Source organism: Wyeomyia smithii, chromosome 2 (assembly GCF_029784165.1).
Source record: "Wyeomyia smithii strain HCP4-BCI-WySm-NY-G18 chromosome 2, ASM2978416v1, whole genome shotgun sequence".
Taxonomy (NCBI): domain Eukaryota; kingdom Metazoa; phylum Arthropoda; class Insecta; order Diptera; family Culicidae; genus Wyeomyia; species Wyeomyia smithii.
In genome coordinates this window covers 262694201-262963626 of record NC_073695.1, presented here as the reverse complement: position 1 = coordinate 262963626, position 269426 = coordinate 262694201, and the positions used below count along the sequence as shown (strand labels likewise).

The 269426-nt window shown below is 38.4% G+C and overlaps 3 protein-coding genes across 5 annotated transcripts; 1 reads left to right on the top strand and 2 right to left on the bottom strand.

The window, feature by feature from the left end:
* Nucleotides 1-44469: 44469 nt before the first annotated feature.
* Nucleotides 44470-233944, bottom strand: LOC129723352 (SOX domain-containing protein dichaete). 3 transcript variants are annotated; one of them, XM_055677530.1, is made up of 6 exons: nucleotides 233088-233944; nucleotides 170852-171208; nucleotides 151588-151736; nucleotides 107417-107611; nucleotides 107209-107312; nucleotides 44470-45939 (listed from the first exon to the last, which is right to left on the bottom strand). In XM_055677530.1, the coding sequence occupies exons 2-6, from the start codon at nucleotides 171121-171123 to the stop codon at nucleotides 45325-45327; spliced, it is 1335 nt and encodes a 444-aa protein (XP_055533505.1). In that variant the 5' UTR covers nucleotides 171124-171208; nucleotides 233088-233944; the 3' UTR covers nucleotides 44470-45324. The 3 variants fall into 3 exon arrangements, with proteins under 3 accessions (XP_055533505.1, XP_055533504.1, XP_055533506.1); XM_055677529.1 differs by having other exon boundaries at nucleotides 151588-151754; nucleotides 233088-233943; XM_055677531.1 differs by having other exon boundaries at nucleotides 107209-107291; nucleotides 151588-151754; nucleotides 233088-233940.
* LOC129720576 (uncharacterized) lies at nucleotides 193648-194562 on the top strand. The gene has a single exon (XM_055672064.1). The coding sequence runs from the start codon at nucleotides 193648-193650 to the stop codon at nucleotides 194560-194562; it is 915 nt and encodes a 304-aa protein (XP_055528039.1).
* LOC129723354 (uncharacterized) lies at nucleotides 205383-206046 on the bottom strand. Its single transcript, XM_055677532.1, has 2 exons — nucleotides 205658-206046; nucleotides 205383-205565 (listed from the first exon to the last, which is right to left on the bottom strand). Exons 1-2 carry the CDS (start codon nucleotides 206033-206035, stop codon nucleotides 205410-205412), a joined length of 534 nt encoding a protein of 177 aa, XP_055533507.1. The 5' UTR covers nucleotides 206036-206046; the 3' UTR covers nucleotides 205383-205409.
* Nucleotides 233945-269426: the final 35482 nt, after the last annotated feature.

The following is a 269426-nucleotide window of genomic DNA, read 5'->3' as shown; positions in this document are numbered from 1 at the left end:
ATGTCGCATCCGCGATAACAACGGACGACGGATGGGATGAACAGCGGAACGGGCTGACGGTAGGTGAAGACAAGGAAATGCACGCTTTTCTTTTCCATTTATTATGCCAACCGAGCCCACGGCTCTCGCTGATCGCGTTTTCGCTCATTTTTGGTTCGGAGCAAACCGTGTTCTAAATGGAGCGAAAGATTGTGATGAGAGAGGGCGAACAGAGAGTGAGCACGCACATGTGCAACCCCGCTGAAGCTCTGATAGTGAAACCGGTGATGTTTATATGAACAAATTTTTGTCGGGTATTCTTCTCACACAAGCGATGCGCTGTTGAAAACCTGTAACCTATAGCATGGGTTGAGGTACCTACTTCTGTTTTCCCTTACGCACGAGATGTATTTTCCAACTGCGATTAGTTTGTTTTGGCATTTATACGAGGGAAGAGAAACATGAAAAGTAAAGGTTTGGATTTGAAGAAATCTCAGCTTATTGTTTTATCATCAATCGGTCTCGATCGTTTGTAATTTTATTTGCAAAATATGAGCCTGTGCTGCTTGTATTTGAAAGTTTTTATTAATTTGCTATTTGCCAATAAATTATTAGGGCATACAATAATTTTTCACCGTAAGAATCTCTTTTTCTTAAATATGTCTAAACAAACTTGGACACAAAATTTCCTGAAATGATGAATTCATTTGAATGGTCATCTAATACTGATATCAGATCATTTTTACATTCTACATTTTGATACATGCAAAAGATTTTAGAGAGAAAAAGTTATCGATATTTATTGGATACCTACCAATAATTACACAGTGCAACAAAAATTGACTTTTTTCTGCCTTGGCTTCTATAGAAATTTTTTTGTGTATTTTTATGCAAAACTAAATTTCCCCGAGTTTGAACATATTTCAACTTAAGGAGCAACAATGGCGCCATTTTCAATTTTTGAGAAACCGGTAATTTTTGATGTTTTTTCGACGCCATTTTATTTTAAGACCAAATATCAAAATTCTAAGAGTTTGTTCACATATTAACATCTTTCTACCCATCTTTTGAAAAAAAAAAACAGATCTTAAATCGGACAAAAACTGAGCTCAAAACGGTGATTCAAAGAGGTTTTGGCATAGTTTTAGTGTATTTCACAAAGCAAAATAATATCGATTATTTCTGAGCATTAGTGGTAATTTTCTAATATCTTAAAGTGGTAGTCAAATTATATCTTATTTTGAGTAAAAAAGTCTCAGAAAACGAATGGTAGGTGTCTGATCTACGTAAAATGTCAGCAGATAAACCTATTTTTGTATTGTAGGGGAATTGGGGCAAAATCGATATTTTGCTGACATTTTACGTAGATCAGACACCTACCATTGGATTTTTGAGACTTTTTTACTCAAGATAAGATATTATTTGAGTACCACTTTAAGATATTAACGAATTACCATTAATGTTCAGAAATAATCGATATTATTTTGCTTTGTGAAATACACTAAAACTATGCCAAAACCGGTAATGATTCTGCCAAACATTTTACAAAATGTTGTTCAGTTACCTGTGAAAAATAACAAACAAAATAAACTGATTAATTGGAATAAAATTGCTGTTCAATCTGCTTTCAGTACAAAATACTGACCCGTTTCGTAGAATCACCGTTGTGAGCTCAGTTTTTGTCCGATTTAAGATCTGTTTTTTTTTTTCAAAAGATGGGTAAATAGATGCTAATATGTGGACAAACTCTTAGAATTTTGATATTTTGTCTTAAAACAAAATGGCATCGAAAAAACATCAAAAATTTCCAGTTTCTCGAAAATTTAAAATGGCGCCATTGGTGCCCCTTAAGTTGGAATATGTCCAAACTCCGGGAAGTTTATTTTCGCATCAAACTTCATCAAAAAATCATACATAGAAGCCAAGGCAAAAAAATTGTTGCACTGTGTAATTAACTTATCGAATTCATTGTTTCGGATTGCGAAGTGAGGATTGTCAAGAATGGCTATTGAAGAATTTGGTTATTTAGATGTAGACACCGTGCAGACGGGTGATTGGAAAGAAACTCTACCGGGAACTTCGAGCAAATATGAACCGCGTGAAAGTATTACCGATGATGTAACAAGTATGCAGTAGCGTTGAATTCAAACCCTTCTGGTTGTTGAAATCAAATTTCGTTTTAGAAATGTTTACCTCCTGTTAGAGAGCTGCCAAAAGAACGATTGTCCATCACATGCGCTGCAAACATGGATAGTAATGAGAAGTATCCACTGCTGGCTATACGAAAGCGCAGGAAATCTCGGTGTTTCAAGAATGTGAAGCTACTCCCTGTTACTTCTGGAGTAAACTAGAAAGCGTGGATGACGTCCGTTATTTTTGAGAAGTGGATTTTAGACTTGGACAATCGCGTAAAATTTTATGATTTTAAATCGTTCTTCGACCTCCTTTCATAAATGAGCAATTATGAAACGGGAATCCACTAATATTACAGACGATTTATGTTTTAAGTGCAAAAAACCTGGTCATTACGCGGCAAATTGTAGAGCGAAGAAAGCCGAGCCGTCCTCGAAGGTGACGTTTTCTTGGAAAATACACTGGAAGGCCTGAACTTGGCTGCCAATCTGATATACGTGAGCAAGATTTGCACCAAGGGGTTCAATGTGCTGTTCACGAAGGACGGATGCTCATTTCTGGCGCAGGATGTAGGGATTTTCGTATCAAAATTTGTAGGGAAGAAAAATATACTGAAACTGAGTCAACTGATGAGAATAATACAAAGAAAACAATCCGTATAGTCAACGGTGAGTCGTGCGAGTCAACATTACTGCGAAACTCTGAGCATCGAATCAGGATTACAAGCGTATTGTGAAAGTGTTTACGCGGAATCCCATCGCTTCGGTCAGAGAATCCGTCTAAGTCTGTCGTTCAGATAGCTGAAAACCGGGAGTGCTGCATACTGGGCTGTCCCAAAAAAATCGATGTTGAAAAAGTCAAGGTGCTCAACCCTAAATTGTAAGATAATGTAATTTATAGCATTTTTGTAGAACATTTTGACTTTCTAAAAATAAGGTATGTTCGGAGAAGTTTCAGGACATTCAAAAATGCATCTTTGAATGTAGAAAGTTGGGTTATCAATCCACCAATGAGTGAGAGAAAAATTTTACTTTTGAATCAGAATAAGATAGACGCAAGGTGTCTTCGACAAAGTTTTAGGTTATCTTAAAACAAGAAACTTTACCGAAGATGTTATGTTTCTATCTCTTACATATTACGTGCAACATTGAGTTTTCTATTAGAAGGCACTAAAAATCACAATCTTCGTTCTAACTTTTTTCGTAAATTTTTCCGAATTATCAAACCTTTTAGTAAGTTATCAGTCATCCAAAAACGCATTTGTTTTCTGAACATTGTTATTTTTTTATGTCCCAAAATAAAACAGTTATTAAACATTTAACAAGTATGGGTCATTCCATACGAAGTGACCACGAAAAAGCACAAACTTGGACACGATCATCACAGATTTTGCTCAAAGTTGGAGGAATTATTCATCTATTGTCTCTTTGGAAAAATCCCAATTTTGGTGTCGATTGGAATGCCCCCCGCTCTGTAGGACCCCCCTCTTTATTGCAAAGTCACGCAATTTTTGTCAAAAATCTCTTTTTTCTTTTTCTTACAGTTCATAGATGTATAATACTGATAGATGATTTTTGAAGAAAATAAACCAAGGAATCCAGAAAAAATATAACTTTTGACCAGAAGTGCTCATATTACCACGAGATGATAAGTGTTTCTTACGTAAAATTTTCCAAGAAATCCGATGAAACCATCAAATTTAAAATAAAATTAGCTGCATTTGGTGAAAAATGCAAATTTAGTTTTTAAATACAAAAATAATCTATCTGGCAACAGTTCCGTCCAAAAATAATTATTTTTCTAGATTCCTCGGTTTATTTTCTTCAAAATTCACCTATCACTATTTTTCGAGTGTCTTACGTCTATAAATTGTGAAAAAAAATTAAGAAGTTTACAACTTTTTTCGTAAAAATGTTATATCTCGAGATTGGCTCATATTACCTTGGGATGATAGTTGTTTCTTTTGTGAAATTTTCCAAGGAACACGATGAAATTATCAAATTTAGATTGAAAATGGCTGCATTTGCCGAAAAATGTAAATTTAGTTTTTAAATACAAAAATAATTTATCTGGCAACACTTTCGGTCAAAACTTATATTTTTTCCGGATTCCTTGGTTTATTTTTTTCAGAAATCATCTATCAGTATTTTCTTGGACATCTTACGTCTATGAATTGTAAGAAAAAGAATAAAGAGATTTTTGACAAAATTTGCGTGACTTTGCAATAAAGAGAAAGGTCCTACAGAGCGGGGGGTATTCCAATCGACACCAAAACTGGGATTTCTCCAAAGAGACAGTAGATGAATAATTCCCCCAACTTTGAGCAAAATCTGTGATGTTCGTGTCCAAGTGGCATGTACACTTCCTATGGAATGACCCATATGTATAGCTTTCCATCATATATAAAAATGCCAATAACTCAGCTCCCCGATAAGACATCAAGTATCTTTTTTTCATGTAAATTTTCATTGTAAGTCTCGCTTTGCAATGAAAATTTCAGTTCTTGATCAAAAAAAATTTTTATTTGTGTTTTGAAGGGTTTTATCTAAAAATTAATAGAAAAAATAATTTTTCTGTGATGTTCAATGGGCTCTGGGAGTAAAAAAACTAAATGCAATGCTGAACTGAACCATGCATAATATTCAAAAACAATACCATAAAAATAAAAAAATATATGGAAAAATGTAGGAATCAAACAGAATTGAAAAAAGTGCAAAAGAGTGGGTTTGTGGCTTAAAAAAGTCATTTTTGGGCAACCTAAAAACTATTTTTTAGAAAGTCGAAATGTTTTACGAAAATGCTATAAATAATATTATCTTTCAATTTAGAGCTGAGCACCTTGACTTTTTGAACATCGTTTTTTTTTTGGAACACCCTACTGCATACGTACAAAGTGCAGAAGGCTCCAAATCGTGACGAACGGCAAAATACGATGAGAAAGTTACGGGCCCGAAAACTGTACATCCTAATTTTTTTACTCTAGCTTATTTTCCGTCGGTCTAGTTCCGCCACTGTTGTTGTGGCAATCACCGACGCCCGGGGAGGCGACACCACCCAGGGCCCGTTATGATCTGTTGAATAACGGACCGGCGCCAACGACTTTACTTCCTCATACGATGGAAGGCATGATCCCAGAGATTTTTCGCCTCAGAAAATCTCCCGATGTTGGCTAGGATTGAATCTAGAGTGGATTAAATTACGTCCTGGAGTGGTACGTTCCCAACGCACTGTGAGGCAGAACCCAGAAAAGTCACGACAAAACTCAAAAAAACAAAATTCAGTTTTCATGCCTAATTTTATTTTTTACTTGCAGTAGACATGTTGCCGACTGGAAATCATGATAATTTACTTTGAAAAATAATTTAGAAAATGTTCTATAATATTGTGAAAGTTAGGCTTTACAAGGCTTGTAGAATGGAAGAAAAAAAATTCACAGATATTTTCCTGTAGGGCATGCAAATACTTAGGAATTAATTAGCTAGCTCATATGATCCTCATAAAATAAAGTATTAACTTGTTGAAAATAGGTTCGTAGGAGGCATAGTATGTAAAACAAGCTTTTCTGTATTTTTTCCACATTTTCGGCAATATAAAAAACAAAAAGTTCTACATTGTTCTGCTATGCCACTATTATTGAACTAAAATACAAGGTATTGACTAGTACTAAACCAAAAATCAGCTGCTACTAGTTGCGACTTACCGAGTAATTCGAGTTTTTGCAACGACTGTTTTCATGTCACTTCATGTTAAAAATCGTTAATCAGCAGTGTCCGTATCAAGGTTTTCCTCTAGGCTTTGCTGAATGCCGATGTATGCAGCACGACCATAATTATGTTCGGGGGTCTTTCAAAACTGACGTCCAGTAGTATGAAGACCCCTCGGAAATAATTATTAGTACTAGGAAACAGTTTGTTATTGGGTAAACAGTGTTTTAACCAAAAGTAAGCGTTTAGTATCCATGCTAAATGGAATAAAATTAAACAAGAGAAGCTCTCAGATAGGAAACATGACCAACTAATCTTCAATTGTATTCCTATTTGAAATATTTTGTCACAAACAAAAACATTGAAATTATATTTTATATTCTTTTCAAAAATGATGACACATCATAGGTTGACAAAAAGTATACAAAGTCAACTACAAACTGTTAATAATTCATTTCATGATGACTCGAAAGTATGTACTTATGTCCCAGTTTTAATTATTTACTGAAATTTTGAATTTTGAACAATGAAAAGAATTTTATCTCGTTAACGGACAGTCATACAGTTGTGATATGTTCGACAACTTTATGTCAATTGATGATATCAACAACTTTTCCGAAGAAACAAAATGGCTAGCACCATTTATTCAGGAGATAGATGTCAGCGCCATCTGTAGGGAAAAATTAAAACTGCCTGAAAACATTTTTCAAAAAGATGTTTTTATGGTGAACAATATTGCCGAAGACATTAACACTATGGAAGCAACTGTTAAGGAGTTATGAGGTTTCGTCGCACCAACGGACCAATTTGCCCCACTGTGCAACGGGATCACTTTCGTATCGAAGGACATGAATCTTCCAACGCACCGAAACTAAGGCCTATCGAAAAATACTGGGCTATTATGAAGCAGGCACCACAAAAGCATCCCAAGGAGGTAAAATCTGAGAGGTACACGCAGAAAAAGTGGGTACAGAAAAAGCTGCAGCCAGATGTTGTACAAAACTTTATGAGTGGAATTAAGCGTAAGGTGTGAGTGTAGGGTTATGCCATTGAAACTGAATAAAACGAGTACGCCAAAAGCTTACTAATGGGTTATATTTCATTGTCCGAAAGATCGTTTAACTAGCCGATTTCCTGTAGCGTTTTTTTCCGTGATGCAATTTAATGTGAGACAACCTTTAAATAATTTTATATGGAAAGTTCACTCAAATCATAAATACAGTCAGGTTTTTTTACGCTTACCTCGTAAAAAAAACCGCGCTAATTCAAGATTCCGCGTAAAAAACCGCGTTAATTCAAAAATCCGCGTAAAAAAGAACGTTTTTTTTAAAATCCGCGTAAAGTAGTCCAGCAATAAGGGCTTCAGAAAAAAAACCCTAGGCGCTCTAGAACCAGTATTCAAAATAGTTTTCTTTCACGGTCATTTCGGATCTTTCGGTGGGCGGAAGCTATTTTTTGGACTGAGTCTTTTACTAGATAAACACTCAAACGTTTCTGGTTCCAAACCCACAATAATTCAGAAATTCGCGAAATTTTTTTTGAATTAGCGCGGTATCGCGTAAAAAAACCGCGTTAATTCAAAAATCCGTATAAAAACCTCGTAAAAAAATCCGCGTATACAAAAACCGCGTAAAAAAATCTGACTGTATCAATATAACTCTTTTTCAAGATTTTCTATATGTTTATACACTCTACAAAGTTATTGGCCATACAGAAATAGATATTTTTGCTGAGCATTTTAATTCGCTGTAGAGCACAATAAAAAAAATTCTACCATTATCAATTCTTCAGAAATAATAATTTGAACTTTAAATTACTCATTGCTTTGCAAAAATATACAGAAAACAATAGGATATTCGGAAAGCATTTCCATATCATTTGTCTACTACAGTTTTTACGATTGCTTTGATGAAGAAATTCTTTTGCTTAAAAACTCGTACATTTTTGAATAACTTTGTTATATCTGAAAATAGTGTTTTACGGTCTTCTGCGTAAATATTGGCCTATAGAAACCGTAGAGGAATAGAAAAACGTAAAAAACGTAAACGGGAAAAAGTTATTGCGGAAAATGTGAATTTTCCATCGGCATCGGCCGTGCGCTTAATAAACCGCTTGATTTTGTCTTAGCGCTTTTTGCTTATGGAGCATTCATACAGCTCATAGCTAAGGCACGTTCCAGCGCCTTTATCACAGGAATCTTCCGAGTTACTTTATTGGCGTATTGGGTGACCGTATATCCCAACTGCTTGCTTTTGATGCAATTTATCAATCGCGGCACAAACAAGCGTGCGAGTAGATCCACCTTGTTCACGAGACAATTTTGGTCACGGCTGAAAATCATTTAACCAGAGTCGAAAGAACACAACCTACGGTCCAGTCGATCCTACCAGGTACAGCTTCACACGATGGATCAGTTCTTGATGCGCTTCTTTAGTGACTCTACATTCATGTTGGCCGGAGCGACCAACCGCGTATGGATGTTTTAATTGCTGTGTCAGTAGACTTTAACTGAGTGCTTATCGACACCATTCAGTTTAAAGAGTTCGAACATGTTTGTGCGAAAGCAGAACTAGTAGGAGAGACACTCGTATTTGTCTCTGTCTATTTCCCTCCAAATAACGCGCTTGAAGAAAGTTTTTCCATGCTGTTCAAAATATTACATCTAAGCTGTTACCTGGAGTAAAACTCCACATATACGGCGATTTCAATCAACGCAACATCGATTTTATTCCGGATATTGATAACCATAGTATTTTACTTCCAATTATTGGCGAAAATGAAACGCTGCAACTTCTTTTTGATAAAACCTCTAGTCTTGGCCTTAATCAAATAAACCATGTGAAAAATGAACAAAATTGTTATCTAAATCTATTGATGTCCAACATTAGTGAAGACTTTTGTGTGACGAGTCCACTACAACCACTATGAAAAAACGAAGTTTATCCTACAGCAATAGAGTTTCTTTATTTGTGCATGTGAATAAAAGACCTCTTGAATATGAATTTGAAGATGGTCAGCAAATTATGATGAATTAAAACATAAACTAAATAGTATCAACCGGTAAGATGTATTGTGTGAAGATGGAAACGTCGATTTGGCTATAGAAAAATTTTTACAAGATATTATCTGATTTATTTATTAGCAAAATACCTTTGAAAAGAAGAAAACGTTATGGCAATTCCAAATACCCAGTCTGTTACAATAGACAAATTAAAAGCTTGAAAAATCACAAACAAAAAGCACATACAAAATACTTAACTCATATAAATCATGATACTTTAACAACTTATCTCAACATCTGTGGCGATTTTAACCATGCCGTAAGTAACGCGGTGGAAGAGTTCACACTAAAAACTGAGCTTGAAATCAAAACTTGCCCAAAAAATTTTTTCAAATATGTTAAATCAAAGTTAAAATCTGAAAATTTTCCTTCAAAAATGTTAGTTGCTTGTTGAAAAAGTTGCTGATTTTTTTCAACAAGTTATACAACCTTCTCAGAATCAGATCGTAACTATACATTCTTCACCAACTTTCCTGAGTTTCCCAACATTTTCAATATTGAACATGTCAGCACACGCGAAATTGAAGGTACTCTAAAAGCTTTGGATGCGTCTAAAGGTTCGAGACCAGACGGAATTCCGCCAGCATTTATGAAACATTGAGCTAAAGAGCTAACTTCCCCACTGTTCAAATCTAGTAAAAAATCCGACATTAGCAGCTATCGAGGCATAGCCATTCTTTCTTGTATACCTAAGCCTTTTTAAGCAACAATCGACAAAAATGTCGAAGGAATTGCTCCAACGCAACACGTTTTTTTTAAAGGGCGCTCAACACCAACTAACTTACTCGAGTTTATTAACTTCTCTTTGAACGCAATAGATATAGGAAATTATGTTGAAACCCCATATACTGACTTCAGGTAAGCTTTCGACCGCCTGCTTGCCTTCAAGTTACGAAAAATTGGAATTCATCCACCATTATTTGAATGGATTGAATCGTATTTGACAGATCGTCAAGCATCAGTCAAATTCAAAGATTGACTTTCAAAACCTATTCAGGCTCTCACTTGGCCGCTCTACTATTTATATTATTTGTAAACGACATTCCCTTTATTCTAAAACATGTAAAAACTCTTATTTATGCAGACGACATAAAACTTTTCATTAAAATCAAAAACGAAGATGATGTTAACATTTTTCGTAACGAGATAAAATATTTTTATATTTGGTGTGAAAAAACCTTCTTCAGCTAAACGTACGTAATGTGAACGACTTAGGGGCTTACACAAAATTTTACATGCACGAAAACGATTTGTAAGAAAAAGTATTCAATAATTAATCAATATGGACAAAATTATGTTTCTACGACACTGTCGAAAAAAAGAATATTGTCATTGAGAAAAGAAACTAAGATTAAATCTAACGCATCACACGTAATTTGGAGAGTATATCTCAGGGAAAATTCCAAAACCATTCTATGGCAAGCAAACAACGTTGTTGAAAAACTCAGGTTTGCTGATGAAGTGCGTATGAAGTTTTAATGACTGCAGTAAAGCTTGACCTACCTAGCCATGACACATGTTAATAGCTGTTGTTAGTAGGTTATTATAATCGCGTGGTCGGCATTGAAGGTTTTATGCTTTGGTTGTATCCAGCACTAAAAAACTTTCATATAACTAATTGTGTTACTTGGGATGCTTACACCAGTAAATCGGGTATAAGGATCACTCCGCTCAACTCAATTACTCTTGAGTCTGAAAATGGAAAATGGTCAATATTCGAGGATAGGTTGGCATGGTTTTCCTCAAAACAGAAAAAATATCGGATGGAGGTAAATTTTTCATTTTGTCTATTTAGCATTGCATTGATGGTTGAAATCCACTTACAAGAATATGAAAGTTTTTATTTGAAAATTCAATATTCTTCATCTTCGCCAGAAAAAATCATTGCCATTGCTAAAAATTGTCTTCAACACTGCCATCGGCGATTAGAAATCAAAAACAAGTATTTTACTTTTCTAGTTCACTTATATGAATCTCATATTAATCCTCTGTACTTTCAAACAAGACTGCTCAGTTCAACTAATATCTTGATTCGATTCTTGTTAGGGAAAATGTATACTCATGTATATCACGATATACCTGATGCTACCGGAAGTCAAAGTCATCCTCAGTGGTAGAAATACGTTCAAAGGCAAACCTAAATAATTGTCTCCCTACGTACGCGTTGATTTTTCCTGAAAAGCAGAAAGTTCCTTGAGCTGCGAAACGATAGTAAACAGAGAACCGATCAAAATTGGAGAGAGTTTCTTTGATAGCTTTTTTTCTTCTACTTTTCCCAACCGACTTGTTGACGTTTATTTGTGTTTCGATAAAACTGTGTTTTTCTGTTGTATTGCGATAGCACCAGTGTGCAGTACAAGTGTGGTAGTGGTGGTAGTTTTTGTGCGTCTGCGCACCAAAACACGTGGATGTTCGGGAATCTGAGAAACTCGGAAAAATGGGTTGGATAACAAAAGGCACGTTTGTGCTGGATAGTGAGTTAATATTTTCACTAAACTAAGGGCGAAATTCTGTTTTTTCTATCTGAACCTGTACACTGCACTGTTATCAAACCTTTTACATTTAATGCAATGCAGAACGTAGATTATTGGAAGCAGCTACGGACTTTTTTCCCACTGTGCACAGTAACTGCGCCTTTGCGAACAACATAAAAAGACATAATTAGTAAACTGCCTCAACAGCAGCTTTCTGTCACAGCATTTTGTTAGCATCATTTGCTTAGGAAATGTTTATCAGTTTTTTATTCTATCCAGAACTCCCATCCATTCCCAGCTTTATTCTGGCCCTTGTTCGCGCGCAACATTAGTCTGTCATTTATCAGAAAGTAAATCAGACGACTTCGTCGATCGTCTTTCAACCTTTTTCTTCACCAAACAAGCGCACCTATTTTCGGTGCAGTTGTTTATTGTGTTGAGTAAACAATCGATAACCGAGAACGCTTTTGCTTCGAGTGAGAATTGACAAAAACCTTATCACCGATTTGGATGCGGATTTGATAGGTGAAGCACACACAAAACGTGGTTCTGCTGCTTTAGGAAATCGAAAACAATAGCGCACTTTTGTTCCACCAGCAGCAGTGCAAAGAGCAGGAACAGAAAAGAAAGTGATAAAATAGCCCCAGCCAATAAGAAAATTAGCGGGTGTGGTTTTTCCGCTATTAATCTATCTCCCCCGCTTTTGTTGCCCACTGCACAATGGAGAATAGAACCGATTTTAGTCGGCGCGTAAGTGAGAGAAAGTGAGAGCGAGAAAGGTGCCCCCCTGGTCGTATTTCTACCCCGAACTCGAACTCGAATCAAACAAAAGCGGGAGCGCACAAACTGGGGGTGTGAAGTTGGTCCTGTGCGCTGGTCGATCTACTCGTCAACAACAATGGCGGCGCTTTATTTTCGCATTTTTTTCATGTTGGTGGGGTGTTATGGGATCCAAGCAGAGATGAGCAGAAGAGGGTGATTTCTGGGTGAATTTGTACGAGTGACAATACATTTACATGGCGCTGGGTTTGCTTCGGTGTGTTTGGGAGAGTGTAAATACTGAAGCAGTGCGCGAATGCAACACGTGGTTTTAGCAAGCTAGGACATATCTGTATTTTGTTTTCTTTTTATTACAATGAGTTGTAGTTGAAGTTAATAAAGTTTTATGGAGAGGCTTTCATTCACCGAACACGAAAGTGATGGCCAAAATCAGCTATGGTATGTGTTATCAATGGCTGTTATGATAATAAAAATGATCGATTTATAGTGTTATTTAAATCCAAGACAATAATTTAATTATTAAAATGAAGCGTGCAAATTTTTACGATTATCGGTTCAGTGTGAGTAAGTTTACAGGAATCATACAGATAAATATTTACCCTTATATACATTGACTAGCTTATACCCGGTTCGTGTCGCTACGCCACCAAGATTATGGTGACTACCTATCTTGAAAATGTATCTTAACTTTGAGTAATATGTTAGTATTTCAATGTTATGTCTTTAGAATTGTATGTTTTTTCTCCAGAATCGGTTTTCTGGAATTGGGTAAGTTTAGGTTGCCTGAGATTGGTTTGGCATTATATTAATCTTTGTTGAGAAGCGTGGATGAGTGTTGTCTATAAATTTCTAAACTTTCAACTACGTCTAATTTCCATAAATTATTAACGGGACGGAGCAGGTGAATGTTATCCGAAGTTAGTGGATGTTCCTCGTTAAAAATATGTTCAGCCACTTTTGATTTGAAAAGGTGTGGTGCACTCAAAATATTTTCCACGTGATTGTTACGTGAAATTTCCTGTACTCATTCATTTTCTGTCATTTTGCATGATTTATGTGACAAACGTAACATCTACGTGAAAATCATATGCATACTATGTTTTGTTACGTAGCATCTACGTCAACTTGGCAACGTCAAACAGAATGAAATATCGTGTGAACGCTCTGTGCGAAAATACACAAAAATCAGAATGGCGAAGCTGTTGTCTGATTCAGTCTTTAAACATGAAAGGAATTCCTCGATGACTTCCCAATATGTGAGCTTTAGAAAAACGATAAGAGTTCGGCATCGAGATTTCACACAGATTCAATTCAAATTGCGAGGAATTTCCTGAACATAAACAGTAGCAGCTAACAGAGATTATTGCCAGCGAATGTCGCAATATCATTTTGCCGACATATACAATCGTTTAATTCATTTACGAATCGGCGATTTTGCATGCCCGTGTGACTTATCAAGCAACATATGTGGATAATTTCTGAAAACTATTCCTAGTCTCTCAAGAATTTGGGAAACCACAATCGAGACCACAATTGAAAATTATTCGTTGTATAAATCGTAGAACCTATCAGACAATCAAATCCTTTTCACTTTACCGGTAGTTAAATTCTACATGAAACTCACATGAAATGCATATGTCTACTGAATAAGATTCACAGGCTAAATCATCTTACCAGTTCATGATGAACTCAAATGACAATCACGTAAAGTCTGCATGAAAATGACAGTGGAAAATATTCACATAACCATTCCGGTGATTGTAACGTGAAAAATATTTTGAGTGTGGAGCATTTTTTGAAACTTTACTTGCTTTAGTGACTTCTGCGAAATGTTCTTTGAAACGAATCCATAGATTACGTTTAGTTTGTCCATTGTAAACCATATCACAGTGACTGCATGCAATTTTATGAATTCCAGCTTTGTTCAGGGTATCAATAGCGTCTTTGGTAAATCCTAATTTGTTTTGAGCTGGGTATTTCTACTAGTGTAGACAATATCCATCCCAAATTTTCCAAATTTTGAACGAAGTAGGCGTGTCAAGTTAACGTCATATTCAACGGTTACCCTTTTCAGATTTTCTGTTATTGGGGTAAGTGTTGTAAAAAATTTCCAAAATTGCGCACGCTGCTTTTTATCGAAAATGGCTTGAATGATACTTTCATTAAAGCCATTAAGTTTGGCAATTTCGAAAATATATTTCAGTTTTTTTTTTGTTTGGCCACTTTACTTAGAGGTAAAGTTTCCATACGGTGGTTCATATGATGAAACCACGAATATGGCTACTTGGGATTAGTTTGCCATCTTCAGTGTGCAACAATTGAGTAGCTATCACTTTGTATGGATCGATAACGGCGCCGGCCACGTCCTTATGATCGTTAGGGTAAGGAAGGATGTGGTAAGGAAGGAGGTGTAACAGTCGTTGTTGTCGTAGACCGAGTTTACCTCTCCGTCTCCACGATTGCGACGGTAATAAAGGGTTATTGTTGTAAATTTGTTCGCTCTGGTCGACACAGATACGCCTACCGGAAGTTCAACTCTCAGTAGTCACGCATAAAAGCTAGCATGCAGTAATTTAATCTTCATTGTATAGCCGATTACTGCAGCAAGACGACGGTTGACTTTTATGAGTAGCCGACTCTTCGATCGCAGCCTTCCACAGTAGATGGACCAACCGACAGACCGCAGCACTGCACAGCATTGCTGAACATGTTCAGACATGTCAGTACCGCTAATAACTGTCAGCGTGTCTGTAGCGTGTGTGTCTGATCGCTGTGTCTTTTTTGTACCCTGGCAATCCAAATTCAATCTCTTCAAGGTTACCAATCATTTATTTGAAAAAGAAAACTGAAAGTGAATAACCGCGGAAATTTACCGCTTCACACCTTTAAAGTGATTAACCCCAATCAAGTGTATTCTTAAACCTATTGCAAAAATTACATTGACATAAGACATACTGTTATACTTCTACGTTAACCTTGCCGTGTTAACCTTGGTCGTGTCTTATAAAACACCTCTCCACTATTTCAAGGTCGTGTGCAGATTTTTATTGATTCGCAGGTATTTGCTGTTTTTCCAAAGTTTTTGCCGATTTTTGTCAGAGTCTTCTTTTATTTTCGTAGACTTTCTCAAAATTTATTTGTTTTTAGATTTTAAACAGGTTCTTCTTAGACATCTCTCATCTTTGATCGTCACAAACACCGATGTCCCCCTAAATTTGATTCAGTCCCACTGTGCGCTTGCCACGTCTATGCAATCAAGTGATAAGAGGGAAGGAATATTAGTGTGACCTTTGCTGTTTGGAGACCGTGTTAACCTCTGTAACCCCGCAAAGGTCACAAGTAAAAGATTTTTAACAGTAGGGAATGTTGGATTAGGATTCTCTTTGATGAGTGATACGATCATATACATGATGCCTACCCGTCTGTATAAAGCTATTTTAAATATGTCTGGTTTATTATCTGTTTGTCCGGCTGATTAGAGCTGCCCGAATAGCTTATTTATATTTGGTACCGGTTTGGATCAACAGACAGGAAGAAAGCTGTAGGGGCCACGCACAGGTATGCGCGGTTTATTTCAATAGACCACAAAATGTTATTTATTTGAGATCGATTCAAACAAACAAACGGCCCGTAAGGATATGTACCAGCTCTAATCATCCCAAGCAGAGCAAACTCCTTTTTTCATACGGACCAATAGAAACGCAAAAAGATAGATTTTTCCATACAAATTTTCATACAAAGCTCACAAATACAAAATACAAAATACAAAATACAAAATACAAAATACAAAATACAAAATACAAAATACAAAATACAAAATACAAAATACAAAATACAAAATACAAAATACAAAATACAAAATACAAAATACAAAATACAAAATACAAAATACAAAATACAAAATACAAAATACAAAATACAAATACAAAATACAAAATACAAAATACAAAATACAAAATACAAAATACAAAATACAAAATACAAAATACAAAATACAAAATACAAAATACAAAATACAAAATACAAAATACAAAATACAAAATACAAAATATACAAAATACAAAATACAAAATACAAAATACAAAATACAAAATACAAAATACAAAATACAAAATACAAAATACAAAATACAAAATACAAAATACAAAATACAAAATACAAAATACAAAATACAAAATACAAAATACAAAATACAAAATACAAAATACAAAATACAAAATACAAAATACAAAATACAAAATACAAAATACAAAATACAAAATACAAAATACAAAATACAAAATACAAAATACAAAATACAAAATACAAAATACAAAATACAAAATACAAAATACAAAATACAAAATACAAAATACAAAATACAAAATACAAAATACAAAATACAAAATACAAAATACAAAATACAAAATACAAAATACAAAAAACAAAAAACAAAAAACAAAAAACAAAAAACAAAATACAAAATACAAAATACAAAATACAAAATACAAAATACAAAATACAAAATACAAAATACAAAATACAAAATACAAAATACAAAATACAAAATACAAAATACAAAATACAAAATACAAAATACAAAATACAAAATACAAAATACAAAATACAAAATACAAAATACAAAATACAAAATACAAAATACAAAATACAAAATACAAAATACAAAATACAAAATACAAAATACAAAATACAAAATACAAAATACAAAATACAAAATACAAAATACAAAATACAAAATACAAAATACAAAATACAAAATACAAAATACAAAATACAAAATACAAAATACAAAATACAAAATACAAAATACAAAATACAAAATACAAAATACAAAATACAAAATACAAAATACAAAATACAAAATACAAAATACAAAATACAAAATACAAAATACAAAATACAAAATACAAAATACAAAATACAAAATACAAATACAAAATACAAAATACAAAATACAAATGCAATGCGCCAAGCGGATACAAAACTAATCGACTTCGAATAAATTTTGGATTGTTTGGGGCTCTAAATTGATTAAAAAAAACTTGGTTCTGGGTTGGTGCTAACAAGTTTCATTTTTTCCATGTAACGACGCCCCACTCTAGTATATACATACTTGTGAACAAAAATATGCCAATCAACATTACTTTCCATTTTATAAAACATTTGAATAATAAGTAAAAAGAGTTATGTAAAAAACATTTTTAGGACGTTCTTTCTTATAATATTCGCCAGATTAAAAAAAATGTTGGTCTTCTACAAACTAGTTTGAAAGCCGGTCTGTTAATAAACGGGTCGTAAGTTAGGGTCCCGGGTGGAGTCGCCTCCCTGGGCGTCGGTGATTGGCACAACAACAGTGACGGAACTAGACCGACGGTAAATAAGCGAGAATAAAAAAAAAATATATCCAATGAAAGATATCAACGTTATCAAAAAATAAAAGAGCTTAAAATTTCATTTCAGTGTAAATCTCCTTTCTACCATCTAATTGAAGTTACAAAATTAAGTCTAGAGAACAACGAAATGCCTGAATCATACGTATCGTCACAAACACCACTGTTTCTGATTACGTCCCACTGTGTGGCGCTGTTATCAACCTTCAAAAATTAAGTCACTCAAACTTGTACAAAGAGAATTCTTGGTCATTCCCAGCCTCATCCATTTGATTAATTGTGCAACTTTACTGATTCTGATTAATCACGGAGCAGCAAGCTAAACGTAACCTTGAAAGCTCAATCATATCCGATCTTTTGTTTCAAGGGATTATAAACAGATATTTTTTTGGAAAAAAACCCGCGTAACTTCTGCAATCCGAGTGAAGAGAAACCGAAATCCGCACAAAAAAAAAATACCGAGTAAATTGCGGAATCCGCGTAAAAAACCACGTAAAAAAACCCGCGTAAAAAACCCGCGTAAAAAACCCGCGACCTTAGTGTATCTTAAATATTTTAAAAACATACTGCGTACAAAATTGTTTGATATTTTAAAAAAGGCATGCATTGAGCAAGATTCAGTCACTACTTCTAAAGTTTGGCATCAATTTTACTGTATATTTAATATATTCAATACTCTAAAATTTTTACATGAATCATCATTCCGGGGTGACTTTGATCACTCATTGTTTTGATGAATTTGGAGTGAAACTTTGCTACTTTAACAAATTTGAACAGACTAAAACGACTCAAATGAGTTTATAAATAAGAGAAGCATATTGGGGGTCAATCACATTCCACTAAACAGTTTTTGTTGGCGAGTGTTCAAGATTTATACGAAATTTTCAAATTATATATGAGCGATTGTTCACCGAAAGGAAAGTAGGAGTAGTACACGCGGAGTGGGGCGTATACAATAGTCCAAAGTTGCATGTTACGTGACACCTTGAATTGTCATTAAGAAGAAAACATGTAATACGCTGTTGAGATTATTGGGACTTAGCATTGCCTTTGAGAAAAAATTGCAAAAATAATAATGAAAATCGTTTTGGTGATATTTTTTTTATCTTAAAAACTAATCTAGGAACAAAATTAAAAAACTTTATGTGCCGCAGCTTGTTGTTTTTTGTCTGCTTGAACCGATTGTTTGTATGCAATAAAAATCGTGCAAAATCCAGTTATGTCAATTCATATTTTCTCGTGGAAAACACTCTTTCAATAGCAGGAAATGGATAAATAGTAGCAATGTATGCATGTCTAAACACAATCAGTGAAGATTACGACAACTCCCAAGTACAACCTCTTTTCTTATCACAAACACAAAAAAGTGGTAGAATGATCCAAGTTAGCTCGCTGATCGATTTCACTCCAGTTTAGGTACCTTGGAACTATGATCACAAGCTCGAAAAATACGGAATGGAAACAAAATTTTTGGAATGGCTGCAGTCATACTTAACAAAACAAACACGAACAGTCCGCTTTCAAAATTCCCTTTTAAACCCAATAGAAGTAACTTCCGAGGTTCCTCAAGGTTCTCACCTGGGCCATCTTCTTTTTATATTATACGTGAATGACATTTCCTTTCTTCTTAAATCAATACATGTGCTTGTATATGCTGACGACATGAAGCTCTTTATAGAAATAATCAATGCAGAAGACTTCGAAATATTCCAGAATGAAATTATTGGTTTCTACACTTGGTGCAACAAAAGTCTATTACAACTCAACATTAAAATATGTAATTCAATAGCCTTTAGCAGAAAAACAGTAACACCACCAACAAACATATTCTTAGGAAACCAACCAGTAGAAAAATGCAAAATCGTAAGGGACCTAGGCGTAGTCTTAGACTCTAAACTTGCATTCATAGAACATTATAACACAATAATCAACAAAGCAAATAGTATGCTGGGCTTTATAATACACTTCGACCATAATTTCCAAGACCTGTACACAATCAAACCATTATATATTATTGTAACACATGAACATGAACATGAACGCATTGAATCTGTCCAAAAACAATATCTTCTGTACGCGCTTCGTAAGCAAAATTGGACAGCATTTCCCTTACCATCATATGAAGCACGCTGCATGCTTATAGACATACAAGCACTTAAAAAACGCCGCGAACTTTCAATGCAATTTTCATGCACTCAGTCGTCAATTAAGAAATCGTAAAATATTATCGGAAGCTCTCACAGAACTAACTACTCAAAAAATGGCCCAATAAATCGCATGATGCGTCACTATAATCAGCACTGCGAAGATATCTGACCACTGTGTGGCTCATTTTGTCGAGTTTTGTTTGAATTTAAGTAGATTTTTCTTACTATTTAAAACAAATTTGTTGACGTTTCGGTCTACTTGTTCTTCGTTTCGACTATCTCCAGAAAACAAATTTTCTATTGTGATCCCTTCGGTGGAAATTCAATTGAAACTCGACAGAATCGATTCAATACTAAAATCTGAATTACGAATTGGGCTCTGCATTGAACTCTGGATAGATCTTCGAGCTGAAATCCGAACTGCAGTGCTAGCTGGAAAGATGTTGTCTGGACTCTACACTAGATTCTGAACTCGACTTTGGAGTCATGATTTTGAATGTTGATTATTTAACTTAATGCTAGATAACGGATTCTAAATTAAAATGTGAATACTAGACTGAATTACTGGATTTAAATTTGGATTGTATTTTAAGTTAAAACTCCTAGCAGGGGTCAGAACTAAACTCTGAACAATACTTAACACTGATTGAAACATGATGTTACCTCGAACGAAAAGAGCGAAAGAACTGATTCACTGATCTTCTGAATCTATCTAGATGCAGGCAATACGCTCGCGAGCTGTTCAGAAGAGCTAGTTCTTTGAAAGCACGAAATCTTTTGATTTCGAGCGAATTGCCTGCGAGCTGATAAAAAAGCCAGTTCATCGGAAGGTCCAGTTCTGAGAGCGAATTGGAGCCAGGACAGAATTTTGAATTGAACACTGGACTGGACTTTGGATAGCACTTGGAATTGAATATTTTTTTTTTGTATGCCTGAAGGGCATTGGGTAGAAAGCGCCACTGCGACAGGAATGTTTGTCTTTTGTGGCTGGTCCCGATTGCTTTACACAGATTACAAGATGCTCGAACTCATTGATGGAGTTGAGCTAGTTGGTTGTAAGCCTGTGCCCCAATCCGGAACTACATGGTTGATGAAACCTGTGACCGTTTTGGGATTGGTGCTCCATACCTGGTATGGAGTTGAGAGGTAACTTCCAAAGAAGTTAAACCTCGATGAAGCAAGAGCCCCGCAAAAGCAAAGCAAATGCGCTGAGCTCTCAGGTTCAGCGTTGCAAAAGCGACAATAGTCGGTTAGGACTTTGCCGATTTTCTTTAAATGATAAAGAGCAGGACAGTGTCCAGTGAGAAGTCCCGTGATGATGCGTAGTTCACTACGAGTTAAACTAAGTAGCCGTTTGGTAACCGTAGGGTTAGGGTAGATAAACTGTTTAGCTTGCCTGCAACCCTGCGCATGTTGCCATTGAGATGCTATCTTTAGCTTTTCCCATGTACTTAGTTCGCCTTTAATGGCGGATGTGGAAGTACCCAAAAACGGTTCCGGTCCAATGAATTGCTGAGCAGATCCTTGTCTTGCGAGGCTGTCGGCATGTTCATTTCCCTCGATTCCGCAGTGACCGGGTACCCAAAGTAGCATAACTTTGTTGAGGCGGGAGAGTTCCCTGAGTGTTGCGATGCACTCCCAGACTAGTCTGGAGACACATGTAGCAGACTTTAATGCCTTCAGTGCCGCCTGACTGTCCGAAAAGATTCCGATTTTCGCATGTCTATATTTGCGATGTAGACATGTTATAGCACAGATATATATTGCGTATACCTCCGCCTGAAAGACGGTTGGCCACTTACCCATTGAGATAGTGGCCTTTATACCTGGTCCGTAGATCCCTGAACCAGTCTGGGGTCCGATTTTTGAGCCATCCGTGTAGAAGCGGATTGTGCCCGATGGAAGACTCGGCCCTCCATTGTTCCTCATGGAGCGATCTGTGTCGTTCACTATATATGGAACGTCCATGTTTGGCTTCGCTTCCATCCAGTCCGAGACTGTTGTTACTAAAGGTGTCAGCTTAAACTCCTTTAGGATGCTTAGGTGACCCGTTAGGTCACCTTCGAGCATCGTTGTATTTCTTTGCAGCCTTAGTGCGCCAAGCTCTGCTTCCTTCTTCACATGGAGATGTAGAGGAAGTAGGCAAAGCAAGGCCTCCAAGGCTGCTGTCGGTGTTGTGCGCAGGGCACTGGTAACTGAGAGACAGGCCAATCGTTGGACTTTGGTAAGTTTCGCCTGAGCTGTCTTTTCATTTACTTTAGGCCACCATGCGAGGGCTGCGTAGGTTATACGTGGCCGAGCAATGGTGATGTAAGACCAGAGCGCTAATTGTGGTTTTAGCCCCCAGGTCTTGCCAAACAGTGTACTGCAAGCCCAGATAGCTGAAGTTGCCTTCTTGATAGCGTAGTCTAGGTGAGCAGTCCAGTTCAGCTACTTATCCAGAATGATTCCAAGATATTTGGTCTCATTGCTGAAACATAGTCTTACCCCATTCAGTAGCGGAGGAATGATTGTGTGCATTCTTCGCTTGGTAAATGGTATAATGACCGTTTTAGTGGGGTTAATGTTCAGCCCTTCTTCTGAGCACCACTGAGAGGTGGTGTTAAGTGCCGTTTGCATACGACTAGATAGAGTTGCATCACATTTTCCCCGAACAATAAGGACTATATCATCAGCATATCCAATGACTTCGAAGCCCAGCTGTGATAGCTTGGTTAGGAGAACGTCTACCACCAGTGACCATAGCAGTGGAGAGAGAACTCCTCCTTGAGGACACCCTTTCACTGCCCCTACTGTGACAGACGTATCCCCCAATGCAGCTGTGATCTTCCTGCTCGAAAGCTTTGCTTGGATCCAGCTCATTGTAGTATCGTCGACTCTTTTATTTTGTAGAGCCGTGTAAATTGATGCAAAGGACGTGTTATCGAAAGCTCCCTCAATATCAAGAAAAGCGCAGACCGCTGTCTCTTTATATTTCAAGGACTTCTCGATCTTCGTCACTAGGCAATGCAAAGCGGTTTCAGTAGATTTACCCTGTTGATAAGCATATTGATGCTTGTGTAAGGGTAACTTCTTCAGAAACTCACTGTGGATGTAGTTGTCCGTAATTTTCTCCATCAACTTGAGAAGAGTTGACGTCAGACTTATAGGTCTGAAAGCTTTGGGCAATGTTTTGTCTTTTTTGCCCGGCTTTGGTATAAACACCACCTTAACGTTCCGCCAGTTGACCGGGATATGTCCCATAGTAAAGCTGGCTCGAAAGAGGCTGATGAGTTCGGACATAACGACTCCGTCCGATTTTTGTAGAAAGATTGGTAGAATGCCATCCGGTCCTGGTGACTTCATAGGCTCAAAAGAGCTTAGTGCCCAGTTGATAGAAGTCTCCGTGAAAATTCTACGAGCGAGCGCTGCGGAGTCACGTGACGTTATGCGTCTGGATTCGAGGCTCTGTAACTCTTCGACGTTCAAACCGGAGATTGCTGTCGATCCAGGAAAGTGAATGTTCATAAGAACATCCAGCGTTTCCTTGGTGGTGACAGTCAGACTACCATCTTCCATTTTCAACTGCCCAAGACCATTCGTGTGATCTTTGGACATCGCTTTTTGCAGTCGCGTTGCCTCAGGTAGAGTCTGAATGTCTTCACAGAATCGAATTCTAGACCTCCTTTTGGCTTTGCGTAGCTCAGCGTTGTATTTTGTAAGGGATGCTCTATAGGCTTCCCAGTTGGACGTGATTTTAGCCCTGTTGAACAAGCGTCTAGCTTCCCGACGAAGGTTGCTGAGAGTTTCATTCCACCAGGGCACATCACGGCAGACTGTTCGATTTGTTAACGGACAGTTTGACATAAAAGCTTCCGTGATCCTGTGCTGTAGGTCACTTGCTGCGATGTCCAGTTCACCTGGAGTTCGAATATTTTGGTGGCAGGATGTTCTCGAATTGACCAAATGTTCCTTAAAAGAGTTCCAGTTGGTTTTCTTAGGATTCCTGAAATGTTCTCTTCTCAGAGGAGTAGCCTCGACGTCAAATCTGATGTGTCTATGGTCTGATAAACTGGGTTCATCAGAGACATGCCAGTTCTTGACTTTCTCCGTTATCGAGGCGCTACATAGAGTGAGATCTAGGACCTCTTGTCTAATAGCATTACTGAAAGTTGGCTCGTTTCCCAAATTGCATACATTAACATTGTTAGAAGTAAGGTATTCAAGTAGGTACTCACCTCGAGTGTTGACATCCGAGCTGCCCCAGACTGTGTGATGCGCGTTGGCATCGCAGCCGACGATGAGTGGCTTGTTGATGTTTCGGCAGTATCGCACAAGTGCTGCGACTTCGGATGGCGGTATATCGTCCTCGTCCCCCGGGAAGTAAGCGGAGGCAACAACCACTTCTTGAGTGCCGTTGGTTGTCGGGACTTCCACCGCAATGGCAACCAAATCCCGTTGGATGAACTCTGTAATGGGAACAAATTTAATGTTTCTGTTCAGCAGAATTGCAGTCCTGGGATTTGACTGTTGATTACAATAGACCAACTTACTGTTTGTGTTGGCTAAGCCAAGGATCCTGGTGTCGTGGACCCATGGTTCCTGGATCAGCGCCACGGATAGCTGATCCTTGGTGAACCTCCGGCAAAGAACACCAGAGGCGCCCTTTGCGTGATGGAGGTTCACCTGAACGCAGCGTATGCTGCTCATTTTGTTGGCAACGCGTCCTTCGTCGGATCTGGTTGAGATCCGATTGGCGGACGGTTGCCATCAGCGGTGACGCTGGGATTGAATATTGAAATAGAATGTGAACTGGCTTATTGTTCTGTACTAAGCTATGCCCTGTGCTCTGATCTACATCCCGAACTAGACTCTGGACTCATGATTCTGAGTGTTATTGAGCTTCAGACTCGATCATGGATAGGGGACTAGAATTTAAACTGATTTCAATTTTAGTACTAGACATTGGAGCTTGGAGTATAATTTTAGACAAAACTCTGGATTTGGATTCTGTACACTGGATCCTTGGTATGTGCTTTTGAACGTTGAATTTCGAACCATTAACTCTAGACTTGATTCCGAACTTAACTCTGGATTGGATTATCAACTAGATTTCAAATTGGATTTGCAACTAGTATTTTTAGACTGAATTTTAAATTGAACTATAAACTATAGTCAATAATTACTTTGGACTGCCCTAGATTTAAATATAACTGTATTTTGTACTGAAGGGAGACCGGGTTAAATTCCGCACACACTCAAATTGTTCTAACTTTTGATTGGTTGGATGAAATTAATTGAAATTTTGAGTGGGGATAGCGCCATAGTTAGTAAAGTGTTGTCGAAACAACAGCGCGTTCACGAAAAAGTTCTACATGAGCACATATAGAATAAGAACCGGAAAATCAAGTTGAGAATCGCGAATTCCACGATATCTGGTATTATAAAACGGTTTGAAAAACGTCGACTGATCGGAAGCCAGAATCCGGAGAAAAATCGTCCGTATAGTAACAAGAAACATAAGCGCGTAGTTGAGATCGGAACCAAAAGCAGAATACGGTCGCAGGAAGCCGTGCCTGGAAGTTATACGACTAAAAGCTGACGAAACCACACTGATGCGTAATAGACGATAAGACTTATCTGTTGCTGGACCTTGAAGAGATTCAGCAAACCTATATTTTGTTGCCAAGTTGGTGTTTCAGGGAGCTTGTATGAATAAGTGTATTTGGAAGAGTGTTTCCAAAAGCGGTTTCTCCCTCTTCAAACAATCCAGAGCAGCGCCCAATCGAGAGATACTGGGCTATTCTGAAGTATCTTCTGAATCATCTCAAAGTAGTTCAGACAGTTGAAGAAATGAAGAAATCATGGGTTAATATGTAGCAAGTGGTCGATTCCCAGGTCATGCAAAACCTTATGGCTAGGGTTAAAAGAAACTCAATGGTTGCAAAGTTAACTCTTATTCTTATTTTTTTTTTGACTTCAAAATTGGATATCAATCGGATAAAAACCCGAATTTTCACCATTTAGTTTCTGGGCTAGGATTCAAATCCAAACTGGGATTTTCACTGAAGTTTTGACAGAACGGTGAACTGAATCCGAACTGAATTTTGAAAATGTTTCGGGCGAGACTCTGAAATAAACTCAGTTTTGGACTATATATTGGATTGGACTCTGAACACTGAACTCTAAAATGGAAACTGGAACGACCAGTAGTCTAAATTAAGGTAGTATAACGTATGCTTCGACTAGACTAAGGATTCTAGTTTACCCTAGATATCAAACTGTGACCTGAATTGAAATCCATACTGTATTATGAAAAAGACTTTGGTCTAAACTGGGCTCCTGGGTGTATCATATACTGCTCTAGACTGAGCGAGATCAAACGCCTGAACAGTGCTTTCCTCTACCGCAAACTATGTTTGAGCTCTGAAATTGATCACTTTATTCATTTGATTCATATATGGACTTCTTTCGAAATGCAACAAAAAAAATTATTTGTTATAGACTGAATCAATTTATTTACTTAAATAAAATAAAATAAGTCTTCAGTAGGATACCTTTTGTTAGGTCAACATTTAATTTCCTCTTCCCGCGAACTAAAATTTTAGATGTAAGCGTTCTAGCAATATTTTCTATTGTCAGGGATGCAACGACTAACAAAAAGCAAATTCTTTTCAACCATCGACTTATGTGAGCTGTCACAGTGCGACAGTACACCCACCGTTTCCTCCCAAGCCCATCAGAACGGGAACCAGTGCAGAATAGATAAAATCTAATATAGTTGTTACCCGGGGCGGCAAATAAAAGATTATTTCGAAAATATTGATGTTTTTCTTACAAGGGCTATTGACTCGCTCAATGGAGCTGATCGGTGTGGCTCTTCTAGCCGTGTTTGTGTACCAGTGAATAGCAACGTTGATTGCCATTGTTGTTGCGAGCGTTGCGAGCGAGTGTCGATTCTTCTCCGAACGATAGGTCGAAAGAAGGGATGAGTAGAGCGGTGATTGTTTCTCCCAACGCGGACAATTGCTTGCCTCGGGGCAAGAGCCAAGCTGAAAAAGAAAACGTATTGGATCACTCCTTTGAATCTACCGCAATCAAAGGACCAAATGTAATTAAAAAGAAACAAAACATTGTTTCATTTTTGTTTGATTGAGCGCGAAAAAATGGACGAACTTTGATTCAAGGTTGTCATCCGTCAGCAGTTGTGAGGAGACGGAATATAATCCTCACCTAGACGTTAATTCTTGCCACACTTTCCCAATTGACTGCCACCCGTCGCTAATTCTAGCTATTCTTTCTCTATAAATCCCCTTCCAACAGAAACGCCCCAGATAAAGACGCCCTCATCATCGGTCCTCATATGAATATTAATAAGCATAGCGGAGTAAACAATAAACATAAACGCCTGCTCGCTAATAATAACAACAATCGTTCCCGCTCCCTACTGGGATGGGATAGGTTGCCACTTGTAGGGGAACAACTCACACTTCCGCGGTACATGATATAAAAAAATTTATTAGGGTGGTGCAGCTCGAAAACGATATTTTTTTTGGAATAGAATAGATACGCAATTCCAAGCAAAATGTGACAATTTTATTACATTTTTAATACTTTTTCCGTGGTTCCCTATGCAAATTCTCTAGCTCAGATACATCATGGAGGAGCAACTACGAAATGTGCGGTCGTCAAGCTCAAGCTCAAGCTCAAGCTAAAACGTGCCATAAAAATTGTTTCTGGAAACTGGAAATTGCAACATGAAAATTGATGCACCTTGAAAACAGTCCAAACTTGTCCATTTACGATACATCACCCTACAGTATCAAAAATGAGAGGATAAACATTTGATTCCTCATTTGTTGTAATTTGACAGAGCTTGTCCAGTGGGAGCGGAAATTACTAAGAATGAGAGTTTTTGAATGACCCGCTTTCCAACACGAATTCTCGAATCTCGGAAGAGGTGTTCATTTTTTTGTCAAACGATTTTTTTTTAAAGAATAGTTCACCGGCGTTCGAATAAACAAACGAAAAATAATAAAGGAACTGTTTCGTCTGAGAGCTTAGAAGATAATTTACCCCTGAGTCACCTCTTCTTCGGTGGCAAAACGCGCCCATCCTCCAATCCGCTTGCCGTGCGTGCGTGCGATTCGGATAGATAAAGACCTGTGTAATAAAATACGATAATCCTGACTGAAGGACGGATTAAAATTGCCAATAACAATAAGTTGCGTGCTTAGAGAGACAGTCCGGCGGACACAATTGCAGTTGCCGTTCCCTGCCCATGCACTGCAATTTGGCTTGAATTGATTTTATTGTTCGGGAAGCCGATCCGGTCGTCATTCTCTGCTCCGTACGGACCGGCAGCAAAGAAAAACTGGTCACGTGGAAAGTTAGGTTTGCGTCATAATTCGTAAAGGACCAGAAAAGGATTGTCAATTTTCGAAATGGAAAACTAAAAAAAAGCAACAGAAATCTAAATCTCGGGAGAGTTCGGTCACGTATGGCCGGTGCCGCACAATGCGCACAGCCTTCTCTACCTTCTACCCGGGGTTTGGGTCCGAGGGAGCAATAAATGTGCCTTACTAACGGTGCTCTCGCATGTGGATGAGGCACCGTTAACTTGTCCGTGTCCGTGCCGTCAAACAACCTGTGGGGGAGAGGAGTGGGAGGATGCACAAAAACAGACTACACACTTTAAATGTTGTGAAGCGGACCCGGGTTAAAATAAACCGATTTGTATACCGGCCAGGACATTCATGACTTGGTTCGAGTTTTTTTCTCCTTTAGAGCTCTATTCAACTAAGCTGGGGTGGTGGGTAGGGAAAAAATTGTATCGATGAAATTTATTGCGGTTTATTCGCGCTGGCTGTTGGTCGACCTTTTATGTGCTAAACACGTGCAAATGAGCCTAGTGATGGAGGGCCTTTTCCCTATACATTTTTTTTCCCTGTTCCTAGTTGGGTTTCGGGTTTCTCGCCATTGATAGGAAGATAAATGGAGAACAAATAAACCCCGATTTGATACTGATGGTTATTATAAAGTACAATGTTAAAGGGACGCTCGGCAATTGGATTGACTCGCAATGGGAGCAACTTTCAGCCCGGTATCGGCACTCGCAAGGTGTTCACCAGGGGGGATTGAATAGAATCGAGAATGCCTAAGTCGAATTTTGGAGCAACCCACCATCGGAGCAAATACCAGCCGAACAATGTTTTTGTTATCAGAATAACACAGTGAAGCCATTTGTTTCCGAATAATGGACATTATTCCTCTATTATGCTTTTTTATGGCACCCGGTACGTACTACACTCACATCCCGGTGGTGTCGGGGCCTATCTTGCCGAAGGGTGCACGCTCCTTGTTCGAAGCCAACCAAGCCGGCGAAGTTTACTCCATGATCGTATTATAGAGCGGAGGAAAATTGTTCGGCATTCAACAAACTGCCTGCCGGTGCTGGTGCCGGTGCGAATGCGATCCGACAAATCTTCTTTATGTCTAAAAGTTGCTCTATTCGGGGTTCGGGGAAATTTGACTGGGAGAGAAGGCGACTTGTTTGCCTGGTGTTTGATTTTCTTTTATGCAACACCTAGGCCTGATGTCCACAGGTTCCTGATAGAGTCTCTGGGCCTTAGGAAGAATGCTCGGTTCATGGCTTTATGATTGTGGTTTTGTGTGGGGAATGTGAGTGTGGAACCGTTCTGACACCAAACGAGAACAGCTTAGTAGGAAGTTATAATTGTTCTATGATTGCGGGCAGTTTTATACATCTTTTTCCGGTTGGATGCGAGATAATTTGCATGAATCGAAATTATTATTAGAACAACTTAATGGACTTTGGGATTCACGTGTTCTTTCATTTATGAAACATTATAAATTTTCCATTATAATTCGAGCCACCAGCCGGTTTGTAAGGGTTATATACCTGATTTCCTAAAAAATTTACTTCGTCTTAATTGCTCAGTTTCAAAGTGAAGCTCCCTTAGAACATTTTTCCAGTTTGTCATTAGAATTTGAACAATTGAAAGTAAGTTACAGAGTTTGGAGCGTACGAAATGCAATTTAAACACAAATAATAATAATAATAATAATAATAATAATAATAATAATAATAATAATAATAATAATAATAATAATAATAATAATAATAATAATAATAATAATAATAATAATAAAAATAATAATAATAATAATAATAATAATAATAATAATAATAATAATAATAATCATAATAATAATAATAATAATAATAATAATAATAATAATAATAATAATAATAATAATAATAATAATAATTATAATAATAATAATAATAATAATAATAATAATAATAATAATAATAATAATAATAACAATATATTGAAAGATAAAGCCCGAAATACACCCCGTAATAACCGAAAAAAAAAATTAACAGACTTCAAAAACGCTTCTGAAGTTCGGAAAATAAGTGCAAAAAAACCAAAACGCTACTCAAAACCAGGAAGGGTCAAAAAGGATGCCAGAACAATCTTAGAGTAGCGGAACTACGTTTCTAAACTCCACAAAAAAACGGAATTTGAATTGATCCAAATTTGAGCTCAGATAACCGAGAAAAATTAATCCGAGATTAAAACAGTGAAAAACATTCAACGAAAAAAAAGATCACAATCGTGAAGCTTCTGAAGATTTTTTTAACTAAAATGTCATAAACCCTATGAAAAAGTTGAAAATTTGCCTAAGATATGTTCGGCAGAATGAAGTGTTTTTAGATATGAAAAAATGTCTGGAATATAGTAGGCCTCTAAAATCATATCAGAAAAAGTTATTAGACATTTTTCGGTTTTAGGAACTTTAAGAATGACTGTTTATAAAACTACCTGTATCTGGTCGATTTTTAAGAGATAGAACAAAAGTGTCTACAGCAAAGTTTTTCTTCATAAGATTGTCTATAATTTTGCTGAAGACTTCGTCTTGATTTGATAAGTAAATAAAAGAATAAAATTTTTATCTCAGTTTTAAATGAATTAATCAAAAATTTATTTTCATCAAAATATGCGCCTTAAGATCAACAAAAACTTTGTCGAATACACTCTAGCATTTAAATGGCTTTATACTCAAAAGGCTGACGATCACGTTTTTCGCGTTTTAAACCACTGTGCAGAGTGGTGAAAAAAATTTATCCTAGTTTTTCCCAGTTTGATTGCTTATTGAGCTCAAAATAACAGTAAACGTTTCTTAGAACCTGTGAAGTCAAAAAGATCATCTTAAATTAAGTCAGAGTTGCGAGGAACATGCCTGTATGTCGACGGTGCTTCCCACATAGAAGGAAGGGCCAAAATCTAGCGCTGTAAAAGTTGATGTTTACTCTATTGGTTCGTCCGCTATGGAAAGCAGCGAGATATTTGAAAGCCTGCTGCTACTTGCTGCTCATCGATGCAGCTGCTACCCACTGTCGCTTCTGCAGCTGCCCGCTGCTACTTAGTTAGGACCGTCCTAGAGGTCATCACCTAGTGAACTGATTGGTTTGGGCAGAAGCAAGTTTTTATATAGTCCAAATGTGCATTCTCGGTTATCTAGGTATAATATAGCTTAGGTAGACTACCCGCAGTTGAAACCAGAAAATGTCAAAGGGGCCATCCACATACCACGTGGACAGATTTTAAACGATTTTGAACCCGATTTTGTACACTTACTTACTTGCATGGCAACAGTCCTCCTAGCGGTCTAATGTTGAACGAATTGTGGATTCCCAGGTTTGTCACTTTTGGGTAGCCGCTCTCCAGTTTCCTCGGAAGCCAGCAGCTCATGCGTCTTCCTCCATAGCGCACAACCACCGGATGCGGGCACTTCCCCGCAGTCTACGGTCTCTTCCTGGTTCTCTGCTGAGAATAGTTTTGAGGGCTGTTACGACTGGCATTCTGGCTATATACCCAGACCACTGCTACCTACCGCGTTCAATCACCTTAATCATGTTGACGTATTTATATACCTAATGCAACTCGTAGTTCATGCGTCAGCGTCCATTTTCACTCCATTTTCTAAACTTGCCGCCAAGTATTAAACATCAAATACGCTACTCTTACACTCATCGAGCGTCCATGATTCATGGCCGTAAAGGACCACCTGGAGTATCAGTGTTTTATACAGCTCCAGTTTTGTGCGAGTCCAAAAACTACGGGACTTTAGCTGGTTGTGTAATCCATAGAAAATCCTATTTGCAACTGCAACTCGTCGTGTGGTTGAGCGATTCACATAGGTGTCGAGGGTACCAAGGTATGTGAGCTCCTCAAACACATCAAAACTTTCCCCATGCAGCTCCGTTTCTGCACCAACACGTTCTTCGCCAGCTACCAAGTACTTTATTTCAGCTGAGTAGGTGACGAGTCCTAACCTCACCGCTTCTCTCCTAAAGATCCTGAAGGCCTCTTTCACAACTCTGGGGTTTATCCGGAATCCGCGTAAAAAAACCGCATAAAACGCGACCTTAGTGTATATCGATGTCATCCGCAAACACAAGGAGCTTGTGAGATTTTCCGTTTCTTTCCACGTTTGCTCTTCGTACTGCAACTTCCAAGACAATGTTGAGTTATATTTTCTATGTTTTGTGCAACGTAAGAGCCGACGATCACATTACCTACTCACCGCGAGACAAGACAAACAACACTTATTGTTCTTACAACATAAAAAGTTCATTAGTAGGACATCCAACGTCACGGAAGCGACAGCTGTCCCACCCGCTATTCGTAGGTATGGTGTTGATTCCTCCAGTGTCATTCTAGTCAGTTTCATCGAAAAATTATTTTCCAGCATTAAATTGCTCATTAAGCTGTCCCAAAAAAAATCTATGTTGAAAAAGTCAAGGTTCTCAGCCCTAAATTGAAAGATAATGTTATTTATAGCATTTTTGTAGAACATTTCGACTTTCTGAAAAATTGTTTTCAAGGTTGCCCAAACGTGATTTATGAAAAAATGACTTTTTCAAGCTATCAAACCACTTCTCTGCACTTTTCTCAAATATGTTCGATTCCTAAATTTTCCATATATTTTTTTATTTTTGTGGGGTTATTTTTGATAAAAAAAATTTTTGATCAGAAAATGAAATTATTTCTGCAAAGCGGAATTCAAGACGAAAATTTACATGAAAAAAGATCCTTGATATCTTATCGGGGGGCTGAGATATTCGCGTATTAATATGTGATGAAAACTATGAATTTTGTCAAAAACGCCACTAAAGCTCAATATCTCCATTGCACAGTATTTTATTTTGCCGTTTGTGCATATAAGTTTCTAAATAGTGAATCAAATGTTGATTATAACCATAAAGTATGTTCGTAGAAGTTTCAAGATATTCAAAAATGCATCCTTCAATGTAGAAAGATGGATGATCAATCCACCAAAGAGTGAGATAAAAAATTATTTTTTCAATCAGAATGAGATAGACGCAAGGTGTCTTCGACAAAGTCTTAGGTTATTTTAAAATGAGAAACTTTACCGAAGACATAATGTTTCTATCTCGTACATATTACGAGCAACATTGAGTTTTCTATTAGAAGGCACTAAAAATCACAATTTTCGTTGTAACTTTTTTCGCAGATTTTTTCGAATTTTTAAACCTTCTACTAAGTTATCAGCAATCCAAAAATGCATTCGTTTTCTGAACATTGTTATTTTTTATCTCCCAAAATAAAACAGTTATTTAACATATTTGTCAAAATGTATAGTTTTCCATCACATAGAAAAATGCCAATATTTCAGCTTTCCGATAAGATATCATGTATCTTTTTTCATGTAAATTTTTGTCGTAAATCCCGCTTTGTAATTAAAATTTCAGTTCTTGATTAAAAGTTTTTTTATTTGTGTTTTGAAGGGTTTTATCTGAAAATTATTAGAACAAATTGTTTTTTTGTGATGTTAAATGGGCTCTGGGAGTCAAAAAACAGAATGCAATTCTGAACCAAACCATGCAAAATATTCAAAAATAACCCCACAAAAATAGAAAAAAATATGTGGAAAAATTTAGAATTGAAAAAAGTGCAAAAGAATGGGTTTGTAGCTTGAAAAGGTCATTTTTTCATATATCACGTTTGGGCAACCTGAAAACGATTTTTTAGAAAGTCGAAATGTTCTACAAAAATGCTATAAATAACATTATCTTTCAATTTAGGGCTGAGCACCTTGACTTTTTTAACATCGATTTTTTTGGGACACCCTCTTGCTCATTTTACTTGACTGAATCGTGCACCGCCTTAAAATTCACAAACAGATGATGAGCCTGCAGGTTGTATTTCCGAAATTTATTTGGGATCTGTGGTAGGGTAAAATTTGATTCATTGTGGATGGTCCCTCTCGGAAACCAACCTGGTATTCACCGATAAAAGGCTCCGCGACCATACTGTGGTTCCCCCATAGGTCATAATGCCAACAACCAAAATTGATTATTTTGGTATTTCGTTGGGGTTCGTTTATTTCGTATGTTCGTTAGGGTTCGTTTATTTGTCCAAAACACAGTTTGACTGCCGAGACCTGCCGACTGGTTTATGAGAAGTGATTACAATTTGGTAATTTTCGGGACGTCTTCTTCGTTTTTGTTTTGTTTTTGAGTGTTTTCTTATGCTGTAATATTTTGCAACCCCTTTTCGACGAATACCATTTGACGTCAACATATTTCTAGGTTCATTACTTAGATGTACATTTTCAAAAATGCATATCTTCGAAATTTGAGCTGGAAAAACTGGTAGGTTTCATGAGAAGATGCAAAATATTTTAAAATCTAGAAACTCATCACTATGGAATTATTATAACCTGAAGCTAGATGATTAGTAAGTTATCAGTCTAAATACATTCTTGAACAAACATGTCAAACGAGTAAGTACTCGCCACCACGAAGTTTTTTTCCTCAAACGTATTTTGATATTTTTTCTAGAAAAGAGAATTACGCACGTTGTGTGCGAAGATTTTGGAAATTTCTCCTATCATTGATCTTGTAGTAATATTTCTCAAAATAAATAGAACGAATTAGACAGAAAGAGGCCAAAATAACATCACCGAACGAATACAGTGTGCATTTCTTCGATGCGCGAGTGTCAATTGACCGTCAGTTCTTTGTGCACAAAGGGTTGTTCTAAATTTAGGAGCAAAAGTCTGCTGCGATTCACACTAAGGAAGCGAAATCAAATGCAAGCATCGACTGTGCTGGGAAAGAAGGTTTTGTTTAAGCTTTGATTAGTCGAAACCTGCGTTCAACAAGGCTCTTCATTTTTTAATAGTACAAAATTATAATGTTCCGCATTTTGGTGGTGGTTGCTGTATGACGTAATTCTACGCCAAATGCTACTCAAAGTGAGAAGAAGCGAATAACGTGACCCCAAATCAAACTCAAAATAGCATACATACGATTATAGGTACCAAAAAAAACAGCAAAAATAGTACCAATTTGAAAACCAGAAAAATGAAATAACCTCAAAATGAAAGAACCGGGAAATCATTGTCCCCAATTGAGCAAAGAACAACAAATATATTCTTCTCACAACCGAAAAAAATAACGTTTTGAAATAACAAAAACTCATCGCAAATTGAGTTTACGATTGCGAAGAAATGCCTAAAAGGATTGATGGAAAAAGTTATTAATTTCAAATCGAGCTCAGATCGATGAAAAGAAAAACAAGTATAAGAATAATACTGAATTCTGCAAAGTATATCAGAAAAACGATTCAAAAGCCCAGAAGAGACTAAAAACCTCACAACTAATAAACCTTGATCGCAAAATAACCATAGAATTTGTTTCTCTAGGGACTCGTGGGGTGAATTCACACGACCTTTTTTGCGAACGCTAGCTCTATCTTGAAGAAAAAACTCTCCTTCTCGAGGGCGGCTTTCTGACTCCGATCAAAGTTGCAGGCGGCTATACTCAAAACTCACTGTTTTATTTAGTTAACCTAATTTTTTTTCACTGACTTACAATTTGGGAATGGTGTGTGTGCAGGTGGCCGGTCGGCTGCTGAATCTGCCATGGAGGACGACTCGTGGTGATACTTCTGTCGGAACTCGGCTTCAGGTGACTCGTAGTGCTGGTTCTGCTGGCGACCGGTAGGTGGAATTCATTGCTACACTACTTGGTGGCACTCACGGGGGAGTGGTACTGCTTTCTGAGAGGTTACGGTGACTGCTGCTTCCAACCGTGCACTACCATGTGGGTGGTGTTTCCTTCCCGAAAAATGTCTGGGTAATTGTCCAATACAGGGTAAGACTACCGTTTTTTTCTGGCATCGCGTGGTATCCGCGGCATTTTGTTGAGCCAATACCGAATGGGTCTACGCGAGAGGAAGGGAAATAGCTGGGCTCAAAATACTTTCGCTAGGCTCGATCGTGTGATTTTTCCGATGGAAAGCAAGACTCACCTAATTGCCTTATTCTTTTATATTACTTACATCAAAGGTTTTACGTGAATATTATCACAGGTTTGCTAAGTTTAAAATATACTTGCACTTGTTCGTTTGCTTTGTGGTAATGAAATGGTCGAGCCTTTGATCTTTTCTCTATTATCAGCCCTCATCTGAAGCCAACTTCTCTTTTTCCTCTTTTGATTTTTAATACTCCTCATTTCTAAATCCCTCTTTTCCGGCAAATCCAGTCTAGTGTTTGTGTTTTGTGTGAACCCTGAACCTCAGCGTTATGTTGGTACAATTTTGAATTTGACTTTCAGCCACAGATCTGATTCATTCTATTTTAATCTGCTCTCCTAAATCTTTCTATTTATAAATCTCTATCCTATAATCTAGACGTTTACTTTCATATTTATCGCAGTGAATCGTTTACTCCAGGAGACTATGCTAATAATTCAACTTCTCTTGATCGATGGTAAGGATCTCACGATGTTTCATCACGATCTCTGCTACGTTTCTAAAGTTTCAAAAAAAAAATGAAGGTGACGAAGAAGCGTTTGTTAAAGTCAGAAAAACTAATACCAAAATAAATCTAAAATGCGAGCAGAGCAACTGAAAAACTGCAAAAAAAAAACCAATAAGATGCAATTTAAGTTCAGAAAAGCAAGGAAACGCTTTTCGAAGTCGGAAAAGACCAAAATGAAGCTATAATTGAAAATAAAATAATCTTAGTTTGTGCGTGATAAACAAAATGAATCAAAAGTAGGCTTATACTAGACGTCAGAGAAGGTGAAAAATATATCAAATTGAGCTCGAGATAGAGATGGAAAGCTTCGTAAGATCAGAGAAAGGACAAAAAATTATCCCAAATTGCGCTCAGATAAGCGGAAAATCTGAAGTAGTTGATGTATTTGAAGCAGCATATGGTGTCTCTGGAATCATTAAAATTTACATCCGTCATGCATGAAAAACATCTAGGGTAGTTTGGGGTAATTTGGACCCCCTGAGGAAAATTCCTGTTATTTCGTAGCCTGTTTCTTTCTATCGCATAAACGTAACGTATTAAAGTAATTTTTATAAATTACTTATTATATTGAAATTACTTATTATATGAAAATTATTATATTGAGGTCAAAAGAACAAGGAAATAACGAAACTAAAAATAATGATTTTGAGGACAAAAAAAAATCGTTTGGGGTGAAAAGCTATTAGAGTAATATGGACAGTACTTGGGGTGATGTGGACAAGCATAGCATAGCATAGCATAAACAGCTGCACAACTTCGTAGTTGGTGCTTGCAACAATACTATGTTGACGAGAACAAATTATCTTCGTTCCTAAGCAGTAACATGAAATTTGTGATCTAATTAAAAGTTACTAAACAAAGGACAGATGTCTCCAGGGAACTGTTACCGCCCTGGCCACGTCCTTGCAACTGTTGGGGAACGGAAAAGGAATGTTAGTCCAACATTTACTTAAGAGAACCGCAGAGAACTCTACGTGCTCTCAGAAATGGTACATGAGATGGGAAATTTTAGTAGGAAAGGAAGACCCTGGGATACATCTGTTAGATGTTGCGGGTCGATAATTGATTATGTTATAGGTATGAATTTTTGGAGCTAATAAGAGCTGAGGCTGTTTTGAGTTACTGACTTTTTAGTTTAAATTATATTTTATCAGTTGAATTTTTAGATTATTTATATAGCAATTTTACTATTTTATGTTTTAAGGTGGGGGGGGGGGAGGCGGAGAATGTATACATAGATAGTTTAGTTATACGCTTATTATTATCCACCGATTTGACATAATTGTTATTAGTAGCAAATTAATCTTCAGTCAGCCAAGGGTTTTACCATATCATATATTTCCATTACATCTAAACTTATAGTCGAATAATGTCAAATAAGATCCACGCGAACAAAGTACAATGTTATTCCCTTTGGATGGTTAATCTTCTTCGGTGAAATATACACACTATGTTCTCCGAAACATTAACCCGAGCCTCTCGAAAAATTGTTGAGTAACACATTCGTATGAACAAGAAATACTCTGTATGTTTACAAACATTCTAGCAAAAAAAATAGTTTATTTTTCCTCTACTCTCAACCGAAAATACATACAAAACAGATCTGTTTGAATCTACCTCTACACGTCAATGATCAAAGCAAAAAAAAAAAGCAGCGCCGCCTACATGTCAAAAAAAACAATTTATTGAGTATATAGTATATCAACACAAACAACTCAAACAGAAAAAGAATCTAAAAAAATAATATCACTTATCTCGCACAAAATCCTCCAAAGACTGCATATTCCGATAGTTCTGTTGTTTGGAACACCAACACTAGTAATTTTAGTAGATTTCACTATTTATTTTCTCGCTAAACACACTTTAAAAGAATAAATTACGTGGAAATAAAAACGCGCACGAGCAATCGACCTTGTTGCCAGTTACTCTCCTCAGTACTTGGGGTGATGTGGACAAGGTCAAAAATGTGAGTTTTACAGTATCAATGGTTGCTTAATTCCCATTAGAAGATGGTATTGGGCATACGGAATAATAATTGCAATTCTTAGGCATTGCACAGTGATTCCACCATAGGCCAAAAAATTACCCGTTTCCAATTATTCAAGAAACTGAGTGTGCGTTCGTGTGTGTCGCATGCGTGTTTATGTATGTATGTATGTATGTGTGTGTGTGTGTGTGTGTGTGTGTGTGTGTGTCTGTGAGAGAGAGAGAGTGCGCGCGCAAATGGTTCAAAAGTTACAATTTTTTAAAAAATTATTGCCGATTTTTGGCAACCCTACTTCTAAAAGGATCCCCTAAGGACTACAAAAAAAATACGAGTTTAGAGGATTTCGATAAAGAACAAGTATACCAATGTTGAGCATGATCTGAACAAAAAATAAATCTGATAATAAAAAAGGTTTAACGGCATTTTAGGTGAATGACATTTTCTGGCATTAGAACCCCGAAATTGGCATTATATAATTCATCCCGGGTTGCCTGCAATACTTTTTACAGTTCATTCTTTGTACACCGCACCTGTCCGTCCGTTTTTGTATGCTGCGCCATCAGTCCGACAAAAAAAATTACTAAAAAACTCACCTGACCATATCACCCAAAAAAAAAAAAAAATGTCCATTTTACCCTAAACAGGACGTCTAAAGAAAAAGCAATTTCTACCACTATTTTTTTCCCTATGTTCTCGTAACTTTTTATCAAAATTTCGCCTTTTACTAAACAAACACGGCTGCAAAGCTAATTATCCGGAGAACATTCAAGAAGTTCTCAAAAAACCTTAAATACATGAGCGTAAAATTTACAGCAACATCAACTTTTGATGTTTCCCTTGTTTACATTGGCACTGCGTTGCACCTATCACAGCAAACGATGAAATTTTTATGTTCAGTAGGGTTTAGTATTGCAACGAAAGAATGAAGTAGTACATGGAACCCAAAAAAGTAATACTATTCATATAAGGCACCTGTCCATTTTACCACAGAGGTCCAAATTACCCCAAACTACCCTACCTGGCAGCTCTAGTCAGATTTTGCTCTACTCCTTATGCGTGCGGTTAGCAAGTACCCGTACATCGGATTAATTGCAGATGGAAGAAACTAGTAACATTTGCAAAATATACGAAAGTATGGGTTGTGAAACTTGAGTGGAGATGAATCTTTAGGTAACAAATTTGTTACAAAAGGGAGAATTTTTGGTTATTGCTTTTAAAGTTATAAGCGAAAATTGGGCGTGTAAAAACAAAAAAAAAAGAAGAAAAAGATTCCAAGATAAGCTACAAACAGTTTTCTCAACGTGAGTTTAGAAAATACCAAATTTGATTACTGTTTGCATATAATGTATGTACCGACTTGTGTTTTATTATAATGTAGTAACTGTTCAATTCGAATATACATGGTGTTAGGGAGGTCACTTTAAATTCTTTACGGGGTGATAGAGGACCCTATTTGATGAAAAACATCCTTCTACGCATATGGCCAAAATTTAACTACTGCAAAGTTATTCGCTTTTCTCAGTATTCGGTTGTGTTTGCATTTAACCAGGTCTAGCATAACAAGTATGATAGCGAGCTCAATTCTGTTGATATCCTTGGGAAGTCGAATAAAACTTCGTACTCAATAGTATCTTAAAAACGTCGAATTAGAGAGAATAAGAAGCACTTAGAAAGGAACAAATGTGAAATCAAATGTTTTTTGAGAACTAAACTGCAATTTGTCTCTGATAAACATGGGTTTTGTTGTTACCCAAACTAAACATTTAAGTCTACTTTACAAGTTGTTCTTTGACTCCAAGCATCTATCTTTTTTTAGTTTAGCTGCTATTTCACTTAAAAAACAACAGGCTGCGCTTCCATTTAGTGTCGCAAGATTCACAGTTTTCTTGAAGTATTTTAAGTGAGCTCCGTTACATCCTGTATATATGAGTGCTGAGAATTTTTTTGCTTGAAATTGTGAAAGTGTGAAGTGAACAAAATCCTATTACGGGACTCACGTAAGTGAGAAAAACGTCGCGAAGTGACATCTGCCGTGGAATCTGGGTTATTATGAGTGTCATATCAGTGAAGTGAGAACGGAAAAAGCGACGTTTCGCGTGGAATTATTTCACGACCATTTTGAACGGTGAAATGATTCCACGAAGATGCCATAAGTCTTAAAGTTGATTGATTTGTGATCTAATGGTAAATATCGGATTTATTCTTCAGTAACGAAACGAATCCGAATTTGATCCGTGCCTTAAAGCGGTAAAATTTTAATTTTTTTGCCCGATGAAAAAATGCAAACTAGTTCAGGAAATTTTCGATACCGAAAAAACAATTTTTTTTTATGCCGAATGTCTTAGAAATGCAGATCACATCAAGATCTGGTGTTATCTAAAAAAACGACTTTCTGGGACTTAGAGTTTTTGAGCTGGGAAACAATCTCATTTCACTTGTCCTATTCTCAATTTCACTTCACTGTCAATCTCACCCCACGGAGTTGATTTTTGTCACCTCACTTGAGGTGGAATCGGGGATAGGTCTAAAAAAGTGAAGTGAGCGTGAGAGTGAAATATATTTCACCGTGAAGTGACTCCCGTAATAAGCACCATTGTCTTAGACAGTGCTTCGATTTTTGGCCCTGAAACGGTTCTGTTGAAATTACCATTACAATTTCAAAGCGAACTACTTTGCAAAGTGCAAATTTAAAAAAAAAGATCTGTTTTGTAAAAATATAAATTTTTGTTACCTGGGTAACTTACCTTCAGAAATCTTGTTTTAGTTGTTTTATACAAACTCAGTCAGTCATAACTAAACATTGAAATGAAACTGCTATACTAAAACGAAATCTTCAACAGATTCAGTTAGAACAGCTTTGCCGGTTCCATATTTTTTTCCATTTTCCTATCTCTCGTCTTTCAGTTCTCCGGGCGTATTTTCCAGCATTTATTTTCATATTTATTTATAATACAACATACTCAGCAACGTATTTTGACTTCCGGTGCATTGACACGGGCAAATAAACGATTGAAAAACAACCCTCTTTTTGCCAATCAAGACAACCGCCAGCGCAAATCCGTGAACAAGTCTGCGAATTTGTGCAGCGACAATTTTCTACTTATTCCGATACCAACAGGGAAACGCAAAGCTCCGTCATCGTCGTCGACCGAGATCTAACCCCGTCAGTGTGATAATTCTGCACCATCAAATCTCTTCTGTTTACCATACTGCCCATAATTCAAAAATTGGCCAATATGCCATTTTTACCAAAATCGAGAAAACAGTTTCTCGTGATGGTACACGCCCTAAACAAGGTCCCTACGGAAGCCGATTGTCAAAAAATTCATTTGGGAAGGCAGCAAACGTGAAACAATTTTGGCTAATATCCAAAATAATTGAGAATTTGGCTAATATCCAGTATCCAATATGAACCTGTGGCATGTTCACGAACCAGTGTATTATTACTGAACTGTGTTTCTTCTAACTTTCGAGAGTGTGTTGTAGCTTGGTGGTAACTGGCGACAGATGAGCGATCGTAAGGCCCTTGCATAAAATATGGATTTTTCAAGAAGAATATTTGATGCTACAAGAATTTATTTGTTGTACTGCGAAACCCAATGATCAAAACGTGTGACTGTTTCCTTCTGTCATAAATCTTTCCATTTAAAAAAATGATATTTAGCTCTTTGATTGGGAGTAATATTAATAAAGAGGAGATTCAGATTTCATTTCGATTTGATGAAAAAAAATAGGAAAGTGGATTGTGAGATTACCATGAATAACGATATTTTCGTTATATTATCATATTGCTGCACGTAACAATTGTCTCGCCGTCCTTTTCATCCTCACTTGTGCTTTCGTGTTGTTTTAATAAGTTTAAAACCATTTTCATCACCAACGAGTACGATATAATTCACATCGTATGGATATTAGCCAAATTGCACACCGTTTTGTCAACTGACCTTTCGTTTATGATTGAAAAAACGGCTACTGTGTTAAAAATACGTGGCGGATGGAATTTTCTACAGTTTTTTCTGTTTCAACTCAACGGCAAGGGTACAGCATATATGAAGGGTGATATACTCAATAAAAAAGTTGTCATGAACAGTCAAAATATGTTGTACCGACAAAAAACTTTCAACTGCGTTTTTCTCGATTTGATGCCTATGGCATATTAGCCAATTTTTGAATTATGGGCAGCACAGCTTTCAAATGTTTTTCTGTAATTTTTTTCTATTTCATTTTCACCGTGATACAATTTCCAACTAAAATGTTTTCAATAGAATCGTCTTCTGTGCATCGTACGGCCGATGTGATTTGATCTGTCATTTGGCATAATAAAGCCTTTACCCGTGACATAACAATTTCCACACACACACGGCTGCTGCTGGTGGTGCGTTATCGAAATTGGGCTCGAACAAACCGCGAACAGCTTCACCACAGACACGGCGGGGGCCTTCACTTATTCTTAACGCGGGCTTTCTGGCCCTCCCACGGAAGCGCGCTGATGGTGGGAAATTTTGATTGAACCAAACGCAAATAGCGCGATACGCTTCACGGCCAATAATGTTCCGAAGCATGCTCTGCCAGCACCTAGATATCCTCTATAGGATATCGTCGTGTCATTTGCGGTGAAAGTCACATACGCCGATAAAAGGTTCGTGTGTAGGAGGAAATCCTTTCGCACTCTCCTGCTTTCGTCGTGAGGTTCGGTATAAGAAGAGTAGGTACGCGTATGTGCGGATATTATTATTATTTCAGCCGCATGACGAAATTCCTTGTCAATTGATACAAATTGAAGGTTTCAGCTATTCCAGCAATGATGCGCACAATTCACGAATGGTTGGGCATATTCTTTTCTTTTTCATGCTACCATGCGTACTCTTCTTTTTAAATCGATCATTAACGTTTCAAAAGTGCCGAAAGATTTATTATTATTGTGTAAAGATCTATTTCATTTGAATGGATGTTGATAAATAATTAAAAATAATCTTAAATTGTACCTTTCAAAACGGATTTTCAAAACAACCAGTAGTTTTTTTTATGATAGAGATAAACAGGGGCTTAACAAAATATGGTTTTTCAGACTTTATAGGAAATAGTGAAACATTAAAAGAAACAAATGAACAATGCGATGGAAAGAATTATATATCGTATTTTGGGTTCAGTTTGAAATCTTTTCTAGTACCTATAGAGTACTGCTCTGAGCTTGAAATCTTTATAATCAGGCTCATTCTACGCATTGCATTTTGTCGTTTTCACTTATATAGTTACTTGTTTTATACTTTTCTCAAGGTTATGGCTTTTTAAGAATTTACTCATTGCAAAAAGGTCGTCTGGAATGACCAAACGAAACACATTAAACAGTTCATATGACAAAAAAGAAATCAATATTGATCGTATTTCTGTGAAAAAAGGGGGATAATTATAAAATGAATGTTATTTTTAATTGGTTGTTTTCAAGTTTAACTAGTAAATAAAAATGATTGGTTTGGGACTTCTTATAACAGTCCCTATATTTACAGTCTGACAGAGTGGATTCGGGAACCAATTTAAACTGTTATAACGCGTACCAGTTGTATAGAATCTCCATTGACTGGTTCTCGTTATAACAGTTTAAATTGGTTCCCGAATCCACTCCGCCAGACTAGTAAAATATACAGTGACTATACTTCTCATGATGTTTACTTTTATACGCTCGACACTGTACTATAATCGATTATGTTGCCATGCAGCATGACTTGTACGCAAGAAAATTTTGTTCCGAGCGCATGAGTAAATTTTGCTATCGCCCACCAGGTGTCGATGAATTTATATTTTATGTTGGTATGTTTATGCTATCTTACACGAAAACTAAATATACATAAATTCACCCTTCGCAGCATATGCCAAGCACTTGCTTCCGATGCTCGCCGATAGGCTTTAGAAGTAGGGAGTTTCGAATTTGAATGCAAGTTCAATCAGTATCATTCGGTGATTAAGACTATATTTTTATTCTGTTCAATCATGATTTCTTCTACTTCGTTTTCGCACAGTATACTGATATAGTAGTACATTTTTTTTCGTCTCTGTCCGTCCACAGAAGCACACACACTAATCGCCTAATTTACCGCACCAGGTGGAGAAATAATTTAACAGCTTTATTTATACAATCTCGCGTCATTCGGTATGTTTTTTTTTAGAGAGTTAAATACTGTCGAAAGAATCCACTTCTGAATTCACATGGATTTCGTTAAAACATTTGAAAATGTTAGTAAATGCTCACTTAATTGCTATAATTTTTACTAGAGTTTTTTTTTCTTCTGTTGTCTCAAAGAGGTGTATTTTCTTACCTAAAATGTGAGTAGTTAATGGTTTATTTGATGAACTATTTTACAATATTTTTGCTTATGTTTTCTTAGCGTAAATCACGTGCTTTTTTCATCAATAATTTTATGAAAAATTCGTTCCTTGCATACTACAACCCTAACTGTTCTAAAACATATGCTACAAACTGGTATAATTTAAAATGTTCGTGTCTTCGCTTACGTTCTGGTTGAAGGACAAGGTTAAAACCTGTTGAAGAGAGGACTTTGTTTTCGATTTGAAACTAACTCTGCATGGGGGCTCGTTTCCAATGTAGTACGGATGGTTGGCGTCCTAACTCAACATTTCATCAGATCAGAAAGCGGTTGGCTAAAAATGATAACACCTTATACTCGTAATAATAATAATATTATCATTAATAATATAAACAGCAATTTGTGATCGTTGATCCATTGTTTGTGGTGCTTAAGTTCTACCAATATTTAATAATCTCTGTCGTCCATCACTTCCGAGTTTGGTCAAAATATAACCGTCAGCGGGCGGCGGTAATCGCCAGCACTTCCTCCGCCTCCGGCTCCAGAGCCTCCAACTGCTCCGGCGCTGGTCTGATTTGCCCCAGCATACTGGTAAAGTCCGGCAGCACCACCCCCGAGAAGGTTAGCACTGTTGAGCCCGTAACTGTTACTGTGCAGCGGAGAACTGTCCACCTGTTCACCCAGCTGTGGTTTTATGTCGACGTTTACATCGCTTAACTGCGGTGTTGGTTCACGGTCATCACCGTTTAGCTGGTGCTGATGGTGCAGTTGGTGCTGCTGCTGTTGATGCGCCAGCTGCTGGGCTTGAGATTGCGCCTGCTGCTGTTGTTGTTGCTGCTGCTGCTGTTGTTGCTGTTGTTGTGAGCCATAGATCTTGGAGATGTCGAACGCATAGTTGGCGGCTGCCGTTGCTCTATCCTGGTACATCTTGGAATCGAAGTATGCCTTAGTCAGGACCGTTGTCGGATCGAGGTAGGCGCTGTAGGGATTGGTTTGCGATTTGGTAGTGTCGTACAACGCACCGGCGGCCGCCGAATTCAAGTAGGCGCTCCGGTCCAGGGCGAATTTCGAAACGTCCATCTGGGAGGAAATCGACGACTGGAAATAAACGAAATAAAAATTGTTGCGTGAAAATGATATTCTTGCCATAAGAGATCGCTATCAGTAAAAACTGAAACCGTTTTGCTACTGAATCTAGTAGCTGGCAAACCGGTAGCCAGCTTCACACCGTTGCTGAAGCACATTTAAGAAGCGTTGCTATCAGTCGGGTCCTTACTGGACAGCTCGAGCTCATAACTAACCCGGGCGCGGGGAGAGCTTTTATGGTGCAATTTTATTGATATTCACAATCAGCATGACCGTCGTCAAAAATTTACACCCAGCCGCGACCGCTCGGCTGACGACGGCGCAGCAAGAAGCAACGCTCCGCGGAAGCACAGAAACTCATTTAAATTTTAAAACGCTGCCACCAGATCCCGGCGCGACTGTAAAGACTGTGTTCCTTGCCTGTGTGTGTGCGGTGAGGTACGAGCGACACCACCTCACTGAGTCTTCACGCGCACGGGTTCCGACAGTTGGACAGGCCAAATGACAGCCTGCAAGCCAGCCAGCCAACCAGAGGACACCGGTGGGTGAAGGCTCGATCCAAGAACACCAGAAGGGTATCATATTTTAGCTTCTTGTTTTCGAGGATTAACGAAATTTTTATTCCTGGTTCGTTGGTTGTGCGAATCGAGCTGTGCATGTAGATTATTCTTTTTTCTTTGAATAGGAAAAGTTGCAAAATTTGAGAGGAATATTTCCTCAAAGTATCAAGTCCAATTTTATGAGGGATAGCATTTAACTGCTCATACTAACTTCTGACATGATTTTTTTTACAAGATTTATTTAACAAAAAGATCATAAAAGATCAATTAACATTACCGAACATTGCCAGCTCAAACCAGAAATTATTGGCACACTGGAAAAACGCTGCTAATGAATCGTGAATCATTCTCTGTGCGTCGGAATGGCTGCATTTGTTTGTTTACATTCGTTTTGACATTTTTATGCAAGTGCAGTGTCTTTTCATCGTTTATTTTCAAAATGCGAGGATTTTCACCGGAACGCCGAAAACCTGTTGTACTCAAACGGGGTACTGTAAGAGATCGCTAAAAAAATGATGAAAGACGAAAAAGTAAGCAATCACTAACACTGCCGGTACCCGGATAACTGTCCCATAATGAAAAACATGTTGAGAAAACGACGACTTAATATTATCCGTGAATTTTCGGATTTCCAGCAATTACATCCAGAACCAATGAACATAATAGTTTCATAGCACCACTTGTTTATCGTTGAGAACAAAAAACCATGGATGAAATTGGTTTTACGTTATATAACTTGAAAACAAGACAAAATGGGACAAAACATGCGGGTACATTTCAAAAGTACTCGCATATTTTGTCCCATCACATATAAATTCAACCAGCAACCGGCAGTATCATTGGCAACGTAGATTGTACTACAGAAAAACAACAATACTTCTATATGCCTAAAATAATCCGATATACACTAATCTGGAGCAAAATTATATGTTTGCAGTTTGTACCACTATGCAGTGGGACTGTAGTGCGGGTACTTTCAAAATGGGACAAAAACAACTTGGTATTTTTTCCATGTTATTCCATACAAAAGTATCAATTATAATTTTCCTACAGAAAATATGATAACAGTTAAGTCGATTCCCGATGATAACTCAAAAGTGACCAAAATCAGTATGGGACAGTTATGCGGGTACCGGCAGAACAGCTCGATCCGCATGTTTGGGAAGGAGAATTCTTTTCCGATTTTTTGGAACAAAAATGATTCACAGAAGCTAAAAATCGGTCAAAGACACCATTTTGAATTCAAAGGTGGCGACTTCCAGTGTCTGGGAAACAGCCGAAAATGACCAAGATATGAGTGAGGAAAAATATCAAAGAGAGAGAATGATAGAAAACAATGTGTTTGGCTTACCGCGCAACCGTCAATTCGAGAACAACAGTGGAATTGTTGTTTATCTCACGATATAAATGACATAGTAGGCATGCTTGTCATTCTCCTCAGTATGTGGAAAGAGCGGAGAAAAAATTCACCGCGCACTTCCCTTTTCTGTATGTGCCTGTGTGTAGCAAATGCGTTCATCACACTGCTCCTTTCTCCACTCCATAGTGTCTTAAGCAACTTACAGAGAGACAAACACAATTCCAGCTCATCCCACATCTGATAGAAACAAGAGGGGTGAATAACTCTACAGAGAAAACGCAGAAGTACACCGCAGAGCCCACTGGCGAGTAGTCTGGAAAGTGAAAAAAAAAAACCTACCGGGCGAAGTGTAGCCCTCGTGTAGCTACACCGCGAAAACAAATTCGACCAGAGTAAACTCAACCGGCACGAGCAACGCAGTCTATTTTTTTTCTCCCAAGCTCTGCTTCTCTTCTGCCACGCTCAATAAACAAACTGTGAAACGCACCGCACATTGCTATGCTGTGTAATTATGGTGCATGATGTCCATTCGTGTGAAAAAGTACACCAAAGTTCATTGTCTCGCAAGAGAAAGATTTCAGATTTCTTCGCGGTGCTTTCAGGAAGCTCACCAGATAAAAATCGTCTGTCGTTCTCTTCTAGCATGTGCGTTGATTTGCTCTTTAGTGTGAGATCAGTTGTTTCCGCAGTGCAAGATGTTCTGCTGATGAGAAAAGACAAGCATGATAGTAGGGTGTCAATGGAGAACGACTTTTCGAAGCGGTAGCTCTTAAAAGTTTCATCTTCTGAAAAAAAGCCTCCATGAAAAATTACAGATCAATCGTGTAGCAATCTCTTTCCAGAAGCAGGTGTAGTTGTAAAATTCCATTCCCACTGACAGGAAGAATAGTATATTGTCCCGACATTCCAAAGCCGAAATAAAGTGCTGATACAATTTATTCATTAATTCCTTCAGGTAGTGGTGTTGCCTACTTTATGAATTAATGTACGTAGTCTTATGTCAACCACGCGGACGTGTCTTTGATACGACCATCTTATATCTAATCTTGTTTATCTTGATGATGAAGATTCCACGCAAGTCAAACAAGTTTTTTAGATAGTCGTGTGAACCATTAAGCTTTTTTTCTGTTTTCCAGAGATTATCAGCAAGCTAAAGGCCGAGAATCACTGATTTGTTTCAGGAATTTCTCTCGATTACTTTTGAAGGTATTTTTCATATAAAATTTTTTAAAGAAGAGAACAGATGCTAGTTATACTTCCCACGGTGTATAATTTTTATAGTCTAATTTTGAAACAATGGGTCAAAAATATTTCCTGTATGGACTACTCACTGCGACCAGAAACATAACTCAACTGATATCGCCCCGTTGTTTGCTGTATTCCGTACCTCTATTATAAGCAATACTAAGAGTAAGAGTCAAATTTCATAAACCGACCATCCGAAGAGTGGATTACATAAAAATAGAAAAATCGAAGATTACACAGTGCAACAAAAATTGACTTTTTTTCTGGCTTGGCTTCTATATATAATTTTTTTTGTATATTTTTATGCAAAGCTAAATTTCCCCGATTTTGAACATATTTCAACTTAAGGAGCAACAATGGCGCCATTTTGAATTTTTGAGAAACCGGTAATTTTTGATGTTTTTCGACGCCATTTTGTTTTGAGGCCTAATATCAAAATTTTAAGAGTTTGTCCACATACTAGCATCTTCTTACCCATCTTTTGAAAAAAAAAAAAAACAGATCTTAAATCGGACAAAAACTGAGCTCAAAACGGCGATTCTACGGAACCAGTTTTGGCATGGTTTTAGTATATTTCACAAAGCAAAATAATATCGATTATTTCTGAGCATTAATGGTAATTAAAGTGGTAGTCAAATTATTTCTTATTTTGAGTAAAAAAGTCTCAGAAATCGAATAGTAGGTGTCTGATCTACGTAAAATGTCAGCAGAAAAACCTATTTTTGTATTGTAGGAGAATTTGGGCAAAATCGACATTTTTTGTCGATTTGTACGTAGGGGTTTTTAGGGCCAAGAATGGTTATTATGCTGGTTTGAGACCCATTCCCTTTCTTAAAGAGAGGAATCTCATATAAATGAAACACAAATTTCTGCTTGACTCGAGAACTAATCAAGCAAACAAAACAAAATTTTATATGAGGAGGTTTCAGGGCGCAAGACATGTTTTATAGTGGTTTGATAGCTCTTCCTCCTTTGAAAAGAGGGCTTCCGTATAAGAGAAACACAAATTTCTGCATAACTCTAGAACTAATCGAGCAAACAGAATCAAATTTGGAATGTGACGATTCTAGAGTACAAGAAATGTTTCTATGATAAGTTCACGCCCTTTCGTACTCTTGAAGTGAGGAGGGGGGTCCAGCAAAAATGAAATACATGTTTCATACAATTTTTCCAGAAAACAGCTCAAAATGTTTGTGATGGTGCACAGAAATCAGAAATCGGCGCCATATACCATTTTCCGATTTTTCCTATTTCTGGAAAACATCCCTCCTTTCTCTGGAAGGTGGGAGGGGGGCTCTGGTTATACCACACAAATGAAACACATATTTTAACCAATTTTTCCGGAAAACAGCTTAAATGATCGAGATGATACCCAGAGTCCAGAAATTACTTCCACATGCCATTTTGAAATCCAAGTTGGCAACCTACTGCAACAATTTTGTCGAAACAATTACTAGCGATTGACTATGAAGAAGTAAGGTAATCGCTCCATTATTCATCTCAACATTTTGGTGCACCTATACTCATCTTATTTCTCTCATTTGTCCAATTTTCCGTCAAATTTCTACAAATTTTTTAAAGTAAATCTATTTGCTTCTCGATTTTCTCAAGTGGCTGAAAGTTTTACGTTGAAAATATGGTAAAACTTGACGATAATTGATCAAAAAGGCGTGATGAGATGAATATAGGAGCGGTTACCCTACCAGTTCAAATCAGTCGTTTGAATGATTTCATTCCCGTGATATTTTTGCCGTTTAATCGCCGAAAGAGAAATTCATTACGAATGTGTTCCTGAATATGTTTCAGAACTATGTGAACCAAGATAGAGTGCACTTGCAATCTTCGTGGCGGAAAACAAGATTTGACGTAAAGCATCTAAAGACCAACGATCCAATATCTGATCGTCATGTATTTGCAGACTATAAACAAATACCAAGGATAATATTTTGGAGTCTGTGGGATTAATTGCGAATTCTCATGCCTTTAATGTTTAAAATTAATTTAATAAACAAAAAAAAAATGAGCGGAGATTTCATCTGAGGCAAAACAATGTTAGTTACTTTATAAATTTGAACCAATTCTAGAGTTTCTGAGGTTTTTGTTTTTTTTTTCTGTTCGCTGGATTCCAGGAGCGTTCTTAAGCATTTTTAATTAATCAGTTCGCTTTATCCGTTTTTTGAGTTTTTCAAAATATTTTTTTTTAATGAATTTATATTTTCTTTTGTTAAGAAACTCTTGTCAACCCTTTTTAACTAAATTACGATTATGGATTACTTGGACCTTTCCTGTGTAATTAATTGCTTTCCAACTATTTTGAACTGAATTCGAACTTCGTTCTTTGCTATTCAAGCCATTTGAAGTATTCTCAGATGTTCCAAGCTACATTTACGAGAGTTCTAAGGTTTGATGTAAATTTTTTTAAGGTTGAACCTCATTGAATCCAAAAATGGCCGACTTCGAGTAACCACTTCGAATTTTCGAGAGCTCAAGACTCGGAAATAGTTAATGCGTTTCCTGTGAAAATTCTATTTTATGTTTGCTGTGGTGAAGCAAACATAAAATAGAATTTTCATAGGGAACGCAATAGGTATTTCCGAGTCTTGTGCTTTTGAAAGTTCGAAGTGGTGACTCGAAGTCGGCCATTTTTGGACTCAATGAGGTTTCACCTTAAGTTCGGTATCTTTTCTGTTTTTAGTTGCTTTTCCTTTGTAGCATTATTAGTTTTATCAAAGTTTTATAGTTGCAGCCAAAACCGCGCTATTAAACTTTTATAAACCAGTTTTGGGACCTGGGATTAGGTACTAATTTGCGATCAATCTTTTCGCTGTTTTTTGGTTTCAAGAGCGTTTTTCTGCCTCTTCGGATGGTTCTCTATTCGATTCGGAACCAATTTCTGGAGTGGCATTTTCGTCAGTTTTAGGATTTTCAGTCGTTTTGGCTAAACATTGATGTTGTAACTTTCTGGTCGTTCTGCCTTCTATAAGTTGGAGATGAGTTTAAGATAATTTTTTTTTTGTTTTTCTAACCTTCTAAAGTTTGCATTTGCTGCATTTTCGATTTTTTTGCTTTTCGGTTTCCTGGCCTTTGAGAGCGCTTTAGTTAAATTTAGTAAATTTTTATATCTTTTCTGGTTTATATAGGTATTATGGAATTATTTGAGACTTATTGAAAATCAATTTTTGGCTTACTCTTGTCCACCTTTGAACAGTTGCTACCACTTTTTTGGTCACTTTTGTTTTATCTTTCATCTTTCGTTTAAATTTAAGACTTTCTGCTTTGGTCAATTCATCCTAAAGTAATAATCTTCAAGTATTATAGACTGAATTGTGATCGTTTTGTTTATTCTGTTTTTTTTGAACGCTTTTGGTCATTTTCAGTTAAATTTGAAATCATGGCTTTTGAACCTGGAGTGGCCTTTGGTTATGATTTTCGACTAATTAAAGCTAGACTCAGAGGACTTTTAGCTATACCCACTTAATTTTTTTGTATTTTTTCCATGCGTTCAATATGAGTTATTAATGCCAAATTTGAGTCCTTTTTGTATTATTTTTTGGACATTTCGTGAATTTGGAATTTATCTTTTAATTTACTGCTCAACTTTGGATTTTTATGAAAGTTATGGAACATTTCAGACATTCGATTTTGATTCGTAAATTTATTTATTTTCTATTGTTGTTATAGATTTTGGTTATTTTGAGGTAAATTTTCGGTTTCCGATATTTCTATATTCTAGAAGCATTTTTCAGGTATTTTGCGCTAAGTCAGTTGTGTTTTTTTTGGTCCTGTCATTCCTCTAGAAGCGTCACTATCCTCAATTTAATTTGGGACTAACTTTTCGTGTGCCTGTCTGGTTTTTGGAAGCCATTTTATCTGAAATTATTTCTGATGTTTGTTGAATTTTTCGTTGCTTTTCGACACACTCGAAGCATAATTTGGATTATTTTCCTTTCGATTTATTCTGGCAATTTGGAGCACTTTAGGCATTTTTCTGAAATGATGATTTTACTCTCCACGTGGAATGTGGGCGGCCCTCAAAGTGTTATAAAAATTGAAAATTCGCAGCGCTGTTTGGAACTATTCATGGGTTAAAAATAGAATTTCTGCTAGGCCGAAGTCTGCCAGCTCGTCCGAAGGAACAACAGATAAAGCCATGGCCTCTGTATTTCAGGATAGGAACGTAATTTTCTCTCTCGACATTTTGCCTGAAGAGCAAATGATCAACAACGATGAATAATGCTGCAATGAATTACAAAAACACACTAACGCACCCATTCAAATATGTGTATCGACTCTAAATTTTCCATATTGTAGGATAAGTACAAAAATATATTCAAAATTAGGCTTTGAAGCTAATCTGCTATAAAACTAGAATAGATATAAAAAACTCAAGAGCTATTCACACCATATCTTTATGTTTTATTTGAGTAAGCTAAAATATCACGCAGATTTTGAATATTTTACTCACTTACTGTATTCCAATATGGCAATATTGGACAGTTATCAAAACTTCGGCCCCACGCTTTGTAAAGAGAAACTAACTCCCAACTAAGAGCACATCAGTCTGCCAGAAATTGCTTTATCAGTGCACCGTTTGATTCGTTTGGTTCCCCACAAACCCGCCTGCTAGTGGGATTCGAAAGGCAGGGCTGCCTTCGTCATTCTGTGTGCCGTTCAATTCGGCCGGGCTGCCGGGTGTCGTTAGGAAGTCTCTCACAAACCCGGACCCCCGTCGCGTGCGCTTCACACTTGCGAGTCAGCAGAAGAAATGCGCGCTAATCATAAAGTTATTCACCGCGCGGCCTTTACTTCTTTGGCTCTTTCCTCTGTTTATTGTTGTTGTCGTTATCCAGCGATTCTTTCCTGCGTTTATTTTTTTTTTTATATATACCTACATGTGTATATATTTCACTTTTTTTTTCGTTTTCGCGTCCAATATATCGAAACGAGTTGGCGTATTCAGAAAACAGCTTCTAGATTCTGGAAACGGCTGCCGTTGCGGTGCTGTGTTGTGTTTTGTGTTGCCCCTTTTCTGCCCCGTTATAGCGGGGAATAAATATTTTATTCATTTATACTTTTATTGATTAACAATAATAATGTGGCCTCTGCGCAGTCCGAACTGGCTGGATCGGCAAGCGGAATCTCCCCCGCCCGTGCGGGTGTAGAAGAACCAGCGGTGGCAGCGACTGCGCGTCCTTTGTCTTTGAGACACCTTTCGATTCGAGACTTCGCGCGCGCTCTCTCTCTCTATGCGACCGCCTGCCTTCCTCCATTACACGCGATTGGATCATTTTCGATACTGCTGTTAGGAAGCCTAGCCGCTCCCCCATACAAGCAGCAGTGGTAGAGCAGCCGCCGGTTGGTTGGTGCTTCATTTTCTACCGTCTCGCGTCGCTATATCTCTTTGATGGCTCTAATCGATTCTTCGTGATCGTAACAAATGATTTGTGGCGGATTAAGGAGCCCCTCGTTTTTTTTTATTATGCCAAAACTATTCACCATTCGACTAAATTAGTTTTTCTCTACTATTCCGTTGTGTTGTTATGCGTAGCTTAGCCTTTCTTTCTCCGTTGCGTTGGATTCATTCTGTTCATTCCGTTTGACAATGGAACATTTGTCCTTGTGTTTTCTTTCTTTCTCTTCTAGTATTTTGGTATACCTTGGCTGTTGGAATTACAAACCGGAAATGATTACGAACGCTTTTTATGGGCTAGAACGAATTTTTTTTTCTTGACTGGTGCATTGTTCACTGCGTATAGTTTGGAGCACTAGAACTAGGCTGATCTATCATTATTGAGCTTCGTAAGGGTGTCATCCATCAGTCGGGTGATTTGATTTTAATAGTGATATTACTTAATAAGAACCAATTTCGATAACTCAACGAACCCACCTGTCGCAATCGGACTGCAACCCAAAATTCCCACCAACCGCTTTCCCTAACGCAGGATGATTTTCCGAAGTGCGAAAGCAAACAAACCCCGTTCGAGAGTGACACTTCTTTGTCACAGTTTTGTACTCGAAAAATACATAAAAAAAAACTAAGCCTAGAGAAAACGTTTCAATCATCAACGCAAATAAGCACCGCTTTGCCCCGGGGTGATGGATGATTTGTTTGTTTTGAGGGTTCCGTTTTGTGTCCGCGCCCCCGTCCGAAAATTAAAATTACCGCGTGCTGTAATTATGCTTAAAAAGTTTCTTTTTTCTATTTGACACACCCTTCCTCCGCGCGCGGGTTGGAGATGCCGAACGAGGTCGCTTTTCTTTCGCGGTGAAAAATAAACGCAAGCTCTAGAGTGATTTCCAAACACAACGAATATCGCTTTCAGTTTGTTGTGGGCAAGTGGGTGCTGCTGTTTGTGTTATTCCAATCGAGTAGGAAAAAGTGTGAAAATAAAGTGGAATGGTGTAATTTAAAGTTTGAATTGTTATTTTTTAGCCTTCGCCAATGATAAACAGAGAGGGGGAAAATCGATCTTCAATTACCGCCGCGAGATAACCGAACGGAACAAAAATGTTCATTCCGTGGGAAATCGAGAGCCCCGGGAAATTGGTTCGCACCGGCTAATGAAAGCTTCCCGGAATTCGGAATCCATCCATCCTCCAGGGCACTGACAGGCCGCATCGGATGGGTTAAATCGATTCACTCGCCTCCATTACCAACCGAACGCTGAGTTGATTAAGACATAGAGCAATCCCGCGGTAACGTGCCGTGAAAATCGATCCCGATCCCGCGAAGAGCCGGTACGATTCGGGCGTGCAATTAAATGATGTTTCAATTTTATACCGATTTTCGAACCGAACCGAGCCGGGATGCTCGAACTCGAACGTAGGTACGTGCAGGGACTCGGAAATCATTGCGTTTAAGTGGATTTAAACGCAGTTTAACACTTTTACCTAGGCCGCAGCTTTCGCTGGAGCACCGTGAGTCAGGAGAATCCGGTGCCTAAACGGATAATCGGTCCCGGAGCGGGTTACCAGCCGTAATTTGGGCTAGTTAATTGTGGAAATCGGTAGCTGGTAAATTGATTCTCGTTAACTCCATACCAATCATCGCGTTGCCACTCGGAATTGTGTCTCCGGTGCGTTTACGAGTTGGATGTGACCCAGGTACTTTTTCCTTCGTGTGTTTTAGTCTTGGCGATGTAAATTACGATGCGTGTCCGTAATTAAAATACAGTTTGGAAAATTTACTTTTCCAACCACGAATTAGGCCGTTACAAATTTTATTTTCATTTTATGTCACCCCCCCCCCCCCCTTCAAAAATCTTGAATATTGGAAGGGGAAGAAAAAAAAAGCTCAAACCGTTTTGTTCATTTTATTGGTTTTCCGACAGCATAAATGTTTTATTTAGCAACAAACAAGTCCAGTGACAGCGAGAGTGTCGTCAAAAGGCAAGCGAAATAAATAATAATAATAATAAAGTGCTATTTTTCAACATTTATTCGAGTGCAAGTTACAAACGTCATAACTTGCACACAAACTTTGATCAAAGATATTTCTTTTTTTTTTCGTCTCGGTGTTATTTATTTTTTGGCACCCGCTTTGCTAACTTTGATAACCTTAAACATAAAAAGAATTCGAAATTTGTATCAGCCTTATGCAATCATTTCGGAAGGTACTGCAAACTCAGAGTATGTTCTAAAGTAGCATGAACAATTAGTGTAATTTCGAATTCCAATTAAATTTCTTAGTACAAATTTTACCCTTCATGTGAAAGATATATTGCGAATTATTCAAATGTCTTATTGTTTCCTTTCAACACTTTGATGTTGATGATTGAAAAATTTTTCCAATTGTGAACTAGTGAAAAGTTTAAATGCAACGAGTCCGACAACATTAATATGAGGGTTATTTCAGTATAGAATAAGTTTGTGTTTTTCAAGAAGAGTATGAACGTTTGATTGTTATAGAATTCTATTTGGTTACCACATGATCACGAAAAGCTTTTACGAACTTCTAGAAACCAATACCAAAAAGAAAATAACTAAAACAATTTTCAAAATCGACTAGCTCCGAATCTCCAAAATATTGTACCCTAAAAATATCATTAAAATGATTTCATTTCAAAATAAATGAAAAATTCAAGAAAATCCATAAATAGTTTATTATGAATTTGGGTAGTAAAATTACACCATCTTAATTCCGCTTAACATTTTCAGTTGATTTCGTAAGCTAACCATTTTCAAGTTATTCATCTCTGATTTTTTTAATTTGACTAACTTGACGTAGAAAAATAACCATTTTTACAATTTTACATAATGTATAACTCCTAGTTTCCTTATTTGCAAAAAAATAAGAACAAATGCATTGAGGAAACAAGGTCATAGGAAATCTTTCGTTGAGTAAATTTGATAAAAAAACACAAAATATACAATTATAACTCTCACTGAAAGTTTTGATAAAATTGCGAAAACCGCGTAAAACTGCAGAAACTGCATAAATTTCCAAATTTGTGTATAAAAAATCCTGAAATTTGCGCAAATTTTTCAGTCAGTACAAAAAAATTACTTGTAACAAGCAAAATACCAAAAAGGAACAATTAAGTCTATGAACATTCTTGATTTCAAATTTTGTAAATCCAACCGACGCTCTAAATGACTAACTAAATATGTAACGTACACAAATTTTCTACTAAACACGCGTAAAAAAGCACTGCGTACACTTTGAAATTCTCGTGAAATTTTAATTGTAAGGTAATATATCATGATCGGACAAATTTGGGCAATTTAGAAGGCTTTTAATGTCACATTTTCACCTTTAATATTATATGTAATCATAATTACATTTATCGGAAAAGCCTATCTGTCTAGTTTACATAAAGAATAATTTATAGCAAAACCGACGTAAATTCATTTAAACATAGAGTAGAACAATCAGTGGACCACCTTGACGCAAAACTGTTTATTCTCCTGATATAAATTGGAATTTTCAAATGTTTCTCGTGATTCTGATGCAGATTAGCTGTATTATAGTTTTCAGGATATTCCTCGAGTTTTCGCATAAATTGAAGTAATTTGACCGGTGCGCAGTAGTCCAATAAGGCAAAAAATGGAACTTAATTCTATAGCGCCTTTCAGCTTCATCCTAGCCTAATAAAATCCTCGTAACAATTGTTTGTATGAATGACCCGCATAATCGCAAAAAGTATGAAAAGTATACTATACTAAAAATAACAAAATATAGCTCTTTTGCATTAGGAGACAGAAGAATAGTTTATTCAGCAAAGTTGTAGAAGATTAAAAAATATGAAACTTTGTTGAACAAATGCAAACCCTACCTTTTTTTTGTTAGTTGCATTTTACACGGAAGTATTGTTCAGAGGAATTGTAAGGGCACACAAAACACACATTTTTGCCAAAGGCCATATATCTCCAGGACTTTTCCTTACAAAGTTATATCATATTTTAGCTTATTTTTTCGATACTTTCAAAAACGTATAGGTCAAAAAGAGGCAAATGGAATCATGATGTCAATACTTTTTCTTGAAGTTGAGTTGAAGTACTATAAACTCCTTAATGTTCCATTTGTCCCAATCCACGCATATTAGAGTACGGCAAGCATATGTTACAGTAAGTTTTCATATATCCAAAACACTAACTTTTTTGTGTTAAGAGATAGAGGAATGGTTAATTCGGCAAAGTTTTAGAACGTGCAGAAATATGAATCTTTGCTGAACAATCAAAATTCCTATCTTCATTGGGTACAGAGTTACAGAGTATTTTCTGTAAAAGTTACTTAATAGTTAATGTTTTGCACTCAACTGTTGCTAGCTACATTTAACAAGAAAACGTTGCTTTAAAGAAGCATTTGGGCAAACAAAACACAAATTTTTGTTGAAGGTCACACATCTCCAGGACTTTTCCTTACAAAGTTATAGCATATTTTAGCTTATTTTTTCGATAAGTTTTAGAACGTATATAGTAAAAAGGGGCAAGTAGAATCATGATGTTAATACTTATTTCCTCGAAGTTTTGCTCGAGTGCTCTGAACTGTTATAAGTTCCATTTATCCCAATCCACCCAATCTTTATTCTATACGTTGTTAAAGTTATCGAAAAAAAATTGCTGAAATGTGCTATAATTTTGTAACAAAAAGTCCTGGAGATATGAGGTCTTCAATGAAAACGTGTGTTTTGTATGCCCAAATGCTTCTTTAGAACCACGTTTTCTTGTAAAATGTAACTAATAAAAGTAAAGTACAAAAAACTAACTTTTAGGTAACTTTCATAGAATATACTCTGCAACTCTGTATTCAATGAAGATAGGAATTTTATTTGTTCAGCAAAGTTTCATATTTTTGCACGGTCTAAAACTTTGCCAAACAAACCATTCCCATTTCTCTAAACAGAAAAAAGTTAGTATATTCGATATATGAAAACCTATTATATCATATGCTCGCCGTACTCTTATATGGTTGAATTGGGACAAATGGAACCTAATAGAGTTTATAGTACTTCAGCTTAACTTCAAGGAAAAGTATTGACATCATGATTCCATTTGCCCCTTTTTGACCTATACGTTCTTGAAGTTATCGAAAAAATAAACTAAAATATGACATAACTTTGTAAGGAAAATTTCTGGAGAAATATGGTCTTTGGCAAAAATGTGTGTTTTGTGTGCCCCAACAATTCTTCCGTACAATACTTTCGTGTAAAACTAACAAAAGTTAAGTACAAAAACTAACTTTTAGGTTAGTCTCATGTAATATACTTTATAACTTTGTGCCGAAAAAAGATAGGATTTTCATTTGTTCAACAGAGTTTTAAATTTTTGAATTTTCTACATTTGAATCTTCTTGCTGAATAAACTATTCTTCTATCTCTTAACACTAAAAAGTTATTTTTTTTTTAATTTTTAGTATAGTATACTTTTCATATTGTTTGACAATTTGCGATTATGCGGGTCATTCATGCAAACAATTGTTCCTAAGACACTTTTAAGCTAGGAAGAAGGTGAAAGGCGCTATAGAATTACTTTTTGCCTTATTGGACTGTGCACCGGTCAGATTACTTTAATTTATGCGGAAACTCGAGGAATTTCCTGAAAAACATAACGGTTTCTAGCACATAAGTGAAAAACATATGCAATTTCACACCGTTAATAGTGCACAATACAGAACCGTTTTAAACCATTTAAATTTGTACGTTAAGTGATATAAACTTAAAGCTTCAATGTCAAATATGCATGCAAATTAACAATATATTGAATTACATTGTATGTGGATATAATGCCACACGGAACATGGTTCCCAATGCTCCATTTATGTGCATTTGAACAAATATAATTTGTTTTACTGTGTAGCTTCGACGGAACACTTCCATCAGTGGACCATCTTGACGTTTGCGTTTATTCTCTGTGTATTCTCTTGATATAAATTGGAATTTACAAATGTTTCTCGTGATTTTGATGCAGATTAGCTGGATAAAATATTTTAGTTTTCTGGAAATTCCTCGAGATTTTGCATAAATTGAGGTAATCTGACCGGCGGTCTACTAAAGGACGTGGTTCATCCAAAGTAGTTTTACCCTATCGGTATTTCTGATCATAAAATGAAGGTCGAAGCAAGCCATGACCGAAATCGGACGCAAAAATTTTTCGCTCGCATGTTATATCGGAAGAAAAATTGTTTAATTTAGTTGTGCATGTTCGTTATAGATGTTATCGCGGAGTGAGTTTATTTTCTAAATTTAAAATTGTTTTTTCTTGGAAAAGTTCGCGGATGGTTGTGCGAAGCCGTGATCAAGATTGGCCAGCTGGTTCCTGCTTTGAAATCATTACATTGTTTGGTGATTTTCGGTTATTTTACACCTAAAGAATTGTTAAACATATATACAGGTGTTCTATTGAAATGTGCTGAGTGCGAAAAGTGTGAAGTTCCACAGAAAAAAGTGAATTTAATTGTGAAAATTGAATATTATTGCGTTGCTTTTTAGATTCACCAAAGTGTTTATTTTTTATTGTTTTTTTTTCTATCGCTGTCTTGGCGACGGTTTGAAGGTGTGGAGTGTGTGGTGTTATTACATACAATAAGGAGAGTGTTTTTCGAGCAGCTGCTCCACATAGTTTTATAGTGATTGAATGCTCATTAGGGATTTATTCATTGGCATAGTGCAAATTATATTTGGCTTGTATCTAATTAAACTTGAAGTGAAAATTTGCCAATAAGATCAAAACCATGCATCGCCCCGTTTACAGTGTTTATGTGCTATCTCTTTTCAACGAATGAAATAATGTATGGATTGAACGAGTGTGTTAAGGCATACATGCATGTTGCCACTGTACTTCCATTTAAAGAAAAGTCCAAAAACGATGAAAACAACTGGAAAATGAAGAGATGAAAGCTAAGTATACGTTTTGTCTTGTCTGTATTGTAAAGTGATATTTTGATGCTTGTTTCTAGTTTTACTTTATGTGAGAAAACAGATACAGAGAGATTTTGATTTCATCGTTGAAATTGTGTGCGCGGTATTTTTTTCCGCATGGTTTCAGTAACAAGTTTTATTTTTGTCCACAAAGTGTTAGTGTGGTTTGTGGAGTTTGGAGTATGTGTTTCTCAGGAATCATATGCTTTGATTTTTTGATTGTTCTAGCTTTTGACCAGTTGTTTTACATAATTTGTTATATTTATGACTAGTTCGGCACTTTGTCAATAAATTTAAAAATATATCCAGGCTTATATGTATATTTGCTTTTATTAAATTGTTGAGGCTTTGGATGCATGGAACATTGCCAATTTTCATATTTATTAGGCCTATTAGGCGTACATTGTTAAGAGATAATCGACGTAAACGCCGAGTTCCTGCGCGTATGTGTCGGCCGGGGGGATTAAAGCGGTTGTTCGTAACGCTTCGGTGTAAACGCGTATTCAGCCCGGGCGAGTTTTTCTGATATATGGACTTCCGGCGTGTGGTGATTTCGCGAAGTGAACCCAGATATTTCATCATACCTTTCTTATCTTCATCAACGTTAAGTCGGAGACTGCTCGCGCGTTGCATCTAAATTATTACATCGGAAATCGAAGTAGATTTCGTTGAGTCGATAAATATCATTTCAACCCCCGCGTCGGTACCTTCCATGAGGTCGTATTATCTTCAGATGGATCAACAACGCGCAATAGTTTTAGGTATAAAGAGCATCACCTTACGAGGAGATATACGGTAATTTTAAGTTGTCTCGGTTTAGTCAAAAATCCTGTATCCTCGCGTACGTTTTATTGTTGCGGTGTTACATTGTCAAACTAAATAAGTTCGAATCACATTATGAATATCGTGGCGGATGTAATAAACTTGTAGACGCGGCACTTGTTCTGAAGAACCCGACATTAGCGCATCATTTACCAAAACGAACCCTGCTGTATACCTTCCCCTTTATCCAACATCCCAGTGATTTCTCGTGGAAGTGCAGAGGTGTTCTCGGCTTCCAATAAAGCGAGTATCACGTCAACATATTCCTATACAAACTCCTTCTTTGACCTGCATTCGGATGCGGCCGGCGCTGGTATTGCCTAATATAAAGATTTAGGTCACCTGTTTTTACACATTGAGGATGCATGTTGGTCTCAAACATCATCTGTTGGTTCTTTGTGTAATTACAGCTGATCTGGCAATAACGGAGTAGCAACCGCGGGCGGTCAATCGTGCTCGTGCTCGTGCTCGTGCTCATCGGTATTTCTGATCATAAAATTTGTATCATAATCGGACCTGTGTACTTCTGAGACTTCAAGCGATTTTTTGCTTCGTACTGAATTTTACTTAGGTTTTTGATTTGGGTTTGAAAAATTAGATATTTCTGAATATTCTTTCGTAAATCAAAAAATATTTTCGAACGTTTTTCATATTATTTCGAAAACGTTTTGACTTATATTTGAGTTTCAAATACGGTAAGTACAGTTGAATCGCTTAATAGCGACATCGTAAGGGACCGTCGTTATAGAGAAATGTCACAATAAAACGAATATTTTTTATTAATATAGAGCAGAAGGGATCATTGAGAATGTCGCAATAGAGAGATTTGTCGCTATATAAATTGTCGTAATAGAGGGATTCGACTGTATGCTTATTCAATCTCAAGGTGTTTTTTCGGTTGCCGTTTCGTTTTGCCGATAGCTCACTCCACTAGTACAATTTTGAGAAACGAAGTATAAGAAATTTGTAGTAGTCCCTAAGTAGTACTACAAGTTTGTCGAATAGTGCAATGTTCTAACCAGGGCTGATAAAAATTATTTCCGGAATTCCGGAATTCTGTTAAAATTACAGCCAATCTTTTTCAATTTTAAATCCCAATTCGCGTTGACGGCTTTAAAAGAGATTTTGAAGGCTGCTCGCACTTATACGAACTCTCATATGAAATTGTCAAAATGTGCGTAATGACAAAAGCAAAAATATTGCCTTCCTTCTTTTTCGCATGCAAAAACCAAACAATTATCACAAAACTTCAACGCGGATGAACGCAGCGCCTTTTCAAACATACGAGAATTTCATCCTTGAAACGAGCTGTCACACTCCGATGAAATTTGTCAGGCACGTCGTTCTCGCCACGAAATAAAATCTTCTGAAAACTCAAACAAATGATATTCACCGTTGTTCAGGTAAAACGAAAATGACGTTATCAACGTGGCGCTTGCTATCATTATCATAATAAAAGGCTAAAATTTCTTTCATGGCAGCAATTTTCTTATCCATCACTAGTCTTACAGTATTATAGTTCACATAATGAAGATTACAATAAGAAATTTTCAGAACATTTTAAACAGTGAATATCAAGCGAACTCGCTAAGAGTGCGCCTGACGGATGACTTGGTTTTTTCATTTTTTCACTAATACTGGAAAAACGGAGGAAAAGAGAGAGCGAAATATTTCCTTGTGATGGTAGAAAAAAGCAATTACGTTGATGGTGGCTATTTTTCACTTTCACTTTTATATTGGCAGTAAGAACCAGCACTGAAATTTTTCAGCGCTGGTTCTTACTGCCAATATAAAATGCGATATTCGACTACATTCGCGGTGAATAGTATAAAATGATTTGTTAGTCGTTATCGCATCTATTTGATAAAGTTGTTCAAAAGAATAAAAGCTATTATTTCATACTTCTCAAAACTTTAACCAAAGCATAAGGTACATTAATGAAAGTTATCGGTTCTATGTCATAAATCTTTTCGTAGAAATCTTAGTGGACGAAAATACGCGGGAAAAAGTGTTTTAAACAGGGATGACACTGAGTTATAATTTTCTGATTTGAAGCATATTGGGCTGTTTGGAGTTCAATTTTAAATGATTTTGTTTTAATTTGGGAATCTAACCTCGTTTTTGAGAGGTTTCATACTATAGAAAATAAGCGTCATCATTCATATTCTATTCCAATGAAATAAACGTGAAATCCTTCATTGGGTATATCAAGCATGAGCAAAGTGAAGCGATAATGTCTTAGAAGATAGCTGGTCCGTTCATGATACAAAACAGCCCTTCGTGTTTCACTAATAGTTTCAACTTTAAAGAGAAAATTTCGTTTAAAAAGCGATCCTACATTGAATTTAAATGTTGCAGAAACATATTACTGGAAAATTTACTGCAATCTTTGAATATTTGATTCTTAAATAGCTGCTTGAAGACATGACTTGATAACAATTGTGAGGGAAAATTGTGTTAGAAAATAGCTCATTTTTAGAAACTGTTTTAATAACAGCTAAGCAACCTGAATGAAACCTTCTGAACATCATCAAAAGAAGTTGTTCGGTGATAATGCTGCATATTTGATGCAATTTTATACTATATTATTGTGTATATATTATTGCTTCCTGGAATCCTTCCTGAAAAAAGAATCTTCAGGAATGCCCTGTATATGGATGTAGGATTCTTGAATAAGAATCGTGAGTGGGAATCCTCCGGATAGTGTTTGCGATTCCTTTCACGATTCCGTCACCGAGTTAAAGGTATCCTGGGGATTCTTACTCAGGATTCTCTGCGTGTTAGTAAGAGATGTGTACTGAGAAAAAGCCAGACAAATGATTGTTGTATGAGACTTCGACTGTTGGGAATTTTACGATAGTTGGTTGTAATTTCTATTGACCAGTCTTGAATTAGTAGAACGATCTGGTTTTCAATGTCCGCATGACGAAACGTCGGACAGCAAAAAACAAGATTGTTCTACTTATTCAAGACTGCTCAATCGAAATTACAAGCCAGACAAATATTGCTGAGAACACTTTTCACTTTTTATTCACTTTCACTATTTAATTCTATCACTTTTCACTAGCAAATACGTATTCCGGCACTGACATAGTGCCTTCGTCAGTGCTTATTTGGACTGTGGAGAAAATACCGAAACCCCAAGAATTTTATACCTAATTAGGTAAACGACTGGGGCAAATTTTAACTCAGAAAACGTAAACAACTTGAGTTAGGTAGAGAAATGTGCGGCCTGGTGATCCATGCCTTGTCGGGGAGTTTTCGGTAGAAATTTAAAAAGCCAAGAGAAATGATTACCCTGATCTCTGTTAAGGAGGGTAGCTGGGTTTTGTTTGAAAATTTCTAAACCTTCTGCGACATCTAATTTCCAAGGGGATGTTACTGATCGAACTAGACTAATGTTGTCGGTAGTCATAGCGTGAGCTTCATGAAATATATGTTCGGCTATTTTGGATCTGAAATGGTGAGTTATTCCTTTTTCTGAGTCTCTCTTAGCCTTTACAAGTTCTGTAGTATGTTCCTTAAACCGGATGTCTAAATTTCTTTTTGTTTAGTCAATGTAAACTTTATCACAATGTGGACATGCAACTTTATAAACACCCGCCCTATGTAATTTGTCAATAGTGTCTTTAGTAGACCCCAACTTTGTTTTCATTTGATTATTTCTACTACTGTAGATAATATCGATACCAAATTTTCTAAATTTTTTTTTACGAAGTTGACGAGTGAAACTGACGTCATATTCAACCACTTCCGATCTTCTGTTAGCGGAGTGAGTGTTGTGTGAGATTTCCTATGTTGGATTCGTTTCTTTTTGTCATAAATGGCTTGTATGGTTCTTCTGTTATATCCATTCTGCTCACCAATATCAAAAATATATTCCATTTCTGTTGTATGAGAGTTCGACTGTTGGGAATTGTACGATGTTTGGTTATAATTTCGGCTGAGCAGTCTTGAATAAGTAGAACGATCTGGTTTTTTACTGTCCGACGTTTCGTCACTGATCAGTGACGAAACGTCGGACAGTAAAAAACCAGATCGTTCTACTTATTCAAGACTGCTCAGCCGAAATTATAACCAAACATCGTATATTCCATTTCGTTTTTCTTACCTTCATTACTGAGAGGCAACGATTCCATACGGTGGATCATATGGTGGAAAGAAGCCATTTTATGCTGGGAGGAGTGGTTAGAAGTGTTAGGTATTACCCGCTTAGTATGTGTGGGTTTCCTAAAGATTTCGAATTCAAAGTGGTTGGAGTTTTTAACAACGACTACATCTAAAAATGGAAGCCTGTTGTTTTGTTCAATTTCCAAAGTGAACTGGATATTTTTATGAAGACCATTCAAAATTCCCAAAAAACTTTCCAAGTCCCCCTGTTGTAAAATACAAAAAATATCATCAACATACCTCCACCAACGATCTGGTAAGCAGTCTTTTTCATTTAGTTTATTTTCCAAATGTGCTATAAAAAGCTCACATAAGAAAGGTGAAAGAGGATTCCCCATCGGTGCTCCTTTTGTTTGTTTGTAAAATTTCCCACGAAATGAAAAATAATTGTCTTCCATGCAAAGTCGGGTTAACTTCAAGTAACTGCGTACTTTAGTTTTCCAAGGGTTGTCACATTGTTGGGAAAGAAGCCAATCTTCCAAAAGATTTATAGCTTCTTTCACTGGAACACTCGGAAAAAGTGCTGTGACATCAAAAGAAACCATTATCTCGCCAGTGTTGATGCCCCCCGATGATTTTAAATTTTCAACAAAAACTCCTGTGCTCTTAACAGATCGACTAGGAAATTTTTTCGGCATTGATTGAAATTCCTTGACTAACCATTTTGCCAATTTTTCTGTTGGTGCCCCCACCGCAGAAACGATTTCTCTCATTTCATTACCAGGTTTATGTACTTTAGGGAGATCCTTTATTCTAGGAAGAGAAGGGTTCGAAACACGAAGATTTTTCAAAGCGTCACCAAAAATAGGTTGGGATTCTTTGATAGTTTTTTCAAAGTTTTTCACCATACGGGTTTGTCGACTTTGCATGGAAGACAATTATTTTTCATTTCGTGGGAAATTTTACAAACAAACAAAAGGAGCACCGATGGGGAATCCTCTTTCACCTTTCTTATGTGAGCTTTTTATGGCACATTTGGAAAATAAACTAAATGAAAAAGACTGCTTACCAGATCGTTGGTGGAGGTATGTTGATGATATTTTTTGTATTTTACAACAGGGGGACTTGGAAAGTTTTTTGGGAATTTTGAATGGTCTTCATAAAAATATCCAGTTCACTTTGGAAATTGAACAAAACAACAGGCTTCCATTTTTAGATGTAGTCGTTGTTAAAAACTCCAACCACTTTGAATTCGAAATCTTTAGGAAACCCACACATACTAAGCGGGTAATACCTAACACTTCTAACCACTCCTCCCAGCATAAAACGGCTTCTTTCCACCATATAATCCACCGTATGGAATCTTTGCCTCTCAGTAATGAAGGTAAGAAAAACGAAATGGAATATATTTTTGATATTGGTGAGCAGAATGGATATAACAGAAGAACCATACAAGCCATTTATGACAAAAAGAAACGAATCCAACATAGGAAATCTCACACAACACTCACTCCGCTAACAGAAGATCGGAAAAGAGTAGTGGTTGAATATGACGTCAGTTTCACTCGTCAACTTCGTAAAAAAAAAATTAGAAAATTTGGTATTGATATTATCTACAGTAGTAGAAATAATCAAATGAAAACAAAGTTGGGGTCTACTAAAGACACTATTGACAAATTACATAGGCCGGGTGTTTATAAAGTTGCATGTCCACATTGTGATAAAGTTTACATTGACTAAACAAAAAGAAATTTAGACATCCGGTTTAAGGAACATACTACAGAACTTGTAAAGGCTAAGAGAGACTCAGAAAAAGGAATAACTCACCATTTCAGATCCAAAACAGCCGAACATATATTTCATGAAGTTCACGCTATGACTACCGACAACATTAGTCTAGTTCGATCAGTAACATCCCCTTGGAAATTAGATGTCGCAGAAGGTTTAGAAATTTTCAAACAAAACCCAGCTACCCTCCTTAACAGAGATCAGGGTAATCATTTCTCTTGGCTTTTTAAATTTCTACCGAAAACTCCCCGACAAGGCATGGATCACCAGGCCGCACATTTCTCTACCTAACTCAAGTTGTTTACGTTTTCTGAGTTAAAATTTGCCCCAGTCGTTTACCTAATTAGGTATAAAATTCTTGGGGTTTCGGTATTTTCTCCACAGTCCAAATAAGCACTGACGAAGGCACTATGTCAGTGCCGAAATACGTATTTGCAAGTGAAAAGTGAAAAGTGATAGAATCAAATAGTGAAAGTGAATAAAAAGTGAAAAGTGTAGTGAAAATTTTCTATCAAGACGCTCGAATATAATTGAAAGACGCTCGAACATAAGTAAAATTGCTGAGAAATTTGTTAAAGCGAAACTTTAATTTGACCTAGAAAAAGTTTCAAGATAGGCACCAAGTAACATGCAACAAGTTCTTTATCTGTTTCACTGCGACTGATATGTTACAAATCATGTTACTTAATTGTTAAACAAAAACATCAACTGGATAGTTGCATACATATGCAAAGTTGCGCTTTTCTGGTTACGTAGTAGTAATGGCTGCTTTCGACCGTATTAATCACCGAATACTGATGGGCAAGATCTAGCGAATGTGTGCTATGGTCATTAGACTGAGACACGGTTATATGGAAAAAAGCGATGGTGTTATTTTTTCGCTCCCATGCAGCAACAGCAGCATGCTGCAGCAGTATTGCTATCAGAATTCAATACTGAGCCGTTCGTCAGACATTCAATCAGTTTGGGGTGAACAACTTTTTCTACAAGCATTGCAGTGCCTTACGGTCTTCAAAAGAGTTTTTCCCGGAAAAATTACCTACAAATATCATGCATCGATATATTTTTAGGAGCCAACTGGACATCTCTAAAGAATAAGTTCTGAAAAAGGGGATTTTCCCATATAAAATCGTATGGAAACTTGAAAAATCGGGCGCAAAAATATAGTTACATCGATCGATCGGAAAAGTTACACGGTTGTTATAGGACCCATAAGAAACACGAGCTGCATGAGAGCTAGAATTTATTTTTTGTCCCACCCTGATGCTCATCTTTGTGCGATAAAGTTATGCGAGTAAAACTGGAATAATAATCGTCGCCTCCTGTCATCAATAATTCGGGTTGTACCTCAAAGCAGCAATTTGAGACCACTGTTGCTTGTTTTATTTTTCAATGACGCTGTTGCTGCACTTAGAGTTGCCTGTAGGCTGTTTTATGCTGACGATCTCAGAATACTTTTGATGATTCGTTGCATGTAGGTTGGTCGACGTCTACAGGATATATTAAATTCGTTCGTGTATTGGTGTAAATTGAATTGTTTGACAATCAGCATTGCAGAATGCGACGTAGTGACTTTTTATCGCATAAAACCTCCTTCAACATTCATCTACCAAATAGATTAATAGAGTTGAAAACATGAAGAATCTTGACGTGACTCTCGATCCCAAACTGTCGTTTGATCGTCACCGCGCGATAGCTATTTCGAAATCCACCCGACAGCTAGAAGTCATATCGAAAATTGGACGAGACTTTCAAGACCCGTATCACTTTTGTATTGTGCTCATGTCCGCCCTATCATCGAAAACGCAAATCTTGTTTGGATGTAATTTTATACACAAATAAACAAATTAACAACGACTAACTTGCTATGCTACACTACCGTACTGTTTCGTAAAATGGAATGTCGTAATCAAGGAGTGGACTCAGTATACATCGACTTCTTAGAAGCATTTGATGGCGTTCCGTACACCTTCGCAATTGAAAAGCTGATGCTTATGGGCTTCCCCGATTGGATATTCGATTGGTTAATGTCGTACTTGCCCGGTTAAAACGCATCCGTCCAGGTGAACTCTGTAGAAAATTCGACATTCCGTCTATAGTTCCACAGGGAAGCGTATCGGGACCACTGATTTTAATCCTTTTCATTAACAACTTGTGCCAACGAATTTCTTCTGGCAAGCTGCTTTTCGCCGAAGACCCCAAAATTTTCCGGGTAATTAAGTCCATGTTGGATTGCATTTGTTTTTTTTTAAGGGGGGGGTTTGTTAGTAGCTTGAGTATTTATGATAAATATTAGTAAATAATGAGTATGTGTGTCCAATCACAAATGGTGACTTCTCAACACTGTTAGAAATTTGTAATTTTAATTGTTAGGATTTGTTTGCTTTCGCAATTAGGACTTATCATTCGTAGGGATTTAAACCTTCTTGTGAGAAAAGGGGAAGTAAACTTACAACTAACTTGATTGCTATCTTATTGGCTATAAAGAGAGAGCTTATCGTAGCAATTGAGGATTGCAACGATTTTTGTCGAAAATTGTTAATAATTTTATTTTACATAGCTTCTAATGGTTCAACACCAATGAGTCTATGTAATTCGAGTGCACCAAACCAAGGAGGACGCTTCAAAATCATTTTCAGAATTTTATTCTGAATCCTTTGGAGCGTTTTCTTCCTTGTTGAACAGCAACTTGACCAGATCGGTACAGCATAAAGCATTGCTGGTCTAAAAATTTGTTTGTAAATCAAAAGTTTGTTCTTTAAACAAAGTTTAGAATTCCTGTTAATGAGAGGATATAAACATCTCTCGATAGATTGTAGTAGCTTTATATAGCCCTGCTTAATTGATTTACCGATTCCTTCTCCGAATTGTGGCAGATTACACTCTTTGTTTCGTTCGCTTAAAGAGTAAGAAAGTTCCAATAATTAGTACATAGTGCCTGACCTCGTAGTCCATCTTATACTTGTATGGGTGTTTCAATGTACTTTTTTGACTCCATTATTTTTAGATTTTTTTTTTTTGAAATAAACTCTATAGATTGTGGTTATAAAAAATACAAAATCTTCGAACAATTGGTGTACCCATTCGGCGAATGCGAATAATCAAAATGGCTGTCGCGATAGTGTAAGCGGTGTGCTAAAGTAATATTCAATACCATTTTTCTGTATTCAAAAGTATAAAGATGCAAAATTTTTCCTCACTACTTTAGAAGCAATAGCGCGAAATTTCCTTTTAGGTATTTAGCACGTGTTACGGGAGTACGACTATCTTATAATGGTTGTTTCAACCACATGCAATTTTTTTTCTGTTGAAAAATGCTCCATTTACGTCTCAAGTCGAAAAAAAATCACATAAAGTCGCATATGTTGCACATGTTAGGCTTCTGTTAGGCTGAATGCCAACGCGAGCGATCGGGCGAAATTCTTGCCGTAGGTAAATAAACAGCCGTAAGTAGAGCTGTTCATTAACCTTCAGCCTGGTAGAGGCCTTACAAGTTTCTTCAATCTCCAATTCATCCGGTGTGCGTGTATTAGTTCGCTCGTTGTATGCATACCGAGTAGCGAAAAAATATGACAAGAGGGCAGCTCTTTCCCCGTCATAGTGTATGCAAACGTTGATGATTTCAAAGACTTGAAATGCGCCTTAAAATGACATCACGATCTGTAAACTGCGTTAGAGAAAAATAAAAACATTCGCTTTCTTGCAAGCTATCTACAGCACATAATAATTGATTCATGGAAACTCCTTTGGACCTGTTTGAAATTCAAAACTTGTGCCAATCTAGAACAATATTCGCAACTTCGGCAATTCTGGTCAGGCAGTATTACGTATTTCCATTTCAAGTAAACACTGTGGGACGAAACGAATGTGTTTCTAATTAGACATTTGAGGTTGACGGTTGAGATTCTGATTATGTGTGGATGAAGGGGAAAAAAATTAACCAGATCGTTGCATCAATACAAATGCAGCGAGTGAAGTCTTGCTAACCCATGCATTGCGGTGCTTGGCTGTATGTTCTCTTGCAGAAATACATAGAAGCGTGTTGCCGTCATAATTTTTATTACTTTTTGTTCTTTACTTTTTGTGTATAATGCGCAGTCATAAGACACAAAAAGTAGTAAAAAATTGCCCTAAAGTAATAAAATGTTCCCCGTTTGCGTTGGGTCTACCTAAGACTCATTCCTTTAGAGTTCGTCTGTTACTTTTTCATTTATTTCGAAATTTCTTAAACAATATGATTTGGATTACAATCATATAAGGCAATCCACGAGACAGTTGCGATCAGCTGATTGCAGTCTGTTTTCAACTTATGACAGCTTTATGTATGTTCGATCCGTTCGATCGGTCTCAACTTGGATGCAATCCGGATCCAGAAGCGTGAAAAACAAATGTTATCCGATCGGTAGCTCTAGTATCGCGAGTGCCAATCCTTAATACAACAATATAAAATCACTTTTGATATTATTGCTGACATTAAAAGATTTCGGTTTTGGTCGTGTTTTGATTTTCCAGCTTGAAAAACAGCAACAATAACAAACGTACAAGCAAAAAAACGTCACCCGTGGATTGCCTTATTGTGATATTTGCGAAGCGCGTATATTTTAACGAAGTATAAGGCAAATATTGTCCTGTTGTAATATTGTCCTTTCCAGCTGGTCTCGAGGTACGATGCTGGCCTAACAAGCCAGTCATCGTAGGTTCGAGTCTCGGCTCGGGAGAGATTGTAAGTGCCAGCAGGATCGTAGTGCTAGCCCCGCAATTGTCATGTACACTTAACAGTTGGCTGCGAAATCTGTGTATAATAAACAGAAGGTCGAGTTCCGAATTGGAATGTAGCACCAAGGCTTTGCTTTTTATAAGGCAAATATTCACGACAAATCTTAAATCACACGTAGATTCATTGTATTTAAGCACTATACCAACACCTTATTCTATCAATAAATTGTCATGATAGTTTTCTAAAATGAAGAGCCATGATTATACTCGTGGGTGATGTTTTGTGTGCATTAGAAACAATCATCAGCGACCTACTTATAACAAGCCACAATTTGTTGGCACTGGAAATGTAATAGTGGTGGTTATGGTCGTTATAAAGTTGTTTTTTATACGTCGTGTGAACAACTCATTTAAAGTCCACCCCTTGCGCTTTTTAAGTTGTTAACAAGTTGTATATAAGTTTACACGTTATTGCACTAGTGACGAGATTTGTCATATATCAATTACCTGAACTTAATAATGACTAACCGTGTTATTCGGGTCACTTCTTCGGAAGGGACGGCTTCCATACAAATAAGAAAGGCGGTCCCACATAAATGAAACACATATTAAAAAAAAATCCGGAAAACATCCTAAAACGGTCAAATACCAACCAATATTGATATTTCCGGAATCAGAATGATAACCAGAAGTCAAGAACTGTTACCAAATGCCAGTTGAAATCCAGGATGTCGACTTCCGGTTGCTGGAAATCAGTCTCAAATGACCGAACCCAGTATTTGTATTTTTGGTACCATAATGATGCCTAGAGGCCAGGCATTGACTTCACATTTCAATTTGAATTCAAAGATGGCGATTTACGATTTCTGGAAAACAGCCCGAAATGGGTGAACACCACCCAATATTGATACTTCAGTAATCAGAATGATACTCAAAGGTTATGAATGGACCCCACATGTCATATTTAAATTGTTTTAGCGACGCTGTTCAGCGACGCTAACAAAATAATCGTTATTTTTCTTGGCGAAGAAATCTTCTGTTTGTCTGTGGTTGAAGGGTTAAGTTCAAGTACAATACGTGCAGTGGTTCCATAACATATTATTTTTGTCTTATGAAAAGATGACGATTTTCCATGGGCCTGGTCATATACCATTACTTGCAGTTTAGCCTACTTTATATACTTTGCAATAGTGGCCAATTAATTGAACACATGACCTAGTAGAATAATACATATAATATTAGGAACGAGAAATAATTTGAAAAAGCAGTAAAGATTGTACGCGAAAAAAATGAAAAACTTTCCTTCTTGTATAACTTTTATTGTATGGGTAATCATTGTTGAAATTTTGAGTAAAAGTATTTTAAAGTGTAATATTTACATGTGCATTCCCGATCAGAAAGAAAAAACAAAAATGTAACAGAGGCTGTTAGTTTGTTACGGGAAAAACCTTACAGGCTTTGTTTTTAATTTGATCCCGTTAGGTGTTAAAATAACAGAAATTATAACAGATATGATTCTACTAGTATCAAACACATATCAAAATTTGTTACTAATGTATCAGCTTTCTAACAAAATAAGATAGTATATAGAACAATATAATAACAAACATTGTTAGAAACAACAGGTTTTGATAAAAACGAAAAATTAGTTAGACTTGTTTCAGAACTACTCCATTTTAGGTTCTGTTATTATAACTCATTCAGATTCAATTTTGTTATCAAAATTATATGGAAAAATACAATATGTATCAAAATATGTTATTCGTATCTCTCGTTGATAGAATTTTGTAATTTTTTAGTTTTGCTCTTCTGATCGGGTTCTGTCGTCACAATCTGTCAAATGGTTATCGAGATTCAGATGTAAAAAATCCAAGCCCTGTGGAACTTCTGCTCACGAAAAAGCTGAGAATCAAACATTACACCGTGTTCGGTGTGGTCAAATCGCTCAAGGAGACTTAGAGGACCCAGTGGCGAGCTGGCAGCTTAAGAAAAGCGAAGGCGAACGACTCCGTGGAGCCAAAGAAAGTGAGAGATCACTTCTAGCGCAATCCAAAGCTATCGATTCATGACGTGACTTAGAAAGACAATTCTTCCTTCCGTGAAGAAAAATGTGCCTGTTGCCCTACTTTTTGTCCCACGAAGGTGACGCTCTGTTTTGGTCGGACCTGTCGCTAGAACTTCGCCCAATAGAAAAATTCTGAACGTTTATGAAAGGTAAGCTCCGAAAAATAAGGAAGGTGTTCAAACAAGTCCAGGATTTGAAAAGTAGTGGATGAAAGAATTTTGATGGGTAACGTTAAGTTCAAAGTGCGAGCATTTAGTCTAAGAGGGAATGTTAAATGAACCAACTTTGCAAAAACGTAGCTAATATGTGTTTATTTATTTCTTGGGAGTTTCAAAAATATCCGACTTCAAATAAATTTTTGGTAATCATTTTTGTCCGTTGCTTTTTGTACGGTCAGTCAAATCAAATTTGAAATAACATTTTCCAAATTTTTGTATCATCAGCTGCATGAACTTCTTTCAATGTAACAAAAAAAAAACTTTTCGAAGTTTCTTGAAAATAATAAAAATAATTTGATTTCGAGCATGCGTATTTTCTGTATTTAACTAGGTAATACTGCCCGATTGTATTTATATTAGAGTAAATTGCATTTGCCAGTAAGCAGCTGGAAAATTTGATAATTTATGATTATACGCTTGACAAATGTTACGTCATAGTTAAGACATAATCGTTCTAGAGTTTCAAACCACATAAAAAATTGGCCTAATTTCTTGCAATGTTGATATGGTTTGCACCATTCAATCTTTGTGTGTACATGGATTATTTGATTTATCAAACTGGAAAATTATGGTTCAAGATTCGAATTTGAAGAAGCCTCGACCGAGTTAATAGTCAAATGTACCTACTATAGTTACATAAAAATACAGTGTTGCGGCCTCACACTATCCTAATTAGAAAAAAACGGTCAACTTTGAAACATTTTTTTTTAAACAAAGGTGTGATAGAGAAATGTAGAATACTCCGAATAACAGTACATCGCAATTTATGCTATCGACTGAGGGATTATATTAGGGGTCAGGAATCTGCATGACTGCGAAGCCGAAAACTAATCCCTGTAACAGTACATCGTACAGCAAGTTTATTAGCAGTAGTTTTTTATGTTAACATGGTATGTAAATAGTTTCCACCAAAAAGTTAAATTAATGTAAACCGCAAACACATCAATATCTTGTTAGCAGTGTAACATTTGGTTAAATGCTTCAAAATTTTTACCTATTCGATTAGAAAACGATATTAGTTTACTTTTCCCACGCCTGGTTGCTGAGATGTTGTGGGATAAAAGTTTATTTTGCAAACAAGTGAAAATTGAGGATCGAAGCTGCCTTTTTTGGATATGCAAATTACACCAAACGTTTCGAATATTTGTTAATTTTCTCTCTAAACTGTTTTGTATGTATTTTTAGTTTCGAATTGAAAAACTACACGTTAATATTTTGTTACTCCAGCTCACATTAGCCCTTTTTATAATCATCTATTACTGGTCGACAAAATGAAAAAAAAAACTGCATTTCAAAAGCTCAAATCGGAAAAAATGAAACATTATAGCTATTTAACCTTTTCTATTAATTTTGGTGGCCCTAGCCACTTTCAAAACGCGTCAACTTGCGTGAGAGTGTCGAATAGAAATTGCTCGCTGGGTTCGTCGCTTTAACGTTATGTTTACGAGGAAACTTATTTAAGTCTATAAAAAAAACGGTAATGACTAGAGACACCAGAATTCACAGGAATGATTGAATAGCTTTTATTTTTTATTTTGGTTTAAGCTTTTGGAGTGCACATGTGTTGACCGAATTATTCTCCATCAAAAAGAAGGCATGAAATTTTGTTGTGAAATATTATTAAAGCACAGTGTTTCAAAATATCCTGTTTCCTAATAATCTCAACAAAAAGTCATTAAAAGTTTTGACCGTTCAGCATAAATGTAATAAAAAGTACTTTTTTCGTCTAGCATTGATTCTCGAAAATTATTTCCTTGTAGCGATAAAAATTAGGTTTTTTGGGCGTAGAACTAGAAACTGAAATAAACGTTTGGGATTTTTTGTCCGTCGGTATATTATGAAGGAATTGAAACATAATCGATTAAAAACAATTATTATATTGTTTCGAAGCTTAAAACAAACTGCATCGATTATGAACTACGATACACCTGTAGCTTCCACTCGAATCCCCGCCACCCTAAGATGGGACCCATAATCACCTAGCGACAACGGATTACGCCTCGGCTCGAAACCCACCGATTTAAGCGTCACCCATCGATTGTATCGCTTCGTTCGTTCGAGAGGCTCCGTTTGATCCGTTTCCATCGCCCCTCGTCATCGCGCTGGACCCGTCGTCGTTACCCATAAGTGTGAGACAGATTGATGGAATCCGGCAGCAGAAGCCAGAAGGCCGCAAGATTACCGAGTCCGAAGTGGTTAAAGTGTTAAATCATCAAATTAATCTTGTAATCATTTTAAAAGTAGACCCCGTCTCCGTGCTGCAGTTTGCATCGCCACATCGCCGTGCCAGGAGCACCCCATCGAATCGGGTGATGTCTTCATTGTCGTGTCTATTCAGACCTTCGCGTTCGTTTTGTTCGTCGAAGATCCGAAGTAGCAAGTGTCTACTGTTTTAACCTTTTCCCCGGGTGAGAAGCAATATTCGGTGGTACATCAGCCAGCAGTCAGCCAGCCAGCCAGAAGGCGATTTTGAGCTGCTTAATGAGTAGGTGAGAAAAAAGCAGCGATTTGAAAAGAAATCTCTTAATCATAATCGGTTCCAATTATAGCTGATTTCACAGTCCAAATGTTTTCTATGGCGTCGGATCCCGTGGGCGCGGGCGTTGAAGTGGTGGAAACGGTTTGGTTGTTTCGTTCGGAATTTATTTTTCATTACGCGTTCCGCTGTATTTAGCGCTCGTTTCTAATTACGAGTGTGAGCAGTGAGTGCAGTAAATAGTGAAATACTCTGCTAAATGTGCAATTACGTTAATTAGGCAGCTCCGCTGCGAAGCAGTAAATATTAGGTTCAAAGGATTTGACTTAAACTGCTCTTACTGAGTTTACATCGTTGTAAGTATTTGAAAGAACCAGTAATAAACCAAGTTAAACCAGAGTGGCACTCGTCAAAAATCACACTCAAAAAAACAGATGGTCATCAGAACAAAGTTTTTATGGCAAAACGGTTTTTTAAACTACCGCCGTCGGGGCTTCGGCTTTCGGTGCGCAGATGACTCCAAAAGGGTATAACCACAAAACCCTATTAACCGAGCCATTTGTCACTGGCGTGAAACATCGAACGCTTTGTCTTATCCACCCACTGACAGCTTGTTGCCGGTTTTGTTTTGTTTTTTTTTGTGCCTCTTCGCCTAACCTCCCCTTCAACCCCACTTCGAGAATCACACTGCACCGCAGCAAAACAACAAACGCCAACCAGCCCCAAACAAAGCGAAACAAGAAACAAGAGCGAAAAAAAAATGTATAAATTTAAATAACAAGAAATAATAAATAACTTTCAATAAATAATAAACCAAATGAATGGAAATTATTATTGTCATGCCCCTCTCACCCCTTCGACTCCACTCTGTACTGGTTTATTTCTCACTGCATTATTCGTCATTTTTTTCGCATTTTTCTCCCTCTCTCTCCCGTGTACCGCGCTAGCTCTCCACGTGACAAAGAAGTTGGGGCTCTCCGTGTCTCTGTCTCGTTAAGACGGCTATTGTGCAAATGTCATCTTTTTGTCATTTTTCCCGTCATTTTCACGCGCGTTCGGTTCGGTCATTCGTCCGTCCCAGCCACCGTCCTTGGTGAATCGACGTCCAGAAGAGTTTCAACGAATCTTACAAACCGAGAGGAGTTCTTCAAGTGCGGTAAATTTATTTTGAAGATGATGCGACCGATGTTTCTCGGTGTGGCTGTTTTTTGTGCTTATTCCGTTACACCTACTGCGGGATGCTGCGGGATGGGGCAACCGCTAAGAATATACAAATGAACCTGCGAAGAACGACAAGTCCTGTGGATATTGAAGCGCGGGATTCGCTGAGAAACTTTTAGTATTTTTATAATCATCAAAATACATTAAACTCACTCTTCATCCACACAGGTTTTATTTTGTGTCTTGCCGCAGAAGTGTTGACATAAAATAAAACAAGATAATTCCCTATGGTAAAGACCAGCATTTAAGGCGGAAATGCGTGGATATTTACAATTCAATACTAAAAATAATAAAAACTTTCGGGCAATGAATTGTAGAAAACGGATACTTGTAAAAAAGTAAAAATATACACTGTGAACAAAAGGTTATTTTTACCACGAAAACTCTAAAGAAACACTAGAGTTTAATTTACAAAAAGACTACTGAAATTACTATTTGACAATGAAAAAGCTCAGAACATTGCAACAAAGCTTTAAATATTCTATGTGAAATATTGCTGTGGTCAAAAGTGTTCGCCCAAATTCGTCGCATTTTCCGGATTTCTGCTTCAAAATAACGGTCTATAGGGCAACTGAAAAAAGTAAATAAAATATCCATCCACTCGAGAACCTGCTTAAATTTTCCCCGTCACACTCGAACCATGCGGTATCGAAACTCCCATGATAATAAAAGTACACAAAACGAATCAATCACATCGCACTCGTACCGGCGTACATCCAAAGCGGAAAATGAGATGCGAAAATGGAAGAAATGTACATATTTGAAGAACATGCTGGAGTTGCTCGAGTAAAAATCCACTATTTACGTGTGCGGAAAACGGCAGCAGCGTCCGAAGAATGAAAAAGGCAACCCACATTTCCACCCACTTGCTGCTACCGTGCCAACAGATTTTGTTCTTGACCAAATCTTCTACCTCACCGGTAAAAGAAGCTGAGAAGGGAATTCGTACGTAACCAGTGCTAAAAGGCCGCAAATTCTTCCGAAAAGGTCCACTCCACGCCACTGTCCTCCTTTGCTGCATTGTGCTGGGAATTCCGCACGGATGAGGGGGCAAAACCTGACCGAAACATGGGCGAGGCTTCCTCGGAAGGCGATGGGAAGTCAGAGAACAAAGAATAAAAGGCTGATTTGTATGAGGCAACATAATAACATGGTTGTAAGAACAATGTGTTAAAAACATAATTACACGGTCAGTTCGTTTTGGGTAGTTTACTTTGGATTTGTTTTCTTCGCAGCTTACGGCGGAGGTGAGAACCGAATCAATCTCTGGCTCCGGGCGTTTCTTCTTCTACTGCTGTTTTTTGTTACGATGACGTGAGCCCGAGAGGGTCTTCTCCTGTCGGATATTAGCAGCAAAGGCTTCATAGCGAAACAAACAACAACGCAAACATATTATCGCAGCAGCAGCAACAATGCCTCCGGGAGATCGTGAACAAAAACGCGATGATGAAATTTTAATGGTATGTTATTGAAATAAATGAAGCGATAAATACGGTGTTTGGATTCCGGCTGGCAGTTTTAGCGAATCAGTGACGGGATTAAGTAACTGAACGGGTTTGCGACCGCCTACGGATTGATCGGTCATACAACGCTGCTCCAATAAGTTATGCAAAAAGTAAAAGTCATTTCAAAACTAGCAACAATGTTCTAACGCTTCTCTAATCACCCGTAGCCCTGGGAGCCAGGTAATTGAAACATCGTACGAGGAGGAGGCTCCCGCTTTATACAGTTACCAAACCGCGTTTCGCGTCTTCCTCGATCGGAGTTTCTGCCTCCAGGCTGTGAGGAACATCTAGTTGAAACGAGATTGAGATGTTACGCTGAATAGAGGAAGAACAATCGACCGGTAGCACATTCCGCACCGGTAGATGGCTGACGTGAGAACAATCCCTAGCTGTCCGAAAGAAAGGGCTATTATTTGGGCAAACAAGCTCCTGTCGGAGCTACCGCTATATAGTAGAGAAACTGAAAGCGAGAAAAAAACGGCACAGAGTGAAGAAGTCGAGAAGTAAGGAAGCCACGAGATTCTTGAATGCTCGGAGGAAAAAAGCGCACGGTTGACAGGCACGGCAATTATCATATCAAAATGAACGCCTTTTTCTCTTCTCCACAACTTGCCACCATAACGAGATGATTAAGGCGAGAAGATGAGATATATCCGCTAGGTGGGACCCGATAGAAGATCGACTCTATAAAGGAACCTGTTCGATTGACGGATTGTTGAACCACCCTAATTTCCATGCAGCGCAGCCAAAGAAGTGACCTGCTTCTGGCGGATGCACTCCAAGAGTTATCTGCGGAATTTTCGAACACGGCTGCCGGTGGTGATGCAGCGAAAATGTAGGCGACTGCTGCAGTTGGCAGCTTTTCTTTGTGGGTCCCTTTGCAACCGGGATTCAGACGGATAATAATGATAGGTTATTTTGTGGCTGATTGCATACGGGTGCGAACTAAGGGGGCAGTCAATCTCCGCCATTGTGGAGCAACAACAAAACAATCGTTCGAGTTGGTATTAAGCCATTGTTTGGCTGCGTAATGGTACGTTCTTTAGAGTTCGTTTTTACTTTATTGTGCCTGTGGAAGCACTAAACTCAAGCAGGTTGAAATGGACGAAAAAACTATAATTTCTAGTGCAATTTATCTTTCGTGTGTGATTTTATTTCAATCGAAATGAGAATTAGACAACGAGATATGTTGATTGCATCAAATTGACATTTTACGCAATAGATATAAAGTTGTGTTGTTCTATGAAACTCCTTCACACATTTCTACTATAGTATAACCTTATACTGAAATATTCGGATGAAATTTTCCGTTGAGAAATGCACTTTTATCCAAACATAACATACCCGATCAGTCAAAAATATCAGGTTTATAACAAATCTTGATATCTTTTTACGAACTTTTTGTATCAACTTGTGCTCTAAAGTTGGTCTCGTTAATAGTTAAAATATCAAAATTCCTATCAAAATTACATACTGATTATGACAAATTATAGCAAGTTTTGTAATGTTTTTGACAGAAAAAGATCAACATTAGTTAGAATGTACAATATTTTGTCAATTGAATAACAAATTTCGTTATAAATATGCTTTCGAAAAACACACTTACAGGCTTTGTTATTTCTATCAAGATCAGATATATTTGTGTTAGCCGTTTGTTATAATCGTTTGATCGGGTAGTGTGGTGTGTGTTTTTTCATTCGAAACAGCATGAAGGAATACAGTTGTTAGGTTATTACTGGGGAATGGAAAATGTTTCAAGGGAAGCTGCGTAGCCCCAGAGATAAAAAATCCGCCTTGACAAGCGGATGATAATGAGTTCGGTTTATTTGCAGGCTTCTCTGTGATTTCTCCCTTGCGCCAAATTCTAAAATCAAGATCAGAGTTTAATAAAAAGCAGTAGTAAACATAGAAGAAAGGGTAACAGTTTAAAAAATCCGTAACTTATCACAGTGACAAAGTATCTTTCTTTCCGATACAGTCGTTGGAGATGCAGAGGTAAGAGCCGATAATAACGATTATTATACTTTCTCCCTTTCTCTAACCGATCGTAAGACTTAGCCGGCGCTATTATCGATCTATACAAAAGTAGCAGCAGCAGTTGTACAGTGAGGAAAGTAGCTTATTCCAAATAGCTATCTGCGTGGTTCTCTGAGCAACTTTACAAGCTGAGATCTATCACGGGGGGCAACTACGAGATGTATGGTCGTCAAGCTTATTACTTGGGAATGGAAAAAGCTCCTATTATAAGGTACGCAACTAATGTCTAGCTGTTTTTTAAACAAATTAATTTAGGACAAAAAACTGACTCTCCCAGCTGGTCTCGAGGTACGATACTGGCCCAACAAGCCAGTCGTCGTAGGTTCGAGTCTCGGCTGGGGAGAGACTGTTAGTGTCAGTAGGATCGTAGCGCTAGCCCCGCAATTGTCCTGTACACTTAACAGTTGGCTGCGAAGTCTGTGTATAGTAAACAGAAGGTCGAGTTCCGATACGGAATGTAGCACCAAGCCTTTGCTTTAATTTAGGACAAATAGTTACCTATAAATCATTCAGAGTATTGCCCATCGCTGACTAAACTTTTGTCCCATATTCCTGGTAAAGCTGAAACATCGTTACGATACTAGTGTTCGTCTTCTGGGGTTATCCACAAATCAAGCCAATTTTCTATGTTTTCATATGAGCAGAACTACTGATCAGCAAGACCATCAGGGCTGAAAGTGGTCAAACTGGTCAGAAAAAGTGACTTTAGTGACCAAAACTTTGAAAAAAGTGACCAAAAAGTGACTTCAAAGCTTGAAAAAAGTTACCAAGAAGTGACTTGGAAACTTGAAAAAAGTGACCAGGCTTTTTCTGATTGCCTTGCATAAATCATTCAAAAGGGAGCAGTTTTTTTGTCCAAAAATCATGTGGGATTTTTCAAGAAATTAAAATAAATATTTGCATAACAGAACAATAAGCTACAATACGAAAAACGTTGATAAACCGATAAAGCTAAGAGCGGTGATGACAATTTAACAATTCAGGAGGCCTTTCAGTATAAAAAAGCAGAGATAAAAACACTATAAAGCATTTCCAATTTAAAACAAAGAGAATCGAATCCAATACAGAGGAAAAAGCTGTTTTTGCTCTCCCAATTAAAAATTCAAAAAATATCCGCTAAAGCGTAGTTTTATACTGTTTTCCGATGAGTTACTTATTGTTCCATGAGAAAAAAATATTTTTCCTTAACTAATGAACACCTTCCAGATTTTCCAATGTTTTCTAAAGACCCTAACCCTGTAAAACATTGAAAAGGGAAATTGCAAAGCTAACACTTGCATAAACTTGCACATACAACCAACTCTTCATGATGCAGCCGATCGATTACAGTGCCAATTGAATGCATAGGAAAGAATTGAACTTCGATTTTTTTCATCGGTCAAAAAAAAAACCTTTGCTCACTACGAGCGCGAAAACAATCTAATTGAGCTGAATTTTGCATCCAAAGGTGAGAACACGAAACTTTTAGCCCTACCGCTAAACGAAATTCGAAGGACTTTATTTTTTTCAGGCATTCCATTGGCCTCAGCTAAAAAGTTCCCAGAAAGTCGATTTTTTTCAAAAACAAAAAAACTGAGACGGTTTAATAAATTTATTATTTTAATGCAAGACATTTAGCATAAAAAAATATATTTCGACGCTTTCATAAAAAATTTTTACTTCGAAAAGTCGATTTTCGTCTCTGTTTGTTTTTGAAATAAATTGACTTGGTACCTAGAAAATTATCGAGCTTGGAGAGTGAGTGGAGGATTTGATTGCAATTGCTGAGATATTCATGACAATCAGTGGCAAAACGCTGGGTAACACCCGAGCGGAAAGTTTGCAAGTCAACACCCTCCATCCACGTTGCAGTAAAATCATCTTGTAACCAGTAATTGTATTTTATTATTTTTTCAAATGAAATAATAACAGCATTTAAAGCAAAGCAAAGCTTTTGTGCTACATTCCGTATCGGAACTCGACCTTCTGTTTATTTTACATAGACATCGCAGCCAACTGGTTTAGTGTACAGGACGATTGCGGGGCTAGCGCTACGACACTAATATTCTCACCCGAACCGGGATTCGAACCTGCGACGACTGGCTTGTTAGGCCAGCATCGTATCTCAAGAACAGCTCATGGTCTAGCCGATTTTAACACGTCTTAACTAAGCACCAGCAAATTGTCCGTTAACATCATCAAAATCAGTAGCGTAAGCACGGTCGTTTTCAATTGACAATTGGTAATTGATAGCACTGCACTGGTCTACAGAAGCAAAGAAAAATTTCTCTAAACTTTAACTGGAAAAATTATAACTTTTTTAACTGTTCTACAGAGGAGTAACCCAAGTGAAATTTGGGTAATATTTGATTGTGAAGCGAAAATAAATTTGATTTCATTTAATCATTGTTGAGCTGGAACTCTGTTTGGAGTATGAGGCAGAGACCCATCAGGTATTTTTTTCTTTTTACCATGTACATACGCGTAAGCTCTTAACGTCAAAATTTGTTGAAAAAAGCGCTTTTCAAACGGGTCGCAAATGTCAATCCGGACGTTTGCGGATGAGATATTAACAAGAATATGCTCGTGATGATATGAACTTTTATTCCCATTCCCCCGAAGATTATATGATAGGATTCCACGGAATTTTTACCTTCAAATACAGAAAAATCACTAATTTCGAAAAGTTTCTAAGAGTAGTTATAGTTTTTTAGTGCCGGAATTTCTATCAACCGGTTTACTGGAATTGAACATAGAGAACTCATTTACTGCAAAATATTGATCAAATGTCATTTTTTGACGCTTGGCACAAGTTGTTAGATAATTCGATTCCCAAAAAAGAAGCTTGAAAATTTGTCAATGTTTACACTGCCGTTCTACGCATATTTGTCCCATGTTTCAAATCACGCAAACGAGAAAAACGATGTTAAAGTTTTACAATACTTTTACGCATTGTGTCAATGTGACAAATGCAATTGTACGTTTCTAACCAGTTTTAACTTGCAATAGCCTGTTTTCAATAAATCTAGTTGAAGGTTTTTAGATTTAACACTCTTTTCCATAAAAATACCCACTGGGACAATTATGCCGCGAAATTTGCCTTCCAATAGGTAATTTCTACGCATATCAGTCCCACCACGTGCATTCAATGTTTCCCAATACAAAGTTCGTACTTGGAATACTTGGCTGTTTAATCTTTCACGAAAATGATCACGCAAATCTTGTTGTCTTTATACAGCAGTGATGATAGTCGAGATGAAAGTTAGGTTAATTGAATAAGTATCAGATGACTTACCATTACAAAGGGGAATTGTTATTTTTAGGTTACCCATTCCTATCATATTTGAACGTTGCTGGGCTTTCACCAAAAGACAGTTCTACACACAAAAGACAGTTCTTATAGCTTTCAATTAGTATGAATCTAATGCGTTTATCTTCTTATATGCTCGAAAAGGAAAAGCATTCAGGTTACAAACCAGCAAACAAGGTTTAGGCATCCCTAAAAAAGATATGAACGTACCGCATTAAAACAATCAAGGAAAATGATTTTCGATACCGAATTTCTGAAACCCGTAATGTAACCAAACGTTGTTAGGAAGAGTCTTTAGTGCTCTGGTGCACTTCTCAAGTTGTAAATATGGGAATTAGTGGTTAGTGGGATGAATTAGAATTGAAAAAATCTAGTGGGACAAATATGTGTAGAAAATCATCGATGAGACAAACAGATTTGGTATGGTTTTTCAAGATTTTCAGAACAAACAATGTTTTTTTTTTAAGTTTTTCAAAAATATACATGAAAATAGACTCATTGCTGATAAAAAACGAAAATCGACCAAAAGTAACATGGGACAACTATGCGTAGAACGGCAGTACAGCACTCTCAGCATTTGTAAATGCAGTTAAAACTTAACCCTCTAGTACCCAGTGCCACCTTTAGACGGTCGTCAGTTGAACCTCTAAAAACCTTCAATCAGTACTTGAAAAAAGTTTATAAAGTTTTAAAGTGATTTTTTCGAAGTCCGTCTGAAAATTAATTTGGGCATTAGAGGGTTAATCGAGTGATTGCATTTCGTAAAGCATTTATTCAAGCTGCAGAAAAAATATAGCGGCACCAAAAATCCTAAAAAAACTTTTTTCTTATTTTGGCCAGCTTTTTGTTCTAGGCGCTCCTCTGGTCGTTCCTAAGAGTTTTGAGGCCCTTAGTAAATGTATAAGTGCGTCAAAACGCCGCAGAATAATTGCGCGCCGGGTTCGTCGCTTTTAAGTTTGTTGCTTACGGGAAAACTTATTTAAATCTCTGAAAAAGTTATCTTTGCTAGGAGCATCAAAATTCAAAGAAATGGTTGAAAAGCTAGAATCTTTCATTTTTTCCAATTTTGAACAGAACCTGTGTTTACCAGTTAAATTATTCTCCCTGATGACACCCATGAAGATGACACTCATGAAAAATATTCTCATTGATTTCACGCAATTGACCTTCTTTTTTCAAAAATTGAGAACGCATTGGGAAAGGCAAATTTTAGTCGAAAAAGGGGAAAAAATAAAAAATTGTAGACATTTCAAATTTCATCATGATGGCTAACTTATTGTACATAATGAACCATTATTAAATTCGATTGAGATATTGAAGTCAATAGCATAAAATCATTGCCTATATCGTCGTAGGACGTTATTGATGTGTGATATTTATTTTAAACGATTCCCTCATTTTTCTCCGAAGTGGTCCTTTAGGTTGAAAATTACAAAAATATGTTTTTAGCAAGTGTAAACAGTCAAAATTTTCCGTACAGCTTGAACATTACGTTTGAAATGCGACACGACTTCTTCTGAGCCGTATTTGCAGTAATTTTTATTTGGTTTTTTGAAGAAATAAATTTTATCTACAACTTAGGCGGCATAAATGAATTACGTAACGCAAAAAAGCCAATTTTTGGATACAGAAACAGATACCCTTATTTATTTTTTAATTTTGTACATACGGAGGTATTTCGGTATGGATTAGGTACTTCCGTATTGACAAAATTAAAAAAAATAAATAAGGGTATCTATCTCTGAGCTGACAGGTTCTTTTCAGAATTCAAGCATTGGAAAAACGTCAAAGAATGTTGCTAGTTTTGTTTAAAAAAAAACCTTGGCATTTGCATACACTAGTTACACAACAATTATTTTCGGAAAAATAAATTTTTTCTATTTTTATGTTTTCCAAATAATGCACAATGCCGTAAATATAAATGCTTTTCGTACTTTTTAATGAAAAATCAAAAATCGTTTCGATTCTGTACATCTTTTAAGAATAAAAAACATGAAAAAACACCGAAAAACAAAAATAAACTAATTTTTTCACCCACGCCCAAGTCTTTAAGAGACTGCAAGAAACTAGTGAAACCACCTGGGGAAGCTAGTACTAATCTCCATCTTCCGAGTGAAGACTGTTGTTTTTGCAGCTTTTCGGACAGTTTTATTTTGGAAAAGTGCATTTTTTATCTAAAATGTTATAAACCCTATGAAAAAAATGAAGATTTGCCCAAGGTAAATAAAAGGTAAATTAATCAAAAATGTGTTTGCATCAGAAGATGCTCCTTTAGATTAACAAATACTTTGTCGAATACACTGTAACATTTAAATGGCATTTTTATACTCAAAAGGCTGGCGATCACATTTTTCGCGTTTTAAACCACTGTGCGGTGATCCTAACTGGATGCAAATATATTAAATACCAATATAGTTCACTTACGTGAAATTATGAAGACAAATTGAAAATGACAGACGCGTTAGTCACCTTTTCGACCGCTAGGTGCACCACTTCTGATTTTGTTCTACACGACATGCGAAATAGAGTAACTTTTGACTAAAATATTACCCTAATGGGTACACTGAAAAAAATTCACATTTTATTGTGAAGTGAACTCGGCCGAATATTTCATAACAATAAAGTTCACCTATGCATAAGGCAATCCATGGGTGGTGTTCCACGGTTTGTACGTTTGTCGACCTCCGACAATATTTTGAGTTGTAAAATGGCGACTTCCGGTGACTGGGAAACTGCCGAAAATGACCAAATACCACCTAATATGGGTGTTTTTTTAACCAGAATGACGCGCAGAAGCCAGAAATTGTCTCGAAATGCCAGTTTGAAATTCAAGATGGCGACTACCGGTTCTTGAAAAATCAGACAAAATTTTGAATTGTAAGATGGCGACTTCCAGTGATTGGAAAAAAGAGGAAAATGACCAAATACCACCAATATGGATGTTTCTTTAACTAGAATGACGCTCAGAGGCCAGAAATTGTCTCTGAATACCATTTTAGATCCAAGATGGCGACTTCCGGTTTCAGAGAAACAGCGAGATATGACCAAATACCATCCAATATGGGTATTTCCGAAATCTGAAACCACAAATCGACCTCAGACAACATTTTGAGTAGTAAAATGGCGACTTTTGGTGACTGGAAAACTGCCGAAAATGACCCAAATACAACCAAATATGGGTGTTTCTTTAACCAGAATGATGCTCAGAGGCCAGAAATTGTCTCCAAATGCCATTTTGAAATCCAATATGGCGACTTCCCGTTCCTAAACAACAGTGGCAAAAGACCAAATAACACTCATTATGGGTATTTCCGGGATTGTTATGATGCACTGAAGCTACAAATCGACCTCAGATAACATTATGAATTGTGAAATGACGACTTCCGGTGAATGGGAAACTGCCGAAAATAACCAAATAACACCCAATATTGGTATACCAGAATGATACACAGGAGCTAGAATCGACCACAGACAACATTTTGAATTCTTAGATGGTGACTTCCGGTTTCTGTAGAACAGCCGAAAATGACTAAATAACACCTATTATTGGTGTTTCTCTAACCAGAATGACGCTCAGGGGCCAGAAATTGTCTCCAAAAAAAATAGCCTAAAGGGACCAAATACCACCCAATAGGAGTGTTTCTGTAACCAGAATGATGCATGGAGCTAAAAATTGACCTCAGACACCATTCTAGGAAACAGCCGAATACTACTGCATATGAATATTTCCGTAATCGAAATAATGTAAAGAAGCCAAGCATTGACCCTGGACACCATATTGAATTCGAAGATGACCACTTTCAGTTTCTGGAAAACAACGAAAATAACTGAATACCACCCAATATGAGTGTTTTCGGAATAGAGGTGATGTACTAAAGGCAAAAGTCGAGGATGTTGTCATTCCGATAAAACCAATAATTTCGAACGATATAAACAAATCGCGAGAAATCAATGAATTTGGAATGTTGAAAATTATTGAATTAAACACAAAAATAGGCGGGACGAAGTTTGCCGGGTCAGCTAGTAAATACATAAATATGCTGGTTAAAGCAAAGCTGCAAGTGATGAATACGAAGATTAGAACTCGAGAGCAAAAAATTCGGAGGGATAAAAAAAACAAAAAATACTTTCAAAACGAAGAAAACTAAACATTAAATAATAGTTTTTGCATAACAGTTGTTATCACTAATTATGTTTGTTTTGTTGAATATCTTTTATATATAATATAATAAAGCTTTTAAACCAATTACAACATGATATGTATCCATACTTAAATTGTTAAATTGATAGAACATTCAAGTGTTATCTAAGCTAAAAGTTGCACAACAACCATATACGACTATTGACAACCATTGTGCGGTTTCTCCTTTTATCTTTTTCACGAGGTAATTGAAATATTCATTTAATTGTACACTTCGTGGCCTGATTAATGAGCTTGAGCTTGACGGCCGCACATTTCGTAGTTGCTTCACGTGATGGATCTAAGCTAGTGAAGTTACACAGGGAACCACGTATATAGCAACTTGGGATTAGTTTACCATTTACACGTCGTGGCCTGATTATTTGAATATTTCTTCTTCGTGCCTCGATAAGCTACATCTATTATATTATCAATATTTAACTCCCGGAATGGCGTTAGTTTTACATACAAACAATATACGCACGAAATCTGCAACATATTTTTTTCTGTGAAAGTATGAAATTGAGTCAACTAAATCTAAAATTGAGTAAATTCAGTTTCGTGTGTGAGAATGTCACACGCTCACAGAAATTCAACAACAATGCACAGTGGTACAGTAAGGCAATGTAGGCGGACACGAGTTTTTCGATGCGATTTTGTGGGTTTAGAGTAAATTTTTTTTCTAAGAACTTGTTTCTTATATTTAGTCTATTTTTTATGTGCAAATGAAAATTAGGGTGGTCCTGAAATCGACTAAATGAGAAAACTAACTTTTTATTTGCATAAATAAATGTATACATTCATCGGCACAGTTGTAGATCAACTAATTTTAAGCAACTTTCGGTATTTCTTCACAATATTTATACAATATTCGTTCTATCAAATGATACCAAAAAATATTATTTATGTTTGCCTTAAACGGAGACATCAATATATCAAAAGGGCCTATTTTTAAAATAGAAATAGTGAAAACTCTTCATCTGTATAATATATCGACAATGTTTTTGCGTCAAAATTGGCGTATTTTTGATTAAAGTTACCGAAGAAAACTTTGCTTTTAAATTTGAATTGAAAAAATAGAGCGAAAAGACTGTTTTTGGAAACCAAATTTCATGTCTACAAAAAAGTTTTTTTACAAAGTTACTTAGAATTAGTTGGTCTACAAGTTTGCCAAAGAATGTTTTATTTCGTTGATTTTAGGACCACCCTAATTTTCATTCGCACATGAATCGAGGACTATGTATAAGAAACAACTTTTTACAAAAACTATGGCTTTAAATCGCAAACCAAAATCGCAACGAAAAGCCTATGTCCGCCTAAATTGCCTTACTGTACCACTGTGCAATGAGTTTAGTTACCTTTTTCACCACAAGAGGGGGTGTTCCCTGTCTGTCTTCACGGGAATATATGGGAAATTCGAGAGTGAACTATATTGTTATTTTAAAATATTTGCTGGATGTCTAATGGGATGGATTTTTTTTTTTTTATAATGAGTATGTGTGTCCAATCACAAATGGTGACTTCTCAACACTGTTAGTAATTTGTAATTTTAATTGTTAGGATTTGTTTGCTTACGCAATTAGGACTTATCATTCGTAGGGATTTAAACCTACTTGTCAAGAAAGGAAAGTAAACTAACAACTAACTTAAATGCTAACTTATTGGCTATAAAGAGAGCTTATCGTAGCAATTGAGGATTGCAACGATTTTAATTCGAAACGAAAATTGTTAATAATTTTATTTGACATAGCTTCTAATGGTTCAACACCAGTAAGTCTATGTGATTCGAGTGTACCAAACCAAGGAGGACGCTTCAAAATCATTTTCAGAATTTTATTCTGAATCCTTTGAAGCGTTTTCTTCCTTGTTGAACAGCAACTTGACCAGATCGGTACAGCATAAAGCATTGCTGGTCTAAAAATTTGTTTGTAAATCAAAAGTTTGTTCTTTAAACAAAGTTTAGAATTTCTGTTAATGAGAGAATATAAACATCTCGTATATTTGATGCACTTGGCTTGTATACTCTCAATGTGCTCTTTGAAAATAAGTTTTACTAATGAGATGGATGAAAATTGAAATCATTCAACACAAGCTACTATAGGGCTCTAATGTACAAAATTCAGTGGTGATTTATTCAGCAGTTTGAAAATAAATAAAGTTTGCGACCGCTTTCCTTAACCACGCCTCTGAAATGCAGCAAAGTCAATGTCACAGAAACACGCTCCATACTCGAACAAAGAACAAATTTAGTTCACACGCCCTGGATTGCATAGTTGAACGCAAGATCAGTTCCAGTCGCTTAACAAGTCCAAATTTCGTCAAGCTTTTATTTTTCTTTTTTTTTTAAATAAGTGGGGTTGTTAGTAGTTTAGGTATTTAAAATAAATATTAGTATGAGTAATGTGTGTCCAATCACAAATGGTGATTTCTCAACGCTAAACGACGTAACCCCTGAAGGAGAGCTAGAATTCGACAAATATTTCATTCGTTAGGAAAACTCTAAAGTCAGCCTTGTGTGTCCTCAATTTGTTTAATCGAAAAATACATCAAATTAAAAATAGTTATAAATAGAAAAATAAATAGTAAAACTTGTTTTGAATCGTTCTTTTTGAATCAAACAGTTTGTAACATGCATATATGAATTTATGATTGATTCTTTCACTAAAATAACGTTTTATTGGAATCATTGGCAACATTCGTTCCCAAATTACAGACCGTACCGGACTTGGAGCCGAACCAGAACGAAACCAAACGAACTGCACCCCAAACGGACAGCAACAGAACAATAAACAATATCGCACGCTAGCCTGGAGGGCTAATGCGGTCTCGATCAACTAGATTATTAGTTGAAATAATTCGTTATCGATATTATTTTTGGCACATTTTGCATGTTGTAGGATAAGTACCAGATAAGTACACCGTGGCCCCAGTGCTGAGTTGAGAAAATTTCCAGCTCGAAAAGATCCTCGACCTGATCGGGATCGAACCCGACATCACAACCGTCTGGGAGAGCTAGCCGACCGACATCGCTACCCAAGCAGCACGCATTGTTGCAATGAAGCAAATACAACTCTCAATGCAGCATTTCAAGATTGTAATAAATCGCATCCGTTACTTTTATTCAACTTGTAAATAACCGAAAAAGCGCAGGAGGTGGAGCCTATATGCAACTAACAGTGCTATGTGAACCATCATCTGCATCGATAGCCGCTGCAGTATAGGAAGAAAAGAGAGGAGAAATAAAGTTGAGTTTGTTTACCTTTACTGTCATTACTCTTCGGTGATGGTGTCGCGAAATTTGATATAACTACATACATCATAAAAACCTCAAATATATCGAACTTTTTCACTACTTACGCTTCTGATAAGTATGTTATTCTACCTGCGATTCAAAATTTACCGTGAAAAAAATGTTTTTACTTCGATTTATTCACGCGCCTTTTATACAGTGTTGTAAAAGAAATTTTATTATTCAAACTCGCCAAATTATAAACAATGTTTTGGGAAACGATAGTTCAGAAAACCTTGCTCAGTGGATTTGCAGTGTTAATCATGCGGAATATGGAATAACAAAACCATATTTCCAACAATAATCATTTATCATTCGTTTATATTAGAGATGGCTGTTTACTGTGTGGTAATTTTAGCAAATATATGGTTCAACAAGATGTTGCTATACATTTTCATCACTAGTTTGCTTTCCTTAGAAGAAAACGTTTGTGAAACAACAACATTATCGTTATTTGAAAGCAGCATGAAATATGCAGTTGGAAATAGATTGCAGAAAACTATTGAGCAATTTCTACTTTTCAGTTACGAGAATGATACACGTAAATAACAAAATGTTGCTCAATTCTTTTATATTTCTTCAGAGTAACCGAAAAAGTTTCTTGCACCGTTAAAAACGTTATAAAACAACAAATATTGAGTAGTCTCATTTGAAAACATGTTGCAAGTGCTGCTTGGGTAATCACAGAACCACGAGGACCAGGCTCGTTCCGATTTTCAATCAGACCGGACAAGACCAAAATTCAGACCTAACTTTTCGTTCCGATATCGAGCACTTTAACACTTGCGTACCCGACCCTTCCTGAGCCGAAAAAATGAAAATTCTTTTACCAAGATATGAACCGATTTTGATCGAACTTTTTTCGAAAGATCACAAATTTATCATAGTTTTTAGGACAGTAGAAGACACTTCGAAATTTTCCGTTGTTCCGGATTTATCGAGGGGAACCGTGGGGTAAGAACTCTTCCAGAGACACAGGCTAGAATAAAAATGGTAGCGAAACCTTGCTTGCGACATATCAAACTTCGAGTTTTTGCAAAACAACACTATTGGCGATTGGTATTTGGCCGTATTAGGAGTTGCATTCAAATCTTTTATATTAAATTCAATTCACTCTCCCGTTTCGAAAATTTTCTCTTAGTGCCAAAAAGTCGGTTATTCCCAAAAAAAATTTTTTTTGAAAGAACAGATCTCGACGTATCATACATATCTAAGATATTTGGCATCAAAAATTTCATTAAAAAAGCAGGGCTGATGAGGGCTGGTCAAGTTGGTAAAAAAGTGACTTTAGTGACTATTTTTCGGAAAATAGTAACTTTAGTGACTTTTTTAAGAAAAAAGTGACTTTTGAGTGACCAAGTCACTAAAAAGTTGGTCACTAAAGACTTGGTCACTAAAGACTTGGTCACTAAAAGTGACCAAGTCACTAAAAAGTGACCAACTTGCAGCCCTGGACCATGTACTATTGGAACAAGTAATAATCGGACGGTGCAATATCCGAGAAATATAGCGGATGTTGTAGGACTTCCCATTTCAGCGTTTCTATGGAGTTTGCACTCTTTTGGCAGTATAAGGTCGAGCGTTGTCATGCAACAGAATCACTTTTTGTACCTCTGCTTGTATTGTGTCCCTCCACGCGTAGTGCTTGATTTACAGGGGATTTTTTTGTTTGGTTTTAGCTACCGCGACCAAAAATTAGATCTATTGTAGCATCCCCCAGCTTTTTATTACCTGATCAGAGTGAAAAATTACTATGAGAAGTAACTCTCAGCCCCTGATTCAGGTATGATCCCAATTAGGTATTAGGTGCCGTATAAACTGCACTACCTTATTAGGACAAGACAGCCAAATTTCGAAAGGCTGTAACAGTCCCTTTTCGAAAAACATTGCTCTTTTGTTGTAAAGTGCTGGACAAAAATAAATGTGCTGAAGACTCGATTTCTTTATTACAAAAACGACAGACATCGTTGTCAGCCTTTCCAATTATTTTCAGATGATATTTGGCTGAACAATGTCCTGTAATTAGGCCTATATAGGCGCATAGGTCTTTTTTAGATATAGCAAGAATTTAGTGTGTGTTTGATGCATGTGGCATCACAAACTGTTTTGATTGCCGGGAAGTGATAGTATTTTTCCAGTTTGAATCCATCATCATTTTTTTACAGTTTCTGAATTCCATTTTTTTGAAGCATGGAGAGATACCACAAAACGGTTCCGGTCCGATAAGCTGTTTAGAAGATCTTAGTCTGGCATAGATTAGGGGATAGTCAAAATTTTAATGAAATTTGAAATGCTGTAGCTTTGCCAAATGTTATTCGATTTTAATAGTTCGAACACTATTGAACTGGAAAACTTTTGAAGCTTCATTTCCTGACCTCAGATCTGGCCTAGGTCACCGGATGTAGGTAATATTCCCGAGTTTCGGTAGGCACGTCAAACCTGCTAATATTTGGATGGATTTGGTAATGGGTTATCTGATAAAAATGCTTATTTGCATCATTGGCATAGATGACAAAATAATTTGGTTCATCAAGATCCGGAATCGGCCAAGAACTCATCGAGAAATGGCTATTTTCATCCGGTAGTCTTCAGAGGAACCTTTGATAGGGGATATTTACGTTTTTGTACCAAATATAGCGTGTAACACCTCTATCTTCAGGATTTATAATCGAGCATCGTGAGTTCGAACCTTGTTAGAAACAGGCCATTTTCGATTACACAGTGCAACAATTTTTTGCCTTAGCTTCTATGTATGATTTTAAATGAAGTTTAATGCGAAAATAAATTTCCCCGAATTTTAACAAATTCAACTTAAGGGGCAACAATGGCGCCGTTTTGAATTTTTGAGAAAGCGGAAATTTTCGATATATTTTCGACGTCATTTTGTTTTGAAACCAAATAGCAAAATTCTAAGAGTTTGTCCACATATTAGCATTTTCTTACCCATCTTTTGAAGAAACAGATCTTGAATCGCACAAAAACTGAGCTCAAAACGGTGATTCTACGAAACCGGTTTTGGCATGGTTTTAGTATATTTTACTAAGCAAAATAATATCGAGTATGTAGAGCATTATGGTAATGCGCTTATATCTAAAAGTAATCAAATTGTATCTTATATTGAGTGAAAAATCTCAGAAATCGATTGGTAGGTCTGATCTACGTGAAATGTCAGCAAAATGTCGATTTTGCCCCATTTCCTACAATACTAAAATAGGTTTATCTCGACGTTGAATAAGCTTATTTGAAATCTGTTTAATCTAATATAAAGAGAGTAAGAGATACTCAAAGATACAATAACAATTTGTCTCCTTATGATCCTCCCCTTCTTGCGGGGAGGGGAATCCAGAATGCCATTTTTAAATTTAGGATGGTGTCTTCCGGTTACTGGACATCAGTCGAAAATTACCGAATACCACCTAATATGAATATTTTCGCAATAAGGATGCTACCCAGAAACCTTAAAATGACACCAGATGAACCGGACGTCATTTCATTGAATTTCGAAATGGTGTGTAAATTTGATTTTCGTTCTCTAGGCATCATTCTGATTCCGGAAATATTGGGTGGTAGTCGGGCATTTTTGGTTCTCTTCCAGCAAAGGAAGTCGCCATTTTAGAATAAAAAATGGCCTCTGTGAACGTTTACACGTCACTAGACATCATCCTTATTCTGAAAATGCACATAAGACGTATCAATTGTAATTGTACCAATAATATTGTCAAATATTCATAAAATTCTTTGTTTTTTTGAAACATATCTCCTGAAAACTGGATTTTCGAGAATGATACAGTTCTTTCGATGTACTGTTGATATTATTTTCAAAGTAGAGAAGCTGCTTAATCTTTTGGTGCTAAAATTATCAAAATCGGTTGAAAATTGTCAAAGTTACAAGAATTTCAATTTGTGGGTACCCGGGTACCTCGTCAGGCATGTGAGGGTTGTTTTTTTGTCGAGCACATAACATCTAAGAATAATGTCAAGTTGTAATAAAAAACAAATTTCCAGGGCGAATTCTACTATTTTTTCTAGGGCTCAAAAGTTTTGTGTATTTCAAAAAAGTACCCATGCAAAATTTGAGCTCAATCGGACCCCAGTAACACGTGTCTCAAAGCGGTCAAAGTTTCATTTTTCGAATGATGACAAGAAGTACAGAGAAAAAGTTTTTTTCATGCTAAATGTTCTGACGTCGTTTTTAAAAGGCGAAGCCTTGGTGCTACGTACCGATAAGCAACTTGACCTTCTGTTTGTTATACACAGACTTCGCAGCCAACTGTTAATTGTACAGGACACAATTGCGGGGCTAGTAAATGTCTAAGTGCCAGAAAATCAAATAACAGCAGATCTCGGCGTTTCATACATTTCTAAGACATTAGACCCTGGGATCTGCGTAGTCGCATGGTTATAGCATAGACTAACAGACATAACACTTCGAACAAATTTTCAATAAAATCATCGTTCGGATGATTCCAGTACTATACGTTAGTAACACTAGCACCATATACTGCCGTGTTCGCGCTGCGTCATGTATTTCGACATCAGCGCTAGCGTTACTGCATGTGTCAAATGGGGAACCACAAAATATGTATGAGATTGCAGGACAGCGCCACAGGCGGTGTTATCGTGCGGTTAAAAATTCGATTAAAAATTTGAAATGATCGTTTTTTGTGGCGATGGAGCTAGGTTCTAGTGCTACGTCTGTTAGTCTGTAGTTATAGAGTCCGCTTTGTCAAGCGAATGATCGTGGGCTCGAATCTTAGTATCGATGTCAAGAAGGACATTGGGCATGGGTTTATTATCAGGCTTCTCCACATTTACACTCCTTCATTTACACTGAATTCTATAATCCGTTGGTATAACTGGCTAGAAGGCCGCCCAGCGAGACTTCTCTAGGGAATTAAAATTGGCGATATTTGGCAGGAGAAACGAGTCTCGGTATAGTAAAATAGTGGTAATAATAGCGTATTTTAAAAGGGAGGGTAAAGGGAGGATAGATGATAAGCATGCCATTTCTCAATAGCGATGTTGCTAATAAGGAAGTGAGGGATACAACAACATCCCTGTCACGAATATCATTCCCATACATTTTGCTTGAAACCGTTTTTATCTGGCTCTCTGGCTCGATTATACGTCAAAAGGCTGTCAATGCTTGCGAAACAGCCGATTAAGCTCCGTCCATGCGAGATCATCTGTTGCTGCAAGTGGTGTATAGAAATGCAAAAAGCGAAGAACGTTTGTTTGGGTCTCCTATGAAAGGCAGAAAATCAAAAGGGAGAATCACGAACGGCAGAATCACGAAAAGCAGAATTACGAAAAGCAGAATAACGAATGGCAGAATCACAAAGAGCACGAAAGGCAGAATCAAAAAATGGTCTATTTTCTTTTTAACAACACACACTCGCGGCCTTCGGCCGACTCTATTGTCTAAGTGTATGCTGTCCTCACTCGCTACCGCTCGGGCTTTGTGCCGCCTCGGTCTCCTGCCCTCGATTATGCGTCTTCGCCGCATGAATTGTTTTATGTTAATTATAACCAACAAGCCATTGAGACTAGTATAAGTTATACCTAACATCGAAAAATTACTCTCCGGAATGCCGTGAGAGTATTTAGAACCTGAGTCAAACCAGTTTGCGCGTTATCTAATAATTAGGCTTGATTTGCACCTCCCATCAAAACTGGTCTTTGCTTGTAACCAGTTATTATGTCTGGTTACCGAATAATATTAAATAATAAATGTAGAGTAGCAACTTTGATACCGTGACCAGGATTCGCACCAATTTACCATCACGCACTTGGCTATCGTAAGTCAGGTTTTGCAACCAGTGATTCTGCCTTTCGTGCCCTTCGAAATTCTGCCTTTTGAAATATTCTGCCTTGTGTGTTCGGTCAGAGTTCTGCCTTGCATGATTCTGCCTTTCCTGCTTCTGCCTTTCGTGATTCTGCCTTCTGGGGCGAACCCGTTTGTTTTGTTTTGAACATTGTACGCATTTTACATTCGAGTAAAATTCATTCGATAACATTCGGTAACATTCGATATAGTTAGAAGCCCACAAAAAATCCGTGCAGTGACACTTACGGTACAATGAACGGAGCTTAGGACCATATTTTCATTACTAGCGCCATCATCGTCGGTGGCGGCTTCAGAAAACAGTAGCCATGCCATAGCACAGTGGTCAAAACTAGAAAAGTCGTGATCGTTTTAGATTTGACTGTGAAATGATGATTTTATGTACCCAGTGTCTTCAGCAAGTTTATTCCATATAACAAGGCCTTTCTTTTGGCGTTTTCAGGCGTAGTAGTGAGATATAAAAACTATTTTCTCTAATTTTCAAAATACCAGATTGCTTTCTTGTAGGAGTTGTAGGAAAACCTCCAAGAAAAAGAATTGCTGAACACTGTGATCTTCCATCTGTACGTCTGATATGACGAAATAGAGTTTTACGAGGAACACTTCTCAAAATTAGGTTTTCGTTCATAATTTTTTCTGTAATCGTCGAAATAATGCAAGATGTTCTAAGATTTTGTTCATTCTGCTAAACTTCGCATTTTTGTAGAATATATTGGTTTGATATTTTTATATGTTGTAAAGATATTTCTAGTTTTTTGCAGAAAATAGCCATATTTTGAGTCCATATTTCTCCGAATGTTGCAGATTGTTTACTTGCATATATAATCCAGTATTTTAAACACAGGACTTGAAGTAAATGTAATGAAGCGTTGGGCAGCCATCCTTCAAGCTGTTGCTTCTGGTAAAAAGTTGAACACAGAAAAAATCGATAGATATTGCACCGTGAATACTAATTCACGGTGCACAGATTGCTGACCACTTTTTGGTTCCGATAGGACAGTTTTCGGAAGAAGCACAGGAAGTATTGAACAAAATAATACGGGAAACACGTGAACATAAAGAAAGGGGAAAATATGCTCAATTTCAAATCCTTATAAGTCGGTCAGTTGTCAACGGATTTTCTTCGTTCTTGCAGCAAACGATCGGAAAGTCATCTACTCCTCCGGCCAAATACAGAAAATTGTAATTTGATATTGTGAACTATTGTACTATTAAATAACCACAGGAGGGTTGTGTGCAAAGCCAGGATCGCAAGGTTGAAGTAGAACACTTCTATAAGAAAGATAACCCGGCTGCTTGCGTGTCAGTCATTTTTTCTAGTAAACAAACGTGACTTATCAGATCAATCGAATTTTGTGCTTCAACAAGGATTGACCATTTTCAATAATATAGTAAGTTGCTTGGGTTGAAAATTTTTAAATTTTTGTTATGCGAAAAAAAAATTTTTGCAGATAATGAAAATTTTTCGGATGTCGTGCTCATGACTGAAGGAAAAGATAATTCAGTACGTTCTGAGACACGGAGATAGAGTAAAATTTATAACTTTTACTAATTTAAATATGTAAATTAACTCAAGAGAAAATATTAACTCTTCAATCATCAGGTTTTTATTTGGTCGGCGTGCGACCAGACCGAACCAAGCGCCATTTTTTTGAAAATTGAGTTTTTAACACTAGTGGATGTTAAAACAGATAATCTATCTTTTATGAAAAAACGAAGTCATTTGAACAGTTTATAATGGTATTATAACAACATTTCTCTGCAGCAGCTTGCAGGAAGCATCCGGGATGGTTAAACTTTGATCGCCGATTACTCGAAATAATGTTTTTGGCGCTTGGTTCGGTCTGGTCGCACGCCGACCATTTCATCCTGAAAAGGGCAATTTGTTGTTCAATTCAATATCGGATAAGATGCCAATCACATCTTGGCGTTATCACTGACAGTGCGAATAAAGTATTCCTTGTGATAAAAAAAACAGTAAAAAGCTGATTTAACACTCAAAAACGGCTCACATGTTGTCAAAATGTGTCATCTTTTCATCGAATGCATTTATTAGTGCCCGCTATCGCACAGAGACTGCATTTCACTAAAGTGCCTCACTGCATCAGCTGCTATCGATGCTGATACCCGCTGCAACTACTACGCTATCGCATAGCCATGCCACAGTTGTGGCCGCTATACGCTGCCATCGGTATCCGCTGCCCCTGCATCAGCTGGCCCAGCTGCTATCGATGCTGAGATCCGCTGCAACTAGTGCGCCATCCATTGCTATGCCACAGCTGTGGCCGCTATCCGCTATCGCTGGTATCCACTGCACTGCTACTGCTGTTGCTAAGGAAGGATCGCTGTTGTCGCTGTTTAGCACTATTATGAGCGGCTCCGGCTGAAACAGGCTCTTATATAGGCCAAATATCATGTTTCAAATTGCAAGGTATATTATTCTGTCGACCGTGCTTGGGAAGCAATCATATAACGACCAATCAGAGGTCGAGTTTTTCGTTTTGACAAGGCTTGACTATTTTCAATAGTACGATAGTTTGAATAATAAAATTACAATTAGCTTCATTTGAAAAGAATCTTAGAAGATTTTCCAATCTATTGCTGCAAGAACGAAGGAAATCCATCGATTACAAACCGATTTATTAACATTTGTAATTGGACATATTTTTCATTTTTTCGGTTCTAGATTTTAATTTCACATCCCTATGTAGCCGACCTTCCTGAGAGAAGTATTCTACTTCAAAACTGTCACGTTGAAAGTCACGTTGAAATGCAAATTTTGACCTCTGATTGATTGCTTAATGCTTGCTTTCCCTAACACGGTCGGCAGAATGTTATTAGGGAATATTATTATAAGTCACCGGAAATGTGCTCATCAGGCTATACAGGGTGCATGCACTGCATACTAGATCAACGCTTGAAACGTTTCCGTTAAACAGTGGATCAGAAAATTGTGAATCTTACAACACCAAAATGTAGGTGCAGCTTATTGCTTTTAATGTTAAATAGCCGCTAAACTAAAAGAGTTAGATGCTTGGTGTCAAAGAACAACTTTTAGAGTAGAATTCAATGTTTAATTGGTTAACAACAAAACCCATGTTTATCACACATTTCAGAGACAAATTTGCAGTTCCAACCCGATCAGAAAGACAAAACAAAAATGTAACCGAGGCTGTAAGTTTGTTATGTGAAAAACCCTTCAGGTTGTGTTTTAATTTTGATCCCGTTAGGTGTTAAAATAACAGAAATCATAACAAAAAATATTCTACTAATATGAAACTCATATCAAACTTTGTTACTAACGTATCAGCTTTCTAACAAAATTAGATAGCACATAGAACAGTATAATAACAACCATTGCTATAAACAACAGATTTTGATAGAGACGAAAAAAAATATTAGATTTGTTTCAGAACAACTCCATTTCATGATTTGTTATTATAACTCATTCAGATTCAATTTTGTTATCCAAAGCAAATGACAAAATACAAAAGCGTATCAAAATATGTAATTTTCATCTCCCGTTGATAGAATTTTGTAAGTTTTTAGTTATACTCTTCTGATCGGGAAGGCAACCAACAGAATTGAGCAAGCTTTTATACTTCTTGTGAAAAGGAGGGCTGGTGTGCAGAGAAGCGGCACCATCATTACGAAGTCGCACATGCTTCTCGGTTTTGCGGACGATATCGACATCATTGGTATCAACCGTAGAGCTGTGGAAGAGGCCTTCGGACCTCTCAGGAGGGAAGCTGCGAAATTAGGGCTTGTCATAAACTCTGCCAAAACGAAATACATGGTGGCTGGCAGAGTGCGTGGTAGTCCGTCGGAGGTTGGTGCTGCGGTGGTGCTAGATGGGGAAACATTTGAAGTAGTCGACGAATTTATTTACCTGGGAACATTAGTGACATGTGACAACGAGGTTAGCCGTGAGATAAAGAGGCGGATAGCAGCCGCAAGTAGGGCCTTTTACGGACTACGTAACCAGCTAAGGTCCCGCAGTCTGCAAATCCGTACTAAACTTGCACTCTATAAAACACTGTTTCTTCCGGTGGCTCTCTACGGCCATGAATCATGGACGCTGAAAGAGGCTGATCGGCGAGCTCTTGGTGTTTTTGAGCGTAGGATTTTGCGTTCAATCGTTGGCGGCAAACTAGAAAATGGTGTTTGGCGCAGACGTATGAACCATGAAGTGTACCAGGCATACAAATCGGCGGAAATAGCCAAGCGGATAAAACACGGCAGGCTTCAGTGGGCTGGGCATGTAGCGAGAATGCCGGATGAGCGTCAAGCGAAGGCAATATTTAGCAGGAATCCCGATAGTTAGGGGCGATTGGAGGATAGCAGCCCAAGACCGAGGGACATGGCGACGTATTCTGGATTCGGCACTGGATCGATAATCGGTCTGTCGCCTTAAAAGTAAAAGTAAGTAATTATACTTCTTGTGCTAGACCTTGTTAAAGGCAAACATAACCGAAAACTGGAAAAGTGAATAACTCTGCAGTAGTTGAATTTTGACCATATGCGTAAAAGGATTTTTTTTTTTCATCAAATAGGGTCCTCTATCATCCCATAAATTTTTAAGAGAGCCACCCAACACCCTTTTATGACATTGTACATTTTTTACAAGACGCCACTAGCTACCTGCAGTTTATTCTCGAAGAGTTTTTCTGTACAAAGTTCTGAGTCAACTGATTCACTAAATAAAGCCTACGTTGAAATGTATATGCTGTTTTAAAAAATTACTTTCCACTCTGCCTCCCGCAAAAAGTACTCAGATTGATTGGTTGTCTATTGTCACGAAACTGAGCAATTTTCATTAGCCGTGTCATTTTTTTAGATCAGTTGTAACCTTATTTATACGATTGGAATGATTCAAATTCACAAATGTTACTCAAAATAATAATAGTCTTTTTCGATGCATTAAGCAAAATGATCCTTATTTATATTAATGTTACATTTTGCGGGCCCAATTGTGGGTCAGTTCATACTTTGGCTATCTTTATTACTTTTGCATGATACTACATCAGGACTGAATAAAACAACTTATTATTAATATCTACCTTCAACAACAATAAAATAACTTTTGTGATGGATGTTGACGATTTTATAAATGATTTTGAATACCGAAAGTTTTGTAGTTGTTTATTTTTTCGATTTTACATATATTTATTTTTGAACACTCACGTTGACTGACTCATAATCGTAGAGGCACTGTAGGGGTACTGGGGGTAAGCCCGGCCGCCTAAGGAAAATGATTCTTCAGTAGCACTTGATGGCGAATATTGTTATATTTCTTTCACAGAATCGTTGCCCAGATTGTTTTTTACAAGATATGAAGATTTCCAGTACTTTCAAACTGTTATTTTACCAGGAATAGGGAAGTTTTGAAACTAAGATAAAAACGACGTTTAGCAATCAGTGCGGGTGAAACCGGCACCCCTTGGGAGTAACACCGGCACCTAAGTTTATTCATGAATTAACTCGAATTAACTGAACCAATTTGAATTCGGCAACCGCCGAATGAGAGATCTTACATTTCTGTATGTTACTGTTGAATTTAGTTGTTGTCGGTTAGCTGGTTAAGGGCAGATTGCCGGAACAAAATCCGGTAAACATTATGAATAAGCAATGAAAGAGTTTGATACTCGGCAAGCCTATCATGTGGCACTTGAAATCATATTATTACCTAGTTTTATTGAAGCCAGGATCAAATTGACCACACCGGAGCCTATTTCAAATACCACCGGGAAAGCCGTCAGTTTTGTGACTTGATTCAGTACATTTGGCACCTCTAATAACCCTTGGAATCATTCATAAATCACAGAAGAGCTTGAGTGCATGGTTCTAAGTCGATTAATTAATTTATTTATCAGCGAGACATCAGTAATAGATGAGAAATATGTGTCAGTAACATCCAACTAGCCTCAGACCATGTCGGGCTTACCCCACTCACTGGGTGACGGTGTTACCCCGACAGCACACATTTTTTTTTAAAAGGAGTATTTCTACAAAATTATCGCTTCAATTTACCTCGGATCAAATTTCTGTGATTGCTAACAATACAGGCAATAAATTGTAGAGCAACGAAAAATTATTTTAGTCTTTTCAAATGAATAAAAGCTTAAGTTCCACTCAAGAAAAATTACATCCGTTTACGCATCAGCTGCAGTAGCGTATGTTTTGTCTATTATTTTGACGTTTGACGTTTCACGGTGCCTTCGATGTGTCTTAAAATGTCTAAAATATTGAATACCAACACTTCACATATTCCAAAACACAGTTAATTAGCGTTTTCTAGTAAAATCCCAGGGGTGACGGTCTTACCCTCAGTGACGGGCTTACCCCCAGTACCCCTATATCATCTTGCTTGATAATAAGAAGTAAATACACGGAAAATGATAAAATAGATATAATAAGCGAGATTTCAAAATTAACTCTCTAACAGTAGGGAATGAAACCTATTATAATTGACGAGTTGACTAAAGATGGGACATTAGTATACGAATCTTTTTGGTAACTTTATTAATTCAAGCTATTACCATCGAAAGTAACTATTAGAATCAAGCTGAACTTCTGATTTATTACATTAAAATTTGAAATTTCGAACTAATTTCAATTTGCCAGAATCTATTCTAATCACCAAAAAGCTTACTTAAGCAGTCGCGAATTTTACTCTTGTTGGAAAAACTGATCCCAAATAAGCTTGCGGGTTTTTCAACTATACTTCTAACTAGTAATCCTTATTTTCAAAAATCGGTGAAACAATGGTTTGGTAACACGGTTTTACACAGTTCGAACTACTGAAAAGTTTTCTAATAATCGAATTTTGTTCTAAGTTTCATTGTAAACAAAGAAGACTTTTGGATAGTAATAAAACCATATATTATAGAGAAAAGTGTACTTAATAATATGTTATGTAAAAATTGAGTGACCCTCATATAAATGCTGTAAAAATGTAGTAAATTACAGGTTTCTTCGGCAGCTGAAAAAAGTAAGTTTTTCGACAATAATTTTATGATCACAATCAATTGTGCTTGCATGAATTACAGTTATGGCTAAGTGATATAAGCAAATTTATTATCGAGAAATTATGAAAAAAATCAACACATTATTTCCTTCAAAGTTTTTTTTTTTTCAACTGATCAAAATTGGCGACCCTAGAATCATCCGTTCCCTACCAACATTCTCCAAAAATAAACGGCTCATTTCTGGAATGGAGATGGCTTGTAGAATTCAAAAATGAACTTAAATCAACTAATATTTTTTTCATTGAGAGACCACATCATATCTTAACGTTCCAATCAGGTTTAAGCCATTTGGGGCAATGCATTCGACATATTTTTCGCAAAACAAACCCGAACAAGTTTTTTTTCGCTTATTCTGCCTTCCCGTTTAGTTTCTTCACCGCTACGGATCTTCGCGACTTGTGAATGAAACGTGTGGAGTGCTAAACAATGACAAATCACCTCTAATTCCAACCCATGACAGCCGTTCGGCAGTTACGCCGATTTAGACTCCTGCGCCCGGTAGACACACCAGATGACAAATCTTTTCGCACCCGCGAGACAAGCCGGGCCAAGATCGAGATCTAACTTACGGAGGCTGTCGGCGTCATCGCTGTCGCCACTAGCAGCAGCAGCAGCAGCATACCGGTAGCAAAAACCCCTTCGGGTTATCTGATCGTCAAACGTGGAGACGAAGCGGGTTAAAAGTGATTTGGTGTTTTTCAGGAATTGTGTTTCCGTCAACCAGATGGATAGATTTGAAGAAATGAGAAGAAAAAAAATTAGAAGCATTTTCGTTGAGGCAAGCCCAATTATGCTCTTGAGACAAAACTCTCGATCTATTGTGTGTGCAAACATTGAAGGCGCTTCAAGTGTCAAGAGTTTGAGAGTCTGTTGAGCTGACAATTCAATTTAGGATCTAGATTATCTGCCACTCTCGGAGGATTGGCTGCTTCTCGTCGTTGTCGTCGTCGATTGCTTTCGTTTCGATTGCAAGAGGATGACGATGAAGACGACGATGAAGACGACGAGTGGCGTGAGAAAATCTGGCCCATCGGAAGGCGGAACAGGCTCGGAAGGTGGAACGAAACAAATCGTTTTAGGAAATTGTGAAACTGCTTCTGTGCTTATGTGGGATTGACATTTTATTACGGTGCGGAGAAGTAAATGGAGTCAAGATAATTGCACTTACCTGGGTCGTGGGAGGACTAGCCTGTGACAGATGACTTCCTAAGTGGTAGGGAGCACCGGGGGCAAAGTAGCTGGGTGTGATGCCTGCAAAATCGACGAAAGAAGCTTGAATCGTGATTTTATGAGTCACGGGGAAAAATTGTTCTTCGCTGTTCTGTTAGTGTAAAGCCCAATTTGTTGGGTGATGGCAAAATTTTTCAAACACTAACCTGCTCGTAGTGCGTCGACCGGTACGGAGGGATACGTCATCGGATAGGGATAGCCGTCGCGTCGGATTGGTTTCGGTTTCCTCCTCGGTCGGTACTTGTAGTCCGGGTGCTCCTTCATGTGCATCGCTCTGAGCCTTTTCGCTTCGTCGATGAATGGTCGTTTTTCGTCCTCGGTCAGCAGCTTCCATTCGGCTCCTGGATGGAATAGATTGGACAAAAAAAAGAAACAGAGTCACGGTATTAAAACAAATTTCTGTTTTGTGAAAATGGATACAATAGTCAGCACGGGCAAAAGAGGGCATTCTGTTTCTGTTTATTTCAGCAACTATTTTCCTTCGATTTTTGTTTCCTTTCCAGAATGGAAATAAAATGGAAATGAGAAATAGAACTGTTCTTTTTTCTCTCTCTCGCTCCATCGGTGAAGGCCGCTCTTTAGTTGCTAGCCGCATTGTTCTCCGCTTTGTTGGTGGTTCTTTCTTCGAGTCCGAACAACACAAATTCTCCGGTCCATGAAAACATCCGGAAGCTCGAGCTGAATTCCGCACAGAGGCATCCCCGGCGTACAACTAAACAACATGTCGTTTTTCTTGCTTGTTTTTTCTCCCACATTTTGTACCCATTTTGTAAATTACAATTCGCTGACTTGCAACTTCAATTCAACATCGGGGGCTTCCAGCTCGCTTGGCAGGATAACCAGCCGAACTCCGGCTGTGCGATGAATTTCCCCTTCTTCCGACCCGCGGCATTGCTGCAACAGACTGACTGAGGCCAGAAGAGACAATGTGGCGATGGGAACGTCAATGATGGGTTTTAACGATTCGAATCATCCGACCAGCAGCAGCCGGTTTGTTGCTACTGGTGCTGCAACCGGCTGACATTACAGGCTGAGAAGCGAGTGACAGGAGGCTACCCCCCGCCATCCTCACTAGAGTAAGTTTTTGTTGGATGCATAGCAACGTGAAATATGAGAGTTGACATTCGTGCGCAGTAGAAATTTAGTCAATTTTTCATTACTGTAAAGTGTAACAACCGATGGATAACGCTTGAAGCAAACCACTAATGACCGAGTAATTTTGGATGATTCAAGCTACTTTTTTTTAGTTAAATTTTCCTAACGACATTACTAAACGCAATTCAAACAGAGTGTTTTAGTCTATTTGATCAACTCATTGAAACTTTAAACCCTACTATTTTATCTTATTGAACAGTAAAGTATCTCTTTTCTTTCTATTTACGTACAAAATCTACATGTTTCAGGCAAAATTCATGTGGAAATAATTGCAGTAACTTATGCAGATCTGCGGTTTGCTCATTTGTCATCCGATATTTCTTTGCTAGTCGCAGCAATGGAAGCGGTTCAATATCAAAATTAAATAGAATTTATTCATTTTTAAACTACATACAGTTTGTTTTAATGAAAACCACTAAAGTTAGTTACTTAAACAAAACTAATTACGCTTATACTTACAGATCAACCACATTAGATAATAACGCTGGTTAACACAGGAGTGGCCTTAATGTTCTTACTGGAAAAAATGTATGATTATAGCTTTTTAACCATTCCTATGAATTTTAATGCACCTGGCCACCAACATTTTTTTATAGATTTAAATGAGTTTTCTCTTAAACAAAACGTTGAATTTGACACAATGACACAGACATGTGTGCAAACCGTGTGAAGCACATTTTTCTTTTTCTATTGAATTGAAACTTAAAAATGATGCTTAGAGTTTTAGTTTTACCCATTTCAATTTTTAATTCTATTGCCCAAACTTTCGTTTAATAATTTTATAGTCTATTTAGACTATTTGTAATAGTTTTTACAGAATGTTGAGCTAAAACTTTTCAGTTTTTTCATCTAATATAAAAATGTGGAATTCACTATCGCAGTTGATCTGGAATCGTGCTGATGCCCAGAGACTGGGAATCAACTCCAGACACTATTTTGAATTCCAAGTTACGACTTCCAATTCTTAAAATCCAGCCTAAAATATCTCAATACCATCTAACAACGGGATTTCCTTCATCAAAATAATGCGCAGAAGACAAAAATCCACTTCAAACACCATTTTGAATTTCAGTATGGTGACTCACAGTGTTTCAGAAACAGCTTAAAACTGTCAATTACTCTTTTTTATGGGTATTTCCGAACCCAGGATGATGCTCAGAAGTCGAAACTCGACCTCGACGCCATTTGGAAAGATGGTGATATTCAATTTCTGGAAACACGCTGCGCAGCCTCAAAGTTAAAAAGTCCGCTTTGACAAGCGATTGGTCATGAGTTCGAATCTTGTTATCAGTACTGAACGTCCATAACTTTTTTGATTTTCATTTTACCATCACAAAATTTTGACAGATAGTAATAAATATTGTCGTCTTCATTGTGTAAAAAAAATTAGATTTTTAAAAAAGGTACTTTTTGAGATATTTTAGATTTTGTGACAATTTGGAATATTTGGCCCAGAAAAACAATATATTTACATTGTATATTTTTTTTTAGAATCGTAATTTTATTATCTACAACTTTGCTGAAGACACCATTTCAATCAAGCAAGTCGTTTTTCTGATACAAAACTATTCATTCATCAGTCACATTTTTGGGTAGACCGTTTTGAAACAGCAGTCGTGGGTCTATATAAATGATAGTATGGAATGACCTCTTTATCAACTGGAAACAACTGTGCAAAGTTTCAGCGAAATCGGAAATGGTCGATTAGAATAGATTTGCGAAGTAGCGTAGAGCTCAGTATTATTTTACGTTCATTAATTCACCTGACTACATCCGTCTAACTACATAAACATGAACAAACTACTACTAAGGCGGCATCCATAAATTACGTAACGCTCATAGTGGGGGGGACATCCTTGAGCGTTACGATTTGTTTCACAGGAGAGAGGAAAGGTGAGTTCAGCGTTACGTAACGTAAAATCACTGGAGAAACTCTCTAAAAAAGAGCATCATAATCACAGCGTTACGTATTTTTTATGGGGGTAGGCGTTACGTTTCGTTACTTGTGCGGGGTTGGGGATCCAACAATTGTTTTTTGCGTTACGTAATTTATGGATGTCGCCTTATTACAATTACACTACAAGCAACCTAGTTAAAAAGTTTCTGACTGGTTTTGTAAGTTCACAGGATTGAGAGAAATCGAATAAATGGTACCTAAATATTGTTGAATCCTCTACAAAGAGCTAAGACAGGTTTTTCAATAGTCTAATTTCGTCTAATGTTAAGTCGTAGAAAGTCCCTAGATCTTGAGGATATTACCGGTATATTTAAATTTATTTTATCTTGAAGATTGGGAGAGTCAATTTTACCAAGCAACAACTTGAAAGCAAACAGCGTTCTAGCTGATTTTCGCCGACACTGTAGAGTTTCCATATCAGGAAAACGGCTTCGATCCTCCTAGGGTTGCAAGTCTGTTTGGTTACTCCAAGGAAGCAACCTTAGTGCATAATAAACCGTGACTACATATCTTAGATCCTAGTGGTCTAACAGTTCATGTACGGGCTTTAATTTATTGGAGTGGTCTTCAATATGGAACGAACAAGGGCGTAGAACAGCGCAAACAGTAGGGATCATGTAAACTTTTAGCAGATCTAAACAAAAATCTTAGGTTTCGATTCGCTTTAGCGATAATATTTGAATAATAATCTCTGATCAAAACATGTGAGTCTCAGGTTGCTTTCTTGTGGCACTCTTGTACTGGTTTTGAAGCTGAATAGAAGAGTCGATCGAAGATTTATGCTCAATTTGGAGTTAACTTGAGCAGGTCAAATGTATGGACTGACTGCCGCAAATAGAACATATCCAACTAGGACTTCAAAAAGTTTATAGTCAGTGCCAAATGACGTTATCCCTCGGTAGTTAATGACATCACGCTTGTCCCCTTTTTGAGAATAGGGAACCTAAATGATTGTTTCCACATCAGCGGAAATTTTGCCTGTGATAACGCGATGCAAATGATAATAAGCGGAGTGTTGAGATCCTAATGTGGCCATTCACCTCTGTCCAGTAACTCCTATCCAAACCTCTACGTGGTACCGATCGGGATACGAGTAACCTTGGCGGAGATCGGAACCAGCCCCCGGTGGAAACTATGGTAGTATGCTGACTGGGAAGGGGGTAGTACGCGGCTGTATCCCCATATTAGGGGCGGCGTACTACAGCGTCTGACCAGGAGCGGGCGGCTGAATTATGGAATGCTGCATCCCCCCAGCTACACCTAAGAAGGCAGCCCCATCAATAGGATGTAAGAATCGCGACCCTGGTAAGGTAGCATACCGAAACCTTTCTGCAACCACGAACAACGAAATTATAAATACGGAACGGATCAATCGGCAAAGACCTAGGCTACGAACACGGAAAAAGATTAAGGTAAACGATTGGAATTGGGTACTGGTGGGTTGACTTGCTTGCTTGAGAACTACAGCGGCAGGGAGTCATAATCGCAGCAATTGCACGCACTTCTTTCAAGTACCACATCTACTACAGTGGCGGCAAAGCAGCGGAACGAAAACAGGAGGTGATGGAGGCCCGTAGATGACCGTATATGCGTGTTAAGGATTAAGGGCAAATTCTTTAACTACAGTTTAATCAATACCTGAGCACCGACAAACGACAAATCTGATCAAAGTCAAAGATGAGTTCTATGACAAGCTTGAAAGAATCTATGACGAGTGCCCAAAACACGACGTAAAAGTCGTCATCGGAGACGCAAACGCACAGGTTGGTAAGGGAGGAATTCTTTCGTCCGGTCATTGGAAGGCATGGCCTCCACTCGTAAACCAATGAAAACGGCCTGAGGCTGATAAACTTTGCCGTGGCCAGAGGAATGGCCATATGTAGCTCTTATTTTCCACGTTTGAATATTCGGAAATACACCTGCAGGCATCCAAATGGAAAAGCCTGCTCCCAGATCGATCACGTACTGATTGACGGTCGGCACTTTTCGGATGTTACTGATGTTAGGTCTTTTCGGGGACCAAACATTGACTATGACCATTATCTCGTCGTTTGTAAGATCCGCGCACGGTTGTCAAACGTGCTGAAATCTCGCACAGAGAGGTCGACGCGTTTCAACATTCAGCGGTTGGAAGCTGATGGCGTGGCAGAAGAATACGCCAGAGAGCTGGATCAACGGATCGTAGCACAGCAGGAGGAGGGAGTGTAAGACATAAATGGGCTGTGGAGCAGTATCCACAGCGCGACAGGTGGTAGGTACGACGCGTGGAAGACAGCGTAATGGCTGGTTCGATGCCGAGTGCCAGAGAGCGACAGATGAGAAGAACCGTGCCAGGAGCCGCATGCTCACTGCGGCTACGTGTCAGAACAGAAAGGTGGACAGGGGGGCAAGAGATGCCGAAAATAGAACCCACCGTCGGAAGAAGCGCGAGTACGAGGAGCAGGTGCTCGCCAGCGCAGAGGCATAACGTTGCTCAACTCCGCATATGAAGTGCTTTCCCGTATCCTGTTTATCAGATTGAGCCTGTAACGGAATCCTTTGTTGGCGAATACCAGGCTGGTTTTCGACAGCGGCGTTCCACGACGGAACAAATCATCACCCTGCGACAGATCCTCGATAAGTTCCGGGAGTACAACTTCCCGGCTCACCATCTGTTTGTGGACTTCAGGGCGGCATACGACTCAGTGAAAAGAAACGAGCTGTGGCAGATCATGCTGGACTCCGGTTTCCCTACGAAACTAATAATGCTGAGTCGTTTGACACTGGAGGGATCAAAATCGTGCGTGCGGATAGTTGGCGAGACATCAGCCGCGTTCGTAACGTTGGATGGACTGAAGCAGGGGGATGCGCTCTCCAACTTACTGTTCAACATCGCTCTCGAAGGTGCAGTACGAAGAGCAAACGTGGAAAGAAACGGTACGATCATCACGAAATCTCACATGCTTCTTGATTTTGCGGATGACATCGATATTATCAATATCAACCGTAGGGCCGTGGAGGAGGCTTTCGTACCTTCTAAGAGGAAAGCAGCGAGATTGGGACTTGTCATTAACTCTGCTAAAACAAAATACATGGTAGCTGGCAGGGAGCGTGGAAATCCCCGTCGTGTTGGTGCTGAAGTAGAGATAGAGGGAGAACGATTGGAAGTGGTTGACGAATTCGTTAATCTTGGTACCCTTGTGACGGGTGACACCGATATGAGCCGTGAAGTGAAACGACGAGTTGCAACTGCGAATAGGGCCTTCTACGTAACCAGATAAGGTCCCGTAGTTTGCAAACTCGCACAAAACTTGCGCTGTATAGGACGCTGATACTCCCGATGGCCCTTTACGGATATGAAGCATAGACGCTGAAGGAAGCTGATCGACGAGTGCTCGGAGTTTTTGAGCGTAAAATTCTGCGATCGATGCTTGACGGTAAACTGGAAGATGGAGTGTGGCGCAGGCGCATGAATCACGAGTTGTACCAGGTATACAAACATGTTGATATAGTGAAGGTAATACAGCGGGGTAGGCTTCAGTGGGCTGGACATGTGGCCAGAATGCCTGACGAGAAAGCCGCCGAAACTATCGTCGGTAGAGAACCAGGAAGAGGCCGTCGACTCTGTGGTGGGCCTCGCAAGCGGCGGATGTGCGCGGTGGAAGAAGATGCACGATCTAATGGTGTACGAGGAGACTGGAGAACGGCTGCCCAAGACAGAAGAAGCTGGATATCTCTAATTCGTTCGATCCTAGACCGGTGAACGGTCCGTTAGCTAACAAAGTAAAGTACCGTACCGGTCGGGTTCGGGTTGGAAAATTTTCGATGGTGTCGGATACGGGTCGGGTTCGGGTTTGGTGGGAAAAAAATTTCGGGTTTGGGTCGGGTTCGGGATTGAAAATGTCTGGTTTAGGTCTGAAAACCCGAAACCCGACTATATCAAGCAAGCATTTTTATAAGATAATGATGTCTAATTTCATGCAAAAGTGAAAATCACTAACATTCCAATACCATTCAAGGCTTAAAGCTTCAGGGCAGCCTTGAATCGTACAAAAAATCGACCCCCCAAAAGAAATCTCGGGTCTGGGTTCGGGTTTCGGATCGAAAAAAAAAGTTCCGGGTTCGGGTCGGGTTCCTTCACAAAATAGCATTTTTCAATAGCTTCTCAAAAATGAGTTGTGTTCCAAAAAATGAAGCAAATGGCATCTTTTGCCTATAGAAATGTTTTTGCAAAGTTTTAGCCAAATCAAAAATGACAATTTCAAAAAAAAATATTAAAACTGGGACATTTTTTAAGGAACTGTCCATCTGTTGAAACCACAAGAGATTTTGTTAAAAATTTAAAACCTTGGTGGATATTAAGGATGGGCGATACTAGCATCGATACCAACGGTATCGATACTAGGAGTCGCGGTATCGAGTATTCTGGCATCGATACTCACCGCGAGAGATGAGTACCGGTATCGATACTTCAAAAATGATGATTTTTGAAAAAAAAATTGTAGGCTTGATACCGATACTATCGCTTATCGATAATCGATACTCCTTCAGCCGATGCTTCGATACCTGGTATCGAAGTTTTATGAAGTATCGCGATGCCAAAGTATCGATACTTTCGTCAGTATCGCCCATCCCTAGTGGGTATCAATCTGTTCCCTTTCGTTTCGGTGAAAGAAGTCATTAATATTTTAGAAGAATGGCTTCTCTTGCAGTGTAGTGGCAATACTTGTAAAGCTAAAGTACACAGTGATTTGAAACTAATGCCACTTGACATGGAGGACAACTATTTTTCATTTCGAGGATAATTTACAAACAAAAAAAGGTGCGCCTATGGGAAGTCCTGTTTCACATTGCCTATGTCAGCTCTTTATGACAAACTTGGATAATAAAATGAAAGGAAAAGAATTTTACCAGATCGTTACTGCAGCTACGTGGAAAATATATTGTGTATTTGAAAAAAGGGAGATCTTGACAAATTTTTGAAATTTTGAATGGCAATCATAAAAATGTTTGCTTTGCCTGCTTTCATGTAAAAAGTAGCAAGTAGAAAAAACTAATGGAATCAAGTAGTAAATAAAAGTAAGTGTGGTAAATTGTGTATTATTGAGCAACCTTTTGTTCTATTTATGATCAAAATTCCAGTATACAGTGTGAGTATTTCCTATTTCTGAAAAAAATACAAAATACATTCACGGCTAAATATGTCGCGGTAGCTAATACTCGTTTGACATTTGTTTTTGTTCAAGAACTTGTTCCGATGCGAGTTTTACGAACGTTAGAAGCAAAAGACGATTATCGCTAAAATAAGTCATTCTACCATGACCATTTAGAAGTCTGTCTTGGGATGTTTAATTTTGAAACAGGATTTTTAATATTTTTTCATTCACTTCACTCGTATTTTCTACGTTTAGGCTCTACCCCAAATATTTACAGCTCAAAACAAAGAAAAATGACAATTTTGTCACAAGTTTCTTTATTTTTGTTTTTTTTTTTATGACAACTTGTGATTACGTGCAATATAATGAATATACAATTGAATGTGTTTAATAAAAAGGTGCAATGAGAGAGCAAACTCAGTATTTTTTATTGGAAAGTAGTTTTTTTGTGCAAGAGGAAATCAAAAGTTTTTTTTGAACAGGATTAGCAATTTATTTTTTATATGTTCCTAGGTAAAAAATGTACAGCAAAAAAGACAAAAAAGGCAATAAAGACTTTTGTGTATTCTGTTGAATATTTCGATAAAGTAATTGGACAACCGCTCTTCGCAATACAGTATTTTTTATAAGTAGGTAAGTGTGTGAAACTTTTAGAAAGAGTTTGTTTTGTACATAACTATATAATATTTTTTATTCAAATCTATATTTTTTCTGGTTTTTGGTGAACATGTTTTTACAAAATATTCTACAGATTTTTTTGATAATACTTTACTGAATAAACTTTTCTCTCAAGACCAGCCCATAAGGATGAGTAGTGATTAATAATACTTTTTGCATTCACAAAATTTAAAAATTTTGAATTTATGTTAAAGTAGAGAAGAATAATTCTGGAACAGTACACACGTATTTATTTTTGTCATTATTGAGATTTCATTCCGTCCCGAACGCTCGACGAAAACGGACGCATTAAGTGATTGTCTCGCTATAAAGTCGCTACTGTGTGAAGAAGAAAAGAAGCATTGCTTACTCGGTCGTGTTTCAAAGAGTGCGAAATGCTGTGTAAAGACAAACTGATAATCCGAAGGTCATCCTGGTATTGTGCTTTAGCTGTGCCGCTGCGAAGCTGCCCGTTCAAGCACCGAAAGACTCGGTGATTGTTCTATTGAAGAAAACAAAGAAGAAGAGGTACGTGTTTCTTTGCCACTGTACTGTTGCACTAGTTTGAGCGCAATGGATGTGGATCCCTTAGCCCCCGATCCCCCGTCTTCAAACCCACCCGACCCTGTCCCTCCTGTTCTACCCCCCCTCTGTCCCTGCTTTAGTCAATCCTCGTCCCAGGCTCTACCCAGACGGATCAACGGGTCCACTGGTTCTCTACATGAGGCCCAAACCAGGAGGAAAATCACTGAACACGTTACAAATCGCGAAAGATCTGACGTCACGATACAAGGCCGTGACCGAAATCGCAAAAGTCAGACCAAACAAGCTCCGTGTCGTGGTCAATGATCTGGATCAGGCCAACGATATAGCTCGCTCTGAGCTCTTTACACGTGAGTATCGCGTGTATGTACCTGCACGAGACGTGAAGATCGACGGTGTAATAACCGATTCGAGTCTGACTGTTGAGTGTATTCTGGGAAGCGGCGTCGGCTGCTTCAAAAAATCCACTACCGAGGCGAAAGTATTGGATGTTAAGCAATTACGGTCCATGTCGCTCGTCTCCGGTAAAAAAGTATACACCCCGTCAGGCTCCTTTCGCGTTACGTTTGCCGGATCTGCACTCCCTAGCCACGTTTCTATCAACCAGGAAAAATCTTTCCTCTCCTAAGCTTCCCAGGAAAGGACCTAAGGTTTCTCAAGATGGAATGAATAATACGAACAAATTTAAAAGTGCTGCGGAAAAGCCGAAGCAAACTCCTCCTGGGCTTGCAAATTTAAAGTCCCAGAAGGAGTTCCCAGCACGTCCTGGAACATCTAAAACCCCAGTTGTTCCTTTTGCACACCCAGATAATCAAATAAACTCTGGATTGGTGAATTTTTCTAACATCGTGGACTGGATTTTTGAAAACCTCAATATACCTGATCCAATTAAAAATTTCCTCACAGTACTTCTCCCAACAGTTAGATCATTTTTGAAGCAGTTGACTGCCCAATGGTCCCTCCTTGCAGCGATTGTATCCTTCGATGCCTAATTCATCTGCGTATATGAAGGATTCTATCTCTGTCTTACAGTGGAATTGTAGAATTATTTTACCAAAAATTGATTCACTTCAAGTTTTGATAAATAAAAACAAATGCGATGCATTTTCCCTTTGTGAAACTTGGCTTACTTCAAATATTGATCTCAATTTCCATGATTTTAATATTATTCGCCTTGATCGAGACACCCCATATGGAGGAGTACTTCTAGGGATTAAAAAGTGCTATTCTTTCTATCGTATTAACCTCCCCTCGATTCCAGGCATCGAAGTTGTCGCATGTCAAATGACAATACAAGGTAAAGAGCTTTGTATTGCCTCAATATATATTCCTCCCCGAGCACAGGTTGGGCAACGGCTGCTCTTTGATTTAATAGAACTTCTTCCCTCGCCACGTTTGATTTTGGGAGACTTCAACTCTCATGGCGTGGCTTGGGGTTCCCCATACAATGATAACCGCTCCTCTTTAATCTATAACCTTTGCGATGACTTCGACATGACTATTTTAAACAACGCTGAAATGACACGTATCCCGAAACCTCCAGCGCGCCCAGGCGCTTTGGACCTATCCTTATGTTCGACGTCGCTACGGTTGGATTGCACATGGAAGGTAATCCTTGATCCTCACGGTAGCGACCATTTGCCTATTCTTATTTCAATTAATAACGGGTCAACTCGCATGCGACCAATTGACATTCCGTATGACCTCACACGGAATGTCGATTGGAAGTTATACGAGGAAATGATTTCAAAAGCGGTCGAGTCGATTCAACATCATCCACCACTTGAAGAATACAACCTCCTCGCGGGCTTGATTCTCGACGCCGCGTTGCAAGCCCAAACGAAGAAATATCCCGGCGTAACGATCAAAGAACGGCCTCCCACTCCGTGGTGGGACCAAGAGTGCTCCGATGTCTACACGCAAAGATCCGACGCGTTTAAGGCCTACCAGAAGGGAGGTATACCTGGCGACTATTTACGGTATTCGGAGCTTAATACCAAGCTTAAAAGTTTGGCTAAAGCAAAGAAACGCGGATATTGGCGCCGGTTCGTGAACGAGACGTCGAGGGAGACATCGATGAGCACTCTTTGGAACACAGCCCGAAGAATGCGGAATCGCGTAACGGTCAACGAAAGCGAGGAGTCTTCAAGTCGGTGGATATTTGATTTTGCCAGGAAAGTATGTCCGGACTCTGTTCCTGAGCAAAACATTGTTCGCGATGCGTCTCCGGGCCACGACGCGATAGAATCACCTTTTACGATGGCAGAATTTTCAGTTGCCCTCCTGTCCTGTAACAATAACGCGCCTGGGTTAGATAGAATCAAATTCAACTTGTTGAAGAATCTACCCGGCAATGCCAAGAGGCGCTTGTTGAACTTGTTCAATAAGTTCCTGGAGCAAAACATTGTACCGCAGGATTGGAGGCAAGTGAAGGTGATCGCCATAAAAAAACCAGGGAAACCAGCTTCTGATCACAACTCTTATTAGCCGATTGCAATGCTATCCTGTATCCGGAAATTGATGGAAAAAATGATACTCCGTCGCTTAGACCACTGGGTCGAATCAAATGGTCTGCTATCAGATACTCAGTTTGGCTTCCGCCGTGCCAAAAGGAAGAATGATTGTCTTGCGTTGTTTTCAACAGATATTCAGCTGGCGTATGCTCGCAAAGAACAAATGGCGTCTGTGTTCTTGGACATTAAGGGGTTTTTGATTCCGTTTCTATTGACATTCTTTCGGGTAAACTTCACCGACAAGGATTTTCTCAAATTGTAAACAATTTTTTGCACAATTTGTTGTCCGAAAAGCACATGCATTTTACGCATGGTGATTTGGCAACTTTTCGAAGTAGCTACATGGGTCTTCCCCAGGGCTCATGTTTAAGCCCCCTTCTTTACAATTTTTATGTAAATGACATCGACGAATGTCTGGCAAATTCATGCACGATAAGACAACTTGCATACGACAGTGTAATCTCTGTTACAGGAGCCAAAGCTGCCGATTTGCAAGGACCATTGCAAGATACCTTGGACAATTTGTCTGCTTGGGCTCTACAGCTAGGTATCGAATTCTCTCCGGAGAAGACTGAGATAGTAGTTTTTTCTAGGAAGCATGAACCTGCTCAGCTCCAAGCACAATTAATGGGTAAAACGATCTCTCAGGTTTTGGTGCATAAGTATCTTGGTGTCTGGTTCGACTCTAAGGGCACCTGGGGTTGCCATGTTAGGTATCTGATGAAGAAAAGTCAGCAAAGAGTAAATTTTCTTCGTACAATAACCGGATCATGGTGGGGAGCCCACCCAGGAGACCTTATAAGGCTTTACCAAACAACGATATTGTCTGTAATTGAGTACGGGTGTTTCTGCTTCCGCTCCGCAGCAAACACACATTTGATCAAACTGGAGCGAATACAATATCGTTGTTTGCGTATCGCCTTAGGTTGCATGCCATCGACCCATACGATGAGTTTGGAGGTCTTAGCCGGAGTACTACCGTTGAATAACCGCTTCTGGAGCCTGTCTTCTCGTATTCTTATCAAATGTAAGGTCTTGAACCGTCCTGTGATTGAAAATTTTGAAAGGTTAATCGAACTCAATTCTCAAACCCGTTTTATGACATTGTATTTCAATCACATGTCCCAAAATATTAACCCTTCTTTGAATATTCCAAATCGTGTCAACTTATCAAATACTTCTGATTCTACTGTGTTTTTCGATACATCCATGATAGAAGAAACTCGTGGAATCCCGGATCATTTACGCGTGCAGCAGATCCCTAAAATTTTTTCCAATAAATATCGAAACATCACCAGCAACAATATGTTCTACACTGACGGATCACTTCACGATGGGTCCACTGGCTTCGGTGTCTTCAATAACAATTTAACCGTCTCCCATGAGCTTGATAATCCTGCTTCTGTTTACGTCGCAGAATTAGCTGCTATTCAGTACACCCTAGGGATTATCGAAAAAATGCCCACGGACCATTATTTCATCTTTACGAACAGTCTCAGTTCTATTGAGGCTCTTTGATCGATGAAAGATGTTAAGCACTCTCCGTATTTCCTGGGGAAAATACGGGAACATCTGAGTGCTTTATCCGAAAAATCGTTTCAGATTACCTTAGCGTGGGTCCCTTCTCACTGCTCGATACCGGGCAATGAGAAAGCGGACTCTTTGGCTAAGGTGGGCGCTTCAAACGGTGAAATTTATGAAAGACCAATTGCTTTTGATGAATTTTTCGCATTTGTACGTCAGAATACGATCATCAGTTGGCAAAATTCTTGGACCAGAGGGGAACTGGGAAGGTGGTTACATTCCATTATACCCAAGGTATCGACGAATCCGTGGTTCAAGGGGTTGGATGTAGGTCGAGATTTCATTTGCGTGATGTCTCGGCTTATGTCCAACCACTATAGATTTGATGCGCATCTCCGTCGTATTGGGCTCGGGGAAAGTGGTATCTGTGCCTGTGGTGGAGGTTATCACGACATAGAGCACGTTGTTTGGTCATGCCCTGTACACCGTGACGCCAGGTCTAAATTAATAACTTCCCTCCGGGCCGAGGGTAGAGAACCAGCTGTCCCTGTTCGCGACGTCTTGGCGAGTCGCGGCCTACCCTACATGTCCCTTATATACATTTTCCTGAAATCCATCCATGCCCAAGTCTAGTCCCATTCCTTTCCACCCACATTCATCAAAACGGCAAGATCACGTCGTAGACCTCGATTTTGGAACCAGCAAATTGAACCCCACACGAACTCGCCAGGAAAACCCGAGGCCTTTCTTGATATCTTGGCTCAGCGGCACACACCATATGGCAACTTGAACACCAGCTAACAACAACAACGAACCAAAACCAGCAACTAGACCCCGCACAATACCCTCAGAACCCGAGGATTACAAGCCCCTGTCCCAGCTCATGACATCGTGGCTTAGCAGAACAAATCCATACATGCTGCATATTCATTCGATGATCATCAGACGACCATTCAACTACAAAACACTGATTGAATAATACATGCTAGTTTTAAGATAGACTTAATTTCAGCTCGTAGTCGGCAGCGAGGATAAAAAATTTGCTTATAGATTTTAAGTCATCCGATATAATTCGCGCCGTTAAACATTGAATTGTATTTGTGTCGTGTCAAATAAATGATTTGTGAAGAAAAAAAAAATTGAGATTTCCTAAACTTTATACAATAATTGTGTCCTGGCTCCATTTGGTAAAAAGTAAGGGAGTATTGTCTATTAGGGAGTAATAGGAGTATGATAAATTTAAATATTACTTTATATTCCCATCTCTTAGACCATTGTCCAACAATGTGGGAAAAAATGTTATGAATAATTCAAACAATTTGAAAAGCTGTATATACTCAAACTTTTAGATATCATATACCAACTATACAAACTGAACCTGAACATCGAAGGAAACTACCAGCCACACCGGGGCTTCTTCAATTATAGTCCTCCATGAAATTTCGAGTCGGAAACAAAGCCCCATTTCCGTGTTTCAATCCTTTGTCATGCAACTCTTCTCCAGTGTTGTGTGTTTGAAGGGGCAACACGCGGTAGGCTGGCAGATGTGAGGATTCTTCCTCCTCCGACGCCGACTGCTGTTGTATTGTTTCCATAGAGTTTTGAGTAGAAACCTGACTTATTCTTACCGTACCGTACAAAAGACAGCCTGTCTCTGTAAATTAATACAATACCGGTGCCCCCCGTTCCGACGCATCTCAGGCGTTGCTACGACTACAACGGCGTCGAAAGCTGGAAGTAATCTCGGAAATCCATACACACTTCCTCTAATTTCCTTCGAGCAGGTGAGTGCTATTGTTTGGGGGAGATTCCGCCCTCGTTCCGTTGGCTGCCGGTACGATCTGGAGCTCATTTTCAAGGCATCGCCCGACACTGCCGGATTTGGTCTGATGGCATGAGTAACAATTGGAATATCATTACAGCATTGTTGGAAAGCATCGAGCACCCACTTTGGGGGTTCGTCAACGATAATTGAAGGATGTTTTAATTATAATTTATATATAAACTATAAAGAAGAGAGTATCACCTATCACCAACTGGAGAACACCGAACATTTCAGCAAATATTTATTCGAACTGAACGAGTTATTATCTCCGAATGCTCTGGTGCCAACTCGCTTCACAAGTACCGACGGTGCATACTCTTACAGTCATTATATGTACAAACAAAAATCACATTACGACCGTTCGGATGCAACCGAGCAACAACAAAAGGCTCAATGACGCAGCAAAGCAAATGCAGCTTGCATCCCTTCGGGTGCCGCGATAATTGCACCAAGTAGTCGTATTAAGCTGAGAGTACCAAGGACTGGCAGGGGAGGTTACCCTTGATTCTAGTCCCGACTGACGGCGGCAGTGTTTGCTACCAATTGATTAAACAAGGCGCAAACAAAACAGGTTTTTCGATTTTTTTGTTTTTTTTTTCGGGGTTTCCCTCAATGCCGTTCTGTCGTATTGTTTTCACATCTGATTGCTTTATTATTATACTCTTACTCCCGGACCGGCACTACGACGGGTGGGTTGGTGTGCTGATAGTCGCCTTGCTCTCGGCAATGATCCAGGCGGATGGTGGTGAGGTGTTTTGTTTTTTTTTTTCGTTTGCATTCGAGAAGCACAGCAAATTTGTCGAAATCGGCACAAAAATCGCAGAACGTATATGAGCGCTCAAGTGTTATGATCTGTTTGTTTCACGGCCGGTTAAATTCGACAGAAAATTTTTGTGCATTGTGCAGTTTCTATTATGTATATTTTTTGTCTGCGTGCTTATGCTTGCCGACGGTTTAAAATAGTGGTTCAACGTCAAATAATCGAATTAAAATTTTGGTTCCACATGAACCAGCGATGAATGAAGTTGGTTGATTGATGTTGGTGTATTCATACCCGAATAGTAAAAACCGCTTGTGTTTCAATGTGAAACCAATTACTGGCGTTATAATCCCTTATAATATTCTCCAAAATCATAACACTGGTTTTAACCTACCTTCTTCCTACGCAGTGCACTTGTTTTCACGATAAAATATGCATTTCATGTAACGGAAAAGACTTACTTTGTAATGGTCGATTTGACGTTTTTTATTTTGTAAACAAATATTATCCTATTTGTCTGTCCTGCTTTATTTACTTCTTTCAAATTCAAATTTAAATTTGAAAATCACAACTGATTTCCCGTTAAAATACTAAACCTAGTTGAGTGAATTGTTGGCTGTAGCAAAATTTTATCACCCTAGAAGTAACATAACGTTATAGTAAGCCCACTAGTTTCGAGATAAAATGAATCTGAAAATTACAAAATTGGAACAGAATTAAATTAGATGAAGTTAGAAGTTAAAGAAGTTTAACATGTTCCCTCTAATTGTTGAAGGGTTAAAATACAAAGCACCATACACTTGACTTTATTTACGCCCCTCACATTTTTAAACATTTCCCGAATCACCCGGAGCTGACTGACTGACGGCCAGCGTTCGTCACTCCCATCCGTTCGTGAGAGAGGAAATCAAAATTTCACGTCAAATTCGATCAACATCTTACCAGGATGCGTCATCCCGCCGTGAGTGCAATTCCCATTGAGGTTATTTAATTTGAAGATTGACCCAGATTACAGCCAAACGGGACACGTGGCACCTGTCATTTTGGGCCGATTGGGTTCCTCCTGATGGGATGCTGTCATACAATGAGAGACTGAATCGCATCATCACATCCCGTCCATTGTTTGACTCCGAGGAAGTCCTGAAAAGGTTTCTCCTACGATGAAACGTGATGCGCAATTGTAATTTTCTAAATTGAAAGCACAGCTTCGGACGTCGTTGCCCGAAAACTACGCTTGAAGAAAGGGAAGGGTTGACGAGACGAGCCGCGCGCGTGCTTTGACAGCTGCTATTATGTTTTGCTTTTCTCGCTCGGTTGACTGTGGCATAAGGAACGCTCCTAGCGTTACCGTACATTAAACGAAACTCAAACGTCACCACTTACGGAGGGTGGCCGAAGCTGGCTGCCAATGTCAAGTGAGCCGTTTTTCTGCAATATGAATCCCGAACAATGGGGAAAAGATTGGAAAGTGAAAAACAATTACTTAAGTATAGCGTAAAATGACGTTTGCCTCGCAGAACATTAGCGATGAGTGCAATTTACCTGATTGACAATTGGACGCGAACGATTGACAGGTTAATTTCGTGTGTTTCAAGTAATAGATGACTTCTATTAACTTTTGTAAACAAATCATCGCAACAAAATGACTGAATTCCGATTTCTGTTTAACAATGGAAACGCTTCAATTAGGAAGACATTTCATAACATAAGCGACAATATCATAACGGACTTCCTATTCTTGCAACGGACGGGAAAATTGAACGAAAAACTTTCTGTCAATTCTTCCATTGTCGACTGACTCTTTTCATCGCGATAGTCTAGTGCACTTTTGCTAGCCACTGATTGACTTAATAAAAAGCATCATTCCCCAACTTATTGGCTTGTCGCCGAACAAAGGGAAAAACATGAAGAAACTTATTTAATAAAAGCCAGCCACTTACTTAACCTCAATCTCTTCCTGGTTGTACTTCGCCTCCGCCCTCAACTAACAAGTCACCAAAGCAAAGGCCCGAATCCATCATACCCAGTGCCGACCGAGTGCGTATTGACAGACGTGTAGTATCCTGCAGGATGGTTATTGTCCCGACCAGGCGAAATCTCCGGCAAACCCAAATCCAATCGGATTTCTCCCCCACGCACACACCCAGAGGACAGTTTTCCGCTTCAATCACTGCCGTTTCCTTGGAATCGTGTACACTGTCGAACGGTTCCCTTTACTTAATCCAGCTTTCCCCTAATACTTCTTCCACACAAACAGACGCACATTAATATTGTTTACCGGAGTGTCGCTAACATCCCTTCGCCTTGTTCTTCACGTCATGGCGAAATCCCAGAATAGGGCCCGCGCTTTGTATGACAAACAATTATCACATAATCATCATCGGCATCAATTGCGCTAACCACCGTACTTTCCACGCCCACCCCCGTCTGTCATTTCCCTCCATGTGTGGGTGTTTGCTTGCTTGTTTATCGATCCCATCATCATCGATATTGTGTGTCCCCGAAACATCGGGAAAGCATCTGTCGGTGGCTAGTCGACGACAACGCGGAACTGGTGGGTGAGGGAGCCAAAGCAAGGAAACATCAGTCGGCACCGTTTTCCGATTTTCCGCGTATCATTGCAGAGCTGTTCCCGATGAAGTGGGGGAATTCTCTTATCTATCTGTTCGTAAAACAATCGCTACGAGATAATTGAAATATCTTTACCCCTTCTTTTGTTTAATCCCCGTAAATGGTAGAATGATTCGCGGTGGCCTATTAGGGCTTACAGGTACAAGTGTTGTGTTTTGTTTGTTGATCCGAGAATGCAGGTGGTATTGAAATTTTACCATTGCTTAGTTGTAGTAAGACATAGTTTCAAATACTGACAGAAGCCTATCTTTATCAGCTTTTTTGAGCGATTTTTTTTCGCAACGTTTATCTCACGCAGATTTTGGAATTTGTGTGGTTTTTCAACTCCGTTGCATTTTTTTTGTATAATTTTGTAATAGACTAGACCTGAAATTTGGACTTAGATCATGAATTCATGCTGCAGGAGTTTAGTTTAGAATTTCATTTCTAATTTGGAATACCGGATTTTAAAATAAACATGCTAGTGTTTGAATTTTAGTTTTCAGTTTCTGAAATTTTTATTTCGGATTCTAATTTTACTCGAGCATTTGCTCGAGTTTAAATTTTTGGACTCTTTTAAATTTCGGATTTAAAGTTTTAAATTCTACATTATAGACTCTAGGTCCTGGAAATTGAGCTTGCTGATTTTTGATACAAGGATACATTGATTCTGAATATTTGGACACAATTTAATACCTACGAAATCTGGTCATGAATCGTAGAAATCATTTGTGAATGATATATTATGATTTCTTGATTCTGATTCCAGATTCTGTATGTGTGATTACAGATTCTGTATGATTCTGGAAAGTTCAGTTTTCGTATTTTAGATTTCAGATATGATTTTCAATCCAAAATTCTATAGCGACAAATAAAAATTTTACTTTACGGAATCTGAACCTTTTCTGAAATCTGAATTCTGGTGTTTAGGGTTCTGAAACCAATATTATGGTCATAAGACTTTGGGGTATGAATTAAAAATTCACTATCCATGATTTCTGACTATGTATTTTAAACTCTCTAGAATATGAATATTAAGAGTCTCCTACGAAAGGCGGAAAATCATAAGGCGGAATCACGAAAGGCAGAATCACGAAAAGCAGAATTACGAAAGGCAGAATATTTCATAAGGCAGAATCACAAAGAGCACGAATGGCAGAATCACAAAATGGCATATTCGAAAAAGCCACTAAAAGTAGAATCACGTGGTAGTGTCACGCGAGTCACGAAAAATTGATTTTGCATCACGCCTTTGGCTACCATGCACCACTGGCAACGGATTTGATTCCTCGCCCTAAGCCCGTTAAGATCAAGGGCACCAGGGTTGTTAAAGCTAGCTTGGCAACGTACACCATAACGGCCCCGATCATTGCTATTTTGGCTGGGGAAATAACAACCTCGAACTACGCAGTTAATCAAAATTATTTTTAACCCTCTCGTGATCGACAGCCTACATGTTGAAGTTGATGGGAAAAATATAATAAAACATTTAGTTTTAATCGATTAGTATTGATACTCCTAAAGCTCAATATGCCATCGGATATCTTCACAATTTTGATAAAAAGGTTCATTAAAAAAGAAACATTCAAAGAATATTCGTCATTGTTCTAAGTATCACTACACTTTTTGACCATTGAATTTCTTGTATTGCACATCACTGACTCAAAGTAAGATTTTGATTGTTTTTACTATGTTTCGAAAAAGGCAGCTCGTTATTGTATAGTTTTTTTTAAGTATTCATGTACCAGTGTGTGTGGTCCCCGTGGTTCTGTGGTTAGCGATGTCTGTCGGCTAGCTCTCCCACACGGTTGTGATATCGGGTTCGATTCCCGATCGAGTCGAGGATCTTTTCGAGCTGGAAATTTTCTCGACTCAGCACTGGGGCACGGTGTATCGTTGTACTTATCCTACACATGCAATATGTGCCAAAAACAATATCGATAACGAACTCTCTCAACTAATCTAGTTGATCGAGACCGCTATTAGCCCCAAGGCTAAGCGTGCGATATTGTTTTTATGTACCAGTGTATGAACTGATACTACTTCAATATAATATACTCAGATACTTTACTAACCATTGTGTCATCTATTTTCGTCTTATAAAACACTCGCGGCCTTTGGCCGACTCTATTATTCGAGTGTGTGCTGTCCCTCCTCGCTACCGCTCGTTTAGACTTAACTAAGGGAAAGAAAACCCTGTTTGAATAATCCTATAAAACCGGTAGATCAGTCGTTTGTGTGCGAGAGGCCGCCGCTTCCGACGGCGGGTCGGCGGCCGGCTCGGACTGCGGAAACCACGGCGGCTTAGTGCCGCCTCGGTTCCTTGCCCTCGATTATGCGTCTTCGCCGCATGAATTGCTTAACCCTTTAACGAGCCGAGACTAAAAAAACGTCATTGAATTTTATTGTTTATTTCTGATCACTGATCATAACTCGTAATTACGAAGCAGAAAAAACGAAAGTTGTTGGTGGCAATATAGTTGCCACTGCCTTATAAAGAGTTAATGGTAATTATATTCAATAAGCCTTTCAGACTAGTGTGAGTTACACCTTACATCGGAAAATTGCTCTCCGCGGAGCCGTGAGTCTTGAGGACCTAAGCCAAACCAGTTTGCGCGTTTCGGATATGATAATGTAGCTTGATTTGCACCGCCCGCCAAAACAGGTCATTGCTTGCGAAAAGACTAGTTTTCAAATAATTATACATAATAAATGTATGTTGTGTCAACAAAAAAATGTAGAGTAGCAGCTTTGGTACCGTGACCACTATTCACACCATTGTGAAGAAAAAAAAACTATTCACACCATTTTGGCATCACGCACTTGGCTATCGTGAGGCAGGTGTTGCTTCTAGTGATTCTGCCTTTCGTGCCCTTTGGAATTCTGCCTTTCATATTTCCGCCTTATGAAATATTCTGCCTTGTGTGTATGATCATAGAGTTCTGCCTTCATGATTCTGCCTTTTGTACTCCTGCCTTTTGTGATTCTGCCTTCTGTGGCGAACCCACCTGCTTACGGGTTGACAACTTTTTCAATAATTTCTTCGTCCTTCAGGATTTCGAAATCTGCATTTCCTTCATTGCATTTAAAATTGACCGTTTGAACTTACTTTTCTGTACACATAAGGGTGGCCTAAAGTTGCACTTTACTCACTAGTTTAAAACGTGAAAAACGTGATCATCAACCTTTTGAGTGTGAAAATACTATTTAAATGCTAAAGTGTATTCGACAAAGTTTTTGTTTATCTTAAAAGGAAACTTTTGATGCAAATTATTTTTGATTAATCTGCCTAAAAGTGCAATGAATTTAATTTTTTTAATAACTTATCAAAGCAAAGTTAAGTTTTTAGCAAAGTTGTAGGTAATGCAGAAAAATGTTGCTGAAGACCATTTGATTCTTTCTCTTGAATAATGATCACATACAGGTAGTTTTATACACACATTCCTCAAATGTTTGAAAATCAAAAAATACCAATCAACTTTTTTGGGTGTGATTTCAGAGGCCTACTATATTCTGATCATATCTTAAGCCCCTTTTCCAACTTTTTCATAGGTTTTATGATGTTTCTGATTAAAAAAATGCACATATTTTAATCATTTCTAGCAATCCGAGTTCTAATAAAAATTTGTCTTTTAAAATTTCAAACAAATTCTCCAGGGATCAAACTTTAAGTTATTTTTTTTTATCAGCCTTTGCGTTCCCATCCATGTTAAACCATGCTTTATCGTGTTTTTTCAGCAACATTGAACTTTTCGGACGGGTTTTCAAACTTCCGCTATGTGTGGAGTATTTTATGGACACTCCCCAAATGATCAATAATAACCAGAGACGTTGACGTGATAACCAATATATTGTTTATAGAAGTTTCCATACCAATTTCGGAGTTATTTGTAACATAATAAAACTATGTACCTTATATCGAGGTAAAATGCTCCTTATATCGAGTGACGCTATATCGAAGGTAATTTATAACGAGGGTACCTTATATCGAAGTTCGCCTGTAATTAAATTTATCATTTTCGAAATACTTGTAGGAAATATCCACATTAGGGTGCCAGCCAAAATGGTCATCTCGAATTTCAAAGAAAAACCTACACAAAGTGTTCACCTGCTCGAAAAAACACCCTGTGCAAAATTTCAGCTCAATCGGACTTAAAATGGGGTGGCGCAATGCGATTGAAGTTTGGCCTTTTTGAAAACCAAAAAATTACGCGAAATTTTGGGTTTTCGAAATTTTTTTTTTGATGCCAAATTACTTAAAAACGCATGGAACATCGAGAATTGGTGTCATCTGAGAAATTTTTTTTTTTCAAATCTCGACTCTTTGAGACTTAGTTGTTTTTTCAATTGTGAAAGGCAGAGTTCAAAATGTTTAGGATTTATCTTTTGAAATTGATCACTAGTCTCTCGAAATAGCCTGTATAATGATATACACTATAACTAGCATCGAATACATTATGTTTCATTAGGGTGGTTCATTTATTCGGCATAGGGTGGTTCATAATATTGTGAAAAATGAGTATAAAATTTAAAAACCTAAATTAATCCACCTAGCGGTCAGACTCAGCCTTTCTCATTCAAACTCATCATTTGTAAAAAAAGGTTTACATGATTACTTGAATCCAATAAAGGTATATTCACTCTTTGGGTTCTAAAATATTGATGTTGTAATTGAAGTATAAAATATGAAATTTGAAGTAATGTTAGTGCTCAAGACATAGCGAAATAAAAGAAATGACTCTTAATTTCGAACAATTTAATAACGAGCGATAGCGGGAACGTTCAAATAGTACGATACCACATTCAAATTATGTTGAGACCACATATATTGATCAAAGCAGGTATAGTTTTAAATAGTCTTTAAATTCCCTTTCTTTCTAAAACTTTTGAACCACATATTAAATTATTATGAAGTTTGTTATTTGTTAATTTGAGAGATGACTCGTTTGTATGACACTAGTTATGTTCAAATTAGTCGTGTGATACTTGAGATAATAGACTTTCGTTGTTTTAACAATTTAATACATAACGGTTGCTTAAGTTTGATTACAATCAAATGAAAAGGGAACGTATAGAGCAGCCAAACTCTGAAACCACGTGTTCATTCATAATTCATCAGTTAACCCTTAACTAGCCCGTTCATCTAATATCAATATTGTTCAAATCGGTTGTGTAGTTTCTAAGATAATGAAGTTTCGTGAATTTCACATTTCGATACATTACAGACGAAGTTACAGTCCGATTACAGTAAAATTCAATAGGGTGTTATGAAGCAGCTAGACCATTCATTTTACAATAATTTTGTGGAAATCGGTTCAACCATCTCTAAGCAAAGTGAGTGAGTCCAAGTAGTCTTCGGAATATGTTTCTTTTCATAGCTGGATTTCACATTTTTAAAAATAACAGGCAAAGTAATAATCCGTTTGCAAAACAAATCAATAGGGTCTTATGGGCAACAAGACTTTCCATATGACACTAATTTTATGAGAATCGGTCCAGCCATCTCTGAGAAACATGAGTGAGATTAAATAGTCTCCAGAACACGTTTCTTTCTATAACTTCTGAACCACATGTTCAATCTTCATAAAATTCAAAAGTTAAGGGTTTTTTAGGTAGCCCGTTCATTTGAAACCAATTGTGTTCAAATCGGTTGTGTAGTTTCTGAGATATTGATGTTTCGTGATTTTTACATTTTGATACATAATCTCTAAACTAGAAATCAGATTACAACAAAATTCAATAGGGTCTTATGGGGCAACTAGACCTTTCATTTGCAATTAATTTCATTGAAATCGATCCAGCCACCTCTGAGAAAATCGAGTGAGATTGAGAGAGCGTTACACTCAAACAAACATACACAAACACATACAGAAAATGCTCAGCTCGTCGAACTGAATCAAGTGATATACGACAATCGGCCCTTTTGAGCACTTTTATACTTTTAGTTTTTGCAGTGATTGCTATACCTTTCTAGGAGAAAGGCAAAAAGTGAAATGATAGAAATGACTTTTAATTTCAACTTCAATCCCGGGCAAGGCCGCAAACATTGAAATAGTACAACATCAAATTTAAATGATGTTGAGGCCGAATATTTTGATCGTAGCTGTAGTTTTAAACAGTCTACGGGTTACGTTTCTTTCTATAACTTTCAAACCACATGTTTAAACATTATTAAATTCATTGTTTAAGGGCTTAAAAGCCCATTAATTCGAATTCAACTACATAGCTTCTGAGATATAAGAGCGATTTTCACATTCTGACGCAGTGCCAAAACTAAAAGTGTGATTACAATGAAATTCAATAGCAACCTAAGCGGCAAATAGACCCTTCATTTGACACCAAAATAGAAAGAATCGGTCAGACCATCTCTGAGAGAAGAGAGTGCGAAAAAAAAGGTGCACATAAACACGTACACACCCATACTCACACACACATATACACCTATACATGCATACATGCAGAAAATGCTCGATTCGTCGAACTGAGTCGAGTAGTATATGACATTCGGCCATTTGGATCACTTTTATACCTTTTAATTAGCCAGTGATCGTTAAGAGAAGGTCAATATGTTCACTTTCATTATGTGATTTCACATTTTTATGAACAACGGACAAAGTTACAATCCGATTACAATGAAATTCAATAGCAACCTATGGGGCAACTAGACCTTTCGTTTGACACTAATTTTGTGAAAATCGGTTCAGCCATCTCTGAGAAAAATGTGTGAGTTTAAAAAACCTCAGGATAACATTACTTACATAACTTTTGAACCATATGTTCAATCATAACGAAATTTAAAAGTTAAGGGTTTTGGTGACAGCTCGATCATTTGCAACCACTTTTATTGAAATCAGTTATGTGGTTTCTGAGATATTGATGTTTCGTGATTTTTACATTTTGATACATAACCTCTAAACTAAAAATCCGATTACAATGAAATTCAATAGCAACCTATGGCGCAACGAGACCTTTCATTTGCAATTAATTTTATGAAAATCGGTCCAGCCATCTCTGCCATCTCTGAGAAGAGTGAGTGAGAAAAAAAAGTTGCACATACACACACACACACACATACATACATACAGAAAATGCTCAGTTCGTCGAAAGGGGTCGTGTGGTATATGACATTCGGCCATTGGGACTACTTTTATACCTTTGGTTTTTCCAGTGATTGCTATACCTTTCTAGGAGAAAGGCAAAAACGGGCTTTGGTTCGTTTGATTGGTGTGGCGTCTTCGACAAAGTTGTAAACAATAATTCTGTCTTTCCAAAAAAATACACTTAAAGAAATTATTCATTCAAAAAAAAAAGTTTGAAAAAAATTTAAAATTAATTATTTAAAAGAGCTTATATTGTAAAAATCTGATTTTACTAATAAAACCGACAAAAGATTACCAAAACAATGAAACCAGTCCGATCATTTAGAAATCAAGAAAAAAAAGTATAATTTTTTGAAAAAAATATTATTTTTTGAAAAAAAAAAATTATTTTTTGAACAAAAAAAAATTTTTTTGAAAAAAAATTTTTTTCAATTTTTTTAAAGGCATATTTTTCCTTGGAAGGACAAAATATTATCTACAACTTTGCCGATGACACTATACCAATCAAACAAACCGTTTCGAATGTAGACATATTTTCAATTTCCAATAGAGCAATCTATGAGGAATTAGGAATATTTTTACAGTCAAAACGGTTTATTTGATTGGCTAGTGTATCTGGCAAAGTTGTAAATAATAACCTTGTTCTTCCAAAAAAATATACCCTGTGAAAAAAAAAATAAGTTTAAAAAAGTCATAACTTTTATTTTCTGATTTCCCCATAACCGGTTTCGTTGTTCAGGTAATTTTTCGTAGTTTTTTATAAAATAAAATCAGTTTTTTTTTAAATGGGCTGTTTTGGATATTTAATTTTTAACTTTCTTTTATTTTTTTTTTCAAAAAATTAATAATTTGTTTTTAGAGTATATTTTTTGAAAGACAACTTTGCCGAAGGCGTCACACCGCTCAAACGAACCGTGTTGGCTCTAAAAATATTTGTAATCATCAATACCTATCCGAAATAGCATTTTTCAATAGCTTTTCAAAAATGAGTTGTGTTTCAATAAATTAAACCAATAGCACAAAATGGCATCTTTTGCCTATAAAAACGTTTATGCAAAGTTTCAGCCAATGGACACGTTCACGTTCTGATGATGTCAACTTGACAGAAAATGTATGGTCGAACTGTCAAAACGACGCAAACCCAGAAACAACGAGTCAATTGTGTTGCGTATCTGTTTGAGATCCCTATACTCTCATTATCACTGAATAACATCGATACAGTTTATTGTCCGATTATATAAGCCAGAGTACTGTGTGTTCAATCAAGTGTTGGCGAAGGACATTGTTGTGGTAAATAAAATGAAAAAATTGTCTTCTACAAGAGAGTAGATTTTTGAAACAAAATAAAAAATACATATTCCATCAGTTTCCACCGTTGCAAGTACTTTTAAGACACTTGGAATCGAAAACATTTTTCAACTATTCAAATTCCATGTACCTCCCGTGTGTGATTTTGCAAATGACATGAAAGCATTCAACATTTTCCGCGAGACACAATCTTAATTTTGGTTGAGATAATTTTTTTTGCACAGAGTACTTTTTTGAAACATTTTGTAAATTTGTTTTGTAATACAGTCATACCTCGATATAAGGCAACCCTGATATAAGGTAACCTCGATATAACGTAACTCTTTAAAATGAATTGATATTGAAAATAAATGATACAGTAACTGTTTTTGGGCTAGAAATTGCTTCAAAAAATGTTTGTAGTAAGTTCTGAAACCAATGAAATCGATACGAAAATCAGGTAACAGGTGTTGCGAAATAGGTTTTCACGTATCCTCCAGTAACAATTCACAGTCTTGCATCAATAGAAACAATTTTTTTTGCTTGTTGAAATTTTCTCTAAATGGGCGTAAGAAAGGTGTAAAAATACTAATAGGTGATGGGAAATAGGTTTTCGCACAACTGTGAGTAACCCCCCAGAGTCTTGCATCAATTGAAATTTTTTTCTGCTTGTTGAAAATTGTCCTAAATGGGCATAAGAATGGTTTAAAAACACTGATAGGTGATGAGAAATAGGTTTTCAGGCATGTTTGAGTAACCTCTTGCAACAATTTAAAAAATATATTTTTTTTTGCTTCTGAAAATATTTCTAAATGGGCATAAGAAAGGTTTAAAAATACTGATAGGTTATGGAGAATTGGATTTCGCGTATCTTTGAGTAACCATTAACGTTTTTGCATAAATTAGAAAAAAAATTTTTGACGTGGGACTACGTCTTTGTTTACTATACTGGGATGCATTCTGTAAAATTGTAAATGAAACTGGCAAATGTTGCGTCAGATTTCAAACGTTAATAGCAGCATAACCACATGATGGATTATAATAACCAATATGTTGTTAGATAGATGAAATGTGAAACAATTTTTTAATATGCTAGTTATCACTCTAATTTCATTGCTAAGCGGTGAATGATAAAAAGTTTCAATAACAAATTTACGCGAATAATGAACCAATTACATGCGACCATTCCTAGCACAGACGACGTGAATGGACAGGGAATGAATCCTGTGATATTCTCTGTATCAATATTGAAATAAATACTGACAGAGTCTTCCCGTCCCAATAGGTGAACTTGTTTTTGCTTCCATGAACTAAGACTAATATGATGTCTCGAAGGTAAAAGTTTTCCAAAAAATTTGAAACAGTCCCCATTCTTGAACAATTTCTAAACCTGCTTTCAGAACTTAATAAAAACTGATGTCTTGAAAGGAAACATGTCGGCCAAAAGCTACAGTGCCAGTGAAGTAAAGAACCGCAGGTCTCTCGTCGTCTATGATTGCAGCAGTACACTTTTATTCGTACATTTTTAGCAGTACACTTCTATTCGTACTGCAGCGGTACTATTCGTATTGCAGTAGTACACTTTTGTTCGTGTGCAATCGAGAAAAAACTACAATGCTGCAGTTGATGGTGATTCAGAATTTATCTCATAAATATGATTACCATAAATTACTCAACAAGAATTGTAAATTTTTGCAACGGATATTTATTTAATTTTATCTTCGATATTCACTAAATAATCGTGACCGGATAGTATTGAAAGAGTAAATTCCTAAATATATACATTTATAGAAGAGTAAGAGCCTGCGAATGCTTGTGAATTTTTCGTTTATTTACATAGATTTATTTGAATCTCTGTTTACATTTGAAAATTGTTAGATGATATATTTTTCTTCTAAGCTTTACCATAATAAACGTATATTAGCTATCTCCGTTATACAGCGAATGTAGTTGTAGGCAAATGAAAAATTGTCAAGCAAAAAACAAAATTGTAATTGTGTATTGTTACGATTTTTTACTGGAACTTGTTAATAATTTTGTTTAAAATATCTTCTTATGTTTGCCAATTAATGATCCTTTGTAAGGGCTTCCATATTTTTTTGAAAGTAAGATCCATATTATAGATTTGATTTAATCAGAGTTAAATGAGACAAAACCATTCATTATGATAACGTAAGTATTATTGCATTTGGTTTTTGAGGATATAGAGTTAATTCTGACTTTGACGCATTGCGAGAAATTCTTGGTGCTTCTTCAACAAGCACGATATGCTTGTGCCTTATCAAATACATGTTTTTTGTACAAAAAAATACTACAGGCATAATATCGTCAGATATAAATGATATTCTTTCGAGTGTTGTTGAATATATTTCAAAAATTGATTTCCTGGGGAGGCTGAAAATAAAAATACATACAGTAAACATTGATTCTGTCTGCAGACTCTGTAAATCCCCTAATTACAATGTTTAGTCCCACGTCACCATTTCATACAACCCTAGGGCTGTATACCTTGTATTATTTTTTCAAATGACACCAATTCTCGACGTTTCATGCGTTTTAAGTCATTTGGCATCAAAAAAAAAATTCGAAAACCGAAATTTCACGTGCCCCAATTCCCCTACAATACTAAAGTAGGTTTTTCTCGACGTTAAATTATCTTTTTTCAAATCGCGCGATTTATTTCAAAGTCCGTCTGGAAAATAACTTGGGCACTAGAGGGTTGATAAATGTTGATTCCAGATATAAATTCTAATTTGAAAAAAAAAAAGGAAATTCGACAAATATATTTTTTGTGGGAAATGTAGCGTAAAATTATATATAATTTTATTGATACTAAAAACTCCATTGAAAATTACCAATGATGGTAATCAAAACTGAAACAACTGGGCTTCGGGATTGAGTGATCGTTAATGTCTAGGTCATTTGGCCTATTAGTCGTAACTAAGGGGATGTAGTCAAGAAAAAGCCCGGGTGAGGCTCCAAATCAGGATCGAAACGTTGATATAAAAGTTGAAAGTTGGTTTCTTAATTTCAGATTTAGAAGATCCGTTTGAATAAAAATAAAATATTCGAAAGCATTCTTGTTTTTTACCAAAAATTTCCACAAACATTGTTGGCGTTGTTCAAAAACTGTAGAAGCTTGCCAAACAAACCAATCTTTAAAAACAATTTTTCTATGAACTGCAAAAAAATAAAAACCATTACATTTTATGCACTGATATTTCATTCGCAACACTGCTGTACCAGTTGTTACACAGCAAAAATGGTTCCTTACTTTCCAATTCCCATTGTTCCAAACTCGAATCCATTTTTTACTTCATCCAAGTTCAGTCGAAAGTCAACACAACACACACCAGGCCCCACTCGGGCTTGCCTATTTTCAGTTCGAATTTTTTCTAACAACAGAACGAGTGGCACGTGAAAACGAGGTGGATGTCATTTTTCTGGTGAAAATTTATGTTTGACAAACAAAGACTCCTTTCGGCAGGCAGTGAATGAATGAGAAAAATCGAAAGGTCTCGATCCGAAACGGTGAATCTATGGAAAATGTTGAGTTAGGAAAAAAAAGAGGCTAACAAAAGGAAAAATGTTTAGTTACACTACTGTTACTGCGAGGACGGTTGCAGCTTGTTTCGCTCCCTTTGTCGTTGGTGGGAGTCCAACTCGAGCTGGCCACTTGATTTGTGACGGTCCATGTATGTCAGAGAGCAGTATTGTTATTCAAATTTACTCAATCGATCAATCGCTCTGATGGCCTTTGAAGATTGTTAGATTACATCCTCAATCGATTCAATGATTGCAAGTGAAATAGAAAATAAGGTAATTTAGAATGTGTTCATGCTATTTAAACGTAATACGCTGAAAATCAATAAAATTTATCAAAATCACATGAACAAAGGCGTGAGAACCGCAATCACTTTATTCAAATCACACCCGAGTGAAAAGCGGTGGGAAATTTCAATCTTCGTTGCCTCAACATGACAGCTCTAATCTGTTTCTGACATGTTAGCCAACACCGTTACCCAAATATTGCGTGTCGGTGTAATCCTCGCGTACGAATTTCAAATATTTCCCTCGCGTCTCTCCCGTCTGCCTATTCCAAGCACTTCCGACTGGTGGCGGCCCGCAGATAATAAATTCAAACAAAACTAATCTAAATTATCATATTTTCAAGAGGGTGAAGTTAAATATTTGCCAACAATCGGATTGTGTAGCGGGTTGGGTTGACTACCGAGCGGGAGAGGGAGGGAAGATCCGAGGCAACACGCAACAGCACACGTTTATTCGCATTCCCAGTCTGACGCATCGCCTGGCCTTGGTGTCGGCCCTCAAGGAGATAGAACGACGTCACTCAACGCAAATCGGGAGCACGCCGAGTCGGGGATGCTGCTGCCATGCCACGTGACCGAGATTAACCCTCTTCTCAACACATCATTTAATCGAAATCGGTTTTAATTGAATACTCAACTAGATACCAATCAAAACAAAACGCATCCACGCGTCCCTATCTGAGGGACGAGTTTTTTCAGATTCGAGCTAGCTAGCAGTGTTGTGTTTTTTATGTATAGAATGTTTGAAAATTAAAACAATAATATTAGATGTAAGCTGGAAAACGATCGTAATATTGATTTCGGGATATTTCGGCTCAGTGGTCTGAGCCGAAATATCCCGACAATAATATTAGAGAAAAATTAACTAATAAAATGGTAACATTTTCTATACAACCACATATGAAAATTGAAAAATATATCGGATTCAGTTAATAATATAAGCTTTCAACGATTTCTTGCCACAAATCGAAAGATTGTAATGTTTTCTAGCTTACTATATCATGAAATATGTAAAAATGAAAGAAAAAATGATCAAGGAGAGTTTCTCAATTTTACTTAGGTCTTTGTGAAAAGTTACGCGAGAAATATGTCAATTTAAATCCGAAGTGCGAAGGAAGATAAAAAAAAATCAAAGAAAGACTAGAATACCCCAAAATCGAAGAAATTAAAAATGTAGAAACAAGCTCCAGCAGATGTCAGCAACCCAACAATGCCTGAAAGTGTTCTTCCACTATGACTTGATACTGACAGATGCAGTTTTAACGACAGATGCACTTTTAATTCATGGTATTCACGTTACAAGGAGTCATTCGATAAGGCAAGTAAGCTTGACGAATCCGCCGACTCCTTATGAGGAAGCCCGATCCAGCGGCACACGAGCTTCATTCTCCTAAAGCTGTCCAAGAGGTTCAGCTTCGCCGAAACCACCGAGAAGTTGGAATCGCTCTTCGGATATACCGTCTCGATCCTTCATCAGCGATACCAGTACCTACAGACCGTCAACGATGACAAAGAAGGACTACGTGTCCTGCAAGGTAAACCGCGTATGCGTGGACTTTAAACTTATCAATCTAGTCGAGGAGCAATTTAGGTGCCTAGACTTTGCGGCTGATCACGGAGCTGAACGAACCGTCAGCGAAGATCGTGGAGGGCTGCGAAGCCTTGACGAACCTCAAGAACGACACCATGTTTCTACCAACACTCTCATGAACAGTATAAGCCGTACACCAACAAACCTGTCAAGAACGTCACGTCATTCACGTCAGCGTAGATCAGCCACAACTTCTGTCCTGGACGTGTGGAGGAATGAACTTTACGAAGGACTGCCAGTTTTTGGGATTATCAATGTCGTGATTGCGGAAAGAAGTGGCACAAAGAAGGCTACTGCGCCTTCTTCTTCAGTAAACCATCATCCGGCAATGCTCAGGAGAATGTACGGCCTCTGTTCCCGTCCCTGACAACCAAGGTGGTCTCGATAACCACAATCTCAGCCATGGAAAGCGTGCAGGGAGCCGTCGAAGAGAAAATCCAACGACTGTATCAATTTCAAGTGCCAAGATCCTCTCACTCACAAGGGGCTCAGACAACCCGCTGGATAGCTTCGGCGGAGTTTCAGTAACTTGTAGACGCAATGCTTCACAACATACACCAAATCAAGTATCTGGGATAGATCCTAGATAGCGATGGCATCCGATCGAATCCAGACAAGATCGCTTAGATCGTACTTAGGAGTTGTGAACTACTTTAGTAAGTACGTTCCTGGGATACGAAAGGTGCGAATTCCCATGAATCAAAGCCAGAACTAAGAGGGAATGGAACAAGGTGCTGATCCAATACAATCTCCAGCTGGTCATTGAGAGGTCTGCCGACGCATTTTAAATCGTTATCAGGGCCTGAATCGCGCACGGGTTCCCGGCGGCAACGTAATAGTAATCGGTCACGCATTGAGGAGCCTAACTCTGACCGACACAAACTACAACCGAATCGAAAAGTAGGAGTCGATTCAGATCTTCACTGTAACTTGCATCCACCAATTCACTTTTCGGAAGGCACTCCAAGTTGTAGAGAGGCCACAAACTGTTGTTGGCCATAGCCGGATCTAAAAAAGAATCCTCGTTTTACCGCCAACAGGTTGTTGCGTTGGCCGCTTACTCTCTCCCTTTACGGTTTCTTCATCAAATATGTGGCGACCGATGGTTTTCGATGGGCTCTCCAGTTACTGCACAAAGGCCATCCAGGTGTTGAGCGAATGAGAGCGGTCGCAAGAAGCTACTTATACTGGCTTAGTAACGACGAGTGCATTGTCAAACATATTTTTTACTGTACCGAGTATGCTAGGGCTGCCAAAATCAACACTAAAACTAATTGGAAGTCCTGGCTTGCACGCGAAAAACACTTCGCTCGCTTCGGAAACCCAGAGACACTGGTGAACGACAACGAACAGCAATTCTTTAGTGGGTAGATCGAAGGGTTCTGTGATCACATGAAAACGCCACCTCTCCAAGCACTCTGACAGAAAGGTTCGTTGACACGTTCAAGCGAATTCTCAAAAAAGTTACGGCAAGAGGAGAGAGCCTCATCGAAGTTGCTGTTATGCTACCTAAGCGCTTCATAAGGAAAATCGCCTACTCAGATCACATTTCACAATGCAGATCACTCCAAGCAAGACGACCAGTGCTACCGCAAACATTGAAGTAAGGAAATAACTCCAAAAATCTAGTCTGGGCTAAGGTCAACAGTTGGAACTGAGAAGCTCGTCAGGTTGGGAATCGGTTGCGACCGAAACAGAAGAAAAAACGCAGCTTACCATCCCACCGGAATGAATTGATGTGTGCATTAGAGTGCCCATCACTTGTATGGGAAAAAAGTAATCAGGAAATTCAAAAGAACCTGGCCAGCGAAGATGACCTTCTGGTGTTACGTATACCTCTTATGTCATGTTAATCTCTTTGACGATAATGCTGATAGACATCAGACCAGCCAGGACGCGTATTCCCTCGTATGACACGATTCAGTTCGCACACGTGACCCTCAGACACATAAGCCTGTAGGTACTAAATAATTTACCACGGTAACAAGAGGTAACCTACCAAAGGTACGACTAAACTAGTCCGCCTTACCTTAGTATGAACGCTGCTAGCAAGAAGCTTACGCTTACTACCATAGACCGCCGAGCTATTTGACACCATTTCTGCAGGCACAGTCGACGTGGCTTTTAAACGTGAGCTTGTCGTCGACCATCACCCCCAAAAGCTTAAAGGATCGCTTCGAGACGATAGTGTATCCGTCAGCACTAATCGAAAACTTGTTCTTATTTACGATTGTTCACTACGTGACCTCCGTCTTATGGTGCGCTAGCTCCAGTCCAGAGTGCTTTCAATCCTAACCACGCGTATGGATAGCGTGACCTTCAACTCGAACTTTTTGGTTGACCGCAGACCTATAGATTTATGTGACAATTGCGCAAAAGCGCAATCCTTTTACAATAAAGTGCCGTCTTTGTGACGGAGAGAATAGCATCCACCGCAGATCTACTTTTACGGCCACTGAACCGATTGGGTGAACGAATATTATTCGGATGGCCGGGTACCCGGATACGGATAATCGAATAGTCGGATATTCGGATATCCTAATATTTACTATCCGGATATCCGTATTTTTTTTCTGTCTTTTGAAGCCCGTTCAAATAAAACGTAACGCGAAAAATGGCTTCTTTCACAATCCCTCATCCCTCGCAAGTAATTATTTACATAATTCTCATTAGACTATGTTCGGATACAAAGTCCGGATATCCGAACATCCGGCTAGCCGAAAATCCGGAAATTCTGTCGGATAATATCCGGATATTCGACTGATACGGATCTGGGATATTTGTCAGATATCCGAGGTCGGATATCCGGATATTTTTATCCGGATAGTCCCAGCACTACAACCCGGGGGCTACCTTTATAGTCGTCTTAATGGCAAGGTTTGGGATTCTGTTTGGTCCCGGTGCTTTGACGGTGTTTACGCTATCAATGATCATTCGCAATCGTTACCGTCTTCCCTACCTCTGCGCGGTTACCGTCATTCACTATTTGTGGTGACTCAACAACCGGAAGCCAGTCATTTGGCTCGTGGCGTGGAGAAGGTCTCTCAATGATCCGCTCCAACATCGCAGGTGACTGATTTGCCGGCGCTGTCGTGCCTCTAGTCTTGGCCTTTACAACCCGCGAATGGTTTCATCCAGATTTCACCTACCTAAAAAAGGTTTTCACTTTGAATTTTGTCGGGAATCTTATCCGACAATGTGTGCCAGATTTTTGCCAGACTTTTTATTTTTGTTTTGCCAGATTTTATTTAAAACTTAGGGGCATCCCCGGGACTCCCGGGGTGCCGAACGTCACGTTAGGTGATTTTTGACAAGCGTGAAAATCTCCCACAATTACCAAAGCCGTTAGACTTGCCAGTTTCCACAGATAATCGATCGATCATCTGAGCGAACCTTTCTGTAGATCGACGAGGAGGAGCATACAAACTGCAGTAGAATACTCCGTCCACCTTGACAACCCCGTATCACTCATTTATCGACACTATCTCCTAAACCAGGGACCTGCCTGTCGTTCATATGACCTCCATATCAAACTTATCTACTATGGAGGTACTGTTTCCGGGAGGGGTGCGATGAGGGTCCCATATGATGGCTTTGTCCGACAACAAATCGGAGGCTGCTTGGTAAAGCGGCTGCTGTGCCGCGTAGCAGTGGTTCGGGTTTAATTGCGGCACCCTCACGCCTGCGGTTTAGTAACCGGCGTACCAGCCAGGCCCTTGGGACCTCCCGTGGCGTGAACGTCAAACTGTTGAAGAGTACCCAGGGGATATAACGACTAACCAAGTTTTAAGCTAGGCTTTCTTCGGCGCTTTGCTTGCCTCAGTCGTAGTGAGCTTTATAGTGGCTGCCTGAGTCCCAACCGGGTTCTTGCGAGGGCGAATTGCGTCTGTGCAATGTCGCAGCCTTCGGTGATCTCATCTAGGTATTAAAGCTGAAGAGGCCCGAACGTCCTTCTCTAACGCTTTATGGGCTACCTCTGTAAGTAGTTAACTACTCCTTCGCATCTCTGCGGAGCTCTAGGATCATTTCGCCGATACGAGGTCGACGAAAGATCCGAACATCCTCATCCAGTTCTTTTAGCTGGGCGTCACCTCTAATGGCCCCCAAGACCTTGGAGTATTTATACCCGTCACTTTTGAGTATGGGCGCCTCGCCCTTGCTTAGAAAGCCTATAGAAAAGAGAGACGCCATGACACTCACTTCCATTGAACTCACACCAAAACGGCTGGAAGGCCTTTAAAGTTTTGAAAGTTTTGACGCAAAGTATTGCAATCAAGTTGCGATGAAAAAAGGGACTTGCTAGTTTGCGTAACAACTTGTATGCAAGTACAATTAAAAAAAAATAAATTGTTAATGTTTTTCGAATCCCAGCTCTCAAGGTACGGCGCTGGCCTAACAAGCCATTCATCGTAAGTTCGAGTCTTGACTCGGGAGAGACTGTTAGTGTTAGTAGGATCGAAGCGCTAGCCCCGCAAATGTCCTGTACACTTAACGGTTGGCTGCGAAGTCTGTGTATAGTTAACAGAGGGTCAAGTTCCGAATCGGAATGTGACTCTAACACATATTAAATTTAAACATGTTTGATATACGCTTTACTGCCATACGGTTTCATTCCTGTTACGTGAGATGCGTTTGGGTCCCTAAACATATAATAGTGAAAAAGTCACGCAATTTGGCGGGGGAACCCGCCGTTTTGGTGTGACAGTTACCATAACGGTGAGATCTACGTCTTCTCTCTATCCTATAGGCTGACTACCCTTGCTCCTTCTATCCTTTCACGACTTTTTAGAGTGATTTTCGGGCTTCTCGCGCATTTTTCTCCTTTGTCGTCTTTTGTTTAGCACGGTAGTGTAATGTTCGTCGCCCTAGCATCTTTGTTGGACTTTTCTTTCTGTCGACGAACCAATAAGGACAAAACTTGTTGAAGTTGACTTAGAAGAAGATATTGTTGAGTCCGGAACCTCTGGACGGGTCTGGAGAATCATTTTCAAACTTTAAGCTTCTCCAATTCAACGCTTCTTTTCAGCAGGAATAGCAGGATGCGAGACGGGTACCTTCGGGCTCCAACTTTTTTTTTGCAGGAGGTATAATGCACGGGCAGCGTTCAAATATACGTACTAATCGAGCGGACACTGGTCAATATAGGCACTTATTTATCCAACAGGTAAGCATTTACGTAAGGTAACTACGAGCACTATTCAATGGGACAGAATCAGGTTCTTTTGCAGGCAAGTACACTTTATTTCTGTTGAACTTGATGGGGGTTTCACTGATTACGGGGTATAAAATTTAAACGCAATCATTACTCCAGGAAGGTTTATTATAAACTGAGAGAGATTTTTGGGTTTCTTTACTCTTTTATCGCTACATTAGGCGGAAACAGTAAAAATAAAAATACTTTTACCGCGGACCGAATCGAACTGTAAACAAACCCCAGCATAACACACTGCAGTCATTTGCTGCACAAGATATTTAGACTACTGGAATGCAGGTGGGATTTTTAGTGTGCTGCCATCTGTCCGTCGGTTCTTGCGTTAATGTCTGATGTTGCGCGATAGTGTTTCTACTTGTTCGAGACTGAAACAGATATGAAAAAGTAAATCATTCAAAAATGGCAAGAGCAGCAATGAAGGTCTCAACATTTCTGAAAACGTCAAAAATGAATAAAAAAATGCTTACAAATGTCAACAGCACCAACAAAAATAAAACAGGTCAAAAATACCAAAGAAGCTATAATGATTGAAAAGGCCAAAAATTATGGAAATCTAATAGAATCGTCAGAAAACTCAAAACAATTGAAAGATCATATAAGTTGAATAGATCAAAAGAAGAGTGAGAAATGCCACGAAATTTAAAAAAAGTCAAACATGCCGAAAAAGTTAGCGCACATCAAAAGCAAATCACGGAACAAAGGTTAAAAAATTAATCGAATAATCAAAAGTCGAATGAGTTGTTGATATTACAAAAAATTAAATGTGTTCAAACAGACGAAAGCTACTGCTTTAGATAGAAAAATAAATAATGAAATAGAATAATAGATAAATGTAAATAATAAATGAAGAATGTAAAAGATCGGAAAAGCAGCCAAACATTATCAGAGTAGAAGATAAAGGAACTATTTTCAATGAATTTACATTTTTTCCCGTGGGAAACATTCTTGGAGTACCTCACTTTGTATTAGGGCCCATTTTATTCATAATGTACATTAATGATATGAGACAAGTTTTACGATTTTGTGATATTAACCTTTTCCTGATGATACTGTACTGTTCATTGCAGCTAAAAATCTCGGTTTTGCTATATTCGCTTGAATGAGGACTTGTGTTCGCTGAGGAGATGGTTGAAATTCAAACAACTAAAACTTAATATAAATAAAACTAAATTTATGGTAATATCGCGCAACCGTGCTAATGAAAATGTCTCTGTGGAAGTTGACAGCGAGACACTTGAACGCGTACGTTAAAAGAAATATCTTGGCGTGACTATTGATGACAAACTTAGGTTCAATATTCATATTAACAATGTCATCAAGAAAATTGCAAAAAAATGGAATTCTCTGTCGTTTGAATAAAGAGTTGAGTACTTTCAGCAAAATTCATCTCTATAAATCAATCATCTCTCCCCACTTGGAATTTTGCTCTTCAATTTTATTTTTGGCAAATAAAACTCAAATATCGAGATTGCAGCGTTTCACGGCTTGATGTTGGATGCTTTACAATGTGCAATGGTCCAGAAATCAAATTTAGGGGGAAATTCGGGTCTAGAGCTCTATAGCAATGTTTTTGAGAGAAACTTTCTTCTACAAAGTTGTTACATATGATGAAGCGCTTATTGAAAAATTATCAAAAATTAGTGTGACCAAAATTTTCGATGCAATCAAGTATCTAACTGTTTTATCTTTGTAGATAAAAGAAAAACTTGTTCTATAATGTTATAGCTCCTATAATTTTAAGTAACTTTGTAAAAAAAAATTTCTCTATCTTTGAAAACAACCGATTTTTATTGAAAAAACATATTTTGCGCTCTAACTTCTTTATTTCAAGTTTCACCTTAAAACTGTCTTTGAACGACTTTTAGAGCTTTTCAAGAGAAACAATTTGCAATGCTGATATTGTGAATGTCTCAATTTTACTCAAAGTTATCAATATTTTTCATCAAAAAAACATGCATTTTTTATTTGTTTGTCATTCTTTTTGGGGCAAACATAAAAAATATCTTTTGGTCTCATTTTGATATCACTCTAAATAAATCTCTATCTAAATGAAGGAATTTTTAAAAATATGTTATGTTTCAAATTTGAGTAAATTCAATTTAAAAACGTGACAAAAATTTCAAAAATTTTATATATTACGCATATAAAAGCACGTAGATTCATTTTTCTGGTATTTTTTCTTATAACTAGAAGTAATTACCTTCAATTTGATTCAAAAAGATCGAAAATCGATCAACTGGTTCAAAAGTTATGAATTTTCAGAAATTAAATACATCGAATATAACCGTTTTTATGGTCACCCTATTTCGGAGCTAGTTCCCCTAACAACCCAACGAAAAAAAAGGGTTTGATTATTTTCAACATAGATTCATCCCTGCGATTTTGAGCACAATTGAAGCACTTTGCGTGACCAACTTCGAAGTAGGGTGACCATAAAAAACGATGTATTTAATTTTCAAAAAATCATATCTTTTGAACCAGTAGACCGATTTTCAAACTTTTCGGATCAAATTGAAGGTAATTATTTCTAGTTATAAGAAAAAATACCAGAAAAATAAATCTGCGTGCTTTTATATGCGTAATATATATATACAAATATTGAAATTTTTGTCATGTGTTTTAAATTGAATTTACTCAAATTTAAAAAATAACATATTTTTTAAAATTCCTTCATTCATAGAGTCAAGTATGCCCTTCAAAATGAGACCAAGAGATATTTTTTATGTTTGCCCCAAAAAGAATGACAAACAAATGAAAAACGCATGTTTTTTGTTGACAAACATTGATAACTTTGAATAAAACTGAGATATTTACAATATCAGCATTGCAAACTGTTTCTCTTGGAAAGCTCTAAAAGTCGTCTAGAGGCAGTTTTAAGGTGAAACTCGAAATTAAGAAGTTAGAGCGCAAAATGTGTTTTTCCAATATAAATCGGTTGTTTTCAAAGATAGAGATTTTTTTTAATTTCCCCCTAAATTTGGTTTCTGGACCATTGTGCAATGGTTATCTGTGAAGCAGCGAATTGTGTTCATGACGATGGTGTTCATTTTTAAAATAGTTAATGGATTGGGGCCTCGATATTTGTGTGATCGAATTGTGAGAGAAGTGATATTCATAGTTACAACACTAAAAACGCGACAGAAATTCTAATACCAAATTTTCTTTTAGCGCTTCGCTGAATTAACTTTTTTAAAAGAATCAAAGTGTTCAATTCGATGCCCACTCAGGTCAAACGTGCAGCAACGCTACTTGAATTTAAGAGACAATGTATTTCACACATCAAAGCTGTTTTTAAGCAGCTAAACAGAAGTGTTTTTCAATTCACGCACTAAATTGACGAAGCTTTCATCACGGATGACTTTATGTGGACATCTACTGTAATAGCTTTTTAGTATTCATTTAAGCATTGTAAAAACTGTTATGTTCGTCATGATGATGATGATGGATTTTGTATTTATGCAGTAGTAAAAAAATGAGAAGTCTACAAAGGTTTAAGAATCGCAGGCGTTACACTGATATAATTGACTACCTTTCTGAAATTGATGTATGTTATTTTGAAAAATAAAGGTTTTTTTTTTGAATGCATATATACAGATATATTATGCTAATGCATGTTATGGGAATTAAGTTTTTGTGACACAATAAACTTTTAAGTAAATCTGGACATACGTCGGATTACTCGGGAAAATTATGACACTTTTGATTGTTTTTGGATGTTGAATTTCCTAGCTGTTCTAAGACTTTTTCGGGTTGGAAAGTTTATAGACTTCCCTAGGTGGGGAAATGCCCAGAAGTCTCATGTTAAGTTTACGGTTTACCTGTGCTTTGCTTGCTGAGTTCGGCGGGAAAGGCCTTGTTGGGACTGTTTATTTAACTGTGGGCTAGATTCAATTCAGAGGTGAGTAATGCCAAATTATTTGAAAGTAGTAAAATAATTAGAACTCGGTAATTTTGGTCGTAGAACGACTTAGAAATTTGTGTTTAATTTTTTCATTCAGTAATGCTGCCGTTTAAGCATTGGAATATTACGGAGGATTTTATATCTGTATCGACAAAACCAGTCCGTTTTTTTGCTTTCTGTTTTCATTGAAGCAATTACTAATTATCTAATAAATAAATCGTCTGCTTCAAACCTTTATAGGGGTTTAAGGCGGCTCCATCATCATCATCAGCAGTTTTATTTAAAAAAAATAATAAATGATCCGGTCATAATTATCATAATAGATCAGGACAAGGTCAAAATTGCTGTAAACATGTTAGTAGGTAATATATCAGTTTTTTTTCAGTAGAAATGTGATTCTTCTTAATCACATTTCAAAACTACCTGCATTTCTAGAACAGACACAAAGGAGACATATTAAGTGCTTAAATTTAGTAACTCATTTTCGAAAACATTTTCAAACTCTATAAAAAGGGTTAATAATGAAATGATATACCGATTTCCGAAAGTTACCAATTGAAAAAGCGCGCCCGAAAAGCGCTACTGTTTGGTCGCACAATTCGCCAAACAAAAGCTCACATTCAATCTGTCCAATCTAAGCTGAACAACAACAAAACGCGAACAGTTTGCGCGCTTCATTCGAAAACAGTAATTACTACACAACAACCTCGCTCTGAAAGTTACATTTTCCAGCAGCACTAGTTTCATTTTTTCCTCAAGTCCTGCTCAGTGTTGTTCGTGCATTGAGTGATTCACATCAGTGCAAAAACAGCTCGGGCTTGTTTGTGTACCTGGGAGTGTATTATTATTTCCCGTTCGAACAATAGAGCGCCGTACAGAGTTGGGCATTGTTTCGGGATTTTTAAACATTATTCACCGTCACAGTGGGATGGGAGGCTGCGCACAAACACAGGGAATGAAATTGTCTTCCAGCTACAGCTCATTCAGGATCACAATGGGGACTGTTCGCTGTACGTATGTGTGCTTTCATACATGCACTCGAATGCAATGGAAATGATGAAACACTGTCAACACTAAAAGTAGTGAACGAATCTAGTGAAAGGAGAAATGATACACATTGTAACTCTGTAAAGTGTGAGAGTATCAAACAAGCGCCTATGGATTCAGCAGAAGGTTTCGCATGAATCCTGTACGACAGTACGGATGTACAACCATATGCACCAGTGGGCGCACACTTACTAAATCCAGGGAGCTCAGCTGGCATTGGCCTCGGATTTCCTGCTTGTGGCAGGTAACTGAAAACGGGGAACAACGGAGAGTGTGCCACCGGGTAAAGCTGCCCGCCCAGTTCCTCCTCCTCATGTTGAGCTTTCCGAAACCCCAGGAAATGCGGATGGGAGGAAACATGTGTTACCATATGTGGCCCCCATTGTTGTACGGCTCGGCTTTTGTTCTTGCTCTGTTTTCTCGCACACAGCGCCGTCCTGAACCGAATGCCACGAGAAATGGGTGGCGTCTTCTTTATCCAGCACAGTTGTTTGCTGCAAAATGTCCGCTCAGCTAACAACAAAACCATCGTCTATCAGGTATTGTCTTCGGTGAAATCCACAATGAAAGGAGTTAAACTTAAGGTATATGATTTAAAATGACCGCTAGTAAAATTAAACATCAATGTCCGACTCTCGATCTTAGACTTTAATTTATTTTAACCAGAAGTTTCCAGACGAATTTTTTCACAAACTTTTCATGGCTAACGTTTAGTTTGGCTAACATATCTTACGGCAGTCAAACATTTTTCGTATGTCTATTGTCCGGTCCCTCTAGAACAATTGAACATTACTCGCAGTGCTTGTTAAATTAATCAATCCGGTCAGTTTAAATGACTCCGCGAAACACACTCAAGCGAAATAAATCGCGCTCACAATCGGGATAATAGCTTGAATTTACATGCAAACTTACCGGGACAACAATTTCAATTCTCCACTTCCCGTAATCCGCATTTATAAATCACGACTATCGATTTTCGTCCAAGTTTTCCAACTCAATTGTTATTCCCTGTCGAACACAACATAAATTTTACACAATAAAAAAAGAAGTAAAATAAAATAAACCCCGAGACCGGTCGGTCGCACAGGGAAGGAAACAGAAATATCGCTATATTTACATTATCATCAATTTTGTATGTTTTCACCTTCCGAATGGATTATGTATATTTTTTGTGTCCCGTCCCGAGGACGATGACGGCGTGTATTGAAATGACAGCCGGGTGTATTGTACGAGAGTCGAACAAATAATTGAACGGGCGTGGGCGAAATCGAGAGTGAACGAACGGAGCTGGTCCTTCTGTTGCTTCCACCATGCGGAAAAATATTGACGAGGGAAAAGTGCCTGCCGATCCTCTTTACATACAGCAACCGACCTGGGCCGTACAACAATGAGGGCTCTGGGCTCGGGAATCGAATTTTCGATTTTCTCTTCGTATCCAACCGGGCTCACGGGAAAGCGGAAGCAAAACGAGGGAACCGCCGCCTTGTGTACCTTTTGTCATTGCAGCACCACTCGATATAGCACACATATACATACAGTAATAATGGATTAGAAGCCGGAATCGAAGAAAAATATTGTAACCAAATTCTATTGTACTCGGAAGCCTTGCCCGTACTGAGCATTGCTGACTAGGTAACGAGGAAAATCGATTCTTAAAGTGGTGTACTTACCGAGCCGCTTGGAGATCTCTGAGTTGTGCATTTTTGGGTTGTCCTGGGCGATCTTCCGCCGCTGCAGCCGGGACCACACCATGAAGGCATTCATCGGGCGTTTGATGTGTTCCTCGGCGGGCTTCTTCATCATGGTCTGCCCCAGCAGGCTGTAATAGTAGGGAGAACTTTGGACCGTTACGTAAGACTGCTGATTCCTTTTCGAGATTGAACGAGGGGGGCAAGAGGGGAGCGGGGGCGGCTAATTTGGAATAGGGTTGACTTTTTTCTCGAAACTTCTTTCTGTTGAAATCACTAAAATATTTATTAAATCTGGACATAATTATGATTATTTTAATTTGTACTTTTTTTGAACAAAATAATAAACGAACGAAAAAAATAAAGAGAGAATACCAAATCACAGTTTTGAAGCCGTGTTAGAATGAGTTGTAGATAACACTCAGACATGATAATAGCAAATCCAGTTGCGTTTGCAAATATTTCGAGGGAGTTAAAAAATAATTGTAATTAAACATTCTCAAAAGCATTAGCGAAAATAAAAAACAGAATCAATACCTTTATAATATAGAGCTGAATCAAAGAAAGCCCATTCCTACAACATTCCTACAGCAAAATAAAGTTAAATTGAAGAAAATTTAAAAAAAAATACAAAATCACTTTAACTTGTCAACATATTAAGACATAATTTACTAAACAAAACAAAAACAAAAACGCTAATTTTGCAAAATTTTAAACAGAATTCAAATGATTGAAATTAGTTTTATTAAAATTTTAACCTTTTCTGTAATTCATGAACGATTTAGTGCATCGTTCTTTGTATTTTAAAACAAACGTTTGACTAACTCTTGCATTAAAAATATTTGACTAATTTTGGACCCACTTTTGGCATATTGTTGACATATTTCGGCTTATTTGCAATATAACTGTAACAAAATATATGTCATATTATTGACGGGCTCTTATTTCTTTATCACAATTTTTTTAATCAATATTGACACATTTTTTAACTATTTGTGTTAAAATTTGGATACATTTATAACATGTGTTTTTCAAAAACTTGTTGACAAACTCTCAACAGATAAAAAGTAACTTTCGGTACAGTACAATTTAATACTTTTTGCCATTTTTAACACTTTTAGAATTTTTTGCACTTTTTATTTTTTTGACAGTAACAACATTTATACCATTTGTTAGCTTCTCTAGGAAGAGGCCGCCAAAACGGCCGAAAAAAGCTGAGAAAGCCAGATTAATCATATCCGACTTTAATAATTTTTTTTAAATATTTGTCATTTGTTCACATTTTGCATACTTTCAATATTTTGGACAATTTTTCAATATTTCGAGATTTTTGACTTGACTTTTGGCTTTTTATCATTTATTTTTTGTTGATATTTGTAGTATGTTTGGCAAACGTTAAGTTAAATTTGAACAAATGCTAATCGAATGGTTAAAAGGTCTCCTTTGCCTAATCTATAAAAACGTCATTGACTCGAGTACAGAAGCTTCAGAGGAATTACGTTGCTAAATTCTGTGTACAAAGTGCTCTCCCGTGTACGAACTGTTCTTGAGATTGGCGGAACTTTTTATCTGTGAAAACTAGGCCGGATTTTGAGAGGGACGCTTCACTACGAATCAAATATTTAACCTGCGACAGATACTGGATAAGTTTAGGAAATACAATCTGTAAACTCACCATATGGGTCATTTCATAAGAAGAGACCACGAAGAAGCACAAACTTGGACACGACCATCACAGATTTTGCTCAAAGTTGGGAGAATTATTCATCTACTATCACTTTGGAAAAATCCCAAATTTGGTGTCGATTGGAATCCCCCCCGCTCTATGGGAAAGCCGCCCCCCCCCCCTTTAATTGCAAAGTCACGCATTTTTTGTTCAAAATCTCTATTTTCTTTTTCTTACAATTCATGGACGTAAGATGTCCGAAAAATACTGATAGATGATTTTTAAAGAAAATAAACCAAGGAATCCACAAAAAATATAAGTTTTGACCGGAAGTGTTGCCAGATAAATTATTTTTGAATTTGAAAACTAAATTAACATTTTTCGGCAAATGCAGCGATTTTTAATTTAAATTTTATAATTTCATCATGTTCCTTGGAAAATTCCACATAAGAAACAACTATCATCCCGAGGTAATATGAGCCAATCTCGAGATATAACATTTTTACGAAAAAAGTTGTAAAAAAGTATGTAAACTTCGTAATTTTTTTTACAATTTATAGACGTTAGATACTCAAAAAATAGTGATAGGTGAATTTTGAAGAAAATAAGCCAAAGAATCCAGAAAAAATATTATTTTTAACCGGAAGTGCTGCCAGATAGATTATTTTTGTATTTTAAAATGAAATTTGCATTTTTCGGCAAATGCAGTTGATTTTATGTTAAATTTGATGGTTTCATCATATTTCTTGGAAAATTTTACGTAAAAAACACTTATCATCCAACGGTAATATGAGCCAATCTCGAGATATAGCATTTTTACGAAAATAGTTCTGAATTTCGTAAATAATTTTTCGTAAAAATGTTATATCTCGAGATTGGCTCATATTACCTCGGGATGATAGTTGTTTCTTATGTGAAATTTTCCAAGGAACACGATGAAATTATCAAATTTAAAGTAAAAATGGCTGCATTTGCCGAAAAATGTAAATTTAGTTTTCAAATACAAAAATTATTTATCTGGCAACACTTTCGCTCAAAATTATTTATCTGGCAACACTTTCGCCCAAAACTTCTATTTTTTCTGGATTCCTTGGTTTATTTTCTTCAAAAATCATCTATCAGTATTTTTCGGACATCTTACGTCTATGAATTGTAAGAAAAATAAAAAAGAGTTTTTGCTAAAAATTGCGTGACTTTGCAATAAAGAGGGGGTCCTAGAGAGCGGGGTCTGTTCCAATCGACACCAAAATTGGGATTTTTTCAAAGAGACAGTAGATGAATAATTCCCTCAACTTTGAGCCAAATCTGTGATGGTCGTACCCAAGTGGCATATACACTTCTTATGGAATGACCCATATGTTTCGAGGCGGCGTTCGACTCAGTTGAGGAAAATAAGCTGTGACAGATAATGCTAGAAAACGTTTTCCCGATGAAACTGATGAAGCTGATTCGAATGACACTAGAGGGATAAACATCATGCGGGCGAGACATCAGTTGCTTTCGTGACGTTGGATGGACTAAAGCAAGACGACGCCTTATGTTCAACATTGCTTTAGATAATCGCAATAGATCATATGATTGTGGAAGAGGCCTTCAGGCCCTTCAGGAAAGAAGCGATGAGGTTGGGGCTCATCATCAACTCTACCCAAACAAATTACATGGTAACTGGCAGAAAACGTTGAAGTGCTAGTGGTGTTGGTGTTGAGATGGAACTAGATGGGCCCTCTATTGGTACCTTCGTGACATGAGACAACGACTTACACCGCGGAGTCAAAGGACAAATTGCAGCTGCAAATAGGATTTTCTACAGACTATATAGCCAACTATAGTAACAATTAGTAATGAAATATATAGTCTTTTTGCCAATTTTTTTCAAGAAATTTACACCACATATGAAGAAACAGATCGCGACCGCGAATACTTCTCGTATTTTCCTGAATTGTCGAATTCTTTATCTGTCAATCAAATATCTGAATTCGAAATTCAAAACGCACTTAAAAATTTAGACGCTACGAAAGGTCCTGGACCTGACAGAATAGCTCCAATTTTTCTCAAAAATTTGGCAGAAGAACTATCTACACCATTACAACACCTTTTTAACATGTCCCTGAAGAATGGAATTTTCCCAGAACTCTGGAAAACCTCATATTTAGTGCCAATTTTCAAATCTGGCGCTAAATCTGACATTCGTAATTATCGTGGAATTGCCATTATTTCATGCATTCCAAAATTATTTGAATCAATAATTAATGAAAAAATCTTTCAACAAGTAAAACACCAAATTACAACTCAACAGCACGGCTTTTACAAAGGCCGATCAACTACCACAAATCTTTTGGAATTCATAACTTTCACTCTGACTGTAATGGACAACGGTAACCACGTAGAAGCTCTTTATACGGACTTTAGCAAGGCATTTGACAGAATCGACATACCATTATTACTCTTCAAGCTCGAAAAATACGGAACTGAAACAAAATTTTTGGAATGGCTGCAGTCATACTTAACAAAACGAACACAAATAGTCCGCTTTCAAAATTCCTTTTCAAACCCAATAGAAGTAACTTCTGGGGTTCCTCAAGGTTCCCACCTGGGCCCTCTTCTTTTTATATTATACGTAAATGACATTTCCTTTCTTCTTAAGTCAATACATGTGCTTGTATATGCTGATGACATGAAGCTCTTTATAGAAATAACCAATGCAGAAGACTTCGAAATATTCCAGAATGAAATTAATGTTTTCTACACTTGGTGCATCAAAAGCCTATTACAACTCAACATTAAAAAATGTAATTCAATAGCCTTTTGCAGAAAAACAGTAACACCACCTACAAACATTTTCTTAGGAAACCAACCAGTAGAAAAATGCAAAATCGTAAGGGACCTAGGCGTAATCTTAGACTCCAAACTTACATTCATAGAACATTATAATACAATTATCAACAAAGCAAATAGTATGCTGGGCTTTATAAAACGCTTCGGCCACAATTTTCAAGACCCATATACAATCAAACTATTATATATTACATACGTCCGACCAATTCTGGAATACTGTAGCATTGTATGGAATCCCTATATTGCCACACATGAAGAACGCATTGAATCTGTCCAAAAACAATTTCTTTTGTACGCGCTTCGTAAGCTAAATTGGACATCATTTCCCTTACCATCATATGAAGCACGCTGCATGCTTATAGACATACAAGCACTACAAGAACGCCGCGATCTTTCAATGCTTTATTTTATCAATGACATTATTTCTCAACGCGTGCAATCTACTCAATTATTATCACAACTAAATTTTTATGCACCCAGTCGTCAATTAAGAAATCGTAAAATATTTTCGGAAAATTCTCACAGAACAAACTACTCGAAAAATGGCCCAATAAACCGCATGATGCGTCACTATAATCAGCACTGCGAAAATATCGACATCACCATGGGCAGAAATCAAATAAAAAAAACGACTAACTACTGAAAATAATGTATAGAATATAAGAAAACATTGTATTATTATAACTGTAGTCTACATTTGCTTGACGAAATAAATAAATAAATAAATAAATAAATAAATAAATAAATAAAATATTGGTTTTATCAAAGTTGTATAGCGCTAAATACAGCCAAAACAGCGCTACAAAACTTAGAAAAAAACCAATTTTGTTGCTTGGGAATTGCAGTCCTGTAGTCTGCAGACTCGCACGGAACTGGCGCTTTATAGAACGCAGATCCTCCCGGCTGTCCTTTATGATCAGTGTTTTTGAGCGCAAGGTCGATGGTGGAGTGTAGTGCAGACGCATGTGTCACGAGCTATTTTTTTTTTATATTTCAAGCATTTTGCCAATATTTTTTGTTTACCTTAGGGAGCACGCATAAATGTCGTAGCTTTTTTGACCCCCCACCCCTTCCCCATCGTAGCATTTCGTCACAAAGTGCCAAGCCCCCACTAATTAACGATTAATTTGTTATTTACATCTGGCTAAATATGTCTCAATGAATTTTCCGTGATGAGGAAAAGCTCTTTTGAGTCACAGTTTGTTACTCAAAAAGGCATAAAAACCTGATATCTTTTCTTACTCTACAAAAACATTCACAAAGTATAATCAAGAACTAATACAGAAAAAACGAACAAGTTACATGTTGATTGATCAGTATTATCAAGAACATACATTGTATTATTAATGAACGAGAAACGACAAGAAAGTATTAAAGATGACCCTAAACAGACAAAACAGTAACTAAAAAGAACAATTAGCACAAATCCAATTTTTTTTCTTAGTTTCATATTTGGTGCGAAGCTTGGCTTGATCCCGCCACCCTCCCCCTCGTCACATTTCGCCACAAAACAGCAGATCCCTCCCCCCTCCAAAGAATGCTACGTCATTTATGATTATTCTCTTACTTATTTTCGTGTTTTTTGTGGCTTCTTGAGATTTCTTACATTTTTCAAATTTGATTTAGTTTTGGCATTTTGGTATTACAGACCCCGCACGATTTTGGCACATTTCGTTTTTAGCACGGCTCAATTTTGGCACTGTTTTGTAGTATTGCTCCAAGAACGTGTTTGTGACCCTAAAAAGAGCCAATTGTAATTTGTACTTGTTCTCATGCCGGATGGCAGCAGATAGCAGAAACGTTGCATTCTCAGTCTCACAGCAGCATTAACGCAATCGCGGCTTAAAAAAGACGGTTACAGTTTGACATCACAGCAGAATTTCGACTCTTATACCCGACACGAGAACGGGAACATTTTTTTCATTGAAGCCGCCCAACACGACACGATTCATGTTATATTGTCGCGTTTATGAAAACTTTATCGGTCCAACTTGGCTGGATGCCCACAAGAAATCATTTTTTGTGCATCCGTATTATGAAACTGGGACAAACTGTGAGAACTCGATGCAAAAAAAGGAGCTGTTCAGATGATACCTCTTAAACAGAATAATTGTTTTTTTGAACACACACGAAATAAAATTTTACGAAGCCTGGAAAATGAAAGAACTGGAAAAAAAGGTGTGGCTCATTCGATTATGTCAGTGCGGATACCCAACTTTCACCTAATTCTTGCTTTGGATACGGCAGCGAGTTAAACCGCATAGCTGCACATAGATTCTGCTGTTGTTCATTGTCATACACCGGTGCGTTCTGTTGAGTCAAATCTATGTTAGTTTTTTGATGCTGTATATACGGACATTAAAGTTGCTTTTGACACGATGCACCATGGAATATTGGACACCAAATTTCGAAGTCTCGGCTTCTCGGATAACCTGTGTGATTGGCTGGAATCTTACTTGACAAACCGAAAGCTATAACAACAGATAGAGTTGACTGAGTCGACAACATGCAGTCCGCAATGTGGTGTTTCTCAAGGAAGTAATTAAGGACCGATTTTATTCGCTCTTTTTTTCAACGATGTCCCTTTAATTCTACCAAACGAGTCTATGCGGATGATTTAAAAATTTATCTCGTCATCCGCAAGTTAAATGATTGTTACCATCTACAAGATATGCTCAACAACTTTATCAAATAATGCCAGCTGAATCTTCTTGTCATTAGTATTGTGAATTGCAGTGTAATCTCATATCGACGTTGGAAGAATCCTGTTCTGTTCATTTATCCCATCGACGGAATTGTTTTGAATCGAGTCTACCAAATTGAGGATTTAGGTGTTCTGCTAGATTACAAACTGGCTTTCTAAATGCAATATTTTTCTATCGTGGAGATGACCAATCACCAATTTGGTCTCATCGTTAAATTTTCTGCTTACTTCTCCTTACTGTTTTGCCTACAACACGCATTCTACTGTTCTTTAGTCAGATCTATTCTTGAATGCGCTTCTAGTGTATGGTCTCCTTATGAAGAGGTGTGGATATCCAGAATTGAAGTTTGTCCGATATGCGTTACGTAATCTACTTTGGATTCACCCGCATGACTTGCCTCTCTATATATACTGATGTGTATTGATTGATATCGAAACGTTAGCTGATCGCCGGAATGCCCACCGGAGCATAAATTTTACAATCCGACATCGATAATTCCACATTACTTGATCAACTCCAAATCCACGTACCGCAACACACTCTTAGGTCCAGAAAATGGCTACGATAACCTTCCAGAACCGCTGTGTATGGCGACCAGAGCCTGACAAAGTCATTTTCAATTGACAATTATCAGGTTATAGTGACGCTCTGACCCATCGCTTTCAATTGATCAGCTTTTGTTTTTGTTTCATCCTCAAGCTCTTCGTAAGTCACATGAAAACTACACGGAAGCTCTTGTTTTGAGTTTGACAACTGAAGGGCTAGAAACTAATACAAATGCGTTTCAATTGAAAGGAAAGATTATCACCGTCACTTTCACATGACGATTCTCAATCGAAAATGACAATGAGCGCTAACAGAGACAGGGGGCTTCCATGCAGTACTTGGTGCAAATATACGGACGAGGGAGTAAAGAAAACCGTGACGATATGAAACGGAGAACACCAAAACCAGTTTCACAATCCGAAGTGGTTACGTAGCGCCAGTGAACAACAGCGAAAATAGTTCCGGAATTTTGATCGGAATTTGCATAACATATTTTTTGGATGCCATTGCCGTTTCAACTGCGGCTTACGGAATTAGAAAACTATCATCAAACGACGTGGTGCGGTGTTAGTTTCAATTGAGACGCTGAAAGAAAGGAAAGAGTCTCTCTCTCCGTCACTCTCTCCCTCAATTGATATAGTTATGCCCAGTCATTTGAAACGATCCGATGAACAACAGACGGGAAAGAAAAAGAAGTGATTCGATGACAGCAGCCGGAAGGAATCAAGTGGAAATGAAACTGTTCGAATCGAAGTGACAGCGCGGAATAATCAGTTTTATTATTTGGTTTCGAAAATGTTGAGCCCTGATGGCGACAATGACCCTATGGTAAGTGTGAGCAGACGAATCCAAGATGTGTACCGATTTCAATGTGTCAAAAAAAAAAAACCTTCCATCAGTGTATTCAAAACAAAGTACCATGGAACGGGGTGAAATTGAAAGATTTTTATAACAATTTCCAATTAACTAGCTTCATGTAAATTTTTCCCGAAATAGTATAATTTTAAAACAAGTACTGGTATGTGCTCCAGTAAACCTCTATGGCTATTGGTGAAATTTCTATCGTCTACTTCATGAAATAAATTCGATAATTCTATAAGGTACTATGAGGTGAATTGGCGTGAAATTGATCACCATTAAAATCCATACCTTTTTTTGGAAATGTGCTTTTTTTCGATATGCTAAAGATAAATGATGATTTCTGTACTGAAAAATATCATTTACAGCTAGTTTGGAAACGAAAATAACGATATTTCAGGTTAAAATTTGTTTATTTTGATTCACGAGCTGCTTGTTGCTAAATTTGCTCCTATTTGATCGTCATTAGACCGATTTCAATTCGGTTTGTTGCAAAAGCTCAAAAACTAGCTCTGGAATTAAAATCTTTGTGATTTTCTGCGAATTCATCAGTATTATTATAAATGGTATGGAGTGATCATTGTTGAAAATTACATTTTTTGAGCTTTTATCAAACTTCACTCACTTCTCCAAATTTAACGTAATTAACCCTCAACTAAGATTACTTTAAGTAAATCCAATATTTTTTCTGTTATTTGGAAACTTGTTTGATCAAATTTGATTGAGTTTTAACTAAGTTAGAAGAAGTTTTCAAAAATATGAAAAATTGCACCGGGCATACAAGGGTTAACTTTGACAGGTATGTGAATCATGCAAAATTTGCGTTTAAGGACACGTTAACATTGATTTGTGTTTTAAGAGCAATATCTTTTGATAAGTATTTTTTATCACGAATTTTCAGGTGATCAATTTCACCCCACTGATCAATTTCACCCCATTCCACGGTATATGTTAAGTATTTTAATTAGATCATTAGGAAAACGTGTAGTCATATAATTTTTATACAAATAAACAATGTAAACAATAATTTGAAAAAAAAGGCGGAGCAACTTACAACATAGATGTTAAACGAACATAGTGAATCGAGATGATATAACGGTTCAAATTCCTTTGAAATAAAAAATTTTAATTTACTATTTCATTATTCGGTAGTTTTAAAGGTTGTTACACACATTCGGGAGAGGTTACTGGAAGATTTTTATTAAAAAAAAAAAGATCAAAGTCTGCTGCAAATGCGCTGTAGTTTGATGTTTACTCGGTTAAACTATGCATGGACAGCATATAAAACAAACCCGGCTTTAAACAAATGTTCGCCATTTTCTGCTGAAAAAGTTGAACTTGTTTCATTCAAAATATTCGAACATTTTAAGGAAGACGGGTAATTCGACTTCACAGCAATATTTCGAACTCCATTCTCATGTCTACTGATATTCAACGTCAGCATGTGCAACATTTGGTTGTCCCCCAGCCGCAACACTGTAATATGCAACATACAACAACGTTATAATCTGTTACGTGGCTGAAAGTATGGCACTATCTGCTATCTGCTGTCACTTTTTGACGTTGGACTATCGTCTATATCGAACTTAGGCAGCTGAATTTGAAAATCTAGTAATTCAACCAGGGTCAGATTTTGAGCGCTTATATATCAGTCATTTCTTTTCAGAACATCGAGGTTTTGGCATCAACCGATCAGAATTTTTTTTACGGTTAAATTTATGTAACAAAAACAACCTATTGTTTGAGATACACCATTAAAAAATTGGTAAATTACATCGATTGTCCAAATCATACCGAGCAACCAATCACTACCTCTCTTCCCAAGCATAACCGACACTGACGGATACAATCGATCTGACTTTGTAAACTATTTGTTCTTGTTGTTGTTGTTGTTGTTGTTGTTATTTCAGATGAGGTCACTGTTTCCGATGCTTTTTTACTTTCCTTACCATTCCCTATTCTTCTAAACTCCTCCCTCTTTCCAAATAAGTGACGTAACCTTGATATACAAGGTACCATTCGAACATTTCACCCCATCATTTTCACCCCATCATCATTACATGGTTAAATCCTCGTTAAAGAAATAAATAAATCAATAAATAACCCCATCATTTACATTCCAAAACCCTTCCGATATCATACGCACGCCATCGAAATGAAATTCGTGCATTGACCGGCAAAACGGACTGTTTTTTCTGAAGCAGCCGAAAGCGGGTGGTGGCAAATATAAGTCGCTTATAGAAGCGTACGCTATCGAAATAAACTTCTCATTCATTCGTATGTATGGATTGCTATAGGGACTGTTCCTAAACCACATGGTCAAAAAGAGAGGGACAGGGGGTTTGTCAAAAGACCACGAAAGACCACGCACGGTGGGTGGGGGTGGGGGGCGGGCAAAATGATCACGTGGTCTTTTTTCTGACTTTTAATTTATTGTTGCCACCAAGTTAAGAATGAAGCTTTTGCATTTTAGAAATATAGAATGTACTGAAAGTTAATAATAATAGAAATGTAAAAAATTTAAGCGATATTTTGGCACTTAACAAATGAAAAGGGGGGGGGAGAGGTCGGTCAAAAGACCACGAAAGACCACGGGAGGGTACGGGGGGTATAAAAAGTGATCAAAATATGATCACGTTGTTTAGGAACGGCCCCATAGCACGTGTGTGAATAGCTATAGCGGGTGTTTATCGAAGATTTAGTATTTTCTGGTTTATTCATCAACATTCATTATAAATATTAAAAACGCCTAAACGAAGACGGTTTTGAATTCGACTTTACAGCAGCGATCTAAATTTCTTTATTCATCGATGAAAGATTACTGGCGATGAATAGTTAACACTTATTTGCTAGAAATTTCATTTAAATCAAAAGAGTACCATAAATAATAGGTAAAGTTTTCTCAATGAGCATACATTTAGTTTTAGTTTGTGTTTTTCGGTGCGTGGTTTTGTTTTAGTCTCTCGCACACAAAAAAAAAAACAAACGTGTCTCTATCGTGAAAAATAACAGAATAAATAATTAAATCATAATTAAAAAATTAATATATTTTCCTGTCACTCGCCAATAACGAAGTTATATGCTGGGCTGGAGCTAGGGATTTTCTGAAGTGACAGCGCTAATCTAAAAGATCCATTCTTTCAGTATATATTATCATTTATAACGCTTTAACGTCTCAGCATTTAGAAATGCACTGTTAGATAAAATTGCAGAAAATACTAGAGTCGCAATTCCGTCACTAATTGTTTTAATGGAATATAAAAATACTGTGCATTCTGTGCCGAACACGCATCAGTATCGGACGTGTGAACGGTGATCGCTCCGATAGAATATAAAACAAAAGACGTGTGAACAAGTGTTGGCATTGTTTGCCTGGTCGAGTGAAATAAATCCGGGTTCAAGGTCGCGCCTTTGTGCAACTGTTTCGCATCGTGACTACCAGCTGGTGCGTAAGCCGATTTGGCTGCTGGCTGAATTGTGCTACAGCAGTGGACGAGACACAAAAGAGGAAAAAGAAGAAGCCATCAGTTGACAGTGAGTTGTATCGCTGTGTGGAGTGATCTCACACCTGGCTTGCTGCTGGTGGCTGTTTGGTGCTGCTGTATTGGTGCTGCTGGCTGTAACGGCTGCAACTTCGAACGATCGGACAACCAACCTTACTGGAAGGGAGAAGTAAAAAGGTACGTGCTCTTGTCGGCGCTAGTGCGCTAGACTTAGCGGGATGGATGTAGATCCCTCGCCTCCCGCGCCGCCATCCCCGAACCCCTCTGACCCTGACCCTTCTGTTACCCCCTCCCCTGTTCATTCTTCAGTCCCCCTTCGCCCCAGGCTTTACCAGACGGAGCCCAGGGCAGCTATGCTGTCTATTTTCGGCCAAAGGCGGGACCGAAATCGAAACAGTTGAACCTCTTGCAGATTTCTAAAGACCTGACGAAGGAGTACAAGGGCGTGACCGAAATTTCCAAGGTCCGGCATAACAAGCTCCGTGTCGTGGTCAGTAACCTGAAAGAGGCCAACGATATAGCTTGCTCTGAGCTCTTCACACGCGGATATCGCGTTTACATACCCGCACGAGACGTGGAGATCGACGGTGTCATAACCGATTCGAGTCTGTCCGTCGAGTGTATACTGAAAAGTGCGAATGGGTGCTTTAAGAACAAAACCTGTCCCAATGTAAAGGTGCTCGACTGCAAGCAATTGCGGTCAGCATCGATAATCGGTGGCAAAACAGTATACACCCCGTCAGACTCGTTTCGAGTTACGTTCGCCGGGTCAGCGCTACCAAGCCACGTCTCGATCCACCAGGTTCGTCTCCCTGTGCGATTATATGTGCCTCGCGTCATGAACTGCCTGAATTGTAAGCAGTTAGGCCACACCGCCGCCTACTGCTGCAATAAGGCACGTTGTGGCAAGTGTGGGGAGAATCATGCGGATGATTCCTGCAGTAAAAATACTGAAAAATGCATTCACTGTGGGGAGAGTCAGCATGAGCTCTCGGCATGTGCGGTGTACATGCAGCGCAGGGATAAAATAAAGAGGTCTCTCAAAGAGCGTTCGAAGCGTTCTTACGCTGAGATGCTGAAGAAGACCGTTACCACTTCTCCCATTACATCAAACCCTTATGATCTGTTGTCCTCTGATGAAACCGATTCTGACGATTCACCAGCGGGAACATCTTACGCCAATCCTGGGGAGTCTAGAAAGAGGAAAAATATTTCCTCTCCTAAACTTCCCAGAAAAGGTCCTAAGATTTCTCAAAGTGAAATGAAAGTTACAAGCAAACCAAACAGTGCTGCGGAAAAACCGAAGCAAACTCCTCCTGGGCTTGCAAATTTAAAGTCCCAGAAGGAGTTCCCAGCACTGCCAGGAACATCAAAAACCCCAGTTGTTCCTTTTGCACATCCATTTCATGAAACAAACTCTGGATTAGTGAAATTTTCTGACATTGTGGACTGGATTTTTGAAACTTTCAATGTACCCGATCCAATTAAAATTTTTCTTACAGCATTTCTCCCAACAGTTAGATCATTTTTGAAGCAGTTGACTGCCTAATGGCCCCTCCTTGCAGCGATTGTATCCTTCGACGCCTAATTCAACTGCGTATATGAAGGATTCTATCTCTGTCTTACAGTGGAATTGTAGAAGTATTTTACCAAAAATTGATTCGTTTAAAGTTTTGATAAATAAAAACAAATGCGATGCATTTTCCCTTTGTGAAACTTGGCTTACTTCAAATATTGATCTCAATTTCCATGATTTTAATATTATTCGCCTTGATCGAGACACCCCATATGGAGGAGTACTTCTAGGGATTAAAAAGTGCTATTCTTTCTATCGTATTAACCTCCCCTCGATTCCAGGCATCGAAGTTGTCGCATGTCAAATGACAATACAAGGTAAAGAGCTTTGTATTGCCTCAATATATATTCCTCCCAGAGCACAGGTTAAGCAACGGCTGCTCTTTGATTTAATAGAACTTCTTCCCTCGCCACGTTTGATTTGGGGAGACTTCAACTCTCATGGCGTGGCTTGGGGTTCCCCTTACAATGATAACCGCTCCTCTTTAATCTATAACCTTTGCGATGACTTCGACATGACTATTTTGAACAACGGTGAAATGACACGTATCCCGAAACCTTCAGCGCGCCCAAGCGCTTTGGATCTATCCTTATGTTCGACGTCGCTACGGTTGGATTGCACATGGAAGGTAATCCTCGATCCTCACGGTAGCGACCATTTGCCTATTCTTATTTCAATTAATAACGGCTCAATTCGCATGCGACCAGTTGACATTCCGTATGACCTCACACGGAATGTCGATTGGAAGTTATACGAGGAAATGATTTCAAAAGCGGTCGATTCGATTCAACATCATCCACCACTTGAAGAATACAACCTCCTCGCGGGCTTGATTCTCGACGCCGCGTTGCAAGCCCAAACGAAGAAATATCCCGGCGTAACGATTAAAAAACGGCCTCCCACTCCGTGGTGGGACCAAGAGTGCTCCGATGTCTACACGTAAAGATCCGACGCGTTTTTGGCCTACCAGAAGGGAGGTATACCTGGCGACTATATACGGTATTCGGAGCTAGATACTAAGCTTAAAAGCTTGGCTAAAGCAAAGAAACGCGGATATTGGCGTCGGTTCGTGAACGAGACGTCGAGGGAGACATCGATGAGCACTCTTTGGAACACAGCCCGTAGAATGCGGAATCGCGTAACGGTCAACGAAAGCGAGGAGTCTTCAAGTAGGTGGATATTCGATTTTGCCAGGAAAGTATGTCCGGACTCTGTTCCTGAGCAAAATATTGTTCGTGATGCGTCTCCGGGCCACGACGCGATAGAATCACCTTTTACGATGGCAGAATTTTCAGTTGCCCTCCTGTCCTGTAACAATAACGCGCCTGGGTAGATAGAATCAAATTCAACTTGTTGAAGAATCTACCCGGCAATGCCAAGAGGGGCTTGTTGAACTTGTTCAATAAGTTCCTGGAGCAAAACATTGTACCGCAGGATTGGAGGCAAGTGAAGGTGATCGCCATCCAAAAACCAGGGAAACCAGCTTCTGATCACAACTCTTATAGGCCGATTGCAATGCTATCCTGTATCCGGAAATTGATGGAAAAAATGATACTCCGTCGTTTAGACCATTGGGTCGAATCAAATGGTCTACTATCAGATACTCAATTTGGCTTCCGCCGTGCCAAAGGGACGAATGATTGTCTTGCGTTGCTTTCAACAGATATTCAGCTGGCGTATGCTCGCAAAGAACAAATGGCGTCTGCGTTCTTGGACATTAAGGGGGCTTTTGATTCCGTTTCTATTGACATTCTTTCGGGTAAACTTCACCGACAAGGATTTTCTCCAATTTTGAACAATTTTTTGCACAATTTGTTGTCCGAAAAGCACATGCATTTTACGCACGGCGATTTGGCAACTTTTCGCATTAGCTACATGGGTCTTCCCCAGGGCTCATGTTTAAGCCCCCTTCTTTACAACTTTTATGTAAATGACATCGACGAATGTCTGGCAAACTCATGCACGATAAGACAACTTGCAGACGACAGTGTAATCTCTGTTACAGGAGCCAAAGCTGCCGATTGAATACGGGTGTTTCTGCTTCCGCTCCGCAGCAAACACACATCTGATCAAACTGGAGCGAATACAATATCGTTGTTTGCGTATCGCCTTAGGTTGCATGCAATCGACCCATACGATGAGTTTGGAGGTCTTAGCTGGAGTACTACCATTAAAAAACCGCTTCTGGAGCCTGTCTTCTCGTATTCTTATCGAATGTGAGGTCTTGAACCGTTCCGTGATTGAAAATTTTGAAAGGTTAATTGAACTTAATTCTCAAACCCGTTTTATGACATTGTATTTCCATCACATGTCCCAAAATATTAACCCTTCTTCGAATATTCCAAATCGTGTCGACTTATCAAATACTTCTGATTCTACTGTGTTTTTCGATACATCCATGATAGAAGAAACTTGTGGAATCCCGGATCATTTACGCGTGCAGCAGATCCCTAAAATTTTTTCCAATAAATATCGAAACATCAACTGCGACAATATGTACTACACTGACGGATCACTTCTTGATGGGTCCACTGGCTTCGGTATCTTCAATAACAATTTAACCGTCCCCCATAAGCTCGATAATCCTGCTTCTGTTTACTTCGCAGAATTAGCTGCAATTCAGTACACCCTAGGGATTATCGAAAAAATGCCCACGGACCATTATTTCATCTTTACGGACAGTCTCAGTTTCATTGAGGCTCTCCGATCGATGAAAGATGTTAAGCACTCTCCGTATTTCCTGGGGATGATACGGGAACATCTGAGTGCTTTATCCGAAAAATCGTTTCAGATTACCTTAGCGTGGGTCCCTTCTCACTGCTCGATACCGGGTAATGAGAAAGCGGACTCTTTGGCTAAGGTGGGCGCTTCAAACGGTGAAATTTATGAAAGACCAATTGCTTTTAATGAATTTTTCGCATTTGTACGTCAGAATACGATCATCAGTTGGCAAAATTCTTGGACCAGAGGGGAATTGGGAAGGTGGTTACATTCCATAATCCCCAAAGTATCGACGAACCCGTGGTTCAATGGGTTGGATGTAGGTCGGGATTTCATTTGCGTGATGTCCCGGCTTATGTCCAATCACTATAGATTTGACGCGCATCTCCGTCGTGTTGGGCTCGGGGAAAGTGGTATCTGTGCCTGTGGTGAGGGTTATCACGACATAGAACATGTGGTTTGGTCATGCCCTGTACACCGTGACGCCAGGTCTAGATTAATAGCTTCCCTGCAGACCGAAAGTAGGCAGCCGGCTGTTCCTGTTCGTGATGTCTTGGCGAGCCGTGACCTATCCTACATGTCCCTTATATCCGTTTTCCTGAAATCCATCCACGCCCCAGTTGAATCCTATTCCCTTCCGCCTACATCCAACCAAACGACAAGAACACGTTAAGACCCCGGATTCGGAAACAGCAACTAGACCCGCACGATACTCTCAGGTCCCGAGGGAGACAACCCAATATGCCAGTCCGTAATATCTTGACCCAGCAGCGGAACATATTCAATATGCTGCTTACCTATGGCGATGGAAAACCATCAAACAACAAATCAGTGCTTTTAATGCAAAACATTGTAGCTTTAAGTTTAAGCTTTAAGATTTAGTTGAAGCTCGTAGTCGGCAGCGAGGATACAAAATTTGCTTTTAGTTATTAAGATACTTTAGAAAGTAAGCTACCAGATATAATTGGCGCCGTTAAACATTGAATTGTTTTTGTGCCGTGTCAAATAAACTATAGATGAAGAAAAAAAAATAAAAATTCCGTAGTCCAACGTGGTCGTGTCTTGTATGTCACCCTACTAGTTTTTTGTTTACTGCAACCAGTAACTTTTGATCCTTTTTTGCATTGCCCGCACGTTTCTTGCTGTTCGCCCTTTTTTTTTCTTTTTACAGTGTCACTTATTGTAAAGTTATTCGCTACGTGGTATTGTGCTTATATTCCACCAGACTTGTCGCTCTCTTATCTTCTCCATCGACATCTCAAGCAAGTTATTAGGAAGTTTTATATTCAACTCTGTAAAATTGCGGCTGTGAGACTCCCCAATCTGCTACCATCGAACAGGATAAAATTTTTATTGTCGTCTTTCCAAGCCGCAACACCTTACAATGTGTTAGTTTTTTGCGTCACTAAGAACTTCATCAGTTCAGTTCCGCTGTTTGCCAACGAGATTCATGTTTTGTACGCTCGTGCGACATAAGGAACAAAATCTCTTTGTGTCCTGCGGAACTGGGAAAATAACATAACTTGAAAAAGAGAAGGGAACGCGAACAAAAAGCTAACTTGTGATTGATTGGGTGCTGCTTCTCCAAATGATTAGCAGGTCATTTTTCAACAGGTGCAATTGCAATTGCATTGAAAAAAACACGCTAATCATTATTCTAAAAGTTTGGGTGAAGACCTATCAAACAAGACATTTGTGTTTAAGATCTGTTTAATGAAAGTAACAATACACGCATTTAAAACGGCACATGGCACATATGATACTTCAGCTATGCCATCCTGTTCTCAATTTTAGAAGCGAGCTGGTTATTTGAAAGTTTTCCACAGAATGAATACAAAAATGATTGATTTGCAACTTTTCATAAATTTACTATTGAAAAGATGTGTCTATCATACCACAAATTTAGATCAACCTTCACATTTCGATCATATGGTATTTTATGTAGTTCTGTGTGGCTTTACGCACCATTTTGATTGTTTGATATTTTTGACACCTTTAATAGTTTATAAAATTTTCGACAGTTGTTTAGAAATGACATTTTTTAAAATTTTGACATTTTTGAGATTTGTCTAGTTGAACATTTCTTGCATTATTGCACTTGACATTTATATCTCTTCATATCTTTATTTTTTTACATTACTTTCATTTTTACATATTGATTACCAAGTAATTATTGAATACTTTTTCAAGTTCTGGAAATTACAACATCATTATAACCGTTTTAAAATTGTTTATCATTTGTGATTTTTTGTGACTTCTGGAGTGTTGTGTTGGTGTTTTTACTCAGAAGTATTTAGGTATTTAAGAGTGCGTATTATACTTCACAATTCCTCTAACGATGAATTTGCGTGTCATTTATTGTGTAGTGACTCCAGCGTAACACTTTTATACTGGTATTGTTTGCTTTAGTTTTCAAGCTGTACCAGAAAATCATTTTTCTGCATCGCCTAAAAAGTGTAGGCGTATTGTTTCAAGAATTGATTTATCATTAATACATTAGCTCAATACTGTTGCTAATGGTTGGATAAATAGCGTTATTTTATAACTGTTTCATTTACCATCATGTAATTCTTGGTTGTGGTGTTTTAAAAATTGAAAATCATACGTAATACCTACATAAATTATGATTTTAAATGTACAAAAAAAAGATTAAACGGTAATAAAAAAAAATCATAATAAAATGAGAAACTGCAACATTTTCTTGAGGTGTATTGCTTCTAAGCGGCAATCTTCAGAATACAGAAACCCACAAAACTTCGGCCTCTATTCGAACCCCTCCCCTTTCGCCCTCCTCCTCCCGGACTAGCCAGCGGGGCCAGCACGAGTCCCAACTCACCCGTTGCTGTTGGCGGTTCCGTTCAGCAGACCACCGACGTTTTGGTGCAGGTTGGCGGCGGCCGCAACCGCGTGTGCCGCCGTCGTCGAACCACTCTGGGAACCGTGCAGGGCGTTCACAGATGACGCCGCATGCAGATTCTGGCTGTGCAGATTAAGCGAGTTCAGTGCGGCGTGCGATGATTGATTCGTGAGACTCTGCGAGGTCGGTATCGACAGCGGATGGGACAGCGATAAGCCCGGTATCGACAGTGACGGTATCCGATCCATCATGTTTGCTGGCACCTGAACACCGGGGCGGTACGGCTTGGATTAGGCAAATCTTCCGTTCGTCGTCGGTTTCGGGTTTGTAAACTTTCTGGAAAGAAACGAACAGAAATTTTTATTTTTTTCGTGAACTTCATTGAACCAGGAACAGCTGGATTGAATGATAGAGTTTTAAGACCCGTCGTACATATACGGACGGCCAGGGAGAGGGAACGGTCGAAATAGAACTGCTGCCCGTCGGAACAATGTCACAACAACAACGCTGGATTCGAAAAGAGCAATTTTCCCGAACAGCATGGCTCTACACCGAATTGGTTGATTATCTCGGATGGCTACTCATGCTGCCGGTCGCCGTTGTCAGAGATGATCTACTGCCGCTTTTTGATTTGTGCCGAAAATGGGGTTTAAAATTGTTGCCAACGGGGGGTCTTTCATAGTTGCTGCTACTTGTGTTTCGCTATGAGTTCCGACGTATTGTACTGCTGGCGGGTTGTGCTTTATTTTTCGCTGCGTTACTGTCCTATTTTACGTCAGAATATTATCGTCATGATGACATTGCTCAAAGCTCGATCCTAGATTAATTTTAATCTATTCAACGTCAATTGAGGTGAACATTTAATAGCTTTTATCTCCCACAGCAAACATTTCTATGTATGCAACATGAATTCACAAGGAGGTCAGAAGCAGAACTCGGAATTGTTCTCGAGAATTTCCAAGAAACGCGTCATGCTGTTTCGATTTTCATCAGATTTATATGTTCGGGATTAATCACTTGAACCTCCGGTCCACGATTGAATCACATCAATTTTACCTCGTGAGCTTCTGCGTTCGAACGGCCGAGACGACCGCAGGTCGCTATTTTTCATAATTCCTCATTTAATTACCGAAATTCCGAAAAGACAATAAAAATGTGTTGGAAAACCGATTTTTAACGGCCTCATTTGAATATAAAATGATTTCGCTTCTTTTTTCGAGTCTCGCGGGAAGCGATAATAAAAACCGGGAGGATTAAATCCCACTTCCCCTGCTGCTGCTGCCACACCCTCCCGCTCGATTGATCAATTTTCAGAGGGAAGTTCATAAGTAAAGTCTTGGTCTGTTGGCCGATCGGACCAAGCCAAACAAAGGACCGAAAAGAATTCTTATGAATTTATAATCAGTGGATGATAAATTCGGTTCCTAATTTCGGTACCCCCTGCTGGGAGAGCACCCGCGGACGGGAGTCACATAGCAGCTTATCGGTTGCGGTGACAAAGCCTAGCCGGGGATGAGCGCGACGTGGAATTGTAAACCAGCAGCGGGCGAGCTTTTGGACTATTGCTGGAGTGATTGTTTCTCTTATATCATAACTGTTACACTTGGTGGAGTTTTTCCTGTAAGTACTTGGAATAATTTTAAAATTATAATTGTTTCTTTGCTTAAAGTGTCGATGTCCATTTTTTGCTCAATGTTTTAAATCGTTTTCGTTTTTAAATTTTATACAAAGTTTTGTAGTATCTCTTTTTGCACATGAAATGTAACGTAAAGTTAGTAACTACCAGAAAATACCAGAAAATGTAGATTTCGTCTAACTTTCTAGACCCAGAAAACAATGTTATCGAAAGTTTTTATAACATAAATCAAAAGATGCTTGATAACAGTTATAATAGGAAAAAGTAATAACGGTTTTTAACCGATAAAACAAATAAATCGAAAAGTTTGTATGGAGTTAATAAATTCAGCAGACAATGAAAGGTATATTAGCCTAGAGAATGGACACTTGAGCCTTGCCTAGCATTGTAAAGTGTCATGGAACCCAGTATACAGTTCATTCTCATAATTGGCCAGCTATAAAATAAAATATATCAGCAAATCCATGCAAAAAAGGCCAATTCGAAAATGATTTGCTGCGATCATACTCCAAACCGCTACAGTTGTTCTTTATTGATAAATTTTAGACTAGTATTTTTTTTGTTTGGCCATTAAAGTGACTGCACTTGGTACGAAACGAAGTTTGCCAAACCTCAACCTCAGTAGGCACGACTTTCAGCTAAAAAACGTCTGCGGATTTTTCTGCTGCAGTTCTTGTCTAACGTTACCAATGTTCCGAGGTACACAAATTCGCCAACCACCTCAAACTCATCTCTGTCGATCACTACACTACTGCCTATGTGAGTTTTATCGCGCTCGGTTCCCCCTGCTATCAGATATTTGGTCTTCTTTCACCTTTAATTCAACCTTTCCTGTTTCACGTTTCAGTTTGCTGTACTGTTCAGCAACCGCCTCTACGTCTAATTCCGATATCAAAAGCGAACTACTAACTTGGGAAAGGCTAGAAATATCATCCCAATTGCAACAGGTACAGGGTTGTAGGCAAGCTAAAAAGTTAATCTATCCGAACCCCGGAAACGCCAGAAAGTTACTCAGTCTAAATCGTAATGAAAGAAAAAAATACATGCGCAAGAATGAGCTGTCGTACGCAACACAAGACAGTTTCTTTGCCTTGTGTAAGCTGTAGCTGTATGTGAGCTCTCATGAACAGCTCATGCATGAGGCCGTTAGAGTGAAAAGAGAGAAAAGTCGTCGGTATAGTGTCGCTCTCCAGTCATTATCCTAAGCTTGGTCTGCTGTCTTCGTTTTTGTTCGTATCGACTCGCGTTATGACGGGTCCTTTGCTTCAGCATCAATGCCCGCGCTGCATTCTTCTTGTCTAGAATCGTTTGAGCCGTTACGTCGATTCCTCCCGACCAATCCAACAGCACCTTCCGCTGCGTTGTTAATGGCTGCTTTCACAGAACTCTTGCAGTCGCCCAGAGGGACTTCGGTGGGCTCTCCCTTTTCCGACAGCGATGCTTCATGGCTTTGCGCGTACTCAGTAGCGACTTCGGGGAGTTTAGGTCGCTCCAGATCATATCGTAGCGAGTGACGGTAGCAATCATCAAGAGATAATAAATGTTTGCGCCACGATAGGATCGGCTGTCAATAATATCCGAGAAGTGCCTTCCGCCAATCGAAACGTGATCGATTTGTATTTTAGTCTGTTGTGGTGATATCCAGGTCATGTTCTTGGAGGCGACGAAGTCAATGAGTCGAAGGCCATTTTCTTTCGTGAACCAGTGAGCGCTGAGCTTTCCAATACCCGGTCTGAACTCCTCCTCCTGACCAACCTGGGGTTGAGATCTCCGATAACGTTTTTGACGTCATGTTTTGGGCAGGATGCTCGCTCCAGCTGCGCGTAAAGGACGTCGATATCGGCAAGAAACGGCCTCCGATTCTCAGCTTGCACATTCTGTTGTCGATTGACTAAAAAAATTAATAAACTTGCAGTTCCCTGATCCGAGTTTTACCTTTGTTATACTAAACAAAGGTTATAAAATTGGTCCAAAAACGCAAAATAGATCCAAGATCCGGAGGGCCGAATCGTATGTACCATTCGACTCAGCTCGACGAACTGAGCAATGTCTGTTCGTGTGTATGTGTGTGTATGTGTGTGTGTGTGTGTATGTGTGTGTGTATGTGTGTGTATGTGTGTGTGTATGTATGTTGTCTGTATGTATGTGCCGCAAAAAAATAACGCACCTTTCTTACAGAACGCAATATCCGATTTTGATGATCTTATACGCAAACGAAAGCTACTGTGGTCCCCCAGAATGCTACGTAATGGATTTTTTATTATTGGCTTAGATTTTGAGATATTGATCATATAGTATTTGTTATATGAGACATTTAACTTTTAAGGCAAACGGAGGGCCATGTGTTGTATACCGATCGACTCAGATCGACGAACTGAACAATTTCTGTATGTATGTGAATGTGTGCCTGTATGTATAGATGTGTAAATATGTTGTTTATATGTGTAGTATATCAAAATCGAACAAAAAAAAAAATAACAAAAAAACACCCTTCTTACAGTACGCATATTCCGATTTTGATGTTCGCATCCTCAAATGAAAGCCCCGGAGCTCCATGAAAATCATACTGAGTGCGATTTTTTATTGGTTGCTTGAACTGTAGCGTTTTGACCAAAGTATGTTTTAGACATGGGATATTTTACTTTCTGGATAATTTATCTCTCTCTCCATGCTTTTCCTTCTTCTCTATTCCTCTTTTTTCGTATCGCTATTTATTTCTCAAAGGAAAGCAACAATCATCGACAACTTTGCATAATTTTTACACTTTTCGTAGTGCGTCTTAACTGGTGTAAATAAATTAATTTTAGAGCAAATTGCAATGCTTACTTAGCTTCTTTTCTTGCTTGCGAAGCTTCCGTCCACACTTTCTTTAAAATATATAATCAATTGTACGTTGAACCCAGATTTGCGAAAAATAAGAAGCTTTCACAGCTTTCGGGGAGCATTGAAGCAAAACCTGATCCCACAGTGTGCAAATGTAACACAATTAGCGATGCAGATATTGCAGATATTGCAGATGCAGAAAACATAAAAAATTCGCTGTTCTGTTTGCAATGCTACGTTTTGAACAGCTGGAAAAATTTTCAGTTGAACTTTTATTTGATGTTTAATATTAAGTTCTAAATATACTTTTAACTCGTGATCAAGAATTTAAAAAATTGTGAACATCGAGATGCAATCATTTGTAGTTTGGATGAAACTGAAGCAACTTTACATGGCTATACACGTTTACTAGTGTGCGCAGGAGGAAAGTCACTTATTCCTATGATATGATACACTACGCTCATATAAGATATAAATATTGGTTTCTAATTTAAGATTTAAGACATTTGTTATTCCATTTCTCGTTATCGCAGGAAGTTTTATAAAGTCTTTATTTCGGATTTTATCGTACAGCCTAGGCCTTCGAAAAGAATAATGTTCTCGTCTACACTCCGAAAATCCAAATCTCTCAAATGTCGCGAAAACCTTCATTTTCAGATTATGCATTTGATATAGAATTAAATTGACAACTTTCGTCAATGGTTATATTTTTTTCTTTAAAATGCTGATCTGAGGTTAGTAGAAGTTTGCTTCCATTCGTAAAAAAGACTTGATGCTTATTCATAATTCTAGGTCCTGCAATTTCTGAAAATAATGCGAATGTGGTATTCAATTAAAAAATACGAATGTTGACTGGGAGGCAGCGTATGATACAGTCGACCGATACCAGCTACGGCAAATAATGCACGTCTACGTTTTCCCGGATGAACTGACACGACTTATCTAAGCTACCTTAGACCGAGTGATGTGGTACGTGTGCGTGTCGGGAACACTCTCGAATCGCTCCGTAGCGCGCAGAGGGTTGAGACAAGAAGATGGATGAGCCTGCACGTTGTTCAACATTGCCCTTGAAGGTGTAATCCGACGAGCGGGCATTGAAACGAAAGGGACGATTTTCAGCAAAAGTAGTCAACTCATAGGCTTCGCAGACGACCTGGACATTATAACGAGAAACTCAACGACGGCGGTGGCAATCTACGCCGGACTGAAAGTGGAAGCTGGAAGAGTTAGACTTAATGCGTTACCGAAGAGTCCACCGCTAGAATGAAGCTAGATAAAGTTCAATGACTTACGTGCATTGCTATAACAGGAGCAATGAAAAGCACCCCGTCAAAAGCTATTGATGTAATTCTTCATCTGCTGCCGTTGTACGAATACTATCAACTAGAAGCAGAAAAGAGTGCCTTGAGGCTAAAAAAAAACAAAAACTATCTTGTCAGGTTACCTTGTGAGTCACCTGACTATACTGAACTTTTTTAAAAGAGGGCTAGTGATAAGTATGAATGGAGACTGGATGGTACAAAAACTTGTGCAAAAATCTTCGGCACTGGAATTAATGTTAATGTAACTCACAGTTTATCGGCCCAGAACCTTTCTGTGGTATATCGAACTGTGCAGTAAAAATGGAGCTTCAACGCTGGAAGGAACAAAAGGTGATAACCAATTGGTTGGTTGTCGAAAAGTGTTCCCAATCTAAATGAGTTATAACACCAAACGAGATTCATTCGAGAAAGCTTCTTGAGCTCAACAAAAGAGCTCTTTGTACATACGTTGGCCTAGTAACGGGGCACTGTCCGAGTAGATATCATTTAAAGAACATTGGCTGGGTACAGGATGATATCTGTCGCTTTTGGAACATTGAAAGCGAGACATCGGAGCATCTGCTGTGCAGTTGTAGTGCATTATTTAAACGCTGATCAAGGTTTCTTGGCAGTGGCTGTTTACAGCCTAAAGAGATTTGGTCCTCGAATCGTGTGACGGTGATTGGCTTCATAAACCATATTTTACCTGACTGGGAGCGTGTCAGTGCACGTACCTAATCACTCAACAATAGTGGTCATTGTATTTTGCAAGGGGACACGTATAGCAACTGACTGGGATATATTACAAAAGTTCACATCAATGGACAACGTAATTCCCCAACAAAAAAATGCGGATAAAACCAAGTATACGAAAGGAAGAGGCTCGAAAGAAACCAACATTCGCCCCCCACGGACGGTGATCATGGATGGCGACGAACTCGAAGCGGTAGAGGAGTACGCATAATTCTATAAATCTCTGGCATAAATCTCTGGTAACCACTAGAGCATCCATTTCCCGACTGTTTTTTTTAGCTTCCCGGGATTCGGGAAATATAAAAATGATTTCCCGGGAAATCCCGGAATCCCGGGAAGTAAAGGAAATTTTGAAATTTTTGAAAGAAACGTAAACTAACTGCGATTCATTTAATTTGGGAATTAATTTTTGTCACATATAATGAGAAAAGGAATCGAATTCCTAAAACAATATAAAAAAATGATCATTTCTCGAAAAATTTAATAAAGTTCATTAGTTTGGCTGGTAATTTTTGTTTCACAAACTGCATCAACAAAGATCCTGTAGGATGACTACTTAGCTTCGACACTTTACGAGGACTTGGGTTTGTAGTTACCGCCTCTTCAGAGGATGGTCGTTTTACGGTGATTTTGAGCAAGCTCTCCAAGTGTTGTAAAAGGCCACTGGTAGATGAACCCTTGCACGAGAGTTGCTGTGAACATTTCAAGGATTGCGCTTCGTTATCGCCGGGAACCTTCTTGAAATATTGCAAAACTCCTGCCATTTCTGCAATAATGAATGGTTATCTGTAATAATAGATTCGAAACTGCTGCTGGATGACAGACCAACCTTTTTCAATATGATTATTCTCGACTTGTTGTTTACGGCGGTGACAAACTAATAAATTTTTTCATTCACGTGCGGAATCTCTTATTAGAAGTTCTGTTTGTTCCCTTGTTTGTGTACTTCGTCTGCTGCAATCAAACTTACAAACTACAATCGCTTGTGTACGTCCTTTTATATGCGCTGATCCTATTTTCCTCAGTCTCGTCCTCGCGTGGTGATACAATGGCGATCTTTTATTTGTGCAAGGAGTTCGCCTACTTCTTGCGTCTTCGCGCGAGGATGAAATGATGAATGAATTGAGTGCGTTGGTGTAGGGTATATTGCTCTTCTCAATCGCATTTCTTATGAACTACGATCACTTGTGCAAATCCTTTCATATTCTACTTTCCCGCGCAAGCATTTCTCCTACTCCTTGCGTGATGATGAGTTGATGAATAATCGCATTTCCTATAAACTACGATCACTTGTAAAAGTCCTTTCATATTCTACTTTCTCCAATCTAGTCTTTGTGTTTTGGAAGAATGGTATTTTTCGAATCGTCGCATAATGATGAAGTAAATGTGCGTTAAATGTCAACTAATGGGCAAATCGCATTTTTTACACGAATCAAAATATATTTGAGAAAATAAAAGTCATTCATGAGCACATGGCTATACAATTTCATTCACCATTGCACAACAGTGTACAGAGTCTGTAATTTTATATCGATTTTTCAATATTTCTTATTGAAGAAAATACTTCCCGGGATTTGAATAACTATTTCCCGGGATTCGGGAATTCCGGGAAATTGAAATTTCCCGGGAATCCATCCCGGGACGTCCCGGGTAAGACGCTCTAGTAACCACCGACAAAAGCACAAGTAAGGAGGTATTCAAGCTGGAAATCGAGCCTACTTTGCCCTTCGCAGGACGCTTCGATCCAGGAGCATCGCCGCCGTATGAAACTGACGATGTAAAAATCCATAATTAGTTCTCTATGGACTCGAAACCGTGACGCTGCTCACGAACGACATACGCGCACTGGCCGTATTTGAAAGGCAAGTGTTGGGAAAATATTTGGTGGAGTACGAAGCGAAAGCGGAGAGTGGCGTAGGCGTATGAACCACGAGCTGCAGTGAAAGTCGGGAGACTACGATGGGCCGGGCATGTCGCGAGGATGCCGAACGACATTGCGATAAAATCGGTTCTTTTCAAGGACCCTACCGGCACCAGGCTAGAATCGTTAAAAACCTGTCCACGTGGTATGTAGATGGCCCCTAATACACACAAAATTGTAATGTTTCGGTAGACTTCGATTTTTGGGCAAACGATAAGTTTTGGAACGCTCAGAAAACCGCTGGCAACTTTCACGAGTCAGTGCGTATCAAAAGCTCGTGCATCCCTAATCACCGTCAGCAACCGAAACAGCCAACAGCGAGCCTCGTTGCAACAGAATTTACTGACGCTGGTACCAGTAACGTGGAACCGAATGCATATGATTGAAACCAGAGTCGTCGTTAAATGCAAAATGTTTTAAACAAATCCAATTTCTTTTTAATTGTTATTGATTCGATGTTGTTTTTGAATGACATGATAGTGAATCGGGTTCATGATAGTGAATCGATCAGTTCACATTTGCATTACCCTAGTCAATAACAAGTTCATCAGTATTGATTACTGATTGCACTGCTTTAACGATAGCAGCATCACTCTGAAAAATATTACCAATGCCAGTACAAATCATCATGGCAATACTAGCACCGGTTAATACTTCAAGAGTGTTTTGATTTTGAGCTGTCCAATACATTGAACATTCGCTAGAGCACCAAATGCGTTATGAACAACACACATTCGTTGTTCTGGGTCCGAAACAGTACAAAAGACGCTCTAGAAAGACGCAATGTTGATGTGGTTACGCACAGTCCAACTTTTGCGTGAATGATAACAAAAAAAAAAATACAAACGGTTGCGTATTCATTGATTTGGTTGGAGAATACTAAAACTAAAAAAAAAAGATAGAGTGAATTCGTTTGGTCATAAAATAAGCAACCATCGCTTGTTATTTTGAAATGTTCCAAGTGGTATAGAAATTTTTTGTGCTTACACGCAAAAGTTGGATGGTGCGAAACTAGTACAAAATTGTGCGTTTTTAGCGCAATTGTTGATGTAATTCGGAGCCTGTACAATGATTGCGTGTTGGACATAACGCAATTAATGCTCTAGCGTTTCTCCAATGTATTTGGCAGCTCCAAACTACTACACCTAAACAATTCCAACTGGTATCAAGCAGCATTGCAAAGCGAGCGAGAAGCAAAACCTTTCTCATTCTTTCTGCTTGAGGACGAGACATATGCTACGCTTTTCAAGTCTTTTGCCCACACGCTTTCGAGATACTTTTTCTTCTTCATGCATTCCTCTGAATAGCAGCAAGCACGCATCGACAGTATGAGTGAGACTAACAACACTGGCATCTAGTATGTACACCCGTACACCCGTGCTGTCTCGCTCATTTCGTAAAGCGACGAGACATCGTCTTGCGCGCCGCAACCCGAACCGAAAAAGAAGCGAAAAAGCAACCTGCAAATTATATGTGACGTGTCTAGTCTCGTCGCACGTACATGGAAAATCTACGAGCAAGAGAGAAAGAGCAGTCACTAATACACTCGATGTGAGAAATAAAGTGTCGGTATATGATACATATTCTGATTTCAATCTATGTCAATGTATTCGCAGTACAACTGTTGCGTTATGCGTTTCACACATTTATTGTGCGATTTCTGTGCAACATTTGTGCGAATTGGGAAGACACAATGATTGTACAAGACTTCAACTTTTGCGTGTAGACCAGTGCTGATAAAAGTCATTTTCCCCAGCAAAATTCTTCGAAAATCACAGCCAATCATTTTCAATTTTCACTTCCAATGATCGCAGCACTTTTTCAGATACACTAGATTTTCGTCCTAGCAACGTGCTGTTATACTCAGATGAAATAGATCGCGCGCATCGTTCACGGTTACGGAATATAATTTGACGACAAATCCAACCAAATGATCTTCACTTCAAAGCGAAAAAGAAAAACAAACAGTCCACTCAACCAAAATAAACCTCACCGAAACACTTTTTCACTGACACTGACCTGGTGCCTTGACAATCTTCGTTAACTGATAAACTGATTTTGTTGTCTTGCTTCCATCGCATGAAATATAATGAGGTGTTTTGACAGTTCACTTCCATGCAAAAAGCGGGAAGGGAGAACTCTGAAAGGATTGTAAAAAAATAACGTTTATGGATGCTTTTTTTCATTTTCACTCAAGAGTGTCAACAAATATCAACCCTGGTGTAGACAATTTATTTTATATTTTACACGATTTTTTTACCTGTTCGAAATTGCGAAATATTCTCCGATCTTCAGCAATTCTCACATGAAATAATTTATTTGTTCCGAGAATAAAGTTGTATTAAAAAATTTCAGAGTTAGCAACGATCTCATAAAGTGATACCGTATGAAATTAATTCCCTTGCTTGATTTAATTTCATGTATTAATTTACCGTGACCAACTTTCCTCCAAAGTTAGTGCGACCAACTTTTTACCCTCTTGCTGCCAGCCTGAAATCGATCGCAGCATAATTATATCAATTGTCCTATACTTTACTGCCACATAATTATTCCATTAAGTAGCCGTCATTCGTGCGTTTCGAGTTTTCCGAGAGGTTCATTAAGTATATAAGCAAAATTAAAACACAAACTCCCGACCACTTTCTGACATTCCCAGTCCAACCCTATTCCGTTTGTCAACTACACTTCATTATTTCATTTCAATTTTCCAATGAAGGAGAACGACGACTGTCGGACCGGAGCAGGCAAGAAAAAAGAGGTACACAAACTCGTCGGGCAGACATCTCCCATCCCATCCGTCCCGAGTAGGAAAATGCGGGGAAAAATCTGAGTGAAAACAATTCCGCACTCATTATTGCTGTCCCTTGTTTCTGCCGGCCTCCTGATACGAACGCACTCCCACTTCCCCGTTCGCTGGCTCGGTACGGAAATTAATGAAAATGGTTTCTCACTCAAACTCCAAACCCTGAGAAACAACGACGGCTACTATGGATGCCATCTAGCGATCCATTTCCATTTCCGGTTCAGCAAACCAACTGCGGCGAATGGAGAACGATGATGATGACGATGACGCTCGTAATTATTTAAAGTGGAAAAAGGGATACCTCCAGTCAACCGAGCGAGAGTTGGAGCTGGGACTAGAACTTGTTGACAGTTGTGAGAGTGAGAGACGAAAAAAGCTGTTGGATACTGGGGATGCTGAAGTGGAAAGGGAAAACTGCCATTGTCGTTTTGCCCTATCTACTATCTGCGCTCTACTGATGCAGGTTTTAGCTTCGCCACCCATTAACTGGATCATGCAGACAGCTGTCACTCAGTTACAACCGAAGGAAAAATAAAATCGAACTTAAACGACATTGAAACTCGATTACGGTGCCGGCCATCCTCGCACCGTTGAGGAAATCGATAATTCGGAAAACTTTCTCTTTAACAACCGTTCTATATTTTGATTTAGAACAAAAAGTGCAGATTTGTAAAGTTTTCGTCTTCAGCAAAACAGCTAGATATTAAGCAACTTATCATCGTGATTGAATTTCAAAATATTTGTTGAAATCACAATAAGTCCCAAAGCAAGCGATCCACGGTTTGCCGTGGAACAGGGAGAAAAAAAAGAGTATTAACAAACTACACAATAGCCGTGAGTGCCAAACACAAAGCCGAAAGCAGAGGGTCCAAAGCGGAGAAGAAAGAATTCGGTAACCACCATAAATAATAATTTCATTTTATTAATGAACGAGAACCAGAAGGAACGGCCGAAAATAATCTCCAAACTCAAAGCATATTAATTTTAATCTCTCTAGAAATAAAAGATGAATTTATTCACGCCGCTGCGTGCAGAGGCGCAGGTTCGCTTCCCCAACCCCGCGTTTTGTGGTTTTGGTCCACCGCTTCGTGACTAAAGTCATCTCATCACTAGGCTCATCCGTCTCTCGTCCGGTTCCCCACCGTCTTGAGAGAGAGGGCGTGAAAACGCCTTTAAAGTGTGAAAATGATAAAAACTTCACGCTGAGCTCAAATCATTCGTTAATTTTTTTCTTATTATTGTGTAACCGCTCGGGACTCTGGAAACGGCAACAGCGAAACAAAAGCCAGTCATATTTGGGGTCTGTGTTTCTTATTTTTTGCTTCTCTCAATCGTCGCAGCTGCAGCCGCCTCAACCACGGGGGACACTTCGGGATGCTGCTACCCGGGTCATCCCGCAGGACGGCACGACGACGCGGAAGAACGCAAGCAATTGATGAAATGCTCCAGCTGTGCGTGAGGTGTTTAAATCTGTCACTTAGGAATGCGATCGCGGTCGCTTCGGCCGATACGTCGTTGTGGCGAAGACCCTCCAACAAAACTGAAGGGCTGGCTGGGACGAACTCAAGTGTGTGTACGCGGTCGTCGTGGCAGACGGTGTGGCGTCGATTGGGACGCGTTCCAAGGAGGAATGGAATTTCGGACGGAATTCAATTGCGGTCGTTCCGATCGATTAGTCTGCCACTTTGACCAACATTTTTCTCGGTACGATTTAAAGCAGTGGGCTGATGGTTTTACTCACGGTTTTGCCCATTATTGTGGTGACCGTTTCCTAACTAAAAACTGAAGATTTATATTGTATCAATTCGATTATTCGATTTGATATCTACTATATGCAGTTTTTAAGCTTGTTGAAGTGAAATAATTTCACTTATTTTTACTTATATGCTTCCTGCTTTTCCCTAATTTAACTTAAAATTTGACGAAAAATACATCGTTTACCAGCGGCTTACTCGGAGTTATTAACAAACACTCCCACTCTCCTTCATCTACTCAACTATGCTCTCAAACACTCATTCACTCTTACATAACATTACAGTTACGAAATGTATCAAAAGTTTTCCTGAAAGCTAAAAACAGTTAAAAAAAACAAAACATTTTTCGAAAGTTTTTGATTATTCTCCTACCGATTTTTTAAAACAAAATAAACTATTATTACTATTCCTTGAATGCACAAATGTATGCAGTTCTAGCCACAAAATTGCACAATTTTGCTGATTTTAAACGCTTGTTATTCAAAGAGAGTTGTGATAGATCATCAATCATGTTATCAAAATAAGTTCAGGTATCAAATTAAACTTTGGATAATTGCTACAGTTACGTTTTAAAAGCAGGATTAAAAACCAAATTAAGTATTATAACTTAAAATTTAAAGTAACAAATAATCATTTGGTTTGACGAAAGTATGTGACTGATGAACTAAAAGTCACATACCCATAAAACAAATCGTTAGTCTCCAAACGTCTAAATAACAACTGAATAAAGCTACTTATCGAACAAACAGTAATGAGACTGTTTACACATTCTACGGTTCAGTTCCGATAACATCAAAGAGCCCCAGCAAAAAGCTACCTAAGCTCCTTAAGACTTTACTGTTTGCTCCATCACCAGCAGCAGCAACTCATACACGAGGGAGGCTCGAAAAGCCACCGAAAACCGACACAACTTATGGCACCCATAATTCCCCAATTATCTTTGTGTTCTCATGGGCCGAAGATTACCGCTCCAGCCGTTGCGTTGGCTCCGGCATTGGCATGGCACACAACAAAAGGTAATTCGGAAAATCACCCTCGTTTCTTTTTTATTTTCTTTTCTTGTCGAGTGAGAGAATCCAAATGTCAGCCGAAGAATGGCGTATCGAATTCGAGTGGGGAAACAAGCATCGGAATCATATTTTAATGAGCCTTGAGAGCCAACCGAGGGAATCCCGGCAGGACGTGTGGGTAGGATAGGAATTCTTTGAATTCCATCAGGGTGACGCCGGTTGTTGTTGGCGTGGTTCAGATAAATGGTGTAAAATCTTGGCTGAGTGTTCCACTATAGAAATAATCTAGTGCAAAATGCTATAAGAGACATGATTTGATCATTTATTATATTTGATCTGCATTGTGGCTCAATAAAACTATTCCCGCGAATTCCATTTCTCGTCAATGCACTTGAACAACACACCTTGAGTCACACGAAGCGCGTCCAGCAACTCATTAGAAGATCGTTATCCGCAAATAAGTCGCACCACCGCGCCACCAGCTGCGCTGAGAGCTGCATCAGCTTGAACCTTCCCCCGGAGGATGCCCGAGGTCCGCTCTGCTGCCACTTTGTCTGGCACGATTAAGATCACTATCGCAAATCTGCCTTCCATCCAGATTGACACCTTTGGTAAAGGTTCGCCGGTGCGGCTTCGATCGCGGCATGTCGGACCACAATCCAAATCCATTTAGCCGTGCCAACCCAACCTCGTGCGTTGGTATTATTCATCTCTTGGCACCACCAGAGCGGGTGGGCTCCACTAACGGCCGGCTTTCGCTGGTTCGCCAACTTGAGGCCGAGTTGATGTATGTTTTTACGGCTAGATGTCGGTGATTAATATCTTTTTTTTCGCTTTTTTTCCAGCCGATCTTTGGTCTCGTGCGTTGGTCGGAACAATACAAACACGACCCGGTTTCGAAGCGAACAAAGAAGGAACAGCTTGGCAGGATGTTTTTTCACCTAAGTTTGGACAATCGATATTCAGAAAAGTTATGTGACCTTCACTCGGTGATATTTCTGCCAAAGGAAGGGCTGCAAAGTTGAGAGTTTACAAATCTTATTTTTGCACCAGAAATTTGTATGCATTTGCATGCTGTAACTACAATTTTTCTCTATGAAAACTATTACCATGCTGGATCGAAACCCGTACAGTATCGAAATCCGTACACCTTGACGTTTTCTTCGGTTTTAAGCATTATAAAAATGATAATTCATATGATAGTTGCATGTACGACTGGGACACTGTTATATGGTAAAAAAGCGATGGTGTTATTTTTTCGCTCCCATGCACTTTTCGTGTTCCTTATGGGTCCCATAACAACTGTGTAACTTTTCAGATCGATCGGGAAACGCCCGATTTTTAAAGTTTCCATACGATTTTATATGGGAAAGATTACTTTTTCAAAACTTATTCTCTATAAATTCCCAGTTGGATCCTAAAAATATATCGATACATGATATTTGTAGGAAATTTTCCTGAGAAAAACTCTTCTGAAGACCGTAAGGCCCTACGATGCTTGTAGAAACAGCTATTCACACCAAACTGATTGAATGTCTGACGGACGGCTCACCATTGAATTTTACTAGCAATACTGCTGCAGGATGCTGCTTTTGCAAATTCAACCATGTGATGAGAAATGATATCGCTTGAATTTATCTTGGAGGCTTCCCCGAAGATACTATGAGCAAAAATCACACTTTGAAAATTAATTCCACGCGAAATTATTTTTAATACTAATACTTGCTGTAGCAGTGTTGCTGGAAAATTTCAATTGTGAGCCGTCCGTTAGACATTCAATCAGTTTGGGGTGAATAGCTGTTTCTACAAGCATCGTAGGGCCTTACGGTCTTCAGAAGAGTTTTTCCCAGGAAAATTTCCTACAAATATCATGTACCGATATATTTTCAGGACCCAACTGGGAATTTCTAGAGAATAAGTTTTGAAAAAGTGAATTTTCCCATATAAAATCGTATGGAAACTTTAAAAATCGGGCGCAAATCGGGCGTTTCATCGATCGATCTGAAAAGTTACACAGTTTTTATGAAACCCATAAGGAACACGAAAAGTGCATGGGAGCGAACATTAATTTTTTGCCCACCCTAGTACACGTCCGTTGAGCTGTAGGCCTTTTGTTGAATTAAACTATGCGTCAGTAGGCCATCAAATTAAAAAATGAAAAATCAATCGTGTATCGGTTTCAGTTGTTTTTCGTTGTATCGTTGAAGAATTTACTAAGAAAACGTTCTTCAGATGAAAACGTTTTTCAAGTGGGATATACGTGTTTTACTCTGTGAATCTTCTTGAAATTGATGGAAAAGTTAAGTCTTTGTCATTTTCGAGCTGTATATTGCCTGGTAAATAGTGTAAATTATATTTATTCAACATAAACTGTGCCGTACGGATTTTGATCCTTGTTAATTGCTTGAATCGAAATCAGTTCGGTTTTAGCTCACGAGAGAGAAACATCGTTTGATTGGAACTCTTGAAACCGATTTTTTCCATATTGTCTATAAGATTTTATACGTGATTGGAGTGAAATAAAGTAGCTACACAGGTGTGACCGCTGGAAGATGACGGAGGACTCAGGCGGTAGAGATCCGCCTTGGGCCTTCGGATCCAGGTTCAACGGCCTGAACTTGGACCAACAAGATTTGGATTGGACACAGACACATACGAAAGGGAACAATCGAGGAAACAAAGGAAACAAAAGAACGGCAACACGAGAAACGCAACGAGAATACCAGTTCACGAAACAATTGAAAGTGGATTCAATACCAACTCACAATGGACCACGCTATCTTGTTTTAAACCGTACCGATGGAAAAAAGACAATGACTACTGTCTCCCCATTTTTCATCAGGAAAGCAATAGACAGCATTACTACAAACGTTTCGATCACCAGAACGAAAGAAGGCGGATTACTACTAAAAACCGTAGACAGACAACAGGCAGTAAAACTACTTAAGCAGACCAAACTAGGCGAAACAATAAAGGTTGAAATAAAGGAACATCCAACACTAAACACAACATCATTCCGCGTCGAACACTCGACAGAAACGGACGTGCAAAGTGGTCGTTCTATTACAATCCGGTCCGTGTGTACGAATAGCCAAACAAAAGAGTGTATTATTTTTCGAGTTCAAGGCCATCAGTTGACAGTCGAGTCCGTGTCGCTGTGCTGAGTGATCTCACACCCAGCTCACTGGTGGTGGCTGTATTGGGTGCAGCTTCGAACGATCGGACAACCACTGCTGGAATGAAGAAGTAAAGAGGTACGTGTTCTTGTCGGCGCTAGTGCGCTACATTTAGCGCGATGAATGTAGATCCCTCGCCTCCCGTGCCAATATCCCCGAACCCCCCTGACCCTGACCCTTCTGTTACCCCCTCCCCTGTTCATTCTCCAGTCCCCCCTCGCCCCAGGCTTTACCCGGACTGATCTCAACAGGGCAGCTATACTGTTTATTTTCGTCCAAAGGCAGGAGTGAATTCAAAGCGATTAAACATACTGCAAATTTCTAAAGACCTGACGAAGGGGTACAAGGCCGTGACCGAAATTTCCAAGGTCCGACCTAACAAGCTCCGTGTCGTGGTCAGTGATCTGGCACAGGCCAATGCTATCGCTTGCTCTGAGCTCTTCACACGCGAGTATCGCGTTTACATACCCGCACGAGACGTGGAGATCGACGGTGTCATAACCGATTCGAGTCTGTCTGTCGAGTGTATCCTAAAGAGCGCAACCGGTTGCTTCAAAAATACCGAAACACAGGCGAAGATTTTGGATTGTAAGCAATTGCGGTCCATGTCTCTCGTCGGCGGTAAAAAAGTTTACACTCCGTCAGACTCGTTTCGCGTTACGTTTGCCGGATCTGCACTCCCTAGCCACGTCTCGATCGACCGGGTTCGTCTGCCTGTGCGATTGTATGTACCCCGTGTTATGAATTGCACCAATTGCAAGCAGTTAGACCACACAACCGCCTACTGCTGCAATAAGGCACGATGTAGCAAGTGTGGGGAGACTCATGCGGAAGATTCTTGCAGTGTTAATGCTGAAAAATGTATTCACTGTGGAAAAACCAGCATGAGCTCTCCACATGCCCGGTGTACATGCAGCGCAAAGATAAAATCAAGCGGTCACTTACGGAGCGCTCAAAGCGTTCTTACGCTGAGATGCTGAAGAAGACCGTGACCACTTCTACCATAACATCGAACCCCTTTGATCTGTTGCCCTCTGATGAAACCGATTCTGACTATTCATCAGCGGGAACATCTTATGCCAATCCTGGGGAGTCTAGAAAGAGGAAAAATGTTTCTTCTCCTAAACTTCCCCGTAAAGGTCCTAAGATTTCCCAAAGTGTAATGAAAAGTACGAACAAACCAAACAGTGCTGCGGAAAAACCGAGGCAAACTCCTCCTGGGCTTGCAAATTTAAAGTCCCAGAAGGAGTTCCCAGCACTGCCAGGAACATCTAAAACCCCAGTTGTTCCTTTTGCACATCCAGTTGATGAAACAAACTCTGGATTAGTGAAATTTTCTGACATTGTGGACTGGATTTTTGAAAATTTCAATGTACCCGATCCAATTAAAATTTTTCTTACAGCATTCCTCCCAACAGTTAGATCATTTTTGAGGCAGTTGACTGCCCAATGGCCCCTCCTTGCAGCGATTGTATCCTTCGATGCCTAATTCAACCGCGTATATGAAGGATTCTATCTCTGTCTTACAGTGGAATTGTAGAAGTATTTTACCAAAAATTGATTCGTTTAAAGTTTTGATAAATAAAAACAAATGCGATGCATTTTCCCTTTGTGAAACTTGGCTTACTTCAAATATTGATCTCAACTTCCATGATTTTAAAATTATTATCCTTGATCGAGACACCCCATATGGAGGAGTACTTTTAGGGAATAAAAAGTGCTATTCTTTCTATCGTATTAACCTCCCCTCGACTCCAGGCATCGAAGTTGTCGCATGTCAAATGACAATACAAGGTAAAGAGCTTTGTATTGCCTCAATATATATTCCTCCCAGAGCACAGGTTGGGCAACGGCTGCTCTTTGATTTAATAGAACTTCTTCCCTCGCCACGTTTGATTTTGGGAGACTTCAACTCTCATGGCGTGGCTTGGGGTTCCCCATACAATGATAACCGCTCCTCTTTAATCTATAACCTTTGCGATGACTTCGACATGACTATTTTAAACAACGGTGAAATGACACGTATCCCGAAACCTCCAGCGCGCCCAGGCGCTTTGGACCTATCCTTATGTTCGACGTCGCTACGGTTGGATTGCACATGGAAGGTAATCCTTGATCCTCACGGTAGCGACCATTTGCCTATTCTTATTTCAATTAATAACGGGTCAACTCGCATGCGACCAATTGACATTCCGTATGACCTCACACGGAATGTCGATTGGAAGTTATACGAGGAAATGATTTCAAAAGCGGTCGAGTCGATTCAACATCATCCACCACTTGAAGAATACAACCTCCTCGCGGGCTTGATTCTCGACGCCGCGTTGCAAGCCCAAACGAAGAAATATCCCGGCGTAACGATCAAAGAACGGCCTCCCACTCCGTGGTGGGACCAAGAGTGCTCCGATGTCTACACGCAAAGATCCGACGCGTATCTGACCTTCCGGGATACAGACGATGCCGACGACTTTAAACGTTATTCGGAGCTTGATACCAAGTTTAAAAGCTTGACTAAGGCAAAGAAACGCGGATATTGGCGTCGGTTCGTAAACGAGACGTCGAGGGAGACATCAATGAGCACTCTTTGTAACACAGCCCGAAGAATGCGGAATCGCGTAACGGTCAACGAAAGCGAGGAGTCTTCAAGTAGGTGGATATTTGATTTTGCCAGGAAAGTATGTCCGGACTCTGTTCCTGAGCAAAACATTGTTCGCGATGCGTCTCCGGGCCACGACGCGATAGAATCACCTTTTACGATGGCAGAATTTTCAGTTGCCCTCCTGTCCTGTAACAATAACGCACCTGGGTTAGATAGAATCAAATTCAACTTGTTGAAGAATCTACCCGGCAATGCCAAGAGGCGCTTGTTGAACTTGTTCAATAAGTTCCTGGAGCAAAACATTGTACTGCAGGATTGGAGGCAAGTGAAGGTGATCGCCATCCAAAAACCAGGGAAACCAGCTTCTGATCACAACTCTTATAGGCCGATTGCAATGCTATCCTGTATCCGGAAATTGATGGAAAAAATGATACTCCGTCGTTTAGACCATTGGGTCGAATCAAATGGTCTACTATCAGATACTCAATTTGGCTTCCGCCGTGCCAAAGGGACGAATGATTGTCTTGCGTTGCTTTCAACAGATATTCAGCTGGCGTATGCTCGCAAAGAACAAATGGCGTCTGCGTTCTTGGACATTAAGGGGGCTTTTGATTCCGTTTCTATTGACATTCTTTCGGGTAAACTTCACCGACAAGGATTTTCTCCAATTTTGAACAATTTTTTGCACAATTTGTTGTCCGAAAAGCACATGCATTTTACGCACGGCGATTTGGCAACTTTTCGCATTAGCTACATGGGTCTTCCCCAGGGCTCATGTTTAAGCCCCCTTCTTTACAACTTTTATGTAAATGACATCGACGAATGTCTGGCAAATTCATGCACGATAAGACAACTTGCAGACGACAGTGTAATCTCTGTTACAGGAGCCAAAGCTGCCGATTTGCAAGGACCATTGCAAGATACCTTGGACAATTTGTCTGCTTGGGCTCTACAGCTAGGTATCGAATTCTCTCCGGAGAAGACTGAGATAGTAGTTTTTTCTAGGAAGCATGAACCTGTTCAGCTTCAAACACAATTAATGGGTAAAACGATTTCTCAGGTTTTGGTACACAAATATCTTGGTATCTGGATCGACTTTAAAGGCACCTGGGGTTGTCACGTGAGGTATCTGATGAAAAAATGTCAACAAAGAGTGAATTTTCTTCGTACAATAACCGGACAGTGGTGGGGAGCCCACCCAGGTGACCTTATAAGGCTTTACCAAACAACGATACTGTCTGTTGAGTACGGGTGTTTCTGCTTCCGCTCCGCAGCAAACATACATTTAATCAAACTGGAGCGAATACAATATCGTTGTTTGCGTATCGCCTTGGGTTGCATGCAATCGACCCATACGATGAGTTTGGAGATCTTAGCTGGAGTACTACCATTGAAAAACCGCTTCTGGAGCCTGTCTTCTTGTATTCTAATCAAATGTGAGGTCTTGAACCGTCCCGTGATTGAAAATTTTGAAAGGTTAATCGAACTTAATTCTCAAACCCGTTTTATGACATTGTATTTCAATCACATGTCCTAAAATATTAACCCTTCTTCGAATATTCCAAATCGTGTCGACTTATCAAATACTTCTGATTCTACTGTGTTTTTCGATTCATCCATGATAGAAGAAACTCGTGGAATCCCGGATCATTTACGCGTGCAGCAGATCCCTAAAATTTTTTCCAATAAATATCGAAACATCAACTGCGACAATATGTACTACACTGACGGATCACTTCTTGATGGGTCCACTGGCTTCGGTATCTTCAATAACAATTTAACCGTCTCCCATAACCTCGATAATCCTGCTTCTGTTTACGTCGCAGAATTGGCTGCAATTAAGTACACCCTAGGGATTATCGAAAAAATGCCCACGGACCATTATTTCATCTTTACGGACAGTCTCAGTTCCATTGAGGCTCTCCGATCGATGAAAGATGTTAAGCACTCTCCGTATTTCCTGGGGATGATACGGGAACATCTGAGTGCTTTATCCGGAAAATCGTTTCAGATTACCTTAGCGTGGGTCCCTTCTCACTGCTCGATACCGGGTAATGAGAAAGCGGACTCTTTGGCTAAGGTGGGCGCAACAAACGGTGATATTTATGAAAGACCAATTGCTTTTAATGAATTTTCCGCACTTGAACGTCAGAAAACGATCATCAGTTGGCAAAATGCTTGGACCAGAGGGGAATTGGGAAGGTGGTTACATTCCATAATCCCCAAAGTATCGACGAACCCGTGGTTCAAGGGGTTGGATGTAGGTCGGGATTTCATTTGCGTGATGTCCCGGCTTATGTCCAATCACTATAGATTTGACGCGCATCTCCGTCGTGTTGGGCTCGGGGAAAGTGGTATCTGTGCCTGTGGTGAAGGTTATCACGACATAGAGCACGTTGTTTGGTCATGCCCTGTACACCGTGACGCCAGGTCTAGATTAATAGCTTCCCTGCAGGCCAAAGGTAGGCAGCCGGCTGTTCCTGTTCGTGATGTCTTGGCGAGCCGTGACCTATCCTACATGTCCCTTATATCCGTTTTCCTGAAATCCATCCACGCCCCAGTTTAGTCCTATCCCCTTCCGCCTACATCCAACCAAACGACAAGAACACGTTAAGACCCCGGATCCGGAAACAGCAATCAGACCCGCACGATACTCTCAAGGCCCGATGGAAACAACCCAATATGCCAGTCCGTAATATCTTGGCCCAGCAGCGGAACAAATTTAATATGCTGCTTACCCATGGCAATGAAAACCATCAAACAGCAAACCTGTGCTTTTAATGCAAAATATTCTCGCTTTAAGTTAGATTTAGTTTCAGCTCGTAGTCGGCAGCGAGGATAAAAAATTTGCTTTTAGTTATTAAGATACTTTAGAAAGTAAGCTACCAGATATAATTGGCGCCGTTAAACATTGACTTGTATTTGTGCCGTGTCAAATAAACTATAGATGAAGAAAACTAAACACAACACGTGGAACAATTTTCTGCCCAGACCTCAACATGCATACCGACCAGGAAATCGTCGAGGAAATGAAAGACATACACATTATTGATGTCAAACGAATCAAGCGCCATAAGGGTGATCAGTATGTAGACTCAGAAGCGTTCATTCTAACGTTCAATCTGGGAACCCTCCCTGGTTCCATAGATGCCGGTTTTCATCGCTGTAAAGTCCGACAGTATGTACCACCTCCATTGCGTTGCATGAACTGTCTGAAATTTGGCCATAAGAAGGATCAATGCAAAGGAAATCAAGTTTGTGCTAACTGCGCCAGTTTATACCACGATAAGACTGAATGCCAACAAAAAACCACGTGTGTTGTTTGCCGGGAAGACCACCACGCCTTATCTAAGAACTGCCCAGTATACATCGATGAACTCGAGATCCAGCGACTAAGAGTAATCGAGAAGATTACTCATCGTGAAGCAAGACAAAAAAGAAGATCGCAAGCACCAGACCCAAATCCACCTCGGCTGAGAGAATTGTTCTCTAGTCAACTCAAAATTCGAAACAATATCAACAAAGAGAGACAAGCAGAGAACCCCACTAGAGACCAACGTACAGAGAGAACCGAACGTAACTCACGCAACTTTAACAGCAGTACTCAGATGAACACCAGGACATCCAATCTCCAACCCGAAGACAACTCATCGAATCACGCCAGCGATTCACTAGATGCAACTGCAACTACACAGCATAGACATCAACAGCAGACAGAAGCTCAATTTCAGAATGACTCACGATACAGTTCGATAAATACAGGTACCACTAACACGACTAACAACATGATTTACGGAATAAACGAAAATACACCTGATCCTAACACTACTAACTCAATTAGAAACCTCAGTAATCTATCGCAAGCAATATCTCAGTCGATATTTGTCGATGAGATAGATATAGATAATATCTAGTTTTTCGAATTGCTCAAACCTCTTGGCTTACTCAACACAACCACAATGGATAATTGCATTTTACAATGGAATATTAATGGATTTTACAATAATTTCAACGAACTAAAATTGATTATGAAAGATTTCAACCCATTTGCAATATGCACCCAAGAGAGTCATTTTAATCACTCTAGGGCACCTACGCTTAAAGACTATTCAATTGTCTATAAACTTGATCAGTTTCACATGCGGGCATCAGGAGGTGTAGCCATATGTGTAAAAAACGAATTCTATGCCAAAGAATTGAACCTCAACACAAACTTACAAGCTCTGGTGGTCAAAATGTTTTACCCACTTGAATTTACACTTGTTTCACTATATTTACCCCCAGACCAACAAACCCAAAGAACAGACATAGATCATCTTATACAACAATTAAGTGTTCCATTTCTCATAACCACTGACTGCAACGCTCACAATGTTATGTGGGGAAGCAGACAGAACAGTACCCGTGGAAAAATGCTGGAATCAATCATCAACGACTGGAACTTGAACGTCTTTAATGATGGTTCACCCACACATTTCAGTGTGGTAAATAATAGCTATTCCGCCATTGATATCTCATTTGGTACTCCATGCCTATCCATTTTTTAACCATTTCTGTTGGACTGTTCACTCTGACTTATGCTCGAGTGACCATCTTCCAATTATAATCTCACCGCTTTCGAAAATGCTAAATACTACAAGACGCCCCCGTTGGATAACTTCTTCGGCTAACTGGAACCAATACCAGACTAATATATCTCTTAGCTTGAAAGAAAAATGCTAATTTTTCAATGCAAGAGTTACAAATCGCCTTGAAAAGCTGCAAGGGATCCTCCACTGGCCCAGATAATATACACTACGATATGCTCAAAAATTTACCAATAAATGCACACCACTATCTTCTGCAGGTATTTAATAATATATGGAATCAGCGTTTGTTTCCGGCACAGTGGAAAGAATCAATTGTAATAGCAATTAAAAAACCTAACAAAACCCCGTTAAATCCCGCAAACTATCGTCCAATATCATTAACCTGTTGCATTTGCAATGTCCTCGAAAAAATGATGAATCGTAGACTAATGTGGTACCTTGAATCCAATAATTTACTAGATAACACTCAATCGGGTTTCAGAAAGTATAGAAATACAATAGACAACTTGGCTGTACTAGAAAATGATATCCAAGAAGCTTTTCATAAAAGAGAACACTTGGTGTGTATCTTTTTAAATATTGAAAAGGCTTATGACACTGCCTGGAGATTTAATATAATGAAAACACTTTCCTCTTACGGAGTTAGAGGTAACATGCTGTGGTTCATTCATAACTTTCTCCAAGATAGAAGTTTCCGTGTAGCAATTGGAAATACGTCTTCACCAAAATTTACACAAGAAAATGGGGTCCCACAAGGCTCAGTGCTCAGTGTGACACTATTCCTAGTGGCAATGAACACTTTGAAAAACTGTATTCCGCAAGGTGTTAGGAAATACAAGTTTGCGGACGATGTAGCAGTTTATACGTCCGGATCAAGCCTAACAAAAATACAACAGCGTTTGCAGACCACCTTAAATAACTTAGAAAAGTGGAGTGAAACTACAGGATTTCGTTTTTCCGTCAGCAAAACAAAGTTGTTCATTTCTGTCGTAAAACAAGCTGCAATACTAACCCTCATTTAACTCTCTACGAACAGGAAATTGAGGTAGTAAATACCCACAGATTTTTGGGAATGTTTTTTGATAGAAGGTTAAACTGGGATCGATACCTGAAACACGCTAAAACTAAAGCTCTGGGAGCCATAAAAATAATCCGCACTTTATCAAACACAAACTGGGGGTCAAATATAAAAATACTTCTTACCTTACATAACACACTAGTTTTGTCAAGGCTAGAATATGGAAACATTGTATACAACTCGGCGTCAAACACACCCCGAGCAGGACAAAATATCATTATAATATCACAACCAGATATTGGAAATACACCTCATTTTGATCTTAATATGGTTTACATAGTTGGTAAAATAACAAAAAATAATACCAGAATATTGTTCCTCCAAGACTATATGAATAACAAAGCTTGATATTTCAATAACAAACCAATAATTTGCATTGAAAATCTCGAAAATGACCGATTCAATATTTTCAACTTATTGAACACTGAATGCATAACTGAATATATTATAAATAATCAATGACGAACAATTTTCACTTAAAAATTTACTTTTAATCAGATATTTAAAATCAACTCAAATATCTTATTGAAGGCATATCGAGATATGATATCAAAATGTTATGATATTTTCATATGCATGTTTGAGACGTGAATATCTTTCGAATAACACGATAAGTCCTCATAGCTTAATATACTATTGATGAGTCATGATTTTGTTATGCTCTCCTGCCCGGGACGATTGAAACAACTGAACTCAGTTCACCACTTGGGTATTAGATTAGCAACAGGTGCATTTCGTACTAGTCCGACCGTTAGTTTACTTTGTGATGCAGGTATGATGAATTTGTCTTTCAGAAGAGATCTTCACACACTAGTATACGGAATAAAATCAATGGCATTACCAGATCATGTGCTATTCAATAAACTATCTAATCGTGATAATTCATCCTCATCAAAAAATTCTAAATCTATAGAACAGCGATTCAAAATGTTATGCTCCACATACAATTTAGAAATTGAAGATGTTTACTACCGTGGGTTCCACCTTAACCCCCCGTGGAATGTTGGAGAACTGAAAGTAGATTTTTCTATGAGCAAGACTTTAAAATCAAATACATCTTCTGTAATCTACCAGAAAGAGTTCCTGGAACGAATCTCTAAATATGATGGGTTTTATCTTATCTATACAGATGGTTCAAGGCTTGCTAGTAACGTTGGCTGTGCTGTATTCAGTACACTTTATCAAACGCAAATGCGTTTACCCAATCAAACATCAATTTACTCAGCGGAACTTATTGCAATAAAAATCGCTATAGAATATGCCATCAAAGACGAATTACATAATAAATTTTTAATTATTTCGGATTCGAAAAGCTCATTGGAAGCGATAAAAGATCCTTTTTCGGAAAATGCATTGATACAAGAAATACACAAACTTTTGCAACATACTATACAGACACTCAAAACTATCAGATTTCTATGGATTCCAAGCCACAAAGGAATACCAGGAAACGAAATTGTCGATAAACTAGCAAAGAAAGCCACCGCCCTTCCCTTAAAACACACAACCACAACACACAGTGATCAAATAACAGCTTGTAAACGAGCTGTGAAAAATAAATGGCAACGTCTCTGGAAAAACGTTGAAAACAATAAATTAAGATCGATCAAATCTAATGTGTCGCATTGGAACACCTCCTATTGCTTGCAAAGAAAAGATTCAGTTATGATTACCAGACTCAGGGTTATACATACAAAAATGACCCACGAGTATGTTTTTAAGCGAGAAGAGCCCCCTCAATGCCTAACTTGCAATCTGCCACTAAGCGTCGAGCATATAATTATGCACTGCCCAGAATATGAAATTTTGCGAGCCAAACATAAAATCGATAGCCAAAGTTTGAGTGATAATCTTGATAGAGTAAACAATTTATTAAAATTTCTTAAAGAATCTAACCTTTATAAAGAAATTTGATATTATACTTAGATAGATTTGAGTTACTTTTCTTGTGTCATTAAATTTATTGTAAAATTTATATTTGATTAAGATGCAAATAGCCGTTAATGTGCTCGGCATCATAAATAAATTATTATTATTGAATCGAAATCCGTACAGCGTGTGTATCATGCATGTATTGTTGAACTTTCTTCTTGTTTTCAGCATATAATGGAAGGAAACAGGTATAAATATACCAGATCGACTTGAACTGTCCTACAGTACGGTCGCATTTTACCAACAGCTCGAGGCTAAGTCTTAGACTACCGAGAGATATTAAAATTTTGTTTTTCGCTTTCAACAGGCAATCTTTTTAAAAGACTACCTGTTGAAACGCAAAGTAATAAATTTGTTTTTAACGTTAAGGAGTGTTTAGTGAGTATATTTGGTTTGAGATATTTCTACCTCAATTCTATAGTGAAGTGAAGTTTTCCAGTTATGCCTGGAAGAAATAAAAAAGCTCGCTTGATGCGGCTTTAAGGAAACGTGAGGCATCTCCTCCAAGTGACACTGAAATTTCTACTAACAGGTATGATCAAGAATTCCAAACTTCTCATACTGAGCATAAAGCCGTTATGAAGAAGGTTAAAGTTCCACCTATTGTGGTATTTGTAGCAAATTTTAAAGCATTTCAATCAGAACTTTCATCATTTCTGTCGGATGTGAAAGTTAATTTTCAAATTGGCCGCCAAGGCGAAATTCGTATTTTGGCGGAATCTTTTGATGGCCATAAGGCGTCGTTCACAAATTACGTAAGGCTAAAAACCTATATTTCAGACCCCCTCCCCTCTATGTAACGATAAGTAACGTTCGATATGACCCCCCCCCCCAAAAATTTCGTAACGCTGGACATCCTGCCCCCCCTTCCAAATTCGCAATTTTGAGCAAACGTCAGAGTTACGTAACGGTCTCAACTACCCCTATGTAACAATAAGTAACACAGACTCAGCCCCACTCCCTCCCCCCCCTTCATGCGTTACGTAATTTGTGTACGACGCCTAAACATATTTTACAGTATTTGACTGAAATTGACTGTACAGACTGACTGTATAAATTTTATTCTTTTGATGCCAAAAACGAGAGACCGTTTAAGGATGTTTTGAAAGGTCTTTCAAATTATCAAACTATTGAGGAAATTGAAGATTGTTTGTCAGAATCACCTGGTAATTTTGATGAAAGGAAAGGCAAATGCCAAAATTAATCAAACTGGAATACACCAGGAAAATTACTTAGTACATTTTGATCGTACCAAAGTAAATAATTTGAAATGTTTGGAAAAAGCATGTGTTTTATTTAACGTGCGAATAAAGTGGGAAAATTTCAAGAGACATGAAGGAATCCATAATCTTACGCAATGCCGGAATCGTTAAGCCATGGAACTCGAAACTGCCATATAGCTGCAAAATGTATGATTTGTGGTGACATTAGTCACACGAAAGATATCTGCCCCGTGAAAGAGACCACTAATAGTTTCAAATGTGTAAACTGTGGGGGAAATGGCAAATCTAATTCCTTTAATTGTCCTGTAAGGTCAAAAATTATTGCTTCCAGACAACGTAGGAATTCTAGACAACCTGTTGTAAATGTTGGTAATCAAAGGACTTTCAATACTGTTCAGGCATCACCAGCACTTTCATTAGCAGGTGTGTCTGTAGGTAATAATTTAAATTCAGATAACAAAGGCAACACCAGGCTGTTCATATGCCAGTGTCCTTCCAGGTAATATTTCAAATTCAAACAGTAACAAACCATTCGTGTTTGGTGCTGAAAAGTTAGCCAGTATCGATTTAGGTAGTCCAACTCCCGAGAAGATTGAATACCTACAACAATTCATGCTGCAGCTAATGTCCGTTTTGTTGAACCGTAACTCGATGTACGAGGCTGTTCAAGAAGGTATAAAATTTACAACTAATATTGTTATGGAATTGAAATTCAGCAATGATTTTAAATAATGCTATAAATTTTCTAAATTGGAATGCTCGCTCTTTAAAAGCGAAAGAGGATGAATTTTTCAATTTTTTAACAGTCCACGATGTGCATATTGCAGTTGTGACTGAAACGCTTTTAAAGCCAAATATTAAACTGAAAAAGAACCCAAATTATATGGTTCATAGGTTTGATAGAATTTTTGTTGCCGGTGGTGGAGTTGCAATAGTTATCCACCGTCGAATAAAACATCGTGTTTTACCCCATCTTGAAACCAAAGTTATCGAGAGTTTGGGAATTGAAATGGAAACAAGTATTGGCATTTATGTATAGCCGCAGTGTATTTGCCTTTTCAATGCACTGGTGAGCGAAAAAATTATTTCAAGGGAGATTTGCAAAAACTCACAAGAAATAAATCTAAATTTTTAATCATCGATGATTTTAATGCGAAACATCGATCTTGGAATAATGCTCAAAGCAATTCCAATGGAAAAATATTGTTTAATGATTGCTTGGCTGGATTTTATTCAGTTTTATTTCCAAATGGTCCTACATGTTATTCTTCTATTAGGAATCCATCTATCTGACTTAGATTCTGATCATCTTCCCATAACATTTTCTAATTCCCATGAAACTATTTTAAATCCCACTGGATCTGTGTTAAATTATCACAAGACTAATTGGGATAGATATCGTTCTACGATCGAAGAAAATTTGAATGATGATATTATTTTACAAAATAGCGCCGACATTGACAGAGCATTAGATAATTTTAGCAGCTTAATTCTCAATGCCCGGAATTTATCAGTTCCTATGGCTCGAGTGAAATTTAATGCACCAATTATTGACAGTGAACTTCAACTTCCTATACGTTTGAAGAACATACGGAGACGTCAATACCAAAGATCTCGTGATCCTGCTTTGAAAATTATTTTTCAAGAATTACAAAAGGAAATTAAACATAGATTCACTCTCTTGCGAAATGAGAATTTCATGAGAGAAGTTGAACAACTAAAACCTTATTCAAAACCTTTCTGGAAGCTTCTTAAGAAACCTTCGAAGCCCATTCCAGCCCTTAAAGATGGTGATTGCATGTTTCTAACGAATGAACAAAAATCTCAAAAACTTGCTCAGCAGTTTGAGAGTGTTCATAATTCCAATTTGAACGTAGTAAGTCCTAATGAAAATGAAGTAAACCAAAAGTATGATCAGATCACCACCCAAGAATTTCTTCCCGAAGGGGTATTGGAAAAAAACTTGAATGAGGTGCGAACTATTCTCAAAAAAATCAAAAACATGAAAGCACCAGGAGATGATGGGATTTTCTATACCCTCATCAAAAGACTTACCGAAAATTTTTTAAATTTCTTGGTAAAAAATTTTAACAGATGCTTTGCGCTAGCACATTTTCCTACGAAATGGAAAAATACCAAAGTCACTCCAATTTTAAAACCTGAAAAAAATCCAGCTGAGGCATCAAGTTATCGACCAATTAGTTTACTTTCCTCTATTAGCAAACTTTTTGAAAGAATAATTCTTAATAGAATGATAACACATATTGATGAGAACTCAATTTTTGCAAATGAGTAGTTTGGTTTTCGCCATGGGCATTCCACTACTCATCAGTTACTTAGAGTAACAAATATGATTCGAACGAAAATTATGAATACATCTTCTTTTTTGAATAAAACGAAAAATACAGGATTTTTCGGGTCATTTTATTCTGAAATATAGATAATAAGTGTTTTCTTTCCAGTTTCAATTCAAGTTGGGATTATTTTTCGTAGTTCTCCGTGTTCTCCGACCATTTTTACCACATTAAGCCAATCTTTTTTAAATTTTTCAACATTGTCCGCTGGTTTGACATATTTCCTCAGCTTTGCCCTGGTCAAAGCCCAAAAAATTTCAATAGGGCGAATTTCAGGGCAGTTTGGAGGATTCATCTCCTTTGGGACACATGTGACATTATTTATTTTATACCACCCGAGTGCATCCTTAGAGTAATGGCAGGAAGCAAGATCGGGCCAAAAGATTGGAGGATTGTTATGCTGCTTAACCATGGGTAACAACCTTTTCTGCAAACACTCTTCCACGTAAATTTTACCATTCATTGTGTCATTCGTAATGAATGGACGAGATATTTTCCCACATTCACAAATAGCCTGCCAAACCATTACCTTCTTGACGAATTTTTCGGTGTAAATGGCTTTCACTGGTCCAGGGACATCCTTTTCCTTCGGTGGTGTATGAAATTGCGGTCCTGGCAGAGTCTTATAGTCCAGTTTTATGTAGGTTTCGTCATCCATGATACAACACCCCATTTTTTTGGTCAGAAGTTTGTCATAAAGCTTCCGAGCTCTCGGTTTCACAGATTCAGCTTGTTTTGGATTTCGTTTTGGCTGCTTCTGCTTCCGACGGGTCTGCAGACTCATTCTTCCCTTGGCACGCATAACGTTACTCGCCGAGGTTCCAAGCTTTCTCGCCACATCTCGTACTGATACTGAAGGATGCCGCTTGTAGTATTCCTTAACCTTTTTGTCCATTGTTGGATCAACAGGCCCGGGTTTTCTTCCACGTCTTGGGGCATCAGAAAATGTGCACTCTTCACAATACTTCCGCAATGCGGTTTGAACTGCTCCGACACTCCGATACTTATACTTCTTCTGTGGCTAATTTTCTTATAGAAAGACCACTCACGGTGCCCCATTTGTGCATAATTCGCTTTCTTTGCTCGGGAGAAAGGCCACGCATATTCAAAATTTCGCACTAAATGTTAGAAAAAATGACAGCATCTGTTTCTTTTGGATTTAAACAACAGAACGCAGTCAACGTTTGGTTGAATACTGCACGTTATTCGAAATGACGGTTGATCGTAAGTGTATTTAAAATTATCGGAAGGGTCTTTAGAAAAGGCATTCGACAGTGTTTGGCATAAAGGTTTAATAGCTAACTCTTCAGGTTAACTATCTAAATGGTAAATCTTATAGATTGCCTGTTAGAGCTGGTGTGCCTCAGGGGAGTATCTTGGGCCCAATCTTATATAACATTTTTACTTCTGATCTTCCTGATTTGTCACCAGGTTGTGAGAAATCTCTGTTTTGTGACGATACAAGCATTTCCGCAAAAGGAAAAAGCCTTCGTGTTATATGCAGTCGGCTACAAAAAAGTTTAGATATATTTTCTTCATACTTGCAGAAATGAAAGATTTCCCCTAATGCTTCTAAAACACACTTAATAATTTTTCCTCATAAGACAAGAGTTTCATTTCTCAAACTCACCCATAACCACGTTATTAAGATGAACGGTGTGGTCTTAAATTGGTCTAATAAAGTAAAATACTTAGGGCTAATTTATGATAAGAATCTTACTTTCAAGGAGCACATTGAGAATATCTAAACAAAGTGCAATAAATATATAAAATGTTTGTATCCTCTTATCAACAGAAACTCTAGACTTTGTCTCAAGAATAAACTGTTAATTTACAAACAAATTTTTAGGCCAGCAATGTTATATGCAGTTCCCATCTGGACAAGTTGTTGTGCAACCAGGAAGAAGACACTTCAAAGGATTCAGAATTAACTTTTGAAAATGATTTTGAAGCGTCCTCCCTGGTTTAGCACGAACGAGCTACATAGGCTCACGAATGTAGAAACATTAGAAAATATGTCAAGTCAAATTATCAACAAATTCCGACAAAGCTCACTTTATAGTCAGTAAGATAGTTTTAATTTTATTTGAAGTTTTGTTTTATTCCTTTTTTTTTTCTTGACAGGTAGGTTTAATAATTTTCCTACAATTACATTAACTTAACTGCGAAAGCGTATATATATATATATATATATATATATATATATATATATATATATATATATATATATATATATATTTTTATATATTTTTTTTTTTTTTTTTTTTTTTTTTTTTTGTTTCAGGTGGAGGGGAAATTTGCATCCAAACCCCTGAGGTGACCAACCAATATATATACATATATATATATATATATATATATATATATATATATATATATATATATATATATATATATATATATATATAAATATATATATATATATTAGGGTGGGTCGATTTAAAAATCGCTTAGGCACATATGATTTTCGGATTTTAGGGATCAAAATAAGATACTTTTCTCGAGAAACCATACCTCTAAAATGAATTCTGATGTCCCTTGTACTAACGTGTAGGTACCCAAAAGGTCAAATTTCAAAAAATCCTGTTTTGACCCATTTAGAGTGACCCAATCGAGTCCAAATGTATGACCGACCCCCACTAACTTTGGAGGGCTGACCCACCCATGCTAGTGTTACCCCCTGGGACCCCCCCATACAAAAATATAAAAAAATAACAAAAAATCACCATTTTTGGCACTTTATATGACAAAAATCAGTGAAATGGCTATTATTTTTCCGCACAAATGAAATTTCTAGGAAAAAAAATGTTTTTTTTTGTTTTTGGATTTTTGTTTTCTCTTTGAAAATTTATTCGATCAGAACATAGGAAAGAAACTAAAAAATTATTGTTTGAAGTCTTTTTTGGTTTCAACACTGGGCAATTTCGCACGGCTCTCTAATGTCGCCTCCATAACAGCCTCTACATTTTCCAATATTACTCGTTTGGAAACGCTAGCTAGCAGTTGAACGTGTTGTTCCGTTCCTTGTATATGTAATGGAATATGCGGATCAGTAAATGGTGAATCATCTTCATTTAAATATGCTATCAATGTTTCATACGGAATGATTCGCGTGAATGGTGGTTCAAAAACGTTATTTTTATCAGTCAAATCGATCATTTTCGTGTAATCGAAGCAATGGAAGTTTATATCTGGTTTTTTATATTCTCTAAGTTCCGATGGGTCTTCAACATTGTCTCGATATCGTAAAATTTTCTTGATAGCAGAGTCGCGCACCTCTTTCCTATCATCAAACAACATTGATAGCAAGATATTTTCCGAATGTGCAAAATATGGATTATTTTTAATTACATGATTGACAACAGTGCGTAAATTTGGCTCCAGAAATTGTGCCCAAGTAATGTACTTGAAAAATAATACACTACCGTACACGACAGAGCTGTAATACCTAATATTAAAATACATTGGCATATAAACCTTAATTATAAATTCAACCAGAATTCTTAAATTTTTAGGTGGTTTTTTCATTGTCACATATAATCGTAATAATCTAGCGGCCTTGGTGAGCCAGCGAGAATGTACAATTTACCCTGGTTTTATGTTAGCCAGATCCACAGAAACCACGCCATTAGAAATTGCATGTGCCATGTCGTATAAGTACTGCGAATCGGTGGAATATTCGTGCTGTTCTGCAACAGGAGGCATATTTTCCAACGCAATTCTCTGAAAGTCGCCCACCACCTAAAAATATATAATAATTAAATAAATTTATTATGATTTCACCATTCAAAATGTTAGAAAATTATAATAAATGAGTGATAGCAATGACTTACCGGAAGAGCTTCAGAATTTTCAATTTGCTTGCTTAGTTTCCCGGTTGTTGATGTTGGTCCAGTGGTGGATGATTTATCCAAAACCCCAAACAAATGTCGAAACGGAAGTTCGTTGAAGTGTAAAAGGCAAACAAACCAATGCAATGGTCTTTTTAGCAGCAATTCGAATCTTCGTATAATTTCACCGTGTGTGCCAGTGTTTGTTGGCTCACCGTCAGTGCATATGCCAATCAATGCATCCAGAGATATGTTTTTATCGTTGAAAAATTCATTCAATTTTGTTGTTTTGTATTCAGCACTTTCCTCTACCAGTCTTGCGTAACCAATCAATCGAGAATTCGGTTCTCTCAAAATAACAAGGTGAGGTTCTTTTACCATCCTACTATGATACTTACCATCAATTTAAGTATCATCTTTCCTGCCGTCGAATGAAAACGCTATTAAACTGGAATCATCAAACCTTTTGCGGAGCACTATTCGTCTGCATTTCTCTCTTTCTCTACGAACTTTCGATTTATCCATGATGCGAGGTTCGCCATGCTGATCTTTCATTTCAAAATCTTTGAAAAGACTGGTTGCCAATGCTGACGCTACTCTATCAGACACACCAAATCTGTCACACATCAAGGCAAAGTTAAAACAATCGTATCTTTCTGTGTATTGTGAACTTGTGCTTCTATTCATAACATCTTCATCAACCGTCATCGGTACGTCTACGTATGTTGTATCATCGGGATCTTCGTATGTTGGCATTGTTGGCATTGATGACGATGTCCCTTGCTCTTCAATTTCCATCAGAAATGTATCAATTGTTAGTCTTCTCTGTTTATGTTGATCGTGCATAAACTCTTTGAGGCGTTCTGGAACCAAACCGCAGTTACATTGAGCTGCCGTCAAATCGCATTTACATGCTCCAATATAAAAAATTTCGTTCAGAGTACCGGTAAACACTAAAAGGTCTCTATTCGTCTTCTTAATTCCGGCTTGGTATTTGTCAACCAATCTATTCAATTTAACAGCAACATATTTTTTTGAAATTATTTCCATACCAAGTTTTTCCCAAATTCCAACCAACCTATCTGTTACGTGATTAGAGAATTGTTTATAAGAAAACTTTTTTTGTTCTGTTTTTGCACGTTCGCTTAAGTAAAAATAATATCTCAAGATATCCAGATCGGTTGGTAAATTAATATCATTCAAATCAGAAGACACACCAAAAACAGCAACATCATGCTTGGGTATATGACTCATTGGGTTTTCGATAGCTGATGATGTTGTTGCTATTTCATCTAGCGGGTTCATTGTAAACTAAAAAAAATATATTTTGACTTTAACAATTTTCACTTTCACTTTCAGGTTTTTATTTTAGGTGTTGACTCTTTGGCGGACGATGTAGAATGATTTATGTTGACGTTTCTATCCTATACGAAACCTACACTAGTTCTACACAGAGTGAATAGATAGAGTGGCGCAGAGAGAAATTCAGTCAAAACAGCAACACGGTTTTTTTTATGTATCCACCAAAATATTTTTCTGGCAGCCCCTTTTTGCTCAAGTTCCAGTTGACTTCAACGGAGTGTTGTTATTGTCAGAGTGAAAAGATAGTTATTGTATTTAAATTTAAAACAAGTTCGTTGGATAAAGTTTGATAGAGATAGATAAAATGAAGTGCGTTTTGTGTAATAACAAAAAACAGTAAGGAATGTGAGTTTTTTTCGGTTCCCGAAGAATCCGATTGTGAGGAAACAGTGAATGGATTTTTGTTGCCTCCCAGCAGACTATTTCATTGACGAAAACACCCGACTTTGCAGTGTTCGTTTGGTTTTTCTGGTTCCAGACTCTGCGTCACTCTATTTATTCACTCTGGTTCTACAGTGTGCTTGGGAACAGTGGAAACGGAGCGTCCGTGCGTGGTAGCCGTTGTGGTAGCATACCAGCGGTGCTCGCCTGACTGGTCGAAATAAAAATATTACATATGATGTAACAGAGTGATATACGATTTAATGTTCAAAAGGACGCCAACTGCAAACGCCATCTGCAATGAGAATGGCTCAGAAATATGTGTAATTGTGTATGTATGCGCTGAAGACTCAGGACCGAATCCCATGCGAAGCAGGAGAAAACAAAAATCCAAAAACAAAAATAAAAAACATTTTTTTCCTAGAAACTTCATTTGTGCGGAAAAATAATAGCCATTTCACTGATTTTTGTCATATAAAGTGCCAAAAATGGTGATTTTTTGATATTTTTGTATGGGAGACCCCCTAGGGGTATATATATATATATATATATATATATATATATATATATATATATATATATATATATATATATATATATATATATATATATATATATATATATATTATATATATATATATATATATATATATATATATATATATATATATATATATATATATATATATATATATATATATATATATATATTATATATATATATATATATATATATATATATATATATATATATATATATATATATATATATATATATATATATATATATATATATATATATATATATTATATATATATATATATATATATATATATATATATATATATATATATATATATATATATATATATATATATATTATATATATATATATATATATATATATATAAGGTTCCAGTCAGAGCTGCGATTAATCCAAGCAACATGCTGACTATGACGAGAGAGAAAATATCATCGCACTCGTTTCTTTCTCTCATGAATAGCCAGCAACCATCACAGTAAGCGTGGAGATCCGACAAATGATTCGACATCTTGTCTCTTTTGTTGCCATTTTCGGGTTCTCATTGTCAATCGTCGTGAATATACAGAGTTAACTCGGAAATATCACTGCAATGCAAATCAAGGTGATTTTTGGAATATCAAAAATCGTTTCAGTAGCGTGATTATGTCAGTGCCAGCTTGAAGTTTGTTGCTATCAGGGTTTTTAAAATTTGATCTGCTTTGCGGTCCGTGACGATCCCAATTCAAGATATGGCCACCAATGAACTAGGTTTATAATTTCAAACCAGTGGTTATATGTGTCGCTTGATGGGCTGGCACAGCAACCCCGATTATTCGGAACACAACCGGAACAGGTCCGCACTTTTACATTTTTCAATGAGAGGCATGGTAGGATTTTAAGCAGTTCTAAGCACTGCTTTGATCATCGTTACCATGTTACTGAAACATATTCTGGCCATATATCCGAAACCAGTCGATTAACTCCGGCCATCCTCTTCGTTAAAAGAAAATATGTATGAAAACTAGGAGAAAAGCAAAACCGTTCCGAACCGAAATTGAACAGTTACAAAGTTGAACCGTGCCAAAATTTAACAGGATCTGTATATAAATATACATACCCATACATATTTAAAAGTTTTCTGTTTTGCCACCCGCGATGAATTTTTTGCCGCGAACTAACACTGTCTTTAGTTCAACCTACAACAAGCACAATATTCAAGAATCAAATTAATAAACTCATGCTGTTAAAAAACAAATAAAAATGCAATATTATTTTTCGGATATGAGATCATTTGAAAAATATTAATAGAATTATTTTTATTACAATTGGTGTTATGAAGAAGCATATTCTCTACTGAGAATAAAAATGAATGATCATACAGATTCAAAATGTACCAAACTAAAATACGCTCAGTTACAAAACGAAGTAATAGTTGCTTATTGACAATGCTTTTAGTCGGCGTGCAGCCAAACCGAACCAAGCGTCGAAAAACATTTACCGCCGCATATTTAAAAGTTTTCTGTTTTGCCACCCGCGATGAATTTTTTGCCGCGAACTAACACTGTCTTTAGTTCAACCTACAACAAGCACAATATTCAAGAATCAAATTAATAAACTCATGCTGTTAAAAAACAAATAAAAATGCAATATTATTTTTCGGATATGAGATCATTTGAAAAATATTAATAGAATTATTTTTATTACAATTGGTGTTATGAAGAAGCATATTCTCTACTGAGAATAAAAATGAATGATCATACAGATTCAAAATGTACCAAACTAAAATACGCTCAGTTACAAAACGAAGTAATAGTTGCTTATTGACAATGCTTTTAGTCGGCGTGCAGCCAAACCGAACCAAGCGTCGAAAAACATTTACCGCCGCAATTGCTGGGTACAAGCTGTTACAGAGAATTTTTGTTATAATATCGTTATCAAATGCTCAAACGATTTCGTTACTTCATAATAGATAGATTATTACTTCTCATATCCACTGGGTGTCAATAACTCAATCTGAGAAAACGGCGCTTAGTTCGTTCTGATCGCACGCCGACCATATATCAATATCATACATATCAATTGAAGAAAAATCATTGATTTTATGTTTGCTATCCTCATAACATCATGCTGTCAAAATGAACTTGATATTTCTGCTGGTTCAATCTCAGTACAGTCATACCCGAATGATCGAGAAAGATAGCAAGAAAAAAATGAGAGTGAGAGTTGACGCTAAGAGAATCATTGTAACATCGCAAACTCTTTTGTAATGAACTATGCATCGTAGTTGGCTGATTCTGGTGTTGCATCATTTTGGCGTAATGTCAGTAGTATGATATTGACTTTCTGCAGCTCTGGTTCCAGTTACTACGATAAGCGGTGACGCAACGAAACGCTACGAAAATTGCACTATTTCAGCTGATATACAAAATTAGAAAACCGTGCTTAGGAACCAATTGATCCTCAAAATATATTAATTCGTGAATTTAAACATAAATTATAAATAAAGGATGTTCATTTTTGTACTTCTATATCTATACGGATTTTGATTCATTGCTGTATGGACTTTGATCCAATCTACATCGCGTGTGTGCGGATTTCGATTCAAAAGTGTACGGGTTTTGATTCAGACAAAAAACTGTGTACGGATTTCGATTCAAAACATGTTCTATTTAAACATGATTTTTTCGAGTTCCGGAGTGATTTTAATCATTTTGCTTGAAAATAGTGATAAAATATAAGTAGACCTGTAAGCAAACATGTCAGTTTAAAGCAATATGTGATTTCTTGATTTTAAATTGACCGAAAAAGATTATCATGTGCTTAGGTGTACGGATTTCGATCCAGCACGGTATTGGTGTGTATAATTTATTGTTATTCACTGTTAACAAGATAAAATATAGAATAAGGAAAATTGAAAATTGGAAACCCTAGAATGAAATTTTAAAAATCAGAATTCAAAATCGATGCTTGAAAAACATCAAATAAATCTTAAAAAAAAGTCAATTCAAAATCAACGGGAGTACCGGAAATCAATGTTCATCAACATTTGGCAACGGAGAATCAAACAAGAAAATCGAGAATTGAAAATTGTATTACAACATTTGAAAACAGGGTATCAAAGGCAGAAAGTCGTGAATTGAAATTTAAAATAGAGATCAAAATTCGAAAACCATTACCAGAAACAAAAATCATTAATCATGATCAAAATTGAGTTCAATATCGGAAATAGAACATCGGAAAACAAGAATCTAAGATGGAAAATTTTAAATCCTAATATCAGATACATACCAAAAATCATCACATTCGATTTATTAACATTTAAACCGAGAATTGAATGTTAATTGTTTTATCTATGTTTTTTTTCACTTTTCAAGTGGTTATGTTCCCATAATTTTGCGAAGCCTTAAGTTTTTCGAAGAAGCCTTAAAAATCATTTCACGAAGCCATAATCTTGAGAGATGTAATGTTGTACATCTAAAGCGAAACTAGAGAAAGTACGGAGGCATCGAACGTTGATGCTAGTGAAGATGACCTGCGGTCCGGGAAGTTGTCCGTGTCTTTGGAAACCTTGCAAATCTTTTAAACATGGAGTAACAGCGACGCACGTACTGTGGTTTTTCCTAAGGGGCCATCCACATACCACGTGGACAGTTTTTAAACGATTTTAACCCTTACCCCCCCCCCCCCCCCCCGTGGACAACTGCCCATATAAATTCTAAAAATTTTATATGGACCGTGGACATTAGGCAGACCCCTCCCCCCCCAAAGCTGTCCACGTGGTATGTAGATGGCCCCTAAAAAATGACGCTGATGACGGAAAGGATGCGCCGAGCAGCTAAGCCACTAAAAGGCCAGGTGGTCGGTCCAGACATAAGTGACCGAGCGCTGGTCGCAATTTGCCTAAGCGTGGAGAAAAATAACTAACGCCAGCAGACGTTTGGATTGTTGGAAAAGTTGGCGTCGGTAAAGGTGGAGGGAATTGGTTCCGTTACAGATAGGGTTTGCAATTCCGGTAATGATTTCCCGAGAATTACCTTTTCCCGGGATTCGTGCTTTATTGCCACAGTGGGAGGCCGTATGGACAAACTGTTTGCACTTGAGGCAATTCATTACCCGCGGTACAAACAAGCGCACGGGTAGACGCACTTTGTCCACGGGCACATAGCTCGGCGGGACAGACCCGGCGGAAGTCACGCGCAACGAGTTTGATGGGGTGTAAGTTTTTACACCCTTGTCGAGCGATACTGAATGTAATTGCTTACATTCAAGTATCTTGGCTGGTTCAAGGGCCTTCAACAGGTCCTCGGCGGTCAGACTCGATTCGCTGACCACACCGTCAATCTCAACTACGCGAGCTGGAATGTACACGTGGTACTCCCGCGTGAAGAGCTCACAAGTAGCAATCTCGTTTGCTTGCTTGAAGTCAGACACCAAAACACGCAGCTTATTCGGGCGTACTTTGGTAATTTCATTCACGGCTGGAATTCGTGCCAGATCCCTACAAACTTACATTGTGTTTAATGCTTTAACTTTTGGCCGAAAAAATACAGCCCCAATACCAGCTTTGCCCTCCGGATACTTCTCCAGCCGATGGGTAGATTCCTGCTGGGTTCCAATTTTAACCCTTGGAACTTTGTATCCGGGAAGGCTAGGCGGTGGAACGAGCGGGTTTTCATCCCCGCTTTCGGTCATGCCACCATCGTCGTCCATGTTGGACGCATGAGCCACACAGGCAAAATGCCAATCAGTAAATAATATTGTAGAAAAAAAAAACAAGAAAAAAAACTACTTAGCTTATGCAGCCGCTCTTCTTCACAATCAGCGCACGGGCGATGCCAATCTCTTTTTGCTTCTTCCTTCCAGCAGGGTTGGTTGTCCGATCCAACCACACAGCAGCACCAATACAGCCAAACAGCCGTGCGCCGGGTTCTGAATCACTACAAGTAGCGACACAACTCACGGGCTATTGTTGAATTCTTCTTTTTGTTTTGAAGTTTTTGCTGTCTTCAACAGCGACGACGGCAACGAGCAGCAGTGCACACGCAACACAATGCATGGTGACCTTGAAGGCGGATTACTAGTCGGCACTATCGAGATCGAAATAAAATTGCGACCGAACACGACGAGAGCATAGCTCGGAATGTGTGTAGCATCTATAAGCAGCGCACCGATCCGAATCCATGGTTGCTCTTTGCATATAACAAATAATTCGATACAGTGACTGAAAACCAGTCATTGATCGCAGTTCTGAACGTTCGGACAGCCAGTCGTACGCTGCGATAGGCTCGCCTTGCCGTCAATAAATGTACAGCCTTGAGTAGAGCTGTACATTAACCTGCGGCAGAGCGAGTTGCCTTCGTAGCGTAGGACGCACCAGTATTTTTACGGCCGTACTTTTTATCCTAAAACGCTGTGACAGAATATACGCATCAGAAGCATACAGCGACTGCCGATCAAAGATTTTTTTTCCGGTCGTTCATTGCCACCAGAAATCAATGGATATTGAACAAAAGGAAAATGCGAAAAAAATCGTCATAAAGTAGTGCGAATAGATAAGCGAGGATTCTACACGATTCTCGCTACCGCTCGTTCGGACCTAACTAAGGGAAAGAAACTCTGTTTGAGTAGACCTAGCAAACCAGTAGATCAGTCGTTTGTGTGCAAGAGGCCGCCGCTTTCGACGGTAGGTCGGCTGCCGGCTCGGACTGTGGAAACCACGGCGACTTAGTACCGCCTCGTTTCCTTGACCTCGATTATACGTCTGCACCGCATGATTCAAAAAAATATTATGCCCAACCTAAACTCTTTAGGAATATATTTACACTTGAACTACATAAGTAGAATGAAAATTATCTATGTTGAATCAACCATCATATGTCAACCATCAACGATACAACATATATCTCAATAGATTATGCTGCGGAATGGATGTTGCAAATCCGGAACACATAGTCACGATCTCATGCGATCATACAATATCGTATTCGGCCTCGCGTCCATTCGGCCTTGCGTTCATTCGGCCTTTCGTCCATTCGGCCTTGCGTCCGTTATGCCTTATGTTCCGTCCCCCCTTTCTTGAGAAAGGCAAAAACATTCAATATTCATGCATTTTCTATTTTTCAAAATATAATACTAAATTTAATACTCATGAGAAAAATCGGATTTTAACGCTATTAATCTTCGCGTGCAAAATACTTCGAAGAAAAAATAAAAAAATAGGGGGGAAGGTCCGAAGGGAAACCTCTATTATGGCTCATTCAAGAGATACTTGGTCATTGTCATAAACTATGAGGCGCCGCAATGTGGGCCGGGTATCAGCTAATATTTACTTAAGTTATGATTATGATACATCAAGGTTGTATAGCAGAATAAAAAGCCTTAAAAATGAAATGAGTTCTACTGAGTTCAATAATTAGGCTCACCATTTCTAGATTATTCTGTGATTAGTAAAAATTAAGATGCTCCCTGAAAATACACGAACTTGTTCAAACTTTAAAGCCTATCCATAAACTTCGAAAACTCAAATAAATAATAAATAAATAATACCGGGATAAAGAAGGATGGGAATCAAAAAATCGAAATTCATTTCCTTTTATAGCTCTGGTATCCGCCATTAAAGGAAATGAAGTTCCCTTTTTCGATGCTGTACGACATTGAAATTGGCGTAACTCTGGGCAATGATCTGAATCAATATCAGTTGAAAATACAAAAAACGACGCATTTACGAATAATTTAATACGAGTCAAAATGCATTCGAACCGAGCAAGACGCAATGCTTTTTTATACAAACTCCTTATATTATTATATTTTGATAAGTGATAAAACAACGCTGGTCAGTTACATTTTTTTTAAAGATACAAAGAGTTAAAGGTATTCTACTCCGAAAACTGCACTACTACGTATGGCGTTACCCATGAAAATTTTCTGCTCCAGTTCCATTTTATTGTATGTTTCTTTCAACATCGAAATGTTTCGTTTCATTCTCACCTCCTTAATGTTGATGTATTTTGTATACCTCTCTTTCAATGATAAAACAACATTATCTGAGACGCGAAGCGTTTGTTTAAAATTGATGGCTTTATTTTAGAGCTCATTACCTGTGAATTGGGCGGCATGCTCAAACCTTACAAATGTGTACTTGAACGTACCCCACTGAAGATCATAGTCCGTACCTTGCCAGAGTGGAGAGCGCCAATCACTTGAGGCAGCATTCCGTACCATCAACCAGGGCACTGATTGATTGATACATCGGATAGCAAAACCCTCCGGTGCGCTAGGACAAACAATCTTGAGCGGCCAAATTAAGACAGACAACTTTATCGGCACCATGCGCCTCCACCAAGTGGCGCGCAGTACGCCCTCGGTGGGCGCACTTCTCCCATTGTCAGCGCTTATTTATTTTTCTTCCATCAGCCTCATCAACGGGCGTTCAGTTGACGGAGCAACACTAGCCATGATGTGTGTGTTCGTGTGAGTGTGTGTGTACAGAGACAAAACCAAGCTTTCTTCGGCTCAACTCAAGCCGTGTCGCTCCGTGACCAGCGAACCAGCGAAGCACCACCAATCTAAACAGAGATATCATCCTTCAACAAATGTTACGATTATGATTGATAAGAATAACAAAACCGTAACAAGGAGATTGGAGTGCTCTTGACCACATTATGCCTGGCTTACCTATGGCGCAGAAGAAGAGGAAAGGAAACTATTTCAAGTGTGACTATCTACTGCGGACCTCGGGTGTTATGGCATAGGGTCGGCTCGCCTTCAGTCCGCTGGTAATTAGAATATATCGCAATCGTTTACCCAAACCCTGAGCCTGGGGGTACCTGGGAGATGGCATCGCCTCGGAATAATCGCCCATTGTTCGGCCGTATGTTGCCGAGAAGTGCCCTCCTGGCTTTGATGTATTGCTGGTTGAGGACGTTGTTTGAAGTGAGCCAAAAGGAGGAGTTTGGCTTCAAGATGCTGCCCAAGTGTCATTGAGTGCGTGGTGGATGCGAAATGGCCTTTTGAAGGCGTACGTACGTACGTACGTATGGTTTCATCGACTTATTATTTCGAGCAGTGTTTCAAGTGGGGGTCCCGAAGATCACCCGCGGCACGAACCAACGGCTGCCATTGGAGCGAAGCGACTTTTCGACCGTACGGTTTGCCTACTAATTGAATAATTGTGTTAATTAAGACGAGAAACTTTCCCTTTCAGGCTTTTTTTGCGCTGTCCGTCGGTCGCCGATTGATGGTCTGACCTTTCGCAGCATTTAGCAACAAGCGTACTCTGAAAACTTCACTCTCTATTTGCGTTACCTCTGTTGTCTTGGTTTAAGAAAGTTTACGAAAGAAAATAACTTTAGAGAAGCTCGACAGTCCCAATGCAATGGTGCGGTTTTCAGAGTAAGAGTTTGTGACTGAATCAAAAAGTTTAATAATTGTGGAAAATGGATAACTAATGTACGTTACAGGGTGACTGTGGGAGTATTTAAACACATACTTCTCCTATTTACAATTCACCTCATTTTACCGCATTGTCAGCTATACCCAAAACTCTTTCAGCTAGCAATTTTTCGCAAGTCAATTGAAAAAAAAGCCCAGGGGGCTACCGTGCATCAACCAAAATAATGGCAATTTATCAAGCCTCAGTGAAATCACTAAATTTATGCCGAGATTCGTTCGATCGCTCGCTCATCGCCCGTCACCACACGTGCAATTATTGAGGCCTCTCGATAATTATGTGAAGCCTACTTAATGAGCATCACGACAGCACAGTTCGGTTCTTGCTCAATTGAAAAATCATCCGGCAGTCAAACAACTAACCGCCCGCCAGCGCCAGTTAGTCCGTCAATAACCCGAACGAATAATTAAGGTCGTTGGGGGGATTGGGAGCGAAAGAGAGAGGTGTCACAGCAAAAAAGGAGGAAGAAAAAATTAATTAAATTTGTCATAATTAATTTTTAAACAATTTTTCAAAATAACGCTCCCGTAATTATTGCCCACTTTCGTGATTGCCGTTGATGGCTGTCTGCCATATGCATGTGTACGCGTATGTATTTATAAAGGCATGTGTTCGTTCACCTGACAAATCGGAGTGGGTCGTAATGAGGTCGATTATCACCTTACTGCACACAACGCTCCGGCGACTTCGACTACAATGTCTGAAGGTGTTCAGACCGTAGGACCCGCGGGCGATTGGGGGGCCGATAATGATGATGATTGAAAAATCAGAACTGATGAGTTGCGACGAGGATGACGACGATGATGACAGCGACGATGGATGGGGGATCGTATAAAGTGGGAAAAAGAAAGCACGATTCGAGGCGAGGTGGTTTTAATGATAGGTTAATTGTACGATGTGCATGTGCTAGCGGAAGACCGCCTGTCAGCGCATAAAGTGAGGCGGGAGGACAGCATGGTAGGCTCTTGTCCTCCGGTCATGCAGTTAAAATAAACTCAGGCATTTTCTGGTATTGGAATCAAGGCTGACAAGTTGTATTAATAAGATGAATAAAAAAAAGACAAATGGCTATTAACACTCTAGCGTCCGAAGCTGATTTTTGTTGGCTTCAGACAAATCCCTTTGTTTTATGATAAACATGGTATTCTTGCTGACAAACACTTATATCTTCTCGTTTCAGTCTCAAATATCTATTTAATTACCAATTTTCACTAGTTTCATCATCGGAAACCATAGCTCAAGAGATTTTTCACCTTAGAACACATATTTGTAAATCCACAAAACATATACATACTGTTGTGTTGAATTATACATATGAATAATTCTATCATTCATAAGCAATTTTATCAGAGCCCTTTTAGTCGATGTCGACCTCCAGAACTTGACACCATACCAGGCGTCTCTCGTTTGAATAAAAAAAAACAACATAACTCTGTTCTGCCGTAAAAATAACACAACCAAACTCATTCTAAATGTGGCAACAACCACTTCAGATATCAAGACTTGATGGTCCTCATTATGGGTTCATTTTCGAACAATCCTGGAATTGGCGGTGGCACAAAACACAAGCCAAGCAACTTCTGCTTTGTGGGCCTGAAACCGAAAAAAAAACGGAATGAGCAGCAATAGTACGAGTGGAATTTGCCAGGAACGGCGGCCGGTCTGCAGACGGACGCGTGTGCTCGTGCCCATTGAAATAATTATCCCGTGAGTTACACTGTACGAGGCGACACTGGTTAAAAAAAAAGTCCCGGTACTTATGGCGATAGGCATTAAGTACTTGCTGTTGTTGTGCGCAGGAAAACTCGTTGATTTGCTGCTGCTGATAACAAGTTTTTCTTTCTCATTATTATTTCATTTCGACGGTCGACTGCTGCCTTCCAACCCCCACGCAGCCGTTTTTTTTACTTTCGTGGTCACATGAATTTTGGAGAGTGACCTTTTGCGGTACTGTGCAAACGAAACCTTTGAGGACACAATCGTTGAGCTGGAAATCACGACATGAAAGTTGCTCTTGTATTATTCAGTAAACTTTTTTGAACTGGGGATCGATTTTCGGTACCGTTTGTAGATTCAGACTATAACTAGAAGGTCATCTAGTATGAAACTCAAAATGTACAAAGAATATGTATTGCAGTCTCATTCTACATATACTGGGGTCTTTTTTTTTACACAGGTTAATTATTTTTTCATGCGCGGTATTTTTTACGAGATTTGTCACAATAAAGCGATTTTTTTAAAGTATTTTTTTTCAAAAAACGTGGATTATTTTAACGCGTCTTGGAAGATTTTTTACGCGATATCGAATAAGATTAGTATGAGTTAATCTAAGAAAAAGTAAATGAAGTGAAAAAAAGTTGAAAAATGATCGTATGGTTCATGAAAATTAGATTTTTTCATATTGATATAAATTATGTATATTTTTTAAATATCCAAAATTTCTGTTATTAATTTGACAGGTGTATACTAGTTAAAAACGATTTGTTTTTTCTTATTCCGACAGTTTCGGTGACTTTATTCCACCTTTTTCAAGGAAAAAAATGAATTTGAAATAAAGTCACCGAAACTGTTGGAATAAGAAAAAAACAAATCATTTTTGCTAGTATACACGGACTGATTAAGCCGATAAACCCGTTAAATTAACCGTTTCAGTCGTTATAAAAAAACAAAGTTATTAATTTGATTAGGAATGAATGCTAAAGCTTAAAAATACAGCAAAATTATTATAAAAAAGCAATTGCCCTGATTTTCAACAAATTTTTATTCCGGATTCACTATAAACGAATTTTGTGTGTTGTCTATTATTTTTATATATATTTAACATACGCATCAGGCTGTCCCAAAAAAACCGATGTTGAAAATGTCAAGGTGCTCATTCCCAAAATGAAAGATAATGTTATTTATAGCATTTTGTAGAACATTTCTAATCTCTAAAAAATTGCTTTCAGGTTGCCCGAACGTAATTTATGAAAAAAAGTCATTTAAGCTACAAAACCACTATTTTGCACACATTATTTCAATCATTCTTATTTTTCGGAGGTCTGGTTAACTTTCCTTGTCATTTCCTATTCTGCTGCGCCCCGCTCTCTTCCCAAGTAACTGACGAAACCTTGACATAAGAAGTACTATTCGAATATTTCTCCATCATTTTCATTCCGAGACCGCACTGGTGACATTCGGACGCCAGATATTTGTATTACAGTTTTACAGCGATAGCAGTTTCGTTAAGTGAATAAACGAATATATTGAAAATTTGTACGAACATCTCAATCCTCGCAATGTCTCGTTATATGAATATGATGTATAAGCGCAATTATGCAGCAGACGGTTTTTCCGAAGCATTGGGATATATAAAAATACCGTAGTCCTACGTCATGCGGGTGTGCCTTGTAGACACCCTCGTACTATTTCGCCTTCATTTATTTATCACGTGACTTTCCATTATTATTTAAACGTTTTAACTCCAGTTTTACTGCCGCTATTTGCATAACAGTCCTATGCTCAAGTCCTGTGTTTTTTTGTTTTTTTTTTTTTTTGCGAAAATGGGTCCATTTTGGCGTGCTCTTCAAGAATGGCCATTGAAATGGAGGTTGTGGGAATCAAACCTGACTTTTCGAATGGCTATTCTTGAGAAGCATGCCAGGATGGACCCATTCCCGCAAAACAATGAGAAAACACTGAAATTTCACATAGGGCTGTTATGCGAATAGCGGCAGTTTAGTTAGCACTTAGAATTTTGCGACAGTTTAACTTTTCAACTTTTTCAATGTCAGTTTTATACTTTTTAACTATACTTTTCAGTTTTAAACTTTTTATTTGCTAAAATAGATTCACACGAACACTTCAATTTTCAGAAAAAAAAACACCTTGATAACATTTGCTGGATTTATTTTTCATCCTAAATAACAAATTTTTGGTAGCCAACAGTGAAACCTAACATTCAAAACATAACATGAAATAAATATGTTTCAAATATATGAAAAAAAAGTAGGAGGTTGTATCCAAGACACGACCACAAAAAGGACGTAGAACTACGTACACTATTATAAAACGCATTGAGTGTTTCATTACCCTAGTACACAACTGGTTTTATCAAAGTTTTGTAGCCCTTTTTGGGCTGTATTGAGCGCTATTAAATTTTGATAAAACCAATATTTTTACTTGGGTAATGAGTTATAATGTCTACTAATGAAGGGTTGTGAATTTCGTGAACCGGATTCAGCAGTTAGCAGAACGTGCCGAGTTAAAAACCATACACAGCACACACACACACACAAATCATACCATATCATAGACACACGCACATCATACCATATCATACAGACACATACACTGCCGTTCCAATCATAGTAGTCCCATATTCTACACAAACCTTATGCACGCGGGGACAACTATGCTTGGAAAAGCAGTACACATCATACCATATCATACAGACACAGACACACACACACATCATATCATATACACACACACATCATATCATATACACACACACATCATACCATATAATCACACCATACACTCATCATACCAAATCATACACACATACACACATCATACCATATCATACACACATCACACCATATCATACACACATCATACAAATTTCGTCCCAGTTTTTCAGTTTGCATCCCTGTGTGGTATGCTAAAGTAAAACGTAGTTCTACGTCAAAAATCAATTTTTGTTGCACTGTGTAATTTTATAAAAATCGGTCCAGCCATCTCTGAGAAAATGGAGTGAGATTGTAAAGTTGCACACCCACACATACAGAAAATGCTCAGCTCGTCGAACTGAGTCGAGTGATATTTATTTGTTTATTTAATAATTTACATCATCTGACAGTTGTCTAAATGAATTGATGAATATATGCCTTTCATACCTTCGGTTTTGCCAGTGATTGCTATACCTTTCTAGGAGAAAGGCAAAAGCAGTGTGCACTGCGATGTATTCTCACTAGAGTAATTCATCTGGGATTGGGCGATCTTCGGGAAAAAATCGATTTATAAGATCGAATAACTTGAGCGGTCCGAGCATCGATTTATTAGAAAAGAAAAAGCCGCGGGATCGATCTCTGTAAGACCGATCTTTCGAAGAACTTTTTTGCGGCGCTGTGAAATTCATACGAAATAATTTCAACTGAAGTTTACAATGCTATAACACCTTCGGTGGATACAATGCGCAAGAGGTAGAATAAATTGTTGTATCATGTTCGAAAGATTGTTAAAAGAATATACCTGAAATTTAAAATCACTTGATAACTTCCGTTGAGTGTTTGTTAGTGAGTCGATACATCACACTTTTGCTTTATTGCTTGTGAAATGTGATACAATGTAGCAATGATTATAGGAGAGACCTCTATAGTGTGTAACCAGACCGAACCAAGCGCCATTTTTTTCCAAATTGAATTATTAGCACCAGTGTATTTGAGAATAAATATTCTCTTTTTTGTGAAAAACCGAAATTATTTGAACAGTTTTCGATAATGCTAAGGGGCCTGTTACCGAAGACGAGGTAACTTCCATCTAAAAAAATTGCTGCACTTTGAAAAACAATCAATATTTTCAAAAACTCGAAAAATACAAATCGAAAAATAAACGATTTTTCCAAAGCTAAAGAATCGATTCGAGAAATCGAAATTCGGCCTGGAAAAGATCGCTTCTCCGTAGATTGATCCAATATCGACCAATCCCAAATTCATCACTTTTGTTTCGTTCAGTTGTGGTGTAAGCAGCAGAAGTATTATTTTTCGGCGAGCGGAAGAAACACAGCACAAATTGAAAGAAAGAAGTGTGGTGCAAAAATTGCTACACGCATCGCTTATGCTGGGCAAGAAGTGAACGGTGAACATTCAATCTGATCTTTCCACATATTAAAGATAGTAAGAAGCCTGCACACTAAAAAATTGCCACGGTAAATCTACCTGAAAAATCACGTAAGGGACTGACACTAAGAAAATCTGCCGCTTTACGTGGCATTAGTAACTTTCACGTAAAATCAGTCAAGTTATAATGTGGACAGTTTCCGCGTGTTGGTATTTGTGTGTTTTGACTGTGTTCGTGTTAGTGCGGCTGTGATGTGACGTTTCCTCCGTCTCCGTCAAGCCTGAGATAAGATTTTCGTCTAATGTATTTTGTTTATAAAATTCGCGTATGGAATTGTCGTGGGTCGAAAATTTGGTAATTGGTTTTTTAACTTTCCTGTGATACTTGTGGCAAACCTGATACAAATATTCATAGAATAAAATATTGTAAATATTTAAATGTGATCTGGAACTGGCTAACAGACATTGTTAAAATTAGGTTGGAACAGAATATAAATTCACCAGAAGATGTCTTACACAAAACAATCAACAATAAAAATTGTAAAGCAAAAAGCGCAATATGGCTGGTAGCAGAAGCTATATATTGGGTCAGAATTCGTGAAACGGATCACTAAAAATCGCGATATCTAATTTTTTCAAATAAGTATTAAAAACTTCAAGAGTTTCACTCGAGAAGTTGATTTTCCAATTTTTGAATTTGAGTAAGTTTACAAGTTGTTATTGTCATTTGAAATTTAGGTCAAAATTGTTTTTAAATAGACATAGCTTTAAAAATATTGCATCGAATTTGATGAAATTTTCACAGCAGATACATCCTAAGTTGTAGTTTACGAAAATAATTTTTTTGGAGAAAAAAATATTTTTTCAATAGTAACTATTTAAAACAATATGTTGAAAATCTTTGTTCTGGGGCACTGAAAAATCTGAAAAAAATCACAAGTATTTTTAACGAAATTTCGAAACTGCCCTGAAAATTTGGCGGTGGTGATATTTTTTGATCAAAAGATATGGGCCTTCAAAGTTGGTGCCAAGCGCATTTTCAAGAATACCTACTAATAGCGAACTTTAAAAAGATCTTGTCGGTTGTCGTTGTTTGTCATGGTTATTCTAACGACGAAAATTTTTAACTGCGAGAACAACTGACACTGAATAAACTCGTTTTCAAAAAAGTGTCATGATCTTTTCAATAATATCATCTACCAGCAAATTTATTCAATTCAACACATTAGCAAATTTATTCAATTTAGCAAATTTATTCAATTTAACTCTTGCTGCACTGCACACTGGGTTAGGAAGAAAATCTATCAGAACGAAATTATAAGCGCTCACAGAGTTTATCTAATCGGTTTGTAATTCTCTACAAAGTTTCTTGGCATAGTCAAGGCTTCAAATTGGATGTTTGGATCAGCTATGAATTTAGCCGCGAAGGTGGATGGTGTTGCAATGCCAACTTTTTCTCTAAACACGATGAAGCTTTGTGGTTTTCGACAAAGTTATAGATCTTTAAATTACATTAAACTATACAGAATGTGGAAAATTTCTAACTCTTCAAGTTTCAGAGTTCCACGAGTTTTTTTTTTAATTTATTCGAATTTCACGTTTTCTTGTGTGAGTTTTATGACTTTACCCAAATTAATTCCTTTCAATTTTTTTCTCGATAGAAATTGAAAAATCACGTCATTTTCTTCCGGGTACAAAAGTTTTTAGGTACATTAAGTATATGAAACAAAATTTGAAAAAATACACAATTTTGTGTATCATCAACAAATTGCTCAGCTTAAAAGCATTCTCTTGAGAATAGTAATTAACTGTTTTCATGCGTGAAGAAAAAATAACCTTTAAGGGCTATTCCCACTGCTTCCGTTCCGGGACCGGGCTCGTCCGGGACTTTTCATGCATTCACACTGCGCCGTGCTTGAACCGTGCCTGCGCTGCGCTCTGGCTGAGAAATGTTGATGTGTGTATGTGAAAGAACGTCTTTCTCTTTTTCTCATACCGTAGCTCACTCCGCGCGATATATGGCACTACAACATACACGCATCCACCCGAGTGCCTTCCGTGCACTCTCCGGCCAACACAAAGTATCGTCGGCAACGATAGTTTTTCTCTCGCACTGCGGCAGCACGACGGCAACTCAACGCTGCCCCGGTCTGGGCACGGCGCGTCGGTGTGAATGTGTCCATAAGAACGCATGCAATCAATCTCAAACGAGCCCGGACGACACGCGGAACAGCCACGGCCCGGTCCCGGCCCGGTCCCGGAACGGAAGCAGTGGGAACAGCCCTTTTTCATTCATTTCGTTCCTATTGTGCCTTCTTCACCTCCGATGAGGAGATTTCTTGCCCAACAGAGGATGCCATCTGCGTGCAGTGTCTCACAATAGAAAATAATATTAATTTCATAATATAATTTTAAATTGTTATGCAACAAACTAAGGCCCCCTGGACCCACACTAAATCCGGCTATGCTTACTTTATACAATAGTTTCTGTTACTTGATCTCAAATCTTTTAAAGCACAAAATAAAATTAAAAAAAAAACATGAAATAATACGAAAGCCCTAATGTATGAATTACTGTCAAAGATTAAACTGATCTTTTCCGAATTCCAGAAGTGTCGGCCGTTCCGTATCTATGAAGTGTATAAAGTTTGGTTAAGGTTCCGTTGGATATAAACTTGGAATCGCCAATCCACTACGGGAACAATGATAATCGAATCATTGGAAATGGTTAACTCTAAATTGAGTGTTTTTGTATAATACTTTTCAAACTTTTGTACTGTTCAAGGATCTTTTTTATTATCCCCAGTTTACAGTAATATTAGAGCAGTATCAAATAAACCAAGCTTTTGTTTCTTCCTAATTTGGCTAATTGAATGGTTTGTCAAAGATTCACGTGTATTAAGTTTTCTATTGAGTCACATAATCAAATTTTGTTTGTTGTCTTGCTCCTTGCAACCAGATGTTGTTCGCGTTTTCAAACATAACTTTCCAACGACGTAAATTTCATTTCAATTCACCGTTACTCAATACTATGTGGTAATCAAAACTACACCAAATCAAACGAAAAATTTCTAAAGTGTATTAAAATAGTATTTGGATGTACAAACTTAAGAGGGGAAGAATTTTCAAGTGGAGAGCGAAAACCTTTAATTTTGAATGGCATTTTTTTAAATAAATAGAGTCATTTTTGAAATCTTCTCTTTCTCTGTTTCACTGCAAGTTTTGCAATTCTACGTTTAACGATCCAATGGTCAAATTTCAAGCGACGCTAATAGTATCTCCAACCACTTAAAATTTCACCGAAATTGCCAATTTGCTAATTGTAAATAAGCAGTCCAGTGAAAATTGCCCAACACGGATTAATTGCCTTGCTTTATTTGGGTATTTGTTCGATCGCGAGCGCTCACTTATTTGATCAAACTCTTATTTTCTGAGAGTCAAGCTTAAAGTGTCGTATAATGATAATATTTTTTTTTATTTTTCTTAAACTGAGATCAATGATAAATGTGTATAACCACGATTATTCTGCACGGGATTTGAGACCCCTTTTGTAAACCACAAACCACCACCTTTGAATTTTTGGCTGTTTTATTACGAAAGAATCAATAGCTTAGTGACAAAAAGTCCGACGTCATGATTGTACTTGATTACACTAGTCAACACAGGTGTGACCCTAAAGCTCAAACTAGAAAAAAATTAAAGATTATAAATTTTTTGTCGTTCCCCCACAGCCACTAACATTTTTTTAGAGACCTCAATTAGTTTTTTCGTAAACATAACGTTGAAGCGACGAGCCCGGCGAGCAATCACTATGGGAACTCTCACGTAAGATGACGCATTTTGTTAATCGCTAGGGGAGCTATTTTGAGCTTTAGGACAGCACTTATTTCTCGCTTTTGTCGACCAGTGTTATCGATAAAAGTTTTGTAATACGGGGCTGTTTCTGATGAAGTCAATCCTATATAGTCCCGCGATTCTTGATTCACTTTAGATGACGTAATGTGTTGACTTTGACCAGAAATTCATATTTTTCATTATAACTCTTTCCCATGATTTTCTATATTTTTATGACCTGCTAAAAAATAACGCGATTTTATTGGATTTATATTTTTGCTGTAGATCGTAAAACGCTATATTCAGAAATAACAAAGTTATTTGATAAAGTTAGAATTTTCATGCAAAAGATTTTTTTCATTGAAACAATCGAAAAGTCTTCATTAGACAAATGATTTTATATTCTTTTGAAAGTGAAATAGACGTGCTATCAGAACATTAAAAAGTTATCTGCGTATTTTTGCGTACGTCTGAGTAATTTGAAATCAAACTAACCCATGAAAAACCGTTAATGGTCGAATAACTTTTTTATTTTGAATCATAGCTAGATCAAATGTTCAGAAAAAAATGTGTATTTCTGTTTGGCATATAATTTTGTAGAAGGTATTAAATATGTAGAAAATCCAGGAAAAAAGTTATATTTAAAATTATGATTTGAGTGAACGTTGCAAATAAAACTTTTTATTTCTTTTTTAACATATCAGATAGAAATCCGACACCATCGACAAAGTTGCTAGTAAAACCGTTTGCCACAACTTTTTCGAAGACACTAGCTGTCTGTCTCACTGCCCTGAAAAAATAAATTTTCCATATCACTTCTAGGTGAATTAATCACTAAATCGTACATTCTAAAAGAAGCACAATATAATACATAGAGACTTTTTCGAATAAAGTATATCACTAAAACCTAAGTTGAAGACGCTAATAATTTTGCGCACGAAATCAGCAAATAAAACACTGTGCATTCGCAGCATATACCTATTGGTTTTTAAACTTGCTGGTTGCTCCATCACTGGTTTTAGACGAAGAGTTACCTAGACATAAATAAGAATTCAATAAAATAATTCCCGCATAATCTTTAATAAAACTATAAAAAAAAAATTTTCAGCATTTCGAAACATTATCATATTACAGCACCCAAAAATAAAATTCATTTTGACATGAAACGAGCTAGACCTGACGGTTAAGCACAGAGAACAGACATTCATGTTCATATAAAGAAATTTGAAAATCATGTGTAAAAATTTGAATTAAAATACGTTAATATACTAACGACATCTATCTTGTGGTGCCCCAGTTACACTGCATAAATATTGCCGTATCGATATTTAATCGATATCAGTGCTTGGTTTTTAAGTGACAAGAGCGCCACATAGCGGGAGCATCACCACTTACTGGTAAATGACGGTTGCATGTTTTTACACATCTTTTGAAAATAAGATGAACGTCTGTTCTCTGTGGGTTAGGTGAGAAAACCTAATTTGTAGAATGACTGTTTTGAAAAACGTGTAAAAACCTGTGAATAACCCGTAACCACTGAATGATACTGATATTTTCTGAACAGGTCGAACTTTTTTCTTTAAATATAATAATATTAGGATTTTTTCAGATTGTAACAATACTCTTGGATGACCCACAGTCTAATGATTGAAAACAAAATTTATTCTCAGTTATATGACAGGTGTGACGTAAACTAATTGAGACGCATCAAGTATGATATCAAACATAGACGAATACTATATGGGGAGAAAAAAAATTCGTGACGTTACAACGCAAACTAAACCCGGTTGCAGCTTAAGTTGTATTCAACCTAGCCGAGATCTTTGAGTGTCAAATTAAAGGTATGAACAGGCCTTCCAAGAAATTAGGAAAACATTTTATAGGAATATTCTTGTCCATGCATGTTCCTCGAATTAGGAATAAATCGCGACATTCCGTTCTCACAGACAGGTTCTGAAATAATAGCCGCGCATGTATGATTAATAAGCATTTCTCAAAGCACTTAGCAATTCTACTTATTTCAGGAGAACGATACTTTATCATTTTTCTATAGCATTCGAAGTCGAAATGCGTTTCCGATGAGAACGAAACGATGACGGCCACATGGCAAATAACCTAAAATAATAATAATAACAATAATAAATACCGAACGATTTACGATTAAATTGAGTATTGAGTAAATTGAGCGAGACGGAAGATACAAATGTATAACTAATTAATTAGAAGTGTTAGGATTGACAAGGACAGGACGAAGAATTGGACAAGAGAATTGTTTCTCTTCGACTCTTTTTGGTAGGGTAGAATTAAGTTTGGAGTTAATTGATAAAACATTCGATTTCCAAAGTAGAATCAGTGCGAATGTTTCAATTTCCTGCACTTACACCCAAGTAACACACAAAACATGTTAGAAAATAAGTAACAATTAAAGTAGTCATATAAGTGTACTATAAGCGCAATCATAGGCGTAGCCAGAGGGGGGCAGGGCCCCCCCCCCCTAAATGTTGACATTGGTGCAGAATTTTGTTTTCAATAACTTTAATAGCACAAAACGACATCTTTAGCCCATAGAAACATCTGTGTAAAGTATCAGGCAGTTCAAAAATAATTGATTGAAATATCTGCGCTATGTTGCGTGGAATTGCACAGGTTTTTCGGTTGATCCACCAAGGATATTGCAGCGGCAAAAGTACCGAGCAAATCCGCCTGCATCAACTAGCTTCGAGTATTGGAACCGAGCTGTGACAATTCCTTACCTTGATTCTCTTGTAACCTGACTGGATACACGGTTCGATGAAGATAGTGCACCTGCCTACGCGTTGTCCTTGCTGCATCCCGCTAACGTAATACGCATGTCGTTGGAAGAGTTCAAGCGCAAAACCGAAAAATTTGTAATTTTTTATGAAGTTGACAACTTTGTTGGAGAAGTGGAAGTTCTGTATTAACATTGCAGCAGCATGAGAGCAGACCGTAAGAACTTGGAAGAGTTGGATTTTATAGACCTGCTAGCTAAAGTCCGTTCTTTCTCCCCTGCGACTGAGAAAGCAGTTAAAATTGCACTTGCTCCACTATGGAAGCATGCACGATTGAACGCTCGTTCAGAACATTACGTCGGGTGAAAACCTGGCTGAGATCAACAATATTTGAGCAGCGAGAGCAGCGGTTGAGTGCTCTCTGCTTGCTGAGTGTTCATCGGCAGATGGTCAACAACAATCGTGAAGAGACACATGAACCGCTCCCGAAACGTTTGACGTTTGATGCCCGAGGATTTTATTGAGAATCTTGACTGTGTCTTCAATCTTCACGTCCTTGGGAAGCTTTGACAGGATGTAGTTGAGATAGCGGCTGTGCGAATGGGTGTCCAGCTTCCGGAGAAGTAAACGTACCTTCACCGCATCTTTCAGCTGGCCTGCATCGTTCTCGAAGAGGTCCTGGTAGCGGTTAAACAACAACGTCCGAACGTAACTCCGTTTTCTTCGTCGAAGACAAACTCAATGATATTCGAAAAGAGGGACTCCAAAATCTGCTCCGGGTTTTGATACTGACGCTGCTGCTGCAGGACCGCTATCCGTTGTAAAATTTGGGCCATCTTGTGAATCACATCTTGAATTCCCGGTTGCGGCTGATGATCAACTCTATCTTCTGCCATGCTCGTGGATTTTTGAGACCCTCGTCGCCAAAATAAGGTTTGAATGAACTTAAGAGTTTTTAGTAAAGAACATCTATTTATATTTGAGGTTGGACAAAGAATAATCAAATTTTCCACTCTGATGTGAAGGACAACTTTTCACTGGTTGCCTTGATGTAACAATCGCTATAGACTAGTATTTATTTCTATTTTTCAAAACACACTCAAGTCGCTTTTTACGCGGGGAATACGTGCCGCGTAAAAAAACGCGAATTCCGGAATCCGCGTCAAAAAACGCGTAAATTTCGGAATCCACGTAAAAAAAGCCGCGTAAAAAGTGACCTTAGTGTACCATTTTTTTACTTCTAAAATTTTGGAGAGCTTGAGCCCCTATTTGAAATTCTGGCTACGCCCATGAGCGCAATTGAAAACTTGTGTTATTATATTGTGTTTGAAGTTGTTTTTTACAAGCTCGTTTTTTCTGGTTTTGGAGATGTTTTTAATAACATGAGTTCAAGAATGACAATCACTATCACTTGGTCTTTTCATAAGACATTAAACCAACTAATAACAACACTACGTACCTGTAAAATGCTTTTCCTTAGTACAATAGTCGTAGGATGCAACACCCCACTTAAAATTACTTGATCAAATTAATATTTAAATTATATGAACGATTTCTTTATTCGAAGCGGGTCAAAACGCGCCATCAAAAGATAAACAAAACACTTGCAGTGTAACCAATATCACTTTAGTTTTTTGTTGTTGTATATCTAACAACGTTTTCTAGTTTTGTTTGATTTTATATCCAGATAACGTTGAAACTATGCGAAAACAATTTCAATATTCAAGCGAAAGAAACAGTTCTTTTTGTAAGGTTGGATATTATTTTTTGTCATCATTTTATAATCAATTAAAACTGCCACTGATAAAAGCAATTGTCGATCTAGTTGCACTGCGCAGACACAACACATTTGCGCATGCGCTGGTTAACAGTTGTCATAGCAACAGATTTGCGCATTGCCATATTAGTACTCGAGATGTATTTTGCCACTTAATTATATCAATTTGGCTTGCTTTCATGCAGTTATCGGTACTTGTTCTACTAGCCTTCATGTTTTGCGCTTTTCTGGTGATATTCATGTCATGGAATAGGTAACGTCAACTATTCTATACCAACGTGTGTTACTTGGGCAGGGACTCTTGGTGCTTATCACAAGTCCCTTGCAAAGCTAAGTCTTTGCAGTTATTTTTGAGTATGAAGAGATTGAAATGTTAGTTTGATTAAATAGAAGGAGTTACCACGAAGTAAGAAACTGTACTTTTTTCGTGGCGTCACAACGCTCAAATAAAAAAAATTGTAATATAAAAATATATTCTTGCTTATTTGAAACCATTTAAAAAATATGTAAAAAACGCTTGTTTTTTGTTAATTTTACTTGAACTTTGCAAAGAGTTTTCTACAGTTTCTTAAGTATTATAAATTTAAATTTTTCATTTTTGGAAGTTTGAATACTATAGAATCTAGGAAAAATATTTGCATTGCTGAAATATGCATTTCAATAACGATTTGTTGGTGTACCTTCGCAGAGAATGTGTCTAATGTTGAAGTCTATAAAATTGAATAAATTAAAAAAAAAATGCAGAAGGGTGGAAAAGCTGCTCTCAGGGAGGTATGTGGAAAAAGTTATCAATTTAACAAGGGCTTCTCGGTCCCTTAGACGAGTATATGGGACCCCTTTATCGATCACTTTAAAGGCATCGGCACCAGTTGGGAACCACTGATCTGGAGTTTTCGAAGGATATCGACGTAAGCCAACTTCATGTGAAGAATATTTTGCAGGTGTTGAAAAATTTAGACTGAGCTGGACTCGCTGGAATTCCGAAACATTGCAAATAATATAAGAAAAGATCATTTCTACTACCTAAAAACGCGACGCGCTAACGGACACAACACTTATTGCTCTTATAAACATGAAAGGACAACAAAAACACGGAGACCGAAACCGGTCGACTTGAAAGGTAATTTTTTGTTGTCCTTCTACGTTTGTTAGAGGAATAAGTGTTGTGTCCGTTAGCGCGTCGCGTTTTTATGTGATTAATATAGTTCTTACGTTAGCACTAAATCGAAAAATGAGTCCTACTACCTGTCGGAAATTTCACCAAACTTAGTTGTTGTAAAAAAAGCATGGAACAATTGTAACCGAAACGTTATGTTTGCAATCAAAAGCAGGCTTCTCTTAAGGGCTGTTCAACATCGAGAAATTTACCCAAATGTATAAATTATTCATTGAATGCGATAGATAATGTAAACTACGCAGAAGCTTTTTTGCGCGAACTGTAGCAATGCCTTGCATCATGTTTGTTTAATCGTCAAAAACTTATTAAATTCAATTGGAATAACTCGAATCCGATTCTAGGTACTTCTGGTGTCCCTCAAGGCTTTCATATAAGATTTATTCTTTTTATTCTATAAATTAAAGACAATTCCTTCATCCTCAAGTAACAAAAAGCTTCAATTTATGCCACCTTTTGGGAAATAAGTAAGGAAAAATGCATTATTGCGTCCCGAATTTACAATTGTTTCAACAGCATTTTCATCGAAGCTAAATGTCTTACTCTTACACTTACTCGGAATAGAAAAATATTTGCCATGAACCATTGTCGTGCAATTTGTGCAACCACTTGATATCAACTTACGTCATTCTTTGACTCAATACACAATCCCAATTCATTTCAAGAAATCTCTATATAGATTTGTTAGACAATCAGTTGATGATATAAATAAATAAATAAATAAATAAATTGAATATTTGAAAGAATTACAAGCACGCATACGGCTTCTGAACTGTAGTCCGTCGGCAAGAATTTCTCGTGATATTTTATACCTGCCATGAAACATATATCTTCGGAATATTCTTAGAGAATATTTATGTTTTCATAATTAGCTACCATTCATATACAAATGAACTTCAGCTCTGCGCTAACAAGACATTCGCAATGCACAGACGATTGAAACAACAACCTGAAGCGATTTCATTCATCGACGCACGCCTTACTTATCAACCGATTCTCAGCTATTTTGACAATCGGTTATTTCTCCCCCTCGATTTCTCTTCTATCCCACAGAAGCCTATTTTCCCTGCCAAAACTTGTGAATCCAACATTTCGCGTGGAAAGAAAGCCAAGAAAACCGTACCGGTTTTGTGCGGTTCGGGATATGCCGTCAGGTTTTTCAATAGCGGCGGCAACACGCGTTAGAAGTTTTGAGGCAACCCTCCCCGATCGGATCCCGACCACAAAAATATGCAAATTAGTTTCAGCTATAACAACGATGAAAGGCAGTCGTTCGGAGCGGGCGGCGACACACCGTGTGCCAGTCAGATATGCAAAGATGTTTGAATATAGAGAATCTTGAAAAGTTGTCTACTCTTACGTTGTCCACTCTTGGTTGAAGATGTCACTGCGCTTCCTCGATTAGTTCCGCGCTGGAGCGCGGGCGCCTGGCAGCACCTTGCAAGGCCTTAAATCGGAATCAGACTCACTTCTACACAATTCATCAATACTTTTCCTGTTGAGGCACACGGGAAAAAAGAGTCACTGCATTGCACTTTTTCTTCTCGCCGAGGGGAGTGACCACCAGTGTTCTGACCGGCACAAAAGGCCCGTTGTCACCTAGGAATCCGTTCTTCCTTTTTTGCTCCTTTACGGCTTTTGCACTGCACGCGACATCAACTCTAGGCGACGGTGGCGGCGGTCTGCTTTTTTCATATGCACTTGACACTCGCGGTAAATACAAAGGGCGTAATTTTCGAGTTTGACCTGCGGCATCAGCAAACACAAAAAAAAAAAATCAAACGCCTGTCAAGAGCACGATTCGAGGGAGCGGTTGGACAAAAAAAAAGCTGTCACAATAGAATCGGCACTTGGCGCGACATTTCACAACTTTACACCCGGCAACCAATGAATCGGAATGCTAATTAAGTGATTTATTCATTATATTCGGCCGAACAGCTGAAAATTCCCTTGTGCCACACTATATGTTTGTATAATTGATAATAAAACATCCAAACTTGCAAAAACCTTCGACGTTACTGACATTTAACGATACTTGTTTACAACAACAACAACCACTACAGTGAACCTAGGGCCCCGAATGGTTCCCCACGAAAGGGATACCGACTAGGTGGGTGAAACGGGGGGCGGGGAGGACACGACCGAGCTGCAAAACCGGAGAGAGCGCACACGGTTGTGGAACCAGTTTCGGACATTCGCACACGGCATGCTGCCGAGAGTAACTCGCGGAAGACCACGAGTGCGCTCCCGCTCACCCCGCGACGACGACGGGGTCAAGCGGCATCTTGGGCATGCGCGGCCGCCCCATCGCCCATCGGCTCGGCGGTGTTTGTTATGTCTTCACGGAGAGCATATTTTGCCCGGCTCTTAGAAGGCGTAGGCATTCGGCCAAGTGCCGAAGAAGTCACATGGTTGTTTGCCTTGTGAGGAAAAGAGACCACCGTAGGTAACGATAAACAAGTGCAACTCGGTAACGCGGCTGGTTTGCCTCTGTATTAGTCGAGCTTCACCCAAAACTCGAGAAGGGGAAATTCGAATCGGAATATATTGGTTGGAAAAAATCTGGCAACATGGCACTGGCCCGCTACCGAAGGAACAAAAGGGTGGTATCATATGTTTTCTTTTGTTCGATGTTTCTTTTCGTAATGTTCCGTCTCGTTTCCGCTCTCCTTTGGCACAGGGCAAGCAAGTCAAGTCAGACGACAGATGGAAGGCGCTTCAACATCCGACGGCGCAGAGCTTCAGAGTTCAGGCAGGCAAGCAGGCAGGTTTTGCGCTCTGGCTGTGTCAGTGTTACAAAACGATGAATTCTAATTGGATAAAAGGGAATAGCTACATTTTAGCCCGGTTAAGCGAGACCCGCTCTATTGTGTGCGTGTTGTGAAAGGTATTCTCTCTTTTCTTGTGCTTTAGTTCTATTCTCCTTTTGGCTGTGCCCTCCCGTGCCGGTTGTTGTGCCTCCTTTCAGGATGGATCCGAGAGAAGCATTTCAGCTCTTTTCTTCGGCTATTCGTCTTTTGGCTTTTTATCACTCGGAAATACTTCTCTTTCTCTCGGACAAACTCGGCACGGGCAAGTGCCGCACAATTCTATGGGCGCTATTGTGCGAGACTCCCGTAAAAGGATATTCTACTATTTGTTCCCTTTTCACGGGAGTGCTATTTGAAGCTTGTTGGCCAATGGCTATGGGTAGGTATGGCAGAACCGTACGCACTGCTAGTGGTGCGGATCGTGCCAACATAGTTTGCCATATTGGGGAGATCGAAGAATGGAGCATCAATGCCTTTGTGAGACTACCGTTTGATGCGTTGTTTGGAATCCTGCCAACTAAAGTTAAATAAAATATGACTGAACTGATTGGGGCCGACTTGGAAGTGGATTTGCCCTGGTGGGATTAGAGTAAAACACCAAACTATTCTTCACGGAACATTAACAGGTTTTATTCCAGGGAGTTCCAGGAAGATTTCAATTTCCTCTGGCTTGTTGATACAACTTAGAACAAAACTAGCATTTTACCGTTGCTCACAAAATAGAATACATTTCTTCGAAAGAATCAAGTTTTCTGTGGAGGAGACGTTCGACCGGAAACCAACACCTGTAAAATGTATGAAATTATCGAAAAACTAGCAAAGCCGTCGGTAATGACTGTAGGACGGTAATAAACCCTGTAAAGATAATCTTATTCTGGAGTTAATTGATGCCTGAATTTTAAATCATTCAAAATGCAAATTTTTGTTTAAAGTTTGAAAATTAGGGATCATTACGGTGTTGACACATCGAAACATAACAAATACCAGAATTCATTTTTTTTTTTAAAATCGAGAAGTGATTCGCACTTTTTGAAAAAAAAAAAAAAAGAGACGCAGACAATCTTTTTATGGTTAATGCAAAATTACATTTTTGATTTTTGTGTTGATGCCTTTAACATTATTATATAAACTTATATCCTTAGTGATCCGATGAACCAAAACTTATGTATCTGAAAATTCACTTTTTAAACATTTTCTCATGCTGCCTGTGTCGGTGTAGTAAAAAAATCAATTTTCTTGGAGCTGACCACGTGTTTTACTGTTCGAATTTATTCATTTTCACTTATAGAAAACACAGCCAATTTTATAAACAAACATTTGTTTGTAATTTCACAAATAATATCATGCTGAAATATTTAATGAACAAATTTCGCAATCGTCATCACACCCTCGACCTTTAATTTTTTGCAGAATGCGGAAATGATAGCTTTAGGATTTTACTTATACTTTGAACGGCGGTGTACCATCAGTGGTACTTAAGAAATGTGCCGAAGGCAACAGAATAAATTCCCACAATCTTGGAAAAAATCCAATATCTTCCCAGTCAATAAAAAATGGAAACAAATGTAATACTACTACCGCGATATCACCTCTTTGTGTGCCGGGTCGAATTTGTTTAGTAAAGTCGTCACGACGGAGCAACACGACTACGTTCTCCAATGTTAAATTAACCTGAAGCCTGGTTCAATTCAGCTCATTTTACATTAGAAGTATTGAGGCAAACGCTCAAGTCGACAAAGTGAAGTTACCTGACGAATCGCACCGTATCAGTGAAGCTTGGTTCAACTGAATCTCAAACCTTCCTGAATCAGTCTAGTGTCCCACAGGGAAGTAATTTAGGTGCACTGCTCTTCCTAACATTTTTATAACCACTACCACGAAGGTACTATGACCACGAAGCTCCTCTCGAGAGAGTTGATGTGGTTGAAGATCTGGGGGTGGAACTGGATTCTAAGCTTACCTTCCAGTACTATTACTCTAGCAAGATTTTAAAAGCTAACCACGCTAATGCATTTATTCTGCACAAGTCTAGAAACTTCTGTGACCCGTACTTTTTTCGAGCCCTGGCTGTTGAGCAATATGTAATTTTGCGGAAGAAGTCACATTACACATAACGTATCTGTCTGTAACCAATACTTTTAGCGTTACGTAATTTGTGTACTACGCTTACGCGTTGAAAGAGTATCACCAAATGATGTGGTGCTAATTTCACGCTGAAGAAAAGAAAACTAAAATATTTTGCGTCATTCATTTCGTCAACTGAAACAGTCATCAGTTTCGTTTAAAATGAATGCCAAAATGAACCAATGAACACCAAACGAAAAAGAAAAACGTACACTTTAGTCATTTTTTACGCGGTATGTATGGGCCCACGCAAAAAACGACTTTTTTGAGTTGCAAATATAACAAAGAAAACCGTCCTAAAACGTTTAAACTTCGTTTAAATATGATAGTGGCCAATCTAGAGACCACAATGCAATATTTTAAATTTTGAGTATATACACTAAAAATTGTGATTTTTTTTTTTTGAAAACTGATATATGATCACTCGTGGCCTAAAACGGAAAACGTGATTGAAATGAGGTCGATATCTTGTACCGTTTTTGAGTAATGGAGGAAAGCAACCCGCGTAAAAAAACCGCGTAGAAAAAGACCTTACTGTATTTGACAGCGATTCGATGATAGTAACCGACGATAGTAACTGAGCGAAATAGTTTCAGCAATAATGCTTCGAAAATGTGGAGCCGTAGTATTGAAAATACTTTCACAAAATTCTCGATTATTAGGATCGAGAAAGCAAAACCGTTACTGCAACTTCAGGTGCATTGCCCCTTGGTAAAATCGGAAGCGTAGTAAAACTTTGAAATAGATTAAGTGATATCACCGTTCTACATTGAAAAAGCATTTTCTTAAGATCATTTTCTTAAGAAGGTCATCTCAGAATTCAATCTTTTATAATTCAACATGAGTATTTTTTATTTGAATGAAAAATGAAGCTCTATTTCGACTAGAGGAAACATTACTTTTCAACAAGTATTTAGACCATTCTGATTTGAGCGTTATTCTTCAAAAGAGCGTTCTAGTTTCAGTAGTTGATATCTTCAACAAATAGTATCTCGAACACTATAATCTCTATTTAAATGTTGACGAGCTTTAAAAAAAAATGTTTATTGATATAAACTGTAAAATTGATGACATTTAGACACTGAAAGTTTGAACAAAAACTGAATGCTGATTTATATTATATGAATTTGTGATTTGTATTATACGTTCAGAATGCAAACAATGGTTTTTGATGCATTTTAAATCAGACATGCCCTCAGTGATCCTGTGTAGTCGTTTCTATTATTCAAGGGATACAAAATGAAAAACACCTGAAAGAAGTGTATGCAAAATAACAGAATAAAGCAATTTGTTTCCAAATTTCGTTTAAAATTTGTATTCCTCATAAAAAATAGAAGATTTTTTTCCAGTGTATACACTGGAAACTTTTTTTTGTGTTTTTTTGCGTCTTTTTACGTGGATTTCTGAATTTACGCGGATTTTTCTGGAAAGTTGTTTTTTACGAGGTGTGTTTTTGATGGATTGATCTCCCAGATGGTCTCGAGGTACGATGCTGGCCTAACAAGCCAGTCATCGTAGGTTCGTGTCTCGGCTTGGGAGAGACTGTTAGTGTCAGTAGGATCGTAGCGCTAGACCCGCATTTGTCCTGTACACTTAACAGTCGGTTGCGAAATCTGTGTATAAAAAACAGAAGGTTAAGTTCCGAATCGGAATGTAGCAACTAGGCCCCGTTTTTTGATGGGGATTTTAAATCACTTATTTAAAGTGTCCGATGAGTTCACTTAATCCAATTCCTGAATATTCATTAGTTTGGCCTAAACTTTTCATATTTTTATGATATTCAGCTCGATTTGCAGGTGGAAACCACACTGCTATTGATTCTTTTTAAAAGTATTTAGCACGAATGATTAAAAACCTATAGCAAATTAAGTTTTTGTACGCGATGGCTATAGCATTCGAGACACTCCGTTTCTTAATCCAGTCACCCGCTCCGGGTCAGACGTTGTTGTCAGCCGCCTCTTATCTAATAAACAGACGCTCAGAAAGGTTGGGCTATCCTTCGAGGAGATCAAGCCTTCCCCCCTCTTCTCTGTTAGCATACAACCGATGGTTACTCGTATCCCTGGTGATACAACGAGGTAGTCGGGATAGAAGTTACTGGACAAACTGGACCACTATGGGGTATATTTCATGCCTGCAAGTACACGTTGTACTGATGGTATGCACTATCCAGCCATTGACCTACCTACGAGGTTTCTGTTCATAGCTTTTACAGCCTCGAAAAATATGCACCACCCTGCATTTTACGATTGCAAACAAAGTACCAGACTTCCACCAGATGGTATCCAAACCTGTATTGATTTTAGTTGCAGTTTATACTTCTCAAATTAAAAATTAACCAACACACTACAACTTAAATCTGGAACTGTTATCATATTTCATTCGGGAGCCTCTAGATGAACACGATTTTTCGAAATGTTCAAAATGTTCTGTTGAACAAAAAGTTATGAAACATTTTCAAGCAGATAATTCCGAAGTTGTATAGAAAATTGATTTTATATCTTTGGGAATCAAACAGAAACAGGGGGTGGGGGAAACAGGGTGAAAAACGGCTATGAAGCCTATCTTAATCAGTCGAAGATCACGACAATTTCAATGTCATGAACGAAAACTTTGATTGGCCGTTCAACATAAAATACCAAAGGAACCTAAAATCCCGGAGAAATCTTCGATTGGACGACACTGAGGTAGGTTCGTTGGGTTGCGTATTTGGAGTACGAATGGAGTCGAGTGGTTGTTCAGAAACATTTGTGCTTTTTGAAATAATGTGATGATATTTTATCTGACCAAAACACATACCTCTTCATCGGTATGTTGTTTTAGAAGAAATGAAATTAAAGCTTTGCTCAAACATTCGTTCTGGTATACATCTTGATTGATAACCAAGTTACTAGGCTTGAACCATGATTTTGAAAGTAAGGAAAAAGTTCTTTTCTGTCTAGTACTCTGGCCTGGCGGATTATCGTTGAGGTTTACAGGAAATTATACACAGTCAAAACCGGACGATTTTTGCTTTCAAAGGGGGTTTACCAAGAACTATTGCCAAAATTGTTGTGCAGTGCATAGCAAACTGTACAATGCGCTTGCGGAATGCTCTTTGTTTTGATGCCATTTTGAATAGAGCTGAACGTGCATAAACAAAACAAAAATAATACTAGCAGTAAGAGGAGAGAGAAAGCTTACATATACATATTCTTAATTCTCTCTTAGCGTTTTTGTTTTAAAGTAAGAGAGCCTCAAAAAATTACATATTTTTAGCTGTCACCCGTTTGAAAGTTACCCAATGGGTATTTTCTCTTGTAAATTTGAATAGAAGTAGTTGAAAGTGTATTGTTTACACTGTATTTTTATCACTGTTAGTTGTTCAAAAAATGGAAATACATAAAAAAAAACAGAAAAAAATGTCGCGAATTTATTTTGCGCTAGCACTTAGAAAATCGTCAACGCTCTCATCGGGACATCGGTAAACAACTCGGAATCGTGCAACCAACAGAGAGTCGAAACGTTACTAAAAAACTCTGTGCATGGAACGGAGAGAGAAACCAGAATGGATGTTCTATTGTTGATCAGGATCAATGAAATATAGAAAGGTACGGAGATGGTTTGAGTCTCGGGTTTAAAGGGCTTCTTTTTTGTTAACAGTGATGACGTAGAAGTCAAAAACCAATGCCCAAAAATCAATGTTCGGTACATTTTTTTCAAGAGATTTTCACGAGTTATGACAGTTTACGGCTGAAAACTCCAACCTGCGTTGTTAAACAATGCGGAACACAATTCTAAATGGCATTTTCGTGTTTTTGGAGATCTACGTCACAACCCCAACACGTGCTTCTGTTTACCTTTATTTCGTTACTAATACAGACAAATGTCTTCTTCTTCCTCACCTTTGTATACCTCATTGGATCAGGATCACAAGCGTGTTGAAGAAGCATTTACGTGGAATTCCAATGCTTCGGTCCAGGATGTGACCAAAAAGTTGAATCTGTCCAAGTCGTTCGTTCAGAGATGCGTACAAAGTGCAGAAAGCTCCGGATCGTGACGAACAGCAAAACATGGTGAAAAAATTATGGGTCTGGAATAGTACACCCAGATGCTGACAAAGCCTCACTGTCTCATCATGGAACGCGAGACTTACGTCAAAGCGGGCTTTCGGTAGCTATCGAAGCTAGTGTTCTTCACGGTTCAGCACAAGTTTGAAATTCCGCAGGAAGTAAAGTAACAGAAACTTTCAAAGTTTGCCAAGAAATACCTGATTCGGTAAGCGATCTGATCATGTGGCAAACGGAGTTCGCCGTTTGTGAATACTGAATTAATCATTATGGAGAAGTATACAGAATGCAAAGAACCCAGATACCGTCGTGCGAGGCTTCTTATGATATTTTTTGAAGTTTTCAGCTGAGTGTAATTTAACTCATCAAACTCATATGTGGAGCTATGGTATGTTTCCGTATATATTCTTGGTCTTTCGGCAGATTTGTGTCACGCAAACACAAACATAACCTTAAAATAGCTGACAAAAAATTTACCACCTCTAGTATTTTTTTTTTTTAAATAACAATCTTTAACTCAAATCTGTTGAAACTGTTGGCAAAATATGAGAAAGGAATAGTTTTTCGATAAAGTTATCAACTTAGAAAATTTACAAAAATCCACATTTCGAGAGCCTGGAATACAAAAATTCAAATATTCGCTGATTCAATGCATCCAGGAATCTTGAAATCCAAGAATGTAGAGATCCACGAAAACAGGAATTCAAATATCCAAGAATCTGCGAATTTATAAAAACAAAAATCCAAAAGTATTACACGTTTTTAAAAAAAAACATAAGGATTCAGAAATGAAAAAAACTCAAGTTCACATTTCTATAACTAAATAATCTCTTGATATCGAATCATTTAGGTATCAAAAGCTTCAGAAACCCTAGAATCTCAGAGTTCAACAATTCTTGGATTTATTTCAGTTAATTTCTTCAAATATCCATAAGCCAAAGAATATGGTAATCCTAGAATGCGAAAAATTCCAAACTGCGAGAATCCTGGAATCGATAGAATCTGAGAATCTTTCACGAAATTCAGTGCCAAATTGGGAGAAAGGGTGCGATATAACAAACGACGATTACTTCCATCAATAGTGATATGTCTGTCACGAGCAGGCTTCGAAATGGTCACGGTAGAACCACATTGCGATAATCGTCTTCTTCTTCCTCTGACGCTACCAAGGCTCGCTGTCTGAACACATTCTTAAACAAACATGTCAAATCGCCATCACGACGTTATTTTCCTCGAACGTATTTTGACATTTTTTCTAGTAATGAGAATTACGCACGTTGAGTGCGTGTATTCTGAAAATTATTTATATCATTGATCTTGTAATAATATTTCTCAACTTAAATGAACGAAGTAGACAGAAATAGGTCGAAATAACATCGCTAAACGATTGACAGTGTGCATCTCTTTGATACGCGAGTGTCGTTTGACTATCCTGTTCTTTCTGTCAGCTGAGCGGCGATGGTTTGGTTGTCTTACGCTTACGAGCGAAAGCCGACTGTGACGCACGGTAAGGAAGCGAGATCAAATGGAAATGGTGACCTTCTACAAGCCTGGTCACGAGTACCTAGAATAGAATAGAAGAGGTACCGTGGAATGGGTGAAATTGATCAGTGGGCTGAAGTGGATCACCTGAAAATTCACGATAAAAAATACTGATCAAAGCATATTGATTTTAGAACACTAGGCAATGTTTACGTATCCTGAAACTCAACACAACACAACAAACAAGAATCACGTGCCTGTCAAAGTTAACCTTTGCATGCCCGGTGCAATTTTTCATATTTTCGGGAAAAAATCTTCTAACTCATTAAAAACTCAATCAAATTAGATCAAACAAGTTTTAAAATAACAAAAAAATATCGAAATTATCTAGAGCAATTCCAATTGAGGCTATATTACGTTAAATATGGGAAAGTGAGTAAGTATCGATAGAAGCTAAAAAAAAAGTTTTCAGCAATGATTATGTCATACTTTTAATAAAATACTGATGGTTTCGCAGGAAACTGCAAAAGTTTTCATTCCGGAGCTACTATTCGACCTTTTGCAAAATTTAAATATGTAATTTAATTCAAACCGAATTGAAGTTGGTCTGGCAAATTCACAAAACATGAGTCTAGGAGATTTAAACCTGAAATATCGTTATTTTTGTTTCCAAACTAGATGTGATTGATATTTTTCAGTTCAGAAATCATCATATACCATCATATATATCGAACTTTGGCACATTTCCGATAGATCAAGGATGCTAGATTCAAGGATGATCAATTTCACCAAGATTTATCTTATAGTACCTTATAGAATTATCGAATTTATTACATAAAGTAAACGATAGAAATTCCACCAATAGCCATGGAGGTTCTTTTAATACATACCAGTACTTGTTTTAAATAAATACTATTTTGGGAAAAATATACATGGAGCGGGTTGATTGGAAAACATTTTAAAATTGATCAATTTTATCTCGTTCCATGGTATACCGCTAAAGATCAAATAATGGTTGCAGTGGTCCAAATCTTACAAAAAATGGTTTATTTATCAAGAACCTACGAATCTATGAAAATAGGAATCCAAGAATCAAAACATAAAAGTTTACAAAAATTAATGATTTTGGAACTCCTTAGGTTAAAGAATCCAAGAATTCAAAAAATACCAGTTTCCAGTAATCCCAAAAATAAACAAAAAGTCCAGAATTGTTGAATCAAATAAATCTGAAGTCCAATCTAATCTAATAATTAACTAATCCAGTTAATAAAAACCAAGAAAAATCTCTTCAATCCTAAATCTTCAAGAATCTCTAATCTTAAAGAGTACAAAATTCTTTCAAATTTTTGAAACCAAGAACGCAAACCAAAATAAAACAACATATATGAAAATTAACGAGTACACCTAAACAAAAACCAAAGAGACTTTATAGCCTTTTGGCTATTAAGTCTCTTTGGTTTAAGATGGCTTTGAAAATATTAAAATTTAAGATTTCAATAATCCATAAGCCTGAACGTGAGAAATAGATTTTAGAGCCGTAAATCCAAGAATCTAAGAAATCGATGAATCCGAGAATCCAAGATTATAATATTTTTTGAATTCAAACAATTAAAAAAAATAGATATTTAGGAATCCACGATTGTAATTCAAGAAATCTCAAATATCTAAGAGTCTACTAACCCGTAGACACCAATAATCTAAAAATCTGAACATTCAAGAATACGAGAACTCATAAATCTAAGAATTCAAGGTTCCAAAAATCCCAAGAATCCATAATTGTAAAATGTAGTAATCCAGGCATCGACAAATCTAGCAATCCATTTTAAGAATTCTTGATTTGAAGGATTGAATAGTCTAGTACTCAAAAATTAATGATTTAGTAATAATACATTTTCGTGAAAATAAAATTGTGAGAGACTAATTTAAAAACAATTACTTTTAAAATTGGAAATCAACGTGTACTTATGTTATACTATCGGCTGAGCAGTTACAAAAAATTAGAACGACTTATTTTATGCTATCCAACGTTTCGTCACTGCACAGTGGTCCAATAAGGCAAAAAAGGAACTTAATTCCATAGCGCCTTTCAACTTCATCCTAGCTTAATAGTGTCTTCGGAGCAATTGTTTGTATGAATGACCCACATAATCGCAAATTGTCAAAAAGTGTGAAAAGTTTACTATACTAAAAAAAAAAATAAAATTTTGTGTTAAGAGATAGAAAAATAGTTTATTTGAAAAAGTTGTAGAAGATTCAAAAATATGAAACTTTGTTGGAAAAATGAAAATCCTATCTTTTTTCGATACATATTTATAAAGTATATTACATGGAACTCACTTAAAAGTAAGTTTTTTGTACCTAACTTTTGTTAGTTGCATTTTACACGAAAGTGTAGTTCGGAGGAATTGTAACGGCACATAAAACACACAGTTTTTTTATAACTTTGTAAGGAAAAGTCCTGGAGATATATGGTCTTTGGCAAAAATCTTTTTCGTCACTGGTCAGTGACATCTTCAGGGGAAAGCTTTAAGCATCTTGACAAGGAACGAACAAATAATATGTAAGTCACTGACGCAATAACCATAGACAATCAGCTAGACTATAACTATTTGTAAAACTATGTTGGAAACCTTTAATCATGTAATAAATCCCCACAGTTTCCCCTGAAGATGTCACTGACCAGTGACGAAACGTCGGATAGTATAAAAAACCTAAATTAATCCACCTAGCGGTCAGACCCAGCCTTTCTCATTCAAACTTTTATTTGTTTCAATAAATTTAGATGAACGCTTCAATCCAATAGATGTATATTCACTCTTAAGGTTCCAAAATATTGATGTTGTAATCTATACATATAAAAATGCAGTCCGGTTTGTCTGTCTGTCTGATCCATATAGGCTCGAAAACTACCGAACCGATCGACGTGAAAATTTGTATGTAGGGGTTTTTGGTGCCGATAAAGGTTCCTATGATAGTTTGAAACCCCTCCTTCTTCTGGAAGGGAGGGGTCCCATACAAATGAAACATAAATTTCTGCACAACTCAAGAACAAACCAAGCAATTGAAACCGAATTTGGCATTTGGATATTTTAAAAGGTCTCAAATATGGCCAGAATGGTTCGACACCCCTCCCTTTTCTAGAAGGGAGGGGTTCCATACAAATGAAACACAAGTTTCTGCACATCTCGAGAGCTAACCAACTAAATGGAACCATGTTTGGCAGGTGAATGTTTTTAGTGGTAACAAATTTGTTCCAGAATCGACCTCAGGCAACATTTTGGATTGTAAGATGGCAACTTCCGGTTTCTGGAAAACAACCAAAATGGCTGATTTCCACCCAATATAATAATATCCGGATCTAGAATGATACTCAGGAGCTAAAATCGATCTGAATTGTCTTCAAATGTCATTATGTAATCCGAAATGGCGACTTCCGGTTTCGGAAAAACAGTGGCAAACGAGCAAAGACCACCCAAAATGGGTATTTCCAGAACCGTAATGATGCACTGGAGCCACAAATCGACATCAGATAACATTTTGAATTGTAAGATGGCAATTTCCGGTTGCTGGAAAACGGTCTGAAATGGACGATTCCCTTTAAATATGAGTATCTCCGGAACCAGAAAGATGGGCAGAAGATAAAATTGGCTGATTCCCGTCTAACATGAGTATCTCCGGATAGAATGATACACAGCAGCTAAAATCGACCACAGACCCCATTTTGGATTCTAGGTTAGCGACTTCCGGTTTCTGGGAAACAGCCGAAAATGATCGAATAACACCCAAAATGGGTTTTTTTTTTCAACCAGAATGAAGCTCAGATGCCAGAAATTATCTTAAATACCATTTTGAAATCCAAAACGGCGACTACCGGTTTGGGAAAAACAGACTAAAATCTATACATATAAAAATGCAGCTCTGTCTGTCTTTCTGTCTGTCTGTTCCATATAGGCTTGGAAACTACTGAAACGATCGGCGTGAAATTTTGTATATAGGGGTTTTAGAGGCCGAGAAAGGTGACTAAGATAGTTCGAGACCCCTCCCTCTTCTGGAAGGGAGGGGTCCCATACAAATGAAACATAAATTCATGCACATCTCGAAAACTAACCAAGCAAATGGAACCAAATATGACATATGGATGTTTTTAGGGGTAACAAAATCATCGATAATGGTTTGACACCCCTCCCTCTTCTGTGAGCAAGAAAAATATTCGACTTCAGACGCCATTGTTAAATTTAAGATAAAAACTTCCGGTTTCTATTCGGAAAGTGTCTCCGAATATCATTTTAAAATCCAAGATGGCGACTTCCGGTTTCTGAAAAACAGCGGGATATGATCAAATACCACCCAATATGGGTATTTCCGAAATCGTGATGATGCATTGAAACCACAAATCGACCTCAGACAACAATTTGAATTGTAAAATGGCGACTTCCGGTGACTGGATAAGAGACGAAAATGACCAAATACCACCTAATATGGGTGTTTCTTTAACCATAATGATCTTAGAGGCCAGAAATTGTCTCTGAATACCATTTTGAAATCCAAGATGGCGACTTCCAGTTTCTGAAAAACAGCGAGAATGACAAAATACCACCCAATATGGGTCGTTCCGAAATCGTGATGATGCATTGAAACCACAAATCGACCTCAGACAACATTTTGAGTTGTAAAATGGCAACTTTCGATGACTGGAAAACTGCCGAAAATGACCTAAAAACAACCAAATAAGGGTTTCTTTAACCAGAATGTTGCTCAGAGGCCAGAAATTGTCACAAAATGTCATTTTGAAATACAAGATGGCGACTTCCGGTTTCTGGAAAATAGCCGAAAATGACCAAATACCACCCAACCAGTTTCTTCAACCAGAATGACGCTTAGAGGCCAGAAACTGTCTCCAAATACTATTTTGAAATTCCAGATGGCGAATTCCGCTTTCTGAAAAAAAAGTAGGAGGGTGGTATTCAAGACACGACCGCATGACGTTGGACTACGGTATTCTTATATTCCATTAAAACAAATAATAGAGAGAATTGCAACTCTAGTATTTGCTGCAATTTTATCTAACTGTGCATTTCTGGATGCTGAGACGTTAAAACGTTATAAATAATAATATATACTAAAAGAATGGATATTTTTTATTTAATCGCTGTCATTTCATACATATTCGAATCAACCCTTTGTTTGCTGCACTACCAAGACAATCATTTAATTGAGCGAATTGGTAAAATTTTCCTATCTAAGCAAAAAGCAAACTTTACGAAACTATCTGAAATTGGAGCCCAGAACGATTCAACCGAAAATTTTAAATTTGAAAATTGTTTGACATTTAATCGATAAAACTCATGCTAGGTTAGTTCCAGCCCAGCATATAACTTCATGTATTTGAAAAAAAAAACGTTTGGTTCAATAACTCAATATAGCAAGAGCTCAATCACACGTTTTTCGGTAGTTGTTATCAAGGTTTGGGCGAGTGACAGGAAAATATCTTAACTTCTTCAGTTGTGATTTAGAGCATTTCTAATTGTTTTGTTATTTTTCACGATAGCGACAAGTTTGTTTCTTTCTCTGTGTGCGAGAAACAAAATCAAAACCGCGCACCGAGAAACAAAAACGAAAATTTAATGAATGCTCATTGAGAAAACTTGCAACTCTTTTTACCAATAACTTATGATACTCAAAAGAACCCGTTTTGATCTAAATCAAATTTCTAGTAAATAAGTGTTGATCATTCATAGGTAGTAATTTTTCCTCGATGAATAAAGACTGGCTGAAGAAGTTAAAATCGCTGCTGTAAAATCAAATTCACAACTGTGTTCGTTAAGACGTTTTAATATTTTCAATGACAATAATAATCTTTGATAAACACCCGCTATAGTTATTCACACACATGCTATAACTATCTAAACACGCGTTAAAACTATTCACACACACGCTGTAGCTATAGCTATCCATACACACGCTATTCCTTTCCATACATCCGATACAACTATCTATACACACGCATAAGCTATCCAACCATGTGCTATTACTATCCATACATACGCTATAACTAATCATTACACACGCAGCAGCTATCCACACACAAGCTATAACTATCCGTACACACGCTGAAGATATACACGCAATAGCCATAATATGCTACACATGCTAGTGTCTTACACACGCTATTGCTAGCCATACACACGCAACAGCGCCATCCATATCATCGCAAATGTCATAGCAATACAGATGCACATACGCTATATGTGCACACTGCACACAGCACCGAACTGAATGAAGAAATGCAGCTTCCCACTACCTCCGCCGCTGCTTCCTGATACCACCGCTCTGGTTCTGCTGCAGCTCAGTTTGGCCGCTGGAATCAGCCACCGCTGCTGATTATACAAGACCGGCCTGGTGGCCTCTCACTTGTTAACTAATGACTGCTATGAGACGACACAGGCTATTATATAGCCCAAAGCAAAAATCCATCCGCGAGCAAACAAGAAGCGAAAACATATTTAAATTATTATATGACAATCTTGCGCAATATTTCCCCTATCAATCAAGCCATTGGTGTTTAGAATCTGTTCAGTGGTAATGATAAAAGAAGCATTTTAAAACGGTGTTGAAACACCTGTTGCAGCTACCGAAAGCGAGCTCGTTATTGGTTGAAAGCTGTGAGACTGTTTACAAAGTCAGATCGGTTGTATCCGTTAGTGTCGACTGTGCTTGTGAAGAGAGGTGGTGATTGGTTGCTCGGTATGATTTAGACAATCGATGTGATTTATCAATTTTTCAATAGTGTATCTCGAACAATAGGTTATTTTTGTTACATAAATTCAACCGTAAAAGAATTTCTGATCGGTTGATGCCAAAACCTCGAAATTCTGAAAAGAAATGACTGATATATAAGCGCTCAAAACCTGACCACTTTTCCCTGGTTTTCCCCGGTTGAATTACTAGATTTTCAAATTCAGGTGCCTAACTTCGATATAGACGTTAGTCCAACGTCAACAGCCATAAACGGCCGATTTCCATCCAATATGAGATGCTCCGATACCAAAATGATACACAGGAGCTAGAATCGACCACATACACCATTTTGAATTCTAAGATGGTGACTTCCGGTTTCTGGGAAACAGCCGAAAATGACTAAATAACACCCAAAAAGGGTGTTTCTTTAACCAGAATGATGCATGAAGCTAAAAATTGTCCTCAGACACCATTTTGAATTGTAAGATTGCAACTTCTGGGAAACAGCCGAATACTACTACATATGAATATTTTCGTAATCTAAATAATGTATAGAAGCCAAGCATTGACCCTGGACACCATCTTGAATTTGAAGATGACCACTTTCAGTTTCTGAAAAGCAACGAAAATAAATGAATACCACCCAATATGAGTATTTCCGGAATAGAGGGAATGTACTAAACGCAAAAGACGAGGATGTTGTCATTCCGATAAAACCAATAATTTCAAAGGATATAAAAAAATCGCAAAAAATCAATGAATTTGGAATGTTGAAAATTATTAAATTAAACACAAAAATAGGCGAGACGAAGTTTGCCGGGTCAGCAAGTAAACAATATAAGTATCTCTGGAACCAGAATGATGCAAGTAGCTAACAATTGACCTGAGGCACCATTTTAAATTGCTAAATTGCAACTTCTAGGAAACAGTAGAAAATGACCGAATAATGCTCAATATGGATATTTCCGTAATCGAGATGATGCATAGAAACCAAACTTTGACATTGGACACCATTTTGAATTTAAAGACGACCACTTTTATTTTCTGTAAAACAACCAAAATAACTAAATGTCTCCCAATATGGGTATTTCCGGTGTCAAATTGATGCTAGAAAATCTGCTGAAAATGTCCGAATACCACCCAATATGAATATATTCAGAATTAAGGCGATGTACAGAAGCCAAAAGTCGAGAATGTTGTCACTTCGATAAAACCAATCATTTCAAACGATTTGTCTTTTGACTTTGATCATATCCTATGGCCGATTCGTCGTGCATTTGTAGACTTTGAACACATCGCAAGGAATCAATGAATTTGAAACGTTCAAATAGTACAACACTACATATAAATTATGTGGAGACCACATATATCAATCAAAGCAGGTATAGTTTTAAATAGCCTTTGAATTTCTTTTCTTTACATAACTTTTGAGCCACATATCAAATTGTTATGAAGTTTGTTATTTGTAAATTTGAGAGATGACTCGTTCGTATGACACTAGTTATGTTCAAATAAGTCATGTAATCTTTGAAATAATAGACATTCGTTGTTTTATTAACAATTTAATACATAACGGTGGCTTAAGTTCGATTATAATCAAATGAAAAGGGAACGTATAAAGCAGCCAAACTTTGAAACCACGTGTTCAATCACAATTCATTAGTTAACCCTTAACTAGCCCGTTCATCTGATATCAATATTGTTCAAATCGGTTGTGTAGTTTCTGAGATAATGAAGTTTCATGATTTTCACATTTTGGTACTTTTCAGACGAAGCTACAGTCCGATTACAGTAAAATTCAATAGAGTGTTACGAGGCAGCTAGACTCATTAATTTACACTAATTTTGTGGATATCAGGTCAGCCATCTCAGAGAAAAGTGAGTGAGTCCAAGTAGTTTTCGGAATGTGTTCCTCATCATAGCTGGTTTTCATATTTTTAAACATAACAGACAAAGTAATAATCTGACTGCAAAACAAATCAATAGGGTCTTATGGGGCAACAAGGCCTTCCATTTGACACTGATTTTATGAAAATCGGTCCAGCCATCTCTGAGAAACATGAGTGAGATTAAACAGTCTTCAAAACACGTTTCTTTTCATAACTTTTGAACCACAAGCTCAATCGTCATAAAATTCAAAAGTCAAGGGTATTTCAGGTTGTCCGTTCATTTAAATCTAATTTTGTTCAAATCGGTTGTGTAGTTTTCGAGATAATGATGTTTCATGATTTTTACATTTTGATACATAACCTCTAAACTAACAATCCGATTACAATGAAATTGAATAGCGTCTTATGGGACAACAAGACCTTTTTATTGTAATTAATTTCATGAAAATCGATGCAGCCATCTCTGAAAAAAGTGAGTGAGAATAAAAATCTGCACATACACACACACACACATACACACATACACACACACATACAAACAGAAAATGCTCAGCTCGTCGAGCTGAGTCGAGTGATATATGCCATTCGGCCCTTTGGAGCACTTTTATACTTTCGGTTTTGCAAGTGATTGCTATACCTTTCTAGAAGAAAGGCAAAAAGTCGTTCTAATTTTTTGTGACTGCTCAGCCGAAAGTATAATATAAGTACACAACATTTCAACAGTCAAAAACTCAGCAAAAAATTCTTGGAAATCAACAATTGGATTTTTACAAATCCGCTACATAAACATAACAACAATAAAAGAATAAAAACAGCAAAACAGTTCCAAATTTATAAATCCAACAACCCAATGAATGAGAAATAAAATGTCTTAAAATATCTGAAATCTCAGGAACCGAAAAATCTTAAGGCCTAAAAAAAGAAAAATCAGAAATTCAAGAGTCTTAGAACTCAAATCTAAAAACTTACCTCATTTGAACTCAAACAATAAAACTTGCGATTTGCTCTCCATTTCAAAGTCCACATTTTCCTTTGCTCGAGTGCGCCAACAATTGTTTCCTTTCGTCCGAAGCCGAAAGGCCCCCTTACAAGTAGAACCGACTTGCACTATCCACCGGTGGAAACATCCTTGATGAGAAGCCTTCGGCGGCAACAGCAAATAATGACAGCACTGCTTTTAGTGCTTCAAAAAGTTTCTCCGTAACAATTCACCAAAACAGTGAGCCCATCCATTTCTTTTAATTAAACACCCTGGCGTTCTTTAGAAAGCAAACAAAAAAACATTCCTTCGGGAGCATAAAAGCGGCCCCACCCCCCACTCCCATCCAGTGACGCCCGGTTATTCATTTGGCACAGAGCGGGCTCAAAGCGAAAGGAAAATTGCGCCACTCTGTAGTTGAAAATCGGTGCTCTATTCTGCTGTTCTATCTTTCTCTGTTTCTGTCTTCTTCTTTTTCTTTATCTTTTTTGTTAGTTGACTGTCGTTGTTGTTGTTGTTGTTGTTGTTCGCTTGCCTGAATGCAGCAAAAAAGCTGCCCCATTCAGGGTATTGTGCGTTATCATCGCTGTTATTATGATCAGTTTTTGTTACATCGCACCCAACAAAAACAGCGTCGGGAAAATAACGACGACGATGACGATGACGTCGGTGAAGAAGAATGGATTTTTACGTACCACAGGAGCAGGCACGGTAGGAGTAGGGGGAAAGAGATAGAATCTGTTTTCCATTTCCACAACCCCCATTCCGTGTGGCGTACACAGGAGAGGTGGTAAGGGCGGCGCGGTAGGGTGACCGCACAACATCAATTATTGCTTGTATCCAGCGCGTTTCAAGCTATTTCTGGTATCGAGGCTTTTGAAATTTCCCCCCGATTCACAGCCGGATCACCCTATAGGTAGAAGAACATCCCACCATGCGGCCCCATCTACTGCGAAGCACTCAGACAAAACACTTTTCACCGAAAATCAGTCAGCAGACATTGTGTGAGTGGTATTATTATATGCTTGAAAATAATGATATTGAATTTTTTTTCTCCTTATTCTGCTGCCTATCCATTTTTCCTACTGATTCGCTTTTTCCGCTTATGCGGCAGCAGCAGGGAAAAAGCGGTAGCGGCTATAATAATGGGTGCCAGCAACTCTACCGCACTGTATGTCGGCCGGTATCTGTCCAAGTCGGACCCCAACAACGGTGGCAGAAGGAGGAAGGGCGCTGACGAGAAAATGGTTTTCTCTTCGTGTGAAAAATTTGAGTTCCAACGCGATTGGTCTTGGCACGGCAGATAGCCGGCACCGATGTGTGCAGGCCGGCGATGGAGTTGCCTGGTCGGAATGGGTGGGGCTCTGGAGGCCACACCACCGAAATGGGGCCGCAGCAGCATAAGAGGAGCGAAATAATACAAAAAAAAAAAGTTGCGATATTGTAAATGGGAAAAAAAGAAAAATGAATCGAGAAGGAAAATGGAAAAGTTTTATTTGCAATTGTTGTGTTGTTGAGTGCTTGTGCTGTGATAATGGGGAAAGGAAAAAAAAGAATCTAAAGAAACGAATAAAATGTTGAAAATGTGAAGGATGCCTATTCAGTTTGGTACGTTCAGTTTTTTTTTTGCTTTTTTTCTATAGAAACTTCTATTGTTGCAGTGGCTGGGAAGCGATGAAATGGGCTTGCGATACCGGCAGAAGGTATTGCTTTTCGGTACAAAGTTTCTGTGAAATCAAATGTGTCGGCTAATGGAATAGCGCGTGCTGTGCGAATGAACATCGGAAGGATGTGTTCATGTCAGCTTTTCCCGCTGATAAGGTGTGTTGTTTCCTTTGGTGGAGATTTTCAACAGGGGTTTGATTGATGGGGAGTTGCGATAGAATTGATACGTTGGAAATTAAATTGCTGGTACGTCTAGAGTGATGTTGAAATCCAGCTTCTTTCAACAGTTGCAAAGTTGTAACAAAATATCTTTCTTACCAAATTATAAATTATTAATTGAATGTCTGCTGAATGTTAAAGAATGTTAACAGCAGTTGGAGTTATTTCGACCTAAAAAATAAATTGAAATACAATATAAAAACCAAATTTTTCCAATCTAATCGATTAGCACTAGGAAAATAATATGGATTTCAAAATACCACATTTTCGTTATACTTTTCACAACATATAGTGCTTTAAGCAAGAGCTGAAGAATTTAAGTATCAATTTTTGGCCAATTTTATTTCTTAACTTGCCTAAATTCTAAAACTAAAATAGACTACCATCTTTATCCACCTGCTCCACAGGCACACGCCAGTTCCCGAACCGGCTCTGGATCCACGTGTTGCCACTTGAGCTAACGCCGAACTAACGAGCGCAACCCATAACGCGATATCGGTCGATTGTTCCACGCCAAAGTCACAATAATGGTACAAAGCCCGATTGTAACCCGATGCCATCATCATAATCAGAAATGCAATAATACACACAATGGCAGCAAAGCTAACAAAACCAAATAATACGTCATAATGGCTCACAATCGTCAATATACCTATAAACGGGGAAAGAAGTTTATGCCTGGAAAAAGGAATCCCCTCTCGTGTCATTCGGGCGCGCTGCAGCACAGAGTACTACTTGAAAATGCGACTGCTGCTACTCCTGTTACAATTAACCAATTTGCATACTGTTGATATTTGGTTGCATAACGGTTGGTCGGTCGGCGACAAATGTATTTACGCTCCGCTGAAGTCTACAGCCGACGATGGAAAACTGCAACCGTCGCTCGGCGGATCGAGAGTGAGCCTTTTCAACTGTCAACCCCTTTCCCGGGGTACCGTCGGGTTTCTTGTGCGACCCACGGCGCTGAAAGCTGTTAAGTATTGAAACGTAGCGGCGGCGGCGTCAGAATGTTCCGATGTTCTTCCGATGATGGTTGCCACTGAAATGAGACACACTTCAGTGCCATTGAGGGTGAACATTTAATATTCAAATTAGTTTGATTTATGAGCGATATTGCTTGCCGCGGAGCGGGGGACAACTGATTGTAGCGGACAGACACAAGCCAGGTTCCTGGGACAACGAGTGCGAATGTAGTTTTGAAGAATTTCATCAGGTGAGAGATTGGAAGTTACAAGCAACAGAGTTGCGCTGAAGTGCTTTAAAATCGATCACACATCACTTGTGTTCTATAACAGGCATTCTTATTGAATATGAGTTAAGCATTAGAGGTCACATACAAATAATTACTATGAAGCATAACAAAAAATCTGTTGACGTAAAAGTCTAAACCTAATAACATTTTAAAACACATTTGTTTTTGTATACGTACTTTCAAAATTATAATATTGAGCAAAAAGTGTAATCAAAAAGTGAAGGATATTACTTTAGAATTCGAACGGTAATAAGTGTCTAACCAAATAAAAATAATGCAATCATTAATTTCTCATTAAATAAATAAACAGGGCAATAACCTTGTAATACATTAATTATAATTATTCGTTTCGCTACTCTGATGTTGTTTTTGTGATCCATAATAGATTTGCCAGCCACGTTGCCAGTAATCCGGGTTTTGCTTCATTATTATTGTTACTATTATTACATTACTAATTAAACGTACCTTTGCTTAAGGTTCGGGGTTGAAGTTTTGAAAATTTTAAAGCATTACTTATATTTTATTGCTCGTTTAGACATCTTGAGTTTGAAAAGAGTATTGAGCCATTAAAGCTGTTTTTCAGAAACTTGAAGCCGCCATCCCGAAATTCAAAATTGCTTCTGACGACGATTCCAAACCTCCGGGTATTACTGAAAAACACGCATATTTAACAACAATAAAAGCATTGAAAGAAAGCCCGGTTCTGGACGGCCGACGCTGAGCTACAAGAAGCTCCAAAGGATGCTGGAAAGGAAGACCGTAGGAAAAGTAACTACATCGCTGCGTGCGCTTGGCCGGGAGGAGTCGGTGCAACCGGCCAAACAGTGAAAAAGTTCCTGGCGAACATGGACATACATGTCAGGAAGCAGCATTCACGTCCACTAGTCTCGGAACTGCAGACACTGACGCTGCGGCAGCGCCTGAATAGGTGGTCAAGTGGATTTTCTCGGCAAATCACGACGTTGCGGTGGTGATGGACGACGAGACCTGTCTTACCCTGGATGGCAACGACTGGCAGGGCACTTCGTATTTTACCTCCCCCACGAAGGAAGTGAGCACCGCGGTGAAGTTTATTTTACACACCAAGTTTCCCAACACGGTGCTTTTGTGGCCGACAATCAGCGAGAAAGGGATGTCAAAGCTGCTCTTCTTTCGCTCCGGACTGGCCGTGAACGGGAAAATTTCTAGTATGAAGGGCTTGCCGGAAGTTACGTCGTTCATCAAGAAACACCAAAAGGCCGACGACGCGGTGTTTCGGCCGTTGGCGAGCCCACCCAACGTCCTTAAGTTGCGTCCCATCAAGGATTTCTTGCCAAGCCTGAAGCGTACGATATACTCCTACAATTTTGTCGCGAAAACTGAGGAGGAATTGATAAATAAAAAGACGAACGAATTAAAAAAAATGCTTACAAGCATGTTTTCGTCCGCCATGGCAAATGTTCCGGTTAACTGCCGGAAGGCAGCACACAAGGATGTAAAATGTTTTTTGCGTTGGTCGAAACCTGCGTTCAAATAAAGGCTCGACGTTTTTCAATAGAACAATAGTTAATACCATAAAATTACAATTTTCCGCTATTTGGTGAACGTGTAACTAGTTTGTCACTGCATTGCAACAAGAACTACAAATACATTTTAGTACATATCATTTTGATGTACAGTCGGATGACGAATATACACTAAAGTCGCTTTTTACGCGGGGGATACATGCCGCGTAAAAAAACCGTGTAAAAAAACGCGTAAATTCCGGAATCCGCGTAAAAAAACCGCGTAAATTTCGGAATCTGCGTAAAAAAACGCGTGAATTCCGAAATCCGCGGAAAAAAAACACCGTCACCGGGAGTATCAGCGTCCTATACAGCGCTAGTTTTGTGCGAGTTTGCAAACTACGGGACTTTATCTGGTTACGCAGTCCGTAGAAAGCCCTGTTCACAACTGCAACTCGTCGTTTCACTTCACGGCTCATATCGTTGTCACATGTCACAAGCGTACCAAGATAAACGAATTCAACAACCACCTCAAATCGTTCCCCATCTATCTCCACCTCAGCACCAACACCAGGGGGACTCCCACACTCTCTGCCAGCTACCATGTACTTCGTTTTGGCAGAGTTAATGACAAGCTCCAATCTCGCTGCTTCTCTCTCAAAAGGTACGAAGGCCTCCTCCACGGCCTTACGGTTGACACCGTTGATATCGATGTCGTCCGCAAAACCAAGAAGCATGTGAGATTTCGTGATGATCGTACCGTTTCTTTCCACGTTTGCTCTTCGTATAGACTGTTCCGAAAATTATAAATACATATTCTTTCTTGAATAAAACAAAAAATACAGGATTTTTCGGGTCATTTTATTCTGAAATATAGATAATAAGTGTTTTCTGTTAAGTTTCAATTCAAGTTGGGATTATTTTTCGTAGGATACGCGAGTTCTTTAACTTTTCTTTTAACACTACTCATAAGCTTTTGCACAGTGTGTTCTCCGACCATTTTTACCACTTTAAGCCAATCTTTTTTAAAGTTTTCAACATTGTCCGCTGGTTTGACATATTTCCTCAGCTTTGCCTTGGTTAAAGCCCAAAAAGTTTCAATAGGGCGAATTTCAGGGCAGTTTGGAGGATTCATCTCCTTTGGGACACATGTGACATTATTTGTTTTATACCACCCTAGTGCATCCTTAGAGTAATGGCAGGAAGCAAGATCGGGCCAAAAGATTGGAGGATTGTTATGCTGCTTAACCATGGGTAACAACCTTTTCTGCAAACACTCTTTCACGTAAATTTTACCATTCATTGTGTCATTCGTAATGAATGGACGAGATATTTTCCCACATTCACAAATGGCCTGCCAAACCATTACCTTCTTGCCAAATTTTTCGGTGTAAATGGCTTTCACTGGTCCAGGGACATCCTTTCCCTTCGGTGATGTATAAAATTGCGGTCCTGGCAGAGTCTTATAGTCCAGTTATATGTAGGTTTCGTCATCCATGATAACACACCCCATTTTTTTGGTCAGAAGTTTGTCATAAAGCTTCCGAGCTCTCGGTTTCACAGATTCAGCTTGTTTGGGATATCGTTTTGGCTGCTTCTGCTTCCGACGGGTCTGCAGACCCATTCTTCCCTTGGCACGCATAACGTTACTCGCCGAGGTTCCAAGCTTTCTCGCCACATCTCGTACTGAAGGATGCCGCTTGTAGTATTCCTTTACCTTTTTGTCCATTGTGGGATCAACAGGCCCGGGTTTTCTACCACGTCTTGGGGCATCAGTAAATGTGCACTCTTCACAATACTACCGCAATGCGGTTTGAACTGCTCCGACACTTATACCTTCTTCTCTGGCTAATTTTCTTATAGAAAGACCACTCACGGTGTTGTGCACAATTCGCTTTCTTTCCATTTGTGCACAATTCGCTTTATTTGCTCGGGAGAAAGGCCACGTATTTTCAAAATTTCGCACTAAATGTTAGAATAAAATGACAGCATCTGTTTCTTTTGGATGTAAACGACAGGACGCAACCAACGTTTGGTTGAATACTGCACGTTATTTGAAATGACGGTTGATCGTAAGTGTATTTATAATTATCGGAACGGTCTATACTGCACCTTCAAGAGCGATGTTGAACAGTAAGTTGGAGAGCGCATCCCCCTGCTTCAGTCCAGCCAACGTTACGAATGCGGCTGATGTTTCGCCAGCTATCCGCACGCACGATTTTGATCCCTCCAGTGTCATACGACTCAGCATTATTAGTTTCGTAGGGAAACCGGAGTCCAGCATGATCTGCCACAGCTCGTTTCTTTTCACTGAGTCGTATGCCGCCCTGAAGTCCACAAACAGATGGTGAGTCGGTAAGTTGTACTCCCGGAACTTATCGAGGATCTGTCGCAAAACCAGCCTGGTATTCGCCAACAAAGGATTCCGTTAACGGTCTCAATCTGAGGAACAGGATACGGGAGAGCACTTTATATGCGGAGTTGAGCAACGTTATCCCTCGATAGTTGCCACAATCCAATCGATGGCCCTTCTTATAGATTGGGCATATGAGGCCTTCCAACCAGTCGTTCGGCATTTGTTCATCCGCCCAGATCCTTAGTATTATCTGGTGGATCGCATAGTATAGCCGCTCGCTTCCCGCTTTTAGAAGTTCGGCCGGGATACCGTCCTTACCAGCGGCCTTGCCGTTTTCAGCTCACTAATCGCCTTTTTCCCTTCTCCTGTGTTGGTGGCTCCACAGCTTGTTCGTCACTCATCATTGTCATCCTGTTCCTGCTCTGCTCATCCAGCTCCTCACCGTTCAATAGCACCTGAAAATGCTCCATACACTTGGCTGCAACCGTTGGTTTATCAGTAAGCAGGTTGCCGTCCTTGTCATCACACATGACCGGCACAGGGAAATTCCTGCCTCTGACTCTGTTGATAGTTCTATAGAATCTCCGCATGTCATTTTGAGCATAGCTCTCCTCTGCGCTGGCGAGCACCTGCTCCTCGTACTCGCGCTCCTTCCGACGGTGGGTTTTATTTTCGGCAGCTCTTGCCACCCTGTATCTCTCTCTGTTCTGACGTGTAGCCGCAGTGAGCATGCGGCTCCTGGCACGGTTCTTCTCATCTGTCGCTCTCTGGCACTCGGCATCGAACCAGCCATTCATTAGGCTGTCTTCCACGCGTCGTGCATACCACCTCTCTAGCAGTCGTTTCGATGGCGCCGTGGATGCTGCTCCAACCGCTGAATGTTGAAACGCGTCGTCCTCTCTGTGCGAGATTTCAGCACATTCGACAACCGTGCGCGGATCTTACAAACGACGAGATAATGATCAGAGTCAATGTTTGGTCCCCTACAAGACCTAACATCAGTAACATCCGAAAAGTGCCGACCGTCAATCAGTACGTGATCGATCTGGGAGCAGGCTTCTTCATTTGGATACCTGCAGGCCTGCTTCCGAATATTCAAAGGTGGAAAATAGGAGCTACATATGGCCATTCCTCTGGCCGCGGCAATGTCTATCAGCTTCAGGCCGTTTTCATTGGTTGACGAGTGGAGGCTATGCTTTCCAATGACCAGACGGAAGAATTCCTTCCTCCCAACCTGTGCGTTTGCGTCTCCGATGACGACTTTTACGTCGTGTTTTGGGCACTCGTCATAGATTCGTTCAAGCTTGTCAAAGAACTCATCTTTGACTTCATCGGATTTGTCGTTTGTCGGTGCGTGTTGATAAAACTGTAGTTGAAGAATTTGCTCTTAATCCTTAACACGCATATACGGTCATCTACGGGTCTCCACCGGATGACCCTTGTTTTCTGATTTCCCAGTACTACGAAACCGACGCCCCGTTCCGCTGCTTTGCCGCCACTGTAGTAGATGTGGTACTTGAAAGAAGTGCGTGCAATAGGGCCTACTGCACGGAATTCCCTTTCTCCGGAATTTGGCCACCGGACCTCCAGAATCGCTGCGGTTTCGACTTCCTGCCGCTGTAGTTCTCGAGCAAGCAAGCCAGCCCGCGCCAGTTCATTGAGAGATCGGACGTTCCAAGTACCCAAATTCCAATCGTTTACCTTAATCTTTTTCCGTGTTCGTAGCCTAGGTCTTTGCCAATTGATCCGTTCCGTATTTCTAAATTCGTTGTTCGTGGTTGATGAAAGGTTTCGGTATGCTACCTTACCAGGGTCGCGATACCTACATCCTGCTGATGGGGCTGCCATCTTAGGTGTAGCTGGCGGGATACAGCATTCCATAATTCAGCCGCCCGCTCCGAGTCAGACGCTGTTGTACGCCGCCCCTATGGGGATACAGCCGCGAATGACCCCCTTCCCAGTCAGCATACGACCATAGTTTCCACCAGGGGTTGGTTACCCAATCTCCGCTAAGGTTACTCGTATTCCGGTCGGCACCACGTGGAGGTTGGGATAGGAGTTGCTGAACAGAGGTGAATGGCCGCATTATGGTCTCAAGTTACACGTGTCCAGCCATTTTCCAACCCGGATGACGAATATAACAATTAAAAATTATGAATAATGAGAATAAAGGAAATTCGTTACCAACCGTAGTACAAAATTATCACATGTTTGTTATTTGAAATTTTTCTATCTCTCTCTCTCTCTCTCTCTGATTATCTCTAGTAACGTATAAAACGGCATCCACGTCGTTTCTCGCTACACGTCCTCCTAATATTTTTTTTACCTTCAGTCAACTATCCCTGCGCATTAAAGTTGTCCTTCCTGGGCCTTATTTTCCTCTTCTTCCTTTTTTATCTGATGTAAGGTTGCGCCTACCCTCTTTCGCGATATCAGACATGCGATGCTCAACGACTTTAACGCGACCCCACGCAAAACTCAGACTTGTCACTCATATTTAAGTTCTTTTGAATAAAACTCACAGTTAAAAAGTATAGAAAAACTCAAACAAAGAACATTCACAAAGAGAACGACTGATCGAATGAACGAATGAAAATTGTGAGAAAAAACGTTCACAAAGAGAACGGCTGTTCGTCTGAACAAAGGAAATTGTGAGAAAACATGTGTTGTAGAGACGCTGTAACGGTCAAAACTTGATGCAGCGATCTCTATACTTCAAATTTGAATCACGATATCTTTCATAGGTAACTTCTACTAGTTTACAAAGCCTCGAAATTAAAAAAAAAACGAGCACTCATTAAATAAAATAAATATATGAAACGATTTTTTTCGTATTTTAAATTTCAACGATATGTATTTTCATTTGTTTTCACTGTGTTGAAGATAATCAAAAGATGCCAAATCAGTTTCTGTTAATACAAGAAAATCATACTGAAATTGTTGACTTATTCCGACATGATTGACACAAATCGGCAGCACTGCATTGATTACTTAGATTACCAATTTTACGCGTAAACTACTACAGCGGATACCTAGGTAACCCACTACGACGGTATGCGGCTACGTTCATGGGGGCGTCGTGAGATGAATAATTGAGCAGTGATTTAAGTTTTGAGATGAGTATGGGAGCGTGGTGGAAAATGGTTTGTTCTACAAAATTCAGGATAAATTTAGCTAAGTTTACTAAATTTCCATTGCTGGGCGATTCCACGAAACCATGTAATCATATTATATTTATTTGTTCAATGATTTCGTGAAAATTTGGTGTTTATTCCGTGCACTCTTCGTGAACGTTGGCTTAATGAGATGAATAATGGAACAAATACCCTACTACATCTACTACAGTGACGGCAAAGCAGTGAAACGAGGCATCGGTTTCTTAGTGCTGGGAAACTAGAAAACACGAGTTATCCGGTGGAGGCCCCTTAGATGGCCGTATTGTTGAAGAATAATAGCAAATTCGTCAACTTCAGTACAACTACAAACCCTATGACGAGTGCCCAAAACACGACGTAAAAGTAGTCATCGAAGATGCAAATGCACAGTCCAGTCTTTGGAAGGCATAGCATCCACTCGTCAATCAATGAAAACGACCTAAGATTGTTAAACCTTGCCGCGGCCAGAAGAATAACCGTATGTAGCTCCTGTTTTCCACGTTTGAATATTCGGAAACACACCTGGAAGCATCCAAGTGGAGAAACCCGCTTCCAAATCGAACTCGTACTGATTGACGGTCGGCACTTTTCGGATATTACTGATTAGGTCTTATCGAAGACCATACATTGACTTTGACCATTATCTCAACGTTTGTGAGATCCACATACGACTATCGAACGTGCAGAAATCTTGCACAGAGAGGATGATGCGTGTTTCCACATACAGCACTTGAAAACTGATGGCGTGGCTGAAGAATACCCCAGAGAGCAAGATCAACGGAACGCAGGACAGTAGGAGCAACGAGTGGAAGACATAAATGGGCTGCGGAGTAGTATTCACAGTGCCATTGAAACGACTGCGAGAGAGGTGGTAGGAACAGCGAAGAAGACAGCGTAACAGCTGGTTTGATACTGCGTGCCATAGAGCGACGGACGAGAAGAACCGCTACACGTCAGAATAGAACAGTCAACAGAGTCAGAAGCAGAAATTTCCCTGTGCCTGTCAGCAACCTGCTTACGGGTAAACCTACGGTTGCAACCAAATGGAAGCAGCACTTTCAGGCGCTATTAAATGGTGAAGAGCAAGAAGAGCAAAACAGGAACAGGATGAAGATAATGAGCGACGAACAAGCTGTGAAGCCACCAACACAGGAGGAGATTAAGATGGCGATTAGTGAGCTGATAAACGGCGAGGCCGCTCGGGGGGAACGAGTGGCCGGTCGGCCAAACTTCTAAAAGCGGGAAGCGAGCGGCTGTACTATGTGATCCACCAGATCATACTGAAGATCTGGGTAGATGAACAAATGCTGAACGACATGTTGGAAGACCTCATATGCCCAATCTACAAGAAGGTGACTGGATTGTTTTCACTAGCGAGGCATGATGTTGCTCAAATTCACATACAAGGTGCTCTTCCGTATCCTGGTCTTCAGATGAGGACCGTTAACCGAATCCTTCATCGGCAAATACCAGACTGGTTTTCGATAGGGGCGTTCCACGATGGATCAAGTTTTCGCCCTGCGATTGATCCTCGACAAGCTCCGGGAGTATAACTTGCAGACACTGGGACCATGACCAGCTGTTTGTGGATTTTAAGGCGGCATATAACTCAATGAAAAGAAACGAGCTGTGGCAGATCGTGCTGGAACACGGTTTCCAGACGTAACTTATTAGCCTAAGTCGTATGACGCTGGAGGAATCGAAATCATAGTGCGGACAGCTGGCTGGTTCGTAACGTTAGATGGACTGAAGCAAGGGAATACTCTCTCACTCCGCCTGTGACGGTTCTCTTTAGTTTAGTGTAGCCTGTACGAATAAACTTAAATTATTGAGAACTGGCGCAGAGGGTCCAAAGCCCCTGGAAAGGAGGATGGTTGTAACAGCTCTTAACCATGGCTGTTACGTAAAATAATGGTTAAACCCCTACGCTAAGGTGTGACGCGACCCGTGCCGAGAGATGAATGGTGGGGGGGGGGGTTTAATAAATTCCCAGCCGCTAACGGAGCCTGTGGAATACCTGGCGCCCTTCCACAGTAACCTAGCCTTCTGCGTTAGGCTATCGTGACACGCAGATGACCCCTTCTTTCGTGGCAAACTCGTGGGACTAAAAACTGAAGTTTAACAAATTTTCAAAAAAGGGCCCCGGCAACCTCAACCTGTCGGAACAAATGGAGCCACTCCATGGCGTGCAGCCCCACAAGGCTGCACGCTACAGGCAGAACCGAGGAGATGGAACTGGAGATGGATTTCAACCTCGACAGCGAATCGCTGGACGGAGGACCTTCAGTTTCATCACTAATCCTCGGTTCGCCAAGCGGGAAAAAGAGAGCCCGACGGACAGTCTTCCCGATCCGGAGACACAGCCGATTGACAAGGGGAAACCCAAGTCACCTCGTGCTGATGTCAAACGGCTCTCCCAATCGCAACGGCGGCGTCTTAAAAGACTGCTAAGCCTGGGTCACTCACGCGAGGAGGCCATAGGCATAGTTCGTCAACCAGTCGACCAAGCTGACCGCTCAGGTCAGGTCGCAACCAAGCGACAGCGGTCGACTGAGACAGCGTCGCCAAACACAAGCGCTAAGGGCCCGAGCAGCAAAAAGCCCCGGGACTTGGCTTGCGTGGAGCCCCCTGCACCGCGACAAACGTCAGGGGTAACATATAGGGAGATGCTGGAGGCCACGAGCCTGTCTATCACAACTATAGACTATCCAGCCTCCCTACTTACCCCTGAACAGTTAAAACCTGTTCGAGATGCCATTCTGGACTGCATTGCGGACCAGGAGTCACCGGCCATCAGGCCCAAGATTAGGAGCTGCCGCCTAAAAAACGGTACCCTACAACTTGACTGTGCCGACAACGACACAGTTAGATGGCTGGAGACCACGGCGTCTTCCCTCATACCGTGGAAGGGAGCACACCTTAGTGTCTTTCGCACGAAGGACCTGCCGAAGGCCCTAAAATTTGTAGGGTACTTCCAGGACAGTGTGGACACCACAAATGAGAGAATTCTCCGTCTTCTCCAAAATCAGAACGACGGTTTCTCCACACGTGCATGGCGAGTATGTCATCGCAACGTTACTGGAAAGACTGTAGAATTGATGGTGGAGCTGGACCAACAGTCTGCTAACCTCATAGCGGCACAGAGCTTCCTCCTGAACTACAAGTACGGCAAAGCACGCATGCGGCAGGTTGGCAGAAAGTCCTCAAACACAGGCACGAAAGGTTCTGGTGCGAAGGCAGGAACGGTACGTTCGGAGACTCCCTCAGGGAGTGTACCGCTACCACCTGCTCGACGCACTCCCGCGATAGCGAAGAAGGTTCCGCCGAAAAATCGAAAGAGGAGTAAGCGTGAGCAGCTGAACAGTCGCGACCTTCAGAGTCAAATTCCGCCGCCTAAACGTGAGAGTAGCACTTCTGTCGCCTACTGTCTGCTGCGACGGGAGCCTGTTGCTGAGGGTATGCAGACTACCCATCCCAGCGTCACCGCTGATGGCAACCGTCCGCCAATCGGATCTCAACTAGATCCGACGAAGGACGCGCTGCCAACAAAATGAGCAGCATACGCTGCGTTCAGGTGAACCTCCATCACGCAAAGGGCGCCTCTGGTGCTCTTTACCGGAGGTTCACCAAGGATCAGCTATCCGTGGCGCTGATCCAGGAACCATGGGTCCACGACACCAGGATCTTTGGCTTAGCCAACACAAACAGTAAGTTGGTCTATTGTAATCAACAGTCAAATCCCAGGACTGCAATTCTGCTGTACAGAAACATTTAATTTGTTCCCATTACAGAGTTCATCCAACGGGATTTGGTTGCCATTGCGGTGGAAGTCCCGACAACCAACGGCACTCAAGAAGTGGTTGTTGCCTCCACTTACTTCCTGGGGGACGAGGACGATATACCGCCATCCGAAGTCGCAGCACTTGTGCGATACTGCCGAAGCATCAACAAGCCACTCATCGTCGGCTGCGATGCCAACGCGCATCACACAGTCTGGGGCAGCTTGGATGTCAACACTCGAGGTGAGTACCTACTTGAATACCTTACTTCTAACAATGTTAATGTATGCAATGTGGGAAACGAGCCAACTTTCAGTAATGCTATTAGACAAGAGGTCCTAGATCTCACTCTATGTAGCGCCTCGATAACGGAGAAAGTCAAGAACTGGCATGTATCTGATGAACCCAGTTTATCAGACCATAGACACATCAGATTTGACGCCGAGGCTACTCCTCTGAGAAGAGAACATTTCAGGAATCCTAAGAAAACCAACTGGAACTCTTTTGAGGAACATTTGGTCAATTCGAGAACATCCTGCCACCAAAAAATTCGAACTCCAGGTGAACTGGACATCGCAGCAAGTGACCTACAGCACAGGATCACGGAAGCTTTTATGTCAAATGTCCGTTAACAAATCGAACAGTCTGCCGTGATGTGCCCTGGTGGAATGAAACTCTCAGCAACCTTCGTCGGGAAGCTAGACGCTTGTTCAACAGGGCTAAAAACACGTCCAACTGGGAAGCCTATAGAGCATCCCTTACAAAATACAACGCTGAGCTACGCAAAGCCAAAAGAAGGTCTAGAATTCGATTCTGTGAAGACATTCAAACTCTACCTGAGGCAACGCGACTGCAAAAAGCGATGTCCAAAGATCACACGAATGGTCTTGGGCAGTTGAAAAAGGAAGATGGTAGTCTGACTGTCACCACCAAGGAAACGCTGGATGTTCTTATGAACATTCACTTTCCTGGATCGACAGCAATCTCCGGTTCGAACGTCAAAGAGTTACAGAGCCTCGAATCCAGACGCATAACGTCACGTGATTCCGCAGCGCTCGCTCATAGAATCTTCACGGAGACTTCTATCAACTGGGCACTAAGCTCTTTTGAGCCTATGAAGTCACCAGGACCGGATGGCATTCTACCAATCTTTCTACAAAAATCGGACGGAGTCGTTATGTCCGAACTCATCAGCCTCTTTCGAGCCAGCTTTACTATGGGACATATCCCGGTCAACTGGCGGAACGTTAAGGTGGTGTTTATACCAAAGCCGGGCAAAAAAGACAAAACATTGCCCAAAGCTTTCAGACCTATAAGTCTGACGTCAACTCTTCTCAAGTTGATGGAGAAAATTACGGACAACTACATCCGCAGTGAGTTTCTGAAGGAGTTACCCTTACACAAGCATCAATATGCTTATCAACAGGGTAAATCTACTGAAACCGCTTTGCATTGCCTAGTGACGAAGATCGAGAAGTCCTTGAAATATAAAGAGACAGCGGTCTGCGCTTTTCTTGATATTGAGGGAGCTTTCGATAACACGTCCTTTGCATCAATTTACACGGCTCTACAAAATAAAAGAGTCGACGATACTACAATGAGCTGGATCCAAGCAATGCTTTCGAGCAGGAAGATCACAGCTGCATTGGGGGATACGTCTGTCACAGTAGGAGCAGTGAAAGTGTGTCCTCAAGGAGGAGTTCTCTCTACACTGCTATGGTCACTGGTGGTAGACGTTCTCCTTACCAAGCTATCACAGTTGGGCTTCGAAGTAATTGGATATGCTGATGATATAGTCATCAGTATCCGAGGAGAAGGCCTTCAGGTCTTTTAAAAGGGAAGCGGCGATATTGGGGCGCAACATTAACTCTGCCAAAACGAAGTACATGATAGCTGGCAGCGAGTATGGGAGTTCCGGTGGTGTTGGTGCTGAAGGGGAGATTCATGGAAAACGATTTGGAGTGGTTGATGAATTCGTTTATCTTGGTACGATTGAGATATGGCAACGATATAAGCCGTGAAGTGAAACGACGAGTTGCAGTTGCGAACAGAGCCTTCTACGGACTACCCAACCAGCTAAGGTCTCGTTGTTTGCAAATTCGCACGAAACTAGCGTTGTATGGTACGTTGATATGCCCGGTTGTCCTTTACGGACATGAAGCATGGACGCTAAAGAAAGCTGATAGACGAGTGCTCGAAGTTTTTGAGAGTACAGTCCTGCGGTCGATACTTGGCGGTAAATCGAAAGATGGAGTGTGGCGCAGACGCATGAATCACGTGTTGTACCAGGTATACAAACATGCTGCTTCAGTGGCCTGGACATGTGGCCAGAGTGCCTGACGAGAAAGCCGCCGAAACTATATTCAGCAGAGAACCATGAAGAGACAGTTGACTCCGTGGTAGAATAAGATACGCGTTCTGCTGGTGTACGTGGTTACTGGAGAACGGCTGCCCAAGACAGAAGAGGCTGAACATCTCTGAATGATTCATTCGGCCCTTAACCGGTGAACGGTCCGTCGGCCAACAAGGTAAGTAAAGTATCAGCAAATAATACATTTCTTTTCTACCATCCTTTTTTAAATGTTTTCTATTTGGGTTGCAATGACATTCCATTTCTGCAGAACTGGTAGATCTAAAAAAGCTCGAATACTCCCCATTATTCATATTTCTAGAAGCGGCACTAAGCCCAAAAACCAGAATGATACCGATATCAGATACCATTTTGATATCTAATTTCTTGAAACCGAAAATTGGTAATTTAAGTGAATGTATGGTAGTGGGACACGGGGTATAGGTGATAGATAGGTGATGGAGTTAATGGGTTAAATGTGAGCGACCATGTAGATAAGAAATAACAGAGAAAGGATAAGAAATAACAGAGAAAGGAGAGAAAGGAAAAAAAAAAAAAGAGACAAAAAAGAAAGAAAAGAAAAAAATGATCTAAAGGGATTAGAAAGCAAGGAGGAAGAAAGAGAGATAGTGAGATAGTGAGGGAGAGAATTTGATTTGATGCCAAATGTCTTAAAAATGCATGGAGAATTTACGGTCTCATTGTAGGCAGTCGGAATAAACCAAGATAGGTAAATATTTTATCTGAATGGTTTTCTTATAATCAAATAATATAATCTAATAACGAAAAAAGATTGCGTACAGATGGTTTGCTTTATAAAAAGTATGAAAAGCAAAGCCTTGGTGCTACATTCCGATTCGGAACTTGACCTTCCGTTTATTTATACACAGACTTCGCACAGAGTCCTACTGACACTAACAGTCTCTCCCGAGACGAGACTCGAACCTACGACGACTGGCTTGTTAGGCCAGCATCGTACCTCGAGACCATCTGGAAGATTTATATAAATTATATATTATATTAATTTTATAAGTGACATACGATGTGGTTTCAACAACTCTGAAAGCGGTGCCAAGATTTCTTGACTAATTTTCTTTGGGCCCTTTTTTTTCATACACATATAAAAAACTCCCAGTTGGCTATGGCGAAGAAAAATCGAACCGTAAGCCATGGAAGACAAAGTTTTCAATTCATTAATGGTTGAAAGTCACATTTAGTCTAACAACAAAAGACCGCTGCTCAGAAACGAATCCAACAATGAGCGAACGAAACCAACTGAGAAAACTCGTAACTTTTTTCCTCCAATCAAATGACTATATTTCGTCGCCATTCACCCGGCTCAAATTCGTCCTCCATTGATTGCGTCGA

Excerpts from the sequence above, each read along its gene's own strand:
- LOC129723352 (XM_055677529.1), bottom strand. The coding sequence starts at position 171,123 with ATGATGGATCGGATACCGTCACTGTCGATACCGGGCTTATCGCTGTCC. Across the intron at positions 107,612-151,587 it reads AGAGATCTCCAAGCGGCTCG|GAGCCGAATGGAAGCTGCTG; the intron begins GTAAGTACACCA and ends TATTCCATCCAG. Across the intron at positions 45,940-107,208 it reads CTAGTCCTCCCACGACCCAG|TCGTCGATTTCCTCCCAGAT; the intron begins GTAAGTGCAATT and ends GTTTATTTCCAG.
- LOC129720576 (XM_055672064.1), top strand. The coding sequence starts at position 193,648 with ATGCATACCGACCAGGAAATCGTCGAGGAAATGAAAGACATACACATT.
- LOC129723354 (XM_055677532.1), bottom strand. The coding sequence starts at position 206,035 with ATGGTAAAAGAACCTCACCTTGTTATTTTGAGAGAACCGAATTCTCGA. Across the intron at positions 205,566-205,657 it reads AAAATTCTGAAGCTCTTCCG|GTGGTGGGCGACTTTCAGAG; the intron begins GTAAGTCATTGC and ends ATATATTTTTAG.